We start from the raw sequence: 288,358 nt of genomic DNA, 5'->3' as shown, positions 1-288,358 counted from the left end.
AAAAAAAAAAAAACAAGATAAATGAACAAGTCTTAACATGGTGCTAGCCTAATATTGCACATACGTTTCTGGGTATACTGCAGTCTGTTCTCTGTGTCTATGTACGGCAAGTACTGTTTAGGCAGAGGATACTTACACCCAGATTCAAATAAAAACACATCTTGAGATTAGTTTTTATTTGCATACGGTTGGAACTACGCTCAGGTTGCGTGCTCTTTCAGACTTGAATCAGGCCCTAAGGTACTTTCTACAAAATGACAGCTAGAATCTGATTGGTTGCTATAGGCAACATCCCCACTTTTTCAAACCCGCAGCTTAGTAAATCTAGCCCTAATTGTTTACACCAGAAGCTAAACATATTTAAGACTTTTTGAACCCTTGTAGAATATCATTGGGTTTGAGAGCTTGCAACCCAACTCTTCTAGTGCCAAATTATCAGTTCCAACACCATGATACAAAATATATATGATTCAAATTTCAACCCTAAAACTCATGTAATACATTTTGTATTATAGTTATTATCTTAACTTCCTGTTAGCAAAACTATTTTTCAGGTATTCATAAACTTGCATCTGTGGTTGACAGAACTAGATGACTGCTTTTGAGAAATGTAGGTTTGGATACATTTTAAATGATATGTTCTCCAGTTTCCACTCAAAACCTTTCTTCCCCAAATCCTCCCAGTTCACTATAAACAAGTGAACTTTATTAACCTCCAGTACAATGAACTTCTCTTCTGCAACTTCATTGCTGTCGGGCAGGCTTCTCTACACTGGCAATGTTGCAAAATAATGGCTGTTTTGGGTCTTTTCACAGTATAAAAATACCCCAAACAAGCATTACATCACTGGGGGCGGGGCCAAAATGATGCGAATTGCGAAGCACCGCCCGTACATTGCGGCACTAATTTTATATAAGTGGCTAGATGCGGGAGAATCGCCAGCTCTCCCGGGAGTCCGTGAGACCAACCCGAATTTCGGGAGTCTCCCGGACATTCCTGGAGAGTTGGCAAGTATGAATAACAGGTAGGTGAGAGCAACACTGTTAATACATAATGCAACACTTAATACATAATGGGGGAGATTGAATTAGCTGCAATGTTCTCTGTGAGTTTTTAATGGTAGTACAGTAAAAATATTCGCTCATTTGTGCTCGCACCTCTACAAAACAAAAATCAGTGGATATTTCACTTAAAAAATACGCGCAAGGTGTCTCTGTGTCCACTCCGGAGGCACATCGCACATTTTTTTTGCTAATTGAATCTCCCCCAATGTCATGTTTAAAATAATGCAACCACGCCCCCTTCAGCACCGACGTTGTGTGCCAACATACACCCCATTCCCTTCTCATCTATGGAGGGGGGAGGGTGGGGTGGTGCAAAAAAGTTGCTGTACTGGGGCTCCAAATTCCTCTTGGCGGCCCTGCCCTGCCTTTGTAGTGGCTGGTGTGGTAATGGCCCTTTTCTGTAGCTATGTAAGGGGCATCAAGAAGTTGCTGTACTCCAGCTTCACTCCAGTGTCTTCAGGTACATAGCTCTTGTCTCTGGAGGTCCACATGTAAAGGGTTCAATACCTCTATTACATTTTTTTTTTAGAATCATATAATATAATCTGTGCTTATTAAGGCCAGGAGTGATTCACAAGCTCATATTTGGGGGAAATATGATCACAAAGCGGTTAGTAATCAGGTTAACAAGTGATCGGTTGTAAATGACAAGACGCATCGTTGTCGCTGAGTGTTTATTCTGTTGAATACATTAAATATACAGTAACCGGGTAACATAAATAAATAGCAGCGTTATTAGGAAAGATTTCCAGCATTCACCACACACAGAACGGAGAGCACATGATGAGGACCGGATCAGCAGACATCATATATGCTGCATGTAAACAATCCCGAGCCTGGCAGAGGCGGAGAGCACGCCCCGGGCAGTTCACGTGCAGGCCCCGCACCACCCACGGGGAGGGATTGATCCTGTTCATGGAGGGATTTAACTATTCTCAGCAGCTGCTGGATCAAGCAGATGGCAGGGTGCAAGTCCTGCAGAGTCGGTCTACTCACTGGAGCTGGCTTATACTCAGACCTCTTTACAACAGGATTGTCCTTTGTCTGATACACGTTTATAGTCAGCTCCAAGGTCTATGCAGGATCGAAAGAAGCGGCTCAATAATTCCATAAACAGCGGTCTCCATTTAAGGTAGACATTCATCAAAGGAATTGCTGTCACGAATGTCGATGCAAGTCTATACAGAAGCAGATCTCCAGCATCACTCTCGGGTATCTTCACATTAGCCCAGCTAGTAGCACAGTCAGTTTATAGTAAGAAGAAATTACTGGAGGCACGATTAAGCACTGATCTTGTATCATTTGTGTGTGTGGCCACTATACCCCCTAAAGACAAATACTTTTGTCAGGGTAAAGACTTGTGTGAACTCAGGACACAAAAGGACCACAACATCCTTTGAGTAAGACTACAATTGGCATCTGTTTCTTTTCAGGTCTGTGCTGCAAAGGCTGAAGAAGAACCTACTTAGTAGTGAGCAGAAAGCACACATTCTGCAATGGCATCTTTGAAGATATGGGATCAGCTCCAGGCTGGGAGCTCAGAAGTGGATTGGTGTGAGGACAACTACAAAATTGTCCCCTCTATAGCAGAATTTTACAATACGGTTAGTATCGGTCATGCCAAATATTCCTTACACAACATTTGCTTTTTATGGCTATATTTTATCACATATTACTTATAACATTGACACCTGAGCACAGATGCTGTTTGTAGAGTTTTGTCATTTTAGGGACATTTTCCTACCACAGGGACACTTTTAGCCAACAGCTGTTTATTCTCAGTTGTATATAACAGGTGTAACTGTGCTGACAATTTGATAGTTAGAAATGTTAATGTGTTCATAATTTCTTTTATTTGGTTTTTACTCTTTGTTTCTACTGCCAGAATTAGTCATGTCTCTGTTTTTGTTTTGTTTTTTTGCTGTAACTCTAAAGCGGATCACTCTTATGTATTATTGGCAGAACTTTTGTACCACATTAATGACACATTGGGAGTATACAAAATGAATAGCTGTAGCAGGCAATTTTACAATTTGGAGATCTTGCCTTAAGCTGGGTACACACTACAGAAATTTCAACCAACTTTTTATGCCAAGCGATTTTACATGCGACCGATGGTCCGATCGCTCGGTCCATGGACAGCATACACACTAGCCTTGTTTAGGACGGTAAAGGGAAGAGCGGATGTCCCTTTAGCGACTTTTTACAGCCATGTTGTCATGAGCAATGACTGTAATTTCGTACTCCCTGTTGTGGATTGGTCGGAAGTTTATACACACTACACAGCGGAAACGATATTGGAACGAAAATATTAAACGGTACGACCAACCAAATGAGGCGATAATCATCCATTTGGGCAGACTTTCGACCATCGTGTCACTGCACACACTGACCCGACTTTTGAACGAGCGGTCGTATGTCGGCAGTTTGAGACGATTATTGGATGAAAACAGTGTAGTGTGTACCCAGCTTAAGTCTGCATGTATGTTATTGGAAGAAACCACCTTCAGACTTTTAAGTTTATTATAACTTAGCTCAACAGTAGCATTAGAACCCACACTACATTCTCAACAACGGGTATTGAATAAAAGTAGGATATATTTATGCAAGTAATATAATTCTATACATGTAGATACTGTACTGAATATGACATAGCATGTTTTGGTACGTAGAAATAATAATTCACTGATGGCTCCAGTGCCAAGTCTTAAATGAATGTGTTTAAGCTAAATGATGGACATTACACGGAAATTAACTTTAGTTTGCTAGCATTCCCTGTTTTCTGGGTTTGTATTGCTGAGTAAAACAAGGGTACTTCTAAGTTCTAAAGTTACTGCTCCTTAATCTTATCAATATTCATTATATTTTGTCCACAAGTGTCCCACAATGGAGTAATATTTTAATGTAATATTATATGGTGATACAAACCATTGTATTGTAGTAGCTAGACTAAGTTTGGGAGGTTAGTCGCTTCATTTCTTACATATATGAAACTTTATGCTTGTATAGGAATGAGTCTGGGTGTATACTGCACATTTGCCCCACCTGCAGACCTTCCCAATTAGAGAGGACTGTTACCCCGTTTAGAACTTTGGCCCAATTCCAAGATAGTTGACGGGTGCTGCGAGCACCTCCTGCTGGTGCATACAGCATTAAAAGGGTCTATATAGTGGAGTACAAAGGGGTTGGGATGTCTCAAGTCTTAAGGGGTGTTATGCATGTCCCCTAGTGGATGTGGAACATCCCTTGGGCCCCCATGTAATGCCCAAATGTGAAAAAAATATGGGTCATTTAAAGGGGAGGCGGGCCCTCCCAGCTGCGGGCCCCGTAGCAGCTGCCCACCTGTTATTATGGTAGTTCTGTATTTGATAGCAGACCTCGCTACTTCCTTACAACTACTTATATGGATTTTCAAGAATTATAGGTTTGTAGAATAAAAGCAAGATAAGTTGCTCAAATCAATTCACAAATAGCAAAAAGTGCTAAAAAGAGTAAGGGGTTAACTGTGAAGGAGTACGAAAAAATGATATACAGGATCCTCCAGCACTAAACTTCTACCAGCACAAAATGTATAGTAAAACTGCTGCTAAACTAGTAAAGAAAATACAAAAGTCTCAATTTGAAAATATAAGTTAGGCTCTCAGCGCATTGAAGCTGCTTCTGTTAATTAGATAATTTTAAACAATGAGAGTAAGCACACTGAGTCACATATATGAACGTATTTTTATATTGAGAACAAACCCATATAAGTGTGACATATTTTTTTAAGTCTTTACACAGAGCAACTAATAATTATAATAATTCATTTTAAATATACACTATATGACAAAGGTATTTGGCCACACCTGTAAATGATTGAATTGAGGCATTTCAATCAGAGTCGTTGCCAAAGGTGTATAAAATCAAGCACCTAGTCATACAGTCTACATTTGCAAACATTTGTGATGCAAAATGGGTCGTTCTGAAGTGCTCAGCGACTTCAAGCGTAGTACTGCGATAGGATGTCACCTTTGCAATAAGTCGGTTTGTGAAATCTCATCCTCGCTCAATTGTAAGTGATGTTATCAGAAAGTGGAAGCATTTAGGAACAACGCCACCTCAGCCACAAAGCGGAAGACCACGTAAAATCACGGGGTCAACGACTGATAAGGCGCATGGTGCGTAAAAGTCGCCAACGCTCTGCTGATTTCATAGCTGAAGAGTTTCGATCTTCCATCGGCATTAATGTAAGCACAAAAACTGTGCGGCAGGAGCTTAATGTAATGGGTTTCCATTGCCGAGCAGCTGCATGCAAGCCTCACACCATCAAGACCAATGCCAAGCTTCGGATGGAGTTGTGAAAATCACACTGACACTGGACAGTGGAGCAATGGAAAAGTGTCCTGTGGAGTGATGAATCACGCTTCTCTGTTTGGCAGTCAGATGGGCGAGTCTGGGTTTGGCGGATGCCGGGAGAACGTTACCTGCCTGACTGCATTATGCAAACTGTGAAGTTTGATGGAGCAGGGATAATGGTATGGGGCTGTTTTTCAGGGTTTGGGCTAGGCCCCTTATCTCCAGTGAAGGGCAATCTTAATGCTTCAGCATACCAAGTCATTTTGGACAATGCTATACTTCCAACTTTGTAGCAACAGTTTGGGAAGGTCCTTTTCTATTCCAACATGACTGAGCCCCAGTGCACAAAGCCAAAGCAAGGACTACAAAGACATGGTTTGATGAGTTCAGTGTGGAAGAACTTGACTGGCCCGCACCGAGCCCTGATCTCAACCCCATCGAACACCTTTGGGATGAACTGTAATGGATATTGTGAGCCAGGCCTTCTTGTCCAACATCAGTGCAAAAAAGATCAAATGGGTAAAACTGATTTGTGTCAGCTGTCCTACAACATTTTCTATTCCTGATCCATCCACCCTGGAACAAGTGTTGATATTCTGACGCCATAGGCATACAAAGAACATAGTTGTAACATATACACCACGTATGCAGAAATGCTCCTAAATGCCAACATTCACATTTTCAGGTATGAGACATGACGATGAAATACATTGTTCAGTGCTACCCTGAGATCCCACAGCAGCTCTGTGAACGTCTACACTCCATAAAAGGTAGCTGCAACTCCTATCACATATTTAGTACAGTGTGCTAATTGGGACCTGATGGAGGTCAAAAAGCTGCAGTCATTGCCACTATGTAGGATTCCAGTAATCCTCATAATGTGTTTCTGCAAAGCAAGTCTGCCAAGCTGTCAGTCACTGTCTGCCTGTTTTGTTAGAGAAGCACCTATCTTCTAAGATGCTTACCTGCTGCAGAGGAGTGAAAGCTAGCATGGTGAACATATATAGCCACGTGTACCAGTGGCATAGTGCACAGCATTTACCAGAGCAACAGTGAACGGGACATACTTCCCAACTTTCTTACCCATAGGATAAAGATGTTCTGCGTAAATTGGTGTAGTTGGGAGGTATACAGTAGATGGACCTCATGTTAATATGATGGCTGCTTTCATGGAAACATAATAAGTTACTATTAGCTACTGTAAGCACATGGGTAGGGGACAGAATGTGATGGTGTTTGCTGTGATGCTTGAGCCCCAGGAGTTAGATCTTATTGTTAGCAGATTTCTGGCATAGGAAACACATAGAAAACAATTAATACCAACGTCATTACTTTCAGTAGGTCTTGCACAGCAAGCTGTAACTGTTTTCAAGTAGAGCTAACACTAATTGTTATCGCTACTTGAAAACTGTTAAGGCTTCTCTGCAAGAGTTAACTGCGTCATGCACAGCAAACAGTCAGCATGTTTTGTTTTATGACTTATTTGTGTTCTAGTTGTGGAGAGGACATCAGTGTGCCTTATATAACAGGGTTTTGGTTTTTTTTCTTGTTTTTTATGTGTCTTATGTGGGTTTGCCACATCCGGGCACAACAGAATACTGAGATCCCGCAACAATATTTGTAGCTAAATATAGCAATACAGCTGCTCTGACATTTATAAAATAAAATGTATCTGTTGCTATACATACTTGGGAACTCTCAGGATATGACCCTGATACTCACAGTTTTTAAGTATATCTTAATTTCTCTAGGTTTATGTCAGAATCAGCCAAGCCCAGTTCCTTAATCAGTATCTTTCATAACTTTCTTCTGTTCGTGGCAGTTATTCTGCTTTTACAATTGCTGACAGCTGTTAGTATCTCCAGGATGGTATTTTTCACATTTATAATCTAAATAGAAATGTCTAAATATATAATCTAAAAAGAAAATGCTTGCAAAATTCACCTGTGAGATATGCAGAACAGAATAAATGGTACAAAAGCAGCTAATTCCTTTGCATTTGTCGCACTTTGGCATAATTAAAATGTAATCATGGTTTTCTTTTCACGCACTGCTATAGGGTTATAGCTTTACTTTCTTCATTTTTTTTTACCTTTTTGTTTTTGCATATATTTCATTATTTGCTGACATTTTGTTTTCCTTTTTTTTTAATATTCTAGATCAGCAACATTTTGTTTTTTGTGTTACCACCCATATGCATGTGCCTGTTCCGTCAGTATGCAACTTACTTCAACAGCGGGATATATTTAATATGGGCCCTGCTCGTTGTGGTTGGTAAGTATGACAATGGGTGTCTTTTAAACCTGACGTGTATGGGAAAGGATTCCTGTTAACTTCCTGCACTGTACGTTCCTATAAAGCACACAGCTGTGACGTCCTTCTTTGATATATATTGCTGGAATAGAGTCGGTACAGTCTGCTGACTTGTTCATGTTTACATCCTGGACTTCAATACGTATGTCACATTCCAGCTAAACAATTGTTTTCACTCTTGTTTGGTTTGAAGTTCCTGGTATTGTTAAACTTAGTTATCTACCTACGTAATATGCAAAGCAAGACATTAAAGTGATGTGGATTATGTACTTATATTTTCATGGTTTTCTTGCTATGGTTATTTTAGATGATTTTCTACTCCCCAAAACATACAAATCACTTTCTCTTGCAACTAAACGGTCATCTGGAACACCTTCCATGTTTTTCAAATAAGCTCCTGATATACTCTATCATCAATAAACATTTACACCATAAAAGTCACAATATGCAATTTGTTATTACCAGAAACTGTATAAATCTATTACTACATGGGTGCTTTTAATTAGACCCTAAGAAGAGACTCATCCCTGCAGCCCCCAACAATTTTGCACCTGATAAGTATTTTGAAAATGTATCACATAAATAGAATTATCCCTTTTTTTTTTTTTAAAGAACGCTAATCCCTGGAATACATTTTTTTTTTTTTTTTTTGAAAAAACCCCATTGTTCAGTGTTAACCTGACATTCCAGTGCAGCTCTGTTGAAAATAGTGTTACATCCCCCACTTCATTACAAACAGCAGAAGCTCCATTATTTCTAATGGAATTTAATATAGGTCCAAAAATGCAGTAATTTATATTACTGTGGGAATTACTGTCCCTGTGGCAACCAATCCACACAGTGCTTTTCCACAAAGACTGTCAATCTGTCAGTCACTCTCTGTCTATTGTGTTAGAGAAACATCCCCCCTAACTTAAAGCAAAATGTCACAGCATTTCATAGACACAATAATTCATTTTGATTGGAATAGTATGATGTTGATCCATATAATTAATGAGCCAAGTGCTGAATGATTACCTCCATCAGTATGTTGGGTAGTAGATACGGAGCTTTTCAAATGAACCGTGATCTAGGAGATATATTTAACGAAAATGTCAACAGCTTGGTTAGGATCTGTAGTTCTTTATTGATTACTCTTGGAATAACTGCTTCTTACCTGTATTTTTGTTTCTCTTAATACAGGTATTGGGTCAGTGTACTTTCATGCAACTCTGAGTTTCCTGGGGCAGATGCTGGATGAGTTGGCTATTCTGTGGGTGCTGATGTCTGCATTAGCAATGTGGTTCCCAAAAAGGCACCTGCCAAGAATTTTTCGACATGACAGGTAAGCTGCAATGCACTTTAAATAGGACCTAATAGATCTGTGCATTAAGTATGTGCCACCCTCCAGGAAGAACGTATAATATATTGGCGCACACTATATGCAAATGATATTTCAACGTTGGAGTAATTTTTGTTCTAGAGTGGATTCCTCTTCTGGCACAGATCCCCTACCTCGCGAGCTGCGTTCTAATAAGAGGAAGCCAACAGGATACGTTGGCATACACCATTTGCATATATGATGCTTTTCCCTGGACAGATAAACAACAGAGAAACTTTCTTTTTAGCACATATCTACTTATATAACATTTTTATGTTCACAAACCTGACAGGTCAAATACAAGGTGTATTTTTTTATTTATTTATTTATTATTATTTTTAAGCCCACGCTAGGCAAGGAATAATCCTGAACCATCCAACTTTTCCATTGGCCTTTGCAATCTTTGGCACCCTTGCCATCACCGCCATGTTGGCTCTCAGATTCATGTGCTACATTGTAAGATCATGTGCAAAACCATGCATACATAATGCAGTAACTGGATAAGGCCCCAATTACATTATTTTACACACTCATTTGCAGCTTCCACTATTTTATCTATAACACAAGCAAAGCCAAATCTATGGTTATGTCATATATACATCCTGGAAAAGGAGCACATATCCTGTTCCTTTGTCTGCCAAGCAATGCCACTTATAAACAAATAAAACATAATGGTTCTCAGCACTGATCCCACACCGCTTGTTACTGGCATAAGGAGATATAACTAAGAGTATAGACATGGTAAGTTGGAGAGGGGAGTGCAATATCACCTTGGGAAAAACATCTGGTGGAGAAGATGGCAGAATATTATGAGTTCTGTACAATGTTGCTGGCAATCTGATTGTACAATGAAGGTGTAATTCTCAGTATTGGTTTTGTTCTGTATTTATGGACAAGGGGCATTACATGGTGAAAAGGAGTTGTGGCCTAAAGATTTGTAAAGAGCTTTATTACACAACTCTGTGCCATTATCTCTGGCATCTATTCAAAATATACCACCTTTGACAGTAACAGTCTGATGCCTATCCTTATGCTAGTTACATACCCACTGAGCTAAGCAAGGATTAAGGCCTAACTGAAAAGTATAAAATGCCTTGCTAAAAGCTAGATAGACTATATCCACAGCTGCACCCTGGTCCATAACATTAGTTTAGTAAGAAAATAAAATATAATAGTTTGACATGAAATTCAGTAAAACTATGCTTCACTTGGCCCTGCAAGCCATTTATATAGAGCAGTAAGATAAATTCCTGGTCATTAAAAATAAACACAAAACGTAACAAATGCTCAAATGATTTTAACTGTTGGGTCTATTTTGTTGTAGATGGAGATTTAAAGCAGTTGTTGGAGTGGTATCTGGAATTACCACAGTCTTGGCATTCATTAAACCTGCAATCAATAACATATCCCTTATGACATTGGGGATACCTTGTACAGTCCTCCTTATTACTGAGCTCAAGAGGTGAGTTTGTCCTTGTGCACCAATAATTGTGATATCTTTTGGAAGGTTTCTGTACCAGTCAAGTGGTCACTATCATCATCACCATTTATTTATATAGCGCCACTGATTCCGCAGCGCTGTACAGAGAACTCACTCACATCAGTCCCTGCCCCATTTGAGCCTACAGTCTAAATTCCCTAACACACACACACACACACACAGAGACTAGGGTCAATTTTGATAGCAGCCAATTGACTTACTAGTATGTTTTTTGGAGTGTGGGAGGAAACCGGAGCACCCGGAGGAAACCCACGCAAACACGGGGAGAACATACAAACTACACACAGATAAGGCCATGGTTGAAAATTGAACACATGACCCCAGATCTCTGAGGCAGAAGTGCTAACCTCTTAGCCACCGTGCTGTCTCTGCTATGTGTTTGGTATTGTTAATACATTTTTATTTGACAGGTCCAATGCACAGCTTGTTAATCAACTCAAAATGTATATACTTATACACATCTAAAAGGCTAGATATTCCTATTAAATTGTTTCATTCAATAGACTTACAGAAAAAAATGCAGATGGCAATTAATGTAATAATTTGCAGAAATGCGCAAATATAATGTGGCAAAATGTGTATTTTACTAAATCTAGCCTTTAGTGAATCTCTTTAATTAGCCTACAGAATGACAGGTACTCCATAAAGGCCCCAGAAGGGGTCCCTCCTCTGGGACCCTCTTGCTCTCCATCAGGGTGACCACTGAGGGAAATGGGCATCTACAAACGAAGACTTTGGGCTAGATTTACTAAGCTGCGGGTTTGAAAAAGTGGGGATGTTGTCTATAGCAACCAATCAGATTCTAGCTTTCATTTATTTAGTACTTTCTACAATATGACAGCTAGAATCTGATTGGTTGCTATAGGCAACATCCACATTTTTTCAAACCCGCAGCTTAGTAAATCTAGCTCTTTGTGTCATGCCACCAAGGCAATTTTGAAAGTTAAAAGACTGTAATTCTTAAATGCCATTATATTGTCAGGGATAAAGCAGAGCCCTGTTGTCCATACACAGAGAGCAAGTCATTCATTTTAAAAACTACTTATTATAAAGTAAATTAAATTGAGAAAATGTTGAGAGCTGATTGAACTGAGGGTCCACTTGGATGTTGCTTGATCCACAGATTTGTCAGTGTGCACATTTTGGGAAGAGAACATAAATTGTAGTTATAATTAAGGTATATCTTGCCTTTTAGATGTGCATAAGTACAGGGGGATTCAAAAGTCGCAGTACACCCTTTTATTTCAAAATCTCTACAGGAATTGGGCCGATTGGCCGATTTCAAGATGCGCCCATGTTTGGTACATACCGTAAAAGATAGACCACGTCACCCATACCTTACTGGAGTATTCAGGTTTCCCAATTTCCTGTAGAGTTTTTGAAATAAAAGGGTGTACTGCGACTTTTGAATCACCCTGTATATACATTTTGTGTTGATTAACAAGCTGTGCATTGGACATGTCAAATAAAAATGTATTAACAATACCAAACACATCGCAGGGACAGGAACTCTTCATCACATTCTCAACCTGGCGTTTTCCTCTTTGCCCAGCACTGTGGAAGTTGATAAACGGTATAGATTCAGCACTGTCATTGTTCACAAACATGTGACCTCACATTTCTTGGAAAGTGACTTGCAACCAAATATTATCTGACGCTTCATCCTGTCCAACTTGCGCAAAACGAGAGAATTGGTTTTACACGATGTATACTTTTGTGATAACTCTCCATTCATGTCGGTTGTCAGCTGATTTTACTCTTTTATACCCAAAACAAAGAGAGAAGAAAAATTTTACTAAATTGATGATGTGTGAACATTTATTAAGTAGCATGCACTGGAAAACTAGTGCAATATATTTATAATTGAAAATGTGCCTTTCTTACCCCCTTTGCAACTGATAGAACTGTTTTTTTTAAAATACTGTCTGTAAAAGGGGGCTGAAGTCGGGGCTTCTAATTGAAATGTATTCTTGTGACATAATGACATAATGCTTGTGACATATTTAGCCCCATGAAATATTTCAGAGGCATCTTTGCAACTTTTTTGAGCCAAAAAAGGCCCCACAATGTCTGTATATAGCAGGTTTAGGGCAGGAGCAGGAGGCTTTTAAACAGAAAATTTATATTGCTACAAGAGTTCTTTTACCCTGAATATTGGCATCCGTTCCATTAGTAAACTGCTTGCTCACCCTACAGAAGTTTATCTTTACCAAGCAACATTCAGAAATGTGTGTGAATGTCCTGTAAAATTATTTACCTTAATAGCTTTTTTTTATTGCATGGAGATTGGCTGACGTATTTATCATTAATTATAAGTAACAATTATTATCAATCATTTATAATTAACACACACACCTAGGTCACATAACTTGAGCCAGTAACACTAACTGTTGTACTTGATATATCCTTCTGTTTTGTGCATTAAGATGAAGATGTTACTTTACTATTTCTGGTACATTTAATTTTTAATAGACAATAAGACTTTAATAAACATTACTGAAAGAAAAAAATAAAATTTTAAAGAGTGACATATTTAGAGAGCGGGGTGGTCTAATCTAAATTTACACAACCCCAAGTGGGGTCAGATAAACTGACTTTTTTTGTCAGATCTGCAATACATTCTATTGGGAATAGCCAGTGGCTCCAGGGCAAGCTTCTACTGATACTTAGGGGTATATTTACTACAGAATGGGTTTGAAAAAGTGGAGATGTGGCCTATAGCAACCAATCATATTCTAGCTGTCATGTTGTAGAATGTACTAAATAAAGGATAACTAGAATCTGATTGGTTGCTGTAGGCAACATCTCTACTTTTCAAACCCACAGTTTAGTAAATATACCCCCTTGAGATCCACTGGTCTAGACATCGCATCTGTAGAATGGTAAGCTAACTAAGATTGTTACAGCATGTACCCTGTGTAGCAGAGAAGAAGATCTTCCATCACTGGCACCATGACTAATTAACTTATAATGTTGCCTGAAGTCAGCAAACACAGCTTGGAAACACATAACATACATGTTATGTGTTCATGTAAATATAAAGAGTTTTGCTTTGATTAATTTATCTGGAATCCCTATTAGTGAATGTCTCTACTTTGTGTAATAAATTAAAAATGTTGTTTTTTTTCCAGGTGTGACAACATGCGAGTTTACAAGTTGGGACTGATGTCTGGCTTTTGGTGGACATTAGCATTAGTCTGTTGGATCAGTGACAGAGCCTTTTGTGAACTATGGGCTCATTTCAACTTCCCCTACCTCCACTGTGTATGGTAAGTAGTAAGTAGGGAACATGGTTGTTTCTATTTACCAAATGTCCAGCCACTAGTGCATTATCCGGGAGGTTGCAGTTATATCCTTGCTGACTTGTTGCGTTGTCACAGTGTGATAAATCAGCATTGACTGTATCAAAAATTGTCACGCATTCCATGTGTTCTTTTCCTTCAAAACTGTTAAAATGTGGAATGTGTTTTTGATATCTTGTCGCAAAACAGAAGCCCATGCCCACCTGATCTTCCATTGTGCATTATGGGCCTGATTCATGTTTGGACACTACCTGCATGCAAGTTGCATTTAAAAACCATCACAGAACTTGAGCGCAGTTCTGACTGTATTTAGATCGAAGCAGATCTCAAGATATGTTTACATTTGTATCTAGTTCTAAGTAAGTGCTGCCTAAACACTACTTGACTTTTGATTAACAGACAGAACACAGGTTACGCACTTTCATATGTGTAATATAAAGTCCCATCAGAATTCATGCAAAAAACAACTTAAAATAAATGAACAGCTCAACTTAATTCTATAATCATTAATTAAATTATTATTATTATTTTTACATTAAATACATAATTTAGGATGTTCTTAATGCATACTGTACATACAATGCGTGATTATATTCTCTCTCTTACTAGCACACAAATGTTCTCTGCTACTTACTGGCACACACACATGTAGTATTTAATACAAAGAAAATAACATCCGTTAGAGAAACCCAGAACTTGAATAGGCAGCATCTACAGTACGTTTGCCTGCCCTTACTGTACATTGCCAACGTTCGTCAACCACTCCCCTCTCCTGTTCCGCACTTCAAGTTTTAGGCAGTCGTAAGTGTCAATTGCATTCAGACATGTATTGCAAGCAAATATGTTTATTGGTGTTAATGTCCATTCCTGAGCATGTGGTTAGCTATTTTACCCAAGATACAGCACACAAAGGGACTCGCGTCTGAACATGAATCGGGCCCTATGGGGCCATTGTATCTATCTCATGTGCTGTTTTGGTAGCAGCTTGTCTGAAGTTTATTAAAGGATTTTATTTTATCCTTTTTTAGATTTACAATGATACGAGGAATTAAAAAACAGCCTAATTGAATGTTTGATAATAGATCAGTTATTTCTCTCTTGTCTGTAGAAAATAAAGGCAGACCTGTAACGGAATGATAAGCTCATTGTGTATGTTATGTCTTGTAGGCACATTCTCATCTGCCTGGCTGCTTACCTTGGCTGTGTCTGCTTTGCCTACTTTGATGCTGCATCAGAAATCCCAGAGCAGGGACCAGTCATTAAGTTCTGGCCCAGTGAGAAGTGGGCTTTTATCGGGGTGCCCTATGTCAGCCTGCTCTGTGCACACAGAAAGTCACCCGTGAAGATTACATGAACTCCAGAACTGGAATTTATAAGTCATTTTTTCCTCTGCAATGTGTTGCGTTAAGGACCAAACGTGATAGTACTTAGCTGTCTTAAATTGTTAGGCCCTTAGTTGTTACCATAATGACAACAACAAAAAAAAAATTGCTTTTAACTCAAGTACTGTTCTCTTCAGACAAACTCTTATTTATTGACACATTTTATATTGATATGCTTGTATTTTCTACATAGAAGAGTTATTTTACTACATGACAACTATGATATCTGCAACCTCACAGATTGGGAATTATGTTTGAAGAAGTATCCTTGTGGATTATAATATGTTATTCTATTCAGGACTATTTATATTTTTATATTGTGTTCCTTCTGATAACTTTCATCTCTGTAATGAGAAAACAAAATAACGTTGTGAACTTTGGCCCATGGCTGTTTGCTACACATGATTTCTTTAACTACTCACTGTAATTTAACTGGTGAATATTTCCTTTTCCAGACTTTTTAGAGTGAAAATACACTGTTTTACAGATCTGCTGATCTGCAAAGGAAGGAAGTTATTATCCAAAGTTTCTGGTGCTGCTTTGCACATCTTCTATATCAGGGTATGGAAAACATTCAGTCTTATGCAGCTGTACAACAAGGTGTCCTTTGTGACCGGTCTGAAAGTAGTTTCAAACAGTAGTAGGCATCTCTTACCACTAAGATGTCTCTTCTGTAATTTAGTACTTTGGAAATTTATATGACTGCTACTCATCATATTCGGAAGATTTTTACTTGTTTAGATATGAGATGCTAAAAACACCTTGGGGCTTATTTACCAAGTGCACAACGTCTGAGGCTCAGAACAAATTCCTAAGTGGAAGCATTGTGCTCCTTGATTTGTGAATTTGTACCTAGTATTATGCCTAAAGGCACAGGTTTGTGGAGCCATGGGAGCAGTGAGGTAAAGTGAGGAGTGCGGTGATGTGAGGGCGTTCATCTGCAAAGTACTAAATCTAGTTTTGCGGAGCAGTGCAAAAACAAGATTTCATTTAAAGGAGTGAAATTATTAAAATGGGGTAAAGTCTAGGGAGGACACAAAAGGATTTGGCAACAGTTTTAAGCTGGTGGAGACCGGATCTCATCCTGTTCTCTTTATAGACTGCATTTTGCTGCTTCTAGTCATCAGAAAAGCACATTTCTAAGCATACTTTGTCCAGTGTAAAAAAAAAAAGCTTAGAACACACAAATTTGCCCCATATAATAAAGACCATCAAGATGCCCATTATTCATTTAAGCCATAAATGAGGATAAACTAAACACTTTTAACAGAGAAACTGATCCGTTTTAATGGATGTAATGGGTGGTTGTAAAGTGAGAGAAGGTTGGCTTTTCATGTGATGATTATACTTTGCACAGTGCATTTATTCAGATTTTCTGTGTTCTGTGCACCTAGATGAACGTTTAATTTGGAGAGGAGTCTCCTGAGAGCCGCAAGTAGGCGCACACCTTTGTGTGAGCAGGGTGGATCATATCATATAGACCGATGTGCAGAATGAAAGTATTTGCGCTGCTGATTGAGTCGGCTTCATAAATGACCTAATTTGTATTGTCATTACTGAACAGTATTCGGGTATACAAGTGACTAACCATACAGTTATAGCACAGACTCTCCTGTACATATCCATACCTCTCTCTTCTCACTCTCCCCCTTCTTTCACTATCATTTAAGTGTTTTGTCAGATATAATAACTATGCCTAAAACTAGATGCTTTGTGAATATATTTAAATAAATTATATAATTAACATATGTTGCTTTGTTTTTTTTCCATTTTCATTATAAATTACCTGTACAGATCATAACCAACTAGAACCATAAAAGCTACTACCATGTATTGTAGAAAAGTTAAGGTGAATGGTATTTATCAAACATGGAACATGTGTCATCCCTCAAAATACCTCAAAATTCTCCAAGACAATGCCTAGGACATTTTGATTCATGTTAATGCCAACATGATGGGTGCCATGGTCGGGCTTATTAGCATAAGTAGGCGACTCTTTTCAACAACTTGCATTTTTAGGCACCCATTTCCCTTCACCATTTAGAAACACAACAAGTACTGTATCACCTAAAACTTACCACTTACTCAAGAACTCGCAAGGGTACAGCTAACTTATACTTTGGCAGAAGGTGCAAATATTTACTGGAAAATGTAGCACTAGGTAATGTGTTGAGTATATGCATAACAGAAATTAATGCTCTTGGCCTTTCTCCTGTAGTGGCGCTGTTTTCTTATACCATATACATCCTTACTGACAGCATAACGAAGCACTTACTGGAACTGTGCAACAAACTATATTCAACTTCATTAAAAGGGGCTCAACCAATGTTCGAAGTAGAAAATTAGAAGTGGTGGAATGGAAATTTTAAGTGAATGGAATTTGATAGTTTTACAACTAAAGCAGTAGGAGAAGTAGTGGGCTGGTATACGATGTATCAAACCACTACTTCTCCTACTGCTTTAGTTCCATCACTGAACTCAACCCATAAAATGAGGAACGCAAATTCCACCAGGGGATGGCACCCTTGATACACGGGTAAATCAGTATGTTTTTTTCTGCTTCAAAAAGTCAGTGACTCAAGCTACAATATTTTACTTGAGTGAGCTAGAAGAGATTCTGAAAAAAACTTTCAGAATTCAGTCCCTAGACTGTTCTCATCTACTGTACCTAGTCACACTAGTGCTCTCACACCGCTGACATTGGCCATAAGATGCAGCGGTGAAGATGGAGGTGTTGCAGAAACAAAGGTGACGTATTTAAGCATACAACATATGACATTTTTCAGCAGAGGCTGGTTTAGTTTTACATACATAACCTGCAATTAAACATGAAGAATTCTTCCAGATAAAATTTCATATAATGCTCTTTCCAATTAAGACGGCTTTCTACATCTCACCAAGGGGTCTACATATCATCCTAACACCATGCAGAAACACCTGTTTAGGTAAAATTCATTTATGTAACTCTATAACATTAGACTAATGCAGGAAATAGAAGAGATATTTCCTGCATTAAGCAAACTACTGCAGTCCTCAGTAGTCTCATTATTCTGGACGGTCTGGAACTAGTAACTAAACTGAAAAGCTTAGCTTTTTAGAGTTTGATGCCGACAGTTAACACTATATGAAGAGTATTTTGAAGATGGCGTAAGCCGTTTTATGGGGATTGCATTGAAGGAGAGAGATTTTTTGATCCTTCCCAGGCATGGCTTTGTGCTCCTCCCATCCTTCACAAATTGTACTCTGAGCATGGGCGGCTTCATGGCCTTGTATGCGTTCTGCAAAGGCCAGATCAGAAGCTGGATAAAAAGATCACAATTGCGATCACTTTACTATAGATTATTAGAAGTTAATAAATAGCTACGTAAAATAATTTCTTATCATTGCAATAAGAAATGATAAATAACGTGAATAATGTGCAATGGGCAATAAACACCAAGAACATTAACATTCGGCTAGTTCTATTATTCTGCTCATGCGCCTTTTCTTAATATTATGGATATAACAACAAGGTGCACCTAAAATTGAGCATCTTCACCCGAGTGTACCCAGTAGAAACAAAATACATCCCAATAAAAGTATAGGGTCAGATCAGAGCTAGAATGAAGTAATCTTATGGAGCGGATATGGTTGTGCACCACCCCCCCACCCCTAAAAATGTGCCTTTCCATCCTTTTTTTTATATGTAATAGTCACACTCTGCAAACAGAAATCTTATTTTTGCAATGCCTAATTCCCACTTGGTAAGGAACTCCCTCATTCCACTCAAATTTTCCCATTGGCCAGTGCAAATTTGTGTTCCTCCACGAATGCTCCTGTCTTGTGCTGCAAACTAATCAATATCCTATTAACCAAGTCCTGAAGGATGAACAATCACCTGCATCTGAAAACAAATATATTTGACAGCAGGTCACAATAGTGTAAACAGAGAGATATAAACAGATGTTACCACTCCTGAAAGGGGGGCATCGCATTCAGAGTAGCTCAAACAGACTTTATTGACCTACACACCATCAGGTATCAATGGTTATTTAAATTCTAAATGTTTGTACGAAGACCCAGTAATTTATAATCATGTGGTATGAGGCTTCATTATAAAGTATGTAGTGCTTCAATGCTATCTGGCACTGATCCGCCCAAAGTCAGCAGATGACAAGATCAGAACATCATACAAAGTAGCAGCATATTATCACAAATATTTAGGTGATAAGCCACTCCAGGCATTTCCTCCTCTAGTGAGTTGGCATGTGACTGTGATCTGCAAGTGTTTGTGGTCATCAGCTAACCTAAAGCGTATGTTGCAATGCTATTTAGTAAGCATTTATTTGAATTAATAATATTATAGCACATAAAAGTTAAATATTTTATTTATATAAGAAATCACCAGTTTTGTACAGTGATATCCAGATGGTAGTGGGTTATACATTGCTTTTCTAAAAAAACTAATTCAGTAACAATATAATCTAACTTGTTTAAGTTTATATTCAAAAACAAACAAGAGAAAGGGCTATCATCAGAAGGGGCACTCCTTTGGGACATGATTTAACCCAAAATGGAAACTGCAAACAGGGCTGTAACGAGGGTGGTGCGGGCAGTGCCGTCACCCAGGGCGCAAGGCCAAGAGGGCACAGCAGCCGCCCGCTACCTGCCTCTATATCTTCAGCCCTTAAGTTCCGCTTAAGGGCTGAAGAGAGAGAGTAAGATATATTAACTTACAAGAGTCTGATGCTTCTGCCCTTAAGTTCTGCAGTAAAACGCATGTACGGCATCTCTCTTTCTCTCTTTCTCTCTCTCTCTCTCTCCCACTACATCTGTCGCAATGTTGGTTTAAGAGGCAAGGATACGACATGACAATTTTTGTCACAACCTATTAAAGTAACTTAAACCTACACATACTGCAGTATTTGAGTTTCATTGAGGGATTATATGAATAAGACAGACAATTTAGTGTCACAATTCCCTGCCCCATTGGGGCTTACAGTCTAAATTCCTTAACACACAGACACAGACAGTTTTGCTGTTCTTATTTGAGTATTAAGTGCATAAAATATTAGAATACCTATCGCTATATATTATTTGCATACTTTAAATGGTCATTAGGGCAGAGAGCCGGTTGTTAATTTATTGGAATCCCACCACTGTGTGTATATGTATGTATATATATATATATATATATATATATATATATATATATATACAAGCATTCTTTCAGTAAAGTGCTAGCCACACCCACACATTAGGTTGCCCACACCCACATGTCAAATACCACTTCCACTTAGATGGGGGGCACCGGTGCCCTGTCTCGCCCAGGGCACTAAAATGTCTAGTTACGGCACTGACTGCAAACATAATATTACAAAGAAATGAGAGTACCACACTGAAATTCTTTTTTTTGTTTATTGAAACTTATATTAAAAACACAAAGTTTTATTTGATAAAGAGCAACATATTAAATATTAAAAGTCTATTCAAAATAATTAAATAAATGTTACTTTAATGTTGTTTTGGAAGGATGGTACCCAATGGAGGTGTCACGAGCCGCGGCGGTACTCACAGCCACCGGGGCTCGCTTCTCATGCGCCCCAGCGTCCCGGCCGTCACCTTGACGACCGGGACGTCATTTCCTCTTCCTGTCCGGCCGTCACCAGGGCAACGGCCAGACGCTAGTACACTAGCGCTGCGTCCCGGCGGTGCTGGTAGCCGGGCGCATGCGCATAGCAGGCAGCCTGTGGGCTGATTAGGCTTATTAACAGGCATTAGCCTGCAACTGTGTAGGTCAGGGGCAAGCCCTGATTGGCCCTGCTGGATACTAGTAAATTAGCCTGCAGGACTGTGTTCAACTGCTGATTGGTCTGTGTCTGTATTTAAGGCAATGAGGTCTGCTGCCTCATTGCCGGTTATAGCTTCTGTGCTCCAGTCTGCTGACCTGCTTGTTCCAGTTCCTGTATCCTGTTACCTACGTTTTGACTACCCGTGTTTGACCCTTGGCTTGTATTGGACTTCGCTTGTGTTTCCTTTGACCCTGATCCTTGGCTCGTTTACCCGTTCCGCTTCTCTGCCTGTGACCTCTGACCTCAGCTTGTTCATCGATACTGATACCTGCTGCCGGCCTTTTGACCTCTGCGTGGACCTGACTCTTCTTGCCTAGGTTCTCCCCAGCCGGTACACACTTCACGACCCTCTGTCAGTCTGCAGCCCAGTCTGTCCCCACCATCAGGGGCTCCAGTGAACACCTGACTGACAGAGTAGACTCCGGGTTGTGTTGTGCCGGCTGGAAGAGTTCCTAACAGGAGGGACAATTAAGTATTCATTTGAGTAGTATATATTTGGCATAGCTATTGAACCTTTTAGGGGTACAATGTTCTCACAGTATGACTAATTTCACATATAAAGGGCTCTCAATATACAATATATCCAATTCACCCTCCAAAAATATATCAATAAACATTTGCAGGACAGATGATATCTGTTATTCTGTGGCGAGAGCAGCGTTCTGGACCTCATTGAAAAGGGTATGCCTGCCTGCTTAACAGTCGGCCATGGTGTGCCGGTCAGCAATAGGACCACTTCCTGCTTTGGCAGCATGGCGAAGTCCCCCTCCAGCATAAACTGTTTTTACTATTTACCGGTGAATAGAGAAAGTGCTACGCGCATAGCACTCCCATGGGTGAGGGAGCCAACAAAAACAGAGAGGCTGCAGCTTGATCCCATAGAAAATGACAGGTAACGCCATCTTGTGGTGGAATTACCGTGCTGCGAGAAGATGAGCTTTTCAATGCTTAATGAATTGCAGAACTTCGCAATCCCCATATTAATATATAGGGACTGTGTTAAGAAACATTAAATGATTTCTCCTGCCATAAATCCTTCAGAAATTGTGCAATGGTCATTTTACACAGAAAGCTGCTGTTTTCTCTGTTTTAGTAGCTGATCGCACTTTAATAAGTAGACTCCATTGTACGCTGCCCCAATCCATCATTTATGAAAAGACAAAAGTGACTTACCTGTTGTCACTCACCGGACCGTGAGTGCCTCTTCCCGGACATTTAGGAACCGTGGCCGTCCACCATCCTGAGGGTCTGCGCATGCGCAGCCCTTTTCTATACTTCAGTGTATACCCCTTTAACTTAATTGGCAGATCAGGCAACCTCCCTATATTAAGCACCTGTGGTCACCACCACGTGGCCTGATCTGGGAGTCTCATTCCTCATGAGTCTCTGAAGGTGTTCCTGTATTACTCGTGTATTCAGCGCTGCTGATTCCTGTGGTTTCCAAACCACTTCTACTACTGTGTTACCAAACCACTTCTACTACTGTGCTTCCATTCCACTTCTACCATCAACTGTATCATCATGACTGTTTGCTCATCGCTATCCGCTGCCTCCGTGCACTCCAGCTTCTACCTCACTCACCTGCTTCTCATCAAGTCTGTTTGCTGATTTCTATCCGCTGCCTCCGTGCACTACAGTCTCCTGCTTGCAACTCGCCTGTGTTCAACATCGTGACTGCCAGCTGACTACTATCCGCTGCCTCTGTGCACTACAGTCTCCTGCTTGCAACTCGCCTGTGTTCAACATCGTGACTGCCAGCTGATTACTATCCGCCGCCTCTGTGCACCATAGTCTCATCTCATCGTTGCTGTGACTTCCTCGAGACTGCCGCTTTCATTACCATCTGCTACACTTCGTGATCACAGCTCCTGCCCTGCGCTGCACTCCTGTTTCCCATCGCTGTTGGTTCCTGTGGTTGCTACTGGTTACCTCCGTGTGCCGCTGAGTCCTGCCGCGGTGGTCAACGCTATCGTCCATCTCCTGCTGATCCACTCTCCACGCCTTCACGTGTTCCACTGGTCTCTACCCTCCTGTCAGCATTGGATTTGTATTTCATCTACTACCCTCTGCTGGATCATCTCCATTCTCCTGGGTCCCCTATGAGTCCAGTTCCACGTGTTGCTGACTCCTCTGGATTCGTGTCCCTGTTGGTCTACTCACCTGTGCGCTGCACCTGCTAGACCGCTGCTTCACCTATCCAGGGACTTCCTATCCAGTCGGCCTCCAGCCGCTCAGGTACCGCTGCAATCCCATCTGACTGCTACTGCTGAACCACGGTATGCATACTTCTCATTGACTGTGCTGTGTATTGCATATCTTGCTGGACTGTGTTTGGTTCTCTCTGGAGTCTGCTATCCGCTGAGTCTATTGCCATCATTGACTGTGTTATCATTGTGCTGGACTACTTCAAGAGACTTTCTAGATTGCAGACCTGATCAGTCATTTATATATATATATATCTATATTGTGCATATTACTGTGGATCGTGTATAAGGTGCCTGTGTATATCCTGTGTTGCAGTCTTCCCCCGTGCACCTCCTCACATATATATTCAGTGGTACAACTTGCTGATGTCAGACCACTGATCCCTGTTTCCGGTATCACCTGTTCCATTATCCTCTCACATAGCAGTGGTACAACTTGCTACCGCAGACCACTGACTACCTGGATACCTCCACTTGGATTCCATTCCTTCACTCAGACAGCGGTACAACTTGCTACCCGCAGACCGCTGACTCTCATCACCTCCTTGTTTCTGTTGGACATTCCTCCTCACTATAGCAGTGGTACAACTTGCTATCGCAGACCACTGACTACCTTCACGTGTCCTTGTCCATACAGTTCCTTGTGTATCATTACCTCATTATTACCAGTGTTGCTAGTCATAGACTTTCCTGAGCATCTCATCGGCCATCATTTCATGTTCCGTGATCACCCAGCTACCAGAGTACCCTATTACCATCTACACTGCTCTGGTAAGCCTACCATCTGGTGATCCCTGGGTAAAGACTCCTAGTGCCCGTGACACCTGTTAGATGTGTGGTTCGTGACAGATAATATCTACCTGTTGATTTTTGTTTTAACCCAATAGATTTTTGTTAATGTCTTCAAATAATAAGGAATACTGAACAGAAAGAGGGAAGGAACACCATTCGGGGGAAACACTGTTGGGGAGGGGAGGTTGGGTGATAGGATATGTTAGTATAATATTTACATACACAATAAACTTTGCATTTTTGGATCATTGAGACATACTGTATATAATAATAGATATCTTTTCAGGGTTATGGGGGATTAACAGGAGGATGTTTGTTTTGTAAAGTAACTATACCATTTAAGCCTTTTTTTCAGTGGGGAAGATGATATCTGTCGCTTTCATATAGCCTCATATTCCATGAAAAAAGCATATACAATATTACCCATTATAAAGCAAAAGGCATATGATAAGCTATCTACCTTTACCACAACACACAGCTTCTCAAGTAATCAAGATTCCTCAACCAGTCACGTGGAAAAAAAAGTGAAACTTATTGGTTCAATACTAAATATAAACTTAATTCAGGATGTGATAGGATACAAATATGACTGGACAACACAGTAAAGACTTAACTTAGAATGTCAACTGATATAGAAGGACATATAATCAGATCTAACAGGCATAGATAGGGGAGGTCCTTTCACACCAAGGGGCCTATTTATTTTAGTCACTTTAGCCTTAAATAGCCACATTTTTTAAGTATGGTAGTTATTTCTAACTATAGGACCGCAGCAAATATCCTATTATTATTGTACACAAAAGCAGTCCCCATAGGTTTCTATGGAGACTTCTATTTTGCGTGATTTAACAATTTCCAAAAATCATTGAAGCCTATGGGGAGAGCATTGCAGTAGGGGGATCTTCAGTAGCTTACCTGGTTTACCCTCTGGTCACTATCGCAAATATGTCTCTGCGCATGCGTGACCTTACAATGAGCTGTCCGGGTGATTTGTTAATAAATGATTACCAAAAATCATCTGTCATCATTGACAAAACCCCATTAATTAATAAATATGCCCCCAACTCAACAAAGAGAGTATAATATGAAATATATGTCAATATACTATCTCTGCAGACTTTAGTAGGAATAAATGCATAAAAATGATCGCACAGCAGGTCTCTATCTCCAGCCTCTTTGTTATATATCAAACACTGTTAAGCAATTTTATTTAAAAAACAACATTCATATATAATAAAACTCATAGTATATTTGTAAACCATGCTGTTTCAAATATTTCCTATAATCACAATATTTTTGTTAATAGTAACATCCAAGTAGAGACACAAATAATTGCAACAAGCCGTTCGTAGAAACCTTAACTCCTTCAATTTAAGAAGTTGTTTATATTCTACAAGATATTGGCTTAATTAATCCAGAAAGAACCTTGTTAACCAAATTATTTAGTCTTTAAGTTCTTTAGTTTATGCATGCATGCTGCAACTATAACTGTAATACAAAGAAAAATGTGTTGCTATCTGCAGCTACCGCTCAAGTTAGAAGGCTAGAACAAAACGGTATATAGATCTATAAGATATTGCTTGACATTTTTAAACTCAACACAACTTCTTTGTGTGGCTTACAAGAAGGCTGGAGTTGCTAAAATATTTGGATTCTCCAAATAAATGCGACCCTGTTCACAATAAATATACAGTCTTAAAATAAGCGTGCATGGTAGAAATGTTGGAGCATTTGCCAGGATCCTATGAGCATGCTCAACTGTGTATACCATGGAAAGGTTTTTTTTTGCATAAGTTGTGATGAGAAGCACTTCCAGTAAGCACTCGGTAGTATTGTCTTTTACTCCCTCTGGAAGGCCCTCAACATGTGCTAACTATGTTCCTGATCCTCTAGATGTTGCAAGAGGGTAACAAGCTGTGTGCAGTGAATCTCAGATTATAGGGATGAATGTAATCTTTTACACCAGGTATCCATTGCTTCATCAATATAACTTTCTCCCTTAAATGCTGGATATAATAATGAAAGCATTCCTCCACCACACAATTATATTGGTTACACCAGTAACTCACTCCCTTGTGCACTTGGATTTTACTGGATTAGTCATATGTCCTTATTTCCTCAATGTGTGTAGTAAGTGAAATATCCAAAAAGAAATGTATATATATGAGGCGCTAAAAAAATATATAATAATAATAAATAAATACAATACATCAATGCAGACTACTAAATGCAACTGTACTTAAATCCCCATTAGAAATTAAATCACAAGAAAAACTGAACAGCACAGAAAAGGGTCAGCAGAATATATGACATAAATTTACACATAAAAATATGTGTGTGTATGTATAGTACCTGGTGATGCTCAAAAATAACAAGAGAACCAATACAGTTATACATTAAGTACTAATTACTAATTAACGATATAAAAAGATGAAAAAAACTGACAACCTCTTTATAGCAAACAAGACAGATAATTAGAGATGCTTGGGCTCAGTTTTCTGAAAACTGAACCCACCCGAACATCGCAGATCCGAGTACCGAGTCAGCCTGGCTCAGTACTTTTGAACGCCCTTGGAACTGAAAACGATGCAAAATGTCATTGTTGCATCGTCAGATCTTCCGAGTTTTGAAATGGGTAGCAGCGTTCTTTGCAGTATCCAGTGCAGTTGGCTATCGTCATAGCTAAAACAGAAAGAGGAGGGGTGGCAGTGTTCTTGGCAGTCTCCAGTGACATTATACTGTGCCATAGCTCACATTGAAACAGGAGGAATTGCATTGCTCTTCTTATCAGTCTCCAGTGACGTTATACTGTGCCATAGCTCACATTGAAACAGGAGGAATGGCATTGCTCTTCTTATCAGTCTCCAGTGACATTGCTCTGTGCCATCGCTCATACAGAAACAGGAGGGGTGGTAGTGTTCTTATAAGTCTCCAGTGACATTGCTCTGTGCCATAGCTCATACTGAAACAAGGGGTGGTAGTGTTCTTCTTATCAGTCTCCAGTGACATTGCTCTGTGCCATTCCTCATACAGAAACAGGAGGGGTGGTAGTGTTGTTATAAGTCTCAAGTGATATGGCTCTGTGCCATTGTTTATACAGAAACAGGAGTGGTGGTGGTAGTGTTCTTATAAGTCTCCAGTGACATTGCTCTGTGACATTGGTCACACAGAAACAGGGGTAGCAGTGTTCCTGTCACTCTCCAGTCTCCAGTCACATTGTTCTTGTTACACTTCAGTCTCAGTGCTGATACTGTACTCATAAAGAATCCTCCTTTCAGCATTTCTGCAGATGTGTGGATGAGATACCCAAGTGTTTGGAATTGCAACAGGATGAGGGGGATATTTGTGTAGCTGATGATGGCACTAGTGAGGATGTTGATGACGATGATGTTGTTTGTGTAAGTCCTGCACCAGTGGAAGCAGCTCTTGCCAATGATAAGTGTCATGCCTGGGCATAAGATCAAAAAAATCGACCTCTTATAAGTGGAATTGTTTTTACCCAAATCCTGACAACAGTTGTCAAGCCATTTGAAGTTTTTGAAAAGCCACAGTCAGTAAAGGTAGGGATCTTAACCCTCTAGTAACCTTATCCATGTTATTCCATTTGAGGAGAGTTCATGGGAAGCTTTTGTGAAAATCAGAAATTTATGCTAAAAAATAACAACAAGCAGTCCAGCATCAGCTAGCTCCCTTCTCTCACCTAGATCCCGGCACCTGTAATCTACACCCACAACACCTTTCTCATCAATATCCTTACTAGTGATCAAAGTTAGTCCTGCATCCAAGTTGCTAAGGCTAGATGACTCCTCCACTATTCAGGATTCCTCAGAAGAATTCTTGAGCGTTAGTCCTGAAAAGAAGAGACCAAGAAGAAACAGACCAAAAAGAAGACTACTAGTAGTGTACAACAATTGACTGTTAAACAATCCTTTGCAAGAGAAAGCAAGTATGAAAGCTGTCACGCAGTCGCAAAGCGGATCACAGACACCATGGGGACTATGCTAGTATTAGATTTGCGTCCAATATCCACTATTAATGCAGCTGGTTTTAGATAATTAAATACTTTCTGTGTTGTGCAAGGTGCTGAAACCATTGGAAGTAGTCACCTGTGAAGTGAGTTCATTCTGGTATCCTGCAACAGCATGTAGTAGATTGCAGTAGCTACAAGAACAAATTAATTTGCCCTGCCACCAACTGAAGCAAGAGGTAGTAACAAGGGGGAATTCCACCCTGTATATGTTTCTGAGGGTGGAGGAACAGCAAAAAGTCATCCACGCTTACTCCACAAGCCATGACTTTGGGAAAGGAGGGGGAATGTATTTTAGTCCAATGCAGTGGAAAATACTTTCTGTTTTGTGCAAGGTGCAATAATCATTCGAAAGTAGCCACCTGTGAAGTGAGCTTAGACACTGCTAGCTCGAGCCAAGTGAATCCCTTAATTACACTTTTGGAAAAGCAGCTTGAGAAACTGAAGGAGGAGATGAAACAAAGCAAGTACGCTAAGTATATCAGACTTGTAGATCAAATACTTTATTCGCTTTGACAGGATCCAGGAGTTATCAAAATCTTGAAATCAGATCACTACATTTTGGCGACTGTGCTTGATCCTAGGTTTAAGAGCTATGTCTTCTCTTTGTTTCCAACTGACCTAAATCTCAAGAGGTGCATGGAGCTCCTGGTGAGCAAGTTGACAGCTAAAGTGGTAAGTGACAGGACAGCATCTCCTCCTTTATTTTCTCAGGCAATTGCTGCTAGGAAAAAACTTAGCTTTCACAAGAGACCCAGGGATGATGCAGATGACTCAGCACAACATTTTGACATCTGGTCTGGTCTAAAAGAATTGACCAAAAACCATGACACCTCTGCCGTAACTCTACCTTATCTTACTATCAACATCCAAAGTATGGTGGAGGATTATTTTAACGACAGCATAAAAATAGACACATCAGACTGTCACTTTACATACTGGGAGGACAAAAAGGCAATTTGGAGACCCATGTACAAACTCGCTTTTCAATACCTAAGCTGCCCACTCTCCAGTATGTACTTGGAATACAGAAAGGCAAGCCCAAAATGTCAAACAGTGCAAGATGGAATTGTCCTTGGGAAATATGTTAAAAAGGTTTAACAAACTCTGTATTCCGAGTACATACTGGAGAGTGGGCAGCTTAGGTATTGCAAAGTGATTTTGTACATGGGTCTCCAGCACTGTTAGCTTACTTGCCTTAAGCCCATTGTTATCTTGATTTGTGGGGGCCCAAACAAACCAAGCATTTCAGCCACAAAAGCGGCACTCTTTGTCACTGAAGTGCTTGTTTTTTTAAAGTGTGCATGTCCTTTTTAAGATCCAATATATGGATGGGTGGGAGGGCCCAAGGACAATTCCATCTTGCACCACTTTTCCTTTCAGCTACCACTGTGTGCCAATGTTACCTAGATGTGCTCTAAACTGTCGTGTGCTTTGCAAAACTTAGCTGTCCCAAGACACCCATTGATGATGCAGATGACTCAGCACAACATTTTGACATCTGGTCTGGACTACTCTAAAAGAATTGACCAAAATTTGTGACACCTCTGTTGTAACTTCACCTGACCCTACTATCAACATCCAAAGAATAGTGGAGGATTATTTTAATGACAGCGTACAAATAGACATGTCAGATAGTCACTTTACATACACTTCCAGTGTGTTTTCAGCACACCAGGGAACCTTTTCAGTGATCGGCGTAGGAGGCTACTTCCTAAAAATGAGGAAAAGATGAGGGTCATGAAAATGAACTACAAATTCCATGAGGAAGGCCTTTAACGCCAATTACATCAAAGTACAGAAACTTCTATAATGCTGGATTCCACCGGGGATGATTTAATATTGATTGAGGATGATGTACACACTGATGAGAGTGAGGATGATGACAACAACATCTTGCCACTGTAAAGTTCATTGATAGAACTGTTGGGCTTAAGGCAGCTAAGATATTGGTAGCTTATTTTGTGGGGTCCCAAACAAACCAAACACTTCAGCCACAAAAGTGGCACTCCTTGTCGCTGGAGTGCTTTGTTTGTTAAACTGTACATTTAATATCTAACATAAGGGTGGGTGGGAGAGCCCAAAGATAACTCCATCTTGCACCAATTTTCTTTTCTGCAACTGCTGCGTGACAATGATTCCTACATGTGCTATGAACTGCTGTGTGTTTGTGCCGTTGCTCTGGTGATTAGTAACCAGCCAACTCGCTGCAGTCTTACAGTTCATTGACAGTACTGTTGGCTTAGCTGCCTTAAGCCCATTGGTAGCTTGTTTTGTGGGGGCCCAAACAAACCAAGCACTTCAGCCACAAAAGTGGCCTTCTTTCCAGTCGCTGCAGTGCTTGGTTTGTTAAACTGTACTTGCAATCCCTCCTGTTTGTGTGTGAGTTTGTTAAACCTTTTTTACATAAGGGTGGGTGGGAGGGCCTAAGGACAATTCCATCTAGCACCCCTTTTCTTTTTTGCCACTGCTGTATAGCAATGTTTCCTAGATGTGCTGTGAACTGCTGTGTGTTTGTGCCATTGCTCTGTTGCTTAGTATCCAGCCAGCTCGCTGCAGTCTTTGGACGAAAATGGATAAAAATAATATTGTGACCAGTGAGGTGTTCAAAATTGGCTGCAAATGACTGGACATTGATGTTATTGAGGTTAATAATAATGTAGGAACAAAAAAGATCCAAATTATGTGATTTTAACATATTTTACCAATTTTCACAAAAAAAAAAAGATCCAAAACCAAAACACACGAGGGCAGTTTTGCCAAAAGCAAAAGCAAAACACAAAGTCAATACATATCCAAAACCAAAACAAAAACAGGGGGGTCAGTGAACATTTCTACTTATAATAAAGATAACAATTAAAGATTAAACATTCTTAAGAATTTCATAACACAGTAGAATATGAATAACAATAGCTTAATACCACTATAGATTCTGAAATATTCACTATGTAAATAAATCTGTCCAATATAACAGTAGAGATATGTGGTTAATAGCAAATTAGAAAACAATCGCCGAAACTGCTGGATCTCTTTAGGAGAGGAACCTCTCCAATATTACAATATATTGTAAGGTTTCCGTTTTCTGTCAAAAAGGAATTCCGCTATAAGTAAAATAAACATGGATCTAAACAGCCAGATTAGGAATCACAATGGTTGTCAGTAAGCTTAAGGATATTCTCCATAAAAGCGCAGAACAAACCGGGACTAGGCAAATTGGAACACTTACACTCTTCGCAATTCTCAGTCCGTGTAGGCCGCTGTGTCCAAGGATCAACTTCTGTTGCTGGCGATGCACACTAAATATCTGGATGGACAGAAGCAATAGTAAGTTAGAATAGTTCCATGTGTAGTGTGGAATCCATTATCGGCTGTATAAAGTTGTGTTATTATCCTAATGATACGGTCCTTGATAAGGTATGCCGGTTCCAGGCGATGCGCTTTGTCTACTTAGGATAAACTTTTTCAAAGCCAAGTATCAAGTGTCCATCCTTACATAGGGCATCAAAATTGCCACCCCAGGATTATGCAGAAAACAAAAGCACTAAATAAAACCTTCATACATATGAAAGTATATGCAAAAATAACATTACTTTAAAAACTGAATCGCTTCTCTTGGTTTAAAAACAAAATCCTAAAATATAAAAAATATATATACCGAGTATAAGTCGACCCGAATATAAGCCGAGGCACCTAATTTTACCACCAAAAACTGGGAAAACTTATTGACTCGAGTATAAGCCTAGGGTGGGAAATGCAGCAGCTACGGGTAAATGCACAGCCTAAGGTCAGCATCTGTAATCCAGGTGACAGAAGTAACAAAGGCCAGGAGACACTTACAGAATGATTTACTGCCACCCAATGAGGTTATCTTCTGTCAGTAAGAAAGCTTCTGTCTAGCTAGAAAGATGCAGGTGCAGTTACTTCCTGTTATTTGTTATTCAACAACAGCAGAGAGGCACAAATGGCAAACCTCTGAAATAAATCCTTTTCCCTACTATGGCCTACATACTGCATGAAAGTTGATATTTTTTTATTTAACAGTTTTTATGAGAGAGAGAGAGATTACATTTTTTAGTGAAGGTGAAAGCTTTCAGTGTAAATCCTACACTATTACTTGTAGAGATACTTTCACCATGGTGGCCACTGGATAGGAGTGTGCTATCTTAGCATGCAATAGCTGTATGCAAAAGTCTGGCTGAATTGCTACCGCATTATAGCAAAGCTAAGCGTCAAATGTTTAAAAGTTCACTGCTTCTCCGTCCAGATAAACACTGTAGACCGGCTGCTGTTGAAAAGACTCACACATCCAATACCATTAACAATGGGAAAAAGGGATATTAGTTTTTTTTTTTTTTTTGCACAGTAAACCACGTCTTTGTACTCTAGCAGCTAGACGGGGATAAAAGACAATACTCCAGCAGCTTACTTGAAGTAGTTGGTCTCCAGCCAATAGTCTTCCATCTCTGACAATGTTTATTAAAGGAATCTCGCTATTGCCAACGATGCTGAGCCCCAGCTCGATGTAGGGGTTGGAGCGGTGAATTTCAATCGTAGCATTGGTTCAGTGAGAGAGATATTTCACCCTTGTACTTAACCCCGCATCGTTCGGCATTTGCGGAACTTCCTGTCTGTGGAACGCACATGCGTTCCACTGCGGAAGTTAAGAGCTGAGGGACCGCCGACCAGGTAAGTTCATCTGTGTATAAGCCGAGGGGGGCTTTTTCAGCATAAAAAAATGTGCTGAAAAACTCGGCTTATACACGAGTATATACGGTATATCTGCAAAATACCTAATTACTTCTAACTAATTAATGCAACTAATTCTATAAATATTGAGAAGCAACAATATTAATATAAAGTTAATCCTAATGAAAATATAAAATAATATATAATACATTTTATAACCATTTCTCTCTTATAATTTATTTTCTTACAATTAATGGTTTTGTTTAAGTTAGTTACATTCTACCTGTAAACAGAGTTTAGACATCTATTTATATATTGCAATTTCTCGATATTGAAATGCAACATGATGCATGAAAAGGCTTTGCTTTAGGCTGATGCACTAAAATAAATATTCCATATACAAAGAGAGAAAAAAACTGTCTAATAGTTAAGTACCCAATAGGTGTTAAATTCAAGGTTACTATGGTAATTGCTGCGCGTTATTCCTCTTAGTACAGTAATTTCAACGCTGATTTCTGTTTGCAGCCCCCTTAGGCGCAAGCAGAAATCGACGTTGAAATTAACGTACTAACAGTAATAATGTGCACCCTGCATTCTTTTTTTTCTTTAGAACAACGTGGAGATTTGAATTCCCCCCAAAGAGTATATTAGATATTATAGTTAGATTAGATGCACTGTGCTATTGCATCTAATATTATTCATAGTAATTGAGTATTATTATACTAACTATACTTTATTAATATTAAACAGAGTAGCTTCAGCGGAACAGTCACTGGATAAAGAAAGTTAAAAGAAAGAAGCAATCAAACTAATAATACTTCAGGAAAGAATTAAAACACTTTAATTTCATTTAAAAATTATATACCTTTCTATTATATACTAGGAGCCCTTTTTCTCTTCATAGATTGCGATCATAATAGATATATAATTAAAAAAATAACTATGCAGACTTATTGTATTAGATTATGTTTAAAGCTTATAGACTATCCCCATAGTTTTACTTATTTCAGTTAGGTTAAATGAATGGAAATGAAATGCCTAGGTGCGATAATTATTCATTAAGATAACAACATTTGTATACAAAACTGTTCCATTATTAGTATTCCAAATAAAATAAACTAAACTATTATTACTATTTAGCTGTTATCAATTTATATTATTATTGAAAGAAGTTCCGAGCAATTATATGATGTGTTTGTTATAACAAAAAATATCCCATAGGTTCCTAGTATCTCTATTTGATGTCCTGGACCCGGCTGCCAATTATACAATAGGATGGCAAATAACTATTATTACTTAATTGAAGTGCTCTAGAAGCAACTGGCTTAATTTAGGTCTATAGATATTTTATGTTAAAACTAAATATAAGCATTAATTAAATGCTAGACTATGTTAATTAAATGCTTTATTACTTACTATGACAATTCCCCATTCTAATGTGAATATGTTAAGTCATTCTGTTCATCATCATCATCAACATTTATTTATATAGCGCCAGCAGATTCTGTAGCGCTTTACAATTGGGAAAAAAACAGTAATAAGGGAATTTGGACTGTAAGCCCGAATGGGGCAGAGACTGATGTGAGTGAGTTCTCTGTACAGTGCTGCAGAATTAGTGGCGCTATATAAATAAATGGTAATAATAAAATAATAATAATAAAACAATACTGGGTAATACATACATACATACGTAGAGGAAAGAAGGCCCTTCTCGCAAGCTTACAATCTATGGTACAAAGGTTTGATACACAAGGGTAAGTGCTACATCATATTGAATATTTGTCCAGCTAGAATGCAAAGGTTACAAAGTATTTAGTGGGCTGTATGCTCAGTCACACAACTATGTTTGTCAGAGGGTTGTTGTCTTGTGTTAGCTGTGTAGAGGGTGGTAATAGGGTAATTTAGGGAGATTAAGAGGGTGGTAGAGAAATATTTTAAGCTTTTCTGAAGAGGTGGGTTTTCAGAGAACGCTTGAAGGTTTGAAAACTAGAGAAAAGTCTTGTGGTGCGAGGGAGTGAGTTCCATAAAGTGGGTGCAGCCAGAAAAAAGTCCTGTAATCGAGAATGGGAGGAAGTGATGAGAGTGGAAGAGAGATGCAAATCTTGTGCAGAACGGAGGTGTCGAGTTGGGAGATATTTTGAGACAAGTGAGAAAATGTATGCTGGTGCAATTTTGTTGATGGCCTTGTATGTTAGTACCAGGGCCGGATTAACCATAGGGCTAACTGGGCTACAGCCCAGGGGCCTATGGCATCCAGGGGGCCCTTTAAAGTGCTCAGCAGCAGTATTGGTCGGTCGGGGGCAGGAGCGCCCCCGGCGCGATCAGTGCTGCTGAGCACTTTCACTGCGGTCCTTCTCCAGCGCGCTGTAGTCTCCTTACTGAGGAGACCTTGTGAGTCTCACTCTCACGAGATCTCCTCAGTAGAGAACGTACAGCGCGCCGGGGAAGGAGGTAAGTGCCGGTGGGGGGGAAGGGCGTGGGCAGCTCGGGTCATGGGGGGCGGGGGGGGGCGCGGGCAGCTCGGATCATGGGGGGGCCCTGGTTAGTAAAAGAATTTTATATTGGATTTGTTGAAAAACAGGCAACCAATGTAGAGACTGACAGAGTGACTCAGCAGATGTAAGATGATTTGCAAGGAAAATCAATCTAGCCACTGCATGCAAAATAGATTGTAGGGCTGGAGTCTGATTTTGGGAAGACCAGTAAGTAGGGAATTACAATAGCCAATGCGGGAGATGCTGAATACATGAATTAAAGTTTTTACAGTGTCTTGTGTGAGATATGTACGTTTTCTGGAAAAGTTTCTTATTAGATGTATGGAACATGATGTAAATATAGAGTTGATGTGGGGAACAAAGGATAGTTACAAGTCAAGGATTACAGCTAATATTGTGGCTGATCAGTTTATATGTGTGTATAAATACAGCGTCGGACTGGTCCACCAGGATACCGGAAAAATCACCGGTAGGCCCCGCTGCATTATGGCCACACCCCCTTTTCCAAGTAGGCGGAGCCCATCCAGCTGACCTGGGTTGTCCTCACCAGGGGTCTGCTGCTTTCCCCGGCATCTCCGCTGCTGCAGATGACTGGCTGTCACTGACAGCCAGTCATCTTTCCTGTCCGGGGAGGAGGAGGAGGAGGAGGAGCCAGAGGCGGCGTGCGGGGTGTCTGGATCTTCAGAGGAAGCTCCTACCTATATGCTGATTATGCCTGAGGAGTATGTATGAGGACAAGTGGCACTCAGCAGGGAATGGATTAATGATGTTCCTTATTAGTTGGGCTTCAATGGTGTCAGTAGGTCCTAGTACATTAATGAATATCGGTTCAGCCCATAAAATGACGGTCTCCGCTAAATTTTTTACGATATATAAAGGAGACCCAGATTCTGAACATCAGCTTTGTCCCCCCAGGGCTGCGAGACGCAAGTGGAGAGCTGGCTGCAGGACAATCTCGTCATTATCCTGGGAGTGTGCATCGGCGTCGCTGTGATAGAGGTAAGACGATCCGTGTTTATCAAACCGTTAAATCATTTCATCACCTGTTGCCAGATGCTGTCAGTCGTCAACCTTTGTATTAAAACACCTTTATCTATTTTCAGTGCCGAGTCGTAGCTCCACATGTAGTTTAGAAGATCATTACACCGTTAATGGACTTTACATAGTTAAATAAAAACCTAATGGTCATTTTTAATTTGTATATCCCTGCGTTATTCATTTGTTTTTTTTTTAGATATTCTTCCAATTAGAATATATCTAGCAGCTTAATTGGTTTTTTTTTGTTTTGTTTTTTTTAGGTTAATTGGTTTGGTTTTTTTGTTTGTTTTTGTTTGTTTAAGGTTGACTATCAATTACTCTAATGTATATAATAATCTCATACTCCCCACAAAACAATGCAGGTGGGGTCCTTACCTGGTGATTGAACTTTGTCTATGAAAACAAATAGATACACTGTAAAAGAGACTGTTTCTCTCCCCAAAATACAGTTGAACAATTGAGAAAAGTTAATACTGTCAAACACCCAATGAATTATGTGAATGAAAATAATGTGCCCCCCATAGAAAGTTCAGTCAGTGTTATCGATGAGATAGAACATGCCATCTAAAAAAATAATAATATATATATAGAATATTAAGTGAACACTACGATTTAGTCTCAAAATTAGTTTGACGACCATTTTAGAAATCTAAATTTCAGAAGGAAAAAAATTAACATTTTGTACAGATTCTTACCTACACAAAATAGTCATCAATTATACACTTATAAAGGTTACCTTTTAAACATATATTTGAAATTCTACAATTTCGACAAATTTGTCCACTTTCCCACGCCAGTGAATTCTGTTGTCCGGACAGATTTGTTTATTGAAATTGTTCTCAGATTAGACACCAAATTAGCTGAGTTCTGAGCATTGGATCCAACCATAATAATCATCTGATCCGTTGTCTCATATATATTGCCTTTAATTTACTAGTGTCTTGTTTAAAGTGGAAACATCAGCGTTCAGAAGACCCCAAGAGGGATACAAGCCCAGCTCCGGAGAAGATGACGCCTCTGGTTACTCTTCATAAATACTTTGGAATTAATGATCATCTGAGGCCGTTGTGTGCAAGAAAGTCCTGAAAAAGTCACGTCTGGAGGACAGTATGGATGAAGCGTTGTAGAGAGGAGACATTGAGGAGGCAGAGCAACTTAGTGACAAGCTGGCGACTCACGAGGCAAGTTACCGTATTATATAAATATATAAACAAGATGATTATATATAATGATGAATACGTATGTTCTGCAGGAAGATATCAGAAAAGTACAATATCCCCCACTGCATAGTCCCATAATGTACAAGAGGCAAAATAGAAAATGTTCTGGAAGGTTTATACCCGGACAAATGTGGATTTAATGCTTTGAAGACCCAGGTGTAGAATAATGTGAGGATGGGTCAGATACTGTGATAATTGTTGTATGGAGATCCCTCTTCTGATCCTCTCAGGCTGATTCTTTCCCTGTTGTACCTGGTGCAGTTATAATTACTTATATCTTACACCGTCCTCCTCACTATAGCCTCCCTAAAGGATGTAAGCTCTTATGAGCAGGCCCTCCTCCCTCTTGTCTCTCTACCTTCTCTTCTGCTCCAAACTCAATATATTTGCCTTGCCTGGAGCCTCTGAAGTCTTGGTATTACTCGTTCATTGTTTTGTACTGTTATTCCCTGTACTGTCTATTGTTTGTATTGTGTACGGTTCTGCGGAAACCTTGTGGCGCCTTATAAATAAGCGATAATAATAATACGATCGCAGCTGCGATCATTTGACCTGCCCCCTCCCCCTGTCAGCTGATTGATTGTCTGATGTTCCCGTCGCCGCTGAAGGGAGAAGGAGCAGAGAGGCTGTAGCAATCAACATATGGGTAAGTAGATTTTAACCACTTTATACTTTTTATGCTATCACTAATATATATATATATATATGTATGTATGTATGTATGTGTGTCTGGTCTCGCCTATATGGTCATTGACCACACCCCCTCTGGTGGGCCCCTACCATTGCATGCGTGCAACAGATGTAAGAGCTAGATAGTAGTACTTCAAGAAAAAAAACAACACAACACTGCCACTCTTCCTTATTACCCAAAAATATAGGTCAGTTAAGATCTGCACAAGTACTTTAGTGGTTAGCACCTCTGTCTCACAACACTGGTGTCATAAGTTTGAGTACCAAGCATGGCCGTAGCATCTGTGTGCTGCTTGTGGGCCTTATTCATTAATGAAAGGAACACAAGAGGACCTTTGGCCAAACGAGCCAATGTTTTGTTTTTGCAAGGGGTCACATTCACATTATTGTGTGCATGCTGACATCTATTACTATGAATGGCCTAAGACTCAGAGGGGGGGGGGGGGGGGTGACTTGATTTTGAGGGGACAGGCTCCTTGGAGTAAAATGCAACATTGTCTTGAAACCTTGCTTTTCTCGCCATCTACGGCTTGGATGTTATGGTATGTAATTAGCTTTACCAAAAATCAATTCAGACTACAGTGGAGCAGCATGGTGGTTTAGTCACTCACAGTTCTGCCTTACAGCACTGGGATCATGAGTTCAATTCCCAACCATGGCCTTTTCTGTGTGGAGTTTGTATGTTCTCTTCCAAGTTTGCATTGGTTTACTCTGACTTTCTAAATTGATGTACGCTATGCTCTTTTTCAAATTTTAATCTGACCTCATATTTAACATTTACCTCCCCCTTCAATGCAAGATAATTTTGGGAAGGTGTTAATTTGGTTTGGCATTTGGCATATACCTTCCTTAATGATTCAGGCCCCCAAGGCACATTATGTGTATGATCTTACTAAGAATGGCCTACCTTTTGAAGGGGGGGAGTTGTTGGTTGAAGCACAGGTTCCTTTTTGGGAAATACAACTAGCAACTGCCAACCTTTTATCATCAACTACTGCTTGTATGTAATGTCCCCATCTTGTAAAGAAAAACACTGCAGCCAACACAGGGTCTACACAGTGGCTTAGTGTGTAGCACCTCTGCCTTCCAGTGCTGGTGTCATGCGTTTGATTCCTGCCCATTGCCTTATCTGTGTGGAGTTAGTGTTATCCCCATGTTAATGTGGCTTTCCTTGCAATATCCAAAGACATACTAGTAGCTTCATTTGCTGCTAACAAATTGACCTGAGTCTGTGGGTTTTACATTGTAAGCTCTGTTGGGACAGATTGCCTTCTCTATACAGCAACTCAGAATTAATTGTGCTATATAAATGTGGAAATGATAATATAGTAGTAACAAAACATCTACTTTAAATGTAATGTTTTATTTAAATCTCCATTCTTTATTGTCCTAAAACCTACATTTTGTGCAATTGTAATATATTAATAAAGACACACACACACTAATGTTTCTGTGTTTCTATCCATAAAGGTATAATGCCTGATGCAATCAGAAATTTCGGCCACTGAAGGCAGATTTCGTGGCCTTATTGAGGTGTATTCGTGAGCTGTAAAAGAAAAAAAATGAATACATGCCTACCGACTGTTAAAACCACATAGAAATTTGTGTGGAGCTACAACACAGACAAGCAGCTGTTCCAAATAAAGTGAATCCAAACAAATATCCACAGATAAAAGCAAAAAACACCTGAGTGCCAAAAACAAAAAACAAAAAAAGAAGGCAAAAAATGGCAAACAATTTAAAGTCCAATTATTACTATAATTATTATTATCATCGTATATATCAATGATTTTCCATAGAAAATTATTTAAACTGTGCATCTACCAAGGATTTAGGGCTATAATATTTCATTGTATAATTATTGACATCAATAAAAATTCAAAAAGAAAAAATAATTGTTATGAGAGAAGTGTATGCAGGTGTGTGTTGTGCATATTTTTTTATTTTATGTTTTTTTAAAGCAAACCTTGTTTTTTACAACAGTTTAGTGTGGTGGCTTATTTGATGCTGCTGCTGCTGTGTGCAATTGTTAATAAAACTTTAGCTTGCCAGTAGCAATTTCCTTGCATGCAGTGGTGTATTGTTCAGCTTTTCATTCTAGTCTATATCATGCACTTGTTGTTTCCACCTGCATGTTGGCTTAGTGATTAGACAATCCACCTTTCAACAGTAGGTTCATGAATCCTCTGTAACGGCCTTGTCTTTGTGGCGCTTAAATACAGAGCCGTAACTTAGAATTCTAGTGCCCTGGGCGAGAAAGACAAATGCCGCCCCCCTAGCTCTCAATTTGAACCAAATTAACCAAAAATATTGCTAAATTGCGCCCCCCTTCATCGTTGCGCCCTGGGCGGTCGCCCCTGTCGCACAGCCCTAGTTACGGCCCTGCTTAAATATCCTCCCCATGTTTGTGTGGGTTTCCTATATGTCCCTTATGGAAGAGTATGCATGGTTTATGTTCGCATATTTTATCTATATAGTCACATTAAACTGTAATGCCTTTTGTTTATACTAGCATATTATTAGCCGTTTTAAAAAACAAACAAACAAGGTATAGGCTAGCTATGAGATATTACACATCAACCACTTCACATCAACCACTTCCCACAACGTATTACAACTGTGCATTTACCATGGTTGTTTTTTTAAAAAAAAGTACATTGTTTAATGTTTGACATTAATATATATATAAAAAATCTGAGTGAAGTGTATTAAGATGTCTGTTGTGCATATTTAGTTGTGAGTGTTTTGAATGAACAATGCTTTTTGAACAGTTTAGTGTTGTCATTCAGCGCTGCTGCTATAGCTTTATTGGACTTAAACATGACCCAGAGCTTCTGTAACGGATTACTGGATACACTACTAATCTTGATTAGCGCTGGCTTACCTGAGGTGCGGAGTCTAACGATCTCCCCGGTATTCACCAAGAACCGCCGCAAGGCGGGATGGGCTTTGCTGCCAGGAGTCGCAGGTCGCGGTCCTCAGGTTTGCCTCAAGATGTAGTACAGCGGAATAGGAGCAGGATGAGAATAGTCGGACAGGCCGGGTTGGTACACAGGTAGGCAATGCAGACAGATTCGGGATTAGGAGCCAGGAACAGGTAAGTTGCTCTGACACTCCTAGAGTTGTTTAAATAGGAAGTCCAGATTTTAATTCCCCGCCCAGGTCTGGCAGTCATGTGACCGCCGAACCCGGAAGTGCGGCTTCCGGGTCCGAAGGAGCGGCGGGGGAGCGAGGAAAGGTAAGTATCGTTACAGTACCCCCTACCTTAAAGGTGGACTCCGGACACCTACACAGGTTTACAGGGAAATTTCTTATGAAAAAATTTGAGTAGACGGGGGGCATGAAGGTCAGCCGCTCTTACCCAGGAACGTTCCTCAGGGCCATATCCTTTCCAGTCTACCAAGAACTGTACGGAACCTCTGACTTTACGAGAGTCTAGGATTTGTTTCACCTCATATTCACCCTGATTCTGAATAATAACAGGAGGAGGAACTCTGGAAGGAGTGGAAAATTCATTATTAACCACTGGTTTCAGCAAGGAAACATGAAAAACATCTGGAATACAAAGAGAACGTGGCAATTTTAGTCTGAAGGCTACTGGATTGATGATCTCGGAAATGGAAAAAGGACCAATGAACCTGGGAGCAAACGTTTTGCTGGGAACCTTTAAACAAATGTTCTGTGTAGACAGCCATACTTTGTCCCCAATGGAGAAATTAGGACCAGCTCTTCTCCTTTTATCATAGGCCTGTTTAGAGCGAGTGATGGCCTTTCTAAGGCTTAATTTGGTTTGTTCCCAGATGTGGGAAAAATTGCGAAATAATATGTCCACTGCTGGAACCTCGGTAGAAGAAATCTGGGAAAAGGTGGGTAATCTGGGATGAACAAAAAAAGGAGAGTTGGAAATAGCCTTGTGGAAATGGTTATTATGGGCAAACTCAGCCCATGGAAGGAGATCCAACCAGTTGTCTTGATTGGCAGAGATGAATATTCTCAAGAATTTCTCCAGCTCGTGATTAGTTCTCTCTGTGAGGCCGTTAGACTGGGGATGATATGCGAAGGAAAAATCTCCAAAACTTGGATATAAACTGAGAACCACGGTCATAGACAATGTGATGAGGACAACCATGAAGACGGAATATCTCCTTATAAAAATATCGGCCAAAGAGGAGGAAGAAGGAAGACCTTTCAGTGGAATGAAATGAGCGGTTTTGGAAAAACGGTCTGTGACCACTAGGATTACTGTACAAGACTTGGAGAAAGGTAGGTCCGTAATGAAATCCATGGAGATTTGTGACCACGGGTATTCAGGAACTGGCAATGGAAACAAATAGCCATAAGGTCTCCTCCTAGGAGTTTTGTGTTGGGCACATAAGGAACAAGAAGACATGAACTTCCTTACATCCTCTTGTAAGGAAGGCCACCAGTAGCTGTGAGATGGCAAAGCCAAAGTCTTGCGAATACCGGTGTGACCCGAGAAGAGGGAACGATGAGCCCATTGTAACAGTTTGATGCGGAGAGGAGCAGAAATGAAGGTCTTGTCTGGAGGACAGCTTCTCTTGAGATGTGCCAAAATTCGGCTAGGGTCCAGAATAAATTTATTATCCTCCAATGGTTCCGAGTCAGCAGGATCAAATGAGCGGGATAGAGCATCCGCCTTAATATTCTTAGATCCAGAACGGAAAGAGATGTTGAAATCGGGAGAAGAATAAGGACCATCTTGCCTGCCGAGGATTTAGACAGCGAGCAGTATGCAAATATAGCAAGTTCTTGTGATGTGGTGTATATAGTAATGGGAAACTGAGCACCTTCTAGGAGATGTCTCCATTCAAAAAGAGCCAATTTAATGGCCAGGAGCTCCTTGTCACCAATGTCATAGTTCCTCTCAGCAGGTAGGAGGCGACGGGAAAAGAAACCACATGGACGTAGTTTACCCATAGAATCTCGTTGAGAGAGAACTGCTCCTGTACCTACGGAGGATGCGTCCACCTCCAGAATGAAAGGACGAGAACAGTCAGGTTGTTGGAGGATGGGAACCAAGGAAAAGAGAGATTTTAAGGTAGCAAAGGCCTGAGTAGCTTCCACAGACCATACTTTGGCATTCGCAGATTTCCAGGTCAGGGCGGTGATAGGTGCCACAAGAGTAGAGTATCCTTTAATAAACTGGCGGTAATAATTGAAAAAGCCTAGGAACCGTTTTGTTGCCTTCAGGCCAGAAGGTTAAGGCCTATCTAGAATGGCCTTTAACTTGGTGGGATCCATTTGCAATCCTGTGCCAGAAATGATGTAACCTAAGAAAGGAACTTGTCTTTGTTCAAAGGTACATTTTTCTAGTTTGCAGTATAAATGGTTTTCCCTGATCCGAGACAGAACTTCCAGGACATGTTTGCGATGCGATACCAAATCTTGGGAGAAGATGAGGATATCATCTAGGTAGATGACCACAAACTGATACAACAGGTCTTGAAAGAGTTCATTCATAAAACTTTGAAACACAGCAGGAGCATTGCACAACCCAAAGGGCATTTATAAATATTCAAAGTGACCGTCCCGGGTGTTGAAGGCAGTCTTCCACTAATCACCCTCCTTAATAAGCACTGGTTATAGGCTCCTCTGAGGTCCAATTTCGAGACGATAGTAGCCCCCTTAATCCGATCAAACAATTCTGAGATTAATGGTACGGGGGTACCGATTCTTTATGGTGATGGCATTTAGACCTCGGTAGTCGATACAGGGGCGTTGGCCCCATCTTTCTTTTTCACAAAAAAGAAGCCTGCTCCAACAGGGGAAGAAGATTTTCGGATGAAGCCCTTCCTCAGATTATCGTGGACATAGTCCTCCATAGCCTTGGACTCGGGGACGGAGAGAAGGTACACTCGTCTCGAGGTACTGGTTTACCAGGAATCAAGTCGATGCTACATTACCAAATTCTATGTGGAGGGAGTTTCGTAGCCTCTTGTTCACAAAAGACATCAGCAAAGATTTGGGACAGCTCAGGAAGAAGGGCCAAGGGTAATCTCTTGTGGCATTTGGAATCTCCTCGAGGAACCACCTTAGAAAGGCAATGAGAAAAACAATTTTGTCCCCAAGATAAGATAGGACCAGATTGCCAGTCAATATTAGGGGAATGGAGACAAAGCCACGGTAGTCCAAGGATGACTGGATTGGTAGATTTGTGAATCACAAAGAAAGAGATACTCTCCTGGTGGAGTGCTCCAATCTGAAGAAGAAGAGGAGTGGTGCGTACAAGGATGGATCCTTCAAGAATTCTTCCCCCATCGATGGCTAAAAGGGAGATAGGTTGTTCCAATGCTTGCGTGGGAATGGAGAATTGCCTTACCAAGGCGGCAGAAATGAAGTTCCTTGCAGCCCCGGAGTCTAGGAGGGCTGACTGAGAAAAAGTATGCTGTCCTGACTGTAAGGAAATAGGGATGGTGAGACAATCATTATTATAAGGGATTGAGGGAGACTGAGAAAGAAGGCCCAACGATACCGCTCCCGAACACGTCAGGCCTTGTCGTTTCCCGGACGTTTGGAACAAAAGTTCAGAAGGTGGCCGCTCTCTCCACAATATAAACATAGCTTATTACGAAATCTCCTCTCTCTCTCTTCGGCCGATAGGCGGGTCCTTTCCAATTGCATCGGTTCCTCGGGCGGAAGAACAGGTGTTTGGAAGTTAGGAGCTAAACGGATCATACTGCGTCGAGACTGTTCCTTCTCAGAATTACGCTCCTTGAAACGTAGGTCAATCTTAACGCAGAGGGAGATGAGATCGTACAAGGATGCAGGGAGTTCTTGAGACACCAGCTCATCTTTGATCTGATCTGAAAGACCCTGCCAGAATGTAGCCACAAGAGCCTCATCGTTCCAGCGGAGTTCTGAGGCCATGGTTCTGAAATGAACAGCATACTGACCCACGGACTGGTTCCCTTGGCGGAGACGCAACAACCCAGGAGCGGCATTGGAGACCCTTCCTGGCTCGTCAAAAACCTTTCTAAAAGTGGACAAAAAGGTGGAGAAATTATGCAGGATAGGATCATTCCGCTCCTATAACGGGGATGCCCACGCCAAAACTTGACCAGAGAGCAGCGATATTACATAGGCCGCTTTAGCCTTCTCAGAAGGGAAATTCCCCGGCAACAGTTCAAATTGAATGGAGCATTGGTTCAGGAATCCTCTGCAAAGTTTAGGGTCTCCATCAAATTTAGGCGGATTAGGTATCCGCAACTGGGAGAAAGAAGCTGCTGCTGCAGAAGGGGGGTCCGTGTTAGGAACCCCTCCAGCCGGCACAACACAACCCGGAATCTACTCTGCCAGTCAGGTGTTCACTGGAGCCCCTGATGGTGGGGACAGACTGGGCCGCAGACTGACAGAGGGTCGTGAAGTGCGTACCAGCTGGGGAGAACCCAGGCAAGAGGAGTCAGGTCCACGCAGAGGTCAAGGGCCGGCAGCAGACAACAGTATCGATGAACAAGCTGAGGTCAGGGGTCACAGGCAAATAGCAGAACGGGTAAACGAGCCAAAGATCAGGGTCACAGGAAACACGAGCAAGGTCCAAATCAAAGCCAAGGGTCATACACGGGGAGTCAAATAGAGATATCAGGATACAGGACAGGAACTAGCAGGTTAGCAGACTGGAACACAGGAGCTATAACCGGCAATGAGGCAGCAGACCTCATTGCCTTAAATACCAGTGGCCACCAATCAGAGCCTAGCTCTGAATTAGACACAGCCCCCAGCATAATTAATAGGCTGCATTAATAAGCCCACAGGCTAGAACATGGTGAGCGCTGCGCCCGGCTTCCTCTCATTGCCGGGACGCAGCGCTGAAGCGTCTTCTCGTTGCCCCGGCAACGGCCGGGTCAGGACCGGAAGTGACGTCCCGGTCGCCATAGCGACGGCCGGGACGCAGGTGAGTGAGTCGCGGCGGCTGGGCACCGCCGCGGCTCGTAACAGTCCGGAGCCGCAATCGCTGGTTCAGGAGGTCCGGTGGCCACTAAGGTGTTCTGAACAATGTCCAGCCAAGTGGATAAACTCTGGAGGAATTTTAAAAGTTGCTCTTGGTTCGCCTCCTGTTTGTCCATTCTTCCCACTAAATGCTCCAGTAGATCTTTAGCCGCTGGATCCATGGTCAGAGCAAACTGTAACGGATTACTGGATACACTACTAATCTTGATTAGCGCTGGCTTACCTGAGGTGCGGAGTGTAACGATCTCCCCGGTATTCACCAAGAACCGCCGCAAGGCGGGATGGGCTTTGCTGCCAGGAGTCGCAGGTCGCGGTCCTCAGGTTTGCCTTAAGATGTAGTACAGCGGAATAGGAGCAGGATGAGAATAGTCGAACAGGCCGAGTTGGTACACAGGTAGGCAATGCAGACAGATTCGGGAGACAATCTCAGAGTCAATCAAACCGGGTCGGTACACGGGTCACCAGAACAGATGCCGGGTCGGTACACAGAAATGGCAGATAAACGTATAGAGGAAGGAGCGTCAGACAATCCAGGTCAGCAGCACAGGCAATCAGGGAGGTCAGCAAGCCGGTTCGGTACACAGGAGAAACAGAATCCAGAAGGGTCAGCAAGCCGGGTCGGTACACAGGAGATGAATACACACAGGGAGCAGGAACCAGGAGGACACAGGAATCAAGAGCCAGGAACAGGTAAGTTGCTCTGATACTCCTAGAGTGTCAGAGCGCTGTTTAAATAGAAAGTCCAGATTTGAATTCCCCGCACAGGTCTGGCGGTCATGTGACCGCCGAACCCGGAAGTGCGGCTTCCGGGTCCGACGGAGCGGCGGGGGGAGCGAGGAAAGGTAAGTATCGTTACAGCTTCCTTAAGTTTAAGTAAAAAGTTAAGAAAAACTCTCAGCATTTCTTCTTATCTAATCAACGGATCTGGAGGTAAATGCCTACTCTTCTTAAGTCAGTACAATCTCTGCCCAATTTCCGCCTATTCCCCTCTCTTTCCCAACCCTTTTTTCTTAAGTGGTCGGAGAACTTCTTAAGTGCAGTTAAGAAAGATTTTCATCTTAACTTAAGATATTTCTTAACTTACGCAGTGGATTTTCCTTCATATCTCCATTTTCTGGGCATGCGAAGAGAAGATTTTCGTAAGATCCGCAAAAAAACGGCAGATAAGAGCACTAATGAATCAGGCCCATAGTCTTTAACTAAGTAATTATATACAATTGCCATCTTATAATACAGTCAGCAGGAATGTTCCAGCTGTCAAATAGATATACTTTGAACCTTTGGGGTACTTTTTGTAACATACATAATCTATAAATTCTCTAAACTTCATCTAATTTAGAATATCAATTCATATCATCTTAATAGTAATAATATTTTATTTTATTTTATTTGCTAATAATGGTACGGTCCCGGCTGCAAAGGCATTCTCTTTCCTTTTCATTGAACTAATTAAAATAAGTAAAATGACAAGGACAGTCTATAATGTTTAAATGTAATCTAATACAATACATCTGACTAGATATTTTTTTAACATAAATCTAGGATGATCACAATCTCTGAGGATAAAAGGTATAGTATATAATAGAAAGGTAGATAAAATCTTAAAGAAATAAAAGTGTTTTAATAATGTCTTTAAGTATTATTAATTTTGTTGCTTTGTCTTAAAAGGAAATAATGTATTCGATACAATCGCATGAAAAAATACTCTCCCTTTTTATGTTCAATTTGGCAAATGAAATGTATGTAAGTAACCTCTCAGTATTGTGGGTCATTCCTCTGTTCTCCTCGTGTGTGCATTGGTTTCCTCCAGGTGCTCCACTTTCCTACCACACCCCAAAGACATACTGATTGGTTAATACTAGTGTGTGCGGCTTTATGTGTGTGTCTGTGTGTGTCTGTGTGTTTTGGGAAATATAGAGCGTAAGCTAAACTGGGACAGGGACTGATCTGAATGACTAAATATTCACTTGAAAGCTCTTTGTAATATGTAGGTGCTATTTAAATAACTGGTAATAAATAAACCACTCTGAGAAAGGTAATAGCTGGCGAAATGCGTCATTTAGCGGCCAGACTGAATCTTTTACTTTGCTAATTGTATCTTTTATATGAGCCAAGCCAGTCTCTGGCCCTTATGCCTTTCCTACTACCTGAAGAGACTTAACCACCGATGGTGCAGCGCAGGACATGTTTACAGTGCACAGAAGAAAGACTAAGCCAAAGAATAATATCTGATCTGTTGAATACAAGTATGCCCTTCTACATTAATGACTTGTACATGGTTTGTATAAATATATTGGTATTTTTTATATAGCTCGATCGGCAGTTCTTTTCACTATTTCTTCCTCTGTATCAAATAATTGCCCTGGATTGACCTTGCAAACATACTGATTACTTCATCGCCTGTGGGGATCATGTGAAAACTTTAGACACTAATCTGTATGTGCATTATATTTATGTCTACAGTCATATACCATTTAATTCTTTCTTTAAATCCCTCATCTCTTCCCAGTCCTCTAACCCCCGCCGCCTCTTTACCACCTTCAGCACTCTCTTGGCCCCCTCCCCTCCCCCCCCACCCCCTCCTCCCTGACTGCCTCTGATTTCGCCTCCTTCTTCTCCTCTAAAATCGAGGCCATCCGACTTGAAATCTCCTCCTCCACTCTCTCTTCCACCCCTCCCACTCTTCTGTCCTCCCCCCCCAACCACCTTCCCCTCCACTCCTTCCGTCCCACCACTGGCGAGGAAGTCCACTCCCTCATTTTATCCTCCCCCCCCACTACCTGCCCCCTGGATCCCATCCCCTCCCACCTTCTTCGCTCCCTTTCCCCCACCACCTGCTCCCACCTCGCTCACCTCTTTAATCTCTCCCTCTCCACTGGCATCTTCCCCTCCTCCTTCAAACATGCTCTCGTAACCCCCATTCTTAAGAAACCTAATCTCGACCCCACTTCTCTCTCGAACTATCGCCCCATATCTCTTCTCCCTTTTGCCTCCAAAATTCTCGAGAGGCTCGTCTGCAGCCGTCTCACCTCCTACCTTTCTGAATACTCCCTCCTTGATCCTCTCCAGTCTGGTTTCCGCCCCCTCCACTCCACTGAAACTGCCCTGGCTAAAGTCACCAATGACCTCCTCTCTGCAAAAGCCAGGGGCCACTTCTCCCTTCTCATCCTCCTTGACCTCTCTGCAGCCTTTGACACCGTTGACCACCCCCTCCTCCTTCACACCCTCCAGTCTTTCGGCCTCTCCGGCCCAGTCCTGTCCTGGTTCACCTCTTACCTTACTCACCGTTCCTTCTCTGTCACCACCTCTGGGTCTCTCTCCCCCCCATCCACCCTTCCAGTCGGGGTCCCTCAGGGCTCTGTTCTGGGACCCTTCTCTCTATACACCTCCTCCCTGGGTGAACTCATCAGCTCCTTCGGCTTCAGCTACCACCCTTACGCTGACGACACTCAACTATACCTCTCCTCTCCTGATCTCTCTCCCTCCCTCCTCTCTAGGGTGTCCACCTGCCTCTCTGCCATCTCCTCCTGGATGTCCTCTCGATTCCTCAAACTTAACCTTACCAAAACTGAGCTCATAGTTTTTCCTCCCTCTCATACCCCATCCCCTTCTGACCTCTCCATCACTGTCGACAACACCTCTATCTCCCCTGTCCCCCAACTTCGCTGCCTTGGTGTCATCCTCGACTCCTCTCTCTCCTTTGGCCCCCACATCCTCTCTCTTGCTAAATCCTGCCGCTTCCAGCTGCGCAACATCGCTCGCATCCGGCCCTTCCTCTCCCAAGATGCCACCAAATGCTTTATCCACTCTCTGATCATCTCCCGCCTGGACTACTGCAACCTCCTCCTCACTGGCCTCCCCCACTCTCATCTCGATCCCCTTCGATCCGTCCTTAACGCTGCAGCTAGGCTTATTTTTCTCTCTCGCCGCTCCTCTTTTGTCTCCCCCCTCTACCTAGCCCTTCACTGGCTCCCATTCCCCTTCAGAATCCTCTTTAAGCTCCTCACACTCACCTACAAGGCCCTCGCCAACTCCTCTGCGCCCTACATCTTCACCCTCCTCTCTATTCATGCTCCATCCTGCCCTCTCCATTCTGCCTCTGACCGTCGCCTCTCTTCCCCCCTTATAACCTCCTCCCACGCGCGTATCCAAAACTTCGCCCGCGCTACCCCCCTCCACTGGAACAAGCTCCCTCCCTCCATCAGAACTTCCCCTAATCTGTCCAGCTTCAAACGGGCCCTAAAAACCCACCTTTTTCTTAAAGCCTTTCTGTCTCCCACTTAACTTCCTACCTTATCTTCTGCCTCTGTCCCCCTACTCTCCCTCTCTCCCCTGCATCTCTCTGTCTGTCCACCCCTCCCCTTAGATTGTACGCTCCTCTGAGCAGGGCCATCTCTCCTCCTGTTTCCACCACTTCTAACTCTGCTCTCCAGCTACTTAGCCCTCCTCCTCGAGGGTCCTCCACCCCACGTCCACTCTCGCTCCCTCCTCCCCCCTGGGGGTCTCCCTGTCTTCTGCGCCCTCCTTCTTGGGCCCCGTCGTTTGCGGATACTCCCTCCCCCTTCCCCGCCCTCTCTAGCTGTGCATTGAGCTAACTGAGTTGCTGTGTTTACTGTACTGTGCTGTCTCCCATTGTATTGTGATTTTGTTTGTCTCTGTACGGCGCTGCGGATGCCTTGTGGCGCCTTATAAATAAATATTAATAATAATAATAATAATAATAATAATACTACACTATCAGGGCGCCTCTGTTTCTACTTTTTTTTTACAACAGATTCTTATTTTTGGTCCATTTTTTACTTGGCATATAGGCAACGTTGTCATAACCCTCACTACGACAGTTCGACCAATAAGGTCAGTGAGACTGGTAAATCCAATTCTTGTTGATGTTAGGTTGAACAGCTAGGAATCTCCTCTTGCACTGACTAAACAATACCATATACATTTGTTCAGTGTGATTAATATCACTGAGACTATCAAGATAAACGGTTTTAATGTCTCTATTAGCAGCATGTCGCAAGTGTTCTCACTAGATCAAACTTAGAAATGTTACTAAGCCCAAAATATGGCAGTACTAAGTAACTCAAACTTATCAATGTAACTCTAATTATGTGGGTATTTGCAAGTAGACACTTGAGTGCGTTGTGCCAATGATACTTCCATTGCTGACCTCCGGCCGTTCAAAAGGTTTGCGCCACGGCGAGCCAATGAGTGCTTGTGGCGGCACCCATTGATGACGGTTATATAAGCCGCCAGGCGGCGCCATCTTGGCAGAAGTTCATCGGTGGAGTGAAGAGAGGACATCGTAGGACGTCCGGAGCGGCGGAAGAAGAAAAAGACACCAGAAGTGGCAGGGTGCCCTTGTCAGGGCAAGGAGCTACCCTGCCACTGTCTATCACTGCCGGAGACATCGGCAGGGAGCCCTTGTAAGGGCCAAGAGCACCCCGCCCAGGAGAAAAGAAAAAAGCAGCGCCGGAGATGCCAGCGGGGAGCCCTTGTAAGGGCTGAGAGCGCCCCTGCCCAGAAGACTGCCAGAAAAGCCACGCCGAAGCGGAGAAGAGGCGCCACCGGCTGGAGGGTCTGGAAGACCCGGAGAAAGAAGGCTGCAGGGCAAGTTGACTATCCTGCGCAGAGCAGGTAAGTATACGCAACTTAAGTCATGCACAAGGCCCGTGGGCACATTTGGGCGCTAGGCCCATGGCCACAAGTTAGGGGCATAAGGCCCAGGGAACTGGGCACAAGGCCCTTGTAGCTAGCTAAGGGGCTATAAGCCCATTATAGTCAAAGGGCACAAGGCCCTAGGTAGTGGGCTAGTGCTCATAGTTAGGTAGGCTGCAAGGCCTAGTGAGGCAGGGGCTAGTGCCCCTAGGTGAAAGGGCACAAGGCCCTAGTTAGTGGCCTAGAGGCCATAGTGAAGGACACAAGGCCCTAGTTAGTGGGCTCAGAGCCCAATGTAGAGAAGGGGCAAAGGCTCATAGTCAGAGCACAAGGCTCTGTAGTTAGCTGGGCAGAGAGGCCCATGGTGTAGGGCATAAGGCCCTGGATGTAGTCAGTGGCGTGAGAGCTCCTGTTAGTGCTATATTAAGTGGCTGGTTATATAGCAGCTGTGTACTTGTGTGGTCAGCCTGCCATATATTGTAACAGTGTATTATTCCGTCTGTGCGGCGAATATTGCCTTGTGTATTGTATTTTGGTGTGCTGTATGTTTCTTTCCAGGTGCAAGACGTCAGGCCCCCATCAAAGTTGAGTTCCAGGGGCGGCCCATGGTTCTGGTTGAGTGTTTCAGTCCTCAGGTCCGGCAGGTTCTCTGGCGGTTCCGGAGTGGGACAGGTGTTCCGCTTGAGTGGAGGCAGTCGTTTCATGTTCCGGCAGTGACGACTGGCAGTTCCGTGCGGCAGTTGACACTCCGTTGGTGTGCTGTTCCAGTGAGCCTCTTTCGATCCCAGTGCAGCCGGTCCTTAGGATTCCGTGGGTGACCCCATAGCGAGAAGACAGTCTTCTCGGTACGGCCTGGATGAGGGTGTTAGGAACAGCCCTCCGGAATAGACCGTGAACACCGGCTTGTGTTCCCCCGTAAAGTAGAGTGCATAGGTCTCAGCCATTAGTAGTTGTTAGGGTCGGGTCACCTGTTGTAGTTAGTGCAGTTCTGTGGGTGTACATACTAGCCTCACTGGTAGAGTAGAGTAGAGGGAGGCTGTGTGTTATCTGTTGTCCACAGGTGTCAGAAAGGAAGCAGGAAAACAGGGACCGGAAGTTGGAGTGCCCGGTGAGTAGAACGCTCGATTCCCTCTTTCGGTTAGGCCCTCACCGAAAGGTGAGTGGGGTACTTGAGGCGGGACTGTTCCTGGTCTCAAGTGCTTGTAGTTCCGCGCCCTTGGCAAGAGAAAAACTAGGTGGCGGCAAGCGAGCTTGACTAGAGTGTCTTCGCTCATTGCTGTGGTCTCGGACAGCCCTTTCCTGATAGGCACGGCTGTAATTCCTGTTTCTTCCCCAGAGGGAAGTGGTTGGAGGTGACAGAGGTTCGGTTGCTGGTCTGCTGGGATAGGACAGCGGCTGGGGTGCATCGGAAGTGGACGGGAGGTGACCATCGTTTGTAAGGTAAGGTCATCTGTGTGCGTCTGTCCTGTTCCCCGCAGGCGTTACATAGGCATAACAGCCTCCTCCACCTTCATATCTTCACCCACTGTAACACTCATTAATGACTCCGTTCTCCTATGGAGTTCTGATTTTAATGACAAAATGAGATACAAAAATTGCTGTAACACTGTTGAAGAGTCAAGTGGAGCTGAATTTCAAAAACACAGCAAAAAAAACATTGGTGGGGTTGGTGAAGGAAGCTGAATTATAAATAAAAGACAGTTCGTTTTGACCTACCACATATTAGCCTGGTATGGAGCGCTACTAGTGTATTAGCCCAGGGCAGCCTGAACCCTTCTTACAATACTTCAAAAGCTGTGCCAGTCAGTTGTACTTACCAATAAGAAGGATCATCCAAAATAATATTATCAGACATTAATATTCATTCTTCAGAAACAAATCCTGGTGAGTCTGGATATTCATGTTTTGTGCATTGTACTCCTTTGAAACATATTTCTGGATCACTGTTTGTGCTGTGCAATTTAAAAGATGTTGTTACCTGCGTGTCTTCCATGAGACTTTCACAATGAGTTCACTATCAGCCACAGAACCCCTTTCTGGAACAGTTACCTACCACTGTATTCAACACATGGCATATCTGACACTTTTGAGGGCATTTCTAAGACATCAGTTAGAATTTGAACAAATTAATTAGGTACTGGCCTGCCCCCAGACTGTGCAGCAGGCAGTCAGAGGAGTATGTCACACACAACACTCAAGCCCTGCAGATCAGATAAGTGTTTTGGGATGGGATATTATTGTTATATGGGAGAGCATGGTATTAATGTAATATAGGGTGGGGTATTAGTGTAATATAGTGTGGGCTATTAAGGTTACGTTGTGGAGCTATTAATGTTATGTGGAGACTGTTGACTAATGACATATTGTGGAGGATATTAATGCAATGTGGAGCTATTCATGTCATGTGGACACTTGTGTAGGCTATTAATGTAATATGGGCTATTAATATATTATAATGGCTAATAATGTGTGGTATGTGGTGTCTGTATTTAATGTGGGTGGGTGCTATTAATGTAATGACTGGGCTATTTGGGGGAAAGGAGACCTATTTATTAAATGTGGTTGTTGCTATTAATTTAATGTTGGGGCTGTTTGGGGGGGTTGTTGATTTGTTACTTGCCTTTCCAGTAGGTAAATAGTACCTTTCTCCGGTGGAGGAGTAGTCAGATGGCTACACTGCATTAAACAGCAGCAGCTCAGTTATATCCCCCAACACAAACACACACATGTTAATTTATTCAGAAGCCAATTTAACCTACCATTATGTTTTTGGAATGTGGGCAGGCCCTTGTTGGAATTGAACCCATGAACCCAGCTACTATGCTGGTTTTGCAGTGATAGACTGCTTTGTGAAAGACTTCTTAGAATATTCTTGTATAGAAACCTAGTTTCTATGTTGCAACCTCGCCAGTTTAAAAATTCCCCATGCACAGAATCAATAACCTAGTTAGTCTTATGGCCTCTTTTAAACTTTGAAGTTTTCTTCTTCCAGAAAAAAATCACACAAGGACATAGAATGAAAAAAAAAATACAATGTACAGAATGCTTTAGAATATTTACAGATATAAGGCTATATTTGTAAGAGTTGACATTTATGAAGAAAACTGATGCACTTAAAAATATATGTTTTAACCAATGGCACACAATCTCATTCTAACTGTCATGTTTCTTGTACAGCTCTAAAAAGATTGCAAATATCTAATTTATTGTTATGGGCAACAGTTACATTTTTTTTCTCAAGTTAGAATTTTGCCATGTACATTGTAAAAAAAGCTTAAGATTAGAATCCCAGATCTTGTTTCCACAAGAGGGCAGTGTTATCCTTAGAATAATGATAATGATCATAGGCAAACTATAGGCTCATCCAATTTGCACAAAATATTACAAAGCTATGAACCATAAAGCTTTGGAGGGGTGTAATTCGCACACCATTTAACAATGGTGTTGTAAACAGCACAAAAAAAACCCAGTAATGTTCTCCTCTTGATAGCTCTAAGGATCTCACATGAGAACAGTTATAAATAAACTCTCCCCAACAGAAGGAGAGAAGGAACCTTAAAGAGATGACGATCATCAGAATCCCTGTGTGTACCAAAATTTCGGAATGATTTGCCTTTTAATCATACTGTGCCTACAAGTTGTATTCTTTCTTCTATTTGTAACGTATTGTGAAACTATAAAATAATACAAAGGCTCAATTACACAGCAGTGAAATTGCAATACATATAAGGTTTTGTGACATCATGCACCTATTTTTTTTTAACAAATTCACTTATTTATACAGGAGGTCCATGGATCTGTGCAACATTTTCTGTTTGGAGTTGGTAGCTGGATCTGTGTTTTCTTTGCTGAATGCAGGCTAGATGTACTCGTACGCCTTTAAATGAGCCCATATGCAAACATTAGATTTTATTTTTCGAGATGAGATATTTAGTTAGATTTAAGGAGTGTATAGAGTGTGTTTACAGGGCAGTTACCTAGTGATTGGCTGCAAAACACTTCTCACAAAATATTTTCACAATTACAGGGGATGGGCATCATCCGGCTTGACCTTTTATACATTTTATACATCTCAGGTGAATTTAATAGAGGAAAGTGGCTTGTAAGGCATTTTTGACCAATGTAATAAAAACATTTAAATGTATGCATTTAAGGGATGCATTCAGCAATCAGTATAAAGACTGGACAGTTTCAGTTGTTCAGATATCTGCTGGTGTTTCTGGTTACATTGTCCCGGGCTGCCTACATATGCATAGAGACAATTATTAAATTTAACATGACACTATGTTGAATATGAAGGATCTTGAACTTTTATATAATATGCACCATTATATTTCAAAGGTGGGTATGAGTCTCCTTCCATCATTAGATGTGTGCACTTGTAAGGCATGTAATAAAGGAAGATGCAAAGTCTTCTTAATCTCATAATTAATTTAAGACAATATTAAAATAAGCAGTTTTTGCAGGAAAAGAGGGAAAGTTGAAATTAATGAAGGAGGTTGTCCAAAAGTGGTAGTAGGTCGGACTCTTCTCACCATGCACCTTCCAGCTCGACCCACAATCCCAGTAAGCACAGAGTGATTTTTCATGGGCAGTCCCCTAAACCAGAATGCATGCACTGGGTGGATAATAAGGTGCATTTGTGCAAGATGACAGGAGCTATGGGGACAGGTTTTTTTTGTAGTTCACAAATGAGTCCATTTGCCTTTTAGGACTTCATTTTTTGATAGTGAAGAAAGGCTGGGGAAGGGGGGGTACAGGGTGCCCAAAAGAAAGAGGGGGCGGGTTGTGCAGCGGTGTATGATAACGGTATAGCGTAATCACATGAATACATTAACAATTCATGATAGCAGGTTATTATTATAAAGTAAATTGATACATTTGCTGGAGCTATAAATTAGTGGGAGAATGAGGAATAATAAGGGAATGGGAACGGCAGGTGCGCACGCAGGGGGGTTTTCTGAGTCTCCAGAAACCCCCCCTGTGCTAACTAAGTGGCCACCATAACGGCACTGTCCTATACAACAGCCGCGGCGCTGTCAAACAAGCGTCCGCGGCGGTGCTGTATTGTATACAGCACCGCCGCGGACGCTTGCTTCATTGACAGCGCCGCGGCTGCTGTATAAGACAGCGCTGCCGAAACGGAGCTGCTACACATGAGCGGGCGCATGCGCGGCAGCTCTCTCTCATGCGCCCCTGAACGGAGATGAAGACGTGAATAAATAGAGTTAGAGAGTATGGGCAAAGGAATCACCTTGTTGCTAATGTCATCAGGGCAGCAAAGTTATAATCTATTGTGGAGAAGTAGGGGGAACCGAAAATGTACCAGCCATAGCACCCATTTCAAGGAGAAATTAGCAGTCGTGTTGTTGAAAATACAGGCGATATAAGTTTGCTCCAAGATATGTATTTGCCGGAGTGTTCCTAACAACTGCTAGGAGTAGTGGAGACATACCACAGTGTCTGGCTGGTCTGGTTTTGCGGCACATCAGGTCATTACGCATAGGTTCAGATAGAACAAACTTCTGCTTTTGTTTCGCCATTTGATGGAATGGTGTTCTGCACTAGTAAGGGTTAAACAGAAATGTGCTTCTGATAACATCTATATAAGAATGAGTTAAACAAAGAAATAGCCAGCCTCACACTGAGACCAGATTGACTTGATATGTGTCCAGAAGTCTTCTGCCCAACGAATTCAGGTGTCTGAAATGAGACAGAGGGACTCCCGACTGTGATCACTGTTTGTAGCTGAATGTATACTATTTAATCACTTTATTGTTGTTTATTTTTATTGCTAGTTTCTTATAGTCACTTAATAGATCATTGGTATTAGTTGAACATACGTTCCACTGGGAACAGCACTGTATTTGTAAATACACATTTTGCAGAATTTATATTCTGTTAATGAAGCTGGGAACAATGACCAATTCTTTTTGGTGTAGATTGGGTGGGACCAGGAACACTTACAGTCAAATTCTTCTAGCATAATGTGCAAAAATTTGCGGACATATGGGGAACAAGTGGAACAGTTGTGAAAATGTTGCTCATAAGTTAAGGTAGAGGGGCCTGACTCATTAAGGATCTTAACTTGAGAAACTTCTTATTTCAGTCTCCTGGACAAAACCATGTTACAATGCAAGGGGTGCAAATTAGTATTCTGTTTTGCACATAAGTTAAATACTGACTGTTTTTTCACGTAGCACACAAATATCAACTTTAAATTTCAGTGCACAAATAAGCTATCAAATATTTGTGTGCTACATGAAAAAACAGTCAGTATTTAACTTATGTGCAAAACAGAATACTAATTTGCACCCCTTGCATTGTAACATGGTTTTGTCCAGGAAACTGAAATAAGAAGTTTTTCAAGTTAAGATCCTTAATGAATCAGGCCCGAGATGAGCTGATCGGAAATAAATGTCTCTTATCACTCAATTATCCTCTCAATTTTCCTTGGATCTATTACCAACTGGCATTAGTACAAATAAAACATAAAAATCCCTTACTTGTTTATTTACTGCATTCTATACAATGATTGGGGTCAGAACACTGGTGCTGCTCCACCATAGACTTGTGCTAACAAGAGAGTAAATCTATACGTAGGCAGGTTCCATTTTTAAGGGGCACCTTACTTAACTAAGAAAAAAAATCTAACTTACAGTGTAGTGCTACCATATCTCCTTTCTGGACTATAGCACTACCTACAAAGGAGTTAGGTGGACCTTACTTAATGTCTTTAATGTTCCCTTAAAAAAGGTTAGGTTCGTAAGGTCTCCCTAACACCACTTTACATAGTGCTATAGCACTACATAAAGCATAAGAGACCTTAAGGATATGATGATGTAAAGGAAATGAAAATGTATGTGCTAACTAGAGATGCTCACTGACTGCCGTGTTTTGGTTTTGGATCTGGATTACCGTCGTGTTTTGGTTTTGGTTTTGGTTTTGCCAAACCGCCCTTGCGTGTTTTGGTTTTGGTTTTGATTTTGTATGGTTTTGTCTGCAATTTAGTTTAAAAATCAATGTTTTTTGGGCATAAAATAACCAAATTTAGTGTTCCAACTGTTTTTTGGATAAGTAATGTAGTTGTAAAGCTATATAATTATGAAAAAAACCAGTTTAATTCTTGGTAGGGCGTCATTAATTCTACACACAAACCAGATTGTCTTCCTCTCCATCTATGCATATTGGCAATGCAGCCAGTGTCTTTGGGTGTATATTACACCCTACACTTATAGTTAAATATGTAAAGAAATGGACAAAGGCAGTTTGGTTTCTGTCTCTATAGGCCCCCCTCCACTTGTAAAATATAGTAAAAAATTCAGCCGTTATAGACTGTACAATATAAATTGAAATGGACAAAAGCAGTTTGGTTTCTGTCTCTATAGGCCCCCCTCCACTTGTAGAAAATAGTAAAAAATTCAGCTGTTATAGACTGGACAATATAAATTGAAATGGACAAAAGCAGTTTGGTTTCTGTCTCTATAGGCCCCCCTCCACTTGTAGAAAATAGTAAAAAATTCAGCCGTTATAGACTGAACAATATAAATTGAAATGGACAAAGCCAGTTTGGTTTCTGTCTCTATAGGCCCCCCTCCACTTGAAGAAAATAGTAAAAAATTCAGCCGTTATAGACTGTACAATATAAATTGAAATGGACAAAGGCAGTTTGGTTTCTGTCTCTATAGGCCCCCCTCCACTTGTAGAAAATAGTAAAAAATTCAGCCGTTATAGACTGGACAATATAAATTGAAATGGACAAAGGCAGTTTGGTTTCTGTCCCTATAGGCCCCCCTCCACTTGTAGAAAATACTAAAAAATTCAGCCGTTATAGACTGTACAATATTAATTGAAATGGACAAAGCCAGTTTGGGGTCAGTCTGTGTATGACACCCTACCCTTATTGAGAAATTGGCAAAACAGCAGCCTTTCAAGACGGTACGTGATATAGAAATGCCCCAAGTCCCTTTCCTATTTAGGGGTAGATTGCAGCCTAAACTTAAAAAGAAAATTTTAAAAACATGTTATCGTCATCATCTTCAGCTTCATCCTCACCCTCATCAGTGTGTACGCCATCATCACAGACTATCAATTCATCGCCGCTTGAATCCGCCATTAGAGAACTGTCAGTGCTTGGATGTCTTGGATGGCGAAGGCCTTCCTCGTGGAAGATGTAGTTCATTTTTATAAACATAATTTTCTCCACATTTTTAGGAAGTAACCTTCTACGGCGATCACTGACTAGGTTCCCTGCTGTGCTGAATACTCGTTCAGAGTACACAATGGAGGGTGGGCAGCTTAGGTATTGCAAAGCAAGTTTGTACATGGGTTTCCAAATGGCCTGCTTTTCTTCCCAGTAAGGAGAGGGACTGTCTGACATTTCCATATCAATTACATCTTGAAAATAATTCTCCACCATCCTTTGCATGTTAATACTCGTATTGGATGGCGTTATGGGCAAGATCACACATTTTTTTTAAAAAAACTCCTTCAAACCAGCCCAGATGTTAAACTGTTCTGGTCTGCCCCCTGCGTCTTCCCTGCTTCTTTTTGTAAAATTAAATTTTTTACGAGCAGCAGCTGCTTGAGAAACTGAAGGAGGACACTTCGTCAAGCCAAGTCCCAGTTCAGCGGACAACTTGCTGAGCAATAGCTCCTTGCAAAAGTTCACATCTCGCTCATTTTGAAGCAAAGACTCAATGTAGGACTTAAACCTTGGATCAAGCACAATGGCCAAAACGTAGTGTTCCGAGTTCAAGATTTTAATAACTCGAGGATCATTGTGAAGCAAATTAAGTACTTGATCTACAAGGCCAACATACTTTGCGGAATTGCTTGCTTTCATCTCCTCCTTCAGTTTCTCAAGCTGCTTTTCCAATAGTCTAATTAAAGGAATGACTTGGCTCAAGCTAGCAGAGTCTGCACTCACTTCACACGTCACAACTTCAAATGGTTTCAGCACATTGCACAGCACTGAAAGGATTCCCCACTGTGCAAGAGTAAAATACATCCCCCCTCCATTCCCAATGCCATGGCTTGTGCAATACGCTTTAATGGCTTTGCGCTGTTCCTCCATCCTCTGAAGCATGTACATGGTGGAATTTCACCTAATTTCCACTTCTTGCTTAAGTTGGTGGCAGGGCAAGTTAAACTGTTCTTGGAGCTGCTGCAATCTCCTACATGCTGTGGCTGAATGCCTGAAATGGCCTGAAATTTTACAGGCCAAAGAAAGCATCTCCTGCACCTCACGGTTATTTCTTAGGAAGCTCTGCACCACCAAGTTGATGGTGTAAGCAAAACGGGGAATGTGATGGAATTCCCCCAAATGTAATGTTCGCACTATATTGTTGGCGTTATCAGAAATTACATATCCTGGGGAGAGTCCAAGTGGTATAAGCCATGTATTAATCACATCTCTTAGTTTTCGTAACAAATTGTCAGCTGTATGCCTGTTAGTGAAGCCAGTGATACAAAGAGTGGCCTGCCTGTGACAAATGTTACGTAGTGGTACACATGCTGCTGCTGTTCCTGCTGGTGAAGGCGATTGACCAACCCAGTGGGCTGTCACAGTCATATAGTCTTTGGTTTGCCCACTTCCACTTGTCCACATATCTGTGGTTAAGTGGACAGTGGTTAGAATGGCATTTTTCAGCGCAATCTCTACATTTTTACACACTTTTTGGTATAGTTGAGGAATAGCTTTACGGGAAAAATGGTGTCACAATGGAATTCTGTATCGTGGACACAAAACCTCAATTAACTGTGAAAAACCAACTGCGTTTATTGTGGATATTGGACGCAGATCTAACACTAACATGGTAGCCATGGCGTCTGTGATTCGCTTGGCGACTGGGTGACTGCTGTCATAGTTGCTTCCCCTAGCAAATGATTGTTTCACAGTTAATTGTTGAAATGTAGGACTGTTCTTTTTCCTCGCCTTACTCTGGGCTGATGATTCACCCCCAGCAGCAGCAACAGCAGTAGCAGTGGGACTAACGCTTTCTTCAGAGGAATCAATTATAGTGCAGGAGTCATCCAGCCTTACTAAGTGGGATGCAGGGCTAACTCCGAGCGCTACTGAGGATATTGATGAGGATGGTGTTGTGGGTGTATTTTGGAGCCATTGAGATGTAGGTGACCGAAGGGTCCTAAATGATGATGGAGTGCTTGTAATTTTTATGGAAGAACTTCCAGCTTTTCCCAACACTTTGCCATGAACTCTCGTCAAATGGCGTAACATAGACGAGGTTAAGGTCCCTCCCTAAACTGACTGAGGCTTGACATACACTACAAATGGCTATACAACTGTTGTCTGGATCTGGGTAGAAACAATTCCACACATAAGAAGTGGATTTTTTTGTTTTTTATACCCAGGCATGACGATGGCTATTTTCTTGTCACGTGCCAGAACTGCTGCCACTGGTGCAGGACTTACACAAACAAACTCACCCTTATCAACATCCTCATTAGCGCCCTCATCGCCTACACAAATCTCCCCCTCATCCTCTTCTAATTCCAAAATGGCATCCTCAATTTGTGTTTCACCGGCTACACTCGGGCTGTTCAGGCACACATCAGCAGAACTGTTGAAAGGGCCCTCCTTTATGGGTACACAAACAGAATGCTCACGATTAGACATACCACTGGTGGATGGACCCTCCACAGGGATTCGTGTCATTTCTTGCGGCGGTTTTTGCTGAACACCAGGGAGATCGTTAGACTCCGCACCTCAGATAAGCCAGCCCTAATCAAGATTAGTAATAGTAATCCAGTAGCTGTTACAGTTTGCTCTGACCATGGATTCAGCAGCAAAAGATCTGTTGGAGCATTTAGTGGGAAGATGGATAAGGAAGAGGCTAACCAAGAGCAACTTTTAAAATTCCTCAATAGTTTATCTACTTGTTTGGATGTTGTCCAGAACACCTTGGTGGCTAGCGGACCACCTGCTCCGGCGGCTGCAGCCCAAGAACCACCGCCCGTAGCGGCAGCTTCTTCCTCGCAGTTACGGATACCTAACCCACCTAAGTTCGATGGGGACACCAAATATTGTAGAGGATTTTTAAATCAATGCTCCATACAATTTGAGCTGTTGCCAGGGAACTTCCCTTCCAAAAAAGCTAAAGTGGCCTATGTGATTTCACTATTGTCCGGTCAAGCGTTAGCATGGGCTTCCCCTTTATGGGAGAGGAATGATCCCATTCTGTATAACTTCAACACCTTTTTGTTCACTTTCAAGAAGATATTTGATGAGCCAGGAAGGGTATCTAATGCCGCTACCGGCTTATTACGTCTTTGCCAAGGAAACCAGTCTGTGGGACAGTATGCAGTCCACTTCAGAACAATGGCCTCTGAACTTCGCTGGAATGACGAGGCTCTAGTGGCTACATTCTGGCAGGGCCTTTCAGACCGGATCAAAGACGAGCTGGTATCTCGGGAACTCCCTACGTCTCTATATGATATCATCTCCCTCTGTGTCAAGGTTGATTTGCGTTTCAAGGAGCGTAGTTCCGAGAAAGAACAATCTCGGCGCAATATGATTCGCTTGGCCCCCAACTTCCAAACACCTGTTCTTCCTCCCGAAGAACCTATGCAACTGGGGAGAACCCGCCTGTCAGCCGAGGAGAGGGAGAGGAGATTTCGGAACAAGTTGTGTCTGTATTGTGGAGAAGGTGGCCATCTTCTAAGTTCTTGTCCCAAACGTCCGGGAAACGACAGGGCCTAATGAGTTCGGGAGCTGTATCGTTGGACCTCTTCTCTCAGTGTCAGTCAGTTCCTTGTAGTAATGATTGCCTTACTATTCCTATTTTCCTTCAGTTAGGACTTAATACCTTTTTCATCTCAGCTGCAGTAGTCAAACAATTCTCCATTCCCACACAAGCCTTGGAACAACCCATCTCACTGCTGGCCATTGATGGGAGAAGAATTCCTAAGGGGTCCATCCTGGTACGCACTATTCCCCTCCTTCTCCAGGTCGGAGCGCTTCATCGGGAAAAGATTTCCTTTCTGGTAATTCAGAAATCTACCAACCCAGTCATCCTCGGACTTCCATGGCTTCGTCTCCCTTCTCCTACCCTAGACTGGAAAACAGGTCACATATAGTCCTGGGGACAGTTCTGCTTCTCTCATTGTTTCCAGAAGGTGGTCCCTCCAGACATTCCCAGACGTTCCCAAACATTTCCAGTGTCTCTTCTGCCTGAACCATACCAACCCTTCTATGACGTTTTTTGTCAACAAGAGGCCACAAGACTCCCTCCTCACAGAATCTGGGATTGTGGCATTGATCTTATACCTGGTAAACCTATTCCCAGGGGCTGTGTTTACCCCCTTTCTCTTCCGGAGTCTAAGGCTATGGAGGAGTACGTCCAAGAAAATCTAAAAAGGGGCTTCATCCGCAAGTCTGCCTCCCCAGTTGGGGCTGGCTTCTTCTTCGTAAAAAAGAAAGATGGGGGTCTCCGCCCTTGCATAGATTACAGAGGCCTGAATGCTATTACCATTAAAAATCGGTATCCTCTGCCATTGATTTCTGAATTGTTCGACCGTATTAAAGGTGCCACTATCTTCTCTAAACTAGATCTTAGAGGAGCGTATAATCTCATACGCATTAAGAAGGGGGATGAATGGAAAACAGCATTCAACACCCAAGACGGCCACTTTGAATACCTGGTCATGCCCTTCGGGTTATGTAAATCCCCGGCTATCTTGCAGGGCTTTATGAATGAGCTCTTTCAAGATCTCCTGTATCAATCCGTAGTCATTTACTTGGATGACATCCTCATCTTTTCTCAAGATCTAGTATCTCATCGCAGTCATGTATTAGAGGTTCTCTCTCGTATCCGAAAAAATAATCTATTCTGCAAATTAGAGAAATGCACCTTCGAGCAGAAACAAATTCCTTTCCTGGGATATATTATTTCTGGCACCGGACTGCAGATGGATCCCACCAAACTGAAAGCCATACTTGACTGGCCTCAACATTCAGGTCTTAAGGCTACCCAACGCTTCCTAGGATTCTCCAATTACTATCGTCAGTTCATCAAAGGTTATTCTTCTCTGGTGGCTCCCATCACTGCATTGACCTGTAAATCTGCTGATGCTAGCGTATGGTCCCCTGAGGCTATCCAAGCCTTCATATCATTAAAGTCTCTCTTCTCATCTGCACCCATTCTGCAACAGCCTGATTGTTCACGTCCTTTTATCCTGGAGATAGATGCGTCTTCCGTTGGTACTGGAGCCGTACTTTCACAACGGAGCCCTTCTGGCAAACTTCATCCTTGCGGATTCTTTTCCCGTCGCTTGTTACCTGTGGAAAGGAATTATGGGATTGACGACAAGGAGCTCCTGGCCATCAAGTTGGCTCTCTCCGAATGGAGTCATCTACTTGAAGGGGCACGATTTCCAATCACCATATATACCGATCACAAGAATTTACTATACTTACGTACTGCCCGTTGTCTAAACCCTCGACAAGCAAGGTGGTCCTTATTCTTCTCACGTTTTGATTTTAACATCACCTTTCACTCTGGATCCAAGAACATGAAGGCGGATGCCTTATCTCGCTCTTTTAATTCAGCCGATATGGAACCCTTGGAGGACAATAAATTAAATGTAGACCCCTGTTGAGTTTTGGCAACTACACACCTTAACAAGGGCTGCCCTCCGGGCAAAACATTCATCTTGCCACGTCTGCGAACTCAACTCCTCGGCTGGGCTCATCGCTCTCTCTGCGCTAGGCACGCCGGCATCCGCAAAACCTAGGACTTAATGTCCCGAAGTTACTGGTGGCCTTCTTTACTGGATCATGTGAAGAGATTTGTTTCTGCTTGTTCCAAATGTGCTTAACACAAGACCTCTAGGAAAAGACCTTATGGATGTTTGCTCCCATTACCCATTCCTGAATACCCGTGGTCACAGATCTCGATGGACTTTATCACAGTCCTTCCACCTTCCAAATCCTGTACTGTGGTGCTAGTGGTCACGGATCGCTTCTCTAAAACAGCCCACTTTATTGCTTTTAAAGGCCTTCCATCTTCCTCCTCCTTAGCCGATATTTTTATTAAAGAAATATTTTGCCTCCATGGCTGTCCTCAACATATTGTTTCCGATCGTGGATCACAGTTCATATCAAAATTTTGGAGGTCGTTCTGCAGTAAGTCCGGAATTAAGCTTGATTTTTCCTCCGCATGTCATCCCCAGTCCAATGGGTCTACGGAGAGAACCGACCAAGAATTAGAAACATTCTTAAGAATATTTATCTCAAGTAATCAAGATAACTGGGTGGATCTTCTCTCTTGGGCCGAGTTCGCCCATAACAATCGTTTTCATAAGGCCATCTCTAACTTCCCCTTTTTTGTTCTTTATGGCTGCCATCCTAGACTACCCACCTTCTCTCAAATTACACCTTCCGAAGTTCCGGCAGTGGACTCATTGTTTCGTAACTTCTCTTCTATTTGGGAACAAATCAAGAGGAATTTAAAGAGTGCAACCATTCGTTCCAAGAAATCTTATGATAAGAGGATTAGAGTAAGCCTAAGCTTTTCTATCTGTGACAGGGTATGGCTATCCACTCAAAACATTTGTTTAAAGGTTCCCAGTAAGAAATTTGCTCCCAAGTTCATTGGCCCGTTCGCTATTTCTGAGGTCATCAATCAGGTAGCTTTCAGATTGAGTCTGCCTCCTTCCCTATGCATTCCAAATGTCTTTCATGTCTCCTTGTTAAAACCAATGGTAACCAACAAATTCTCCTCTCCATCAAGAGTTCCTCCTCCTATTGTGGACCAGGATCAAGTGGAATATGAGATTAAGACTATTCTGGATTCTCGCAAAGTTCAAGGTTCCATACAGTTCTTGGTGGATTGGAAGGGTTATGGCCCTGAGGAGCGCTCCTGGGTAAAAGCCACTGATCTGCTCGCTCCCCGTCTACTCAAACTGTTCCATAAAAATTTTCCCCTAAAACCCTGTTAGGTGTCCGGAGTCCACCCTTAAGGGAATGGGGTACTGTCACAAACTTACTTGCTTTCATGCTGCTGATTTTCCTGTCTCTGTGTACAGTAGCACTTCCTGGTTTGGGTGGTCACATGTTCGTGGCTGGGAGGCGGCTTTTACTATCCACAGACTATATTAAGCTCACCTGGACACTGCAGCCTTGTCAGAGCAACAAAAGCCCACCCCGCCTTGCGGCGGTTCTTGGTGAACACCGGGGAGATCGTTAGACTCCGCACCTCAGGTAAGCCAGCGCTAATCAAGATTAGTAATAATAATCCAGTAGCTGTTACACACTAATAGAGAAAGGTGAAGGCCTCATTCTTTCTTTGCCACTGCGTGTGTAGAATGGCATGATGGCAAAAAATTTTTATTGGCAGTTAACTTTTCCTCAGTTACAATTCTTTTTTGCTTCAACACGGTAAAATTTTTTTGGGTGTGTGTTTTTTTCCTTGATTTAAAAAGACTTTTACATAGGCTTTACCAGATGACGTACTGGGAACACTACCATCAGGACTGGTGCCAGCATTTGCTTGCTGATTCTGCTCATATGTGGACTGCTCTGAATCCATTTTAATGAGCCCAAACCACTTGTAGTGCAAAATATTGTATAGATAGATACTGCTGCTAAATATGACTTTTGGCAGCCAGAAAAATTAGTGTTTCACACTGGGAAATATGGGACACCCCAAAGCACTTGTAGTGCAAAAAAATGTATAGATACTGCTGATAAATATCACTTTTGAGAGCCAGAAAAATTAGTGTTTCACACTGGGGAATATGGGACACCCCAAAGCACTTATAGTGCAAAATATTGTAAAAATAGATACTGCTAAATATGACTTTTGGCAGCCAGAAAAATTCTTGTATCACACTGGGGAATATGATACACCCCAAAGCACTTGTAGTGCAAAATATTGAAAAAAAAGCCTCCTCTATCCTCCTCTCTTCCTGCTCTAACAATTGCTAATAGAATTGGTAATAATAATAGAATTGAATAGATTAGAATTGAAATAATAATATAAAGAATAAGGTGTACAATTATTGCTTTGTCCCTGCTCTAATACAGCCTGTGACCTAACCCTGCTCTCTCCCTCTGTCAAATGGTAATGGATTGCTGTGTAGGCGGGTATTTATGCTTTTCAAATATCGCGAGAACCGAGCTCTGAGATCCGACTACGTCATGATGACGTTTTGCCTCGATTTCGATTCCGAACGGGCGGGAGAGTACCGAGCCTTCTCGGCTCGGTACTCGGATAGGTGAAGTTCGGGTGCGTTCGGATCTCTTGGAACCGAAGGAGAGCAAAAAATGGTAACTTTGTACCTTGGCAATACCATGTTGCATTAGAAGGGGAGGTACATTTAAAATGTGGGGACAGATTTATAGTTGGGATAGGGCATGTCCTAGATCAACTTTTAATTTCAGTGTAAAAATAAAGTTATCAAGTATTTGTGTGCTACTTGACAGAAAGGCCAGTATTTTTTTTATGTGAAAATTAATAAACTAATTTCCATCCCTTGCATTGTAACATGGTTTGTCCAGCATCAAATATACTCCTTTTTTGCCTTGGTCTCCTTAATGACTCAGGCCCATAGAGGATAATTTTTTTTTATTATTTTTGCATTAATTTAACGACAATGTTTGCAACGAGTTTCTGTTCGTTTATATACAGTACACTGGTCTTGTCATATGGAATTAGTAAGAGGATTTATAGCAATTAACAATGTTGATTTATTCACTCTATATTTGTAACTAAATCCTTATATAGGAAAGCTTTTATCCATTAACATGATGTAATTGATGGCGTATTCATTTTTACATGGAAATAGCTATTTATTATTGTACATGTACAGCTGATTGCAAATTAATTAATTAGAACCTCATCTCTGGTTAGTTTCAATAAAGGGGATTTAAGCTTATTATACAAGGTATGTCTATTAAATAACGAGAGTGTGATTCCACCTAGTAAATAAAGCAGTCAGAACCGGTTATAAATGCATAAGTAGTAACCTTGAACCAGTCTGAACCTGCATGACAAGCTACAACACTCTGACGTTCAGTTGATTGTGAGTCGCCATTAAGTTTGGTTGTGTTTTCTGTAGAGTGCCGAAAAAATGCTAAGTTTAAAAGTTGAACAACGTGTCAATTTGAAATTTTTAGTAAAATTGCACAAAACACCAAAGAATGTTTTCAAATGCTTTCTACGGCCTATGGGAATGACTGCCTCTCTCGTACACGTGTGTTTGAGTGGCACAAAAGATTTAGCGAGGGACATGAGAATGTCGAAGATGATGAACGCCCTGGACGACCTTGCAATTCAAGAACCAAAGAAAATGTAAAAAAAAATCAGATTGTTCAAAAAGACCGCTGACTCAGTGTTCGACTGATAGCTGAATCCGTGAACATTGACAAAGACACCGTATGGAAAATTTTGCGTGAGGATCTTAACATGACGAAAGTTTGTGCAAAGATGGTCCCAAGGGTTCTCACACCAGAGCAAAAAGAATGTTGCAAGGAATGTTGTGTTGACATTCTGCAGCAACTTGACACAGATCCAAACCTGTTTCATAAAGTAATCCCTTGTTATGAGACCTGGATCTTCCAGTAGGACCCTGAAACCAAAAGACAGTCAATGCACTGGAAAACACCGTCATCACCAAGAATGAAAAAAGCTAGTCAAAGCAAGTCAAAATTCAAAGCAATGCTCATTGTTTTTTTCGATATCAAAGGTGTAATTTTGGAAAAATGGGTTCCAGAAGGCACAACAGTTAATCAGCATTATTACTAGAGAGTGGCGGGCTCGGTTCCCCGAAAACTGAACCCACCCGAACTTTGGCTATACGAGTACTGAGCTGAATAGGCTCGGTACTCTCCCGCCTGCTCAGAATCCAAATCGAGGCCGAACGTCATCGTGACATCGTCGGATCTCGGGGCTCGGTTCTCGCGATACTTGAAGATTATAAATACACGCCTCCACAGCAATCCATCACCATTTGACAGAGGGAGAGAGCAGGGTGTAGTCACAGGCTGATTAGAGCAGGGACAGAGAATACAATATTCTGATTCCAATTGTGCTAACAAAAATCGCTAGAGAAGAGAGGAGGATAGAGGATTTTTTTTTTCAATATTTGGCACTCAAAGTGCTTTTTGGGTGTCCCCCATTATTTTGCCTAAATATTTCCGGCTGTCAAAATTACTATCTGTCAGCAGATTAACCAAATAATTTTTAGCACTCCCCAGTGCTTTTGGGGTGTCCCCCATAATTGTGCATAAATATTTCTGTCTGTCAAAAGTCATATTTGTCAGCAGTAACTACCAAATAATTTTTAGCACTCCCAAGTGCTTTTGGGGCGTCCCCTATAATTGTGCATAAATATTTCTGGCTGTCAAAAGTCATATTTGTCAGCAGTATCTACCAAATAATTTTTAGCCCTCCCAAGTGCTTTTGGGGTGTCCCCCATAATTGTGCATAAATATTTCTGGCTGTCAAAAGTCATATTTGTCAGCAGTATCTACCAAATAATTTTTAGCACTCCGAAGTGCTTTTGGGGTGTCCCCCATAATTGTGCATAAATATTTCTGCCTGTCCAAAGTCATATTTGTCAGCAGTATCTAAAACAATTTGTAGCACTACAAGTGCTTTGGGCTCAGAATGGATTCAAAGCAGTCCACATATGAGCAGAATGAGCAACCAGGTTCTGTCACCAGTCCTGATGTTAGTGTTCCCAGTACGTCATCTGGGCAAGGCGATGTCAAACTACACAGTGTTTCGAAATCAGTCCAAAAAGCACACACTCAAATTTATTTTACTGTGTTGAAGCGAAAAAGAAGTGTAACTGAGGAAAAATTAAGTGCCAATAAAAAAAAAATTGCCAACATGCCATTCTACACACGCAGTGGAAAAGAGAGAATGAGGCCTTCACCTTTCTCTATTAGTGGCAGATCCAAAAATGTTACCGAGCCTACAAGTGGTGCACAACTACTGTTACGCGTCAAAGCCGAGCTACAAGATAACAGTAAGGCATTAGAGGATAATGTTTGCTCTGAATCAGAAATGACACCAATCCCTGTAGAGAGTCCATCCAACAGTGGGATGTCTAATCGTGAGCATTCTGTTAGTGTACCCATAAAGAGGGTCCCTTTCAGCAGTTCTGCTGATGTGTGCCTGAACAGCCCGAGTGTAGCCGGTGATACACTAAGTGATGATGACACTTTGTCTTTAGAAGAGGATGTGGGGGAGATTTGGGTATCCGACGAGGGTGCTGATGATGATGCGGTTGATTGTGTAAGTCCTACACCAGAGGCAGCAGTGTGGCACCAGTGGCAGCAGTTCTGGCACGTGAGGTTCTAGCACCAATTTGCACTTTCCAAACACAAGCAGGGATGACGCAGGTGGCAGACCACAACAGTTTCACATCTGGACTGGTTTGAAGGATTTGTCAAAAAAATGTGTGACCTTGACTATAACTCCAACCAATCCTACTATTAACATGCAAAGGATGGTGGAGGGCCTATCAGGGATTAAACTGTATTTTTCCTAATTTCACTAATAATGTTTGGGTGTAATATACACCCAAAAACGAGTGCTCAATTGCTAAGATTCATTGATGAAGAGGAAGACAAGCAGGCTTGTCTGTAGAATTTGCAGGCAAATTGTGCTGCATTATATAGGTAACACCCAAAGAGAAGAGCTCCATTGTTTCATTGCTAATTCTAATTTCTGAAATAGAAATAATAGGGCTGACAGTCTTGGTCTAAATCTGCAGTTACAATTCATTGTACCATAGCTCACTCTGAAACAGGAGAGGTGGCAGAGTTTAGTGATAATCTTCCTCAAAAAATACTAATTCATCCCACCATCATAGAAGTCTGTGTAGTATGATGTAATTGCCGATAATAGCCTTCCAAATGGAATGACTAGTTGATTTTAGGGCAGAGCTGTCACGATTTTTGGCCAATTCTTTTACAGCAGAGCAAATATCAAAATGTTGTGCGGACTCATCTGCATCACCACTGGGTGTCTTGGAAAAACAATTTTTTTTACAACAAGCAGTTGCTAGAGAAACTGAAGGAGAAGACGTCCAGATATTGATAAGTCTGGGATCCTTGCAAAGAAAAGTATTTAATCTACAATTAAAATATAGTTAGCACATTTACTTTGTTTTGTTTCACACTATAATTTTCTGTAGCACCTTTTCAAAATGTATTATTAAGGCAATGACTTGACTCAAGCTAACCGTCTCTGCACTTTCTTCACAGTTAACTACTTCGCTGGACTAAAGTATATTTCCCTCAAATGCTAGTCTTCTTGCAGCTGCTGCATTCTCCTATATGCTGTTGCAGAAACCAGATATTGACCCTAAATGTTTCTGGACACAAACAGCATCTCCTGTTCTGTAACACCAAGTTGATAGTGTGTGCAAAACAGGAAATGTGATGGAATTCAACCCCGCTGTAATGCTTGACCAATATTGGGGTCGTAATCAGAAATGACATATCCTCAGGAGAGTCCAAGCAGGATTAGCCATCTTTCAATGACATCCCTTAGTTTTTGGTACAGTTTGTCAGCTGTATGCCTCTTACTGAAGCTGCTGATACACAGAGTAGCCTACTTCTCAAAAATGTGACGTACCTGGGTACATGCTGCTGCTGTCCATGCTGGGGAAGGCGAATGACCAACCCAGTAGGCTTTCACAGTCATATAATCTTTAGTTTGCCCAGTTCCGCTTGTACACATATCTGTGGTTAAGTGTACAGTGGGTAGAATGCCGTTTTGTCGCCCAATAATTACATTTTTAGGAACTTTCCGGTACAGGAGAGAATTAGCTTTTCTAGTAAAATGGTATAGTCATTACATTTGCTAACAGGGACAGAACACCTCAATTAAATGTCTTAAACCAACTGTATTACTACCACTCCTACAGAAATGCTCTGGATACTGCTAAACAAGCATACTACCGATCTCTCATCTATGCTCAGGCTTCTAACCCCAAACGCCTCTTTAACACATTTAACTCTCTTCTGAATCCTCCTGCCCCAAATCCTCCAACTAACATCAGTGCACAGGATCTAGCTTCCTATTTCAAGGACAAAATTGATAAGATCAGGCTTGAAATGGTATCTCCCTTGACAAGCAATCTGCTCAATTCCTTTGTAGCACCCTCTGACACTCTCTCTTCATTTGATCCTACAAATGAAGAGGAAGTTTCTACTCTCTTCTCATCTTCCTACTCTACCTCCTGTCCTCTTGATCCCATTCCCTCACAAATGGGTATGTCCCTGTCTTCTGTGCTCATTCCCCCTCTAACTAAAATCTGTAATCTATCTCTTTCTACTGGTATTTTTCCATCTATATTCAAGCATACAGTGATTACTCCCATTTTAAAAAAACAGAATTCTGACCCTAACTCTCTCATAAATTACCGCCCCATCTCCCAACTCCCATGCCCCTCCAAGCTTCTTGAGAGAATACACACGCCTCACACACTTTCTTACAGCAAACAACCTATTGGATCCTCTTCAGTCAGGCTTTCGCTCTCAACACTCCACAGAGACTGCACTGACCAAACTTGTCAATGATTTGATCACAGCAAAAAATAATAACCAATACTCTCTTCTAATTCTCCTGGATCTCTCTTCTGCATTTGACACTGTTGACCACTCTCTCCTCATACAAACGCTGCAATCCCTAGGTCTTGAAGGCACTGTCCTATCCTGGTTCTCATCCTACCTATCTAATCGCTCTTTCAGTGTTAAATTCTCTGGATCCACCTCTGCTCCGCTTCCTTTATCAGTTGGAGTTCCACAAGGCTCAGTCCTAGGTCCTCTGCTATTCTCTATCTACCCCACTTCTCTTGGAAAACTAATAAGCTCCTTTGGATTTCAGTATCATCTCTATGCGGATGATACACAAATTTATCTATCCTCTCCTGATCTTTCACCATCTGTGTTGTCTCGCGTTACTGACTGTCTTTCTGCCATTTCATCTTGGATGTCTTCTTGCCAACTCAAACTCAATCTTTCAAAAACTGAATTAATAATATTCCCACCCAAGAACAGAAGCTTCCTGCCTGACATTTCTATTTCTGTTGATAACATGACCATAAATCCCACCCCGCAAGCTCGTTGCCTAGGTGTAATCCTTGATTCACAACTGTCGTTTATTCCCCACATTAACTCTATATCTAAATCATGTTACATACACCTAAAGAACATTTCCAGAATACGCACATATCTGACACAAGACACCGCAAAAACATTACTTCATGCACTCATCATCTCCCGCATCGACTATTGCAATTCCCTCCTCACTGGTCTTCCCAAAGTCAGACTTGAACCCCTACAATCTATTTTGCACACAGTGGTTAGACTGATTTTCCTTACAAACCGTTATTCCTCTGCTGAGCCACTCTGTAAGTCTCTACATTGGCTGCCTGTATTTCAACGAATCCAATATAAAATTCTTCTACTAACATACAAGGCCATCAACATAATTGCACCGACATACATTTCCTCACTTGTCTCGAAATATCTCCCTACTCGACACCTCCGTTCTGCACAAGATCTACGTCTCTCCTCCACTCTCATCACATCCTCCCATTCTCGGTTACAGGATTTTTTCCTGGCTGCACCTACTTTGTGGAATTCCCTCCCACGCACAGTAAGACTTTCCTCTAGTCTTCAAACCTTCAAGCGTTCACTGAAAACCCACCTCTTCAGACAAGGTTATGATATTCCTCAACCATCATCTTAATTTCCCTAGATTACCCTATTACCATCCTCTACACTGCTAACGCATGACAACAACCTTCTGACCAACATTGCAACACACACAGCCCACTCAGTACTTTTAACTTTGCAGTCTTGCTGGTCCATTGTGCAATATGATGTAGCACATGCCCTTGTGTTTCTAACTCCCCTTGTCCTATAGATTGTAAGCTTTCGAGCAGGGTTCTCTTACCTCTCTGTCTGTATGTATTACCCAGTATTGTGTTATTAATGTTTATTCCCAATTGTAAAGCGCTACGGAATTTGCTGGCGCTATATAAATAAATGTTGATGATGATGATGATGATGATGATGAATAGTGGACATTGGACGCAGATCTAACACTAGCATAGTACCCAGGGTGTCTCTGATCCACTTTGCCACTGGGTGACAGCTTTCATTCTTGCTTCCTCTTGCAAAGGATTGTTTTACTGGCAATTGTTGGTTCAGGGGATATTTATTATGAAGGTGTTGGGGGGGGGGAAGATAGCAGGTGCTGGGATGTAGATGAGAGAAGGGAGGTAGCTTATGCTGGACTGCTTGTTGTTATTTTTTTTAACCTAAGTTTCTGATTTTCCCAACAGTTTTCCAAGAACTCGCTGAAAAATGACGAAACATGGATGAGGATCCCAGATGGTTAAGGTCCTTACCTCTACTGAGTGTGGCTTTAAAAACGCTACAAATGGATAGACAACTGTTGCCAGGATTTGTGTAAAAATAATTCCACACTTAAGAGGTGGATTTTTGGTCTTATGCCCAGGCATGACAATGGCCTTTTTGTTATCACTGGCAAGAACTGCAGCAATTTTTCTTTTCAAGTGTATGAAAATCATATTGTGACATAGGAGGTGGTCAAAATTGAATAAAAAAATGACTGGAAATTAGTGTTACTGAGGTTAATACAAATGTAGCTACAAAATAATACCTAAATTATGTTATTTTAGCACCAATAAATGTAATTTTTTTTAACAAATTGCAAAACAAAACCAAACAAAACCAAAACCAAAACACGCAAGGGCGGTTTTGCAAAACCAAAACACGATGGTAATCCAGATCCAAAACCGAATACAAAACCAAAACACGGGGGTCAGTGACCATCTCTAATTATTACAAGGAAGTTTTGCAAAGCTAAGAGAAAGAGTCAGACGGAAATGGCAACTGTGGAAAAATGGTTTCTTTCTTCACCAGGACAATGCGCCTGCTCACACAGCACTTTCTGTGAAGCAGTTTGTGACCGACAAACACATTACTACACTTGAACATCCTCCATTTTCGCCTTGTTTAGCACCTTGCGATTTTTATCTTTTCCCAAAAGTTAAATCAGTGCTTAAAGGGACACATTTTGAGTCAGTTGATGCTGCAAAGAAGAAAACGGCAGATATGTTGAAACAAGTGACAGAAATTGATTTGCTCCATGCTTTCGATCAGTGGAAAACAAGACTACAGCGATGTATTCGTGCAAATGGAGAGTATATTGAAGGGGACAAACATTAAATCAGTCTTGTTATTTAATAAACATATCTCGTATACTTCTGAGGAAGCCACCATGGTGAGGAAATGTGTTATCTGCAAATTAACAGTATATTCCCATCATCTACCAATTTTTACAAATTTGCAGCTTGTCAGTATAGCTGTTGGATTTTGCATGGGGATGCATCACAGGAACGCTACCACCTACAGTCATCACCAGGAAGGGGGCTTTAATAAATAGAAAGAAGCCATAAATTCTGCAAAAAAAAATCTGATTCTCTCAGGATTTAGGGCTTTTGTCCCTTTGATAAATAGACCCCTTAGGCCTGTTTTGGAGTTTTCTTACCTCATTGAGCGTTGCTATTGTAATGTTATATTTTACTACATTATGGAGCAGAGTGGGATCTACGAATGTTTGCACAGTGTAAAATGCATAAATTTGCACACAAAAAATGGACGCACATGCAGAAATTCTTATGTCTGATTCTTGCACGTGGAGTGGTGGAATGGGGAGGAATGGGGCTGTCTAACATAAGACAAGTATAATAAGGACGTGTTTGCATAATTGCAACTGAGGCAGACTAGCACGGAGACGCATACATATCTATCAGTCACATGTCTGGAAGGTGCAAATACATGCTGATGATGATGGCTGATGGTGGATCCAGGGGGGGGGGGGCGATCGGGGTGACCGCCCCCCTCCCCCCCCCTAGCAGGGGCTTGCTGCCAGCCGCTCTGATTGTCAGAGCGTCCGGGCAGCACACTTCTCCCTGCCTGTCACTGCCGAACAGACCTGCACATAGTGTGCAGCCGCCGGCAGCCTTAGCTGTCAAAAAGGGGGCGGGGCTAAATTGCTCCCCTAAATCGCCCCCGGTGCAATCACATTCTAGATCCGCCCTGGCTGCTAGTACTATGCAAATTGTGGCCCTCCGTGCAGGTAACAGGTGGGATCGACAGGTAGATATGGCCCCGGAGTGGAGACTCTATCAGGAGATGCTGGAACTGCAGCAAATGGAAATTTCAGAAGTATACTGGATAGCGGAAAATACCAGGAATACAAAGGACAGGTGTAGAAACCAGGAACACACTGGAAGATGATGATACCAGGAATACACCAGATTGGTGCAAGTACCAGGAACACACTGGAAGATGATAGCCCAATATCAGAGAAGCGTAAGGACAGGAGCCAAATGGTCAGAGCTAACTTGACATACAGATCTGGCACCCTGTTGCAGTCCAAGCTGTTTTAAACAGTGCAGAGGAAATTCTGCTTTTACTTTCCTTTCAGGGCTCATTATTTTATGATCACTGAAATGTGCTGTACATGTATGGTTTGACATGTATGCAGCATTCCCAGCATACTGTGCCGTAATGTGCATACAGTGTGACCAGAGAAGATTATTACTCTATTTTTAGCTTGCAGTTGGCACAGTCAATCAGTGGTGATATATGAACAAGTCCATAATACTGCAAATGGTCTTCCTGTCTTTGTATGAAGGAATCATAACAATTTCTTGATTTTAGCTTTATTTAAATATAATGTTTAGCTTTGGTGTGTCTGAAAAATAGCAGGTCTGTCACAAAATAAAAATGTTGACACAAGAGTTTCTCTGTGCAAAAAAATGCTTCTGCCAGTAATAAAAACACAATGAAACCTGGGGACTTCTGGGAAACAAGAACGAATTTCAGACAAAAAGACACTTTAATCAAATACAATGTTCAGATCAGCAGTTACAGACTAATGGAAGATTATTCAGTGATCTATTTGGAAAATTCTAAATTGTACATTGCTGTTTTACAAAGGCAAAATTCTAGCACATGAAGGCTCATTGTCTTTATAGTTTTAATAGAATTTCTTTAAATAGCAGACATGCCATACAGGAATGTTATTTTACAAGAAAATATCAAAAATTCTTGGAAATGGAAAATATAATGAATATGTAATAGTTCAGTAAATTGTAGGACTTTGCAGTCTTCACAAAGAACTAAATTATCATAACAAAGGACAAATTGCATAGTATTTGGGGTTACACTTTTGCCATTGCTTTCCGTCAGACTTGGAGGTGTCTTTTCTTTACCCATGTATTGTTTTTAAAATATGCATTTAAGAAGCAATCATGAAAAAAACACAGATCTCCTCACATTCTGTCCTCTAATTTTGATGTACAGAATTGTGTATACTGAAAACTCTGTATTCAAACTTCAATAATATCTTTCATGATGCTTTTAATTTTCCGAGGCATAGCACAGTTTTACAGACATAGCAGCATGACCCCATCGTACAAGTTGGATGAAGGAATGAACATAACAGTTTCATCTAAATTCTTATAAGTGAATAAGTGTCAATAGTTGTAAATCTCTAAAATCATTATGGTTTGCTATGTTTTAGTAACCTTTTATAATAATATTAATATATCAGAATATTTTAATTACTGTTGATTTTAGAGGGTGGACCCTTATTCCATTTAAAGCAGCACTATTATGATAATAATTCAATATTCACAATTACATTTGAACTTTTATTCAATTAAATTTAGCCCTGTTACATGTATACAATCACCTTGCTTGTGCTCAGATTTGACATTTTTGGGATCATTTATAGTTGGTCGTATTTGCGTCCAAAAACAGATGAAAGATGTGTGCAGCTAAAATAGTGGCTTTATGTGTTTATTTTGAGTTGCACATATCCTAAGATAAGTTCAACACAAATAAAACACATAAATGCATCCGCATGAAGATAAGCTTAGAGTGCATGAAGATACTCTGTAAGTGTATCTGATGCAGTGGGACGCTCAAGAAACAACAGACAGCATCTTCAACTTGATGATGATGACGATTGGTGTGCATTTATGTTTATAAATAAATAAAGAAAAGAGTGGGCCACCTCCTCCCCAAAGTGATGTATACAACAACGCTCATAGCCAGTCATAACCAGAACAAGGATTTGAGAGGCTTGGCTGGTGACACTATAACAGGGAAACCTGCGGCATGCGGTTCATCTTTTATAGTGGGACACAGCACAGGGTTTAATGCTCTAGGGGAATTGGGGCAGCAAAAAATACTGCCCCTCCATAGGAAAAACCAAGATATAGTAATTGTGGCGACGGTGAATATATTGACAGTTAAACTGTGGACATCAAAATGGTGACAGAATAAATGTTGACATATTCATTCTGTTGTCATGTGACATTGTGACTGTCCACAGTAGTAATGTTGATGGTCACAAACATTCAAACGGCAATATTCACTGGAATTACAGCTCCCCCCACTTGGAGAATCACAAGTGCCAACAAGCCCTGACACCCAGTGCCCGCTGGGACCTGTAGTGCTCCAAGAAAAACTAAGTAAACCACACATCTCGTTGCCAAAATAATTTTATTGAAAAAAAATAAAAAACCCCAGTAATACTCACCAACATACAGGTCCTTAAACTGTAATAATTCTCATTACCCATGCTTGTCCAAAAAAGGCTAATACAATTAATCCCAGGGTCCATGCTTGTTCTAAACAAAACCTAGTAAAATTAATCCTAGGGTCCAAGGTTGGAGAAAAAAATATTTTCTGTTCTTCAAGCTTGATAAAAAAAATACATACAAATCACACACGACGCAAACTAGATCCTGACTGCAGGAGCTCCCATCGTGAAAACAAAAAGACAGGCTCTAGGTCTATTTATAACCTGGGGCTTTCTCTCTGCCAGCCTAGTATATTTATGTAATTGTGTATTATTGTACTGTATTGGTCCGCCGGCAACACAAGGGTTAATGTGTTTGGAGGGAGGCGGGGGAAGTTTTGGGGTTAATGTTTGTGTTTTTTTTTACATTAACTATTTTGTGCCCGACCAGGCTGTATTGCCAAACAAAAGTCCTGTGTAGTGAGTGTTGGGGTAATAATATGTTAAAGAGTAAAAAAAATAATTTTTATATGCATGGCCAGCAAGAGAAATTTCGGGCCCTGGTACAGGCAGGCCCGGCGCTCCCATTAGGCAACCTTAGGCAGTTGCCTAGGGCGCCGGGACCTGCAGGGCGCCACTGACTAGATTTTCTAATCTAGTCAGCGGCTCAGGAGAGGGTTGCAGCGGCGGCGGGGTGCCGCCGCTGTTTTTCAGTGTCCGCGGCGCATCGGCGCTGACTGGATGACGGCATGAAATCTCAGCGTAGGACATAGGTAACAATGGTGGTTTTCTGAGTAGTATTCATTTGACGCTACATTGCCATCTAGTGGCCATGATTATTGTAGAAATGAGCCCTGGGAACTGTCAGTCGGTGATCGGTTTCTGTCCGGCACTTTGTTAGTATGCACCGCCCAGACCCTGCAGAAGCCGGCGTGACATTCCTCAAGTGCAGTACATGTCTATATAGGCAACATGCAGGGGGTGCGCCGTGTTGTGTGCGCTATGTCCGGCGGGGTGGACAGCGCTGTGGCCGCTCTCTTGCTGCGGATAAAAGGTAACATTGCACTGTAACATGTAGTCATATTCCAGGGCCATTCATGTTCTACTGTGATAGTCTATAGGAACATGTGCGCTACTCACACGTTGGAGTCCTTCTTTATCATGTAGGTGGACACTGCTGTTTTTCAGTGTCTGCTGCGCTGGGGGGGGGGGGGCAAAATTTTGCCTAGGGCGCCATGAACCCTAGCACCGGCGCTGGGTACAGGAATTTCTGGGACCTTTCATAGCCACCAAAGTGGATGGGGCCACACCAGGTTGATGTTTCCTCCCACTACACAGGATGCCCAGGCCCCCCGCAAGTAGAACTACAAGCGCCAGCGTGCCCTGGCATCCAAGGCCCAAATGATACTATAGAAAACACACACTATAGAAAAAATCCTTAATATAATGTAATATAAATACTCCTCCAAATCCCTTGTTCAACACTTTATTACTCATCTAATTCCAAAGGATCCTCTTCTTTGTTCCTTGAGATCCAAAGGGGATTAAAAATCATATGAACAATGATAACCTGGTCCTGCTAATTAAAAATAATAATAATGTCTACATTAATAAAAAAAAGGAAGAAAAAGGAAAAAGAAAAATACAGATAAGATGAAAATTTATATACTGTTTATATATATCTAATTTGTTAGTATTTGTAACAACTGGATGTTTAAGTAACGGACTATGTTGTGGTTAAGGGAAAGGGGCATGGTAGTTGTTTCTGGTAGGTGTGAGGTCAGTAACACACAATGGGGACTGTGTTCAGTAGGTTTTTTTTAGGGGGAGGGGGGATTTTGCAGGACCTACCTTAATGGCAGTCCTGAATTGTTCCTCCCCTGGTAGGGTCTTACCTCTTTGTGTGGTTACCAGGGCAGAGCATCAGATGATCAGGTGCCTGACACTGTGGTATTTTGATCAGAGAACAGTATCTGTTACCTCATGGTATGGAATGTGGACATGGTATCTGTGATCCATGGGGAATACAGATGCCTGGAATGAGGTGTTATGTGTTTATTATGAGTAGAGATGCTCACTGACCCCCATGAAGTGGTTTTGATTTTGGATCTGGATTAGATTTGTGTTGTGGTTTTGATTTTGGTTTTGGCAAAACTACCCTCGTGTGTTTTGGTTTTGGTTTTGGATCTGTATTTTTTTAGAAAAATTGCTAAAATATGCTAAAATCACATAATTTTGCTCTTTATTTGATCCTACATTATTATTAACCTCAATAACACTAATTTCAAGTAATTTGCAGCAAATTTTGACCACCTCACAGGTCACGATATTATTTTCATACACTTTTGGACAAATACTGCAGCGATCTGGCTGTCACGGGCACTAGGAGTCTTTGCCCAGGATATCACCAGATGATGTTCTTACCAGAGTAATATAGCTGGTACTATGGTCCTCTGGTAGCAGGGTGACAACGGAACAGGAGAATCAGCAGATGGTGAGAGAATGCCCAAGGAAAGTCTATGACTAGCAGCAACTGGTAATGACTTAGATGTATGAACACGAGGAACCAGATGGACAAGTAAACGTGAGGAGAGTCAGTGGTCTGCGTACAGCAAGTTGTACCACTGCTATAGTGAGGAGGAATGTTCAGGAGTAGAGAGGAGGTAGTGAAAGTCAGTGGTCTGCGTATAGCAAGTTGTACCACTGTCTATAGTGAAGGAATGGATTCCAGGTACAAGTAGGTAACGGGGAAGTCAGTGGTCTGCGTATAGCAACTTGTACCACTGCTTATGTGAGAGGATACTTGAAACTGGTGCCAATGGGAAACAGGAGTCAGTGGTCTGCGTTCAGCAAGTTGTACCACTGCTATATATATGTGAGGAGCGGCACGAGGAGATGAATGGAATACAGAGGATACACGGGGGGCACACGGAACTTGATCCCACGATGATAACCACAATACAATAATAACTGACAAGCGCTGCTTGAAGTATACAAAGTCACTATAGAGATCCAGGTAATAGGAAACAAAGTCAATAGTAACAATAGCTTCAGTAGATGGAAGACTAGCAGATAGGAATCAGTGGAGAGCTGACACGATGAACACAGGAGAGTTGAGACGGTCTGGAACCCGGCAGTAGTAACGGAGGCAGCGGAGAGCAAACACGCTGAACACAGGAGAGTTGAGGCGGTCTGGAATCCGGCAGCAGTAGCAGATAGGAATCAGCTGAGTGCATACACGATGAAAACAGGAGAGTTGAAGTGGTCTGGAAACCACAATCGTAGTAGACAGGAATCAGCTGGAGCTGAATACACGAGGAAACACTGGAACACCTTAAGAGGCTCATGGGGAATGAGACTCCAAGATCAGGCAACTAGGTAATGATCACAGGTGGTTTAAATAGGGAGGGTTGCCTGATCATCCAATTAATTAAAAGCAACAGGTACTGAAGGTTTCATAAGGGCTGCACATGCGCAGACCCTCAGGATGGCGGACGGCCACGGTTCCTGAACACAGGAGAAATGGCACTCACAGTCCGGTGAGTGACAGTACCCCCCTTTTAAAGGTGGGCACAGAACACATGGAACCGGGTTTGTCCGGAAACTTGGAATAAAACTTCTTAAGAAGAGCTGGAGCGTCGAGATCTTCTGCTTTAATCCATGAACGCTCTTCAGGACCAAAGCCCTTCCAATGAACGAGAAAACGAAGAACTCCTCGCGAAATTTTGCATCTAATATGTGAGTAATCTCAAAGTCCTCCTCTTGATGAGCTTGAACTGGCCGAGGTGCTGAAGGAGGGACCGAGAAACGGTTGATGATAAGAAGTTTGAGCAAAGACACATGGAAGGCATTGGAAATACGAAGGTTCTTAGGTAGTAGAAGTTTGAAACAAACTGGATTTATCACTTGAGTGATCCTATATGGACCAATAAAACGAGGAGCGAACTTCATAGATGGGACCTTCAAATGAATATTTTTGGTTGATAACCATACACGATCTCCGATTTTAAGTGGTGGAATAGCCCGTCTCTTTTTATCTGCAAAAGACTTATATCTGGCAGATGTCTTCTTTAAACAGGTTTTGACCTGAGACCAAATATTTTTGAAGGTCTGACAAACAGTCTCTACAGCAGGAACTTGGGTGGGAGGAAGGGCAGGAATTTCCAGAAAAGACGGATGGTGACCCTAAACCACAAAGAATGGAGTTTTAGAAGATGATTTATGATACATGTTGTTATGAGCGAATTCAGCCCATGGAAGCAAATCTACCCAGTTGTCTTGGTTGGCTGAAGAGAACATCCTTATAAAAGTCTAAAGATCTTGATTGACCCTTTCGGTTTGTCCGTTTGATTGAGGATGGTAGGAGGATGAGAGTGATAATCGGATACCCAAGGTCTTACAAAGGGCCCGCCAGAATCTGGAAACAAATTGCACTCCTCTATCTGAAACAATCTCGGAAGGACATCCATGAATACGGAAGATTTCTTTGATGAAATAATCAGCCAGAGTAGATGAAGAAGGTAAACCGTTCAAAGGAACGAAATGTGCCATCTTCGAAAATCTATCCACCACTACCCAAATAGTATTGCACTTTTTACTAGGAGGAAGATCAGTAACAAAGTCCATACTAATATGGGTCCACGGCTTGGAAGGAATGGGTAGTGGTTGAAGCAAACCCGCTGTAGTTCTGCGGGGAGTCTTAAACTGGGAACACAATTCACAAGTAGCCACAAAATCTTTGACATCTCTCCTCATAGAAGGCCACCAGTAACTTTGAGAAAGAATTTCAAAAGTCTTGTGTTCACCAGAATGTCCAGAAAAACGAGAAGAGTGAAACCACGAAAGGATTTTCTTCCTAAGAGCAGGAGGCACGAGGGTTCTCCCAGATGGTAGCACCTTAGTGGAAGAAGCAGCCAGAGAAACACATTTGGGGTCTAATATAGAGTGGTTAGGACCATCTTCAACGTCTGAGGACATCACAAAAGCTCGAGATAGGGCGTCTGCTTTTTTATTTTTTGCAGCTGGTTTGAAGGTTATGATTAGTTCAAAACGAGAAAAGAAAAGAGACCATCTTGCTTGACGAGGATTCAAACATTGAACAGACTGTAAATATGACAAATTTTTATGATCAGTAAAAATTGTCACAGGATGACGAGCTCCTTCCAACAAATATCTCCATTCCTCTAATGCTACTTTTATAGCCAGCAACTCCTTGTCCCCGATGGTATAATTCTTCTCTGCGGGCAGAAGACCCCGAGAGTAAAAGGCACAAGGATGGAATTTTTGTTGCTCCGATCTTTGGGAGAGAATGGCTCCTAAGCCAACATTAGAGGCATCTACCTCTAGGAAGAAGGGAAGCGTCACATCAGGCTGTCGAAGAACAGGAGCGGAGGAGAAGGACTCTTTGAGAAACTGGAAAGCTTGAAGGGCCTCAGAGGACCATTGTTTAGTATTGGCCCCTTTACGAGTTAGGGCCACAATAGGAGATGCAATCGAGGAAAAATCTTGAATGAAGCGTCTATAGTAATTGTCAAAACCTAAAAAACGCTGAATTGCACGAAGAGTAGTTGGCTGAGGCCAATGTAATACAGCATTCACCTTTTCTGGATCCATCTGAAGACCAACTCCGGAGACAATATATCCCAGAAATGGAATCTGGGGCAACTCGAATGAACATTTTTCTAACTTGCAGAATAATGATTTTTTTCGGAGTCTGGAAAGGACCTCTGCCACATGGTGATGATGAGAAGGCAGGTCCTGAGAAAAGATTAATATGTCGTCCAGATAGACGACGACACAAACATATAACAAGTCCCGGAAGATCTCATTAATGAAACCCTGGAAAACAGCGGGGGCGTTACATAACCTGAAGGACATTACTAAATATTCATAATGCCCGTCTCTGGTGTTGAAAGCTGTCTTCCATTCTTCACCGGACCTGATTCTAATTAAATTATAGGCACCACGAAGATCCAACTTGGTAAAGATCCGGGCTCCCTTGATACGATCAAATAACTCAGTAATTAATGGAATGGGATACCGATTTTTGATAGTTATGGCGTTAAGTCCACGGAAATCTATGCAAGGACGTAATGACCCATCCTTCTTTTTTACGAAGAAAAAACCTGCTCCAGCGGGAGAGGTAGAAGGTCGAATAAATCCTCGCTGGAGATTCTCTTTGATGTACTCAGATGTGGCTTGAGTTTCAGGTAACGAAAGTGGATACACACGACCCCTGGGAGGAGTCTTGCCAGGTTGAAGATCAATCGGACAGTCCCACGAACAATGAGGAGGAAGACGTTCAGACTGAGTTTATCAAATACATCAGCAAAAGAAGCATACTGTGGAGGAAGTCCCGGTGAACAAGGTGAAATGGTGGATTGCTGTATCGGCTTGAGAGAGGCAACGATGATGACACTCAGACCCCCAAGACGTAACTTGAGGAGTGTGCCTGTCAATCTGGGGAGAATGACGTTGAAGCCATGGAAGGCCTAATACAATCGGACTGGTAGTAACAGGAAGAATTAAAAATGAAATTTCCTCCTGGTGTAATACACCAATTTGAAGGGTTACTGGAGACGTACTCTGGGTGGTGAGACCATTAATAATGCGTGATCCATCGATAGCAGTCACTGTAATTGGTATTTTCAAAGTAATCACTGGTAGGGACCATTGATTCACGAGGGATTTAGAAATAAAATTTCCTGCAGCTTCAGAGTCAATAAGTGCTTGGGACATGGAAAGATTTGGTAGCAAAGGAAACAGTAACATCAAAAGCACAAACTTTTAATTTCGTAGAACATGGACAGGACTCCAGGGACCCTAGCTTCACCTCTCCAGAACTGGTTAGGGCCTGGCATTTCCCGATTTTTTAGGGCATGAATTGAGCATATGAGTAGAATCAGCACAATAGATACAAAGTCTATTTTTTACTCTTCGGTCCCTCTCCTCTAAAGTTAATTTGGAGCGACCTATCTCCATAGGTACTACCGGAGATGAAACTTGGCGAACTTGAGGACTTGAGCGAAGAGGTGCTTTATATGAAGTTGTTTTTTCAGACTCTCTTTCACGAAATCTCATGTCTACACGATGGCAAAGAGAAATCAAATCTTCTAAAGAAGTAGATAATTCTTGAGTAGTCAGTGCATCTTTAATTTTATCAGAAAGCCCCTGCCAGAAGGCGGCAATTAAAGCTTCAGTGTTCCACTGAAGTTCAGAGGCTAATATCCAAAATTGAATGACGTACTGGGCTACAGTACGAGAACCCTGACGTAGACGGAGGATGCTGGATGCAGCGGAAATAACACGACCAGGTTCATCAAATACACTTCGAAACGTGGAAATAAATTTGGCACTATTTTGTAATAAAGGATCGTTTCTTTCCCACAGAGGGGAAGCCCATGCGAGAGCTTGTCCGGAAAACAAAGAAATGAGATAGGCCACTCTGGAACGATGAGTAGAGAAATTGTCAGGTTGAAGCTCAAAATGAACTGAGCATTGATTTAGAAAACCCCTGCATGTTTTGGGTTCTCCATCATATTTTGAAGGAGTAGGCAGGTGTAGCGTGGAAGCAGTAGACACCTGGGATGGCACTGGGGAAACGGATGAAGGCACAGGAGTATCAACAGTAGCTGTGATATTTTGCGCAGAAGTTCCTTGGGAGGCTAACGCCTGGCAACATTGCAGCAATTGTTGTTGGCGAACATCCTCTTGTTCAATACGGGTAACCAGATACTGCAGCATCTCTTTAGCTGTAGGTTCCGATCCTGGGTCTGTTATGGCCTGATCTTACTGTCACGGGCACTAGGAGTCTTTGCCCAGGATATCACCAGATGATGTTCTTACCAGAGTAATATAGCTGGTACTATGGTCCTCTGGTAGCAGGGTGACAACGGAACAGGAGAATCAGCAGATGGTGAGAGAATGCCCAAGGAAAGTCTATGACTAGCAGCAACTGGTAATGACTTAGATGTATGAACACGAGGAAACAGATGGACAAGTAAACGTGAGGAGAGTCAGTGGTCTGCGTACAGCAAGTTGTACCACTGCTATAGTGAGGAGGAATGTCCAGGAGTAGAGAGGAGGTAGTGAAAGTCAGTGGTCTGCGTAAAACAAGTTGTACCACTGTCTATAGTGAAGGAATGGATTCCAAATGCAAGTAGGTAACGGGGAAGTCAGTGGTCTGCGTATAGCAAGTTGTATCACTGCTTATGTGAGAGGATACTTGAAACTGGTGCCAATGGGAAACAGGAGTCAGTGGTCTGCGTTCAGCAAGTTGTACCACTGCTATATATATGTGAGGAGGGGCACGAGGAGATGAATGGAATACAGAGGATACACGGGGGGCACACGGAACTTGATCCCACGATGATAACCACAATACAATAATAACTGACAAGCGCTGCTTGAAGTATACAAAGTCACTATAGAGATCCAGGTAATAGGAAACAAAGTCAATAGTAACAATAGCTTCAGTAGATGGAAGACTCCGGAGATGAACACAACACAGTCCAGACGGATATGCAATACAATAGCAAAGTCAATGGAAAGTATGCATACCGCGGTTCAGGAGAGCAGGCTGTCAAGGAGAAGTGCAGGGATACCTGAACGGCTGAACGCCGGCAGGAGGAGAGACCACTGGAGGATGGAAGCAGTAATCAGGTTGGTGCAGCGCACGAAAGGTAACCGGTAATCAAAAGGAGCAATACTCAGGAAGCAGTAGTAAGTAAAACTGGAAACATGATGAACACGGGAGAGTTGAGGCTGTCTGGTATCCGGCAGTAGTAGCGGAAGCAGCGGAGGGGAGACACGCTGAACACAGGAGAGTAGAGGCGGTCTGGAATCCGGCAGTAGTAGCGAAGACAGCGGAGGGGAGACACGCTGAACACAGGAGAGTAGAGACGGTCTGGAATCTGGCAGCAGTAGCAGATAGGAATCAGTGGAGAGCTGACACGATGAACAAAGGAGAGTTGAGACGGTCTGGAACCCGGCAGTAGTAACGGAGGCAGCGGAGAGCAGATACGCTGAACACAGGAGAGTTGAGGCGGTCTGGAATCCGGCAGCAGTAGCAGATAGGAATCAGCTGAGTGCATACACGATGAACACAGGAGAGTTGAAGTGGTCTGGAAACCAGAATCGGAGTAGACAGGAATCAGCTGGAGCTGAATACACGAGGAAACACAGGAACACCTTCAGAGGCTCATGGGGAATGAGACTCCAAGATCAGGCAACTAGGTAATGATCACAGGTGGTTTAAATAAGGAGGGTTGCCTGATCATCCAATTAATTAAAAGCAACAGGTACTGAAGGTTTCATAAGGGCTGCACATGCGCAGACCCTCAGGATGGCGGACAGCCACGGTTCCTGAACACAGGAGAAATGGCACAGTCCGGTGAGTGACACTGGCTGGATTCTAAGCGACAGAGCAATGACTCAAACACACGGCAGTTCCTACCACATCTAGGACATATTGGCACACAGCAGTGGCAGAAAAGAAAAGTGGTGCAAAATGGAATTGTCCTTGGGCCCTCCCACCTACTCACACTTATGTTGGATCTTAAAAAGGACATGCACACTTTAACAAACCAAGCACTTCAGCAACAAAAGTGCCACTCCTTGTGGCTGAAGTGCTTGGTTTGTTTGGCCCCCACAAAACAAGGTATTAATGGCCTTAAGCCATCCAAGGTAACAGTGCTGTTAATTAATTCTACTGAGGCAAGATGTTGTTGTCATCATCCTCAGCCTCATCGTCACCCTCATCAGTGTGTACATCATCCACACACATTATTAATTCATCCCCGCTGGAATCTACCATTACAGAAGTCTCAGTATTTGAAGTAATTGGCAGGAAAGACCTTCCTCGTGGAACTTGAAGTTCATTGTTATGAACATCATCTTTTCCACATTTTGATGAAGTAGCCTCCTACGCAGATCGCTGATAAGGTTCCTGGCTGTGCTGAAAACTCTTTCCGAATACACACTGGAGGGTGGGCAGCTTGGGCAGTGCAAAGCGAGTTGATACATGGGTCTCCAAATTCTCTTTTTTTCCACCCAGTATGTAAACGGACTGTCTGATGTGTCTATTTCTATGCCGTCGTGAAATTATCCTCCACCATCCTTTGGATGCTGATAGTAGGATCAGGTGGAGTTACGGCAGAGGGGTCACGTTTTTTGGTCAATTTCTTTAGAGCAGACCAGATATCAAAATTTGGTGCAGTGTCATCTGCATCATCCCTGGGTGTCTTGGAAAAGCAAAGTTTTTTCCTAGCAGCAGCTGAGTGATAAACTGAAGGAAGAGATGCTTTTCCAAAAGTCTAATTAAGAGAATCACTTGACTCAAGCAAGTAGTGTCTTCACAGGTGACTACTTCGAATGGTTTCAGCACCTTGCACAACACAGAAAGTATTCTCCACTGCTTGACTAAAATACATCCCCCCTCATTTCCCAATGTCATGGCTTGTGGAGTAAACTTGGATAGCTTTTCGCTGTTCCTCCATCCACCTCTTGCTTCAGTTGGTGGCAGGGCAAATTAAATTGCTCTTGCAGCTCTGCAATCTCCTACACACTGTTGCCGAATGTCGGAAATCTCCAGATATTTTACGGGCCACAGACAGCATCTCTTGCACGTCCCTGTCATTTTTTAAAAAGCTATGCACCACCAAGTTTATTGTGTGAGCAAAACAGGGAATGTGATGGAATTCATCCAGCTGTAATATTGTTGGCGTTATCATAAATGACATATCCTGAGAAGAGTCCAAGCGGGATAAGCCATGTTGCAATGACATCCCTTTTTGTAACAGATTGTCAGCTGTATGCCTCTTAGTGAAGCCGGTGATACACAGAGTAGCCTGCCTCTGACAAATGTGATGTACTTGGGTACATGCTGCTACTGTTCTTGCTAGTAGAGGGGAATCACCAACCCAGTGGCCTGTCACAGTCATATAATCTTTAGTTTGGCCAGTTCCGCTTGTCCACATATCTGTGGTTAAGTGTACAGTAGGTAGAATGGCATTTTGCAGCCCAATAATAACATTTTTACGAACCTTCTGGTAGAGGTGAGGAATAGCTTATCTAATGATATGGTGTTGTGATGGAATTTGGTAACGGGAACACAAGACCTCAAGTAACTGTCTAAAACCAGCAGCATTAATAGTGGATATTGGACTGAGATCTAATACTAGCACAGTCGCCATGGCGTCTGTGATCCGCTTTGCGACTGGGTGACAGCTTTCATACTTGCTTCCTCTTGCAAACGATTGTTTAACAGTCAATTGTTGTAAACTACTAGTTGTCTTCTTCTTGGTCTGCTTCTGGGATGAAGAGTCACCTCCAGCAGCAGCAGCAGCAGCAGCAGTGGGACTAATGCTCAAGAATTCTTCTGAGGAATCCAGGATAGTGGAGGAGTCATCTAGTCTTGGATGCAGGACTAACTCCGCTCGCTACTGAGGACATTGACGAGGACGGTGCTGTGGGTGTAGATTGCAGGCATCGGGATTTAGGTGAGAGAAGAGTCCTAGCTGATGATGGACTGCTTGTTGTTATTTTTTTAGCATAACTTTCTAATTTTCCCAACACCTTGCCATGAACTCGCGTCAAATGGCGTAACATGAATGAGGTTCCTAGATGGTTAAGGTCCCTTCCTCGACTGTGGTATTACAAATGGCTAGACAACTGTTGTCAGGATTTGGGTAAAAATAATTCCACACATAAAAAGTGGATTTTTTGGTCTTATGTCCAGGCATGACAATGGCCTTCTTATCACGTGCCAGAACTGTTTCCACCGGTGCAGGACTTACACAAACAACATCATCCTCATCAACATCCTCATTAGCGTCCTCGTCGGCTACACAAATATCCCCCACACCCTCTTGCAATTCCAAAGTGGCATCCTCAATTGGTGTATCACTGGCTACACTCGGACTGTTCAGGCACACATCTGCAGAAATGCTGAAAGGGGCCTTCTTTTTGAGTACACTATCAGAATGGTCACGATTACACATAGCACTCGTGGATGGACTCTCCTCAGGGATTGGTTTCAATTCTGAATATGAACATACATTTTCCTCTAATGCCTTACTGTTTTCTTCCAGCTCGGCTTTTACACGTAAAAGTATTTGAGCACCACTTTTGGAGTCTGAATGACAAGGTCTTGCTTGGTCACGACTGACTTTACAAGAAGATGTCTCAGTAACAGTTTCAGATCTCGCACTCATAGAGAAAGGCGAAGGGCTCATTCATTCTTTGCCACTGCGTGTGTAGAATGGCATGTTGGCAATTAACTTTAATTAAATTAATTAAATTTAACAGATAACTTTGCCTGGATTACAGCTCTTTTTTACTTGACCAAAGTAAAAGGTGTTTTTTGTACATTTTTCTTTGCCTGACTTAAATACACTATGTACTTTTACATAGGCTTTATCAGATGACGTACAGGGATTACTATCATCATGACTGGTGGCAGCAGCTGCTTGGTGCTCCTGCTCTTCTGGGTACTGCTCTGAATCCATTTTGATAACACTGCACACTTTGACTGAAAATTCAGAAGAAAAGCCTGCAAGGCCTAGTATTTGTATTTCAGCAATGGGGCAATGAAGCTCTTCTCTTTGGATGTATCTAACACTGTACACTTTGACTGCAAATTCAGAAGAAAAGCCTGCAATTACCAATGGACCTCTACTTTTTATGTGTCACCTATATAACACAGTAGAATTTGACTGCAGAATTACCCCAAGCCTGACAGCACTAGTATTTGTATTTTTCTGCAATGAGAATTAGCAACGCAGCTCTCCTTTTTATGTGTTACCTAAATAACACAGTAGAATTTGACTGCAGAATTAGACCAACCCTGACAGCACTAGTCTTTGTATTTTTCTGAAATGAGAATTACCAATGGAGCTCTCCTTTTAGTGTGCTACCTATATAACACAGTAGAATTTGAATGCAGAATTACACCAACTCTGAAAGCAGATTTGGAAGGTTGAATAAATGGGTGAAAAAAGGGTACTTGACCTCAGACCATGTGGTAGATTTTAAAAGTTTTAATATATCTTGTTGAATATGGGTTTCTAAAGATTCAATATACAACCCCCATTTTTTGTGGAATCGTATTTCTCCTTTCACAATATCATGGAGCATGGCTCTCCTGTCTAGATAAATAATATGTAGTAATTTGGTCTGTACCACACCAAAGGAAGGAGGGACCTGTAATGTCTAATGCTTCGAAATCAACTGTTTAGCAACAGTCCCTATTACTGATAGGGCGGGTAACATCTCAGAGGAGGGTAAAACTTTCTTACAATTGTCAAAATTGGCAAGTAGAAGGGGTTCTTCAGAAATATTCGCCTGGATTTTGAAAAAATTGATTAATGTAATTCACAACCTTAATTTGTTGCTTTTTCTGCAACTCCAGAAATTGTGAATCAGATTTGCAGGTTGTGTTTTACATTTTGGACACATTCCCATATCACATTCAACCATGGCACCTTTGTCCTAATAATCTGTAGAGGTTTACAGAGGGAGCGTATGGAGCTAACAGAAAACCATAATTTCAAATAAATACCACTAATAGCACTATAAGGAGGGGGAATTAAAGCTGTCAAAAGCTATTCAAAATAAGAGACATGAATCAGAGTGTATCTCTGTGGTAGTGCTGCACGGGAACAAAATTTAAAGGTGAGGGAAACTGGGTAGAAATAAGAAGGGAAGATGGGAGTCGCCATCACAAAGGGAGATGCTTGAAAAAACATAATAATTAAATTGTATTCTGGGGTGATTTGGCTTCATAGAAATCTACCCAAGGGGACCATGTGTCCTGGAAAATGTTGATTTCTTCCAAAATGGCTGACTTGCAAAATGCCCTTCTTCAGAGGTGCCTGCATACCTCCTCCTGCAGACTGTCTGTTTTCTTTGGACAGACCATCAGTCCAGTGCCCTTTTGCCTAGAGTCACATTCTTTGGACTTATCACACAGCTCAGTCTCTCTCGGGATGCTCTTCCATCTCTCTCCTCCTATGCTCTGGGGTTTTCCAGTCTCCCTACCCACAGACCTTTAGACTCCGTCCCCTTTTCACAGTAACCTTGTGCAGTGTCGGACTGGGGCATGAAGAGCCCACCAGGGGACAGCAACGCTAGAGGCCCACCAGAGGGGGTGTGGCCAACCATCAAAGAGGCGAGACCAGACACTAGAGGGGGAGTGGTCAGCCCACAAAGGACAGCTAGCACAATAGTGTAGTATATAAAGAATGCAGTGTGTATAAAGAGTACAGTCTTGATCTGCACCTTAGATTGGGCAGAACAGTCACCAAAAATTGGGATTATCCCACTAGACCAGGCTTGACTAACCTGTGGCACTCCAGGTGTTGTGAAACTACAAGCCTCAGCATGTTTTACCAACATATAGCAGCCTATTGCTGGAAGGGTATGCTGGGACTTGTAGTTTCACAAAACCTGGAGTGCCACAGGTTAGCCAAGCCTGCACTAGACTCAGAACATTTGACAGACTGTCCTACCTGTTCTTGTCACCACCTGTGGCTGCTGGTTTCTTTAGCTGCGGCTTGTCTGGATCCTGGAATGTTGAGGGGTCCTATTTGGAAAAAATAATGGGTACATTTAGAAAATTCCAACCAGCCCCGGCGTTAAATCTATAGGACCCACATTTAATACTTAGGAATTTCTCCAGCCCCAACATAAAAGTAATAGTATTCCCATTTAATAAACCTATTTCCCTCCCAACAGACAGCCCCTGCAATAAATTAATCACATTTACATATAATAAATATACCTATTTCCTGCAACCATCACTGCCATTAAATAATTCATATTCACATTTAATAAATATACCTCATGCTCCTCAAACTCAGCCCCACATTCAATTAATAGTGCCCAAACCACCCCATCTTAAATTAATAGATCCCACTATAAAATTAAATTACCCCATCTTCACCCTACAAAGAAAATAGCATCCATTATTTAGCCACCACCTACCACACACACATTACATTGCCACAAACCCGTTGTGCCATCACACACACATTGGTGCGCCCCTTCATCACCATGATGTGCCTCCTTATAATCACAATGCATCCTCCATGCTGCTTTTGCTCCACCCTTCTCCTGGCTCCCCTTCACACACTGCCATACTGTCTGTGCTCCCCCTTCACTCTGCCATGCTCCCCCTTCACTCTGCCATGCTCCCCCTTCTCTGTTCCATGCTCCCCCTTCTTTGTTCCATGCTCCTTTTTCTGTTCCATGCTCCCCCTTCTCTGTTCTATGCTCCCCCTTCTCTGTTCCATGCTCCCCCTTCTCTGTTCCATACTCCTATTTCTATTCCATGCTCCTCCTTCTCTGTTCCATGCTCCCCCTTCTCTGTTCCATGCTCCTATTTCTGTTCCATGCTCCCCCTTCTCTGTTCCATGTTCCCCCTTCTCTGTTCCATACTTCTATTTCTGTTCCATGCTCCTATTTCTGTTCCATGTTTCCCCTTCTCTGTTCCATACTTCTATTTCTGTTCCATGCTCCCCTTCTCTGTTCCATGCTCCCCCTTCTCTGTTCCATGTTCCCCCTTCTCTGTTCCATAATTCTATTTCTGTTCCATGCTCCCCCTTCTCTGTTCCATGCTCCCCCTTCTCTGTTCCATGCTCCCCCTTCTCTGTTCCATACTCCTATTTCTGTTCCATACTCCTATTTCTGTTTCATGCTCCCCTATCACTTACCTTTTCTATCTGCTTCTTCCTTTTCTTCTCCTCTGTCTTGCCGGCGCTCCTCACTGAACGTCGGGCGTGATGACGTCACGCCCGGCATTCAGTGCGAACGGAGCCGGTGCTGCGGTCACGTGAGGTTTTTTTTTTTACTATTAAAGTTTCCATCTCCCCCCACCAACGAAGAGGGGAGCGATTCAGGGTCGGGGCCTACCGGTGGATAGTCCGGTCCACCGGCGGGCCAGTCCGACCCTGACCTTGTGGGAGATGTAGTTTATTTTCCTGGACTGGTAAATGACAGTGTCCATCTCTTTCTTACTGATGCAAATGTGATTAGTAGCCAACTGCAGCCTCCCCAGGGTTTACATGTACATAAAGCAAGTTTAGCAATAAGCTTAACAGGCACTTTTTTTCTAGTAAAGTATTTTTTTGTTCCAAAATCAGTCATTGCTATACACTCTAGAAACTAGTGCCTACATAACAAATAGGGGAGGTTCTTCCAACAGATATCCACCTCCCCCTTAAGTCCCATAAAGACAGAAGCGGAGTGCTGTGAAGTCACAGCACAGAAATACAGAATCTGTACAGTCCTCTTCAATAGCGCTGATAAGGAGGATCTATTAAGCAGTATCGACTTGACAGTACTACTTTTCTTGATCTTCATGTTGCATGTAATTTTCAGCATGGGTCTTATTTAGAATTGGACGCATTTTGACCTCCTTGTAAAATTTCTGATGCAGAAAATGCATATTTATGTGTGTGTGTGTGTGTGGGGTGGAGGCATGATGTGACAGGGGGCACGATGATGTGGCTGGGACTGGCATGATGTGGCTGGGGCAGGGCATGATGCAGAGGGGGACATTATGTGGCTGGAGGGTAGAATGATGTGGCAGGGGGGCATGATTTGGCAGAAGGGCAAGATGATGTGACTGGGAGTGGCATGATGTGGCTAGTGGTGGCATGATGTGGCTGTGGGGGGCATGATCTGGTAGGGGGTGGAATGATGTGGCAGAGGGCATGATTTGGCAGAGAGACATGATGATGTGGCTGGGGGGGGCATGATGTGGCAAGTGGTGGCATGATGTGGCTGTTGAGAGTATTATGTGACTGGAGAGGGCATGATGTGCTCGGGGGTGGAATGATATAGCTATTGGTGGATTGATATGGTTGAGGAGGGCATGATGTGGCAGAGGGGTATGATGATGTGACTGCGATTGCATGAAGTAACTAGGGAGGACATGATGTGGCAACGGGTGGCTAGGGAGGTATAAACTATGTATTGTGTGGGGGTTATAAGTATGCTTTTTGTATTTTGTGGCAGTCACAAGGATGCTAAACTCTACTCAGATGCAGCTGGTAGATGTTGTATTTGATTAATGTTCAAAACCATTACCTATTTTCATATATTTTATTGTCTGTATATAACCACACACACATTACACAAACCATATCCACAGAGGACTCTTTCTTGGACCCTCAGACCAAACGTTGTCAGCTCTCCCCTGTTTTTCATCCAGCAACCACAGATTTTCCTTGTGAGGTTATATAGACTGTGTTTAATAAATGCTATATTATAATGTATGTATTACATACTACCTGTGTTATGTACTGTATTCACTTATTTCTCAGCTTTCCATATTTCATGTACCTATACATTTTCCAAACAGGTCCCAACATTCCAGAATCCAAACAAAAATGTCGTGCCAGGTTGTGAAAGCTGCATTAACGGGTAGGAGACAGCAACAACGTTTTAATACATAATATATCATGTACAAAGAGGTGCAGCTATGCCCCAGTGTGGCCACACCCCCAATGTCGTGTGGCCACACAGCACAGAGGCGGCACACATTGCTTATCCTATTAATTTGTGACGTTGCTGTACTGGGGCCCCAAATTCCTCTTGGCGGCCCAAGTACAGCAACTGCCTGAATAGACAGTAACGATTTGACATCATATAGCCGTGATACTAGTGAAGCTAGAAGGGTCAATATGCAAACAGCAGTTAGATATTGCTGCTTGTGTCATATATAATGATGACACCAGCAGCAATATCTAACCGCTGTTTGCATATTTACATTAGGCCTCCAGTATCTCTGAGAGATACAACTCCTAAGAAGTGTATCTGGGGATGTGTCCAAGTCATATTAGCCAGTATCTCCCTTAGCGCACTTTATTCTTGGCTATACATGTTCTGCTTGTCCAGGCATAAGCGCCTGCAGGTATAAGATACGGTAAAATCTAGATATAGACACATGTCGGTACATATGTGCAGTATGGAAATGCGTATATATTTAATACGTATAAATGCGTATATATATTTAATGCGTATAAATGCGTATATATTTAGACCAAAAAAAAAAGTAAAATCTGTTTTTGTTATTTATGTAAAAAATCTGCATGCTGCATGTTATTATCAGGATATATTTTTATGCTACATTTACATACAATTGCAAAGCATCATGTTTGTTATTGTGTAATCTGCATGTTATTATCAGTATCTATTTTCAGTCTGTGTATAGAGATAAATGCACATCACCAGTCAGGGACAAACTGAGCAGAACAGCCAACTCCATTTTTGGGCTGATGTAGGTACTGTGCGGTAGTTGGTGGCTGGCCCCTCATCCTTACTTTATTGCCGGGGTGGGTGACGGTCTCTACTTTAATTTGGATAGGAGGTATGCAGTTAATTTAATGGTGGACAGTGGGTCGTTGCTAATTATATTATGGTCGGTGCTATTAATTTATTTGTGGGTGATGTTGAGGCTATTTAGTTTAATAGTGGGGCCTATTAATTTGAGGTGACAGAACCTTTAATTTAATACTGAGGTGGTTTGGTTGAGTTTGGTGAGGAGGCCATTTATTAAATGTGAATATGAATTATTTAATACTGGGTATGGTTGTGGAAATTGGCTAATATTTACTAAACGTATAAGCTATTTAATTTTGTTGCTGAGGATGTTTGGAGGGAGGGAAATAGGTTTATTTATTACATGGGAATATTATTAATTTAATGTTGGGGCTAGTTAGATGGAAATAGATGTATTTATCAAATATGAATACTATTATTTTAATGTTGAGGCTGGAAGGGGGCCTAATTATTAAACGTGGGTGCTACTGATTTCATGCAAGGGGATGGTTGGAGATTTCTAAATTTCATGATGACCCATTTTTTTCCAAATTTTGCAATATTCCAGGATCCAGAAAAGCAGAAACTGAGCTAAAGACACCAGCAGCCACAGGTGGTGATAGTGACAAGAACAGGTAGGAGAGAGCATGACAGTCTGCCAACTGTTCTGAATCTGGTGGGGCAGTCCGGAATTTGGGTGACTGTTTCGCTTAGTCAGGATTTGGTCTGATTCCAAGGACAGTTGGGAGGTATGTCCTACTTCACACTGTACTGCTCGTGAAGGCAGAGCTGCATGCACCTAACAGCAGTGCTCACAGTATTGCCTGTGTATTGTATAAAATTTGTCTAAAATAATAGCCATGTTACATCATAGGGGCCCCCCTGTCTAATGTGCCAAGGGCCCCCCCAGAGCCTTAATCCAGTTCTTGACACCTAGGGGTCTATTTACCAATGACCGCATAATATGAATGAAACTTTTCAATCCTCATCGCATAGATGCTGATTGAAAAGTATTAAAAAATCAACACAGGAACAGCCGTTCCGAAAAACGGCTGCTCCTGTGAAGATTAACACTTACCTGTCACTGAATTCTTCTCTTCTCCTCACTCTACGGTGCTGCTCGCCCCTCTTTCAATCCCTGTGCGCATGCGCCGACCAGTAAACTCGGGCATGCGCACAGAGATCCCTGTCTGACGGAACCTGAGGCAAGTGTGGAGGGATCACATGATCCCTCCACACATGCGCTGTGCAGCCCTGCTCGTCAGAGCAGCGCTGTTTTCAGTGAAACTTTTCAATTATGGTAATGTACGCCAGCTTCAGATGGCGTACATTACCATGATTGAAAACTAAGTATCAGTCATTGATACATAGCGTTACTGAGCACTTCCCATACACTGTTATGGGAAGTGCTCAGTAAACCGATGAGAGAAGCAAAGCAGCAGATATCTGAGATATCTGCTGCGATGCTGCAATAATACATAGTAATTTAGTGGTAAGTCCCCGAAAACTGCTGTTTTCGGGGATTTACCTCTAAATTAGAGGGTAGAGATCTTTGATAAATAGGCTCCCTAGTGCTCTGCTCCTCCTCCCAGTACCACCCCTCATATTATTTGTTTTAGGTTAAGCCTAAAACAAATAATAACCTTTTTAGTGTTTAAGGTGAAGCAAAAACAAGACATTTTTCTTTTTTTTTTTAAAGCTAAAAGGCATTTTTCACTTTGAAAATTTAGCCCCTATGTTCATTACTGTAATAGAACATTGTAATAGAACATTATTATTTAGTCTATTGCTATAATATGAAATATATATCTATCTATCCCATTATAGTAAGTAAATAAAAAGTGCTGTAGGGAGAAGGGACACATAAAAAAAAGTGCAATATAAAGTGAGGTTTGTATTTTGTTGCATTATTTTTATTATTTAAGATTTTTCCTTTATAATAATAAAGTGTCACTGGGTTAAGAAACACTAAATAGCCTCTTTTTTTATATTGATAAACATATTTATTGTACCAAAAACCACCCCTTAATGCTGGGCTGCTACTAATGGGAAAGTGCTGTGTGCTTGCCCTCCGGGCTAAAGTCTGCCAGCCAGCCACTGGCACCAGTCTTCTTGTTCAATATGTTAGGTGGCATTCTCTGGCTCTTTTCTTATTTACAGTACCACTTTTTTTCTTTCACAGACCATGCTGCGCATTAGAAGGAATAGAAGTCCACACCCAACGCTATTCAACTTTGCATGCAAAACAGTAGAAATGGCATGATGTATGTTCCACATGTAGTCTATGCGTGTGAGAGGGGGCCCATGGCACAAGTACATCCCAGGGCCCCAGTTCCTCTTTATCGTCCCTGTCTAGTACTGTACAGAACCAAGACGGCAGATGTTCACTTATGATATCCAAGTTAAAAAAGTATCAGAAAGCTTTTCAGAGTTGTACATCAGGTTGTAAAGCTTGAATTTCATTGGAAAATTGATTTTCAGTGCAAGCAAGGTGCAGTACCGCACATGATCAAATTATAATGCTTCTCCCCCCAATTGGCCCTTTTCTCAGTGAAAATGGGACCGTTTGTTGATAGGTGTTTTGGGTTACTTTTTTGTGGCACTTGTACATTCTATATAAAAATAAACCATTACCCAGAATACAAAGAGCACACAAAGGACATCTCACTCATTCTTGTTCATTTAAATTTGTTTATTTCTTTTCCATAGATATACTTCAGTTTTGCAATCAGAACAGGTCGACATACTGCTTTTTTCGACCTGGAACATTAAATTACAAGACTGAGTCACAGAAGTTCTTGACCGTATGTCTGTTACATTATTCAGACCTTTTTTACTTCATTCATTTATGACCAAATTTGATTGTAAGCGCTTCTGGGCTAGAATACATTACACCCATATTGTTCTTCTTTGTGAAGTGCTGCAATACTGCCATTAATAAATATATTATAAGTAATAACATAGGATACCATACAGTGTGTAGCACACCTAAATCTCTTGTGTATGTTTCATACCCAGATTCCAGATTGCCACATTTTCTTTATACTCATTGCACAAGTGGTTTCTACGCTACCGAGTGGAGTTAAATATATCTCTTGTACCACAACAATCCTTTCAGACTACACTACAGGCAGAAAAGTGTTGAAATACATCCACAGTGAGGGAATGATACTCACTCTATTCAAACCTACTTGACACATATGAATCCCAATGAGTTGATATTAGTTAATATAAGGAGATTCCAGTGTATATCTAATATCTCTCTTTGTTGAGTATACCCTGCATATTAATATATATATATATATAACTCATATGTAAAGAGAGTAATAGAGGAATACAACGTGCATTAGAAAAGGTACAATAAGAGTTTGTATAACTTCTAAAACCTCCAATAAAAGAGCCACAAGTTGATCTTATAACCACTGAGGAAATTATTTCCATCTGCATGCTGGCCATGCTTTTAACCATCTGACGGCAAAGCCAAGCTACTGCCTTTTATCTTTAAGAGCATCTGTTCCACTATTCGTATTTTAATCCTAAATAGAGGCTGGACATTGGATGATACGATTCTCAAGGAGAACACTGAGGACCAGGAAAACAAAATAGAGAGCAAACATCATACAACCCAAGATCTTGTTCATCTTCCACTTGCACAGAGCGATGGAGACGATTACGAACAGCAGCATTATGAAAAGGAGGATAATCGCACAGAACAGGCCATTGCTGCTGACTGTCACAGGTTTCATATGATTAAATATGGAATACAGCAGCCAGGGCATGGGGAGACTGTTATGGAGACAAAAAAACAACAACAACAGCGAAAGGTTTTGTGGTGCAATACAAAGATCTTCATAAACAAAATGAAAACGCATAAATAAAAACAATAATAGTCTTGTGCTTTGTCTACAGCATATATATATTACTATGAGACACTTTAATGTTTGACACTGAGAAACTGCAGTATTAGGAAATGGTCAAATCTACATTGTTTGGCCTGTATTGTCTATGGGTTTCAGGGGAAAAAACTAAACAACTAAAAATGTTATAATGGGTTGATATACTTACCAGACTGTGTTAAAGAATAACTTTAACACTCATCTGGCCAACTGGGCTAAAAATGTCTGCAGAATATATTGTTGTACCAGCAGTGTTACCCTTATTTTAAATAGAACGCTATTAAAGTTGTTACTCTGCTGAATAGTTGTCGTAAATTGTGCTGTGTTTAAGGGTGGTAATCAAATTTCCTTTGCTGAAAATACCGACGCAAAATGACTGACACTAAAATGGCGACAATGAAAATCCTGACGACGAGGAAATTCCTAACGTTATAAAAACTGACAGGGAAGAAATCCCGACAGGCTAAATACCCACATGGAAGAAATCCCGACACATATAAAATGCCGATAGTGTGATTGTCGACAGTGAAAATGGCGACAGTCACACTGCTAACATTAAAACAGAAATGTGAGTGGCTATAAAGATGCCGGGCCCACCGCAAGTAAACAGTGTAAGAATAAATATATAGTTTTAAAAAACAATGTCCCCCTCTCCACAATTATATTAACCCTAGTGCTGCCAGCCTAGGGCTGGCTGTAGGAAAATCGAGGTGACAAGAAGTGTGACTGTCGCCATTTTCACTATCGCCAATCACACTGTCTGTATTTTATGTGTCAGGATTTCTTCCATGTCAGTGTTTATAACGTTAGGTATTTTCTCCTTGGCAGGATTTTCATTGTTGGCATTTCTTCACTGTCAGTGTTTATATTGTTAGGTATTTCCTCCTTGTCGGGATTTTCATGGTCAGCATTTCTTCCCTGTCAGTGTCTGCATTTTAGCGTCAGTCATATTTGCATCTGTATTTTCAGTGTAGGAAATTCGTACCCAACCTGTGTGTAAAACTAAAATCAATCTGTGCTCAAACATAACAGGAAAAACTGTGTAGTGATGAAACATTGTGTTGAAGATTGACTTTACTTACCCAACTGTGATATCAAAAATGTTACTTCCTACTGAGCTAGATACTGCCATATCTCCCAGGCCTTTGCGTGCAACAATTACGCTGGTTATGAGATCAGGAATAGAGGTTCCAGCAGCTAATATAGTGAGCCCCATAATTTCTTCTGTAATGCCGATAGTCTCTCCTACCTGTAACAGACCATGTAACAAGACATAATTTAGATTAACAGATATAGCATAAATCCAGAATCATTCTATAACACTTTAATGTAAACTATTAAACATTGTTCCACAGATTATCCCAGCTCTGAAGTATTAATTTTTTCAGTTGCTGAAAATCAACTATTAACTATAAATATTAAGCATTAAGTCTTTCTTGATATGGGGCCTGATTCATTAAGGATCTTAACTTGAGAAACTTCTTATTTCAGTCTCCTGGACAAAACCATGTTACAATGCAAGGGGTGCAAATTAGTATTCTGTTTTGCACATAAGTTAAATACTGACTTTTTTCATGTAGCACACAAATACTTGATAGCTTATTTGTACACTGAAATTTAAATTTGATATTTTTGTGCTACATGAAAAAAAAGTCAGTATTTAACTTATGTGCAAAACAGAATACTAATTTGCACCCCTTGCATTGTAACATGGTTTTGTCCAGGAGACTGAAATAAGACGTTTCTCAAGTTAAGATCCTTAATGAATCAGGCCCATAGTCTTTAATCTGATTTTAACTTTTAAACACAGGAAATAAAAAGAACATAAACAGCAAGATAAGGGACAGACAGGTCTACTTAGGGTGAAAAATCCTATTTCAATTGAAAATGTGTGTTTTCTAAGGAGATTGGCCTCATCCTATACATCATGGAGTCACCAATAGTGTAAATAGTTGCCTATTTAACAAGTATATGAGGATGGCGAAACAAGCGGAAAATCAATCAGTGAGATTGGAGATAGGGAGATATAGAGGGAAATGTCATATATGGGGGTGGAGGAGAACCAGGAGGGCTCACCCAATTTCAAACCGATAAGGCTGAATTCTCCAGAAATAGTAACTTCAAACAAAGCATCGAAATCTATCTATGCTTGTCAAATTCTGGAGAAAGATGTCTCAGAGTTACATAGGACACTTGTGATGCAGTCCATCTGATAGGTATTCCATATCCAATTAATCGTAGAAGCAAGCACAGGAGAGCTGGGTATTACCAGTTGTTCCTATATGGCAAGTGGAAGCACTGAGTATGTGGTGGACTAGTTTATTTATTAGATGCTTGGGTAACCTGGGATTTAGTTGGGGAAGAAGTAAGGGATTTTATCGCCAGTTACTGCCTGAATTAGGGCTTTGTCCTCAGACCAGTATGTTGTTACTTTGGAAATACTCCACCAAAGGTGGAAGCAGTTCCTCCAGCATAAATTGGAGGAAATGGGGAGAAGGCATGGATCCTGGAGGGGATCATATACCACCTAAAGAAGAACGGGAAAAGGTTCTCTTTAATCCTGACACAAATGGATTCATCAGGTCCATGACCACAACAATCTCATGTTCCCTTTTCAATCATATAGGGATGTATTTGGTTTAGGAGTGGAATTTAGATTACCATATAATGTGATGATCACCTTAATAAATGTCTCTACAGTAGTGCAAGGGTTTATAGGCCTCAGAGGGCTCCCAGATAAGTAGAAGTGGGTTATTTGTTAACACTGGTAGAATCCTGTGTAAGATTGTTTAAGAATCTGTTTTTTTATTTGACCCATGGAGCAAAGGTATCTGGTGTCAGGCCGGAAGAAACAGCGGTTTATCCACAGTGAACAAATTGTGTCTGGAGCAGACAAGAACAGGTATATGTTGGTGGCCATGTCCCAGACATGGCATGAGAATTCGATTGTGGGTGCCGGTTAAGCCATAGAATTGTAGATATTGTTAACATCTCCTTTACGGCAGACTATGTCAGCCCACGCTTTAACACCAGTGGAGGAGTACATTTGAATACATTGAGCAAGGTGAGTTGCAAAATAATATTTATTGAGGTCCAGAACACCAAGGCCTCTGTCCTTCATATGAAGATGCAATTTAATTCCGGGGTTCACGCCTGCCCACAGAGATCCAGAGACCTGCGTAGTTACTTAAAAGGGAATGCCAAGAAGCCACTGACAGATACACCCATTGAAGTCGTATTAGATACCATTAAGGTGTAACGATTGTCTTGTTGTCTGAACGAAGAGAGCCCTGGGGTGATGGATACACGTGTTAGCCTGGTTTAGTGCTAGATGAACAGAGGCGCGGAGTCTAACGGGTTCCCCGATCTTCACCAAGAAGTGCCGCAAGGCAGGAAAACTTTAGCAGCCGGGAACACGCAGGTCGCGACCCTCTGATCAGCCACTAGGCGTAATACAGTGGAGAGAAAGGGAAATACGAACTCAGGTCAGCTAGCTGAGGACTGGTACACTGGCGGTACTGAGGTAAAAAACAGTATTCAGAAGGGAAGTCCAATCACATGATCTGGTACACAGGCAATAATGCAGTACAAAATCAGGATCTGAGAGAGATTGGTCAATACAAGCAAGGACTTCACGGGTGGTTAACAGGCAGAAGTACTTTCCAACAAGGAATCACAAGGAAAACGAAGGTCAGCAGCAATACAGCATAACAGGAAGTAAATTTGGGTATGGATACCTGTTGCTCTGACACTGTTAGAGTGTCAGAGTGGGCTTTATATACACTGCAGGTTTGAATATGCCTCCTCCCAGCCACTATCATGTGACCGCCCAAACCAGGAAGTGCTGATCTAACACAGAGACAGAGGGTATCAACAGCACAGGACTGTGAGCAGGTAAGTTTGTGACATAAGGAAGCCACCTTCAAATCCCATTTTACTAGTATACACCTCATAAAGTTCAAGTCAGTCCTATCAAAGATCTTCTTAACATAAAGGGCCATGATTAAAACAAGAGTCTTAGGGGTAAATCAAGCTGTGAGTTTGAAAAAGTGGAAATGTTGCATATAGCAAACAATCATATTCCAGTTATCATTTATTTAATACATTCTACAAAGTGACAGCTAGAATCTGATTGGTTGCTTGATAAATTTACCCCCTAGACTTATTATCCGTGTAAATAAAAGTTTATTGTATTATCTGCTGGTTGTTGTCTGGAAATAAAGAAAACCTGGCTCGGATGGATTAGGCAGGAATAAAGGTAGTCAACCTCATTGCCAGGACTTTTTTATACGGCTTAAGGTCTATGTTAAGTAGGGAGATGGACGATAAATGCCACAGAGAAGCAAGGTCTTTGCCTGCTTTATGAATCACAACAATAGTTGCTAATGTAGATGCTGAATCATATTTGCTTTCTTGAAAGAGGGAGTTGAATAGGTCTGTTAGATCTGGAGCTAGGACACCAATAGTAGTAAGCTGTGAATTCATATTCATCTGATCAGGGGCAAAAGCTGATTTTAGATAGCTGCGTTGAGAACATTGAGAACTATCCATTGAGAATGGATACTTGGCTTTGTGAAAGATGGGGCATTCTACATAAGGATAGGTTTTTGTCAATGACATATGTAATTTTAAGTGGGTCCAACTGAAAAGTATTTAAGTTATATATGACAGAACAGTAAGCAAATATAATTCTTCCACTATCTTACAGGAGTCTTATATAAGTTGGCTTTGACTATTCTTAATAGAAGTAACTTTATTACTGGTGTTATGGGCTCTGTATTTAGAGACTAGAATTGTGCAGTCTTCTTGCCCTAGTCATAGAACAAGGGTGGCATTCATTTGACCTCTGAGTGAGGATAAACGTCGGGCCATTTTAGCATTCAAACACCAGTGGTGTTTAGTGGTGAAGGCATTAATTTGGGACTCCAGTGTTTCTACTCTCTCCCATGCTTTCTCTGGGCTGCGGTGGTACTAGCTAGTTTACCTTGAATTGTGAATTTATGGGACTCCCAATCCACGGTGAGAGAGATTACATTGGTTAGATTCATTTCAAAAAAATCCTGGAGAGCCTACCCAATCATCCCAACATAATCTGATTAATGATAATAGATTCATCTAGACGCCAGTTTGGTCATGGGGGAGGTTGAATGCGTTAACTTGATTGATGCCAGTGGCCCCAAGGTTTGTCCAGAAGCTGGGAGTGATCCCTACTTCAGTTTTTTTGTGTGAGTTGTCAGTCCATAAAGAGGCCAATTTATGAGTAGAGGGCACAGAGACTTGAATAGTACATAACATCTGTGACCGGTATATATGAAAATTTGGACCTGGTTAGACTTTGGGGCATAAACTGATGCCAGGGTCAGAGTGGTGCCTCTCACTATGAGGGATCTAGTCCCGGATCGGGTATAACTCTCATAGGGGTGAAGGGAATGTCCTTGTTAATGAATGTAAAGACCCTCATGTGCTTGCTATTGGCTGAGGTGTATGTACTGCTTACCCCACACAGAGGGATGCAGAGTGCAGATGTACTTCTTCTGAAGAAAAACTCTATCTACTTTCTCTTTCTTTATAGCTTGTAGAGCTATTATCCTTTGACATCTCATTGTCTATTACAGTCATTTACTGGGTTTTATTCATGCTGCTTATTTAGAACCTGGTTTAAATGAATCTCAACATTTGCCATTTTAACATACCGTATCATCTGTACACATATATTCAACAAATTTGACATTAATATTTCAAAGAAACTTTTCAAAAAAGGTTCCGGTTCTTTTTACATTCTAAAAATGTTTGTGCACCAGCTTTATTTTTATGCTATGAAAAACTCATTTAATATTTCAGGCATAGAGGAAGAAAGGGGGAGCCAGGAAATGCCACCCACCCTACATTCACCTATAAATGTACTTACCTGATGCGCCCACCAGACCATTAAATATGAAAAAATTGCAATCCAAGTGATCGATCCAAAAAACGTAACAGGGAAAAATTTTCTTGAAGACTGTGAAACAAGGGAACAAGTTAAAGTTTTCTTGAAGTTATAAAAAAATACATAATAAAATGTCGACATAGGAAATTGTAATTTTCATATATACATTTCAGTATTGCACATTTGTGTCTGGTATGTGTGTTGTACTATTTGTTTCTTAGTTCCACAATTTATGGTAGTAGGAAATAATGAATATTTATTCTACGTTAACATAGTGCTAAATTGCTTATTATACTATGCCAGTAGAGGGGGATAATAATATTAACATGTGCATGGACTTGCAGGGCAAGTGTACATACACTATGCATAGCCTCTTGTGAACACTGTTCAGCTTTGTTGTACATCTGTCGCTGAGCCCATGTGTGTGCACAATTATCCCTTTGATGTCCCCAGTGTCTGCTGTATTTATAATTCTCATCCACTCAATTTAAGGTTTTAAAAAGCTATTTAATAATGTGAATCTAAATAGCATACTATGGAAATGCACACACATGAGTCCTCATCTCTACTCTAGATGGAAATACATTTGTTTTGCATAAGGCTGTAATGAATTGAAGTCTCATTGCAATCAGGGCAGCAGGATAAAATAAGAAAAGAGTCTGGCAAATCTATCTCTGAGCTGAGTACACTGAGCTGTATTAGACTTATTTAGTAATTATTATGATTATTTTACTCTAATACTGTAAAGTAGAATACATCTAATTCATTGGTAGGTGTTGTTATTGCCAAAACAAATTAATATTATGTCACAAAATAAATATTATATTTTTACCTCTATTTATACCTTGGCCTGGCAGTTATGGTTTTGTAAAGTCTTACTTAGCCTTTTGAAGTGCTGGTTTGAGTTTGTGTGGGATTTACACTGATTAGTAGTTGGATTAGGTCCTGTTTCTGTTCCTCTGGTCTTGGTGTAGTTAGATGTCAGTAAGTAACTTGCCCTAAAAGAGTCAAGAATCTATCCTGCCTAACGTATTACATTTATTGTATTCACTGATTCAAACAAATCTTTTACATTATTATTTGTTCATTTAGCTCTTATAATGTTGCACTATTTAAATTTCTTATTTCTTTTAATATTTGTATATTCTCCCCTTTTCTTTAATTGTATCACAATATTTTATTTTCCATTAATACTTTGTTTTCTTTCATAATTTCATTTATCTAATTATTTATTTATATTTATAACATATTCCTCTCTTCAGCCATCACCACCGTCTCCCAGAACACCTTTTGGGACAAGTTATTTACCGCACTTCTAACCACACAGAGACCAAAGGAACAGAAACAGGACCTAAACCGACTATTAAGCCATGGCAACAAACAGTGTATGACTTTTTTCTTCACTAGGTGGAGGATTACCATGTCTGTAATGCACACATTTCCATAAAGTAGAGTGCATAGGTGAACCCATAAAACTGTTCCATCAGACTATAGAAGCTAATTTGTCCCTCACAGCCACTACATGAAACCTAGGCATTGGCTTACAAAACGTCAATTGATGGACTGGGATAGTTGTCTATTGTCTTTCTAACATTATATTTAGAAGATACAGATTTGATTTAATTGATTTGCAGTATATCATAATTAACTAATATAATGTTTAATTATTTACATATATATATTTTTTTACGCTATGCAATCTTACATGTATCATGCTCTACACCTCCTTTCCATCCACCATAGCAAAAACAATAAATTCTCTATATTAGAAACATCAGGCAATGCTAGTTAAATTCCCTACTACACATTCATTTTTACATTAACTTAACATTTTATTATGTCACAGCAATATATACGATTGTACAGAGCAACAGTTAGTACTCACTGGCTTGCGGACATCTGGTAATGTGATCCACAAAGGGAATACTATTGGTAGCACAGCAAGATACACAGCTCTCTTACGCTTGTTGGGGGGCCACGATAAGCTAAGAGGATGGTCTCCCTCCTCAGTAAGCTCTGCTCCGTCTGTCATCTGACGACAATACAAGAAAAAGGGAAAATGGTATGTTAAGAAAGAAATTAGAAACATGAGAAACAAAAGCAATGTTGCTTCCTTCTTTTAAAAATGATTATATTAATGAAATATTGAACTACATAAACTTTATTATTTTGAAATTTATTTAATTATGTCTTCACACACTCCTCTAGATCAGACTGTTGAAAATCTATGGTTTATTAAAGTCAAGAATTTTGGGATATTTTTCATAATAATTTTACCACACAGGGCAGAGTTTTGTTTTTTGTTTATAGATGATATATATGTAGCAAGCATTAAAGTCTCACCCGGCGTGTCAAAGATTTATCGCATTTCGCCATATACATTAGCATTTTGCATCAAAATTACTAAAACGTAATTTCCTCCAATCCTTAATCATGCTTGTATGACCAGTAATGTTTGCTTGAGGGACTCATATTGCACATTGCAAAATTCATTCATAAGATACAGCTTCTTGCTGGCCTGTGACATCACTAATGTGTTCTCTGCACTAAGGAATGTGCTGCAAATTTTAAATGGTGTTTAAAGTACATTGCACTCATCACACAAAGCGGTTATCAATACATGAATAGGTAAGAGCAACTGTCCATTTAAAAATAAGATGCTTGTTTTTTTATCAGTTAAGTGAGCTTTTATTTTAACATTAAGTTGCTATATTATTTGTTAATTCATTTATTTACTTTATTATCGATTATACCATAAGCTGTGACACAATATACTAGGGCTTCCTTCTCTATTATTATCTACAGTCATAGGCTGCAAACACCATTCAAATGAATGGGAAATCTCTGTAATAAATAGTGAAATTTATTAATACTATTAGTGTAACTAAGCCGCCCCCACCATCCCAATAAAAAAACCATAACCAGGGCCAAGCCTAGACAGAATGGGCTGGTTACTTTGTGGAGTTCCCATGTCTTACAGCAATGTGATTCAGTGCCAGCTTGTTCAGCACAGGGTATAGCTACTGTAAAATCTCTATGCTCCTCCCCATAGAAGCTACCAAAAACAGTATTTACCCTTTTCAATCAGCTATCAATCTCGTGCTGAAATGCACTATAGGCAAAAACTGGAACCCTAGTGATGGGTTTGGGTCCAGTTTTATCCATCCCCCATTATACTCGATAATAAGTAAATGCATTATTATAATATAATAACAAGTAATTAACTAAAACACTGATATATGGGGTTAAAATGTATTATTTACAGTGCTACTGTATATTTGGGGTTATACTCTATATAGTAGTCACGTACATTATTGTGTCCTCAAGTTGACGTCACATGCATTTTAATACGGCCAATTAGTTTGTGTAACATTATGAACTTTCCCTTGTAAGGGACAGTACTGAAATGTAGTTAAAATGTGATACCATACCACTAATTGTTTTTTTATTTGTCCACCCAAGCACTACATTTATTAGTGAAACTATTGTGGTCTACCCTTCAAACTGTATTCAAAGGAATTGTAAATAATAAAGAAGCAACTCTGAAAACGTATTTACTACTGTATATTCCAGTTTATATACCTTTCAGTCATCGTTGATCAGCAAAAAGTCAGTTGTTTAATTTCACTCAGCATGTCTGAAGTTATTCAACATCAATTCTGAGTTAGGTATTGTACTATGACCACTGTAAGTTCTGTTTCCTTGGTGCATGTATGTATCCAGGTCTCACACTCTACAGTAATCATAGGCTTCTGTAGTGCACGAGTGATAATATTGGTGATTCTCAATGTAACAATTAATTGACACAGGAGTTGTAAAAGCATGTAGAACAAGTGAAATGTATTCAATTTGAGACAATATGTAATGCACAGTAAGAGACTTTTGATACTGCAAGTGTAATATTAATATTATTAGTATCCTTTGTGTTTAAAGCGCTGACATATTTTGCAACAGTGTACATTAAGGAGATCATGATACAAATTACATACATGCATACCATGAGGGCAGCACAGTGGTTAGCATTACTGTTTCACAGGTAATGGGTTCCACTCCAACCAGGGCCCTATCTGTGTGGAGCTGTGTTCTGTCTGTCTGTGTTGAGTGGGTTTATTATGGGTGCTCTGGTTTACGCCAAAGATATATTGGCAAGTTGATTGGCTTGTGACAAAAATAACACTATCGTGTGTATCTCAATGTGGTAGGGCATAAATATTCTCTGTATCCTGTATAGGAGGAATATTAAGATCTTGCAGGGATGTTGGTGGGGGATTAAATGTTTTGTGTAAGGGAATGCAGTAGGTTAATTAAACAGGAAGACTCTGGTGCTACTAGACTCGAACCAAGAACTCCGGTTTGCATTAGTGCAGTCTCTGCACAGTGAGCCACAGTCAGAGTAGACAACCTACTGCACAATTTTCATTATAACCTTCATCTGCAGACCAGAAGGGATGGAGTGACCTAATGACCTGCTGCTAGTAATCAGTTGCCAGCAAGAGTAGTATCTTTGTCCCCATTTCCATTATACTGGGATCACTGCGTTGGCAAATATACCCACAGCCTAAGGGTGCCATGAGCACCCCAGTGCTTTTCGCTGACAACCTATTGGAAGAGGAGGTGCATGCTGTTTTTATCTGGACTGCCTTCCCCCCATGGGAGGCTATATCCCCACACTATGTTGGCTGGTGTTGATTACGGATTTTAGGATGGTGCTGCACTACAGGTTTGTATTTATGACAGTTTCCCATTGATATGAATGGTGTTTTCAAGGCACGGTCAGTTAGATTGCATCAGTATGACATCTGGGGTAGAAAAAGGGTACTGCATGTTAATAAAGGGAATTGAATCGTGACAGTTTGGAAAACCTCCTCAATGCAATTCAATGTGTTTCCATACAGTGCTGCAGTGTGATATACCTGTCTATATAACACTTGCTACACCTGAACTTGGTCTTTGTTAAGCAGACAATATGACAGCTATCAATCTCATTAATATATGTAACTATTAAGTAAAAATAATTTCCTACCAAAATTGATTTGTGCAAAACATCATTGAATACTTATAGAGAACTAATGACAGCCCGAATTGTCTGTACAGGCAATCGACCCCGAATACAAGCCCGTTCTCTTTATCGTCAAACTTCAGAGGGAGGATTGGGGCTTCCAAATATCTATAAATATTACACAGCTACGCATCTGGCCCAGCTAGGCCTATTTCCCTCCCCACTTGACACGAGGTTACGGGTCGACATAGAAGCTAATCTCAAACAATTGCTTTCACCCTACACCCTAATTTGGATGTCTATCAAACATCACCCACCACTCTTCCTACTCCCACCCACTACTTGCTTCTCACTTGTCTCCCAGATATGGGACTATAGCACCCGAGCATTCCCCTTGATAGCAAATCCCAAAATGATGTTCCCTCTATGGAATAACCCAACCTTCCCCCCTGGGCAAAAGCACTCTTTTTTTTCCAACACTGGTCCTGTCGTGGGCTAAGGTTCCTGGCTGAGCTAGCGCCTATGCGTGTTTTCCCCAAATTTGCGGACCTTCAACGGAAATATGAAATTCTTCATAGTCGCTTCTATCAACATCTTCAACTAAGGCATCTGTATCACTCAATTCCAGGGCTTAAGACCTTTTACCAACTCACACCTTTAGAATCTTTTTGTAAAAGTAAGTCCGTCCCTAGTGGATTAATTTTAACATTTTACAGCTTGCTTTTGGCAACATTTCAACATTTTACAGCTTGCTGGTGACACATCGTCAACCTGTTAAAGATCGTTATGAACTAAAATGGGAGGAACTAGAAACTGATTAATGGTCCGAGATCAGGACATGAGTCGCTAAGAGCTCTATTTGTGTACGAACCAAAGAGAATGCATATAAATTATTATATAGATGGTATTTGGTCCCCACCTGTTTAAAGGCCATATACCCTGATTCATCGAGTCTATGCTGGCGATCCTGTGGTCATGAGGGCTCGTTCTGCCATATCTGGTGGTCATGCCCCAAGATGGTTAGATTCTGGCAAAAGGTTCACAACCTAATTCACAGGGGCATATTCAATTGTTAGAATATCCCCCCGCGTAAAATCTACTACTGTTATTACGGTAATAGTAAGCTGGATTTCAGCTCGTGGCTCAGGGAGCTGCGAGCTGAAATCCAGCTAGAAAACTACCGTAATAACGGTAATAGTGCAATCGCCGCGAGATTTTTGGCGTTTCCGCCGACAATTGAATATGCCCCACAGAGTCACCTCACTCCAAATTCCCCCATGTCCTTCCTATTCTCTCCTGCACAGACCTGTACCCGACATTGATAAATGTACAACAGCAATGGTGAACCATATACTTAGGGGGATATTCAATTGTTCCTCCGGGCGCCGCCGGAACGAGCGCATTAAAACTATTACCGTTTATACGGTAATTACTCGCTCAATTTCAGCTCGCAGCTCCCTGAGCAGCGAGTTGAAATTGAGCGAGGAAAATTACCATATGAACGGTAATTACGCGCAATATTGCCGTATAAATGGTAATAGTTTTAACGCGCTCGTTCCGGCGGCGCCCGGAGGAACAATCGAATACCCCCCTTAATGCTGCCAAATACGTGGTAGCAGCAAACTGGAAACAACTTGAACCCCCTACATTGCCAGAAGTGATTAATAGAGTATGGCAGACCTACCGCTGTGAACATATTACCAGCATAATTAACAATCGACCCAACAAATTTTGAAGTATTTGGCAACCTTGGCTTGTCACTTGCGGAGTAGATTAATCTAGAACCTCTTCAAATAGAAACTGACGTTTTGGATCTAGATGCAAATTGCATACTGAATATCTAACAGCTACCAGGATACCAGGCTGGGCTTCCCTCCTATTTCCCCTTACCCCTTACTAACCCTTCCTTTCCCTTCCTTGCCCTTATAACTCCCCTTCTCTCACATTTCTTTTCTTTCTAAACCTCCCTCCCTTACCTCACCACCCTTGACCCCTTCTTGTATTTCTCTCTCTCTCCATTCCTAGTTCTGTATTTCTACGAAATAAAAAGGTTCTTAATAATTGTTTATACCAACTGTTTGATAACCGGTATGCTGTTAAAACTTGAAAAATGATCAAATTAAATATGCTTAAAAATAAAAAAATGAAGAGAAAACTAAAGATCAAAAACCCTTATTATAAATATGGCATATTTCCCATTAATTGCCTTTGTCAAACTTCAGAATGGTAACCTCTGGTGTAACAGGACTACATGCCACTTTAGGCACAGAAGGGTAAATGGGTGTTTCTTTTTAGCTGATGATAGAATTTACACTATAGATATTACTTTTTCAGAATTAAGCCACATATTAAATAGTTATTTATCCATATTATTGATTCATTGTTGAACCAGATATTCATTTAACTTCATTTTGCTGTATTCTGGAGTTCAGTTTGATGTTCAAAAGATTATTCTTCCATTTATTTCAACTTTGGTACAACGCCACACCTTTGTTAGCTAAGAAAAAGAGCATCCTTTCAGAAGACGTCAGTGAGAGAACTGGAAATTACTAAATTGGGATGTAAGAAACAGAATATGGGCATATTCCAATGGATATTATCAAGGCTCAAAAAGCCAAAACAGACTATGCAGGCAAGACATGACCTATTTCAGAAACACAAGGTTACTATTATTACTACAAGAAAATGTTATACTATTAAAAATAACATACCTCAATAATGTAAGTTCTTATGTGCATTATTAAAAGTGAATATGTGATTATATATCTATATTTATTCCTATATCTATATATTATAGCAATAATGTAATACAATAAACAAATCATACATAATGCATTCCAGTGACTGTCATCCCCATATAACATCATATTTGTGTATTTAGTACATAAATAGTAGGTTGTCTAATTGACTTTATATTAAAGAGTGAAACAAGTTTTGTAATTACCGTCTTCTATTTTAAGCACAGTGTTTTTAAACAAACAGAATGCCTGCTTGGTCTGCCTGAGCCCTCTTATTTTCACACAGTCGAAGGTAAATGAATTTGAAAAAAACACATACAAAGCAAAGTACAATTCTGGAAGGAATTGTTTGTGATTTATACACAGTAGGTAGTTAGTGATAAGTTATATATTTAAAAAGTGCTAATTTATCGTCCTAGGTCCACATCAACACGCATTCTAAAAGCCTTGTAAACGCACTTTAATGCTGATAGTCAAAAAATAATATAAGCAAATGGATCAATATGCAGACAGTTTGTGACGAGTGTTCGCTTTGCCTGTAGCATTCACAAGTGTAAACGCTCAGTATGATATAATGGAGTTCTATGCTACACTGAGAACACACTTCGAATGCCCCTGAATGAGGGTTTTACAGATTTATCAAAGGTCGAAAAGCCAGTAATACGGGTGTTTTGAACAGCAATAGGGCTTTTTCTCACTTCACCTTTCACATGAAAGCGCTAGAAGCATGTGAATGCCTAGTGTACTACAAGGGCATCCCATAGAACTCCATTATATTGTACAGAGTGTTTGTTAATGTTAAGCAAGAAAAAAACCTGTGTCATGTTCAAGTCCATTCACTTCAATTAACTTTTGAACTTTCAGAGTCAGAATGTGTTTACCAGACTTTAATGTGCATTGAGCACGTAATTTTTGTACAAGCCCTAACTGTTACATTGCAAACTAGTGCTATTTACTTCAGGATTATCAAACAACACATGTATTAGGGCATTTAAGGGAAATTAATATTTTCTACTAACAGAGCAGCAGCATCCAAAAGACAGCGCCGTGCAGCAGCCGTCTGGCACAAACGACTTGGGGTCATCAGATCTAAAAAAGTACCTTCCCTATTCATGCTCACATGCTTTTAAAAATTGTGAATGAAATCATGATTTTAACACCAGTGGGTAAGAGGCCCTCGAGTTGTTTCTTGATGCAGGAGCTGGACCCTTATAGACAGAGCAAATGATGGGAGCTCAGAACCTTACCAAAGTACATGTATTGGGAACAGAGGAAATTCAATACAGGTGTTATTTAAAGTGACAAAAAACTCGTTTAAAATGAGCAGCTTCTCTGCAGCACTTTGCATGATCAGTTCCTGAATTGTTTCAACAAAGTAAAATGTATGCAACAGTCATAAGAACAGGGCTGAATTAAAGCATCAGGGGAATTAAAATTTGAAGTTGCGTTCAATGATGTCACTAGGAGAGGTTTAAGGAGTAGTCCATAAAAGTGTGGGGCGGAATGAAAATAATTCTCTAGAGATTCGGTACATTTATGTGGTGGGCATTCTGAACCTGTTTCCCTTTGAAGATTTAACTATAGTTCTGTGCAAGTACTGCCCCTATGGGTCGGCTTATAGTTGCACTCATTTCAGCCTAGAAGGGTTGGGGGATCTGTAGAGCACGGGATAATTGATCCCCGGTAAGGTAGATATGTGCACCCGTGTGAAGTTGTTATCCAAGGGGGGAATTTGACCGATTGGGATATTCGGTTTTGGGGTCTTGCCCTACTACCTGCTGTTTTCTCCTCCATCATATATTTTCCCAAAATAAACACCATCATTTATTTTGCCACAATTAAAGTCTTGTGTTGTTTATTTTAGGATAAATTAAGAGGATAGGGAGAGATTGGTTAATGGTTAATGGTTGATAATAGAATATCAACCATTAACCATTTTATAGCTGTTTGTCAATCAGAACAAGTAATACCAATAATTTGTATATAATCTTATAAATTGTTCAATATTAGTTACAAATATGTGTTCATTTCCTTTTTAATTAGGATTTTTTTCCATTCTATTTAACCATTTTGGTCCAATTTACATTTAAAAAAGGGTTTGTGTATATGAGTGGCATATGTGTCTTGTTAAAGTGTGTGTACAAAAATGGAGAACTATGTAGTTTTGTCCCGTTTTGCATTTGTTAACAGATTGATACTGGATGGTAAACAAACTAAGACTAGACTCAAGTTAACAAAACGCAGGTCTAGTACACCTAAATGAATGCCTAAAAGTAGCAGGCACATTTTGTTGTCTATTTGTGGTTAGTGTGGGGTTTTGATTTTTTTTTTTTAAAAAAATACATTTTTGTTTTGGTTTTCAAGTTTCAAAATACATCAATATACAATTATAGGCATTAGGGACACACAAAAGAACATTGTAGATGGTCTGAAAACCGTGAACCAAATAAATTCAAGAAATTGCTTCATAGTATAGAGGCAGCTAGGTAGATGCAGTGCATAAGGGGTACTTAAGTATATGCCTGTGTGCAATAAAGAAGATTAATGGGTATAAGGGAAGAGTAGGATGAGTTGGGAAAGAAACTGAGGACAACTCCAGGTGTGCTTGAGGTTCTTTCAAGGAAGTCGTCACAATTTTCAAGTATAGTGGGTATGTTTTTTACTCTATGACTGTATGAATTGTCTTGTTCCTGCACATAATTTAAATATGTTGGGTTTCTTCTCTGTAGTGCTCAGTTTTTTTGGTCTCTTATAGAGCAATTTGTTTAGTTTTATATTCAACTTTATAGGTAAGTTCTCTCTTACAGCTCAAGTAAGGAACAATGTAAAACAAACTGCTAACGTTAAAAAGATATAATCACATTTTTAAAATATTTCCATTAACAGCAATAGTATCCTGAAAACTGAGGCCTAATAATAATAATAATAATAATACTTGAAAGATTGTTTTTAAATTACCCAATTTTGATACATATTACATACTTGAAACAATGGTTCTTAAACCACCTATTATGCTTGTGCTACTTTTACTTTTTTTTACCAATATTCTATATAAGAGCAAAATAAGACATGGAAGATGTATAACCTGCGTTTCTGCAGCTTCAATGCTGTAAGTAACATTCCCATTTTGAACTGGACCAGCAGAATCTTTGGGTGGTGTCACTTCAACCTCCACATTAGCAGTGTTTGGAAGATCAACTTTTTCTGTAATGAAAGTAATTGAACAATAATGCATACTTGTGCAGCCAAGAGCCCCAGACCAGCTGAATAGCACATATATTTGCCAGCTCAGACATGTACATGAGATGTTCACAAGGGAGGGCTCCAATAACACTGCTGTCAGTTTGAAACAGGCCAGTGGTAACAGTATAGTATAGCAGAGCAGGAATGGACTGCTCAAGGCTTTGTAAATCACAGTGGATAGGGAAAATGGCACACCTCAGGTAAACAAAACTCCAGGTTTTATCTTAACAAAGTAAATTCTACCAAATACAACATTTAACATTTTGGGTGAAGATATATGAATTAAAATTGTGATTCATCATTCCTCCTGTAGTCACAATTTTGGTGGGACTTTCCTGATTCTCAAAATGTGAACGGGGTGGGGGCTATCATAGAATGGGAATGGCTCTATATAAATGTGGGAGTGGCCATGTGGTATTGAGCGTGGTTTGGTGGAGCTGGCGGAGATTCTGACTGATCATGATTGGAGCAAAGTCACTATTTTGTTTTTAAAACGTTAGGAGGTATGGAAGAATGTAGGAAACATTTCTAACTATGACAATCCTATATGTTAATCTCTTTAAATACACATGCAGAAATGCAAACGTGCAGTGGATAATAATGTCCAATCCTAATGTAGAATTGCACATTTTTTATGTGCTACCACAAATTCTTGTTGGATTTACTATGAAATCACCATTTTATAAAACTAACTGCTTTAATTTACTTCTATATTTTCATTTTTAATGAATTGCTGCCATTTTGCAGTAGCTTAAGTATATAGATGAAACAGCTTGCAATATCTGTCTTATTTGCTACTTTGACTTGTTAAGTATTTTGCATTTTAAATTGTATTTTCTGTTATTTAGACATGTAGGTCATGTTTCTATGCTTTATAATGGAGGGACAGACCAAACGCTCCTGAATGTGTGCATGGTGGTGCAGTGATTAGTATTGCTGTCTCACAGCACTGATTCTCTTCCAACCATGGCACTATCTGTGCGTAGTTTGTATGTTATACCCATGTTTGTGTAGGTTTCCTCTAGGCAGTGTCGGACTGGCCTGCCGGGCAGCCGGACTATCCACCAGTAGGCCCGGCAGGCTTGAAGCTCCGCCCCCTTCGCTGTTAGGGCGGAGCTAACGGGAACACCTGAGTTCAGATGTCGCCGGCAGGGCCACTTCTGTAACAAACACACTACCGCACGGCTCTCTGCACCTGCGCGGTAGTGCCTTTTTCACTTCAGCAAGGGACAGGGCCGCCGAGAGGGGGGGGAGCGGGTACATTTTACCCGGGCATGCCAGGGGACCCGGGCCGGGCCCTCGCTGCTAACTTAATTTTTTTATTTTTTATTTTTTCATATTTTTTTTTCATTCTTTATTTATTTAAAAAAAAAATTTACGGGGGGGTTGGGGGTTGCGGGCTTCGTTGGTGGGGGGAGCTGGATGAGAAAAAAAAAATCTCATACTCACGTGACCCGCGGCGCTGCGTCCCTCCTCTCCTGTCTTCTCCATTCACACTGACTGCCGGGCGTGACATCATCAAGTCACGCCCGGCAGTCAGTCAGTGAGGAGCGCCGCAGCCAGACAAACAAGAGAAGACAGAAGAAAGAAGAGAAGAAAAGAAAGAAGCTGACAAAAGGTTAGGAGAGAAACTGAGAGGCAAGGAGAGGAAACAGAGGGAGAGTACTATAAAGAAGGGGCAGAGAGGCACAGAGGAGGAAAACTGGGGCAGAGAGGCACAGAGGAGGAAAACTGGGGCAGAGAGGCACAGAGGAGGAAAACTGGGGCAGAGAGGCACAGAGGAGGAAAACAGGGGCAGAGAGGCACAGAGTGAATAAAAAGGGGGGAAAGCAGCATGGGGGGCGCAGTGTAGTTAAGATGGGGCTTGTTGCAATGTAGTGTGTGTGCGGTAGGTGGTGGCTAATTAATGGGCGCTATTTTGTTTGTAGGGTGATGGTGAGGCAATTTAATAGTGGGGATTATTAATTTAAGATGGGGTGATTTGGGGGCTATTGAATGTGGAGGTGAGTTTGGGGAGAATGAGGTCTATTTATTAAATGTGACTATGAATTATTTAATGGCATTGATGGTTGTGGGAAATAGGTATTGCTAGGCTGTTTGCATGACGGGAAATAGGTTTATTTATTAAATGTGAATACTATTATTTTAATGTTGGGGCTGGAGGAAGGCCTAATTATTAATCATGGGTGCTATTGATTTAACGCTGCGTCTGACTGTAATTTTCTAAATGTAGCCATTTTTTCCCCCAAATAGGTCCTTCTACATTCCAAGATCCAGGCAAGCCACAACTAAAGAAACCAGCAGCCACAGGTGGAGAAAGTGAGAAGAACAGGTAGGACAGAGCAGCACAGTGTGTGAAATGTTGTGATTCTAGTAGGGACAATGCCAATGTTTGGTGAGTGTTTGGTGAGCCCAGTGGGCGCAGGCCAAGACTAAACTCTTTGTGTACACACTGCATTCTTTCTATACTACATTGTGGCGCTAGATGTCTTAAAAGTCAGGAGTGCTGGGACATATGTCACGCTCTGGTGAATTCAGGACCTAGTGATTTTGATGTGCTAGTCACGCCCCAACGGCGCATTTCCACGCCCCCAAATGTATGACCACATCCCCGAAAATTTTTGCACCGCCGTTAGGCTAGCCACACCCCAACGGCGCATTGACACGCCGTCAGGCGTTGCAATTTTTTTTAGGGCTTACTCGACTATGAGGGGGGCCCCATGAATTTGTTGTACCCGGGCCCTGAATTCCTCTTGGCAGCCCTGGCAAGGGAGGAGAAGTTCCTGCTGTCTTCATGGTATTACAAGCCGCGGCCGCCCAGAGGAGCAGGATACCGGAGCTTTTCACAGTTACTCACAGGTAAGTGAGTGCACTCCCAAGCTAGCCAGCCTGTTATTTTTTTTTTAAACAGAAAAGAGCATGGCAGAGTGTGCAGGGGGGGGCCAGATCAGCATGGTAGACTGTGCAGGGGGGGCCAGGTCAGCATGGTAAATTGTGCAAGGGGGGCCAGTTCAGCATGGTAGACTGTGCAGCGGGGGCCAGGTCAGCATGGTAGACTGTGCAGGGGGGGGCCAGGTCAGCATGGTAGACTGTGCAGTGGGGGCCAGGTCAGTATGGTAGACTGTGCAGGGGGGGCCAGGTCAGCATGGCAGACTGTGAAGGGGGGCCAGGTCAGCATGGCACAGTGTGAAGGGGGGCCAAAGCAACATGGCACAGGGTGATGAAAGGGGGCCATGAGAAGGGGGTAGCAAAAGCAGTATGGGGGGCATAGTGTGATCATAAGGAGGCACAGCATGGTGATTAAGGGGCACTTTAGTGTGTGTGATGGCACAGCGGGCTTGTGACAATGTAACGTGTGTGTGCTAGATGGTGGCTAAGTATTAATTGTGGGTCCTATTGATTTAACGCTGGGCTGGTTGTAATTTTCTAAATGTACCCATTATTTTGTCCAAATAGGGCCCCCAACATTCCAGGATCCAGACAAGCCCCAACTAAAGAAACCAGCAGCCACAGATGGTAAAAGTGACAAGAACAGGTAGGACAGTCTGTCAAATGTTCTGAGTCTAGTGCAGACTTGGCTAACCTGTGGCACTCCAGGTGTTGTGAAGCTACAAGTCCCATCATACCCTTCCAGGCATAAGCTTCTATATATTGGCAAAGCATGCTGGGGCTTGTTGTTTCACAACACCTGGAGTGCCACAGGTTAGCCAAGCCTGGTCTAGTGGGACAATCCCATTTTTGGTGACTGTCTAATCTAAGGGACAGGTCAAGACTGTGTACTCTTTATACACACACTGCATTCTTTATATACTACACTATGGTGCTAGCTGTCCTTCGTGGGCTGACCACTCCCCCTCTAGTGTCTGGTCCCGCCTCTATGATGGCTGGTCACACCCCCTCTGGTGGGCCCCTAGCGTTGCAGTCCCCCGCTGGGCCCTTCATGCCCCAGTCCGACACTGCCTCTAGGTGATCTGTTTTCTACCACAGTGCAAAAATTATACTGGTAGGTTAATTATAGTGTTGGTGTGGTAGAGGATTTAGACTGTAAGCTCCACTGTGAAAATGAGTAAACATTCTCTGTAAAGCGCTGAGTAATATATTGATGCTATTTAAATAAAGTTTAATAGTAATGTGTAATCTTCACTCACCTAGATCATAAATGTTGCTACTTTGTTTATTCTATGGTTTCCTGTGTATTAATTGCAATAAGCCTCATTATATTTATTACAATGAATAATACATACTCACCTACATAGCTGGCAGCGCCGTTTAGTCTCTCACTGTCCTCTACCTGGCACTTCTTTTTTGCCATTTTATGGAGAATCGATGCCTTCTCTCTGAACCTCCCTTTAAAATATTGAGTAGAAATATATCTGCATTATATTGGATAATTTTAGACGTTTTAAATAATAAGCAAGTTCTATAGGCAGCTGGAAAGTAAAAGGTTACGTCTTTTGGAATCAATAATATGAAAACATAGCTACCATGCTCAAATACAATATTACAACAACAGTAGATACTTGTGTTACACCTGCTCAAGAGGATATAAAACAGTCAGGAGAAATAAAAGGTGGCAAAGTATGGTATGATTTAGGAATGGAATATATGCAAAAAAAAATCAGCACAGTGAATCCAGTTTCTCATGTTGTAAACACCAAAAGTCTAATAAATTCTACTATATTCACACAGATCAAAAACATAAGTGACTTAGCACCTTTGTGCAATATGCACACATACAGTAATGGGCAAAGTTTTGAGAATGACACAAGTTTCTGCTTCAGTGTTTTTAGACCTATTTGTCAGATGTTGCTGTGGTATACTGGAGTAAAATTACAAGCATTTCATAAGTGTCAAAGGCTTTAAATTGACAATTACATTAAGTTTATGCAGTGTTGACCCTTCTTTTTGAAGACCTCTGCAACTCGCCCTGGCATGCTGTCAATCAACTTCTGGGCCACATACTGACTGATGGCCACCCATTCTTGCTAATCAGTGCTTGGAGTTTGAGGAATGGGGTAAATGACTTTACCCCAGTCCTCAGCAGTCCAATCCCTGTACCTTTTGCAGAATATCAGTCTGTCCCTAATGTTTTTCCTGGAGAGAAGTGGCTTCTTTGCTGGCCTTCTTGATACCAGGCCATCCTCCAAAAGTCTTCACCTCACTGTGCATGCAGATGCACTCACACTTGCCTACTGCCATTCCTGAGCAACCACTGCACTGGCGGTGCCCCGATCACACAGCTGAATCAACTTTAGGAGACAGCCCTGGTGCTTGTGAAGAAGGCCCTGAAGCCTTCTTCACAACTATTGAACCTCTCTCCTTGAAGTTCTTGATGATCCGATAAATAGTTAATTTAGGTGCAATCTTACTAGCAGCAATATCCTTGCCTGTGAAGCCCTTTTCGTGCAAAGCAATGATGACTGCACATATTTCCTTACAGGTAACCATGGTTAACAGAGGAAGAGCAATGATTTCAAGCACCACCCTCCTTTTAAAGCTTCCAGTCTGTTATTCTAACTCAATCAGCATGACAGAGTGATCTCCAGCGTTGTCCTCGTCAACACTATCACCTGTGTTAACGAGAGAATCACTAACCTGATGTCAGCTGGCCCTTTTGTGGCAGGGTTGAAATGCAGTGGAAATGTTTTTTTGGGGATAAAGTTTATTTTAATGGCAAAGAGGCACTTTGAAATTAATTGCAATTCATCTGATCACTCTTCATGACATTCTGGAGAATAAGCAAATTGCCATCATAAAAACTGAGGCAGCATACTTTGTGAAAAATAATATTTGTGTCATTCTTAAAACTTTTGGCCATGACTGTATATATCGAAACCATGACACCAAGTTCACCCAATATATAAGTCTGTCCAAGATGGCAGAATCCTCCCAATTTCTCATAAACAAATTCACAAAACTAGGAGCCAATCTGGTGCCTATCACTGTGACTCTCTTTTGCAGGTAAAACTTGTCAGCAAATCAAAATTAATGATGTTTTATTTTTCTTTATATACATTTAAATCATTTTTATCAAAAAATAATTTATCTTGTCTGTCATTCTGTCATAAAGTGAATTTGGAAGAAATTGCAGAAACCTGAGGACATAATGTTTAATAACATGTTCTATTGATATATTTTTTGCCTCAGTGTCACTTAATTACACATATTTGGTGATTCATTAGGCAAATATAAGTTCTCTGTTTATTTTTTAGACTATTGGACATGTTATGTTGTAAGGCAATTAGTTTCATTGTATTATCATTTCAGAACATATATTTGGTGACACACAAGGAAATAGAAGTGGCGTCTGGAATATTTTGTTTTCAATGTTAGGAAAAAGATGGAAGTTTAGTGGTAGACAGGCAGCATAGGAAGCATAAATATATATATCCTGTACTAAAAGCTTCGAATTCTGACCTTTCACTGGTCTCAAATACATAAGGACATTACATAGTAACTAAACAAAAAGAGTACTCTCAGGGACACAAATAGCATTTTACTTTTGAAATAAGCTGTAAATGATATTTTTAATGTGTAAAAACAATACTTGTGTCATTCTCAAAACCTTTAACCATGCCTGTAGATGTTCTGTTTATTTGGAGAGGCAGTGATGAAACCCTGAATCAATATTGTAATTTAAAATGATTTAAATATAAAATTTACAATTAACATCAGAAAAACAGAAGTATTTTTTGTCATTTGTATTGATTTAATGATATATATTATAGTAGGGAAGACTTATTATCTTATCTATGAAAACCAACAGACTCTAATATGTAAAAACCTTATGTTAGCAATCACCATCAAAATTGGCTAAATTGGCTTATTTCAATTCTGAAACTGAAATATTTAGGGTACAACTATTTTTTTTATAAAAGGATATAAGAAGGATATTGTAGAAATAACTATTCAAAAGAAAAAAAAATCATATAAGAAAGAGATGATAGAAAGGGCAGTACAAGGGGCAGATTTGATGGACAGACATCAATTGCTCTGGCCAAATTCCAAGGAATTAATGCAAATGGATATAGGAATTGTATAACACAACATTATCAACAATATAAAGAAATAGAGAGGGTAACCAGAAAATATTGTCCTTTACTAAACTTTTGTTTCTGACTAATTTCATCACAGAAAACCTGAGATTTATATATAAAAGGACAACAAATGTAAAAATTAAAAAATAAATGATTGAAAAGTACAATTTTTAAACCATCTACAGGGAAATCTGTTGGCACCTCTAGATGTGGTATCTGCATAGCACGCAGAACATTTAAAAATTAGAACATGAAAACCACAGAGTCTATATCATTTACCATAGGACAAATGTATCCCATGAAAGGTTTTATAACATGCAATAATAAAATCACATTCAAAATATTGAAAAAGGTTTTGATCTATACTCTGTCTCTGCTCACTTCAATACTTCCTAGCGCTTTTGTCAAATTCTAAAGTTTCAGCATGCACATAGGATTTGACCAGGTGGGAAATCATGTGAAACCATTTCGGCTTCAGTGGACCAAATAGACCAAAGTAAGCCAACACCATCCTGAGATGGCATTAGTGTGCAGCATTGCTTTTTCGCTGCTTAGTAAATTGCTAACACAGCAGTTCATTGGGGATTGCGGTAGACCTAAATTGTGCGATGGCCATGTTCTCTGGGTTTATGTCAGATTGCAATGCCATAAATGGACCCTTCAATCTTGCTTTAAATTTTGATTCAGAAAATCCATTTGAGATGATAAATTGCAATTTATGTGGATACAACAACTACAGTAAGAGACAATAACTGTGGAAAAGGAAATTCTTAAAAGGCTGACATAGAAATTTCTATGTGATTGCAATCTGAATTAGATTACCACATGTTTATTGATGGTTTTACACTATTAGTTCATTTCTTTTTCTGTTGAAGGCAGAATTTACTATGATGAAAATCAGGATCACTATATATTCTACTAAATGATTTTCTGATTGTTATTTAAGTGCAGTTAATTGTTTGGTGTGTTTCACTTTCACAAGTGTATGAGCATGTTGATCACATGTGGTGTAGATTTGGACAACGGAGTGATTACAGTGTTCACATACTGATACAATTAATAATTTAGTAATGGATACACCTTTTTAAAATGTTATGTTACTTACAGAAATTATTGATTAGGAACATTTGCTGAAGAATATTTTTGATTCTCATCATCTCATTCATCAAGTGAATTTGGAAGAAACTGTAATAATATGGACATATAGGTCCTTATTCAAATTGGTTTAAATAAGAGCACGGAACTTGAGTATATTTCTGATCTTATTTAAATCCAAGCGGATCTCAAGATGCATTTAAATTTGAATCCTGGTGTAAGTATCCTCTGCTTAAAAGGTACTTGCCTTACATAGACAGACAGAACAGACTGCAGCATACACACAAGCATATGTGCATTATAAGGTCACATCAGAACGTATACAAAAAAAATATATATTATAAAATAAATGACCAACTCTAAACAGTATAATAAGTAATACAAATATGGTTGGTTTTAAAAAATAATTATTTTTTATATTAAATAAATAAATCAAGATGTTCTTAATAAAAATAATAAATAAAAAAGTACATACAATGTGTTTTTATGTTCTATCTTACTTGCATACACTTGTTCTGTGATAACAAGTGGCATGCATATGTGTATAGTACTTTTCCAAACAAAGACTATGCCGTAACAGTCATCACTATCAGTCGAGAAACCCAGTACTTGAATCGGATGCATCTACGCCAGCACGCCCTTAGCACATTCTTACTGTACATTCCCTTCGTCCGTTTGCCCCTTCTCATCCCTATTTCACCCTTCAAGTCGTAGGTGGTCGTAAGTGTCATTGGTGTTTTGACATGAATTTTATGCAATTGTGTTAATTAGTGTCAGGCCCATTTCTGAGCATGCGCAGACCTATTTCATACAAGATATAGTACACTTACATCCACATATGTATCAGGCACAAAATGTTTTTAATAATAAGTTCTATTGTTATTATTTTTTACTTCAGTAGTACTTTACACATATTCGTGATTTATTAGGCAATTTTAGACTATTGGACATTTAGGGGTATATTTACTAAATTGCAGATTTGAAGAAGTGGAGATGTTGCCTATAGCAACCAATCAAATTCTAGTTATCATTTATATAGTAAATTCTACAAAATGACAGCTAGAATATGACTGGTTGCTATAGGCAACATATCCACTTTTTCAAACCCACAGTTTAGTAACTATACCCCTTAATTTTGTAAGTCAATAAGATTCACTATATTATCATTGGAGTACATATATTTGATTATACACAAGGTAGTAGAAGCATCATTGTCTATGCCATCTGGAATAATTTGCAGATTTCAGTCTGTGGGAGCAGAGAAAGCCATGTATAAATTCTAGGACCATAATAAAATTTGAGAATATTTGAAAATAACAATTTTAGTTCTACCTAAGTGGAATATTTTATATGACAATAAGCATGAGTACAGTATATTACATTGTAAACAAAGTTAACAGTTACATCTATAATTGTCCTGCAAGATGTTTGTCTCATTATGAGTATGTTGCCTCAACTTGCCTTTCCTACTCATCGGCACCATTTAATAAAGTGCACATATGTGAAGGGCTGTAATGTGGTCTGTTCCCAGCCCAAGCCTTCCTCTAATCATGTTACTTAAACAGCTCAATACATTGTATGTGGTTATTTATACATACATTATTATGCTCAATAGAATAATGACATCTACCAAAAAGATTATAGTAACAAATAATATTGTTATTGGCATTTCAAGATAAATGATGTAGATATAAATCATTCTGCACAAATTATTTATGAACATGACCTGGGCGTGATTTTCTGGCTCCCTGGGCCAGTGGACAGAGTGCATAAAGGAACAAATGAAAAGATGACGAGCATAAATAAAAAAAATAACAGCGCTATTTAATCTTTATCTTGATTGATAACTTGTCTTTTTCACTTCACTTCTGTTTTCTGAATACATCACTTAGCACAATGGAGAATACATAACAAATGTCATGTGACACTGGAGATATGCTTTATTCATAAAGGTGTCTAGTCAGTGCATATCCACATCTGGTTTTACATTTGCAGACTTACTATACATCTGAAACCTGGCATTTTGACAATTTTGATCTAAATTACACTCTAATCCAGAAAAGTGGGTTAAGGAATCTCTCTAATCTGAAATCTGTAAGTGTACATCCAACATTACTGTTTCTATGATGATTGCTGCTTGTTCGATGCACACTGTCATAATACAGTTAAATTGATAACTAATCATACGCTAAATCTAGTTTTGTTTAGACAAGAAAAAGGTTTGTTTAGTGCTGTCATAGTCATCTGGGCAGTCATTGGAGGTATTGACCTCACAGATTTGTTTTCAATGTATATATGTAAATTAAGTGGATTCAATTTTGCTGTGTTTCATTTCAGAATCATTATAAGCATGTTTCTTTTTGGCTATCTTTGCCATTTCACTTACTTACATAATTTAATGCACGTAAAAAGGATTAAATACAAAAAAGGAAAAAAATTCATATAACTTAATGACACACTTAAATTCAGTATTGATAAACAGTTTGACACTCATTATGCCACAGACTTGTACCTGTAAAAGATGGGTTCAGAAAACTTGCTGGATATCTTCTAATTTAAAGCCCCATTGGGGATCTGGGTAAGGTATTGTAGGTAGGTAACACCTTGAAGTTGGTAGTTAAGTAACACCATAAGCCAGTGCTTTCAGGTCTTTTACATGGAAGCACTGGTGTGTACTTCTCCAGAGTTATCTTATCTATGAGTGAGTGCCTCTCTGCTCACGCCATTGTATTCTTCTTCTTCTTTTTCTTCTTCTTATTATTATTGAGGTGCAAAGAAGCACAGTGCTCCACAGAGCTGGACATTGAGGAAATAGAGCATGCATAAAACAGGGTTGTACAAGGTAGACAAGATAATTGCAGGTGTGAAACAAAGGATAGCGAGAGCCATGCTTGTGAGAGAGCTTACAAACCTGTGCGAAAAGGCCAGAACAGAGAGATGAGGAGCAAAGGTGACTAGTATAGGTGGAATAGACTAGACTCTAATAAACAGGAGAATGTTCAAAGAGCATTAAAGAATGAATTGCTTGGGAAAAACATTGATCTGGTGAGTTAGGGAATTCCATAGATATGTTCCAGCATGGGAGATGTCTTGTAGGCAGGAGTGAGAGATAGTTATAGGAGGATGCAAGGCACAAATCACAGACAGATCTGAGAGAGCATTAAGAAGCTTATTTTGAGATGAGATTTGGGATCCATAAAGGGTGGTGTTGCAGACTTTGTAGGTGGGGATGAGTAATTTGAGATTGAGTTGTAGGGTATAAGGGTTTTCAGAGTGGTGGACAGATGTAGAGTGACCATAGAGGAAGATCAGTCTTACCATGGCATTTAGGACTTATTGAAGTGAGGACAAATTGATGAGGGGAATGAGACTCAGGAGAACGCTGCAAGTCAAGGCGGGAGATGATGAAAGAATTGATAAAGGCTTTGGTTGCATCTTGGGTAAGAAAACTGCATATTCTAGCAATTTCAAAGGTGAAGGCAACAGGACAGCAAGAGTGACTGGATGTGAGGAATAAGGCAGAGACCAGAATGAAGAGTAATACCACGGCAGCGAGCTTGAGTAAATTGTGGTGGAGATTTGATGGGAGATGTAACTGTCAGAAGAGAGAGATGATAACCTCTATTTTGGGCATGTTGAGCTTTAGGTAGTGTTTGGCCATCCATCTGTAAATAGCAAAAGAACAGCTAGTCACACAGGATAGCAGAGAAAAAGAGAGGTAAGGGAGCTAGAGGTAGACTTTGGTATAGTCAATGTAGAGGTCGTACTAGAGGCTGAATGAGTGAATTAGTTTACCAAGAAAAGAGGTGTACATTGAGAAGCAGAGGGCTGAGATCAAAACCTTGTAGGACCCCAACAGATAGTGGTAATGATAGGGGAGAATGTGTGAAAGGTAGAGACACAGACAGAATGGTAGGATATGAAGGAAGTAAACCAGGAAAGAACTGTCTCATCAACACCAATGGAGCTTATGGTGTGCAGGGGAAGAGAATAATCAACTTTGTTGAAAGCTTCAGAGATGTCCAGGAGGATGAGTATGGAGAAGTGACCCTTACAGTTTGCTGTAAGTAGATCATTGATCACTTATGTGAGAGCAGTCTCAGTGGAATGTTGGGGTGGGTGCACAATTGCAGAGAGCTGAGAAAGTAGTGAGATGAGAGAAAGTGGAATAAGCGGTTGCACACAAACCACTCCACTAATTTGGAGGCTAACAGAAGGATATAATTATAGTGTGGTAGTTGTAGAGAAAATCTTGACCAAGATAGGTTATGTGATTGTGATTGCAATGGTAATTATATGAGAAATCAGCATATTGTTAATGGTAACTTGAAACTCAAATTAACAATGAACAAAACAATGTCTTCTTACAGGTAACAAAAGCGATTTATGTTAAAGATACACATTTTATTTTATATTTATCATTAAACTTCATCTGTCACTAGAGGCATAACAAAGTGTACTGGCAGCCTTGGCATAGATGTCAAACAGTGTCCATTCATTTACACCTCCATAGTTTTGCAACTGCATTTCCTTGTGAACTACTTGCTTTGCTTTTGACATATTTGCAAAAAGATTGGGAGTCCATGATTATCCAAATGGCTTCTTACTTTGTAAGTAATGGCTGTGTAGTGATTACCTCTGATGTGCTATAAAATCTGGACATTATACAGAGTCAAAACACTTTGTGGGATCCTGCTAAATCAGGAGTGACCCCAAATTGTGCAGTGAGAATTAATAAGCAAGTAACAGAGGGAGCATTGGTACTGGTACCTAGCTGGTGATGAATACAAGTAAGCGTTTTACTGAGCATGTCATTGGACACCTCTTACTGGACATTGTTTCTAGCACCTCTCCAGCATTCCACCTGGCCCCTCTTCCGTGTGTCTCTGGCAACCTCCTGTGTGGTATGGCACTGGAAACTCTTGTGCATTGCATTGTGCACACTATACTTGACATGACTTTGGACAGACAATGTTGGTCATAGCACTAGATACATATTGCTGGACACTGCACTGGGTACATCTTGCTAGAAATCATACTGTGCACATCTTGATGGGTGTAGAATTGGGCACTTTACCTACTATTTGGGCATGGTATTGGGAAAAATATGCTGTTATTTGTACTGAGCAACTCTTGTTGTTTATTGTACTGGGCACTTTTTGCCAAGTTGATAATGGACACATCAATACTATCAGGGACCGCTTGCTTGGTAAAGCACATTTGTATTCATTTGAATATTTCGGATGTTATTATTATTATTATTAATATTTATTTATAAGGCGCTACAAGGCATCCGCAGCGCCGTACAGAGACAAACAAAATCACAATACAATGGGAGACAGCACAGTACAGTAAACACAGCAACTCAGTACGCTCAATGCACAGCTAGAGAGGGCGGGGAAGGGGGAGGGAGGATCCGAAAATGACGGGGCCCAAGAAGGGGGGCGTGGAAGACAGGGAGACCCCCAGGGGGGAGGAGGGAGCGAAAGTGGATGTGGGGTGGAGGACCTTTGAGGAGGAGGGCTAAGTAGCTGGAGAGCAGAGTTAGAAGTGGATGTTGCGTTATATCCTGCTGGCTATGTTATTGCAATGCAGTAATTAATCAACCATTAATTTAATTTCACTGGACAATTGCTGGATATACTGCTACTACTGAGTATTATATTACAGGGCATTTTAATGCTGCCGGGCATATTAAAAGGGAATGCCATTTTGACTGCTTCCAAACTTCTTTTGGCTCTGCAGGCAGGGGTGACTCACACTCTGCCACTGAGGTTTGTGGGTAATCTTTTCTTGTTTAAATGTTGAGGATAATGTCTATTTTTGTGCAGTCCAGGATATTAATGCGTAATGAAAGAAGGATGGTATGACTTTAGTTTACTTGAACCATTAATAGTTATTGGGTGACGTGGACCTTAAAGATAACTTACTCTAACTTCAACTACTAACCAGAGGGTCTTATTATTTATGGATGCTCTCTGCTCTCCCTCCTCAATTTGAACCAATTCCGATCCACCAACTGCCAAAGCTGACCTTAGAAAGTACATGTGCCATTCTTATACCTAGACCCATATTCAACAAGAGACGTGTCTCCAGATCTGCTCCTAGTTGAATACGGATGTGCAAAACTGCCGAAGCTGACCTTAGAAAGTACATGTGCCATTCTTATACCTAAACCCATATTCAACAAGAGACGTATCTCCAGATCTGCTCCTAGTTGAATACGGAAGTGCAAATTTGCGTTAGTTTTGCGTGCTTTACTGAAACTGGCCCGATCCATTCAGCATGTGTTGACCATTGTTTTTATCTCAGTCTCTTCTTTATGTTTATCCATCCTTCTTTATGTTTATCCCTGTTTTTCCATCCAATCAATCACAAGGGAAGCTCATAACAGGATGCAGGGAGACTCCAGCAAACTGATACTCCTTACAAAAGCATGAAATATAATCTGTTGTTTAATTTGCAGTCTACAGGTGTTTATTGTTCCAGTGATGAGTCTGGTGGCTATGAAATACTGCAAATGTGCAATAACCTATAGCAATATATTTGCATTTATTTTCTAACATATACTAGATCGTTGAAAACTAATTGGTGATTAGTTGTTATGAGTTCATACACATTTGCAATTTGCTAGTACATGATCCCATTATTTCATACATTTACCAATCATTAAATAAAAGTGTTTCCATCCTCTTCTTTGATAATTGGTTAACTAAGTGAAGTACAAATCAATGCTAAATTTAAATTGTGGTGTTCTTAAACAAAGCATGAAATGGATTTCTTTTGTAGCTCTGATGTACTTGCTGAGATTATAAAGCTGTGCTGATCTCTCGTGCTCATTCCCTAAGCTGAGTATGCAAATAGAACAATCCAGCTGATTATGACCGAACCTGATTGCTTCATCATGATTCAGTACAATGGGAGTGGAGAGGCAATCAGAATACTACTCAGACACAGTAATGACTTACAATCAGCCAGATAAAATGTGACACTACTGTGATCTTGGATTCATGCCATATTCTTGGCTTGTGACAAACTAGATCATAAGAAAAGGTCAAAATCAATATTAATAATGGAAATAAAGTTTAAAGGAAAAAACTATATTCTGCTACATTTTAAAAAACAAACAAAGCACAGTTGTTGTCTGTAGAAGTGAGTGTTGAAGCTCAAGTAAAGAACTATACTACCAATATTTTTTGCACAATGAAATTACATGAAGCTCCATGAAGTTTGCTGCATGCAACCTTTTTCGGGTTTACTATTATATTTAACTATGTTTCTGTTGCAAACGACTTATAAACAAATAAATGTAGCACAACACCAATCCCTTTAAATGTTCATCGGTTGTCGCATACAAGCACAAGCAAACAAAATTGCAATATTCTATTATGTGACATTCTTATAGAGAGTTGCATTTGTGACAGGACCCATCAGGGTGTTGTGTTTAAATAATTTTCAGGCATAGAAAAGTGTAAATTGACAAGCAATAATGACTTGATAATTCACAAGTATGTTCACGAGTTGTCATCATGATATCGGTGCTCATGATAAATACATTTATGTTCACAATGCAGATTTTGGTTATTATCCCTGCTTACTGCTTAAACAGGTGCTGTCTTTCTACAGTGATTAATTTAAAGACCTGCAATGAAATTCATTGATGCCCTCCTCCAAAGCGTCACAGACTGACATCTGTCCTTTCCCTTCTGCTTTCTCAATTTAGTCTAATTCAGATACTGTATGAAGGTCACACTGAAGGGTAACACTGTGAGTGGAATATTGCCAGAATTGAAAAGCTGTGAACCTCGGATCTGCACAGATGTTTCAGACTGGTGATGACTTATAAACTGGAATAATTCTCTTGAAATGAGATTCCACTAAGCTATTAAATGTGAAGATCTTTCTGTTTTTTCTTGCCTATGGTGTTAAAATAAGGTAAAGAAACATTTCACATTGTCCCTTAGGCAAGCCACTTGTTTGTATGTTAAAAGGCAACATTACAGCTGCCACAGAATTACTATAGAAATATACTTATTTCTGGAATTATGCGTTTACTTATTTTTACTCCATAAATTGTAATAAAATAAACTTAAAAACAGTAACATATACTCTATTAAAACAAATACTGTCATTTTCAACTATTTTTAAGATAAATTCCCTTTTAAAATAGTAAAATATTTGCTTTTATGAGCAAAGACAAGCTGTTTCAGTTCAGCTGAATGCTGTAGGACAAGATCACTCATAGTGAACTACTCTCCCCTGTCCTCCTGCAGTGGAGTAATCCATAATTTGTGCTTCAGGTCTTATTATTAGCTCAGGTAAAAAAAAATAACCAACCTCTTGCTTCTCAGTATTTCCCTGCATCTTCTAGCCAGCACTGTTCCCACATTTCTGATTTGTTGTAACTACAAGAATCATGGGAAATCTCATTGCCTTGTAACTAATCTCATACTTCGGACTGGATTTCATGTTATATTTGCAATCTTTTTAACAGAATCAACTATTTCACTAAGTTTCTCTGGTTGTGTTTGGTCAGTCATAGCCCATTTGAAACTTCCCCTTGTGTTTTCATCATTTTACTTGGATTACTGTATAACTTATTCTATTCTATTTCAATGCTGCTTCAAAACTGCTCTCACTAACCTCCTCACTTGACCCCCCCGGTGGATTGAATCAACTACTCATCAGCAGGGCCGGATTAAGGGAATGGAGGCCCCTGGGCTAAGAGGGCCTCCATTCCCCAGTGAGGGCCCCCCCCCCGTGATCGGAGCTGCCCGCCCCCCCCCCCCCCTTCCGGCACTTACCTCCTTCTCCGGCACGCTGTACTCTCTTTACTGAGGAGATCTCGTGAGAGTGAGACTCACGAGATCTCCTCAGTAAGGAGACTACAGCGCGCCGGAGCAGTACTGCAGGGAAAGTGCTCAGCAGCACTGATCGGGCTGGGGGCGCCCACGCCCCCGACCGATCAATACTGCTGCTGAGCACTTTCAAGGGCCCCCTGGACGCCATAGGCCCCTGGGCTGTAGCCCAGTTAGCCCTATGGTTAATCCGACCCTGCTCATCAGGATGGCCACTGTCTTGATCTTGTTTTCTCTACACTATGTTCAGTTTCTAATTTCCTTAACACTCCTTCCTCCTCTGGGATCATCACCTTATTAGTTACTCCCTCACTCCCAGTTCTTTAACCTTCCTGCTGTCAAACTCTTCCAAGCCTCCTCATATTTGCAGGGATATTAACTATTGATTTTAAACAGTTTTCCACCTCTCTCCAACACCTTCTCTCCCCAATTTCTACTTTCTCCTCCCCTGATATGGCAGTTCCTCATTTTCACCATACTCTAGCAACTGTCCTTGATCAAGCGGCTTCAGCGACTCTTCATATCCGTGTAGACTTCGTTGTCAACCGTGGCACACTAAAGTAACATGAAATACACAAAACCTTTCTCCTAAAGCTGAACGTCACTAGCATAAATCTTGTACCGCTAATGATTTCAGTGCATACACTGCTATCTACCACTGTTATTGAAGAGCTCAGGACACTACTAAACAAGCATACATCTAATATCTCATCTATGCTCAGGCTTCTAACCCCGAATGCCTTTTTAACACATTTAAATCTATTCTCAATCCTCCTACCCCAAATCCTCTGACTAAAATCAGTACCCAGGATCTTGCTTTTGTGTGATAACACCCTTAAATGGGATGGCAGTTACCCTCTGTGGGATTCAACTCACTCGAGTAGACCAGAATATATCTAAAATAAGGCTCTATTACGACAGCACAACACCACAAGACATACACAAGATACAGGGTAAATGGTAGCATGTATCCTCCAGCAGCCTCTTGCAGTCAGCACTCCAAAATAATAATCTCAGTCTCTTTCAAAGTCTTATCCTCCCGCAATATTACCACTACCGATTAGTAAAATTGTTACAGTGTTGCCCAGCCTGGGTTACTGGCTCACACAGACCCTGTCCTGGTACTGTTTCCTCCAGCGGCACCATAGATGCCTGGCCCTGATTCCTTTTCACTGATGTCTTGTATACCAGGATCGTCCAAGCTAGAATAGCTCTCTTGGAATTCTTCTCTCCCTATATTCTACACTGTATACACAGGGAGTAGGGTCAAATGTCTCAATCCTCCCCCTTACAGCAGGTGTCTCTCAGTGGACACTTTAGCTGTTAGACATACAGTCTATGTTACCTTGATTATACAATGGAATGACTTGACTCAATTAGCGATTTGCTCGAATACACTAAACAAAGGGTTACAATATAACATTAAGGAATGACACTACACGCTTGCATGAAACAACAAGACATTTGACACATGGTATCTGCAACAATACAGAATCTGAGTCTGTGATATATTTTGATACAATAACATTTACATTGATACATAGTAATACATTTCCCAATGCTATTTTCCAATGCCAGTATATTACTGTGGAGGCACATTGCATATAATCTAGAAGTTCAAACCTAATTACCTCTCAGATTACCTGTTGACCTAGCTAATTATCTTGGGCTGTCAGCTAGTTACCTCAGACATTGTTCTGATTCCAATCCAAATGTAAGCTGCACCTCATAACAATGGACATTTGAGATGAATGGTAATTACATTATCTAACACAAGCAAAATTATTTTTGCTGTCCTGTTATTTTCACACAGTATGGCAATATTCTTTATATTTCTAATACATACAATATTGCAGGTAATAGCAAGGGCAAAATGTACCCAATAACATGAAATAATAATACACATAATACACCGATGCTCTGTTGTATATACTTAGCCTCTGCCAAGGATTAAAAAGTACATTATACTGTGAGCAACGGGCGATGAAGAAAAAGTTCTCAGTCCAGTAGCACCCTGTTTCCTCACTTTTCTCCCCCACTTTTTAAACTCCCCAGTCTCTTCTGCAGCCACTACTGCAGGTTTTATGCGGTCTCCCGCTAGGTGAACTAATTTCCTGCTGGGCTGTGCGCAATCTCCAGCGTTCACTTGTTGCACCTTGTTTGTATTGTTGTAGCCACCAGCACTGGTCAACTCCTAGAGCCTCTGCGGGAAGTCTCGGTCTCCTACTCCAGTAGCTGCTCTGAGCCGTACTGCCTGAGAGCCCTACTGACTGCCGTTCCCTGTTTGTCTGAAGTCCTGTCTGGCTATGCCTCCACCTCCACCAGCCCCTTTTTGACATGGGGTTTCTCATTTCTCCAGTGTGCTTCCTCTTATGGACTGGCTTCTTGCATGAATTCTGCTGCACACTATCTCCTACAGGGACTACTGAGAGTAACATCACGCAGTCATCAATGTCCTGCTTTCTATGCTGCCTTCTCCCCTCCTGTGTCTGACTGTCACTGTTGCAACATGTCCTAACATATTCTTATACGCTACACAGTTGGCTATGTAGCGGTCTACATTCCTCATTAAACCTAAACACATGAACTGCTGCACGAGCCTGGCTTGTGTTCTCCTTTTTCCTTTGTGATTGGTACCCCTTCCTCATGGGCCTGAGCTATGAACGTAGATCAGTTCATATTTATGATTTGGGCTGGACATCGTATACAGTAACCCATCCAACCAAGCATATTCATCTACCACCCCAGTCTTATATGACATATCTGCTAGTGCCCACATCCCTTTTAGATCTGGATCTAGTAACTGGGCTTCTTGCAGTAAATTTATTCTCCTCCCACAGGACTAACCCCCCCTCAGGAAGGTCTTGGCTACTCACCCTCGGAGACCCTTGGAGAGGTTTCTGACACCCGGTAGTCATTGGCTTGTAGGGGTGGATGTTTTTCCTCTGCCTGGGGCTCGCCTTTTTACAGACATCTTTTCCAAGAAAATAATTCCTGATGTCTTGCCCCAAATCACCTCATTGGATATTCCTACCATAACTCCAACTTCCACCAGGTTGTTGCAATGGCCCTGTCAGGCGCCGTCTCAGTGCTGTGTCCGCTGCACAGGGACGGATGCTAGGCAACCGAGCACACTTCCGGGTCAGCGGTCACGCGTTACGCTTCCCAGTAGTTCCGGCGGTGGTGTTCAGCGTCACCACCGCCGCTGATTAGTGTAGGTATTTAAAGTTCACTCTGGCACCAGGAGAGTGCCAGAGTATTAGGTTCACCCTAGCTCCAGCGTTCCTGTGCAGTTCTTGTTCCTCTGTGAATTACCCGGATTGTTCCTGACCATTCTTCCTCTGTTCTCCCTGTGTACTGGACCCGGCTTGCTGACTATTCTCTCCTGCGCTTCTGACCCTGGACCCGGCTATCCCTGACTACGTTATTGGATTCTCCCCGTGGCATATCCTGACCTTTGGTTCTGACCCGGCTATCCCTGACTATGATATTGGATTCTCCCTGTGGCATATCCTGATTTCTCGGTTCCGACCCAGCCTGCCTGACACCGCTCCATCCTATCGCTTCACTGGTTGCTCCCTCTGAGGACCGCGACCTGCGTGTCTCCTGCAGCTAAGACCATACTCTCTTGCGGGGGTTCCTGGTGAAGACCTGGGACACGTTAGACTCCGCGCCTCTTTGGTGAGTAGTGCCAAAACCAGTAAGCAGAATATTCTAAGTTGTGACAGGCCTCAATGCAACTGGACTTGGGCTGTTGAAATCTCTGCCCATCATCCATCCTCCATCATAACTTTAAAATACTTTCTGCTTAATAAAAGTGACTATGGGCAGTTGTACTAAAACCCTGGATTTGTGTGATATCTTTGCTGTATACTACCGTCTACCACAGAAGATGGTTCCTGTTCCCCTAAGATATATATATATATATATATATATATATATATATATATATATATATATATATATATTATATAAAAATCCTTACCATTGTTCATCTTTGCTTTCATCGTTTAAAGACATATTTTACATCTCACATAGCATTCTACTTGATAACCGGTTATTATATAGACATTTTGTTAGTTGCCAACCCATCCATGATCAGCCTACCATTGCCATATTGTTAGTTGTTATCCTAAACATGGTGTTTTTTGCTACAATGAAAGTGCTCAAATTGTAAAGGTTTAATTCCCAACTTGGAATTAATTTTGGTCGGTCATCATATCTCAACATGATAAGCCTCATTACTCTTACTATTTAATACAGGCTTAGACAACCATCTAATACAGATAATTGAGCTTACCCAGCACTCTATTAAAACTTTGTGGAGAAACATGTCAGAACCTGCAGGTTTATCAGAAGAGAACTACTATAATCTTGAAATCTATATTGCTAAATACTGGGAAAGTCAAATCTATTGCCTCCCTCCACCAGTGACTGATTTATATCTAAAAGTTAGTTTGCTTTGCCTTTATTATTCATAAATTGATTGGCAGTATAGAAACATCTCTTTGATGTGTCATGTTTAATTCCACAGCTATTTATTTATTGAGTCCTACCTGTCTCTTTAAAGAGTTCTACAATTATTATTAAAATTTTTAAACATATGTTTTCATCTCAAAAGAGAGGCGGTATTAAGTGCCTAATTTCCTCTTTGGGACTATCATAATATATTTCTCAACTACTTTTAATAAAATGTTCTATTTATTATGTAATTTCACAAGCATTTTCTTAAGTGAGATGGGTTTTTGTTCCTTATTTATCTTCAACAAGACATTTTGACATTTTTTCCATTTACTTCACTGCAAATTACAAGGCAATTAATTGTGTAATATGAACAATCAATTCCAGGTTCCTAAATCTATCTCTTGGAACTAATACTACTTTAGCAGCCTTCTGAGACATTTTACTGCATGTTTACTTTTATTATTTATGTAATTGCTGTCACATATTTTTCATACACAATTTTAGACCTATTGAATTAGTTGTTTAAAGTTTTAATAATGTGTTTATTATATTGTTTATCTATCTATCTATCTATCTATCTATCTATCTATCTATCTATCTATCTATCTATCCTGTCAACCACAATATAAAAACCACTGATAAGTTAAGTGTGAATAACATTGATTATCTTCTTACAATGGCACCTGTCAAGGGATGGGATATATTAGGCCGCAAGTGATCAGTCAGTTCATGAAGCAGATGTTTTGGATGCATGAAACGTGGGTAAGCGTAAGGATCCGACCAACTTTGACAAGGTCCAAATTAGCGCTTTTAAAGTGGCAATGGGTGGACCGGCACCAGAATACATTATAGAGGCGGCGGGTCCACCCATTGCCACCTTAAAAGCACTAATCGCAGTGCAAATGACGAGCTTACCAGTTGCCATCTTTTGTGTATTCGCAATTTAGAGGTGACGGCTATAAGAGGTGCCATTTTTACTTAAAGGGAAGCAACAGGGTAATTTTTAACCATGAAGTCCCTTTCATCCAAACATGCATTGAACAGCTGCACCTTTGTAAAAGACTCTTAATTTGTCTATCAACACACTGTCCAAAGCAATTATTATGGTCCTTTTTAATCATTAAGTTTATTCCCTCTTCTCTCCCTTCTTCAAAAGACCTCCCTGCTAGAGGATGGGCTGGAGTCCAGATAACTGGATTGTGAACCAGCCTCTTGCTGTGATTTTGACTGTTTGCTAGTTGTGTTACTACATTTTGTAAATGGAAAATGTTTTTTTATAATGTTAGCATTTTCTACATTTTAAACACTTATTTCATAATTATTATTTTCATAAAATTATCTGTATCTGCAGGTTATACGTAAGCTCTTCACCCTATGACTGCTGAACAATCAGGTTGTGAGTGAGAGAGATTGCTGGCTAAAAGCTTCACCTTTAAACAATGGTCTCAAAGCTGCAGCCTAATTAAATCAGCCTAGTTAGGCTCTCAGCAAGAAAACGTCCTTTACTTGCCACACTACTACCTGGTGTTCTGCTGTTCTTAAGGAAAATTAGGTGTGGCCAGAGCTCAAGACAAAGACTTCCGCATACTGAGGCTCATGTAGAGTGGACACAAGTGCTTTATTTTAACAAAATACACATCTTTGTACTGCGCATGTTACAACAAGTGCATAATTGTAAGTCCTTTATGCAGACTCGGGCACATCTTACTTAGGCCAAGTAAAGTTACATATATATATATATATATATATATATATTTACAGAAAATGTAAAAAATTGTGGTCCCCTCCCAAAAGTGGTACCAGCACTAGCAGTGATTGCCTAGACCGGTAGCAGAAACAATAGAGGGATGCACAACGTACGATGCACCCAAAAAGCCACTACCAGCACTAGACTATGAAATGCTGGGCTTGTGACATGTTATGTCCCAAACACATTTAAAATTTTAGCTATAATTCTATTGAATTCTTTATAGCACTTAAAATTGATCTATTGTACAACTGAATGCACATCTATAACTATATATACATATAGAAGATAATATGTATATACATATATATATATATACATATATATATATATATATATATATATATATATATATATTTATAAAACATATATAAGCTTTTTTAAGCTATCAAGATTTTTACATTTCTCTGTCTTGTGTAGTTCAACTTTTACAATTATTTCTGTAGAAATATACTTTATTTGATGAGCAATGTACTTGAGATAATGGTGATCTTATCTTTCATGTTAGATTATCCTAGAGTGTGTTCGCAGCCATTGATAAATGCACAGTACCCTGCAATAGTTACACTCTCATCAAGAGCAGAAATGAAAATGGCATAGAAATGCACACAGATCCATTACGTTATAATATAAAAGAATATAAAAAACCCTTTTTACTGTAATTGGTAATCCGCTTTCTGTTACCATATGGTAATAAATTAAATGTAACCATAAATATGCAATACTTGAAAAGCAATATTTGAAAAGTAATCTCCACTTGCTAAGCTTGGGCCTTTTCTGAAATTATTTAAAGGGACACTTCTTTAGAAAAATCACATAAAGCAAATGCATTTTTAGTTGAACTTGTTAAATGCAGATCTATCATCCCTTGGTTCAGTCACCATGATGGTCAATATATCTGAACAACACAATATACACAACTGAAGGGCAAACAACAACAAAAAAATTGGCAGCCTTGGTGAACCATGCATGGATGAAGTATAATCACATAAATAAAAAAGTACAAATAAGTCCATACAAACAACGACAAAATGCTAGCGTATTTTCCAAAATTCTTACCTTCTTCAGTCATAGTGTCATAATATTTTAGTTTTCCATATGCGCCAATTTCTATAACATCACAGTAAAAACAGAAGAGTAAGGCTCCAGAAATAAGAGTACTGAAAAATGTATACAAGCACTACAAATATCCATTGTTAAATGCCAAATGCCATTGTTAAAGTATATGGACACTTGTTAATGTATATCCCCAACTGATAACAGGTTGACTTGCAAACTTTGTTATTTTCCCCCTCTCTATTATGATAAAAACTAGATTCTACATTGAAATAAGAATGATCTGAATGCAGTAACCTTCTTTCAATAAAGAAGCACCTTTAATACTGTACATAGCTATTGCTCCAGCAGTTAATTAATAACATTTTTTTGCAATTCATCATTTTATCAATAGGGATAGGGGATATAAAGTACAAAAATAGCATGGAGTTCCCGTTTAACTAAATAATTGTGATTACTATAGACCTGTCGCCATAAATGACAATTTTCTGATTTAATAATACATCATGAACTATTTATATTGTGTATCTCAGTAGCCATTTGTTACTGAAAAGCTTACATTGTGTTACTACTGTACATTTTAATCTTTCTCCTATATCCCATTTGCTACAGTCATTATATGTAAATTGGAGGATAGAGAGAGATTCAACAGCTAATTTAGATTAAAACAACGATGACTCCAACAAATGTGTTTAAGGGCCATGGAGGGAATGGGTAATTACAACATCTTATTATTGTTTTTTAATATATAGGCACCTAGACAAAGTCATATATCCTGCTATTGATACTAATACACACATCGATCCACCCACCCACCAGTGGTAATAGACTATTTGATATACATACACCAGTGTTATCTGATATGGCGATAAGAAGTCCTCTTGAAATTGAACACATTAAAGCAATTACTTATGAAATAACATGTTATTCATTACCCAAACATTTTCAACAGAAGCCCTTGAATATGTAGTACAGTAGTGTGTGATTTCTAAAACAATAGAAATTACCCCAATTTGCTTTAAAATACATAAATGCAAATACAATTCTGTAAAGCACAAACTTAAAACAAAGATATAGCGTTCACCATAGAATACTGTGACAGCAGTATATTGTGTATAAAGGCTTGGTGAGTACAAATATTGTACCAATCTTATACGAATGTAAGTCATACACTATACGGTCTGGTTACATGCAGCACACACAATTTATACACATTTTCAGTATACACAATGTAGGCATATTTACAGATGTCTGGGAAATTGTAAAGACTTGTGGAAATAAATGTTTTGTTTTCCTATTTCAAAAAGTAAGACTTAACACTAAAAGATTATATTAAACCTTCTATACCATTACACCTTCTACACTCTGGTGTGATTGAGCTTGTATGTTTTATGTTATTTTATCTTTTACCCAAGTGAAAATGTATGACTGTATATATTTTTTTGAAAAATGAAAAAATTAGTGAAATGTAGTTTATAGAGTAAAATCTGTAAGTGTGCTAGTTTTAGTTACCAATATGGTCACAGCGAGTATCATGTAGAAGCACAATTCAATCATTTATTTTTGTTGCTTCCCCAAAATTATTTGCCCTTTTGATCATTTATATGAATTAGCAGATTGCCTATGCCCCCAGAATAAGTGTTTTGTAGTCATGTTTATTTATGTTATATTGTGGGTCTTACTGTGGCGTCTGCCTCTCTCTTTTCCTTCTAATGTGAAGCAGTGGTGGTCTGATTATGCTCTGTGGTCTACTCTACTTCCCAGACATGTATCCAATAATACAGCTTATCAGGCAACCCAGCTCACAGACTACTGTACTTCAAAAGCTCATCAGAGCTGGTTTATTGTAAGACGGTGGGTACCGTGATAAACGTCCAACCTCCTGCTACACCATGTTAGATGCTTCTCTTGGGTCATCCAACAGTCAATTGCAATAATAAAATAATTCTAAAAAATGATTTGTTATGATGGACAGAATGGATGGTCTATCCTCATGATAAGATTTTCTTCAAGAAACACAATGGGAAGAACTCAGTATAAATGCACATGGGACAGCTTGAGGAGCTACTTTCCTTTGCAAGTGCTGTAGAAGTAATAACATTATCGAAAGCCTGTTTTATTTGGCTCATCCTTTGAAGAGTTGAATGTTGACCAAAAAACAGAGAACCTGCAGCATATGGAACCAAAAGTCCAGTGCTTCTATAGGAATTATCCATAGAGAAAACAAAAATATCACAGAGGACAACTGATGGTTACTCTATTGCATTTAATAATAGCAGAAATGCCTTGGACTTTGCTATTGCGGAAAGATCTGAAGATTTTATGCCACAGTTCACCCAAACCCAAACCTCAGGATACTGTATTTTTTCAGGTGAGTGCTATCTTCTTTTTCTTCTGTTATCTACAGCACCTTTCTGCCGACCTGGGAGAGACTGTTATTGCCAGAATGTCATGAAATATTTGTTACCATACAGAATTCTGTGACTGTCATATTTCCTGTGGGAATAATAGACCACTGTAGGAGAGTGGTAGCCAGCTCACGGAGAGCAGAAGTGTTGGCTATTGGTAATTTAATTTCCAGATACATTTATAAAGGAACAGAGTACTTTAAGCTTTCACATTGTTCAGTTACAATTTTTTCAGCATTAATTTTAGTTTCCCTTTTAATATATGCAATTTTATTGAATGCTGTGAGGCATGGACAGAGAAATGTAAGAAATGCTTCCATATTTACCATAGTTTTTGTTTCTGGCCATCTATGTCAGCATATATCTAACTCTTTACACTATTTGTTTGTTTTAGCTAACTATTAGACTGAAGTATGTTTGGATTGAAAAGATGGTAGCTTGTATCTTTATAAAGATACACAGTATACAGGCGCTGGTTGTCAAATTTTAGCCCAGAGGGACGCGACTTGGCTCAACAGCCTATTAGGAACATTTTAAAGTAATAAAAATGTAGATAGCCCAGTGACCCAGCCCAAGGTAGCCCAATAGGGGACCCCCAGCTCACTGGCCCAGCTAGCCCCTGGATATATAGCACATGTGAAATAAAAGTTTTAGAACAATGCATGCTACTTGCCTGGATTCCTACTTTAACTCATTGTAGTTACAAAGTTATTACCTACAGTATACATAGTGCACGAAATATTTTTTTATCATACTTATGTGGTACTAAGTTGATGATTAATTTTTTCAGGTCTATTGTATTTGATGATAGTTATATAGTAGTGTGAAAACCTTTGTCTTGATATTATAACACATTGGAGATATCTCTACGCAGAGTAAAGTGCCAAACATATTATAACATATGGTATTACAAATGTTCCATATAACATATTGCATATTTAAAATATACAAGACCTTTCTCAACATCAAAAAAGCTTGGTATTTAAATTTAAAACATCCGTATTCTCTCACACAGCATCATACAATAGTTCATTATTTCATACACTATTTCCATTTAACATGTAGTAAAGTCCTGTATTACCATAACTACAGTGAATAAAATCATTGCTTTTCAAAGCTGTGACTGGAGAATCTCATGATACCGGATGAATAGTAAAAAATCTATGGCTCAAAAATGCAACTTATTCTAATCACAGGTTATGAAAGCAACATTTACAGGAAAGTAATTTCCTCCTGCATTCTTTTAACCTTTTAACCTATCCTTTAACTTGCTCTCTAGGTTACAAAAAACAATTACTTTTCTCGGATTATCCATAGAGATATTGAGGTTTAGCTAAATTTCCAGGAATGCTATTGTTGGCATTGTCAGGAAATATACAGTTATTTGAGGTTGTATGTAGTCATTTGACACCCAATGAATGTATCTAAGTTTAAAGAAAGTTTAACGACTATTACTTCACATTTATGCAATAAAATAATATAAAGTATGTGTTATGCCAAAATATATAAATAATAACTGAAACTTTCAGTATACTTTTCGTATCAAGTACAGAACATGAAGAACTAGGATATCACAGTGCATTGGTTACAGAAGCATCTTAGCTGGACACTGGCATGTCTTTATTTATCTTTTTAGGGGATTATTTGTAAGTTTTTTCAAATAAGGGTGGATGTGGTGATTGTGCTCTTTGTTCAGTTAAAGCTTATTTTTAAACGACTGTGTTTTGATGCAGTTAAAACCTACTGCTACTATGGACTGCTTCTCCACTATACCATTATCTCTGCACTAAAATATGAAGAAATCCTACAACACTCTAGTCTTAAATAGTCAATGAAAATATAACTGTATTACATAGAAAATATCCACATTTCAGTTGTGCTCAAATGCCACATGCCATGTTTGACAGCACTGAATTTTTGACATTTTGTATCTTATAAGGTTCAATAGTGCGGTGGTAGTCATTACCACGGCATTGTAAACCATGACATCGTTTTCAACAACAGGAAAATAACGATGGGTATAAGCCCTACAGTAATAAAATCACTACTTACCATATGTGAGGCATGAAGTTTAACTGAAGCTTTAAATCACCATCCACTGTCAGATCCGAATGCCCTGAACAGCTACAGTAACAAGTGACGTCATTTACTATGGACACACTGTCCATGGTAAATGACAGGTATTTCCGCTTTTAAAGTGGCAATACCCGCACCCCACGCCATGTATAATGGAATACAGGCGGTGGGGTCCTAGTATTTGCCTCTTTCTCTCCAGGTCTAATTCTCAAGTCATTCAACCCAGGAATCAGACCTGGACCCATTCACAACCCGGGTCGCTGGGGCTTGCCCTGGCAAAAACCTGAGTTTCTTAAAAAGTGTGAATGAGCTTCTATAAGAACGCTCTGGTTTCCAAAGCCAGAAGTGAGCAACTTATACAGTTGTAAAAAGCAGTGACATTACAAAGATACACAGTTACAGTATTCATATGTCGATAGGTCATGGCCTCCCAAGAACTCAACATCCCATTGGTTGATTTCTTTGGTCATTGGTCAGGTGTCCTTTTTCAGGTTCCCACCTCTAGACCTGTATAAACTGATTCTTTTAAGACATCTCTGGACTTGCTATTTGGTGTATGAGATGTGATATTATTTATAGCTAGTGTTCACAATGTGCGAATGCTACATACCGTATTTTTCGCTCCATAAGATGTACTTTTTCCCCCAAAAAAAGTCGGGGAAAAAGTGTGTGTGTCTTATGGAGCGAATACAAAAAAAAAGCCTTGTACAGATCCTTAATACCTGGTTCGCTCCCGTCTGTGTAAGGCTTGTTGCCGTGGGGACGCTCAAGCGTCCTGCTGCCGGGCGGATGTCTCGATTCAGTGGTAAGTGGTCCTTCTTCAGCTGGAACACCGGATGGAAGGTGGGGAAAGGATAGACCACCTGATACTTGGTATGGGGCATGAAGCTGTGCAGCAGACACAGGCAGCAGTGACGTGGTGCCGCTGAATAAGCGGTTGTGAAATAAAAGTTTACGTGATCCGGTCACTCCACCCAACAGGAAAACGACTGTCTCTTCCAATTGGCCACCTGCACGTGTGGCCAGAGTGGTGATCCCATCGCTCGACTCTAGTGTGAGGTGTAGAATCCGCCCGAGTGTGACTGTGTTGACATGTGTTCTACCTGCTGCTAAGCAGCAAAAGGAACCTCGTTAAAATTTCATGATAATTACGGCTTCACCGCCAATTTCAAGCAGCTCTAAGCTCTAGGTCTTCTTCCCTGGCTTTCACATACAGCCTTGTTCTGATGTTGCAGCTATGGGACACTTTGCTCGATAGAAGATGATCTTGCACTGAATGGGTTACAGCCGATCTTTTGTTACCTCGGCTTAAGTGTCCCGGCCGCAGAGCGCAGAACTTTGAGGAATTCCTTGAACACGACGGGAGCGGATGCCAATGCCCATTACCACCACGGAGCAGAAAATAAATGGACGACTCTGCACATTTTTGTTCCTCACCCATTATTATCGGAAGGCCTGGAAATGAATCAATGTTCCTGGCCCAGAATAAAACATGCAGAATGAGGAACAGCTCCCAAGCTGCTCCTGACTCTGATCTTATATACGGACATCCAGAAATCTGGCGTTTTCTGAACTCTCGCTGTTCCACCGGAGCTGATTGAACAGGTCTCGGTATAGCGGGCAACACCTGATTATTAGTCCCGGAGGACTTCCTAATATTACTACTGAACTTTTCCCTTAGTATTCCGAGTTTCTGTGTCTGCTGCACAGCTTCATGCTCCATACCAAGTATCAGGTGGTCTATCTTTTCCCCCCCTTCCATCCGGCGTTCCAGCTGAAGAAGGACCATGTGGTTTTACTGAATACCAGCTTCTCCCTGGTGGCCTGTGTCATATCTGTGCATCCAGCAGGTGACGTTAATCCCAGCCGCATTCTGTATAGCAAACAGAATCAACATGATGTTCGCACCGACTGCTCCTCATTCAGCTGAAGAAGGACCACTTACCACCGAATCGAGACATCCGCCCGGCAGCAGGACGCTTGAGCGTCCCCACGGCAACAAGCCTTACACAGACGGGAGTGAACCAGGTATACGGAAGACTATTACAGCCTAGCTTTAGCCCTGCTCTACCAAAGAGTAAGTCCGATTACCAGCTTCCACATCTTGCTTTGAGATTTGAGATTTGGTTCAGAATATTTTTTTCCCTGTATTCCTCCTCTAAAAACTAGGTGCGTCTTATGGTCAGGTGCATCTTATGGAGCGAAAAATACGGTAAATAATACCGGAAATGTTCTCATGCAATTGTAAAAATAGTAAACGGAATGAGACCAAGCTCAATGTAATTTATATGTGGAAAGATATAATTAGCTTTTTCACTTCATTATATTTTATATTAAATGATAGAAATTCATTAAACTTACATACATATTGCTATGATAATAATTACATTGCGTATTAATTGCATCACAACTGATTGTAGTGTACAGAAATGATTGATTACCACCTTCGTCCAATTATTATACTTTAACAATCATCATCATCAACATTTATTTATATAGCGCCAGAAAATTCCGTAGCGATTTACAATTGGGAAAAAACACAGAATAAAAAACTTGGGTAATGCAGACAAAGAAGTAAGAGGGGCCTGCTCGCAAGCTTACAATCTATGTCTTTCCTGCTTGTGTTTGGGGAGCAAATTCACTCATCTCTATATGGGCCCCATTATGACCCCAGTATTAATTATGCCACTAACAATATTCAAATACATTTTTCCACCAATATTAGTCATGTCTTCAGGAGCACCAACAAACATTATGACACAGGTATTGATTCACTTAAGAAGCATAAAAATGTTTTCACTTAAACATTTTTCCTCTCTGTCTATAGGGTAATAATAGGGTAATGCCACCTGTACATTGAGTAATAACACATATAGCTAATGCTTGCATATCCTATGTTTCTGTCAGTGTACATACACTCAATGGTATGCCTGGTGTAAATACAAGTCTTTTGTTTGCATCACAATATAAATCCAACTCTACATACAGATGCAGGTACACTTTTTCTTGCATGCGTATTTTGCTACACATGCCAAAGAAGTATTCACCTCTTAATGAACCCCAATGTGTATAGGCATTACTGGAGGCATCATTTGCATTAATACAGCTGGAGGGTTACTGGCGGGATAATGTGGCATGCACTTCTGGTGGAATAATACAGATTTTAGTGTCTTCCCTGCATTTTATTGGTTCCCTGAGATGATTTTCAGAAATTTGAATGACTGTTAAACATTTTAAGAATATTGAAACTTTCTACTAAGTTTATCATCTGTCTTCTAAAGTATAGCAATGCAGAAATATGATTCTCAGAAACTGTGGGGCACTAGGACTCTGTGGAACAGGACTGTGTCACTGTGTGATACAAGAGAGACTCTAGGATCCATGGAAAACCCAGGCTCTGAGGCTGCTGGAAAGTTGCAGGTTTTTTGAGACAGAGACTGTTGAGAGGAGGAACCTCAAAGAGTGAGTGATACTAAGGAGACATTTTGTGAAAAGGGACATGTTTTTCTGCTATTTGTGAGAAAAAGTGAGGCAAGGGTAAGTGCTGTTGCTGAGAGCTAGACTGCTGCAGAGGGCTGAGGTGTGTTGCCAGCCAGAACACTGCATCATTATCATCATCATCATTTATTTATATAGCGCCACTAATTCCGCAGCGCTGAACAGAGAACTCACTCACATCAGTCCCTGCCCCATTGGAGCTTACAGTCTAAATTCTCTAACATACATACGCACACACACAGACTAGGGTCAATTTTGATACAAGCCAATTAACCTACTAGTATGTTTTTGGATTGTGGGAGGAAACCATGTGCAAAGACTTCATTATAGTTGCTACAGAGAGGCTGTCACTACAGATAAGAGCTGACACCATTGATCACCATTGATCATCATCATTATCATCATCATCATCATCACCATTTATTTATATATTATTATTATTATTATTAATTTTTAATTAATTTGTACAGGGACAAACAATTACAATACGAGGTGTGATGGCACGGTACAGTAAACAATAAGCACAGTAACTCAGTAAGCTCAAAGCACAGCTAGAGAGAGGGGGGAGGGAAGACCCGCAAGCGCCGGAGCCCAAGAGGAAGGGCGCGGATAACGGGGAGACCCCCACAGGGGTGGGGGAAAGGTAGCTGGAGAGCAGAGTTAGAAGTGTAGGAAACATGAGGAGAGATGGGCCTGCTCAAGGGAGTGTAAAAAGGAGGGGTAGACAGACAGAGAGACACAGGGGTGAGAGGGAGAGAAGGGGGAACGGAGGCAGATTCAGGGGAGGGGGAAGAAGGGGGAGAGGCAGAAGAAAAGGTAGGAAGTTAAGAGGGAGACTGGAAGGCTTTGAGAAAGAGGTGGGTTTTTAGAGCCCGTTTGAAACTGGACAGATTGTTCTGATGGAGGGAGGGAACTTGTTCCAGTGGAGGGGGGCAGCGCGGGAGAAGTCTTGGATACGCGGGTGGGAGGAGGTAATCAGAGGGGAGGAGAGGCGGTGGTCATTGGCAGATCGCAGATCGGAGAGGGCGGGATGGAGCATGAATAGAGATGAGGTTGGAGATGTAGGGAGCAGTGGAGTTGGCGAGGGCCTTGTATGTGAGAGTGAGGAGCTTGAACAGGATTCTGTAGGGGAAGGGGAGCCAGTGAAGGGCTTGGTAGAGTGGGGAGACAGAAGAAGAGCTGCGAGAAAGGAAGATAAAGCCTAGCGGCTGCGTTAAGTATGGATCAAAGGGGAGCGAGATGAGAGTGGGGGAGGCCAGTAAGGAGAAGGTTGCAGTAGTCCAAGCGGGAAATGATCAGAGAGGGAATAAGACATTTGGTGGCATCTTGGGAGAGGAAGGGCTGGATTATATAGCACCACTAAGTCCGCAGCGCTGTACAGAGACCTCACTCACATCAGTCCCTACCCCATTGGAACTTATAGTCTAAATTCCCTAACACACAGACAGACAGACTAGGGTAAATTTGTTAGCAGCCAATTAACCTACCAGTATGTAAGTTTGGAGTGTGGGAGGAAACCGTAACACCCGGAGGAAACCCATGCAAACACAGGGAGAACATATAAACTCTTCACAGATAAGGCCATGGTCGGGAATTGACCCCAATGCTGTAAGGCAGAAGTGCTAACCACTAAGCCACCGTGCTGCCCAAATTGATAGTGAAGATGGAGTTGAAAACTATCTAAACAACAGGAAACAGATCTGTGCAATCAAACTGATTGTTTATTCTTACTCACTTCATAGTATATTCAACAGTCTAAGAGCTCTGAGCTAAATTTGCAGAGACATTTGCTTAACAAGTGAAAAGCATTACCCAACCTCCTACTACTGCACGCAGCATGACCCCCAGTTATAATGGAATCACAGATTTAATCACCAGTGCCCACACTGATAGTAACCTGGTATTTGAAGCATCCTGCAACCCATCATAACTTGAATATGCCAGCATAGGAACAGCATAATTCTAACTTTACTCCTACAAGATCAGATTAAAGCACAGTGATAACAGCCCTGGTAACACACTGCATTGTGACATAACTGAGACAGTAACTGCTGTTTTTGATTGCTGTACTGAAGTTACAAGACTGCCATTATAATTGCATGCCTTCATTATAATAAATGTGCCTCCTGTCCGGTTCTAACGTGTACACTTTAATAAGTCTGGCCAGTGAAAACATTTATGCTAATTAGCTCTGCTGAGGATGGACTTCTTTAAAGGGGATTCATTGACTGTGATATCATTTGCTTGTGGTGTATTGTTTGAAATGAATATTCTTTATGATATTAGGGACTAGAACTGTATTACTGAGTCTCTGGTGACGTGACGGTTATCAAAAGGTACTCATAGTTGTAACCAAACTGTTTACATTATAGAAGTATTGACATATAGGACTTTAGTTATGGCCTTTGTTATTCTGAAAGTAAGGCCCGATAGCAATGACCAAGATAAATGCACTATAAGGTACCGTAACTGATACCTCTATTAGCTCAGGCCTGTGAACACTGTATTCAGATTGTACTTGTTACTAATAATTCTATGTCCAGACAGATTCTCAGTGAGGTATTGTTCCTGCATTATAAGTCTGACGTCACTTCATTCATTTGTTGTCTTACTTGTATTGGGGACTCAGGGGTTCTCTGTTCCACTGCCGTGCCGTGGTCAAAAGATGAGCATCCAGGGACCAGATACGATATTCTCAACAACTGCCTTTAGGGGTGTCACAGACACACAAAACAAGTTCTATACCAAAAAGTTAAGGTGTGCAGGTCAAGATTGGGAATTGCAGTGTTTGTACATTTTACACACTGTGCTATTCGTTTTTTTGAGACATAATCTAAGTTCCTGTAATTAAAACATATATTGATAAACTGAATTACCTCAGCACTATTTGAATTGTATTTTCAATGTTTAGCTTTTAATATTCAATACAAGTAGTTGTTGCCTACAGCAATCAATCATATTCTAGCTGTCATTTTGTAGATGTACAAAATAGATAATAACTAGAATCTGATTGGTTGTTATAGGCAACATCTCTACTTTTTCAAACCCGCAGCTTGATAGCTTTACCCTTTGGAGAAAGAGTACTGTACCTACTAAGATGTCAACTATGGGCTCTGCAGTCAATCTTCATATATGTATGTGTTCACAAGCACAAATGGCTGGAATGTTAACTTACTCATTAAAGGGAACAGTGTCTTTGATGCTGTGTAATTAAGGAGTCAACTAAAATAAGATGATCAGTGAAACTAGACTTTTTCTTCATCCACCATACATTTGTTGGTTGCACTGAATAATATACAGTAATGTAATTACCGTGCAAATAATTACAGTACAACACACTACATGCCATGAGTTTAGTGCAGCAGAAAATAAACTGAATATACCATTAAAAGAGAAAAATAGTGAATTGCAATACAACATAAGTATCTACAGTGCAGGAATTACCAATAGGTGGTCACTGGTATCACATTCATAACATCTTCTACTATCTACTATATAAATGCCTAGTGGCATGTGTGAAAAAAAAAACAACCAAGCTGCAGCGCCACCTGCTGGGCAGAGTTATACACTGACCTATATATTTCTTGAAGGAGAAGTGACAGTTGGGAGTGGTTGGTGGTTGCCGGGGGTGACAGTGGGGAGTTTTTAACACCTTAAGTAGCTTGATGAAGGATGTGGCGATGAAGATGAAGGATGAGGTGATGGAGAAAAATGATGAGGTGGTGACGTGGACAAAACCACGTTAAAAAAGGGCGCTTGCGTCAGGAAGTAACGCTCTTCCCCTGAGGAGGCCTGGGCTAGGCCCAAATGCATGACAAGAACCTTCTTAAGTAGCTTGATTTGACTAGAAGGCATGAGTATCATGCACGGGTTAACTTGTCTTATATAATTGCTAAATCTACAGTTTTTCCATAGAATGCGAACACTTTTCAATTTGACCAAATTCCTTAATCACAGAAAAACTTACAGCAATGTATTTCATGTTTCAACAAAAATGCAAGAAAAAAAGTATATTTTTTTGTATGTTGAGCAGTATTCAACTCTTATGTATAAAAGGAAAGGCCTTATTCATCAAGGAATGCAAAGTGAACGGCCGAATTCACGTTCGAGCGGATCTAAAGAAACGTTTCTAGTTGAATGTCTAAGTATGCTCTGCCTATATGGTACTTGCTATATGCAGACAGATACAACACACAGTAGGATACGCAAAATGCATATATGCAATATTAAGTCCCATCAGAACGTACAGATTAAAAATAAATTAATACATTAACATTTGTTAATAATATAAGTCATTCATAAAAATACTTAAAAAAAAAGGTTCTTTCTCAACAACAACATAAAAATTCCCATGAAATATATATATATATATATATATATATATATATATATATCAGGATGTTATTAATGCCTACTGTGCATAAAAAGCATCTTTACAGTTGCTCCTAATTGCAAACACAAGTTCTGGCATGAATACACCACTGTCATCACAATCAATCAGCACTTACACCTACTAGCCGGTGCAAGTGATATGGCTAAAAATAACGTACCTGAGACATGCCCAGAGCTTGAAGTGGACGGATGTGTGTGTGCTCAGCCTTGGCACGCCATTACTGCACATTACCTCCCCCATTCTGCCCTTAAAATCGTAGGCTGTCAGAAGTGTGATTTGCGTTCAAAGATCAATTTCATGTGATACACTTGGCGTATAGTCTATTTCCGGGCATGCACACAATATGGTATGTATCGGAACTTACCTTACTTAATGAATCAGGCCCAAAATGCATATTAATGGATAAATTCATCAGCATGCAAATTTGTTAAAGGGTTCCATTAGGATTGCATGATTGTAAACTGTCACCATCAGGACCCTCTCTACCCTCTGGCTCATTTTGTTTCTCAAACCTGTATGTATTTATTACTTACTGTTTCTATATATGATTTTTTTTCAATTCGTAGTTTATTCTCTATGGTTTATGTTCCACACTGTGCAGTCTTGTAGAGCCTTACAAATAAAACATGATGATGAGGAAGTATAATGTTTTAAGTATGGTGTGGTTTTAAAGTATTAATTAGTGCATTCAACCCACACTACAAATGCTTTATTATTATTATCTTTCATTTATAAGGCACCAAAAGCATCCCTAGCATTGTGCAGAGAGCATACAGTTTCTCCTTGATTTTTTCAGGCTGTTATTAATGATTCATAGTTATGCACAGTGTTATGTGACTACCACGCCAACCACAGTCACATGGCGAATGATGTAGTGAGCAGAGAGGCTTTGGAACACCCCTCTGAACTCAGTCTACACTATAAAATCAGAGCCATCATTCTCTCCCCTCTGCCATCACATGACATGTTGGTAGTCTGTGATCCTGTGTGACTGGCACCAATACTTGTCTACCCTCCATAAAGATTTTGAAAAGAACATATGATTTGTAGGGAAACAGATAACAAATAATTATGCATGCTTAAAGGTTACTTAACTTGCTAATAAAAATGTCTAAGTGGTACTGCTGCTTTAATATTTATGTTATTTAAATTAAAAGTAAGGAAAATAGAAAAACCCTTGTGAAACTGTGATCCTCATAAAACAATGTATAAAATGTAATCTGATACATGAAGCAGCATTAAAAACAAAACACAGAAATGTATTCTCACATATGATATTGCAATGTTAGTGCCAAGACAAGTAAATGTTCTATAATTTCTAAATATCAGCCCAGCTTACAAAACATTGACTATGGGATGATGTGTACTCTGGGGAAGATTCAATTTCTGGCGATGTGCAGCACAGACATCACTGCGATATCCGGCTGCGCACTTTGCCAGCCATTACGGTAGGAATCTATGATAATTTTTCTGCACACCTCTATGGGGAGACACATTGTGCTGAATTATATCTCCTCTTATATGTGACCATAAATTATACATGATAGAGTTATTTATTTCATACTGTATTTTATCTATTATTTTTGTTATTTAAAACACAATTTTATGAATATTTTGGGAAAGGGTAAAAAAAATTGGGGAGAGTGGGAGGAGGGAGATCGGGGATACATATGAGTTGACAAAGTCCAGTCGGAGGAGGTACACTGTACGACAAACCATTAGAAGTTTAGCATAGGAAAAAAAAACAAGTTAGGTTGAGAAGACCCGAAACATTGAGGCAGGGGCAAGTTTGGAGGAAGTGGGGCCAATAGGCAGGGAGAATAACAGGATGAGTAGGGTAAGTTAGGGGAGAAATTGGAGGGGGAATTGGAGACGTCATGGTCTCAAAATATGTATATATAGACAATGTGCCTGATTCATCAAGGCACGTATTCTGAGTGCAACCCATGTTTAGTATTATGTGCCCGTATTTGTTTTTACGTATTGCCGAATTCATTAAGACACCGACCTTAAAATACATGTGCTTTTGAATTCAGGGGCAGATCTGTTGTGCTCTACTAGACAATATACAGATGGGTATACATGCAACAGGCGCTCCCTTTAAGCACAGAGAGATATGGAGTCCTCTCTGTTTGCAAGATACCGGCCAAGGTTTGAGTTCTTGTTAGTGTGTATGGTCACTGTATCTTACTACAAAAAACAAATTCCTAACACATATAATATATCATGGTGTAGTATGTATAGCTCAACAGTCCAAGTAATAGATGTAAATAATGTGTCTGTTCTTTTCCACCATGTGGGATTGAGATAACTTTAGGTAATCACCCGTGCTCTTCATATACTGTATTTTTCAAACCCTGTTGGGTATATGATTACAGGAATCCGTTTTAACTTATAAAAAGTCTTTCTCAAGGCCTGAGCCTTGAGAAAGACTTTTTATAAAATGAAACGCTTTGGCGAATTTTATCTGGTCCAGATACACGGAGTTGGAGCATAAGATTTAAGACTGGTTTATAAGAGCTGCCTGCTTTACCTCTACAAGCCATTATAATGGATCAGTTTGGTACGAGTCCATTTTTACTTTTATATGTGTTTATAATCTGTTTTTATGATTTTTTTGGTGCATTAAAAGGTTAATATGCTAGATCAGTGGTTCCCAAACTTTTGCAGTTCACGGCACCCTTAGAGTCTCCAAATGTTTTCAAGGCACCCCTCCAAAATAATTACTGAGCAGTCCTGTTTTAGAAGTAGTTGGGTCAAAAAAATGTAATAAGTATTTAGGTCAGGACAGAAATACTTATTTAGTTGTATGCAAAAATGCCCCCTCTACATCCAGACACACTACCCCCTCTGCATCCAGTCACTCTGCCCCCACTGATGCTGCCCCCTCTGCCATCTCTCACGCTGTCCCCACTCACTGCCCTCTGTCACGCTGTCCCCCTCCTCTGTCATGCTGTCCCCCTTCTCTGTCACGCTGTCCTCCTCCTCTGCCCTCTGTCACGCTGTCCTCCTCCTCTGCCCTCTGTCACGCTGTACCCCTCATCTGCCCTCTGTCCCCCTCCTCTGCCCTCTGTCACACTGTCCCCCTCCTCTGTCACACTTTCCCCCTCCTATGCCCTCTGTCACACTTCCCCCTCTGCATCCAGTCACTCTGCCCCTTCTCACGCTGCCCCCTCTGCCCTCTGTCACCTCTCACTGCCCTCTGTCACGCTGTCCCCCTCCTCTGTCATGCTGTCCCCCTTCTCTGCCCTCTGTCACGCTGTCCCCCTCCTCTGTCATACTGTCCCCCTCCTCTGCCCTCTGTCACGCTGTACCCCTCCTCTGCCCTCTGTCCCCCTCCTCTGCCCTCTGTCACACTGCCCCCTCTGCATCCAGGCACTCTGCCCCCTCTGCATCCAGACACTCTGCCCCCTCTGCATCCAGGCACTCTGCCCCCTCTGCAGCCCTCTGTCACGCTGCCCCCCTCTGCAGCCCTCTGTCACTCTGCTGCCCTCTGTCACTCTGCTGCCCTCTGTCACTCTGCTGCCCCCCTCTGCTGCCCTCTGTCCCCCTCTGCTGCCCTCTGTCCCCCTCTGCTGCCCGCTGTCCCCCTCTGCTGCCCGCTGTCCTCCTCTGCTGCCCTCTGTCCTCTTCTGCTGCCCGCTGTCCTCCTCTGCTGCCCGCTGTCCTCCTCCGCTGCCCGCTGTCCTCCTCCGCTGCCCTCCTCCGCTTCCCTATGTCCTCCTCCGCTGCCTGCTGTCCTCCTCTGCTTCTCCCAGCCATAAAAACAAGAAAGAGCACATAAACTTACCAATCCGCCGGGCGCCGGGACCCAGCAGCCTCCTCTCTCCCGCAGCTGTCACTGACGTCGATATTCAGTGACAGCTGCGGGAGAGAGGAAGCTGCTGGGTCCCGGCGCCCGGCGGATTGGTAAGTTTATGTGCTCTTTCTTGTTTTTTATAGCTGGCCCGCGGCACCCCAGTGACAGCGCCGCGGCACCCCTGGGAGCCGCGGCGCACAGTTTGGGAACCGCCGTGCTAGATCCTTTTAATCTATTTTTTTCAAGTTTCGTGGTTTCCCTTTATGAGATCTTGTGGCATTTCTGATGAATTGGAAATTTGATTACAAACAGAAGGAAACCGCACTGGGTAGTCCGTATTCTTCCTCAATAATACATGTGTCAATCCCGCCTGAATGGCTTTATCTATGCATAAAGAGGATCGGTGCACCCGATCATGTGTTAATTGGAGATCACAGTTAAAGAGAAAAGAAAGAATGATCAAGTGGGGCACTCAATTGAACTAAGTATTATGGTTATAATAGATATTTATAAATTCTGTTAAATACTTCTTTATTGTTATTAATTAAAACATTCTAATAGCGAAATATAAAACGTGAATAGTGGATGAAACTGATGGGATATATAAACTGATAAAAGGACAAAATTATTGCCCAACCGCGTTACTGCACCATGTCCACTTATCTTTATTATTGTCTTGAATATCAATTATAAGATTTACTACAGTGATTAATCAAATACCTGGTTATTGTATTGTATAACAGTGCTATGTATTTGATCTCTTATGTTGGGAGTATAGGCTAAGTATTGGACCTCCTAGGTTGTAAAAGAATTGGAAATTTGTCTGCAGCCTATAAAGATCGGGATTCCTGTAAGCATTTACTCAACAGGGTTTGAAAAATATATGAAGAGCACGGGTGATTACCTAAAGTTATCTCAATCCCACACAGTGGAAAAGAACAGACACATTATTTACATCATATTACTTGGTCTGTTGGGTTATGCATACTACACCATTATTATTATTATTATTATTATTATTATCCTTAATTTATAAGATGCCACAAAGGGTCCGCAGCACCGTCCATGATATACAGAAAACAGTGAGCCATGACACAACATAATACAGAAAGAACAAAAAATTTACAAAAATATATACACAGACACAGGTAACATGGTAATGCAAATCAAATTATGACTGGGACAATGAGTGAAAGTGATGGTAGAAATCAGCAAGAAGTAGGCTAAAGCTTAAGAAAATAGGGCTTGGGAAGCAGGCCAAGAGCTACAGAGGGTGATGGAATAGTAGAGGGAGCACACAAGGAGAGAGGGCCCTGCTCCTGAGAGCTTACATCCTAAAGGAAAGGGGGAGACACAAATAGGGTGGTACTAACTGGGGGAGATAGCTAGGACAAGGGAGTTAGGAGGAGGAGTGATAGACTTGAATAAAGAAATGAGTCTTAAGAGCCCACTGGAAGCCTTTGAGAATAGATGCTAACCTGATGGAACGTGGAAGATTGTTCCACAGCTGGGGAGCAGCCCGGGCTAAGTACTTGAGATGGGAGTGAGAAGAGATGATCAGTAAAGCAGTGAGGCGGCGGTCACAGGCAGAGCGAAGGGGGCGGCTAGGAGTGTAGGTAGAGATGAGATTGGAGATGTAGGGAGGGGAGGATTGATTAAGAGCTTTAAAGATGAGGGTGAGGAGTTTAAATTTAATTCTGTAGGCCATGGGGAGCCAATGTAGTGACTGTTGGAGGGAGACAGCAGAGATAGAGTGGCGGTAGAGAAAAATGAGGCGGGCAGCAGCATTGAGGATAGACTTAAGAGGGTCAAGGTGAGAATCAGGTAGGCCACAGAGAAGGAGGTTACAGTAGTCAAGGTGAGAGATTACAAGCGAGTGAACGAGGGTTTTCGTAGCTTTAGTGGTGAGAAAGGGGGGTATTTTGGATATATTCTAAAGGTGGAAGTAGCAGGATTTTGAGAGGGAGAGTATGTGAGGCTTGAAGGAGAGGGAGGAATCAATGATGACCCCAAGGCATCGGACTTGAGGGACAGAAACGAGGGTATTGTTATTAACAAAAATAGAGGGGGGAGGAAGAGTCCAGGAAGGGGGGAAGACGATAAGTTCAGTCTTGGAAATATTAAATTTAAAGAAGCGTTGGGACATCCAAGATGAGATGGCTGAGAGACAGCAGGAGACACGAGACAGAAGGGAAGGGGAGAGGTCGGGATGAAAGATAGTTTTGGGTATCATCAGCATAGAGGTGGTACTGGAGGCCAAAGGAGCGGATGAGGACACATAGGGAGGAGGTGTAGAGGGAGAAAAGCAGGGGGCCAAGAACGGAACCTTGAGAAACGCCAACAGGTAAGGGAAGAGGGGGGGATGTGGAGTCATGTGTAGAGACTGAGAAGGAGCGCTTGGTGCGGCAAGAGGAAAACCAGGAGAGGACAGTGTTACAGAGGCCTATAGAATTGAGAGTTTGCAAATAGAGTGCGTGGTCCAAGTTATCGAAGGTAGCAGAGAAGTCAAGAAGGATAAGAAGGGAGTCTTTTGGATTTAACGAGGAGGAGGTCATTAGTGACCTTAGTGAGAGCAGTTTCAGTGGAGTGGAGGGGGCAAAAACCAGATTGGAGCGGGTCAAGGAGTAAGTGAGAAGAGGGAAAGGAGGTGAGACGGTTGTAGACAACCCTTTCAAGGAGTTTGGAGGCAAAAGGAAGAAGAGAAACACCATGATATATTATATGTGTTGTGAGTTTGTTTTTTGTAGTAAGATACAGTGACCATACACACTAACAAGAACTTAAACCTTGGCCGGTATCTTGCAAACAGAGAGGACTCCATATCCCTTTGTGCTTAAAGGGAGCGCCTGATTTATGTATACCCATCTGTATGTTTTTGACTTTGTGTTAGAGTGTTGGTGGCATCCAGGGCCGATGGCTATATGGGCCGGCCCGACTCCTTCTGTCTTCCTGGTGGCTGGTTCCTACCCGGGAACCAGCCACCTCTGTTGCGCGCTCCTCAGCTCCCTCCCCCTTTATGGTGTGCACTGTTTCAAGGAATCTGGACAGTTTCCAGATTTATTTTTTCTGAATGAGGGTCGCAGGGGTGCCGCGATTCTCGGGGGGGGGGGGGGGAAGGGGTGCGGGGGGCCGTGTTTTTCGCAGGGGGGTCGCGGGGGGTGCTGCAATTTTCGCGCGGGGGGGAGCTGCAGGGATCATGAGTGTCAGAGAGCCAGGGGGGTAGGGGCTGCTGGGAGGGGGGTGAGAGAGCCAGCGGGTAGGGGCTGCTGGGAGAGGGGTGAGAGAGAAAAAAGCGAGTCCATCTCGCTCTAGGGTTAGGACTTCCTCATCGTTTCTACCTTGAAATTATTTATAATTATATAAGTAATTCAATATGAGGGAGTGCTCTCTCAACCAAAAATTATATCAAGACAAAAAGTGGTGAAACAAGTCACCTAAGAAAGATTGTTGACTGAGGCACTCCAGTCCATTAGGAAGTATAAAAACAAATTTTATTAGAAATCGTCTTTAAAATCAAATGAACCAGGTATCATTAAGGTCGGCGAATATTAAAATAAAGAAGTGATGAAAAATGAAAGATAAGTGATAAAGATAATTAAAAATACCCTTATGGGAAGCCGGTAGTTGCACAATTGTGATACTTATTGTTAAATGGGAAAAATGCCCATTGATATAGACACTGTATCATTGAATTTGAAGTAACACAATTTATTGTAATTTAATTTCATTCATTCCATATGTTCATTGATACATTGTGTCAATTCTCACATATAGTTAGCAATATGTGTCCACTCTGGATTAGGTAACAGCAGTTCTTATAAAAAATGCGCTATTAGGGTTACAGTTTCTAGTACCACTGAAGTGTTGAAATCTGACACAGATATTCAGGGGAGCTTGGAGTATGTATATATAGTCCCAATAAATTAGGTTCAGTAACCTAACCTTTATGTATTCATGGGAGCTTGGGGTCTGTACATATAGTCCCAATAATTTGGGTTAGTGACTCAACTTATGTATATATAACATCCTCTCATGCATTGTATGAAAGAGAGGGATTAATAATACTAATATCGTGGCCACAGAGAATTCTCCTCTAAAGTGTGTCCGCTATGTTTAGATGATTACCAATACTAGGCACTGAATATTCCCACCTATAACCATGCTGGCAATTATATTCTAACTAGCGGTAATAAGTGACAAAAAAACTCATCCTTTATGGCACCCCTCTGTAACGGTAATGCACTGGTACCGGACCCGATTGAGCGCATAGTAATTGACCTAACTAACTAAAGAAACGGCAAGATTCTCAGAGTGTGACACGATCGCGGCTAACTCCGCTGACCGGCTCCACACTTCCGGGTGTGTGATGTCACACACCCGAGGGGTGAGAGAGCCAAGGGGTAGGGGCTGCAGGGATCATGAGTGTGAGAGAGCCAGGGGGGTAGGGGCTGCTGGGAGAGGGTTGAGTGAGTCAGGGGGTAAGGGCTGCAGGGATCATTAGTGTGAGAGAGCCAGGGGGGTAGGGGCTGCTGGGAGAGGGGTGAGAGAGCCAGGGGGTAGGGGCTGCTGGGAGAGGGGTGAGAGAGCCAGTGGTAGGGGCTGCTGGGAGGGGGAGTGAGAGAGCCAGTGAGTAGGGGCTGCTGGGAGAGGGGTGAGTGAGTCAGGGGGTAGGGGCTGCAGGGATCATTAGTGTGAGAGAGCCAGGGGGGTAGTGGCTGCTGGGAGAGGGGCGAGAGAGCCAGGGGGTAGGGGCTGCTGGGAGAGGGGTGAGTAAGTCAGGGGGTAGGGGCTGCAGGGATCATTAGTGTGAGAGAGCCAGGGGGTAGGGGCTGCTGGGAGAGGGGTGAGAGAGCCAGGGGGTAGGGGCTGCTGGGAGAGGGATGAGAGAGCCAGTGGTAGGGGCTGCTGGGAGAGGGAGTGAGAGAGTCAGTGGGTAGGGGCTGCTGGGAGAGGGGGTGAGAGAGCCAAGGGGTAGGGGCTGCTGGGAGAGGGGGTGAGAGAGCCAGGGGGTAGGGGCTGCTGGGAGAGGGGGTGAGAGAGCCAGGGGGTAGGGTCTGCTGGGAGAGGCGTGAGAGCGCCAGGGGGTAGGGGCTGCAGGGATCATGAGTGTGAGAGAGCCAGGGGGGTAGGGGGGTTGGGGCTGCTGGGAGAGGCGTGAGAGAGCCAGAGGGTGTGGGCTGCTGGGAGAGGGGTGAGAGAGCCAGGGGGTAGGGGCTGCTGGGAGAAGGGGTGAGAGAGCCAGTGGGTAGGGGCTGCAGGGATCATGAGTGTGAGAGAGCCAGGGGGGTAGGGGCTGCTGGGAGAGGGGTGAGAGAGCCAGGGGGTAGGGGCTGCTGGGAGAGGGGGTGAGAGAGCCAGGGGGGTAGGGGCTGCTGGGAGAGGGGTGAGATAGCGAGGGGGTAGGGGCTGCTGGGAGAGGGGGTGAGAGAGCCAGTGGGTAGGGGCTGCAGGGAGAGGGGGTGAGAGAGCCAGGGGGGTAGGCACTTCTGGGAGAGGGGTGAGAGAGCCAGGGGGGTAGAGGGTGCAGAAAGAGGGGTGAGAGCGCCAGGGGGTAGACGGTGCAGGAAGATGTGTGAGTGCCAGGGGGTAGACAGTGCAGGAAGACGTGTGAGAGTGCCAGGGGAGAAGGTGGTGCAGGAAGATGTGTGAGATAGCCAGGGGAGAAGGTGGTGCAGGGGGTTAAGTGAGAGAGACAAAGGAGAAGATGGTGCAGGGGCATAGGTAAAAGAAAGTATAAAGGGAGAGACATCTTAAGAATGGGAATGTCAGGGATGCAGCCATATAAAACACAAGTAGTAATAAAGAATGGGAATGCATGTTAAAAAAAATAAAAAATCAAGCCTTCATACTCCATTCACTTATATTTTCCATACCCCCACTTCAAAATTTACGCTTCGACCACTGCCCTCTGTTCCTGCTCCCGATTGCCTGTGTGAGCTGACAGCTGCTGATTCCTCCTCGCCCATCGCGCCCAGTAGGAAAACAGAACACAGGATGCCATGATCAGGTAAGTTCATATATTTTCTCATGTGTAATGTGTTTTTAACCATTCTTTCATGAACTGGGGGCACTACTGTGTATCCAATGATGTTTAAAACTCTATGTATTGCTCATTATTGCGCTGTAATGTTTCTTGCATATTTATCTGTACAGAGATTTTTAATTAAGAGGAAAAAACACTTCTTGTCATAAATTTTATCTGTGATTGTGTCAATATATCTATTTTTGTTTGCATTGTAAATGGTGTATCAAGCTGCTCCTGGGACTCACACTCTCAGCATCTGATATGCTGTACCAATTTTTATTTGTGAATGAGTTTTTGTCTGGGCACTACTAATGATTTGGGGCACTACTATGGCATAATGTTATTTGGGGACACTATTGTGGCATAATATGACCTTGGAGCACTACGATGTGGCATAATATGAACTGGGCGCACTACGGTGTGGCATAATATGAACTTCTGCCAAAGGCAAGTCTTTCATTGTTGAATATGATGGGAGCCCAAAGAAGTTGCTGTATCGTGGCCCAAAATTCCTCTTGTCGGCCCTGCCTGTGCGTCAAGGGGTGAACGTCTCCAGGTAAATAATCTAAATGCTTCCTATCGGTTTTCCATCAAACTGATGGATCACAACCAATTATCTCTCACCCACCTCCAATATCCCCCTTAATTTATATACTGTGTTATTTAAAATGAATAGAAAATAGGCATATCCAGTTACTATAAAAAAGTTAGTAAAAAAATATTTCTCTGACATTTTGCTGTAGAAGGAAATACTTTTAATGCAGCCGTGTGGGTTCAAATGATCATTCAATAGTTATGTTTGTTTAGATATAAGTTAGAGCTTTATTTCATGTGGAATGATTCATGAAAATTCTGCCATTACTATTTAATTGAGGGAAAAGGGTACCTGTTACCTATATGTGTGTATGTATTCTGTTGTTGCTATTTTGTGGGAGATTTGAAAAAAGCAAAACATTGGTTTCCTACAGTGGCGCCTGTATAACTGGTGGTATTGCTGTAGTATGGGGTGGCGTGGTGGCGGCAATGCTGTAGTGTGTTTGGGGCTTAGTATTGTTAATCAGTAGGAGAGGGTATTGCTGTAATGTGGGAGGTGATGCCGGATGCTGTAATGTGGGGGTGATGCCGGTTGCTGTAATGTGGGGGGTGATGCTGGTTGCTGTAATGGGGGGGGGGGGGGGGTAATGCCGGATGCTGTAATGTGGGGGGTAATGCCGGATGCTGTAATGTGGGGGTTGATGCTGGTTTCTGTAATGTGGGGGGTGATGCCGGTTGCTGTAATGTGGGGGGTGATGCTGGTTGCTGTAATGGGGGGGGGGGGGGGGGGTAATGCCGGATGCTGTAATGTGGGGGGTAATGCCGGATGCTGTAATGTGGGGGGTGATGCTGGTTGCTGTAATGTGGGGGGTGATGCTGGACGCTGTAATGTGGGGGGGTGATGCTGGACGCTGTAATGTGGGGGGGTGATGCCGGTTGCTGTAATGTGGGGGGTGATTCTGGATGCTGTAATGTGGGGGGTGATGCCGGTTGTTGTAATGTGGGGGGTGATGCCGATTGCTGTAATGTGGGGGGTGATTGATGTAGTATGAGTGTGTGTGGGGGGTTATTTATTGCTGTAATTTGGGCACTAATAATGTATTGCCATGGTATTTGATGTAATTGGGGTGCTAACAATGTAATGTTGAGGGTCATTAGGAGAAATAATTCTCCCCCACACACACACTCATACTACATCATATTGTACAGCACCAGCAACGCGCGCTGCGCCAGCATCAGTGTGCAACAATATAGTGCATGGAACCAGGGCTGATTGTATTTTAAATGCCAGGGCTGATTTTTAGTCCCAGTCCGGCCCTGGTGGCATCTCTGTATACGTACTCGGCAGCAGACTGAGTGAAGCGCCGTAGAGTGGTTCATACCCATTTGTACTCTACTAGACAAGACGCTGCAGGATACATCCAATACCTAAGTGGACTATAAATTTGCAAAAGAACGCACATGGAAAAAAAATCCTGAATTAAAGTCACCTGTTATTAACATAGGCATTAATGATAAAATAGTTACAAATAAAATTATATTTTTTTACCATTTTTTTTCCATGAAATACATTTATTAGAATGCTGTTAATGTTTACTGAGCATAAAATACATTTGTATAGTTGCTCCTGATTGTAAACACATGTTATAACATGCATACGAGACTGCCATCACTACTGATCAGGACTTAGACTACCCCTTTGGTTGGAGCAAGAGATACGGCAGAAAAACAAGCAACTTTGAGATGGCCAGAGCTGCATTCGGACGTGGCTGTGTGCGCTTGAGTTTGGCATGCCCCTGCTGTAAATTCACTATGGCAAAACACTCAATTCACTCCCCGAAATCGTATGTAGTAAGTTTCCTTTGCTTTCGAAGATGCAGCAGACAGGGCTGCGTTCACGGGCGCATATACCGGATCTGGGTACGATACGCTCAAAATCTACAGATACGTGCCTTGAGGAATCGGGCCCTCTATGTTTATCGCTTAGTTTTATACTCTGTGCTTTGTACAATTTTTATGTCAAATATAAGTAAACAAGAAGTCATATAATTAAATGTTTGGATAGAAAGGATTTAAAGAAGCAAGGTCAAGGATCATAAAAACAAGGTATTGTCAAAGAAAATTGCATTTCTAGGACATATAGTAGGCATTGATGTACTTCTAATCACTTGTGTTCAGACATTAACAAGAGCCAGGGCACTTCGCTTTACAAGAAGTAATTTATATCACCTTTAAAATGACAGAATGTTATTTTGAGTATCTATCTAACCTCATATATTTATATACCTTCTCGCAAAAATATTAAACAGCTGAAAAATTGTGACGGCAGAGAGAGATTACAGATTAGAGTTTTATCCCACCAAGGACAGCTCTGTCTAGAAGATCTACTGAATGCCATCGCAGTACCATCTGCTGGAGCCAGTTTTGGTCCAATACTTTTGTAGGTAATGACAAGGGTTTCAACCAATTGGAGGCCTTGACATTACGATGACTGAAAAATCATTCAAACATGGACTAAACTTAGTAGTTCTATCCCAGTAGTTCTACCTACATTAAGTAGAATGCGTAGTGCGTAATAAAATAAATTAAATAAATCAATCAAATACAAATGTTACATTTCCCTGTTTAAAACACTAAGGGATATATTTACAAAACTCGGGTTTGAAAAAGTGCAGATGTTGCCTATAGCAACCAATCAGATTCTAGCTGTCATTATGTAGAATGCACTAAATAAATGATAGCTAGAATCTGATTGGTTGCTATAGGCCACATTCCCACTTTTTCAAACTAACAGTTTAGTAAAATATACCATTGATAACTCTTCTGTTTTACATGCTTAGTTAACATGTGATTACTAAATTCTGGACACTAACCACCCAGGAACCAACAGTGATGCTAATAATAGCTTGCTTGTGACAGTGCAAACTATGCATTAACTCACAGTATAAATGGTAGCCTCTCCATGCATGACATACATTTATAATAGATATTTAATTCAACTGCGTCACAGCTGCTATTTGTTTGCTTAAATTGTGAAAGAGCATTTTCACAGCCGATGATTTCCTACATTTATTGTTCACGCTGCTCTAGCTCTGCAGGAAGCACCGAAAGCATTTAGCCAGTTATACACGTAATGATATCAAAAATAGGAACTGAAATGATTAAATTTTAATGGGTAGGGTAGAGCAATGGAAGGTGTAGCAGAAAGGTCAGTCAGCACAAGTGAATGAGATAACCCAGGCTGAGAAGGACACCCAGAGTGACAGAACTCAGCCTGCAAACTACCATTATATATCACTCTTCATGTATATTTAATCCTCTTCTTTTATTTGACAATGCAGTCATTTTATGGCATGATTGCAAGAACCAGTTAGATCCTTCCCATCAAGATGCTGTTCCTGTTGTGAAATTAAATATTTTATAATCATGCTACCCAATGACACATTGAATTAATCTTTTCCCACTAAGATTGGCATAAAAAGCAATATATCAAAGACAACAGAATGCAGCTGACTTCATGTTGTCAGTCATATATTTGCTTGGCTTCAGTTCTGACTTACAGTTTACAAAAAAAGGAAAAGTCTGCAATAATCAATCTACACAACTTTAGTCAATGCAAATTAAATCTATATAATGAACAGGATAACGGCAAGAGGGCTTATTTACTAACATTACATTTAGGTTCTAAACCACAACAACAAATCAACAATTAGCTAGTAGTCATAATACAGCATCTGTAATAGTTTGATAATAAAAGCAAGAGCCTAATTGATTGTAAAATTAGCACCTAAATGCAATGTTAGTAAACGATTCCAAAGCATAGGTTAATTATTTATCTATTCCACAAGTAGTATCTGGTCAAAGGACTTATGGGCCATTTTGTAGGGCAGTTTTGTTCATGGCATCCAAGGCATATGTCAACACTGGCCAATAGTGTTAAAACATTTATAGCATACATGACATGTGATAGCTCTTTCCTACTGGTAGGTGCATGTGATGATTAGATATATATCACATAGTCAACAAGGAATCAGGACAAAATAAGTCCTGACCTGATTATCACAAACCCTGCCCAGAGACACCCACTTTCCCACCGAGAAAGGTCCACGTTGGCGGTGAACTAGCCTGGTTTTATAAGCCACTTCCCTTTTAAGTTCTCGGACAGTAGGCAGAGACTGATTTGAGTGGGACATATGCAAGTTTATGTAGCGTACCTTGTCTGAAATTGGTCACCACATGTCCAGAATGTGGGGACACACATAGGCACCTATACAGACTTTATTATTAAGGCACTGATGTCTGCCTGGATAGGCGGGACAGGGGAGAGAAGGGGCGTTCTAATGTTGGCTGAGTACAGTAGAGGCAAAGTAAAAGTAAAATATAAAAATACCAGAATACAGAAAATATCTAAGGTATATGTAATTACATTAAAATTAAGTCCCAAACACACATTTTGGAATGAAGACTAATGAGTATAACTTGGGTGGGTAACTCCTCCTTTTGATAATAAAGTCAAAATCTAAATTATGCACATGTGTAGCTGGCAGCCAGATGAGAAACAGACTTCATGTTTTGATGGTTTGTATTTTGTTTCGGTTTTGCATTTATTTTTTAGAATCTGGTAACTTTACTCTGCATGGAGTGATTTTGAACCTTAAATGGCAGATAATAGTCAATTGTTTGTAGTAAAGTAGATAACACAAATACCAAACAAATACATAGTTTAACTTCAGCCATGATAAAGGAATATTATATTATACATCTGTGTATGTTACAACAAGCTTTTTTTGTTTGAATTAACTTCTTATTAATTTTTTGTTACTCTTTAATAATGGACACATCGGTTTGGACTGAACTACTCACATTAGTTATAGGGAAAGTCCACCTAAAATGTAATTTTTATACAACATCTACACTTTCAATAAGGAAAACCTGTAGTTTGGGACGGGTGCTTCCAACGGATTAAAATGACTAATGGCAAGAGTCATAGTTTCAGAATGCTAGAACATTCCTTCACCACAAAGTGAATTCCCCCTCAATTTACCAGCAACTCCCCACAGTCACAGTTTACTAGTAAAAATGATCTAGTGCTATTGTAGGGAAAATAAAAGAGATGGAGATCCAAGATTACTTTTAACTACTATTATCTTGTAAAACTCACTTGAAATACGCAGGCTGAAATTTCCTGCACGATAGTGGGAGTGTTTAAAGGAAAACTCCACCAGAAGCCAGTAGAGAAATCATTAACAAGAGGAGCACAGTGAGTATGACTGGACTCCACAGTTGCCTTGGATAAAGGACAGCAGTGTACAGGGCAGCCATGATTGGCTACAACAATAGGGATGTAAGCAGCTGTGTTCTATTTTGGTAGTAAGATGATTAGAGAAAGGATCCATATCAGAGACAGAAGAAAAAGATAAAAAGCAGTTAATGGAAAAGTACAGAAGGAGAGAGAGGAGAGAGACGAGAATGAGCTGAGGGATCAGTGAGTCAAGGGCCAGCTTAAAGTACTTGTACAATAGGGACTGAGTTAATAAGGAACGCATCCTGAGCGCATTGTGCGTCTGTTACAAACTGCATGTAAATCAGCTTGTTTTTTATATATATTTTTCCCTTGGAAAAACATTTATTAGGCTGTCCTAATGTCTAAAGACATTTTTACAGTTTCTCCTGATTGCAGACACATGTTATAGCGTATATACGAGACTGACATCACCAGGACTTAGACTAGCCCTATAGCTGGTCTACGGCAGAAAAACAAGATGCCCAGAGCTTGATATGAACATGGCTGTGTGAACTCGAGCTTGGCTCACACTTACTGTAAATTGACTACTGCCAAACGCCCCTTCCCAGCCCATGTCCCTCCCCAAAATCATGGGCTGTAGTAAATGTACTTTGCATACGAATATGAAGTAGACAGGGCTGCACTTTCTCGCATATGGGCCGGCTCTGGGCATCTGCAGACTGATTTTGCGTATCAGTCTGCGGATGCCCAGAATCGGCAGATATATGCCTTAATGACTCAGGCCCATAGATTTTAGTAGAAATGAAACCTGTAATGCATGCCAGCGTTTTAAATTACACACACACATCCCTACTGATGACAACAGTTCAGGCCCCCAGTAGGGCACTGTAGGAGAGAGCCCCATGTGTGAGGAGTTGGTGATGACAGGGACAACCGTAGCTTGGCACAAAAGCCCCTAACACCATTGATATGGGGATCACATGGGGACCAGACTCTTTAAAATACTATGGTTTCCCTTGTCAGTGCACTGAGTGTACAGAGGAGATTTGGGACAGAGCAGAGAGGAGTTGCCCAGAGAGGAGGTACCGGGCTCCCCTGACATTTCGTGGAGCCGGTCTGTGGCGGCCACCACGTTGGCAAATCATATTGGAATAGGAATATCCTATATATGAAAGAGGGAAGTCGCTGTATTCAACAGTGTGGCTGTATCTTTAAATGGAAGGAGTCTATAGCAGAAGGGAGTGATAAATTCGCCTTAAGAAGAGCCCCCTTGCAAAGTGCCCCAATATGCAGGAAGGGAAGTAATTGCGGCGTGGCTACTACACAAGATGCTTAGCTCCAGTAGGAGAGATCCTTTGGAAAGTTCTCCCATACAGTGAGGGGGAAATGAAGCATTAGAGGCAGAGTAGCTTTACTGAGGAGATGAGAGAGTAAAGCCCCCTTATAAAGTGCCATGAGGGGGCCTTTTCCATTAAGGCAGCATGGCAACCATGAACAAGGAGAGTCCCTGGATATTGGTATGGCTAGAGATAAACACTACAGAGAGGTAAACACCACTAGCATCAGCCTGGACACAGAGAGAGTCCCTGTAGAAGGTAATGATTGTACAACAGAAGAGGTGAGTCCTTGGATATTGAGATGAATGTAGTAGAGGAGCTGTGAGACGGCTGACAGTATGCCTGCAGACAGGGCCGGACTGGCCATCTGGCACATCTGTCAAGTGCCAGAAGGGCCGATGGCTAGATGGGCCGGCCCGACACTTCCCCTAGCTTTCTGATGGCTGGCTCCTCCCCAGGAACCAGCCACATCCGTTGCACGATAGATCAGGGCTCCTCGTTTCCTCTCCCCTTATCCTCTGCACTGTGCCCTGCAATGGGGACAGTTTGCAGATTTTTATTTTTCTGAATGGGGGAGGGGATAGCGCGCGGGGTGCCACGATTTTCGTGGGGGGATGTCGCGGGGGGTGCTGCGATTTTCGTGGGGGGGACGGATGGGGGAGTTGTCAGGAGTATGAGAGAGCCAGGGTGGAAGGAGTGCAGGAGGAGGGGTGACAGAGCTAGGGGGAAAGGGGGTGCAGAAAGAGGGGTGACAGAGCCAGGGAGGAAGGGAGTGCAGGAAGAGGACAGAGAGCCAGGGGGAAAAGGGGGTGCAGGAAGAGGGGTGAGAGAGCCAGGAGGAAAGGGGGTGCTGGAAGAGGGGTGAGAGCCAGGGGGAAAGGAGGTGCAGGAAGAGGGGGAGAGAGCCATGGGGAAAGGGGGTGCTGGAAGAGGGGTGAGAGCCAGGGGAAAAGGGGGTGCTGGAAGAGAGGTGAGAGAGCCAGGGGGAAAGGGGGTGCAGGAAGAGGGGTGAGAGAGCCAGGGGAAAGGGGGTGCTGGAAGAGGGGTGTGAGCCAGGGGGAAAGGGGGTGCAGGAAGAGGGGTGAGAGAGCCATGGGGAAAGGGGGTGCTGGAAGAGGGGTGAGAGCCAGGGGGAAAGGGGGTGCTGGAAGAGAGGTGAGAGAGCCAGGGCAAAAGGGGGTGCAGGAAGAGTGGTGAGAGAGCCAGGGGGAAAGGGGGTGCAGGAAGAGGGGTGAGAGCCAGGGGGAAAAGGGGTGCTGGAAGAGGGGTGACAGAGCCCGGGGGAAAAGGGGTGCAGGAAGAGGGGTGACAGATCCAGGGGGAAAAGGGGGGCAGGAAGAGGGGTGAGAGCCAGGGGGGAAAGGGGTACTGGAAGAGGGGTGACAGAGCCTGGGGGAAAAGGGGTGCACGAAGAGGAGTGAGAGCCAGGGGGAAAAGGGGTGCTGGAAGAGGGGTGATAGAGCCCGGGGTAAAGGGGTGCAGGAAGAGGGGTGAGAGAGCCAGGGGGGAAGGGAGTGCAGGAAGAGGGGTGAAAGCCAGGGGGAAGGGGGGGGGGTGAGAGCCAGGGAGAAGGGGGTGCAGGAAGAGGGGTGACAGAGCCCGGGGGAAAAGGGTGCTGGAAGAGGGGTGAAAGAGCTAGGGGGAAAGGGGGTGCAGGAAGAGGGGTGACAGAGCCAGGGGGGAAGGGAGTGCAGGAAGAGGGGTGACAGAGCCAGGGAGGAAGGGAGTGCAGGAAGAGGACAGTGAGCCAGGGGGAAAAGGAGGTGCAGGAAGAGGGGTGAGAGCCAGGGGGAAAGGGGGTGCAGGAAGAGGGGTGAGAGAGCCATGGGGAAAGGGGGTGCTTGAAGAGGGGTGACAGAGCCAAGGGGAAAGGGGGTGCAGGAAGAGGGGTGACAGAGCCAGGGGGGAAGGGAGTGCAGGAAGAGGGGTGAGAGCCAGGGGGAAAAGGCGTGCTGGAAGAGGGGTGATAGAGCCAGGGTGAAAAGGGGTGCTGGAAGAGGGGTGACAGAGCCAGGGGGAAAAGGGGTGCTGGAAGAGGGGTGACAAAGTCAGGGGGGAAGGGAGTGCAGGAAGAGGGGTGAGAGCCAGGGGGAAGGAGGGGGGTGAGAGCCAGGGGGGAAGGGGGTGCAGGAAGAGGGGTGACAGAGCCAGGGGGGAAGGGAGTACAGGAAGAGGGGTGAGAGCCAGGGGGAAAAGGGGTGCTGGAAGAGGGGTGACAGAGCCAGGGGGAAAGGGGGTGCAGGAAGAGGGGTGACAGAACCAGGGGGGAAGGGAGTGCAGGAAGAGGGGTGAGAGCCAGGGGAAGGTGGGGTGAGAGCCAGGGGGAAGGGGGTGCAGGAAGAGGGGTGAGAGGGACAAAGGATGAGATGGTTTAGGGGCATAGCTAAAAGAAAGTGTAAAGGGAGAGACATATTAAGAATGGGAATATCAGGGATGCAGCCATCATAAAACACAAGTAGTAATGAAAAATGGGAATGCACAGAGGGGACAAGTGTTAAAAAAAAAAATCAAGCCTTCATACTCCATTCACGTATATTTTCTATACCTCCACTTCTAAATTTCCACTTCGACCACTGTCCTCTGTCCCTGCTCCCAACTGGCTGTGTGAGCTGACAGCTGTTGATCCCTCCTCGCCCAGCGTGCCCAGTAGGAGAACAAAACACAGGATGCCATAATCAGGTAAGTTCATATATTTTCTCGTGTCCAATGTGTTTTCACCATCCTTTCTTGAACTGGAGGCACTACTGTGTATCCAACGATGTTTAAAACACTATGTATTGCTCATTATTGAGCTGTTATGTTTCTTGCATATTTATCTGTACAGAGATTCTTTATTAAGAGGAAAAAAATGCTTCTTGTCATACATTTTATCTGTGATTGTGTCAATATATCTATTTTTCTTTGCATTGTAAATGGGGTATTAAGCTGCTCCTGGGACTCACACTCTCAGTATCTGATATGCTGTAACAATTTTTATTTGTGAATGAGTTTTTGTCTGGTCACTACTATTGATTTGGGGCACTACTATGGCATATTGTTATTTGGGGGCACTACTGTATGTCATACTGTTATTTGGGGGCACTACTGTATGGCATAATGTAATTTGTGGGCACTATTGTGGCATATGATTTGTGGGCACTATTGTGGCATAATATGATTTGGGGGCACTTCTGTATGGTATATGATTTGGGGGCACTACTATGCCATAATATGATTTATGGGCACTACTACATGGTCAAATATGAATTGAGGGTAATGTTATGTGGCATCATATGACCTGGGGGCACTACGATGTGACATAATATGAACTGGGGGCACTACAGTGTGGCATAATATGAACTTCTGCCAAAGGCAAGTCTCTCATTGTTGAATATGACGGGAGCCCAAAGAAGTTGCTGTACCGGGGCCCAAAATTCCTCTTGTCACCCTGCCTGTGAGTCAAGGGGGTAGACGTCTCCAGGTAAATAATCAAAATGTTTCCTATCTAATCAAACTGATGGATCACATCCAATTATCTCTCACCCACCTCCTTTACCCCCCTTAATTTATACACTGTGTTATTTAAAATGACTAGAAAAGACGCATATCCATTTACTGTAGTAAAAAAAAATATTTTTCTCTGACATTTTGCTGTAGATGGAAATACTTTTAGTGCGGCCGGGTGGGTTCAAATGATCGTTCAATAGTTATGTTTTTTCTGATATATTTGTTAGAGTTTTATTTCATGTGGAATGATTCATGAAAATTCTGCCATTACTATTTAATTGAGTGAAAAGGGTACCTGTTACCTATATGTGTGCAAGTATTCTGTTGTTGCTATTTTGGTGGAGATTTGAAAATAGCAAAACATTGGTTTCCTACAGTGGCGCCTGTATAATTGGTAGTATTGCTGTAGTATGGGGTGGCATGGTGATGGCAATGTTGTAGTGTGATTGGGGCTTTGTATTGCTAATAAGTAGGAGAGGGTATTGCTGTAATGTGGGGGGTGACGACGGTTGCTTTAATGTGGGAGTGATGCAGGTTGCTGTAATGTGGGGGGGGGGTAATTCTGGTTGCTGTAATGTCTGGGGTGATGACGGTTGCTGTAATGTGGGAGTGATGCTGGTTGCTGTAATGTGGGGAAGGGGGGGTAATGCTGGTTGCTGTAATGTGGGTGGGTATTGATGTAGTATGAGTGTGTGTGAGGGGTTTTTTACTGCTGTAATTTTGGTACAAATAATGTATTGTTATGGTATTTATTGAAGTAATTGGGGTACTAATAATGTAAGTTTGCGGTTCATTAGGAGAAATAAATACTCCCCACACACACACACTCATACTACATCATGTTGTACTGCACCAGCAACGTGCACTGCGCCAGCATCAGTGTGCAACAATATAGTGCATGAAGCCCACAACAGGTGGGCCTGTGTGCTTTAAATGCCAGGGCTGATTTTTAGTCCCAGTCCGGCCCTACCTGCAGATCTGGTGATATGAGCAAGGATGAAATACCTGTGAGTGACTGTGGTTCTACTGCTCCCAGCTATTCAATGTGACAACCCTGAGATTCCTGTAACAAAGTACTGTTCAGGAGGAGTGAGGAGACAGTGGTAAAATATATGGTTCTTTATTGCCCATAACAACCTAGTCAGGGCTAGGGGTTGCACACAGTACCCAGTAGTGGGTATTACACATGAATATACGCTAGACGCCATTTAGGCACCTGTACAAATCCAGGTGCACAGCACCACCAAAGATGGTTTTGCATCTCAGCTGTTTTGTATTCATTAAAGTTGAACTAATAACAGTGAAACAGTGAAAAAACAAGGCAATGTGTATGATAATACTATTACCCAAACGTACAAATGTACATTGAAATGTTCTGCTCCACTTATGCCAGTGATACCTACTGTGACCAGGGAGTCAATGGAGTTCGTTGTAATGGATTATTTGATTGTATGGAAGATGATGAGTGTGGAACAGTATGCCTTAGTTATCACCTCTTTGCAAAACTCTATGTTTTGGTTGTTGTGGAAAGAATGATAGCCCAAATATTGGGAACTAACTTTAACCATAGCTTGCTTGGAGAATTCACTCCCCTCAAGGGACCTGTTTTTATTGCTGAAAATAATTTTTCATTAATACTCTCTTAAACAAGATGGAGATTTGTAGCCCAAGAATGCTTCTGAACATTGTATACTCCTGTGTTTGGCACCACCCTTCCACTTATTTTTTGGCCAGAACAGGGAAACCCCGAGATGCTCTTAGATCACACTGATACACTTGGCCAATGTACAAGTGACATATGAGTCACTGAGCATATGCAGCAATTGGAAACAACCTGTGCCATTGTGGCCATGGAACTACAGAAACAGGCCAGTCCAGATTCTTTCCTCTGCAATTTTCCTCCAGTCGGTGATGGGGATTGAGTGCTGGTAAGGAACAAACTTGTACAGCAAATATGGAAGCATAATGGGAATCATAGATGTATGTGGTAGAGCGCCAGGACAACAATAGCTAATCAGTAATTGAAGTAGCCCCAGAATATGGGTCTGGACTCCATCAAGTTCTCCTCCACAACCTACTTCCTTCCTTTGTTTTAACTGTAGAGTGTAGTAAAGGAGAATGGACTCCAACTTTCTCAGATAGAAATCTAGATGCACTTCTGCTAATCAAGGCACATGGTGGGTCCAAAGCCGAAAGCGGATTAGTGAAGCAGATGTTTTGATCTTTGTACATTACCTCTACTATCAATATCTCTTTTACTAAGATACTGCATTCATTAAAGGCTCTGCCACAATCTGTTAGTCTACATAACCAGTGGTAATCGTATCACCGACGCTCAAAAATCCAGCAGGGTTTACACCATTCCTTTTTTCTTAACAAACTATGCTCATTACCATAAATGGTGAATGTACCTGAATTTAATATTCACCGACAATGGTCTGTGTAATTCAAAAAAACTATGATATTATTTAAAATTGCAACAATGGAATCTTTGGGAGATCTGTAAGAAAACTGACAAAAAAAAGAGTTTGAGTTTATGCTATGAGTGAAAGGTTAGCCCCACCCATATACTGTGGTATCTAATGTTGCATTTACTAAGTTAGTGTTAAATCCATATACTTACAAATGAGCACTGTGCATCATCTGATATACCAGGCATATTTCTAACTGATCTGTCCTACACATTAATTATCTTGAATGCTAAAATCTCATCTCAAGAATATATTCTATGTATTCCTGTTTATGTACTGACTAAAACTCTTGATCACTCTAATATATTGATTGAAGTCAAATGTATCTATTCCAACATATTTTAGTTCTTTGTATATGTTTCTATATAAATGTTTTATGATCAACCCTTCAATCATTCTTTCCTGCCACGTTCATTCCTGCCTTCAACACATATATATAAAAAACTAAATAACCTGTTATTTAACCTATATACATCTAATTACAGTATATTAAATGTTTATGAAAATAAAGTTAAGTTTGAGCCTGGCTTTAGACTTATCTTTGTCACTGTTATAAAAGGACATTATCTTCTCTTCTCCGCAGGTAAGCAGGGACAGTTAAAGCGAGTGATTCTTATAAGCACCTGAACGTTATAATTTATAATGTCCCAACATCCATCTGGTGTAAGATGCCCTAAGAGTTTACTTTAGCTCATCTCTCATAATCAGGGCCGGATTAACCCGAGGTCTAACTGGGCTATAGCCCAGGGGCCTCGGGCATCCAGGGGGCCCTTCAAACTCCTCAGCAGCATTATTGATCGGTCGGGGGCGGGGGCGCCCCCGGCCCGATCGATGCTGCTGAGTACTATCAGTGCAGTCCTCCGTCCCGGCGCGCTGTAGTCTGCTTACTGAGGATATCTCGCGAGAGTTCATGAACTCTCGCGAGATCTCCTCAGTAAGGAGCTTACAGCGCGCCGGGACGGAGGACTGCACTGACAGGTAAGTGCTTGGGGGGGTCCTCGCGGGGGGTGGGGGCGGCGGACGGCTCACATTGGGGGCCTCGCGGGGAATGGAGGGCCCCTTAGCCCAGGGGCCTCCATTCCCTTAATCCGGCCCTGCTCATAATGCTCTGTCAGACATTGCTTAGCACTCTGTAACAGGTATCTCAGTGACAGCTGCAACTATTTTGTTACATGATTTTGCAGAATATCTTGTGTTCCTTTTTTATTAGAACAAGACACAAAATAAAGTTTCTATTAATTACAACATATGTAAAAGTGTTCTTTCAGTCGCAAGGCAGTTTAAAATTAAAATCACCATTTATATTTATATTTAATAAGATTTTCTTTGTCGAATTACAGTCTTTGCTATGTCATAAATAATGTTACCTTTTTAAAAAACACCTTTAGGTCCAAAGACCACAAAGTAAATGTAGGGTTCTATGCTTTCCAAAAATAGCCAAATGCAAACAAACTTAAATTACAGTGTGATGGGCGTCAACAGCAATGAATATGCAGTTCGCCATCCTTGTGTCAGCTCTTCTGTTGACCATGGGCAATTATGGATACCAGATTTGACCTTACGTGCTATTATCAGTGCCCAAGAGGTTTCAATGTGTTTTATTACTTTGAGCATACAAACCAATATAATTTAAATATAGAAAAATGTGTAGAGAATAATTTATAGGCTCCACAAAAAACACAGCTCAGCAAAAGTTGCCATAAACAGCCTAGAGAAAGGAAAATTACCTTCAGATAGAGGATCGAGGGTGTGTATCATTAGCTGAAAGATACTATTTCTCATAAGACTGTTATGTAGTGACGCTGAGCTGCCGCCTCGCTGTAATCTTGGCTTTGTCTGTTGGAAAAGGGGATAAAAACTTAGAAAACAGGACAAAATGCAGCATTTTGACAGAGTGCCCTAATTCCTGAGTGCCCTACACATTTCTAAACTGACTGCATTAGAAATCACCCACTTTATTTGTAACAGCAATTACTTTATCTGCAACTTGACTAAATAGCTAGTTTTATTTTCTTCTACTAATTCTCTAGTCCACTCAGCCAGAGCTGGTGAGGGAATTTATCTTCCTAAATATTAGACAGCCAGTACATTTATAAATGTGGATAAAATACATGTAGAAAAATACAAGAATTCTTAGTTTAAATTATAATAAGGAAATCAAATGGGAAATTCACAGGAGTGGGAATATTCCAACCCCACTGTTTGAGATCAAAAAGCCACTCAAGAGAACCAGTGTCCGGTACCTAATTGATACAACCATCTGGGAGAACAAAGAGTGCAGGAAATCTGTCTTCTGCCTCAACGTATCCTACCTAATTCCACCTAAAACTAAACATTTTGTATTCTGTGGAACTATCTTTCAACTAATTACTTTATATAACTGATGAAGGATGACTTCCTGGAAGCATTGAAGATGAAACAAAGTAAACATTTATCTTCATCAAAGTAAACATTCATCCCAGGAGAATGACCCCTCTCTGCTGCACTGAGGTGCATTAATTAAAGGGTTGTGTCTTAAAATGAACAACTACTACAACAAATATGTCAGAGGCAGAGTCCAGGGTCGTTGTTACTTTTTTAAATGAACATACTCATCTCATTCATAGTTACTTCTACCATGTGCATGACATAATCTGACACTTTAACACAGGTAATGGGCATTTTTGTTTTTATGCTGTGTACCATAGCATTTAATTGCAGCTTAATTTTACCAAAATAACTTCCTATAAAATCAATGAAAATAATAATAATAATAATAATAATAATAATAATAATGATTTTTTAAAAATCCGTTTAAAGTAAAGATTGTGTAGTAACAACGCAATGCTAACCGCTGTGCCAATCTAAAACATGCGTAGGAAAGAAGACAAAATATTTGAAATCTGGGCTGCTGGTCACATTTGAAAATAAATAACACAACCTTCACTTTTTCTCAATGACTTTATTTACGATTACTGTATAACATCAACAAACCACAGACAGAATGCAGACTCTCCCACAATAACCCTGGATAGCTGTTCTAAACAAAACTATTCTACATAATAAAGTACTCATCCAATTCATCTTTCATTTACTGTATGCTATTTTTTTGAAATTGAAACATTGCATTTCTGATTCAGGAATCAGAACACATAAATTTGCTAAAAAAATATTTATGGTGTGTCATTATTTCCCAATTACGGATCATGGGGATCACTAGAGGACAAATAAAAGACGTATACAAAGCCAGCGTTCTAATAAAATAAACAGCTTAAAGCTGGCACAGAGTGTATAATTTGCACTTGCAATTGGAGTAATGCAAAAAGCTGAGTAGTTAGTGATATATTGGAAAGATCAAGAACCACAGTGAAACAATTCTATAGGAGCAATTGTGGGTTTCTTTTCACAGTGGACAGTTCCAACTGTGTCTTTCATCAAAATGTATATGGATTTGGGAGGGTAGAGGAATGGGGTTGGGTATTTAAACTATGCTTATATCCTGATAGGATTTCTGAACCTTTTTTGTATTATGTACCCCAAAAAATGACAAATATTTATATGTTGCATTAGTTGATAAAGCATGCATATTTTAGTTACTAGGCAACATTATATACTAACCTTATTTGGGAAAGAATTGTTCTCAGTCCAAGTCTGCATAAAGAGAAAAAAATATGAATGAGAAATGGATATTTAATGTTATATATTTAGATAAACATATGCATGTTGACTTCTACTGAATCCTCCTTCCTTCTTTCGCTATATAAAAAGAACCATGTTATTGATAAAAATATATATGTTGCCCCAGATTCCAAGCAAATAGGTTAGGACTTCTTCCTAATGCCAAGCTGTAATCTACTTAAGGAGACGATTTACCAAGTGGTGAAAATTATTATTTATATTACAGGGGCAGGGGGCATCTGCCCACCGGGCCGGTCTCATAGTGGGCTTACTTGGGCTGGGTCACTCGGCCACCTGCATTTTCTTTCCTTTAAAATGTTCCTAATAGGCTGTTGAGTCGAGTCTTGCCCCCCGGGCCATATTTTGCCAGCCCTCCCCTGTTTATATACCACCATTCATATTACACAGCGATGTACATTCACACCAGTCCCTTGCCCATTGGAGCTTACATTCTAAACTCCCTATCACATACACACACACACCAGGTAGCGTTTTGTCAGAATTAAATTAACCTACCAGTATATATTTGGATTGGTTGTATTCATGATCAATGATTTCAGGATTCTAGAGCTGTGAGGCAGCAATACTAACCACTATGCCACAAAAGCCCTATTGCTGAAGAAACTGGTGTCTTTACTAGCGACGGGTCTTATTAGCTGTGTCCTATATATTAAATGGGTTGCCACTCTCTCTAGCAAGGTTAACTATCACTGTTTTTCAGCGGGGAAGGTTCACCACTTGCATGGGGAAGCCTATTTATCAGGTATTGCAGGGGTACTCTTATAGCGTTAACAGAAGAGAGCACAAAAAAATAATAATTCAATAAATTATTTTTTCAGTGCAGATCTTATAAAAAATAAATATGACTATTTCTCTACTCCCTAGAAAATAAATACCAGTTTCTAGGTGGAAGAAGGAGTGAACTGTGGATACAATATAATGCATATGTTTTATTTGTCACTACATTTTTATATATAAAAGTTGTTGTTTTTTAATTGTTAAAGAAAACCATTTATTTGACATTTCAATAGCAGTAGAACTGGAAGCTTAAACTTGTCCAATGCATGGGCCAGGATCCCATGCATTCTCAGTAGAGTAAAAGTAACTCTTATCCAGTGCACTATTATATTAATTATTTTATTAACAATTATGTATGTAGCGCCACAGTGTTTTACAATTGGAATAAGCACAATAAAACAAAACTGGATATTAGCAGACAGACAAAGATATAATAGGGTCCTGCTCACAAGTTTACAATCGATGAACAGAGGAGTTTAATACGTGAGGATAAGTACTACCTAGTGCATAATAGTACAGCAAGATTGCAATGGGAAAAAGTGCTTAGAAATATTATTTTGGGGGTCAGAGATTTGTTTGAGTATAGAATAAATGTATATTTGGTGAACTAAGTAGAGGCGTGATAATGGGCACAATAGTGAGTTCAGGAGGGTGATTCTCTAATTTGGTTATTGTGAAGATGAGGTGAATTTCAGAGAGTGCTTGCAGATTTGGAGGCTAGGTGAAAGCCTTGTTGTACAAGAACTCTACAGAGTGGGTGCAGCCTGAAAAAAAGTCCAGGAATGAGATCAGTTAATGGTGTGGGTGAGAGACACATAACTGTGGGCAGTACGGAGAGGTTAATTTGGGAGATATTTTGACAAAAGTGAAGAGTTGAATGTTGGTTAGTTTTGTTAATGGTCTGTTAGTAGAAGCATCAAACATATTCTCATCACCTTTGACCTACCTTCTCATCCTAGATTGAAACACTTCTCTCTCCTATTAATACCTTAGCCTGGCAAGACTACTCTTACACCTTGTACAACCATTCTATCAACTGTCCCCCTGACCCTGCTGTCGCGATTACTTTGGTGAGCCCCCAGTGATACAAATAGCAATAGCTAACAATAGCACTCAAAACTAACTCGCACTGCCAACGCCAGTAGAGGAAGACTTACTCTCGCTGACTTCCTTCATTCATCATCTTCATCAATAATTCTGTTATGTCCCTCCCATAACAATCCTTCGTTAAGTCTCTCATTACCTCCCAATTCTCGAACCATGTGCCTCTTTTCCACCATCAACCTCTGCCCTACCCCCATTTCTCTCCCACCCTCCCTCATTACCTTTGACTTTGACACCTTCTTCACCTCCAAAACAGAATCCATCAAACTGGATATCTCTTCTAATGAGCCCCTTTCTGCACCTCCAATATCCCTATCCCCCTCCATCTGACCACATAATCACTGTATGTGTTTGTGAATGAATTCCTAGTATTAGTTTGATATAGCTCAGATGGAACCAGGGGTTAATTCTTTCAAACTGAAATGAAATCAATGTGTGCTCTTTGATTATGTTAAACTCCTCCCAGGGGGTATTTGTAGATAAGAACTCAGAGCCATGGCTACATATGTGCACCTTGCAATTTATGGCAGGTTGCAAAAGTGAAAGCCTTTGAATATCTCTTTTAGGACAGAAAAACTTATTTTCTCCAATATCATACTTACAGGAGGCATGTGTAGTATGCAGCTGAAGGGGAACTTATGACCTGTTGTGTGGAGGTAAAATCATGTTTGTAAGCAAACGTTAGGACAGGGCAACGAATGATGAAAAGTTAGGACAGGGCAACGAAAACCTGACTTAGAAGGCGTTTCTTCAACAGAGTCATAAAACCCAGATTTGCATTTACACAGACTTTTCCGTTCTGATATCACAGGAAGGGGGCTGAGGCCCTGCAGCATGGTTAAAGCTGCCTGTGACTCTAAGGGGGGTATTCAATTGACCGTTAATACAGTAATCCTGCGTGTAAATACCGTTAATACGGTAATTCACTCGCTGGATTTCAGCTCGCAGCTCAGGGAGCCGCGAGCTGAAATCCAGCGAGATATTACCGTATTAACAGTAATATTTTTAGAGCGCGGGATTTTCGGCGATTCCGCTGTCAATCGAATACCCCCCTAAGGATGCGTTCACTTTTGGGAGTCAATCTGATATTGAAGAGTGTCCCATTTTCCTGCTTCTCCCAGCACCAGAATTGATTATATGGTAGTTATCAATTCTGTGTTTTTCCTTTTTATTTTACAAGAATCCTTTGCATTATACCTTTGTATGTCATTTGATTAATTGTTTTATTTTAAGCATTGTGGATGTATTTTGCATATTAAATTATGCTTAATAAGTTCAAGTCTCTGTGTTCTTATGAATCCACGCAACAGTTTGGTCAAAGCGCTACATAGTTGAAACAGGAGAGAACATTGTGGTTTATGGTAACTCTGAATAAAGTAAACTGTGCTAGATTAGTTTTAAGGGAGAACCTAAGGCTTCCTAAATAAGAGTGTCAGCTCTTCATAAAAAACCTTGGTGGTGGCATAATTGGTACGGCACAACTAGTGTGTGGCATAGATAGGGAAGGATTTAATCATTTTAGACAGGCCAGATGATTGTTTTTGATTGACCCTTTGTCACACACACATTACGCAGGCTCATGTGAGTGCTGATCATGACAGTTACCCATGCTTTTCAGTATATTTTTGTGAACTTGTTTATGTGAACTATGTCTGCCTTGTTGTACTACTGCCAAGTACAACATGGCAGTACTTTGTGGTACCCTATAAATAAAAGATAATAAAAATAAAGTATTGTATATTGGATTATGTAAAATATGGACAACCAATGTAGGGACTGAAAGAGACTGAAAGGGAGCACATGGCATTTGCTAAAGGAACCTAAGGGGTCGTCTAGGGCACCAGGGTTTAAGGGGTGTCTAAAACACTGAATGAGTGACATAAAGTCACTATTTCAGAAACTTTATTCATTATTATTCCCTGACTATGCAATAACTGCTGACATGAAGGGACAACAGCTGTTTCTCCATGCTGATAATGGGCTGGGAGGGTGGCACTGGGCTAAGATGTCACAGTGGGGAGAAAAATGAGTTTAACTAATTTGAACTAAGTTTTTTGCAGGGTCTTGTGTAAGATACATGGGCATTCTGGAAATGTTTCTTAGCTATATGTAACAAGATTTAGATATAGATTGCATGTAGGGAACAAAGAACAGTTCTGAATCATGGATAAAACCTAGGAAGCGAGCCTGAGTGGTAGTGTTAATTGTTGTGTTGTTTAAAGAAATAGAGAGGGCAAGTATGTAGTTTCTGCTGGTTGGTGGAAATATTATTAGCTCAGTTTTTGTATAATTGAGTAAGAAATGGTCAGAGAACATCCAAACTGAACTGGCAGAGAGACATTCAGTTATGCAGTCCAACACAGATGGTGACAGGACAGATCCGGAGAAGATAGATACATTTGGTTACCATCCACATAGAGATGATACTGAAATTCAAACAGCTTATAAATTTTCCAAGAAAAGTAGTATAGAGAAGAGCAAAGGGCCTAGGACTGAGGCGTGCTGTACTCCAACTGACAAAAGAACAAAGGAAGCAGATAGGAGGTGGACCTAGAACAAAGAACACTGAAAATGCGTTTTGTTTTTAAGTAGGATAAGAACCAGGATAGGCTGCACTGGCATGACTGCATAAGGCTGCTAGAGCATGCTGGAACATGTAGATCCACAATAGCTGATAGTTCTGTGAAAAGGTGGGGAGAGGAGATGTCCGAACGCCCAAAACACAGCAGGAGAAAAGGGCCCTTGTTCTCGTGTGCCGGGCACTTGTTTTACTATCAGGGAAAGGGAAAAAATACGGAAGAGGCCACAAGGTGAGTATACCACGGGAACAGCCCTCGTCGGGCTATACTCACAGAAGCGGGTCTACGACGGTGACTCCCTCTATCCCTGCGGCTTCAGGGGTTCTCACTCGCAGCGGTCTTCCGAAGACCTTGACTGACAACCAATGTCTGTAAAACAAGGCAGACCAAGCCATACAGAACAATCCCTTCCCCAACACCTCAGGTGCTCACCTTGCACCCAGCTAAACTCCAGGGCCTGCTGCCATTCCTAACTATTGCCTAAAGCCCAGACTAGTCTAGGGGCCTCATGCCCTGCCTAAACCAAGGCCCTCGTGCCCTGCTTGCATCAAGGGCCTTGCACCCTGCTGCCACTCAAGGGCCTTGTGCCCGGCTACAACTTCCTTTTGGGCTTTGTGCCCAAATGCTACTACTGGGGTCTTGTGCCCCACCCTCTCTACCTATGGGGCCTTGTGCCCCCCTGTCTCTAACTAGGGGGCCTTGTGTCCCCCACCTGTTTCTAACTATGGGGCCTTGTGCCCCACTACTCTAACTATGGGGCCTTATGACCAAAAATGACCCTACTTAGTCCTATCTGCGGCCGGGCCTTGTGTCCCCTATCTGCACCACAGGCATAATGCCTGAATTGCCCCCGGGCCTTGTGCCTGAATTAACTGAGGCTTTTTATAGTCACCTGCTCCGCGCAGGTAACTCTGCTTGCCGCACCGTCTACGGGTCTTCCAGTCCCTCCAAAACGGTGCCTTTTCTCTTCTTCGGCACTTGTGTCCCCGCTGTCTTCTTGGTGGGGATGCTCTTAGCCCTTACAAGGGCTTCCCACCACCGATTCCCTCGCGGGCTCCGTCTCTTGCCGCGTCATCTTCACGTGGCAGGGTAGCTCCCAGCCCTTGAAGGGCTCCCTGCCACTTCCGCCGGCGACTCCGGTGTCTCCGTTGATGGATGTCCCATGTAGTCCTCTTCCTTCTCCTCTGCCAGCAAACTGGACTGAAGATGGCGTATATAGATGTTGGCGGATCAATGTCACTCGGCGGCGGTGCGAGCCCTGATTGGCTCACCGCAGTGCCAACAGTTTAAACGGCCGGAGGTGAGCCAGGATCCGGCCGCCTATTGCCCAGCAGGGGAGGGAAGAATAGAAGTACTCACCGCTGGAACGCAGGACCGGTGAGTAGCTGGCAGTCTCTTCTTTCTTCACCCTTTTCTTGGGCACAGCAGCTGCAGGGCCCTTCCCCACAGTTCCTCAATAGATTAGGCAAAAAATGCATGGGGAATCAGTGCTACACAAACATATCTGCTTGCCAAACCCTACAGTTTTCATGTGAGGACCAGTGAGCAGCCACTTCCAATTAATTGGGAAAAACTTTAGGAGCTATATGTGAAGTTGTGTTATTTTAGTATGAGCTTAATGTGTTCCACTCATTGCACTGGATTGAATCAGCACCTTAATATTGAGCTTTACGGTTTGATTTGTAGAGAAAAATACCCCTAGAAGCCACTGCTTAACAGCAATGAAAAAGCTTTGTGTGTGTCAGGTAATTGTCAGATTTAGATTTCAGCATTGATTTCAATAAAGCTACATTTTCCAGTAGTGTTTAATCGGCTGGACTAAATCTCTGTCAGCAGCAACTGACAGCGAATAGCTACAGAAAATGCTATGGTGTGACATCCTCCAGTAACATTTAATGATATTTCTGGAAAGATATTTACAGTGATTTTCAGCTATGATTACAACTTAAATAATGGCTGTAGAAAGATCCCTGATGCAACACTACCCTAAGAATAGTTTACTAAAATCAACTGTTACTGTAATCCCCAAATGTGGAGTTTTCCAGTCTAGCTGATAGGGTGGATCTGGTTAACATTAATTACAATTTTGATATATGGTACTATATATATATACACATGGTAGTATAAATATATATATATATATATATATATATATATATATATATATATATATATATACACACACATCTCTAATAGTGTTCACTCTCCTAATTTTTTATGACCCCCTCTCCATAACAGTATTTTAATTGTTAGATGTACTTAACTATTCAGCAACTCAACTCTAAGCGAAGTAAGAGAAGAGGGAATGTGACCAACAAAGAGTTCCTGAATACACTAATTCTGACATATGTTTGATCTCATGGCCACACACCTGTGAATGGGGTCAATTCACCTGCAAAAATACAATCATGCTACAAATGAAATTGGAGATATTGGCAATATAATGTGGTGTCCTTGCACGTTGCTGCCAAACTCTTGGTTGAATTGGTTTAGCCTACAATCAGTAGAAATTAACTCCCATATAAGCTCAGCTAGGAAGTGCTTAGATAGCATAGTGGCTGCATTATCACTATATCGTCATCATCATCATCTATTTATTGATATAGCGCTGTAGAGAACTCATTCACATCAGTCCCTGCCCCATTGGCGCTTACAATCTAAATCCCCTAACATACAGACACACAGACCGAGAGAGACTGAGGGCAATTTATTAGCAGCCAATTAACCTACCAGTATGTTTTTGGAGTGTGGGAGGAAACCGGAGCACTCGGAGGAAACCCACGCAAACACGGGGAGAACATACAAACTCCTCACAGATAAGGCCATGGTCGGGAATCGAACTCAAGACCCCAGTGCTGTGAGGCACTATATGCCAAGTACTTACAATGTGAAAAGGTTTCAGCAGGTGAACTAAGATATTACTGGCATGCAGTGCAGTAAACAAAACACAGGGAATAGAAATGTGCACTCTGTAGAGATGGAGACTAACATAATGTATTTATTCTATACCTCAGCTATGCAGCAAATTATGCATTCATCGTATTAAACGAGAGATCAGCAATCAAGCACCATGCATTTTTCTTAAGGGAGATCCCTTATATGAATAGCACATGCCAGCGGCTTTGACAGGCTCAAAAGGGCTTGTAAGAATAGCAATCCTTAAGGCCAATTAAGCTTTTAAGATGTCCAAATAAAGACTGCTTTTAGGTATCAATACAGCTCATATGTAACTATTACTCATTAATGCTAAGATTAGATTATTTGGTGCGATAATATTATAATTTCATCTTTATTATATCTTTTTTTTAAAAATAAATAAATAACAAATTAGTTCTATTCAATGATTTGGTTTACATGTATAAAAGTATATAAAAACATCAAGAATATGTAAAGATTAGAGCACTATCAATCTCCCATATATCATTTAGAAATATATAAATAACTAAAACTTATTTAATCTCTTGACCAGGTGTTCCCCAATAGGATGCTCAATAGTGTGATCTAAACATGAAAAACAAAATTATTCAAACACAATAGTGTAATATTGTATGAATGAATATACATATGTAATAAACATTCAAAATATATAGTCTGTGATTCTTTTTGTTATTTTTATTCTTTTACAGTGTGACTTCCCCTTTGTGAGAAAACTTATCATAAACTCATCATAAAGTGTAAATCTGTGAACCACATTTCACAGTGAATATCCCCACAAGGCAGCGCACGTCTGCGGTTCACAGAATCACACTTTACGATGAGTAATTCACAAGTTTTGGCCTTGTAAGTTTTTTACTCTTTCTTGAAATCTCTTGAAATCTTGATACTCTTTCTACATGTTCTTGAATTTTTTAAAATATATTTATTCATCAATTGTATAGTTGAAGTTCAAAGAGTTTTAAGCTGCAATCATAAGTGAGGTGCTCTAAGGAACCCTTTCTTTTTTATTCTATTGTCATGTATAAAAGTACTAAAGCCTTCATGTGTCATTTCAATTTATCAAATACACAAAAACTAATCCAAAAAGAAGAGTTGTGGAATTGTAACTGGTGCATGCTCAGAAGAGGCTAGAGCAGAATCGCCAGACTCCTACCCAAATTTTGCTATAGGGCCTGGGGATGCGCTTTCTGCCCTTGCCAATACACAAGAATAAACTAAAATTTTTACTTAAATATATGGAAGGTTGAGTATGGTAAAAAATCATTAACATTCATCATCAACATTTATTTATATAGTGCCAGCATATGACATAGCACTTTACAATTAGGAACAGACATAATAATAAAATAATATTGGGTAATACACACAGACAGAGGCTACCACTATGAAGTTGCTTATAAAACAAATAGCACCAATCAGCCACCAACTCAAATGCAGAAGGTATAATAATAACTTAAGGATGGTTAAAATGATTACCACTAATGAATGATTACCACTAAAAATACAAATTCATTTTCCCCTTTGTAAAGAAAACCTATTTTGAAGAACGGACATATATATTACATTTTGACAATCTGCATGTTTGCATAACCACATACAATCTCATACCTCATTTAAACCTGCAGTTTCATTCACATCTCCATGTCGAATGTCCATTGCTACTCCCTCGTGTTCTTGTGGAGTCCTTGGTTCTTCTTGAAGGACAAGGATGTTCGGTTGCTCTCTTTGCTCCTGTAATTATACATTGAAGAAATAGCTGTAAAAGGATAATCATTCACTTTAGTATTATTCCCTTTCAAGTTCATTAAAGTTAGTGCAAATGTTTGGCGCATTTTAGTGGTAAACTTAATGTACAAAAGAAGTATAGAATAATAAATAGAAAGATAAGGCACAAGGCTTAAATGGGTTTGGCAGAAGGTTAGTGACTAAGGAAATTCCCTACACTAACCAGACAATTGGCCAAATCCCTATTTTGTTTATTAAGGGAACAGGAAACATTGATGTAAAATATATTAAACTGTAAAATCATTGAAATGTTTAAAACATCCAAAACTTCAATAATGAAAAAAATTAGGTAATTTCAATGGTTTAATTAAACAGTTTGTTCCAACATGTTAAATGCCTATATCTGTATAGTAAACTGGGATGGGAGGCTGCCCATAGATGCCCCAGAACCATGCTGAACAGCCTGGTTTACACTCTAGCAGGGGGCCCCATAGTTATTATCCTCCTGCATAAGTGGGAGAGGAGCCCTTGCTGTCAAGCATGGGGCTCGTTTTCACTAAGGCAAAGAAAACCCAATCTTATAAAAAACTGAAAACATTGATAGTGACTCATAATAAATTACAAAATAATTAGCAATACTGGCTTACCATTCAAAATAAATCTGTGTATTAAAAAAAGTCTGAAAAAAATCTCACAAGTGATAAACTTTATTATTAACTGGTGTAGTGATCATGCTATATTACTAAATGAGTCTCTCAGAGCCCTCCAGCAGTTACATATAAATGTCAAGTGTACAGAGATGTTCTTTTACATGCAGAATCCAAAACACATGTTATGCTGTAAGATAACGACATTCCTATGTGGAATATAGTCTTGAAGAAAATCTTTTATGCACTACATGACTCCACCACTCATTACTGCACGGGAGCCCGTCGCAGTGTGGGCTCCTATTCACACATAAATGCTGACTGTTATCCTGCGCCAAATTTGATCAAAGGCTGCTTTGAATTTCTGAATGGCAACCGCACCGAGTCAAAATTGTGCTGAAAAACTATTGCAGCAAACCAGATAAGATATATATATATATATATATATATATATATATATATAGATAGATAGATAGATAGATAGATGTGTGTATATATATATATATATATATATATATATATATATATATATATATATATATATATTATATATATATCAATTAGAGTAAGATGACTCTCTGTGGAGTAAATGTATAAAATTACCTGGCAAGTTTCACCATGTTATGTGGTGGTTTATTCAGAGGTATATGAGAAAAACCACCAGGTAACTTATAAAACAAATTGAACCAATCAGACATCAGTGCTTCTTAATAGCCAACAGTAAACTCTTTAGATAAAACTACAATGCAGAAGAAATAATTGTAGTAGAGGTTATAGTTCAGCGCTCCCTAAGAAGTGATGGGGTCTATAAATTGCAGCCACTAGGAGTTAGGGAAAAAAGGGATAGCTCAACCCTTAGTCAGATGTATAGTAAATAAACTCCCTGGGCGCACGTGTATTGTATGAAAAAGACCATGGTAAAGGGTGGATCGAATACTAGGATTAAGTGGACAGATGAATATTTAAACATTTAATAAAGAAACACAGAAAGAAATTCTACAAAATAAAAGACTTCTAAATATTATCCAGTTTGATCAAGAAGAAATTCAATTTACTATCTATTTAATCTTGTATGAACATGAATTAAACTTAGTCACACATGACACCAAATTATCAAAAGTTTCCTCTTGTTCTTTTTTACTTATTATTACAAGAAAATCCATTCTTAACTTTTCCACTTCAAAAAGGATTAAAACCTTGGGGTAGCTTTTTTTCACAAAGGCATCAAGTATAGTATTAGCATATCTTATAAAAGCTTATTTCGTCTAGCAGTTTCTCCTAATTTTCAATAATTTTAACTTTGGAATATTGTTTTTCAATGCTGTATGATGACTACTCTCATAATGCAGAAAATTGTGGACCTGCATTTAAAGGGTATCAGTAACAATCTGGTCCCCTATGACTGAGAGAGCAATATCTAGAAACTTTTCGGATTAGGTTGATAGGTGCTAAAAAACCTTAAATTATATTGACTGTGATTAAAATATGTGAGAAACTGTTTAATAAAAAATGAATCCCATCCTATATTGAAAATAAGTAATCAATATATATTCCATAGTACACTAAATTCACCCCAAATGGGCTATTCCAGATTTACTGCTGCTCGAAATGGTCAATGTAAAACTTTGCAAAATTTGGAGCGAATCTAATACCCATGACAGTCCCTAGTGAGTTCAAAAACAAAATAATTATGTGACAATATATATATGCTATTGATTTTTTCACAGCAGCAAGATCCTCCTTATAATGTATATTACTAAATATTGTTTTAAGACCACAAGTCTCAAATAAATATGTATCCTTCCATGTGATATTTAATCCATATACCTAGAATAGATAGTTAAATATGTTGAGGACAAATCAATCACTCTTTTACTATTCATCTGTCTTGTGTTTTTAGAGGACATTTTATATCATATATTTCAAAACTCCAGTCATCTCAATTGGGTTTCTGCATGTAATGCACCTACAGGAATCCCTCCTGCAATTAATGGGATGTTGAAAAGAGTCAGAAAAATTCTGAGCCACTAACAGTCCGGAGGCATACAGAAAGACATGCATCAAATATCAGCTGTGGTAAATACAGTAGGTGAACTGCATATCAAACACATATGCTTTTTAACATATAGTTTAGACATGCAATTTATAATGAAAATGCATCAGCCTAAAGCAGGAGATATATTATGCCAATTAAATACACAGTAGTTTAAAGATCATTGCATTTCTGATTCAGAACACTGTAGAAATCCAGCAAACCTAAAACACTTCACCTGTTGTCAATCAATTTCAAAATCCTTCAAATCCTTGAAATTGTTTTATTTGTTTATATTAAAGATTATGACACTTTAAATATTGATAATATTATTATTAGTATTTCTTTATAAGGCCCCACAAAAGGTCCACAGCGATGTACCTGACACATACAGAATGCATGATCCATAACATATTACATGATACATGAAAACAAAATACAAAGACCAGACATATTGAGTAAATTAATAATATACAGATAACATGGTAATGCAGATCAAATTATTTACGGGTTTGTGAGTGAGAGTGATAGTAATGACTAATGTGAAGTAGGCCTGAGATCAAGAAAACTGGGCTAGAGAAGCAGGCCAAGTGTTACAGAGGGTTATGGAATAGTAGAAGGTGAACACAAGGAAAGAAGATCCCGTTCATGAGAGCTTACATCCTAAATGAAGGGGAAATACACAAATAGAATGGTATTGATTGGGGGAGTGGGGGTGAAAGCTGAGACATCAGCGTTAATCGGAAGTCTGATAGACTTGCATAAAGAAATGTGTCTTAAGGGCACCCTTGAAACCTTGGGAGTGGAGGCTAACCTGGTGGTGCATGGAAGATCATTCCACAGCTGGTGAGCAGCTCAGGCGAAGACCTGGACGCGGGAGTGGGAAGAGGTAATCAGTGAAGTAGTGAAGCATCAGTCATTGGCAGAGTGGAGGGGGCGGTGAGGAGTGAGTGTAGAGACGAGTTTGGAGATGTTGAGGGGAGAGGATAAGCTGACAGCTGAGGAGTTTAAATTTAATTCTGTATGCCATGGGGAGCCAGTGTAGCAACTGGCAGAGATAGAGTGGCAGGAGAGAAATATAAGGCAGGCAGCAGCATTGACGATAGACTTAAGAGGGGCAAGGTGGGAGTCAGGTAGGCCAGAGAGAAGGAGGCTACAGTAATCAGTGCAAAGGCTTACAATGGAGTGAATAAGAGTTTTGGTGGCTTCCAGGATGAGAAAGTGCTGGATCTTGGAAATATTCTGGAGGTGTAAGTAGCAGGATTGTGAGCAGGACAGAATGTGAGGTTTGATGGACAAAGAGGAGTCGAGGATGAGATAGCCAAAAGACAGCAGGAGACATGAGACATTAAGGAAGGTGATACATTAGGGGATGAAAGATAGACATGGGTGTCATCAGCATACAGGTGGCACTGAAGGCAAAAGAGCAGATGAGGTCACCAATGGAGCAGTTGTAGAGAGAGAAGAGCAGGGGACCAAGAATGGATCTTTGAGGAACTCCAACAGGTAAGGGAAGAATGGTGGATTTCATGTCAGGTGTAGAAGCTAAAAAGGAGCAGTTGGTAAGGTAAGAGAAAAGCTAGGAGTTTACAGTGTTACAGAAGCCTATAGATTTGAGAGCTTGCAAAAGAAGCGAGTGTGGAAGGCAGGAGAGAGGTCGGGAAGGAGAAGAAGGGAGAAGTGTCCTTTAGATTTACAGAGAAGGTCATTAGTTTCTGTTCGTACAGTTCTGTGATAACATTATATATTTTTACATTTTCATCTTGTTTTTATTTATGTATCTACTAATTGGGAGTGCAGAATCTCATTTTTTCAGCGACTGGTTTTCTCATCTATATTTTTTATATTTTTAATGCCAGAAACAATTATTTTTTGTATGACTAGTAAATGCACATTCTTATCCTCCTACATCCTCACCAATGAGTCATGGTTGAATTCAACACTGCTATTGATTACCCACATTCTTCTTGTGCCCCCAAACTACTCTCACTAATATTCTTTCTTGGCCTCTCTCAGTGGACCAACTTGTTTACTCATCATGATGGCCACTGCTTTGATCTTGTTTTCTTCAAACTTTGCGTAGTTTCTGATTTCTTGAATACTCCTGCTACTATCTCAGACAATTATATGGTCACCTGCAAGGGTTCCTCCATCCCTCAGCTGCGGCACACTAATGAAACACATTTCCATGAAAAACTCTTCCGGATTGTAGAAAGACATTGGTGATCATGTTATACTTCTCATGAGTTCATAAAAAATACTACCACTCCTAACAAAAAGCTCTTGACACTGCCAAACATGCTTCCAATCTTTCATCTCCACTCTAACCCCAAATGTTTCTTTAATACATTCAAATCTCTCCTCAAAACAATATTAACTGTAGCTTAACATCCAGTTATGATTAAACAAAAATATGAATTAGGCACATATTATAGGAAGCTTTTATCCAAAAAAGAAGTTTAACAAAGAATACATGAAAATAAAAATTGAATATAAAATATATAAAATATATAAAAATCTTTTTTATTAATCTATTTTAAAAATATTTTAATCTGTTTCAAATGACGATAAGTCAATCTGTAAATTAACATGTGATGCTGTTTTAAAAATGAAGTCTTCTTCATTACAAAATATTACTTATTTTCTCTTGTTTTGTTTCTACAGTATTTACAGTTATTGAGAGTCACATCTATTCACAACAAGAATCTGTCCAGACCTAGCTATCACTTAATTTACTAAACTAAACTGAAAACATCCCTTGGTAATTTATATCTATTTATCTGTGTACAGAAAACATTTTCTTTTGAATGTCAACTGAGGGTTTGGATAGTGGTCAAGGTTGAAATTTAGAAGTGGTGTAATGGGAATATAAGAGAATGGAATATGATAGTTTTACAATGAAGGCAGTAGGAGAAGTAGCGGTATGGCATACCACTGTATAATAACTGAAATAACTTTACTGAAAACATGCATTCTTTCTAAAAAGGCTAATTAAAAATGAAAAGTAACATGGCAAGAAATAGACAGCCGAAAACTGTTGGTTTCATCAAACCACCCTTTAGTAAGTCTAGCCACAGCTTAATTTATAAACAGTGGTTGAAGTGGGCTGGCATTCGGGTGGTATGCCATACTACCACTTCTCCTACTGCCTTCATTGTAAAACTATCAAATCCCTTTCACTTACATTTTCTATACCGCCACTTCTAAGTTTCCACTTCGACCACTGCTTATAATTAGAGATGCTCGGGCTCGTTTTCCCAAAAACCGAACACAACCGAACTCAACGGATCCGAGTACCAAGCCGAGCCAGCTCGGTACTTTCGTGCGTACACAGAATTGAAAACGAGGCAAAACGTCAACGTGACATTGTCGGATCTCGCGAGTTTTGGATTCTATAAGTACCGCTCTCCACGGCGATCCAGCGCCATTTCACAGAGGGACACAGAAGGGGTAGCACAGTTCTTGGCAGTCTCTACTGCAGTTGGGAAGGAGGAGGGGTAGCAGTGTTCTTCAAAGTCTCGAGTGACATTCAGGAGAGCTCCTTTGCTCCATTGCTAATTGTCATTGCTGAAATAGAAATAGGGCTGGCAGGCTTGTTCTTCTAAATCTGCAGTGACATTGTACTGTGTTATATAGGTAACACACAAAGAGGAGAGCTCCATTGCTCCATTGCTAATTGTCATTGCTGAAATAGGACTGTCAGTGTTTTTCAAAATCTGCAGTCACATTGTACTGTGTCATCAAAATGGATTCACAGAAGACCAGGAGCACCAAGCAGCTGCTGGTACTAGTCATGTTGATAGTAATCCCTCTATGTCATCTGCTAAAGCCTATGTTAAAGTGCATAGTGTTTTTAAGCCAGGAATGATCCCTTCGCCTTTCTCTATGAGTGCTAGTTCTGCAACTGTCTCTGAGGCATCTTCTTGTAAGGTCAGTTGTGACCAAGCAAGACCTTGTCATTCGGACTCCAAAAGTGGTGTCCAAATACTTTTACGTGTAAAAGTCGAGCTGGAAGAAAACAGTAAGGCACTAGAGGAAAATGTATGTTCAGATTAAAAAATGACACAAATCCCTGAGGACAGTCTATCCACGAGTGTTATGTGTAATCCTGACCTGTCTGATAGTGTACCCATAAAGAAGGTCCCTTTCAGCATTTCTGCAGATGTGTGCATGAACAGCCCAAGTGTAGCCGGTGATACACAAATTGAGGATGCCACTTTGGAATTGCAACAGGATGAGGGGGATATTTGTGTATCTGATAAGGGCGCTAATGAGGATGTTGATGAGGATGATGTTGTTTGTGTAAGTTCTGCCCCAGTGGAAGCAGTTCTCGCACGTGAGAAGAAGGCCATTGTCATGCCTGGGCATAAGACCAAAAAATCCACCTCTGATGTGTGGAATTATTTTTAGCCAAATCCTGACAACAGTAGCCACTTCATGGTCATATCTTTTTCTTTTCTTTTGAGTTAGGTCATATCTTTTTCTTTTCTTTTGAGTTACATAACTATGAGTTTTGTGTATTAGCTGTAGAATTACCACAGTTATCCAAGGAACGGGTGGAGCGATCAAATGAACCATAACTGATTTCATGATCCAAGGACAATTCCATCTTGCACCACTTTTCTTTTCTACCACTGCTGTGTGCCAATGTGTCCTAGATGTGCTATTAACTGTCTTGTGTTTGAGTCATTGCTCTGTTGCTTAGCCTCAAGCCAGTTCACAGAAGTCTGTATTTGAAAGTGTATGAAAATAATATTGTGTCCTGTGAGATGGTCAAAATTGACTGCAAATGACTTGAAATCAGTGTTATTGAGGTTAATAATAATGTAGGGGGGGAACAAAAAAGCAAAAATAGGGATTTTAGAAAAAAATTGGGACCCAAAACCAAAACACACAAGGGCGGTTTTGCCGAGACCAAAATCAAAACCCAAAGTTAATCCAGATCCAAAACCAAAACCAAAACATGTGGGTCAGTGAACATCTCTACTTATAGTATAGTATTAAGAACTCTTGGTTAGCTAATGGGAAATGCACAATAAAATAAAAATCACTTGCATCATGCATATTACTGTTAGTCACAAATACTGAAAAATCGCTTTTAATGACTGCCTCTTTTCCTTATGAGAATCCACAAACTAGGATTTGAAGAAATTAATTTGTGCTCAGTTCCCCTTCTGCAGTGTGATTAATTGGACGGTGCCAGCCCTCAATCAACTGCTGTGAAAGAGGGCCCAAAAACAATGGACACTCTCCAGATCCTAGTATGAGATTGATACTGGCAACAAAGAGAAGAGGATGAAGCCATTCCCAGTAATCACCATCTGTAACTTATAAACACAAGCAGGTATTCAATCTTATTAACAGACATTTCTAGTTAGCTAGATGGTAAGTAAAATTAGCCTTTTATATGTACAGAATGGTAACTTGCCATTGTCCATGAAATTGTACAGTTTAATGCATTAATTCTATCCGCACACAAGGTTAGTCATATTATAATATCTTGTGTATATTGTGCACCCACAGTCTTTGCTTTCTATAAGACACCAGACACCTCTTAAACTACCCCATGTCACTTGGTAGGTGACAGATTCAATCAAATAATTTTACTTATTTAATTTCACCACTAGCAAATGGGAAATAGTTTGGAAGTTTGCTCTTAATAATGCTCAGAATGGCTAAAAGTTGTTCTAGCCCCACCCACAACAGGTTCTCGACTTAGTTAGGGAGGAAGTATAGACCTAGTGGTTAGCACTTCTGCCTCACAGCGCTGGGGTCATGAGTTCAATTCCCGATGTTCTCCCCATGTTTGCCTGGGTTTCCTCCCACACTCCAAAAACATTCTAGTTAATTGGCTGATATCAAAATTGATCCTAGTCTTTGTCTGTGTGTGTATATTAGGGAATTTAGACTGTAAGCTTTAATGGGGCAGGGACTGATGTGAATGAGTTCTCTGTACAGCGCTGCGGAATCAGGGGCGCTATATAAATAAATGCTGCTGATGATGATGATGATGGATCTATTTATTAAATGCGAAAATACCTATAGCTGTATCTCTCCGTATACAGGGACAACTGCTGGAAAAACAATGCTATAACCCTCTCTGGCAATAATATTCGCTGGGTGTCACTGGCAAAAGCTACCGGGAAGGTTTATTTAACAAGGGTCACGGATGTACTCCTGTAATCCTTCTTCTGTTATCGCCATGCCAGGGTGGTGATAACAGAGTAAAATGGATGAAAAATGGTTTGCTATTTAAATAGAGCATTTTGTCAATTATCTTTTATGTTTTAGAATTTAAGTTTATTTTTAAGTGGAACTGAAAGCCCAAGTCTGAGCTTCCAGTTCAACTATGCATGATGATGATGATGATGATGATAAACTGTCTGAACAGGTCATGCGTGCCCCTACATAAATCAGAGTCTAGGGCCCACTCATGTCATAATTAGTGGCAGATATCAGCACATATTTATATATTACTAATTAACAGTTATTTAAAGAGCACCTACATATTACACAGTACTTTACAGAGAATATTTAATAATTCACATCAGTCCTTGACCCAGTGAAGCTTACAACCTATTGTGTGTATGTCGTCAGAAGCCAATTAATTTATCATTATGTCTTTGGAGTGTTGGAGGAAACTGCACCTGGAGGAAACCCACACAAAATTGTGAAGAAAATATACATTCCCCAAAGATAGAGCCCTGGCTAGAATCAAACCAGTGACCACAGCACTGTAAGACAGCAGTTCTCACCACTGTGCCATCGTGTTGCCCTATGATTTAATCTGTCGAAAGGTTTTCACGAATAGCAGGCAATTCAGACTGTGAATTTGACAAACCAAAGCAGCCAGACAGCACTGTCATTGGCTGCATTGCCTTGTATATGTAAATTAAGTTGTACAGCCAACATCACAAGTCCCAGCTTCAACATGCATAATATAAATGAATTCTCGGAAAGACATTGATTCTAGCAACCAGGAATAGAAGATATAGTCATTAATAATGCAAAAAGCACATAGCTAGGAAAGTATAACTAGCACAGCGTATTTGCAGAGTTTTCCTGGTGTACAGGGAGCAACCATTGCTGTGTTATCAAGGAGGTAAAATGAATATCTGTCTATCCTCTATTTACTGCAATTATTGATATGTTATGTTGTGGTACTAAAGGAGCCACTACAATCTTATCTTACGTGGCCAAAGTACTATATTTCTTTGGACCACAAATGGGCAAAATGTTGCCCTACTTGCTATGGTCTAAATGTGAGCAACTGAGGTGAGGAAAGAGTTTCTTTTTAGCTGTATCAAGATGAAAAAGAGTCTAAGATTTTAGTTAAACCTTTATTTGTCCACCAAAGCGCAGGTATTAAAGGAAATTGGCTGGGAGACAACATATAAATTTTCTACCCACACATTGGGCCTGATTCATTAAGAAAAGTTAAGTAAAAAATTGAGTAAGTTTTCTCCTGGACAAAATCATGTTACAATGAAAGCGGTGCAAATTAGTTTTTTTTATTTTGCACATAAGGAAAATACTGTCTGTTTTTTCATGCAGCACAGTTGAAGGGAAAGCCTATATACCCATACTCTCCCCCCGCCCTACCTCTCCCGTTCCTCCCCGCCATCCCCCGCGCGCTACTCATCTTGCTAACCTCATCCCCATTTCCCCCCTCTCCTCTCCCCCTTTCTTCTGTGCCCTCTGGAATGCCAGATCCGTCCGCAAGAAGCTGACTGCTATCCACGACCTCTTTCTATCCAACTCCTTTAACCTTCTTGCCGTTACTGAAACCTGGCTCTCCGATTCTGATACTACTTCCCCCGCTGCCCTCTCCTATGGTGGCCTCTCCTTCACCCACTCCGCCAGGCCTGGTGCCCGCCCTGGCGGTGGAGTTGGCCTCCTCCTCTCCTCCACCTGTACTTTTCGTGTCATTCCCCCTGAACCCTCCCTCTCCTTCTCCTCTTTTGAAGCTCACTCCATCCGCCTCTTCTACCCCATCCATCTCCGCGTCACTGTCATCTACCGCCCCCCTGGCCCCACCTCCCTCTTCCTTGACAACTTTGCTAGCTGGCTTCCTCACTACCTCTCCTCCGATCTCCCCTCGATCATTCTCGGTGACTTTAATATCCCCATCGACAACCCCACCTACCCTGCTTCCAGCAAACTGCTCACCCTCTCTTCCTCCCTTGGTCTCACCCAATGGACCTCCTCCTCTACCCACTGCCTTGGTCACTCCCTTGATCTTGTCTTCTCCTACCTATGTAATCTCTCCGACTTCTCCATCTCTCCCTTTCCTCTATCCGACCACCATCTCCTCTCCTTCTCTCTCTCCTCTTCTCCTGCTCCCCTCCCCCTGCCCAAACCTACTCTGTCCATACGCAACCTCGATGCTCTTGACCCTGCCTCTCTGTCCTCCTCTCTCGATACCCTCCTTTCTCCCCTTTCCTCCCAGGCCTGCCCCAACCAGGCGGTCTCCCTCTACAATCACACCCTCACCTCCGCTCTGGACGCGGTTGCCCCTGCCCACTCCGTCCAACCCCGCTGCTCCAAACCCCAACCTTGGCACTCCAAATTTACCCGCTTCCTCCAAAAATGCTCCCGTTCTGCCGAACGTCACTGGAGAAAATCCCGCTCCCTGGCTGACTTCCTCCACTTTAAATTCATCCTTTCATCCTACAGCTCTGCCCTCTCACTCGCTAAACAATCTTTCTTTAAATCCCTCATCTCTTCCCAGTCCTCTAACCCCCGCCGCCTCTTTGCCACCTTTAGCACTCTCCTGGCCCCCTCCCCTCCCCCCACCCCCTCCTCCCTGACTGCCTCTGATTTCGCCTCCTTCTTCTCCTCTAAAATCGAGGCCATCCGACTTGAAATCTCCTCCTCCACTCTCTCTTCCACCCCTCCCACTCTTCTGTCCTCCCCCCCAACCACCTTCCCCTCCACTCCTTCCGTCCCACCACCGGCGAGGAAGTCCACTCTCTCATTTTATCATCCCCCCCCACTACCTGCCCCCTGGATCCCATCCCCTCCCACCTTCTTTGCTCCCTTTCCCCCACCACCTGCTCCCACCTCGCTCACCTCTTTAATCTCTCCCTCTCCACTGGCATCTTCCCCTCCTCCTTCAAACATGCTCTCGTATCCCCCATTCTTAAGAAACCTAATCTCGACTCCACTTCTCTCTCGAACTATCGCCCCATATCTCTTCTCCCATTTGCCTCCAAAATTCTTGAGAGGCTCGTCTGCAGCCGTCTCACCTCCTACCTTTCTGAATACTCCCTCCTTGATCCTCTCCAGTCTGGTTTCCGCCCCCTCCACTCAACTGAAACTGCCCTGGCTAAAGTCACCAATGACCTCCTCTCTGCAAAAGCCAGGGGCCACTTCTCCCTTCTCATCCTCCTTGACCTCTCTGCAGCCTTTGACACCGTTGACCACCCCCTCCTCCTTCACACCCTCCAGTCTTTCGGCCTCTCCGGCCCAGTCCTGTCCTGGTTCACCTCTTACCTTACTCACCGTTCCTTCTCTGTCACCACCTCTGGGTCTCTCTCCCCCCCATCCACCCTTCCAGTCGGGGTCCCTCAGGGCTCTGTTCTGGGACCCTTACTCTTCTCTCTATACACCTCCTCCCTGGGTGAACTCATCAGCTCCTTCGGCTTCAGCTACCACCTTTACGCTGACGACACTCAACTATACCTCTCCTCTCCTGATCTCTCTCCCTCCCTCCTCTCTAGGGTGTCCGCCTGCCTCTCTGCCATCTCCTCCTGGATGTCCTCTCGATTCCTTAAACTTAACCTTGCCAAAACTGAGCTCATAGTTTTTCCTCCCTCTCATACCCCATCCCGTTCTGAGCTCTCCATCACTGTCGACAACACCTCTATCTCCCCTGTCCCCCAACTTCGCTGCCTTGGTGTCATCCTCGACTCCTCTCTCTCCTTTGGCCCCCACATCCTCTCTCTTGCTAAATCCTGCCGCTTCCAGCTGCGCAACATCGCTCGCATCCGGCCCTTCCTCTCCCAAGATGCCACCAAATGCCTTATCCACTCTCTGATCATCTCCCGCCTGGACTACTGCAACCTCCTCCTCACTGGCCTCCCCCACTCTCATCTCGATCCCCTTCGATCCGTCCTTAACGCTGCAGCTAGGCTTATTTTCCTCTCTCGCCGCTCCTCTTTTGTCTCCCCCCTCTACCTAGCCCTTCACTGGCTCCCATTCCCCTTCAGAATCCTCTTTAAGCTCCTCACACTCACCTACAAGGCCCTCGCCAACTCCACTGCGCCCTACATCTCCACCCTCCTCTCTATTCATGCTCCATCCCGCCCTCTCCGTTCTGCCTCTGACCATCGCCTCTCTTCCCCCCTTATAACCTCCTCCCACGCGCGTATCCAAGACTTCACCCGCGCTGCCCCCCTCCACTGGAACAAGCTCCCTCCCTCCATCAGAACTTCCCCTAATCTATCCAGCTTCAAACGGGCCCTAAAAACCCACCTTTTTCTTAAAGCCTTTCTGTCTCCCACTTAATTTCCTACCTTATCTTCTGCCTCTGTCCCCCTACTCTCCCTCTCTCCCCTGCGTCTCTCTGTCTGTCCACCCCTCCCCTTAGATTGTACGCTCCTCTGAGCAGGGCCATCTCTCCTCCTGTTTCCACCACTTCTAACTCTGCTCTCCAGCTACTTAGCCCTCCTCCTCAAAGGTCCTCCACCCCACATCCACTTTCGCTCCCTCCTCCCCCCTGGGGGTCTCCCTGTCTTCCACGCCCCCCTTCTTGGGCCCCGTCATTTTCGGATCCTCCCTCCCCCTTCCCCGCCCTCTCTAGCTGTGCATTGAGCGTACTGAGTTGCTGTGTTTACTGTACTGTGCTGTCTCCCATTGTATTGTGATTTTGTTTGTCTCTGTACGGCGCTGCGGATGCCTTGTAGCGCCTTATAAATAAATATTAATAATAATAATAATAATAATATATATGGGCTTTCCATTATACTAATAAAAAAGTTAAAATGAAAAGCTATGAAAAATATTAATAATAAAAATAAAATAGTATTTAAATAAATTTAAATATAACTACAATTTCAACTTTTCCATTTGTCTTCTAAAGTACTGATTGATTTAACATCATTTATGTCTTAACAATTCATGACAGTAAGAGGACAGTGGCACTGTCTTTATTACATGTATCACTATTGTTTCAATTATTTTATTATGTAGGTAAAAAAGTCCACAGAATGTGCTTTCCCATATAGAGTGCGCTTGAGAGGTACACAAGGTGTTCCACTGAGAGTATAGGCCAAGGCCTTGTTTCTACCACCTCCAAAGAAATATAGTTAAAAAAAACAAAGCAGGGAACAGCACCATAAATGGGTTTTTCATCCCTTTAATGTCTTTTAAATATTCTGAGGGGTATTCATTCAGCCGCAATCTTTGACATAACATCATGGCTGCACATTTTTTCTGTTAATAGGGTATAACAAGAAAGGTAAGATAATGTTAAACACTGCATTTTTAAGGTTCTTGCTTTATAAGATTATTTAACTTTTTCAACTTGTTTTTCCCTAAGGATTATCATTTGTGTACATCAGCATAGAGATAATGTGGAGAAACACACTACAATTGACAGGAACAATAAAGTCTAAAGACCAAGAACTAATTTCACCCACATATTACAGTATTTGTACTACAATTTTTTTTTACAATATTTCAAGCCATTTAAAGCCAATTAAAGTCAAAATGAAAGTTTAGAGATCAGTAAAATTAAAACAGTGCTTTGCTGACCTTGACCTCAACTTGATAGGTGGAATAGACTATTGATCATTTTCTCTGCACATTCCCTAATTCAGTGTGGTGTAATTACAGCCATAAATATTACACAGATAACGCATGCTGAGTTCATTTCCTATCCTCAGGCTCCACCAAATGACACAGCTCTTTAAGGGCAGAAGCCTAAAGGGTTACAATTATTGTGTGATGGCTTTGTTACCGAAAGGACTATGACACAAGCGTAGGCATAACATATTTCTACATTTATGATAAACATTATACCAAAGGCTGGTTTTAGGGCCAATGTATAGGTTGCTTTAATGTCTTTTTTGGGAGACCTGCATTTTTAAGCTGTTCCACTGAAAATTAAAGAGATCCTGGGTGACCAATGAGGGTGCTGGTTACCAAAGAGCTAAACTCAGAGCAAGTCTCTGTCTAGTTTGGTTACCTTTACATATCCATCTGGTAGGGGTATTAATACAGTTGCTTTGTCAGGAGACCATTTGTAATGTAGTTTTGCAGTTACCAGATATGTTTGAGCCACTTATCGGCAAATGCATTGGATCAAAGTGCTTTTATATACATGTGTTAGGGATTATTTATACCAGTTTATTAATATCAAATGTAATTTATACTATGATTAATGCAGATATTATATAGCAGGTTATTGAAAACTTTACTTGATTTGATCCTTGGTGCTGCCTGGACACAGAGAAGCCTCCTCGTCCCACTGAGCCTATGCCACCATCAAAGCAATTGCATCTCCTCCATCATGCAGCTGAACCACAGCAAGGGATGGCCTCACTTGACTGTGATTGAGCTATGAACTTTATGGTGGTGGATGTAAATCCACAAAGTGGGCTATCAAGTCATGCATGCAAGGGACTATCATGGATGGGGAAGGTTTAGGAGTAGACATCTGCAGGGGGAGGTGGAGGAGCTGCAGGCAGTGCTGGAGGTGGGGCGTTTATAGGCTGCATGAAACCCAAGAGACTGTGTAACACTACCAAGACTATGGTGTGAGCTGCATGGATGAATGCAGGATGGAAACAGAGGACACGATGAGAGACAAAAGCAAAGAAGTTTCACTTAAAATGTGCATGCATGGCATGCCGAAAATATTTCTCTGTCTCCCTGGTGCCTAGATAAGCAACCAATTAGGTAGTCGATGATGTGACTCTCTTTGTTTATTGGGAGACTTGCCACGTAGCAACAGCTGGTGGGTTAGATAGCAAGCTTCCTGATAAACGCTAAAAGCGGAATGAAATTAAAGAAATGTCACTTCTCTGCCAGAACAAAGTGTGGGATGGTTAGATTTTTTTTCAGCGTCAGCAATGGAGAATGCTGCATCTGTCACTCTTTACAACTGTTCCCCATTAACACAATAAGAGTGAACAGGAGAACTACTAAAAGAGCGGTCTCTCATTCAAAAATAAGATCTTCATCAGGAGTACTGCACTATAGAAAAAAACCCTGAGGTATTAGCGCATGGCCACACATCCACTTTATCTTCTCTCTGTTTAGGGGGATCACAGAGGCTGAAAACAAAAGTACAAGGTGTCAAAAAAAAATGCTTTAAGTAAACCTTACCCCAGGGATGTCTGTTCAGGTACGTTTACTATTTTCCCTGGCATTTCTTGTAGCTGGCAGCCTACCCTTGCCCTGAACAGACATACCAGCCCTACCTGTAGCTGGAACATCTGTTTAGCCTGAAGCTGGAGCATGAAGGGATTCTCGGTTTTATAAGGGTTCACCAGAGTATGGACCTCAAGGTTTTGTGTTGAATAATGTCCATCAGTCCCTTCCTCTGTAGACTGTTAGTCTGAGGAGGTAACAAGAACCTCTACCTCATCTAAATGAGGTGAACTTAGAGAGATTCAAAAAGTTAAGGGGGACTAGTGGGTAAGACACCTCCAGTAAACTTATATGCCACACATTGCACTCTAAACACAATTCTGAGTACATAAATTTGCTCGGTTGGCATTCACTCATTAGAGAAGACAAGTTGGTGTTATGTAATCACAGAGGGCTTCCAGATGCCCCAGCACTCTTTGTCCAAGATATTGACCTTTTCCTACAGAACAAAACGCGGATCAATGGAAGTGCTTGCACAGTATTAGTTTTTTAAACCGATAATACATCAGAGATTTACATACAAAATAGTAATCAATTTTGAATATATGAATATATTCAAAATTAATGTCTAGCTGAAATATTAAATAAACATATATAACTTGCATTGTAAAACCTTATTCATCCTATTGACTACTACAGATTTGGAAATATGATCATGGTGCTGCTCAAATTTGCCCAAGACCAAGGTGTTCTGGATCTCTTCACAAATAATGCCTTTTTCATGTGTTTTTTATTTGAAGCAGATGCAGAATTTTAACACAGTAAGGCCCAGGGGCGGATCCAGAAGTTAATTGTATCGGGGGCGATTTAGGGGAGGTGATTTAGCCCCGCCCCCTTTTTGACACCTAAGGCTGCTGACGGCTGCACACTATGTGCAGATCCGTTCAGCAGAGAGAGTTAGGGAGAGAGTACTGCCCGGCTGCTCTGATTGTGTCAATCAGAGCAGTTGGGCAGGACTCTCTCCCTAACTCTCTCTGCTGAACGGATCTGCACATAGTGTGCAGCCGCCGGCAGCAAGCCCTTGCTAGGGGGGGCGATCACCCCGATCGCCCCCCCTTGGATCCGCCACTGGTAAGGCCCTTGTTTGTTCTCATTGCTGTAGAGTAAGAGAGATTCACAATTTATCAAGTTTAGGACTCTGAGATATGCTTTTAGACATCTGTCCACATCACACTTGTGCTAAAACTGATTCTCTCTGTTCACTCCCACTTGCCATCTTCAAGATCGTAACTGGTTTCAGAGATTGGTTACTGTTTAAAGCTTCTTATTTTGCATCATACAGAAACATTACACTACACCTATATATGTAAACAAGTGCATAAAAGTTTGTCTTGATATCAAAAAGCATTGTTTTGGTTAATACTAGGCTTAAGAAAATCAGAGAAAAACAAATTTTAAGCTTCTTAAACTTTTCACACTTGTAGCGTTTCACAAGACCTCTTCATCAACAGAAATTAATTCTTGGCCAGAAGTGCTTAGAGCTCAAACAGTGAGATTATAGTCACTTTTGAAGCAAAGATAGTTTGAGTTTGGAAATAACAGTAGTAGTTGTTAGTAGAGCTTTAAAAGAGACAGCCAATCAATTATGTTAAATACATTGGGCCTGATTCAAATAAGAACGCAAACGTAAGCATAATTTGTAATTAAAAAAGTTGCATGCAAGTATGTACGCTGTATTCAGAGGAGAAGATGTGTCCAGGTCTGAATGAGTAACACATGCGTGCACTTGACAACAGACACACCTCTCAGACACTGACGTCTAACATGGAAACATATACAAAAACCTTTTATTTGTTACGAACATTATTGATTTGCAGCATCATTTGAACTTGATTAACCTCATCTCACAGGGGTGAGAATGGATAGAGTGCAAAACATAGCTTCAGCTTTGCAAAATATTTATTCTGATCTATACTGTTCTAGCCAATTAACAACTTGAAATAACATGAAACATTCAAAAGCAGCCCTAAATTTAATTAAACAAAATCCACTCTACAAATTTATTCTAAAGACAATCGAACACTTGGGCCTAGATTTACTAAGCTGCGGGTTTGAAAAAGTGGAGATGTTGCCTATAGCAACCAATCAGATTCTAGCTGTCATTTTGTAGAAAGTACTAAATAAATGACAACTAGAATCTGATTAGTTGCTATAGGCAACATCCCCACTTTTTCAAACCTGCAGCTTAGTAAATCTAGCCCTTGGAGTGACATTTTTAACTAATTGAGCTACACAGCACCGTCAACCAAAAGCATGGGCGCTGATTGGTAGACAATAGAATTATATAAAACATTAAAAGAACACCGTACCCCATTTTTCTAGATTACACTGACCATGAGTCCAACAAAATCCACTTCTCAATAGAATCTTTAGAAACAGGAATTGCAGTAATACATAAACTCTGAGAAACTAAGAACCTCTACCAGTGTGGCAGCAATAGAACTATATCAATGTTAAGCATGGACCTGAAAGAAAGTATATGAAAATATCCCGGCAAATCAGTTAAATACTTTAATTTCATACATTGTATACTGAGATCAAGTAGGATTTGTTCCATCAAGACAAGCAAGTCATAATGTTATTAATATGATTCAAGCCATAAGCTTAGCACCATTCCACAAGGCCCTCTTGATGCTTTCCTTCACATATTCTATATGGACCAAACCTTAATAGAGATAGGCACTAGAAATACATTTTTGTCAAAGATTATATTTCTCTATAACAAACTTACTGCTCAATTTAAAGTGCATGACACGCTGTCAAACCCCTTGACAATGAAAAATAGCACCAGACCAGGATGTCCTCTATCGCCACTTTCTTACAGCTTGACAATGGAGCACATCGTAAATCAACCAGACATTACAGGTATACAAATGCACAATAAAGAAGCAAAATGGCTATCTATGTGAATGATCTACTGCCTTTTATAACTAGTCCCGCTTTGTCTTCTCCCAATTTTGGGACTTTCAAGCTTTCATCATCATCATCATCATCATCATCATCTTCATCATCATCTATTTATTTATATAGCGCCACTAATTCAGCGGCGCTGTGCAGAGAACTCATTCACATCAATCCCTGCCCCATTGGAGCTTGCAGTCTAAATTCCCTATCATACACACAGACGGAGAGAGATTAAATACAATTTAATAGCACCCAATTAACCTACTAGTATGCTTTTAGAGTGTGGGAAGAAGCCGGGGCACCTGGAGGAAACCCACGCAAACACACTTTCTTTGGCAAAGTCCAATAAAGTCCTTGGCTGAATTTCTTGCCAGACCATCACATAAAGCAGGTTATGACAGTACCTCATCATTTAATATTTCACAGAGCAGTAGCACTGGCTAGAATAATTAATTGGGATTCTAATGCCAATCATGAACTTAGGGTACAAGTCTACCTTTAAAACTTTTCTATCCAGCTGGCAAAAATACTTTGGATCCCAAAAGATTATTGACAATCTCCCCCAATAGGCTTAAACATGTTAGAGGTGGCACGTTGGCACCTTGGATTTGGCCACGGAACTATGTTGGTTGAATTTGTATGTTTTCCCTATGTGTGCGTGATTTTCCTCCCCCCACTCCAAATATATACTGGTAAGTTGATTGGCTTTGACAGTCAATACATATACTCATCAGTGACAGATAGCTGCTGGTGCTGCACCACTAAAAGAGGTAGGCACTTGAATGTCTCAATTCTGGTTAAATGTGGCCTGAATTAGCTCTCTAATTAAAAGTACCCAAATTGCAGCTGACCCAGGACTAATCTTTCTACTCCTTTCCTCAGAGTTTTTCTCCAAATATAAGAAACCAACCTCACCCAATCTTTTTAACACAGCTAGAAGCCTTAGAGAACCATTCAACTCACTTATAGGAAGAGCACAATTGATTGCTTATTAGAGTAAAAATTCTCTGGCAAGAGACCTCACTGAGAATATTCCACCACTTACCCTCTCATTTCTTTTCCCTCCCCAAACCAAAAGTTTGACCCCAAAGGAAAAAAAGCTATAGAAGTTAAAGAAAAAGCTTCAGAAATTAAAGAATTGATTACAAAAAGCACAAGCAAGCACACATACAGTACATTGTAGCCTTAGAATGTTAATGTTGATGTTTTCTGCTACTGAAGAATAGAAGCCACGACACTGCAATGCAATTAGCAAGTGTACATAAGAATAGTAAAAAAAAACTAAATATATGGATGGATGGTTTAATATGACCTCACTTATGAGTAAGGGTGTGCACCGGCCACTTTTGGGGTTTTGGATTCTGATTAGCTTGAGGTTTTGGGTTCTGATTTGTTTTGCCAAAACACCCCACGAAAGGTTTTGGTTCTGATTTTGGGTTTTGGGTTCTGATTTTTTTTTTAAAAAAAGCATAAAAAATGCTAAAATTCATATTTTTGGGGGGTTTTTTTTCACTCCTACACTAATATTAACCTCAATAACATTCATTTCCACTAATTTCCAGTCTATTCTGAACACCTCACACCTCACAATATTGTTTTTTGTCCAAAAGGTTGCACCGAGGTAGCTGGATGTCTAAGCTAAGCGACACAAGTGGGCGGCACAAACACGTGGCCCATCGTAGGTGGCTGTGTAGGCTTGAATGGCCTTTTGCTGCTCCTCCATCCTCTGCAGCATATAGAGGGTGGAGTTCAAGCACGTCACTACCTCTTGTTTTAGTTGATGGCAGGGCAGGTTCATGCTTTTTTGATGTAGCAGGAACAGTGAATGTAGTTTAATATCTGATACTAATATTTCTGCACTGCAGGAACAGTGAACGTAGTTTAATATCTGATACTAATATTTCTGCACTGCAGGAACAGTGAACGTAGTTTAATATCTGATACTAATATTTCTGCACTGCAGGAACAGCGAACGTAGTTTAATATCTGATACTAATATTTCTGGACTGCCTATTGAAGTGGAATCTCGACTGGATTTGGTACCGGGGACACAATACTTCCATCAACCGTCTAAATCCAACTCCACTGATGGCGGACACCGAACGCATGTCTAACACCAACATAGCTGTTACAGCCGCAGTTATCCGATTTGCAATAGGGTGACTACTGTCGTACTTTGTGCTCATGGCAAACGACTGTTGGACGGTCAACTGTTTGGTGAAAGACGTAGCGTTCTTACGCCTTCCCCTCTGGGAAGATGACCGACTACCAGCAACAACAGCAGCAGCGGCAGTAGTAGGCGTATCGCTGCAGGATTCCTCGGATGAATCCCGGATTGAAGAGGACTCAGTCATGCTGGTGACATGGCCTGCAGGACTATATCTGATGGAGATTGTGGAGGAAGTTGACGAGGAGGGTTTTGGTGGTGTGTATCCAACAGGACCAAGGGATTTAGGTGTCCCTGGACTGCTAACGGTCCTAGCCACAGGTCCTGAACTAAACACTGAATTATGAAGGTTCTTCAGGTGACGCATAAGGGAGGATGTCCCTAGGTGGCCAAGATCTTTACCCCTGCTTATTTGAGCTTTACATAAGCTACATATGGCCATACATTTGTTGTCCGGATTGGGATAAAAATAACTCCAGACCGAAGAGGTGGATTTTTTGGTCTTCTGACCAGGCATGACGATGGGCTTTTTCATCCCATGGACAACAACTGTTTCCCCCCCTGGTGCCTCATTTAAGATAACCACATCAGCATCCTCCTCGTCAAGTTCCTCCTCAGCACCAGCTACATCAAAATCCTCCACCCGGTGTATAACATTGACACCTTCATTAGCCAAATCTGTAACTGGACTGTGGGTGATCCTTCCAGCATATGCAGAGGGCGTGCTGCAAATGGTGGAAGGAGCCACCTCTTCCCGTACAGTAATGGGAAGGTCAGGCTTCGCAACCACTAACACCCTTGGTCTCGCCTTGGGGATTTGTGATGCCTTCTCTTTAGAAGGCAGAGTTGTTTGCTGTGTTGTTGATGACAGCTTAAGTCTCTTAAATTTTTTAGAGGGGTGGGGAGGAGGAGGGCTTAGATCCTTGGGTGAATCTGAACCACTAGTCATGAACACAGGCCAGGGCCTAAGCTGTTCCTTGCCACTCCGTGTCGTAAATGGCATATTGGCAAGTTTACGTTTCTCCTCAGATGATTTGAATTTTCTTTTTTTACTAATTTTAGTGAACTTTGGCTTTTTGGATTTTTACATGCCCTCTACTAGGAGATTGGGCATCGCCCTTGGCAGACGACGTTGATGGCATTTCATCGTCTATGTCATGACTAGTGGCAGCAGCTTCAGCATTAAGAGGAAGTGGGTCTTGATCTTTCCCTACTTTATCCTCCAAATTTTTGTATTCCATTATATGCAGCACAAGAGATCCTACCCCTAAACCACAAACACTTTGGGACTGCAGAAACAGTGAACGTAGTAATATAGATTGCAGTACCTATTTTTTGGGACTGCAGAAACAGTGAATGTAGGTAAATTTAGCAGTACTAATATTTCTGGACTGCAAGAACAGTGAACGTAGGTTAAATTTAGCAGTACTAATATTTCTGGACTGCAAGAACAGTGAACGTAGGTATTGCAGTACTAATATTTCTGGACTGCAAGAATATATTGCTCTAGAAATATTTTTATACTTTTTAAATTATTTTTTTATATATTTTTTTAATTATTTTTGTATAATTTTTTTATTTTTTTTTATGATTTGTTAATAATTATAAAATTACTATGGACTTATCAGAACAAAGCACAGGACAAAAGCACCACTGGACTCAGCAGGACAGAGCACAGGACAAAAGCAACACTGGACTCAGCAGGACAGTGCACTGGCCAAAGCACCACTGGACTCAGCAGGACAGAGCACAGGGCAAAAGAATAAAGCACCACTGGACTGATCACGCAGGAGCACCACTACCCTACAACCTCCCTCTTCCCTGATCACAGCCCAAATGAAGATGGCGACCGCAAGCGCCGAATTTATGAGATCCGACGCGAGACTTGGACGACAGAGCCTCATTTCGGATTTTTTTTGCCCGCCGGAAATACCCGAACAGTGCTCGAAATCCGAGCCCGCTCACCCTTACTTATGAGTAAGTTCATTGTCAACTCATAAATTAACTCAACAACTGGAGAATTCATATGTGCAAATTACAAGAGTATGTTTGCCAGATCATAAATAGAAATCTAACACTCTGTGCAACAGTACAGATTCCTTTGTGTTTTTTAACAAAATGTCAAGGAACAAAGCGCACAGCACATAACTTGAATGCAATGTAGTCTTATCTTTGTCTTTTCCTTTCTCCTCCAAGATACCAATTGTAGCATCGACATAATAGTTGAAAGGAGTGTTTGATTTTGTTCAGAAATAAAGCAAGTTCCTACCTTGCCCGGGAAGAAAGAAATGAAAGCATAAGGTAAGATGTGACCTTGACATTTTTTTTTTTTAGAAACATTTCTGCTTAAAGCATTCACTGAACCAATTTTACCAGTAGATTGTTATAAACAGTAATTATGTTACAGTGATATTTACCAACTAATATTAAGACTATTCTCACTCTAACACTTAATCACAGATATCTTTAAAATACCAATTAATGAATTGCCAGGCTTACTATATGTTAAGCCATTCAAAGCTTCATAGGCAGACCACATCCCCCAGCTTGCTATGTGTTTGTTAAATTGACAATCTTTAGCTGCTTTCACACATTTCACATTGGGTTTTATTCTGAGCCAGATTTTAATTGCTATTAATAGCACAGCAAAATAAATAACATTTTATCTTAAGTGCAAGATAAAGGGAAAATTTGCCCAAATTATCAAAGAAATGCAAATTTCTATGATTATTTCTATAGTTACATTATAAACTTAATACAATACGTGACATCTACCCCAAAAATGAATCAATCCTCCTGAGTATAGGGATACCAAATATATACAGCTCATTTTGAGTTGAACACAAATTGTGCTTTTAGCATATATTACGCTTTTTTACATCTGAGTATCGCTCATACCACTAGTTTTGGTACTAGTGCTTAGTGCACTTGCGCAGCATTAAAATAGCGTATTATATGCAAAAACACAATTTGCATTCATCTCCACATGAGCACCTATGTGTACAGTTTGTATGGTATGATGGAGATATAGGACCTACAAATAAAGGTATTTTTTTTTTAGCTTTTAATTTTTTTAAGCAAGGGTCTCCTCCGTTGGTAGATTCTAGGTGACTTAGACATATTAACGGATGGCGCACTCACTTGCCACTGGAGCACATGGCAATAAATGGGTGTCAGGAGGGGAGGGGAGGTGAGTAAGGTGCAGCCCAATGCTTTAAAACTGATAAGCATGCCCCATCGTCACATGACCATACCCCCTTTCCTGATTCCCAGCACTCCAATCTTGGGCGATATGGTACCCACAATTAGATGCAGGCTACATTAGACTACTGCAACGGTAGATCTAGCACCATCATTAGCTTCCCTAAATTGGGGGAAATCCCTGATGACATCACTACTGTAACATCACAGAATGGGGAGATTTAGGCTTCATCAGACTCTCTGGCTCCTGTTGGTGGCGTCCCGGCCATCTCCATGACGACCAGGATGTCTCTTCCAGCTCCCTCGTCCCGGTTGCCTAGGCAGCTACCTGCCGCCGCGCCCAGCCAGCTGTCAAACAGCCGGGCGCGCGCGCGCAGGCCTGTTTAGGTTCAGCCATCCTTGGCTGATTAGATTATTATGTTGCAGCCTGACTGGGCACTGCCTCTCCATTGGTCGCCAGTGCTATTAATTATTTAGGCAGGTCCTGGGGATACTTTCAGGGCTTTGCCTTCATTGGCTCTTTGTACTATTTAAGGCAGTGAGGACTGAGCCTTACTGCCGGTTATAACATTCTGTTTCAGTTTGCTACCTGTTTCTGTGCTGTGTTGGTGTTAAACCTTGGATTGCTTTTCCTGTGTATGACCTCTGCCTGTTTCCTGGACTCTGAACCTTGCCTGTGGCCCTGACCTTATGACTGTACCCGGACCTTCTGCCTGTTCCCGGACTCTGAACCTTTGCCTGTGGCTCTGACCCTGCGTGTACAGGACGTCTCCGCCAGTGCTCTGCCAGGCCAGTCAGACATTATCATCTCTGTCCAGTCTGAAGAATTCTGGCCTGTCCCTACTCCGTGTATTACCCCCCATTCCTGTGTGCTGCTGTGTGACCATAAACTTGTATTACATTGAATGTAAGACATGGGGGCATCCGAATACCTGTGAGCATAACCAGTCTCTATGGGAAAGGCGGCTGAAGACCTCTTCCGCTAGTTCTACAAGTTTATGACGCACTGGTGGCCATAACAATTGCCATAAATAAACCGTCAATCCATCCACCTATATTAAAAAGCAATCTATTTTAAATTCAGGCAATTTGGGGCAATTTTACTCTGCTGAACAAGATCACCACTTTTGCCATTCACTGAAATAGACTATGTATTTTCAATGGGTGAAGAAAGACCATTAGAATGATTTTCCCATAGAAATAAATAGGAAAATTTCAGCCAATCACAAGCAATAATTATATGCTGATCACTTGTGATTGGGTGAGTATTGAAAATTCAGTGTCACGATCTGCCTCCTGCAGCTCCTGTCTGCCAAGAACTATGTTGGACTTTTGCCTTGATATGTCTCCAGCTTGCAGTACCACTGTTCCACCAAACAGACCACTATGGTACTTGGACTGCTCTCCTACCTGATAGAGCTAAGCTCATTACTCCAGGATACTTAACACCTGTCCCTGACCTACAAAAGCCTGACTGTCCAGGCAGCCTTTGCCAATTCATTTGTTGCCTTTACTGCTGCTGGTTTGATGTGAGGGATGTAGCACACAAATATCAACTTTAAATTTCAGTGTACAAATAAGCTATCAAGTATTTGTGTGCTACATGAAAAATCAGTCAGTATCTAACTTATGTGCAAAACAGAATACTAATTTGCACCCCTTGCACTGTAAAATGGTTTTGTCCAGGATACTAAAATAAGAAGTTTCTGAAGTTAAGATTCTTAATGAATGATGCCCTAGAATCTGATTGGTTGCTATAGGCAACATCTCCCCTTTTTCAAATCGCAACTTTATAAATTTACCTCAAAGTTTCAATCAAAGTTCAGGAACATGACTACAATACTGAAACCCAGGGGCGGGCTGGGCCGGTGGCAGGGGGGCACATGCCCACCAGGCCGAACCCAAAAAAATCTATTTTGGGCCGGTCCTTAGTGTTTATTACTTGGTGGCTGGCACCTTCTCCGGGACCAGCCACCTTTTCCTATTGGCCTTAGGATCTGACAACTCTCCCACCCTTCCACTAGTGTGACCTGGCCTTCTATTGATGTCATATGGGACGGGCACCACGTGACAGGTGCTGGCCCATGTGTAAAGAGAAATATCCAGCGCGGCGGGAATAAGGTAAGTGCCGGCGGTGGCTGGGAGGTGGTATGTCAGCGTATAGTGTGTGTGTGTCAGTACATATTGTGTGTGAGGGGGGCCCTACATGGTGTGTGTGTGTGTGTGTGTGTGTGTGTGAGGGGACCAGTACATGTTGTGTTTGTGTGTATGAGGGGCAAATACATGTTGTGTGTGTGTGTGAGGGGGCCAGTACATGGTGTGTGTGTGTTAGGGGGCCAGTACATGTTTTGTGTGTATGAGGGGGGCACTACATGGTGTATGTCTGTGTGTGTGTGTGTGTGTGGGGGGGCCAGTACATGTTGTGTGTGTGTGTGTGTGTGTGTGAGGGGACCAGTACATATTGTGTTCATATGTGTGTGAGGGGGCCAGTACATGTTGTGTGTGTGTGAGGGGGCCAGTACATGGTGTGTGTGAGGGGACCAGTACATGGTTTGTGTCTGTGAGGGGACCAGTACATGGTGTGTGTGTGTGTGTGAGGGGACCAGTACACGGTGTGTGTGTGTGTGTGTGTGTGTGTGTGTGTGTGTGTGTTTGTGTGTGTGTGGGGACCAGTACATGGTGTGTGTGTGAGGGGACCAGTACATGTTGTGTGTGTGTATGTGTGTGTGAGGGGGCCAGTACATGTTGTGTGTGTGTGTGTCTGTGTGTGTGTGTGAGGGGTCCAGTACATGTTGTGTGTGTGTGTGTGCGTGTGTGAAGGGACCAGTACATGTGGTGTGTGTGCGGGGCCCAGTACATGGTGTGTATGTGTGTGAGGGGGCCAGTATATTATTTTTAATGTGTGAGGGAAGGGGATCTTAATATAATGTGAGAGGTAGGCTATTAATCTAATGGTGGAGTGCAGGTTGAGGGTTAATTATGGGTGCTATTTTACTTGTGAGTGGTGGGGCAATTTAATTTAATAGTGGGGCCTATGAAGTTAAGATGGGGTGGTTTGAGAGCTATTAATTGAATGTGGGCTGTGTAGGGGAAATTAAGTCTATTTATTAAATGTGATTATGAATTATTTAATGCCTGGGATGGTTGTGGGAAATGGTTATATTTATTAAGTGTAAATATTATTTAATTTATTGCAGGGGCTGTTTGGAGGGAGGGAAATATGTTTGTTTATTAAATGGGAATACTATTTAATGTTGGGAGGAAATAAGTCTATTTATTAAATGTGTATGCTATTAATTTAATGTCAGGGCTAGTTGGAGGGAAGTAGAGCTATTTATCAAATGTGAATACTATTATTTAAATTTTTGGGCTGGAGGGGGGCTTTATTATAAAATGTGAGTGTTATATTGATTGAACAGCGAGGCTGGTTGGATTTTTCTAAATATCATGTACCCTTTTTGTTCCAAATAGAGCATCCAACATTCCAGGATCCAGACAAGCAGCAACTGATCTAAAAACACCAACAGCCAAAGGTGGTGAAAGTGACAAGAACAGGTAGGAGAGAGCAGGACAGTCTGCCAACTGTCCTAAATCTGTTGGAGCAATCCCGAATTTGGGTGACTGCCTCGCTTAGTCAGGATTTGGTCTGTCTGCAAGGACAGTTGGGAGGTATGTCCCGCTTCACCGTGTACTGCTCATGAAGGCAAAACTGCGTGCACCTAACAATAGGGCACACAGTATTGCCTGTGTATTGCCTGTGTAATGTATGCAATGTCTAAAATGATAACCATATTACACCATAGGGGTCCCCCCTGTCTAAAGTTACCCGGGCCCCCCAGAGCCTTAATCCAGCTCTGGACCAGGATGTCAGATTGACACCTAGTTCTCTGCTCCTTCTGCCAGTAGCACCGCTCATATTGTTTGTTTTAGGTTAACCCTAAAACAAATAATAACCCTATTTTTATATAGTCCAAAGCAAAAACAAGCACTTTTGCTGGCAAAAACATCAGGTTTTTAAAGCTAAAGGGCTTTTTGCATTTTGATAAATCAGCCGCTGTGTTCAGTACTGTAATAGAACATTATATAATCTATTGCTATAATATGATTTATAATCAGCGAGGTATGTAAAAAGTAAAAAAAATAAGAAAAGTGTTGTAGGGAGAAGGAACATATAAAATAAAATGCAATATAAAGTGAGGTTTGTTTCTAGTTGCATTTTTGTTTTCATTATTTAAGATTTATCATTTATAATAATAAAGTATCGCTGCGTTAAGCAACACTAAAATTGCCTCTTTTTATATTGATAAATATATATTGTACCGAAGACCACCCTTTAAGGATGGGCCGCTGCTTATTGGCCAGTGCTATGTGCTTGCCCCCAGGGCTAAAGTCTGCCAGCCAGCCCCTGGATAGAACAGGGTCAAATTAAAGAAACAGGCAGAGGAGCATTATTAACTTATAAAACAAAAGCATATAGCAGTATAACAAATCTGCTAAAAGAGAGAATCCTTACCACACACTGGCAAGTACTTGTGAAGGATGAAGCTCTGAAAATGATTACCTAGACCCAACGTGATTTACACCAGAGTCTCCAATCCAGCTTTTTCACCAATAATATGTTAACAAACTTGACAAAGGACAAAGAGGAAACCAGAATTTACTGTAAAAGCTGATGCACAATGATTATATATAAAGGCAAGCAGAGAGTGATAGAAGTGATTTGGAATGTAACAGGATCTGAGCCTAAAATGAAAGAACACATTACATGCCATAGAGAAGGGTGTAGGCTACCTGTTGGACTGCCTATGTTGCCTACTTCCAATATATATTATGTTGGTCACACAAAGAGAAAATTACAACTGTGTATCTAAGAGCATATTCACAACATAACAATTGTATACAGTACACAATGTATATCCAATCATTTTTAGCTTGTACATAACCAGTGCCCTTCAGTACTCTCAGTCACAGGGATTGAGCAAGTTAAAATAAATTGAAGAGGAGGAACTATTTCTACAAAATCTGAAGACAGGCAAAATGAAATATTAATCACAAAACATAATCACCATCAAGTTGAACTTAGGCAATAAATTTGCATAGTAGGCAAATTTTATAAATTTTTATATATTCATTTTAATTATTTAATGTTCTTAGATAAACCTATGCTATTTTGTTGCATTTTTATGTTTTAACAACTATTTCACTATAACCAAAACAGATTACATTTTCTTATTTATATCTATATATAAACACATATTAATTTTAAGTTCCTTTACTTTTACTTTTCTCTTGTTATTTTGAAAGTATAACCCTTTTATACTTTTTACCAATATAATTCTTTTAAATATTACATCATTTGATATAATTATACTGTGCAGTAGTGGACTTATGGTATTATTAAACTTGCTATAAACAAGACACTAACACTGACATGTTTTCAATGAAATAATTGGAAATCAATAATAACTGCCTTCAACAGCATTTTGCTACTGACACTCACCAGTGGCGCACGCAGGGGGGGTTTCTGGGTCTCCAGAAACCCCTCCCCTCCGCTAAAAAAGTGCCCTATATTGCGGCACTGTACTATACAGCACCGCCGCGGATGCTTCTTTGACAGCGCCGTGGCTGCTTTATAGTACAGTGCTGCCTAAACGGAGCTGCTGCGCATGCGCGGCAGCTCTCTCGCTTTTTTTTTTTCGGTGGAGGGGAAACCCCACCTTAAAAATCCTCTGTGCGCCCCTGCTCACATTTAATATAATGTGAGAATTTCAGTTAGTAATCAAATAATACTCAATAATAGTTCGACTAGTAGTCACCACTGTGACTCAGAAGTATAACTATTTTCAGTAAAGGTAGGTACCTATATGGTGCCCCTTTTCATCGTAGCGCAGATAATACCCCCCTCTTCTGTACTATGCCTGGCCACAAGAGGGGGACAGATCTCTGATCTACAACTTTCCACTTCTAGTCTATAGGCTTGTGATTCCCAATAAATTCACTAATATTTGCTAAGTAACTTATTATGTTAATATTGACAATATTACATTCATTTGCTAATTTCCACTGCAGCACTCAATTGCACTGCTATCTGCTGTAGACTCAGAGCACTCTAGTAATAGAGCAGAGCTGACAGCTGCGAAAGATTTCATTTATGTCAATGAGCTGGCATACATTAAAATGTAGAAAAAGAGAACGATTTCACTAGGCAGACTTTAATACATAGCGGTAATGAGCACTCCCCATAATCTGTTATGGGGAGTGCTCAGAAAAACGATAGGAACTGCAAAGCAGCAGATATCTGAGATATCTACTGTAATGCTGCAATAAAGAATAGCAATTTCGAAAACCATTGTTTTCGGGGACTTAACACGGGGGAAAAGTTTGATAAATAGGCCCCTTAAGGGGTTTCTTTCAGTGCTTTTCTGCACACGATGCTGAAATTGAAGCAAAGTGAAGCGAATCCATCTCGGTATAAGTCCATTTGTTGACATTACTTGTGGACTACAATTGTGTTTTAACGTAAATCCTCAAATCCTATGAGACGCTTTAGAATAACGTCTGTGTATATGAGGTTTGACAGACATTATAAAAGTAGCATATGTGCACTCCAATAGAATTTGCACTATACAAAGCTACTTAATAAGGCAATTCAAGTCAACCTATATTCTAGACATATTTTAAGCTTTACTCATCGGCAACTGAGCTCTCCCCATATAAACTGTTTAAATGAATGCACTGTGTACAGGTTTTACTTTGGCTGGATGAAAACACCTTGACCTTGCTGATTCATGGGATCTTCCGTGTAGGTTTAGTCTGTAAAAAAAATCAAAAGGTTCCCTTTTCATCACAAGTCAAAAGATAAAAGGGTTTTCCAGCAATTGTTGATGTCTAACAGTCTGTGAAATGTTTTCTTTGTAGTTTTAGATTTCCACAACCACCATTTTCAATGTAATGTGAAGAAACACAGATAACTAGCTCATGTGTACTAAGCAAATGGTGTCTTGATACAATTGTGTTATTTACATAGGATATTATATTGTGTCATTAGTAAGATAGAAACTGCACATTTTCAGTTAATTAATGAGATTGCCAAATTCATAAATCTAGTATTTATATGAGCTCATAAAAGCACACGACCAGGGGAACCAGCAAAAGTTGATAAAGCAAATTGATTGATTGTGTTTTTCACTCTTTTTCTTTCCTTTTTTCATTGCTTTTATAATTATTGTTTTCTATCTTTGACTGCTATGTCACTGACATCTAAACCTATGTACCCTCAGCAGATGCCTCCCAGCTCACTGAGGTGCTGCAGTGTGGCCAAATGGCTGTGTCTTTGAACTGTAAGCAAGAACATGCATAGGTCAATAGCACTGGAAGGGCTGAATATCACTGCCAGACTGATTTCCTTACTAACCGTTTTATCAATAATGGCAAACACTGCCAGACACTGCACTGACTGCCTGTGCTTTATACAGGGGCAAACGTAGGATTTGTAGAGAAGGGTTTCCACACCACGCCGCCAGTGGACGTGACCAGCATGCATGGCGTCGTGGCTATAATTTTAGACAGTGCTTGGCTGATCTCCAACTCTTTCTATCCCCATAATATACATGGGCAATGCGTGCACTACTGTTAGGTGGACGCAGCTCTCCCTTTTAAAGCAGTGCTGTGTGAGGCGGGAGCAGGGTCCAGCCACCTCAATTATACAATGTCCCAAGCTTGGAGGGGGGTTTCCAGGCACTAGGAATCCCCCCCCCCCCCCGCCAGTTTGCCTATGTTTTAGGACACAATATAAAATGATGTCTCTCACTTACAAAGCCCTCTATAATGCTACACCTCTTACTTGTCTTACTGTCTCACATTACAGTTTGCAGATAAAGTACACATATTACCCGTCATTATCACTACCTCTTACTCTCGCTTCCAAGACTTCTGTGTTGCACCTACCTCGACCAATTTCACACACCCCAAGCCCTATAAGTTGTATACTCTGGAAACAAATCTCTTCACAAAAGCTCACATTCCCTGTGCAGCCTGATATTGCATCCCTTTATTAAGTAGATAACCACCGACCTCTGTTACCAATATCCACTCAACAGAAGTCTCAAAGCGGATTTCCAACAAAGGTTTCAGAAACAGATATATAAATAGGATACTAATACAGAAGGTGGCCTCCTTAGTGGAGAAACATAAAATCGTCTCTATTGAGCCATCAATTACTTGTGCTAGTGTCCTTTACCAAACATTCCTAGCCATCCACTGTCTATATAGCATTGGACATTATCATTCACTGATGCTTTAGACAAAAATACAATAACCAGTTGATATTATTATTCATGCTTGTGACATTATGACATTTCTTGTATAATTAACTTACCTCATGGAGATGGAAGGTTGTGAATGACACACAAATCTAGACTCTAGAATAGCTGACTTGCACATCATTCTGTACTTTTGTGACATAGATAAAAATCAGTATATAAAATGCAGTCAATAAAATTTGACTATAATCATACATAACAAGTATCCATATGTGATGTCAAACATTAAAATAGCTTTGTACAGTTTTTGTACAATTTTTCGGTGTTATTGTTGCTACAAATACAGACTATAAAACTGTGAGCAACAATGGCAATAGTTCAACAGTTTCTAATGGAATGCACTAAGAAAGGCTTATTATATTTAATAACATTTAAACGTTTTATTTTGTGATGACTTGTAAAGCACAAAAAATGGCTGCTCTAATATAGACCATTAAGCCACATGCTAATGTTAAAAAAGGGAAATACTCAATCCAACACATAACATGTTTATATATGAAGCATGCAGGTAGAATACGGTTTGCTTGCAATCACATCACTGGTGCTATCCATGTGTTTGAATTTACAATCCTGCAGTCTATAAAGAACACTTCTGTTACCAAGGAAACTAGCAAGCTAATCACACAAGTTCTGGATTTCAACTGTCTTAGAGTGATACAAGATAAAGAAACACCACAATCTAATCCGTTTTTGTTAAATCTTTGCTATCAAAATCAAAATTTGACATGTTTCACTAGTAACATTTGGTGTTAGAGTTCCCAGCTCTACCGTAACCACACCCCACAGCAGAATGAATTGATCATTGCTGTCCCTACTCTATTCTTAGAATATATTTTCTCCTAAATGTGATATTATAAATATAGTGCAGAATGGCATTGGGTGGGACAAAAAACAAAAGTGGAACTCAATGACAGCTGGAACCTCACACTAGTGCATAATTTGTGTGACATTTTGCCACAAATTTGCTTATTACTGCTTATTTGTTAAAATTACTTATTACAGAACAAGCAGCATGCTCGACATATTAAGGCCCCTTATCCTCTGGCTTCAAAGTATATTATCTAACAAGCATTTTTAAAAGCAGACAATATGCAGAAACCGGTATCGGAATGGAACCCAATGGTTTCAATGACCCCATACCCACTTGCATTTGCACCTGCAGTTGGGAGCATTTGCATTGTGGAGCTTTACTTCCAACGCTGCCTGCTCAATGTTCTTGCGTTCACAGAAAGTGAATGCATTGTTGTCTATGGTGTATCCTCCATTGACCCTTCCTTGCTGCAAGTGCAGGCACTTGTTAAACACTGCAGGTCGCAATCACATTTAACATACAGTGTCACTGGTGTTTACAACAATATATCAGTTATTTTGGCCATAATATTTAGCCCAATAATATAAAAGCATCGATGCAATTGTATGGTCCAAATCAGGGGTGCCAACCCGCGGCTGCCGAGCAGCATGTGGCACTTTTAACTTGAAAATGCGTCTCCAATGCTGGCAGGGGCAGATCAGTCCCCAGCCAGCGCTCCGATCCTTCAGGCGCCAGCAAGGGCATATAAGGGGCATGTTGCAAGGTCTGAGGGCATTTATGGGGTGGTCTGATGGGCATCTGGTGAGGTCTGATGGTATATAAGGGGCATGCGGGAGGATCTTGTGGCATATAAGGGGCATGTGATGAGGTCTGATGCATTTGTGGGGTGGTTTGATGGGCATCTGGTGGAGTATGATGGTATGTAAGGGGCATGTTGGGTGGTCTGATGGGGATCTGGTAAGGTCTGATGATATATAAGGGGCATGTGAGGAGGCTGATTGGCATGTATGGGGCATGTGAGGTAGTCTGATGGGCATCTGGTGACGTCTGATAGTATATAAGGGGCATGTGGGGCAGGCTGATTGGCATGTATGAGGCATGTGGGGCAGGCTGATTGGCATGTATGAGGCATGTGGAGAGTCTGATTGACATCTATGGGGCATGTGGAGAGGCTGATGGCATTTAGTGGGGTGGTTTGATGGCCATCTGGTGAGGTCTGATGGTATATAAGGGGCATGTGGGGTGGTCTGATGGGCATCTGGTGAGGTCTGATGATATATAAGGGGAATGTGAGAAGACTGATTACCATGTATGGGGCATGTGAGGAGGCTGATTGCAATGCATGGGGCATGTGGAGTAGTCTGATGGGCATCTGGTGAGGTCTGATGATATATAAGGGGCATGTGAGAAGGCTGATTGCCATGTATGGGGCATGTGGGGAGGCTGATTGCCATGTATTGGGCATGTGGGGAGGCTGATTGCCATGTATGGGGCATGTGAGCAGGCTGATTGACATATATGAGGCATGTGGAGAGTCTGATTGACATGTATGGGGCATGTGGAGAGGCTGATGGCATTTAGTGGGGTGGTTTGATGGCCATCTGGTGAGGTCTGATGGTATATAAGGGGCATGTGGGGTGGTCTGATGGGCATCTGGTGAGGTCTAATGATATATAAGGGGAATGTGAGAAGACTGATTACCATGTATGGGGCATGTGGAGTAGTCTGATGGGCATCTGGTGAGGTCTGATGGTATATAAGGGGCATGTGAGAAGGCTGATTGCCATGTATGGGGCATGTGGGGAGGCTGATTGCCATGTATCGGGCATGTGGGGAGGCTGATTGCCATGTATGGGGCATGTGAGGAGGCTGATTGACATGTATGGGGCATGTGGGGTAGTCTGATGAGCATCTGGTGAGGTCTGATAGTATATAAGGGGCATGTGAGAAGGCTGATTGCCATGTATGGGGCATGTGGGGAGGCTGATTGCCATGTATCGGGCATGTGGGGAGGCTGATTGCTATGTATGGGGCATGTGAGGAGGCTGATTGACATGTATGGGGCATGTGGGGTAGTCTAATGAGCATCTGGTGAGGTCTGATAGTATATAAGGGGCATGTGAGGAGGCTGATTGGCATGTATGGGGCATGTGGAGTAGTCTGATGGGCATCTGGTGAGGTCTGATAGTATATAAAGGGCATGTGAGAAGGCTGATTGCCATGTATGGGGCATGTGGGGAGGCTGATTGCCATGTATGGGGCATGTGGGGAGCCTGATTGCCATGTATGGGGCAGTGGGGAGACTGATTGGCATGTATGGGGAATGTGGGTAGATCTAATGGCATGTGGAGAGGCTGATGTGTATGTAAGGGGCACATGGTGAGGTCTGGTGAGAATGTGAAGAGGTCTGAGGGACATGTTGACTATTTATGACTTTTTTTATCCCCACTTCACAGTTCCCTCCACAGCAATTGTGGATACAGAAGCAACATGATCTACTGTGGAGAGACTGTAAGTACCTTTTGAACCCTCCTCCGCTGGACACAGCATTGAGGTATGAGCTGAGTTGATTATTATTCTAAACTTTTTGGCAATGTTGGATATCTTCTTTTACACTTAGCAAGATATTGTAAATTATGTTATATTTTCAAAATGTGTGTGTGCGGTATGATTTGCGCATGTTTATACTGTGTATATATATATGCACACATACATAAAAGGTAAAGTCGGCTCTTAGCGCATCTAAGCATATTTTTTGGCTCTTAGGCTCCGACTGGTTGGCCACCCCAGGTCCAAATATTGCTTGGCCTGTTGTAGAATAAATAAGTATTCTAAATAAATGTCTGCAACTTCGAAACAAATATAATTGCTACATTTGCAACTAGTTACAATTGTAACAGGCAAATATGTAATATTTTAACCTTTAACACAACAGTAAATTGTTAATAAAATAGGCTTGTGAATGTTTTACTGCAAAATGATTACACAATTAAGTCTTGATCACATAAATTCTAAAATTATATTTGGCATTCTGTGGCAATTCAGGTTTTGATAGTTTCCAGAATGAAGGTCAATTATGCTTTGCTATGCGTTATCACCATATGATTTTGGACAACGTGAGCAAAGAGGCTATTGCTGCATTGGGGGATAACTGTGGGAAATTAGTGGTCATGTTTAAAAGATGTGTATATATTTATACTACTCATCAATATCATGTTACGCTGCAAGGTGGTAGCAAATTGCAGATAGATTTAAAGTTTTAAGGGAGGCTTATCCTAGCTCAACTCTAAATTGTATAGTGATAATAAAGCTGTCCAGTATTTCTGTGCTACATGCAAGAGCAGGAAGTATTTTCAATGCATACAAAATAAAAATAGCATCTGCACCACTGAGATCACATTATAGTTTATCCAGGTATAAGTTTGCACCCTTTAGCTGAATTTGCTCCAAACTCTATAAGAGACGATACTTGCCGACTCTTTAATGTTCCTCCCGAGAGTTGATTGATGAGGCCGGGGTTTGACAAATCAAGTCATGTTTGGCCCCCTCCTCTGTGACAGAATTACGCAAAATCGTCATTATACCATGGGGGTGGAGGGGCAATAAGGAGATTCCCTGAGAATGGTGGATCTAGCGCTGCCAACTTCACCAGGAATGGGGCAGATGCAGGAGGATGCCCTACTCTCCCAGGAGTCCAGGAGACCTACCCAGAATTCAGGAGTTTCCCAGATGTTCCGGGAGAGTTGACAAATATGCGATAGGGGTGTTATCTGGAAAGAAAACAAGATCAATGGAGGTGGTTCAAACTGGCGGTTTAACTGCTGTTTGTAGTAAGCACTCACTGGATGTACTAAAATAATTTCTGTATGTTTCTTTATAGCTCCATTAGAGAAGTTATATGGAGAAGCTTTAAAAAATGGAGTTAGTGGGTCTGAGTCATTAAGGAGAGCATAAAAAAGGTCTTCCCAAAGTCAGACTTGAACCCCTACAATCTATTTTGCATGCATTGGCTAGATTGATTTTCCTTACTAACCGTTCTCCTCTGCTGAGCCACTCTGTCAGTCTCTACATTGGCTGCCTGTATTTCAACGAATCCAATATAAAATTCTTCTACTAACATACAAGGCCATCAACATAATTGCACCGACATACATTTCCTCACTGGTCTCGAAATATCTCCCCACTCGACACCTCCGTTCTGCACAAGATCTACGTCTCTCCTCCACTCTCATCACATCCTCCCATTCTCGGTTATAGGATTTTTTCCGGGCTGCACCCACTTTGTGGAATTCCCTCCCACGCACAATAAGACTTTCCTCTAGTCTTCAAACCTTCAAACTTTCACTGAAAACCCACCTCTTCAGACAAGGTTATGATATTCCTCAACCACCATCTTAATTTCCCTAGATTACCTTATTACCATCCTCTACACAGCTAACGCAAGACAACAACCCTCTGACCAACATAGCAACACACACAGCACACTCAGTAGTTTTACCTTTATGTTCTAGCTGGTCCATTGTGCAATATGATGTAGCACATGCCCTTGTGTTTCTAACTCCCATTGTCCTATAGATTATAAGCTTGCGAGCAGGGTTCTCTTACCTCTCTGTATGTATTACCCAGTATTGTTTTATCAATGTTTGTTCCCAATTGTAAAGCGCTACGGAATTTGCTGGCGCTATATAAATGAATGTTGATGATGAAGGAATAAATTTGCACTTTGGCAAAACCATGTTGCATTGGAGGGGGAGGTAAATTTAAAATGTGGGGACAGATTTATAGTTAGGATAGGGCATGTCCTAGATCAACTTTAAATTTCAGTCTAAAAATGAAGCTATTAAGTATTTGTGTGCTACATGAAAAAACAGTGTTTTTGTTATGTGCAAAATAATAAACTAATTTGCACCCCTTGCATTGTTACATGGTTTGTCTAGGAGCAAATTTACTTTTTTTTTTTTTTTTTTTGCTTTGCTCTTCTTAATGATTCAGGCCCATTATGTTCCCAGCCTCCCTTCCCTTGTCACATATGCCTCCCTAAGGCAGTGTTCCCCAATCCCAGTCCTCAAGGAGCCATAACAGTGCAGGTTTTCCAGTGGATACGTTACAATATGTCAGTCAGTAAAGAATACACTTGTCCTCTAGCAAGGAAATATGGAAAACCTGCACTGTTAGGTGGCCCTGAGGACTGGATTTGAGAAACACTGATCTAAGTTAAAACTAGCTTTAACTCTTGCTGATTTTTGTTTTATTTCTTTGTAAGAAAGCATGTAGCAGGAAACATAAAGGAGTATTTAATCATGTTGCTTAAAGGTCCAGAAATCCATGACAACCAATCAGCAATTAGCTTTTATCTGTCTAATGAATGTTTGCTACTGTTTAGTGCAGATTTGCACTTTTGAGCAATATGAGTAAATAGGCTGCAACAAACTGAAACTTTTGTGTTGAGTGCAGACAAATGCAAATAAAGTGCACAAACGTGCAATCATGCAACTAAAATAGCTTGTGTATACCCACATTTTTTTTCCGAGATGCAAGAGGGGAAAGTGGACTTTTTATTATATATAAATAAACATTTTGACGTTTGTGTCTATGTAGGTGGGATGTTTGGGAACATTTTGTTCTTGGTGAATGGAGTTATATTGTAGGGTCCGAATTATACTATGACAATGGCCAATAGCAAAGATATTTCAGTACTATTATCAGGGCCGTCATATGCTTGATTACTTATTTTCTGCCATTGCTTATGGAAACTAGCTAAACCAGCTGAACCTTTGTTTACAATGTTAATGAGCAATTAACTGATGATCCACAGAGAAATATTTACTTTTTTTTAACAAATCCATTTCTACTTTTAGCAAGCTGTGATGGAAACTTTTTGGGGAACGCAGCAATCCCATGTGAAATATACTTTTACAATCATCATCATCATTTATTTATATTTGTACACCTATGTAACACCTATGGGAACTTAACTTTCAATTGCATATTTAGGGCAGACAGTTTCAAAAGGATTTTGCTAGAAAATGAGTAGCAAAAAAATTATTATTAAAAATTATTATTGCAGTATTGTGTTAACCAGATTTTTTGGGTTAGCCAATAAAGGTATCACTCCTATAATACTTTTGTCTTTTTTTGGCTAGAAAATGAGAATAATTAAGAAAAAGAACGTTTTTCTATTTTTGTTCTAGTCCAAATTTTATTTTCTAAATATGTATTACACATAAATTCAAATGTACACATTACATATCAAATTCATATTTTAATTACAATGAGGATAAATATGTGTTCTTGCTCACAACCTTATTGTACCCATGTTTGGTGTAAAGGTTGTGTTGAGCACAATATGAACCTCATTTAGAGTCGGGCACAAAGTTCGTCTAAGATGTGTAGGAGTGGGAGTATGCCGCAGCTTGGTAGGGTATTGCAAGTGGCATGCAACCCCAGTTGCATCCCACTCGTAATACCCTACCGAGCTGCGAACAGTTCCTGCAGCTAGCTAACTGCTTGCGCCGCCTAATTCCTGCCGCACAGCTTTAGCCCTGTTTTGACGTGTGTTGCGTCTGCGCCTTACTGCGTCTAGGATTTACTTACATGATCACGCCTTCACAATTCCGCATTCCGCCCTTTCTCTCGTAGTAAAGCGCAAGCTGTGGCAAGTGTAAATTGCATCCAAGATGCAGGCGGATATGTTGCTTGCAGCACATGTCTAATAGGGTTTTTTTGTTTGATGCGCCTAAAATGGACTTTGCGTCTGACTCTAAATGAGGTCTTATAGCTCTATTTTTGCTAAATAGGAAGTTTGTGACTAAACACTTACTGTTATTTCCCTCCCCCTCCAGCTTGTGCCAGCTCATTCCCTGGGTGTCCAATAAATACTGATATTGCATGATAAGTTTTTCTCTTATGATATTACATTATTAACAAAAAAAATCATTAAAAGTCATTCCCACTGACCACAATGGCCTATGCCAGGTTACACCAGTTAAAATGATTCTCCAGGAGAATATTTGTGTAATCCATTTTACAGAAAGGCATACTAGGCAAAGTAAATACTACCTGGCATTTTATAAAGCAGAGTTTCAAACAACACAATTGAAATGGCAGGTCGTACATTTAATAAATTGTTCATATTGGAGAAATGAAAAACCAATAGCATTCCTTCATGTCATCAATTGTTTGGTCCCATTCTTCCTACTTAATTTACAATAACAGTAACCTGCGCTTTCACAGATTCTGCATAGGTAACTACAAATGGAAAACCGGAGAAGATCCTTGTAAGTTATAGGGTGACAAGAGTAATGATAGACGGTATGAACAGGAAAATACTGTATGTACTTATGTGACTTATTTAATACAATTTTCTGTTCCCAGTTTGCCCACTAATGACCTTATGTAGAGTTGGACCTAAGATACATGCTGATTATGGTGACTATCAGCATGACCTTCCTGTATTAAGAAATAATTGCATAAATTAAAGACATATATAAATACAGACACACACATATATATATATATATATATATGTAAATATATATATATATATATATATATATATATATATATATATATATATATATATATATGACTGTTCTGTCGCTAAGAATTAGTTTGCAATGGGGGCTCTTAGCAGCAGATATTGTGTCATCTTTGTTTTTATTTTGCCAAGCCCAGATATAGGTGAGAAATGATGAGGGTTAATGAGGGATGTGTTAGGCTATGTTTTTACATTTTTCACTTGTGCACTACAGGTCCCAGAGGACTCTGGGTGCCAGGGTATGTTGGCACTTGTGGTTCTCCAAATGTTATAATGCACTGACAGCCATGAGTATGTTGGTGCTTGCAGTACTACAAGCATGCCCATCTTGTAGTGCACCATGGATAAAATGTTCTTTTACATCAATTTTATTAATGTTACCCCACACCCACCGCACCAGGGTGTGTGGGAAAAGCCGTGGTGCTTTTCAGCCCAGGGCTAGTTATATATAAGCGGGAAGAGGGGGTGCACTTTTTGCAGACCCGATCTCCCTAGGGAATCCAGCCCCATCCTGACTGTCCTAGGGTTTGGCATTATGGCAGGGGGACACCACAATGCAGGTTTCCTTGCACCAGTGCCACCAAACCATAGTGCTGATACTAATAAATTTGGGGGGACCCCACACTTTTTTGTCCCCCCAATTTTGATAGTACCAATCCTAGGGGTGGTTAAGATGTTGGGGGGAGGGGGGGAGGGGGCAAGCTAGATAGCTGTTTGATCTATCTTGTCATTCACATTCAGAACATAAGAGGAGGCACCATTGACTTATGAATGAATTATGGAGCAATCATTATAATTGGCAAAATTATAATAATATCATATAATGAAAAATGAATTTTGTTTCTTGATGCAAATGCAACGGCAGTGGATAACCAGCCTAAAACTGTCTGTACAGAGTGTGTACTGGATGAGTGACCTGCTAGATGATTCTAAAATACATTATTCATTCAAATGTATGAACTCTGTTTCAAACAGGTAATTTTCACAAATGCATGTTTTTGGCTGTTACAATTTTCAAATATAACAATTCTGTTAATTGTATGGGCATAGAAGACATGTTTCATCTTTGATTGTTACAATTTATTTAATTGTATTTATTATCACAACTACATGAGCTCACAAATACAAAATGATTTAAAGCTGCTGCGTTGCAGAGGTGTGGTTTGCATCTTTCAGGCACCCATCTGGTGATGTCAGAATGACATCACAAAGTCAAACTCATGTGAGTGTTATGCAAGTCAGGAGCTTGCCCAAACTTTATAATAATATTAACCCACTGCTGATAGCAACGCCCCCCCCCCCCCCCCAATAAATTAATAGATTACAGGGAATAAATGCAGATATAATCCACGTGGGCATGCTAGTGTGCATAGAGAAAATATTGCTCTGTGTATTTTTAATGAATAATAGAAGTGGCAGCATAATGCTTTCTCTGGAAAATTAAGTGTCATCACACTGTATTAGTCACCAACAGAACTCTGACCTCACTGGCCAAAACGCAAAAACTGTGGTAGAAATGTCGCTTGGCAACATCTCTCTTTACTCAGCATGAAAGGCTTTCCAGTGGTTTAACCCCTAAATGAGTTAACTTTTTAGTTGTTTTATGTACACAAGACAAAATCATCTATATAGATAGCTCTATCTATCTACCTATCTATCTATCTAGATATATATAATTTATTTATTTTTTGCTCCAGGTAGGAACTTCACTTGGAATAAATCAATTTTTTCTTGAATTTCTCATTACTTGCTTTTTTTAAATAATTTATGACATTATATATGTAGAATAAAGTATTCTCCTATTTCTTATCATTATTATTCCAAAAATCAAATGTTTCAGTGTGCAATTCTTTTTTTATACGTATGTACATTGGGAGTTTTCATAGATAAGAGCATAAACAATTGGCTGCTTTCAAAATTGACCCCAGTCTTTGTGTGTGTGTGTGTGTGAGTGTGTGTGTGTGTGTGACGTGTGTGTGTGTGTGAAAGTGTGTGTCTGTCTGCCTATATTAGGGAATTTAGACTGTAAGCTCCATTCGGGCAGTGACCAATGTGAATGAGTTCTCTGTACAGCGCTGCGGAATTAGTGGTGCTATATAAATAACTGATGATGATGATGATGATGATGATGAAACAATGCCATTGGCTGTGTGAAACAAGCCAGCAGTAGTATTATACAGTATTGTCACAGGTAATCCCGTAGATGATAAGGCAACGCGATAATGAACCCTATTGTTGGCCAAAACACCCTGTCTATATTTATATATATATATATATATATATATATATATATATATATATATATATATATAAACCTTAAAATGGGAAGGTATAATAGACCCTTACTATTCTGTGCTGTATGAGCCACCTATAGTCTACATTCAGATGAATGAAGAGATTTCTGGTAATAAAATAATGCATTCAACATGCATTTTTACTGCAGGTTAAACTATGTTTGCCGGGAGGTCAGGTGACAAGTGCAGGACGGTGCGTCGCCATGCCCCGTCCTCCTGCTATGAAACTCATGGCATTGCGTAATGTGAATCGCGTCATTAAGCCTCGCCTCCACCAGCACCCAGAAGGATGCCCGCTCTTCTCCGATATTCGAAAACCTCTCGAAAATTCAAGCATGAGTTAAACGCATATAAACGGATGTGAAAATAAAAATAATTTTACCAAAAGGGACTACATATTTTAATTTTTACGTGCGTTATATTGCGGTGCATTCATTTAAAAATCACTTCAGTGCATCTCATTTCCATCAGCATAGTTGAAATCTTCATTCATCTGAATGGGATCGCATAATAAACACAATCTGATGCCACTAAGAAGCATTTACATGTACATTTGGCTTCATCATGATAACAACTTCCTTTTTTTTTGTCACAGATGTTAGACTGAATGCAGCTGTAAATGCCTATAAACACAATGCATACAAAACAAATGCATAGAAAAATACAATGCGGTTTATGTACTTTTTTACTCGCATTTTGACATAGAGACAGAGGCAGGAACTAGATAGAACTAGATAGAATGTTATTAGTTTTCCAAGACCCCTGGGAGAGCAAGCTTTTTTCACTATCATCTCAGACAGCCAAAGGTGGGCAAATGTATGTTTATTTAAAAAAATGTGTACATTGAGCCCAAAAGCAGGTCCAAAATTTTAGATGCATTTGAGCACTGTGTCTGTCTTTTTTAAGTGCCACTACTTTCTCACCAGTAGTAGAGTGACCAATACATTATTTATTAAACCTTACAACTTGCAATGCTAGCATGCAATAAAATATTTACAAAAGGAGCAAAAAAAAAATGGAAAAGAAAATTGTATCTTTACAATTTATAGAGCTCTGTCCATCAAAGATTATTCTACAGGTTATTACGATTCGGTATTCTAAACTCTGATGGATCTGCAAATGGCAACCAGAAATTAAATTTCCAAATGAAATTGAGCAGATATCCTGGAAAGGCCTAAAAATAGCCACAGTTTAAAAAAAAATCCCCAGTGCAAATATTTAATTCATTCATCCCTTAGGGAGGACAGCTGACAGCATAAAATAAGTATATTACAGACAATCTTGTCGTAGGCTTATGCTTATTGGAACATGAATAAATGAGAAAAATCGGCACATTAGTTTATCCACAAAATCAACCCACAATGAAGCATTTTCATAAATAGGCATCGAAATTAGTCAACTAGTAGATTCAGCTGACATGTTTTTCGCCATGACAACAATTGCATCATTTCACCTCAATGTGTATTCAATGCCCCTGTGAGATTTGCTTGTGAGAACATGAACTAACTACACACTACACTACGTGATTTTCCACTTGTTAATGGTTGAATGTTTTTGCATGTATGCAAGTGCATTTTATTTATATATGTTTTACTCAATTTATAAGCATTTAACACTTGTCTCTAATCCCAAATATAATAATATAAACATCACTATGTACATGCAGCAAATATCTTATGTTTGAGAAGTGACAACTACAGTACCAAATGCTAGCATGTAAGATGTTTCTGGATTAATATATTTTTACAGATGGTTGATAAAGCATCTTGAGAGTTGTAGTTTAACAATGGCATGAGTGCCAAATATTATTTCCGAGATTCAATGAAAAATATTCCCTGTTTCAGGTTGTCATAGTAAACTTTTATGAACTTCTACCATATTGGCCGCCAAGTGCTGCATTTTCATGTGTGTGAATGAAACAATTTCTTTAATACACTGTCCTAAAGTGTAGTATTCTTCATGCAGAGCTCTTAAAGCATATATATTTGTGTGATCATCATTTGCTTACAGGGCAATGGTTTTGCAATCAGGGTTTGGGGAAAAAGTATCAATCCAGATTAAATTACAATGTGTTCTAGACCTACAGTCATGGCCAAATGTTTTGAGAATGACACAAATATTATTTTTCACAAAGTCTGCTGCCTTAGTTTTTATGATGGCAATTTGCATATACTCCAGAATTTCATGAAGAGTGGTCAGATGAATTGCAAGTAATTTCAAAGTCCCTCTTTGCCATGACAATGAACATTATCCCAAAAACAACATTTCCACTGCATTTCAGCCCTGCCTCAAAATGACCAGCTGGCATCAGGTCATTGATTCTCTTGTTAACACAGGTGAGAGTGTTGACAAGGACAAGGCTGGAGATCACTCTGTCATGCTGATTGAGTTAGAATACCAGACTGGAAGCTTTAAAAGAAAGATGGTGCTTGAAATCATTTTTCTTTCTCTGTTAACTTGGTTATCTATTATCTGTAAGGAAACTTGTGCAGTCATCATTGCTTTGCACAAAAAAGGCTTCACAGGCAAGGATATTGCTGCTAGTAAGATTGCACCTAAATCAACCATTTATTGGATCATCAAGAACTTCAAGGAGAGAGGATCAATAGTTGTGAAGAAGGCTTCAGGGCACCCAAGAACGTCCAGCAAGCGCCAGGACTGAACCAACTGCTAAAGTTGATTCAGCTGTGGGATCGAGGCACCACAAATGCAGAGCTTGCTCAGAAATGGCAGTAGGCATGTGTGAGTGCATTTGCACGCACAGTGAGGCAAAAAATTTTGGAGTATGGCCTGGTGTCAAGAAGGCCAGCAAAGAAGCCACTTCTCTCCGGGAAAGACATCAGGGACAGACTGATTTTATGCAAAAGGTACAGGAATTGGACTGCTGAGGACTGGGGTAATGTCATTTTCTCTAAAGAGTCCCCTTTCAGATTGTTTGGGGCATCTGGAAAAAAGCTTGTCCAGAGAAGGAAAGGTGAGTGGTACCATCAGTCCTGTGTCATGCCAACAGTAAATCATCCTGAGACCATTCATGTGTGGGGTTGCTTCTCAGCCAAGGGAGTGGGCTCACTCACAATTTTGCATAAAACAAACACAGCCATGAATAAAGAATGATACCAAAACATCCTCCAAGAGCAACTTCTCCCAACCATCCACAGTTTTGTGACGAACAATGCCTTTTCCAGCATGATGGAGCACCTTGCCAAAAGACAAAAGTGACAACTAAGTGGCTCAGAGAAAAAAAATGAGAAATGTTGGTTCCATTGTCAGGAAACTCCCCAGACCTTAATCCCATTGAGAACTTGTGGTCAATCCTCAAGAGGACAACCCACAAATTCTGACAAACTCCAAGCATTGATTAGGCAAGAAAGGCCAGCCATCAGTCCGTATGTGGCCCAGAAGTTGATTGACAGCATGTCAGGGCGAATTGCAGAGGTCTTCAAAAAGAAGGGTCAACACTGCAAATAATGACTCTTTGAATAAACTTAATGTAATCGCCAATAAAAGGCTTTGGAACTTTTGAAATGCTTGTAGTTTTACTTCAGCATACCATAGCAACATCTGACAGGCTGGTTTTAAAGACACTGCAGCAGCAAACTGTATCTATCTATCTATCTATCTATATATATATATATATATATATATATATATATATATCAGCCAGGTATGTAAAAAAAAAGGTGCTGTACGGAGAAGATGTAAAAAATAAATTGCAATATAAAGTGAGGCTTGTTTTTTGTTGCTTTATTTATTTTCATTATTTAAGATTTAACATTTATAATAATAAAGTATTACTGGGTTCAGCAATACTAAAATAGCCTCTTTTTTATATTGATGAATATATATTGTATCAATACCCTTTAAAGATGGCCCGCTACTTATTCACCAGTGCTGTGTGTTCATACCCCAGGCTAAAATCTGCCAGCCATCCCCTGCCCCAGGCATATATAAGGTATAACTCCATATAAAACTAACCATATAGTTGGAAGACTGCCTTAAATTGTTAGTTACCATAATATGGAAAGAGAACACAGAACACAGTGGACCTCATCTAGGAGACACACTTGATATGCAGCACAAATCGCGTTGGTTGTGCACCAGTATGTCTATATTGTATGCCCTGTGCACATCAAGCTACTGGCCTACTCTCTGCTCTCTGCCTTTCTGCTTAATTTAGCATAATGTACTTAAATGCATCATGACTTTATTACAGGTATCCCTTTTGTGTGTTTAAAGCTATGGTCTACACTGGATAACGAGATCCAAGAAACATGCTCTCCTTGTAATTGCAGGCATAAAATGTGCCCCTCCTCACAGCAAGGAACAGCCCCAAAAATGTCTTTCTCTTCCAATGTATCTCATTTCAGCAATATTGGTCTGCAGAATAAAATCTACTTTTTGCATTGTTCTACAAACATAGGTGTGCTTACTCCGAACTCGTTCCGCCTAACTCCTCCCATCAACTGGTGCACACTTCTCCTCCGCAAACGCTGATTTCATGCTCCATAAACTTAGACAAAACCAGGCACATGGCACTACCAGGAGAATTATGAAACTTAGTGACTTTGAACTTAGTAAATAAAGCCCAGATCTACAGACTTATCATAAAGTTTTGATTCTGTAAAAATAAACTGTAAATAAAAAACAAATACATAATACAATTTTTTTGGCATTTATATTTCATTATAGACAGCATAATGTGTGTTTATACAGTTTCCTTAACAGTTACTACCTCCCATTCTTCCTGAAATTTAAAAACAACCAAACCCTAGTGATTAAGCAGTATACATGTTAGTTGAAGTGTCCTTGTTATTCCTGACACAAAATGTAATTAATATATCAAATAATACTTTATCTAGTGGACAGAGTTTTAAAAAATAATGGAATATTTTTAAACCTTTCATTCCCATTAACAAAGTTACAGCACAAGTGACATTTTTCATTTCAATGAATACAGTGCTTCATCTGTGTCTCCTGCCTCCTATTTTTCTTTGCATTATAATAGGGATTGCTGCATTTTATACAAGGAGCACATCGGTGGACTACTGAAAAAATGTTTCATGGTTACAGGTCTATTTTAAGACTATTATAAAATCGCTCTAGAGGCTGTTTAAAATGACTAAATATAAATATGTAGAGATCCAAATTTGGATCAAAGACTTTTACAATCTTCTCTCTATAAGCATCAGAAAGGTTACAGCTGATGTGGCATAAAACCAGGATGTGACTACTAAAATAATTCGCACCTAGGATGTGTCAAGCTGTGACATGTTTTAAGCTTTGAGAAAATATGTCACTTGTCTTTTTCTATCTATAGTTCAGATTACACAGTTTAGATAGATCAGTGACATTTGAGGTGTTATGGTGTTGTGTAGAATAGAAGATACAACCATATTTTAAATGTAATCAACAGTGGGGAAAACAATAAAATTAGATATCCTCAAAGACAGAGGCACTGTCAGGCCCCACAAGAAAATTTGGGTAGGGGGGCCTGTACAGATCCGGATTAAGACAGGGGCACCCGCTGCCAGACAGCTATTAGTCTCTTACATTTTTAAAAGCATGACGCTAATATTATTGTACAGAATATTCTGAGTGCTCAGACAACGTTCCAAGGAGTGTGTACAGAAAGATTAGCCTCATTTAAAAATGCATGAGACTGATAACTGTCTCTGGCAGACCCACAGCGCAGTGCTCAGAGAGAAAATGTATTAACTTCCTGTCTGAGCACAAGGAGCGCACAGAGGAGCTGCAGAATGGTGCTGTAGGTCAATACTAAAGGTGTACTTGCCAACTCTCCCGGAATGTCCGGGAGACTCCCGGATTCTGGGTGGGTCTCCCAGACTCCCGGGAGAGTATGGTAGCATCCCACATCTGCCCACTGAAGTGGGCAGAATTAGATCCAAAATGCCGCGATTCTCAGGGAGTGGGGCCAAAATGGTGTGATTTGCATAGCCCCGCACCTAAAATGCCCACCTCCCCCAGATATCTCTCGGTAGTAGGCAAGTATGACTAAAGGTAAGTAACAAGCTATATGAATGGGCCTGCAATGAGACCTATGGGGGAGGGGGTGGCTGCAATGAGACCTATGGTGGAGGAGGGGTGCTGCAATGAGACCTATAGTGGAGGGGGGACTACAATGAGACCTAAAGGGACAGGCGGCAATGAAAGCGACATGGAGGGGGCTGCAATTAAAGCGACAGAGGGGGCTGCAATGAGAACGACAAAGAGAAGGCTGCAATGAGAGAAGCACGGAAGGGGAATAAGACATGAGGGTAATATGACAATGAGGGTAAGAATAAGGCATGAGGGTAATAATAACACAGTTTTTCTCTCTTTTGAATGATGAAACAATGCCCTTAATTTTAGATAATAGGGGTCCTCCTGTCCTTAGTGATCCAGGCTTCCCAAAGCCCTAATTCAGCTCTGGCCATATAGCCTTCCAGGCCCCCTGCTCTTCTCTCAGAGTGGGGACCTCTTCTGAGCACGTGCAGTCTGGTGCATGCACTGCTCAGAAGAGGTGATCATGGGGGAGTTTGGAGGCCCTCAGAGGGGGACGCAACTGTGCATTGTCGAGCCCCCCTCAACTCTGGGCCCCATAGCTGCACCCCTGTAATTCCTCCATTGCTCATAGGTGCATGCAAGCGGGTAAAGGCCAGGAATGATATGTTATTATTAATTTTATTGTGCAAGGTGAAGTGGCAATTAACTGAAATCTGGAAGTAAAGGATGTTGACTGTGGAAGAAGCAATGCATCACAAGTAACTAATCACAACGCAGATTGTCGAAACACATGCTGAACCTGCACCAGTCACAGGGAGTATAAGGGTGGTATCCTACAGGAGTGCTTGAACAGTGCGTTCTTCCAGTAAGAAAAGCAGTGAAGGGGAAAAGCATCTCGCAATTCAGCTTAGAAAATGGTGCACACATCATCATGTTCATCCTCCACCTCAGCCTACCACCATGGCTACAACTGAGCTCTTCTAATGCTGCACTTTTATTAGATAAAAAACAGATCAATCAAGTGCTTGTGCGACAACACTCTTGTACTAGCCTTAGGGTTACACTGTATGGTAGACACAGAGATATTTTAACATTTATGTTAGTTGATGTGTATAATTTGCTGGTCATTGTTTGGTGTAATATTTTGTGCTAGTACGGTGCCTTTTGAATAGATAAAAAAACGTACAGACAACATCCACCTATTTTCTTAGCCTCCCCCCCATAGATTTTTGATGATAATAATGCAAAACTTTTGCCTTCTACCTCCATTTTTCAGTAATTTTGAGTATAAATCACTTTCAAAATATGTAGTTCTCTCCTCCATTTTTAAATGTTTCCAATAATTAACTTTTATCTAAAAGACATTTATAGTCAAAGATTGTAGACCATCTGCTAAATAATTCATTGATTTTGTTTAACACAACTCAATCTAGAGAAGGATTACCTTGTCCACAGTCTCGATGCTAAATAGGCTTTGGGGCACTCCACTTTATTATATACCCATCACAACATCTTAAAGCTCCTTCAATGTCAGGTTACACAAGAGGATCAGAGCATAAACCCACAACAACATCTTATAAATCATATATGAACAACAACCGATTTTCAGACATCGGCTAAGATTTGGTATTGTCTACAGTTGCATGGTTCAGCAGAGATAATTTGCATTATCACTGATGCTGAAAGATAACTTTCAGAAAGCAAATGGACAATTCTGATTTGCTTATGTACTTTACATACAGTGAAATGTTAACAAAGGTAATCCTGTATAGCTGTGAAGTGTAAAGTGTGCTTTTCTCACTGTACAAATCTTGACAGGTGCGTCTTTAACTGTTATGTCACAAGTTTATTTTCTCCATTGTTTACCATTGTTATAAAGACTTGAAGGCCCACAAAATGTTTTTCCTCTGCCTACATATGGGCTCAAATGCCATACAAATTAGAAAGAATAGCAGAAAATATAATATACAGGTATGAATTAAAAATGTTAGCCCCATCCAATGTAATGCTTTGTAAGATACGAAGCCATAACACTCACAGTCACTGTCACATAAAATATAAATCGATTATCTTAATTGTTCTTAATAGTTTAACAGCAAAAATCAAAGCGTCTTCAGTATACTTAATGAACCAATGAAAAAGTGAAAATTAAATATAAAAAATAATTAGCTGGATGTTTGTAAATAATGTCTATTAGTATGTAAAGAGACAGTTATAAGATCTCTTATCTAGAAATCCATTATGCAGAAAGTTCTAAGAGCAGAAAGAAAAAAAGTAAATCATTTCTGCTTTTCAGTAATAATATCATATACCAAGTTTCCCTTCCATGGTCATTGGGCACGGCTATGCAATTTAATAAAGAGGGGAATGACAGAAGTGATTTTTAGATGCAGTTAGTATGTTTTATGAATGGGGCTCCTGTTTATGTTAAACCACCTTGGGCCTGATTCATTAAGGATCTTAACTTGAGAAACTTCTTATTTCAGTCTCCTGGACAAAACCATGTTACAATGCAAGGGGTGCAAAATTAGTATTCTGTTTTGCACGTAAGTTAAATACTGACTGTTTTTTCATGTAGCACACAAATATCAACTTTAAATTTCAGTGTACAAATAAGCTAAAAAGTATTTGTGTGCTACATGAAAAAACAGTCAGTATTTAACTTATGTGCAAAACAGAATACTAATTTTGCACCCCTTTGGAAAATACTAAGGGGCATATTGATCAAATGGAAAAGAAGAATATTTCCAGCAACAATGGGTGTTCATGCCCAATACAAGAAAGGATTAACAGTTGATAACATTCTTATTATCGTGTTGATTACCCTGCCAGCGGTAATATTCTTTATATGGGGAAGCCTATTCAACAAGTATTGTGGCAGAACTTGTACTGCCGCAATACTTGTCCCGTTATGCCATCTGAAGATTACATTTGATTATTTTTTTTTTTTTAACTGAAGCCAAAATCTGGATCTTCAGTTCTACTGTGCCTGCACAATCCGGCAAGCTGGTTCACACAAGAGAACAACTAATGACACTGTCCGGGAAAATCGTTATCTCTTATTTCTCCAGGCCTGTATCACCAGGAGTATCGATCTGGAGGAGACACTTGGTGATTATGCCCGTGTGTATGATATTATCACTGATAAGAGATTACAATATTCTAAATGATGCATATACCTAGTATACAATATCTTTCCTAAAATACAAAGGTTTAGTAACCGTCCTATCGTGCGTTTGTCAATGATCGTACAATTGAAAAAAAAAATCACATTTAGACAAACAAATACTAAAATACAACCAACCTTTCCATCAGAATTATGTGACGATACCTTAACAACTTTGTTCCGGTTCAGTTTCCTCTTCACCCAGCTTTCTACTTGAACATTGAACTTCATAAACGTAACGTAGGTTAAATATGCCATGAGGAGCAGGAGGCTTTCCCACCACAGGATCAAATTGTCCAAAAAAAAGCTTATGAGCATAATCAATCCCAGAATATAAAATGACACATCTCGAAACAGTGGCCACCAGGTGAGGTTTAATGCCTCCTTAGAAAATAAAGCACACATGCCAATCACAAAGAGGATATTGAATACTGCTGATCCAACGATGGTCCCAATACCAACATTGCTATGAGATATAAATACTCCTATTAATGAAGTAAATAGTTCTGGGGCAGATCCCCCAGCAGCCATAAAAGTTGCCCCTGCCACGTCGTCAGAAATCATCAGTTTTTCAGTGATGACTGTTAACGAGGGAACAAAAAATTCATCACAAACTACAGCTAATGCTATGAACATATAAATCATCCCAAATACATGGAGCACAACAGCTCCCCTCTTTCTGTCTTCTAAAGAAAAGATGTCTTTTGGGTAGTCACCCTTGGAAACTGATTTATTGTTTTCTCTTTTGTTCATGGAAATAGTAGATCCTGGGGTATCATTCTGGTTTTGTTCTACAATGCCCATCAGGTTTCGTTGATGGCGCTGCAGCAGAGTATGGCTGTCTGTTGTAGCACTGGTCATGTCATTGCTGTAAAGTTCTGTCTTTAAAAAGGCACCAATTGAAGTGGACAAAGTGCTTATGGCTGTTATGCTGAAGAAAAGACCCAGTATTCGAATAAGTCTCAGTTTCTTGTGGACAAAAGGATGCTTCTGGCTGTGACGAGGCGATGTTTTCACTAAACACCAGCTTTCGATGATGTCACCAGCAGATTTTTTCTGAAGGCCCATTTTGTAATCTTTAAGATGCAAAATGTTAGCACTTAAAAAATGGATATAATCCAGTGCACTGGCATGCTTTTCTGTTCCCACTGTGTGTTAGTGATGCGCAGAATGTTCTTCATCCATGCTTAAAAATAAGGAAATAAAAATGAGTGAATATACTTAAGCATGAAATCATACTACACAGAATGTGTGCAAATATCAATACAAACTTCACACTTAAGGCAACAGGGACGAAAACACAAACTTTTGATCAGTCACAGTTGCCCACTTTTTCAAGCTCCTGACACAGGAGGTATTTTTGTAGTGAACAACTAGGGTAAAGTTTTAATAAAGAGATAGTACTTCTCACAGGTTTTTTTTGGGAGGGTGAGGGTAGCTACACAAATTTGTTATTATGATTGTGAGTTTTGTTGACGAACGATTTGTAATTTAGAGCAATATTAAACTTACCATGTATTTCATTTGTTACAGACATAACGATAATGTTTTTCAATAATCAGATGTATTCTTGTGCATGAGACAAATATGATGGCTTCCCTGTTTTTAGATTTGTTTAGACTTGTTTGACTCGCAATGAGTATTTGATAATCCAACATCCACCAAATATCATTGAACCACTCTCAAGAATTTACCACCTCTGGTAAAGCTTCTGTATTCAAGAAATTCAGAGGTCTGGTAAGAGCCCTAATGCTTTTCAGCATGGGGCTAGTTAAACCTAGAGGGGAGAAGGCCCGCAATGTTTTTGTGGGCCTGGTTTCCCTAGAGAAACCAGCCCTGTACTGACCGGTCTAGGGTTGGTTTGGCAATATAGCAGGGGGAGCCTACACTGCGGGTACTTTCCTACTGTAGTACCACCAGTATTGACTGGCAACGCCTAGTGCTGGTACTTGTAAAGTCAGGGGGACTCCATGCTTTTTGTCCCCCAGATTTTGCTTGTACTATCCTAGGCTGGCAGCGCTAGGGTTGATTAAAGTGTAGGGTTAGTTAAAGTATATCAGTCGCAGCGGACCCTTAAGGCAGATTAGGAATTGTGTAAGTGTATGCAATTTCCATACTATTCCGACTCAGAATCATAAGAAAATTACAGGATGCATTTTACACTTGCACTGTAAGTGTAAATTGCGTCCAACTCTACATGAGGCCCAATATTTTGTTTATAATATATATTTAACGTGTACTTATTTAGTGCCAATTTCTTATGAAGCACTTTCCAGAGAATATTTCCTTCATTCACATCAGTCCCTGTACCATGGGATCTTACTGTCTAAATTCTCTGCTACACAATAGGATCTATTTTGTTTTATGACACAAAAAAAGTTTGAAGCAAATGTAAACCTTTTTAACCAAGCGCTCTGCTTTTATCCATAAAGATACTTCTATCCATACTGATATTCAAGAGCCATGCCCTTTACCCATGTTAAAAAAAAACCAGACAGAGCTAATTGCTAAAACATGCTGGGCTTGATTCATTAAGGAAAGTAATGCAAAAAAATTAGTAACTTTGAACCTTGGCAAAACCATGTAACAATGCAAGGGGTGCAAATGAGTTTATTATGTTGCACATAAGGAAAATACTGGTTGCTTTTTCATGTAGGACGCAAATACTTGATAGCTTTATATTAACACTGACATTAAAAGTTGATCTAGAACATGCTTTACCCCAATTATAAATCTGTCCTCAACTTTAAATGTACCTCCCCCTTCAATACAACATGGTATTGCCAAGGTTCAAAGTTACTCATTTTTTATGCTTTACTTTCCTTAATGAATCAGGCCTATTGTGTCCACTAGGATGATGGCTAAAAAATAATGTAAATATGTTTAGAGCATTATATTTTTCCTTAAATATTTCTAAAATTCAAAAGCTGGCTCATTTATTTACTCAGTGTGAACTTTTTTTTAGCAGTTGGGGTAGCCCACAATTCTTCCTGTGGGACTGGAACATTCAAGTTTGTGGTTTAAATGAAGACAGCTATAATCATAAAAGCACATATAATTAGATTAATGGTATGTTTTAAAATAAGTAATATTTCAGGGAAAAGTATAGATAGACTTGAAAGGTTGCCGTGTACTGCTGGATGATATGACAATAACAAATGGAATGACAGCAGTTTAAAGTTTCCATTAAACATGCAATGCAAAAACATAGTTTTTATAGTACAGTGGAAGGAATACTTTAAGACGGACTCTGAGCAACATGATAATTTCAACACTAACCATTGTAAATTATAAGGAAGAAACAATATAACATCTGTATTTTTGTTTATAGTTGTTTAACAAACTGATCTGTTTTACTGAAATAAGTGCATATATATTTCTTTAACTAATCTAAGTCAATACAAGGAGCCATAGCTATAAATACAACTTAATTAGAAAAACAGATTTACAAGTAACTGCATGTATTTGCACAGAAGACAAAACTGCACACATAGACATTCTGGAATTCTAACACCTGCTATTGTAAATGACATCCACATAAGAATGGAGAACATTCTGTAAAGGTTTAGTCAACACAATCCCTGAAATGCCTAGTATGTGGATATAGTGGAAAATATGAAGTATCAGCTTAACCAGAGCAAGAACTGTGTACAATAGCTATATTATTGAAGTATATATATACAGAAGGAGTGTTTCATTGAGGGAAAGAGAACTCAATGAAACACTAGAGGACATCAACGTTTTAATACATGATGATAATGTAATTGTACGTGTACTTACTGACATTGCTGGGCACCGCACAATATATATGTAATTTTGATATATGATATGCTGAGCTTTTTGCCCTTGCAAGGTCGTCAGTTCCATTTTAAAGCAAACACCAGAGCCCTTGAGATATTTCTACTGGAGAGGGGCTAGACCCAGCCAAGAAGAAACAATGGATGTGTTGAAGGAGATTCAAGTGGAAATCATTATTGTTAAGGTAGTTAATTAGAACAATAAAATCATAATTATCAGCTGCAGGTTTAGGCGAAACAGCAGTATTTATCCTCTATTGGTGGCATTAGAAAAAGCAACATGACTATGATTTCTGTGACAGAAAAGTCTATCTTCTTGCATTCCAACCATAGTTTGTGTTTAAACCTGTGCTATTTTAACTTGAACTAACTAACACGGTCTTACTTATATTACAATACAATTGCAAAAAAATATGTTTTTAATATATAATTTCAGCAAAGGCAAATCTGATTAGCTCCATGGCATACAGTTGATTTGACATTGAGCAGGCTTTGATTTTCCCTTTAAGCTGGTGTTTCCCAACTACAATCCCTAATCCCACTGCCCACCCCTCCCTCCACACACACGCACAATTTAATAAATGGATAACTTATTTTGAAGGTTGCATGCATTACTATAGTAATTGGTCATAGACTCAAATGGAATGTAAGACTGAGAAGTGAAGTTGTGAAGTCTGTTTTTAAATTAGACCTAAACTTTGGGGTATATTTATTAAATAATGCTGTATTTCCAAAATTATCTTTGCCTCTACACGCAGACTGCTGGATAGTGAAATACTAAAGGCATCTGTCTGTTTTAATAGAATACAATATAATCACCAAGCCCGTACTCACACACCCCTTCCATAGATGGTGAACAAAATTATTGTATTACAGAACAGGCAGAGACCAAAAGCAAAAGGTGATTTTCCTTAGGGGGGGTTTCCTAATGCTTGATTATGAAAGGGGTGTTACCATACCATTGAGAGGCCATGACCATCCAATGGAAGGGGTGTGTTGGCTAGCACTTGTCCCACCTCTAATCCCTTATATTTTCTTTTGTCGTGATGCACACACCACAAAAGGGGACATTTAAATGTTTTTTTGCCTTCTATTTATCCATATTGCAGCCATATACATCATTGCCATCCTTTCTGCCCCCTTTCCTGTTTGACTGCTATCTTCATTGCCCCCTCGACTGTCTGATTGCCATCTTTATTGCATTTTTCTTTGTCCCAACTAAGTAGGCTTTCTCTATATCTTGTTTCATTTGGGGTAACTAAGCTAAGAGAGACCTATAAAACCTGTCTTACAGATCCACCCTGTGCACCCTAATTTAGATTGTGCTTTTGATAAGAAGTGTTGTTGATCAAGTTACATCTATTGGAATCCTACCATTTTGAAAATATTCTTGACAACCTATAATACATGTTTGCAAAAAGATTGAGGATATAAATTAAATGTGACTTGATATAAATGTCACTGTTATGGGCTTGAAGAACATATAAACAAATCACTAGATCCTAACTTGTCTTAGATTTTACAGTATTGATGTTTGTCTCTAAGGTAAGGACAACTGTTGCTTTACCAGAATTGCATGAATGTGCAGGGTTTCTGGACATTGATTCTGTAGTACAAGGGTTCCCAATTGGTGGTACACGTACCCCTTGGGGTACATGCAGGGTGATTCGGCTAAAATAATAAGTAATGGCGTTGGACTGGTCCTGCCCGCTCCGTTATTAGGGCTGTGAACATCTGGTGAGCTGGTCTAAACTTTTTGTCAACAAAGAGAGCTGAGACGCGGCTGCGGCTCTCTGCACCTGCGCTGTTAAGTTGTTGCCGTTCAGTCATGTGAGATCATGTGGGATCATGACTGAACCGCTCATGGAGGAACTGCCCATGGAGGAGGAGCTGTCGACGTCCAGCCGCCCAGAGGAGCTGCACGAAGGACACTGGAGCCATTGTTGAGCAGGTAAGTAAAGCGCACAGCCAGTCATTTCAACAGGAACACGTGAGGGGAGAGGCATGAGGGATGGCTGAGACAGGAGGCATGAGGAATGGCTGTGGTAGGGCAGCATTAAGTCTTTTGTATAATACATATTTTCCCTCCAATATAATTTTATAGTTTATAAATAGTGCCATGAAAAAGTAAATGTGTCATATTTTGTTGCTGCATGTTCTGAATTTTAAATAGATTAAAACACAATTTTCGCTACTGATCCACACAGCATTGAGCATCATGTCAAATCAAAATAAATATTCTTAAACCTTTTCACAAATATTAACAGAAATGATTACATTTTGCAACTATTCATATGTCTTGTAATTGCAAGCTCAAATTTGCACAGGAGCAATTTGTTACGTTAAGCATCATACAAGAAATTAGTGGATGACCTGATCTATTGTAGCTATAAATAAGTGTGAGGTCATACAGCATAGTAGACAATAGTAGAAAGATTCAAAATGAAAACAAAAGAAAATTCCAAACAAATCAGAGATACGATTTATAGAGAGGCACAAATATGGGGAAGAATACCGTAGTGCTTACGAATTGAACAGTTTGAAGCTCAGTGCAGTTCATTGTACAGAAGTGAAAGAAGTTTGAAACTATACTCACACTGTTTAGATAAAGCCACCCCCTACATTTATTTGCTGGATAACTTAAATGTAAATGAGGGGCACAAAGCATATTGAGCCAAGGCTTCCACACAGGTGTGCTTAGTGTTATAATTAAATGAATAACATACCAGCACAGTCAGTGTCATGTATAAAAATGCTGGACTGCCATGGTTGATGATAATTATAGCTGACGTGGCTGCAAGACAAGACCTCAGTGACTTTTAGAGGGGGTGATTGGTCGGGCATTTTTGGCAGTAACCAGGCCACCTTCTTCCATTGCTCCAGTTCTGGTACTCACATGCTCATTGTAAGCGCTTTCAGTGGTGGACAGGGGTCAATATGGCCACTCTGACCGGTCTGCGGTTATTCAGAACACACAGTGCTGCTTGCTGTGTATGGGGCTGACACCTTTCTTTTATAGCCAGCATTAACTTTTTCAGCAATTTGTGCTACAATAGCTCTTGGATTGGACCAGACCTATTCGTCTATCCATCACAATTTGGCCCTTGTCAAAGTCGCTCAGATCCTTACTCTTGCCCATTTTTCCTGCTCCCAACACATCAACTTCAAGAACTGACTGTTCATTGCTGCCTGATATATCCCACCCCTTGACAGGTGCTATTGTAAGGAGATCATCAATGGTATTCACTTCACTTGTCAGTGGTTATAATGTTGTGACTGATCAATGTATATATCAACTTCTGGTGCATGCAACCAGTTTAATAAAACAATTGCTTGATGAGAATGCCACAGAGACAATATCATATAGTCAGGTAACAGATCATAAACCACTCATAACATTTGACAGTGTACGTTTGTGAGTTCAGTGGTGCAAAGGGAACAAAAAAATGACTACTGAGCAGTGGAGGAAAGAGATATTGTCAGATGAATCATCCTTCACCGTGTTCTTGACAAACGGACAAGTGAACATGTGGCCCCAACCTAGAAAACTGTAGAGCCCTGAGAGCTTGTTTCCAAGAGTGACAGGTTCTGCGCACTATGTAATGTTGTGGGGCGCTTTTTTGTGGCATGACTTGGGTACAAAAATGTGCAAGAAAATCAAAGTCAATACTAATTGCTACTGAACGGTATCTAGTAGTTAATCTTTACACTATGTTACAGCATTTCTTTCTTCATTTCTTTCTTGACAGAAGTAGTGTCTTCCAGGATGATGGTGCTGCCATCCACAGAGCACAGGTGGTCATAAAATGGTTTCATGCGCGTGATACTGATGTTATCCACACAGCCTTCTCAGTTACTAGAGCTGTACCCAAAGTTATGGAATACTCTAGAGTGGTATGTGAGTCAGCATTTTCTACCACCAGGCATCTGTTGAGTGACTTACTTGTCTTTATGTAAATTTAATGTTACTTAACTTGTTTAATGCTCACAGCTCAGGGAGCTTCGGGCAAAAAGCCGGCGTTGAAACTACTGTAATAACAGTATTTAAGCGCACTATTACCGTGATAACTCTAATAGTGCGTTGGCCGCATTTTTACAGTAACGCGGCCAATTGAATTCCCCCCTAAGTGTGTTTATGGAAGTGTCACAAAGAAGAGGCCCTGGCTACAAAAATACCATTTCCTTGCCTGCAAACAGTTGCACAACACAATCTAGCGCAGAGATGTGGCAGAAAGTATTTTGGTCTGAGAATGAAGTGAAGCTTTTTTATCACAACACTAAGGGGCATATTCAATTGTCGCGGATTTCCACGGCGTTAAAACTACCGTAGTAAGCTGGATTTCAGCACGCGGCGCAGGGAGCTGCGAGCTGAAATCCAGCGAGAAAATTACCGTAATCCCGTTTTTTCCGCGCACTATTACCGTAATAATGGTAATAGTGCACGGAGCGCGACATTTTCGGCGTTTCCGCCGACAATTGAATATGCCCCTAAGAGATATGTTTGATGCAAATCAATCAAAAACTGCATACCTACCAGTTAACACCATCCTCACTGTGAAATATGGTAGTCATAGTGTAATATGGGACGACATTGCAAATGCAAATTATAGACAAATGCTGGGCAAAATTCTGCTACCCTCTGCCAAAGATCAAACTGGGGAGGAAGTCTGTCTTTCAAAAGGACAATGATCCAAAGCACACTGCAAGAGCAACACTGGATTGGCTTAAAATGAGCAAAATTGATGTTGTTCAGTGGTCCAGTCCGAGTCCTCACCATAATCCTATGAAAAGTCTGTGGAAAGACTTAAAACTTGCCATTCCCCAAGTGATCTGAACTAGTTTTACCAATTTTGCCAGGCTAAAAGGGATAAATGCTGTTTCTTGTCCTGTCTTCAAAGTTAACTTATTCAAAAAGACTACTGGTTTTATCAGAGGTGGTTGAGCTAATTACTGAGGGGCTGAATAGTTAAATCATTATTTTTTTATGATCTTTTATTTCTCTCTGACTATAATGGATTTCACGCGTAAGGAATATATATATTAAATCTATGAATCTATCTTGGTTGTAAAAGAATTTTATTTTGATCATATCTGGTGTTCACTGTAGACATGGTTGTATCCACCATAAAGTCAAAGCTGTAAACATCTACCAGAAAGAAAGAGTTCATATTAACTTTTTTTTCTCTCTCCTTTTCCTCTCCTATTTTGTTCATTTAAAACAGCAGACTGCCATGGTGATGTGAATTTCACAATTTCTAATTTGGGATGCTTTTATACATGGTTGTCTAAGGCAGCAATAATATGGACATGTCTATGAACCTTGGAGCTCTAATGCTTATTTGGTGTTGCTGTGTGGAGGCAGGGAGGCTCACGGCATATCATACTAATTTATCACATTTCCACTCTATGCCTGAGCCTTCACAGCCTTCCCCAAATCCAGGCCTGTAGGGGTAAATAGGACTGTTCCACTAGCCAAGCCATTGCAAAACAGTATAAATCTTTTTTTACTAAATGTATATTTTAATAATATTGTCTTTCTAAGAATATAAAATATATGTTCCTTTCCAGAAGTTTGAATTCTGTATTCATAAAGACAACCCCTACAAATGCATAAATTCTATTCTATCCTTAGATGCCACACGCCTGAAGCATAACTAGCATATAACATGGGTTCAATTTTGTTATCATTATGGGGAAACGTAAAACATTCCAATAGGAACATCTTAAGCGCTCTTAATAGGAACATTTTTTTCCCTCTATTTTTTTCCTCAGTATTATTATTTTTACTTACTCAGCGTACAGGCCGGTCCACTGTATCTATACTAGATCTTAGTACAGCAGCTAGATCTCACTTGGTGTTGTTATTTTCTACATATACTCAATTAGCCAGGCTCAGCTACCTAGGATAAAGTTGACACTTTCATCTAATTAATAATAACACTGTTTACCTACTGTTGCAGCAATGTAAAACGGGATAAGCAGTTGAAATTGTGAGGGGGATGGGAGAGCTACTGTGAGAGCCGAACAATATAAGTGTAACTTCAAACTGTAAAAGTGAAAAAATATACTTCTGTACAGAGCAGCTCCTCATTAATGCTATGTTTAAACACAAATATAAAAATACATATTTTGATGAGTGTCTAAAATGAAAATACTGTTATGAAAAAATAATATTTTTATGGCCATCAAACAAAGCACCACTTGTGCTGAGAACTACTAACATGGGTAAAATGTGTTTTTTCTATGAGTGTACATATCCCACGTGTGTGAGAATATCGAGCTTAACTTCTCTGGTTTCTGGGTTTTAAATATGAAACAAATTGATCCATATGTGTGTAAGTGTATTTCAAAAGCCTCAGTTTATGATAAGAAAGGAGATTACAACTAAAACACCTGCCAATTAGATGGATTATTTATTTTGCATATATCCCACATGCATGTATTTTATCCAAAACAAATGCCTTTCATTTGGGCAATGTTTTATAGTTAAGTTGATGTGAACATGCAAGTATATACAGAACCCAAAAAAACTGATACCAGAGCCCCATGCCAATTAATTTATAATTTATTGATTCATAAACTAAAAAAACACCTAGGGCTATATTTACTAAACTGCGGGTTTGAAAAAGTGGAGATGTTGCCTATAGCAACCAATCGGATTCTAGCTGTCATTTTGTAGAATGTACTAAATAATAGATAACTACAATCTGATTGGTTGTTATAGGCAACATCTCCACTTTTTCAAATCCACAGTTTAGTAAATATACCCCTTATTGTGTTAATGTGCCTCCTAGAATGTTTTCTATGTTTGTATCCAGAGCATTTTTAAAAAAAGTATTCAATAAATTGCAAAATATTGGCTACTGTGTTTTTGATTTTTTTCATGTAACAGTACATAAGAAGTAAATATCTACAGATACTGATGTAAAATGCCCTCACAGATTGTTTCAAAGTTTTCACTGGCGGATTTTTGACATGCAGTATTGGATCTCTCTGATCTCACGTGGACTGCAGAGCACAAAATCAGTAAGCTACTTATTGACTGCAATCTGTTTAATCTTCATCTGTTTAACTTTTAGCTTCCACAAAGCTTCTCACCCACTAGGGTATATTTTCACTATATACACACAAGGCTTTTGATTCTCAAGTATGAGCAACAAGGGTACTACATGCTACAAGTCTTTATTTCAAGTTATTCTGGATTCATAAATGCAAAAAATATTATGCTGTTTACCTCTGTGTGCATGGTTAAATCCACTAATGATACCTTTAGTTTCAAGGGTAAAATATATTACAAGGTAAAGGATTAAACGATTATGAATTCACTTTAGGTCAGTCAGTCATTGGGCTTGCAGGACAGTCAAATCCTATGATTCAAAGCTCACATGTGAAAGGACACTGGCACAACATAATAAACTCTACAACATGCATTATAAGCAGATGGGTGATTATGTTACTTGCATTTCCCTTCTTATAAAAATAAAAGTAAGTTTTTCCCTTTAAGACAAATTATCATAGGCGTTGGGTACTGGATAGAAAATACAAAAATATAATTTAGCTTGTCTACTGTACTTTCTTAATGTATATTGATATTGTTGGAGACATCCACATTCAGTAATGGTGTTTGGAGGTAAGGTATTTGTAGGTAAAAGAAAACATGTTAACATCAGAATGACTTCAATAAAAAAAAAGTTTCCAGGAATTGCTGATTCTGTGAGTTAAACTGGATTACCACCAACTCCTTGTCATTGTGTTGTACAGTAAACACTACGTCAACAGTGACAAGCTGACCTGTAATATTAAATACGAGAATAATTCATGGAAGACAACAAAACACTCACCAGGAGTTGATGTCTGTCCTGCCAAGCTGTTGGTTTGTTAAATTACAGCAAAAAGGTGTGCCGGTGTTGTGTGCTGATCATCCTTTTCTGTTCAGGCACTGTTATTACCGGGAGACCTGTCAGCTGCTCAGCACACATAGGAAAAGAGAGCAGCATCAGCAGCAGCTTCATACACAGGGAATCTCTATGAACTACCTCCCTCTGCCACACCCTCTCTGCTTTTCCAGTGTGTCCAGCTCCAAGCCTCAATCGCTCACTGATTATGGAGCATCCACACCTCCCCTCTGTGCCACACTCTCCCATCATCTCTTTGCTGTGTATAAGGACCAAACTCGCTGCTCATCCTCCCTCTGCTGCCTCAACTTCGTTACCTGCTACAGATACACTGTGTAGTATGTGCACTGACAGCAGAGAACCATATACCTGCCTGCAACAGCAGATCTATACATACTGACTGTACATTAATATGTATGCTGTATTTGTCTACAATTAAATGTGCATCTAAACAGTACACAATTACCTACAATGAGCCTTCCGAAGTGACTTCAAATCAGCATAGTCACTAGCATGTGTTAATCAAACGAAGGTCATACACTCTGTTGAATTATTTCGTTTAATAGTATAGGATAGAGAAACGGACTGCATGTCTAGCCAGGTGTCTGCTAGACTGGTTTAGATGCTTTAAGTCCCTGGACCCTGAATAGAACTGTGATGAAGCAAAGGGACTGGTCCCCCCATATTCCGCCCACTCCCACACTACACGTCACAGCCCAGGTCGGTAACGTTCCCCATCTAGCTACACACCCGTCATTACTGCCATACAGGAGTTACCTAGGACTGTGTTCTATGCTTCCCAGACCACTCTCCTTGTGAACAGAAGGTCACGTTGAGCTCCACATATAGAATCAATGGTGCCACTGGCTGAGTTGCTGTTTTCCTGTTGCAACCATATAACAGTGTTTGCTCATGATATCCCTGACCAGCATGATTCTCCTTGCATACTGGCTCCCGATCCTGAAAAGGAGATGATAATGGAGCGGTTACCATAGCTACAGAGGCGCAATATTTGAATCCTATTCAGAAGGACAAATATTGATTATAAAATGTGTGTAAAAACAGACAAGTCTTGTGTCTTTCTTTGGGATTCTGAACAAGACAATCCAAAACCAAGCATACAGCTTTCTGTATTTCAATATTATATCTTATATGTAAATTAGCACCATATATTTCATTCAAGTTTTCTTGAACACTTTACAGTTAAATAGGTTAATTACCCTTTATTGCCAATTTTATAAGAATTGTTTCAAGGGGCATTTGTACCTGTATGTAGTTAACCTGTGCAATAAATACAAGGTAAAACAAATGCTTTATAAATGCTTAGCATTTATAAAAAAAAAACTGTAATCACAGTCAGTTTACATATCATGTGACTGGAACCTATCATTAATATTGCACATAGAAAAAGTGCCTAAATTATGGATGCCACCTGTCGCTCAGGCCAAAACTGTACATTTAGTTGATAATTTCCACTTGATATATTATTGTTGCTTTTGCATGATTGCCCTTTCAAGACAGTTGCCCACTGGCACTAAAATGCTGCATCCGACTTGCATTTATAATGCAATTGCAATGCATGCAAATATGTGTAAAAATAAAACATTTTCTATTTTATTCCATTTGTATTTATATTTGCTTTGTAGTTTTTAAGATGATATTTATTCCATTTTAGTGCGTTGAAAATATGTCACCACGATTGCAAAAGTCCATTAATTTCTATGGGAGCACATTATGTACATACCCATTAGGGGTTAACATGAGAGGTTAAACCAATGTTGTATATTTTCTATTGATTTCTATGACCCAAACATTCCCAGAGCCCATTTGTTTCAATTAATCCCTAATGATGTGTGATAAAAGCAGGGAGTCCTCAGGACTCCCCTCACCACCAGCCAATCACATCACGACCAGTGTGTTTATTATTGGTTATGCAGCTAAGGGGAATTCAGGTCAATTTATTCTTCTCTTATTCAGTGGTGGGAGAGCAGTTTGTCTCATGTAAAAGGAAGAGGACTTGCTTCTATTTGGATTAAGAGAAAACAACCTGTTTTGGATTTCCCCTTGAATTCAAAATTAAGGACATTTTCTTTGGATTCCAAATTAAGGACATTTCCCAGTTGAATCAATTTTTTGGATTAAAAAACACAAGATTTTCCCTAAGAATAGAAAAAACGGCAATATTTCCCTTTGGATTATGGAGGGTAATTTTTCTAATGAAGTGATGAACAGATGTAATGTGGTGTGTTTAAAATAAACATTAAGCAAATGTGTTTGTGTTTTATTTACTATTTAATACTATATTTGTATAATTGACAATGATTCCTAAACGTTACACAGTCCTACTATTCCTATTCACCTCAGTACCCACCTGGCCAGGGTACTGGGTAGAGTCCTACCACCTTAATCGATAAAAGGGGGAGGGATGCTATTAGAGATGACTTAGCCTTGGTCTGGTTCCACTATGACAGAGGGACCCAACGTTGCTGGTTTCCCTGCTAATAGTTGGAACCAGCTAGGGATGTCACGTATGAGGCCGATTTTAATTTTAGCAGAGGGACCCATGCATGCCATGCTCCTCCTATAATGGGAATCAGCCTGGTCTGTCTTGTGCTGGTGCATTTGGGGGGAGCATACTGCTTTAGGAATGATTTAATTATTTACTAAGAGAGCTTCTCCCATTTATTTCTAAGATGTTTCTACATAAAGGACACACCACTGAAATCAAGAGTTATTGAGATATATGGGAAAAGCTCGGCAGAACTTTTTCTGTGGACACATTTGTTTATGCATCCAAACATGTCCAGCCAATATAAACCATAGGTATTCCACATGTGAACTGCATATGGGAAGCATGCACATATGTATAACATTTCTATGCGTTTTCATATGGGATTTGCACATGCATATTTTTACTCAAATAGATTTCCAGTGGGTAATCGGGCTTAAAAATAACCTGTCCCATTTCAACTAATAATAGGGACCATTTGAACGTTATAAACAATTTAAATGGGATGTCTTTGTCTTTTGTATGCTAGTTCATTTTCCCTGGTGACTAAAGTACTATAGCGAGCCCATTCTCCTGTGACTAGTATGCAGACCAGGCTTCATTCTAGTGACTAGTGTACAATATGGACTCCTCTTCGTGTGGCTAATATACAACATGAACACCTCCTGGTGGATAATTTACAATATAGAAATAATTATTTGGTGGCTGGTAGACATTACAGAGCCCATTCTCTGGCAACTAGTATAAAAAGGATAGTGTACTATACAAACCTTATTATCTGATAGTTATTATATGATGCAGATTCAACTCTTCGTTAGCTAGTGCACAATAGGGAATAGGGAACCTACCATGTGGCTATTGTAAAACGCAAACCCCATTCTCTGGTGTATATGTACCTTGAATTCCACACACCTTCTATGTTGCTAGCTTACAATACAGATCCCCTTCTGGGTGTCTAGTATATAATACAGACTATTCTCTGGTGGCTACTTTATAGTGCACAGCCCATTTTCTGGTATTTAGTGTTAAAAAAGACAATAGCAATGACTGAGATCAACTGCAGCAAGCAAAGAAAAATGGCAGAATGGGGGCACTATGTCTCTTATTTTTACAGAATGTGCAGCATTATGAAACAGATCCACACAACTGGCTGCTACCCTGTAATAACCTGACAGCAACACTGTTGCTAGGTGGCTGTGTTGATGGCAGCACCACCTGCCTCCTATTCCACTGTTGACTACTGGATGACATAGGAAATCCAGAAACTCTGACATTCTCATGATGAACCCTGCCTGACACATGAATTTTGAAGTGATCATTATAATAACAAGTAGCCGATTCTATGACAGACTTGCACACACTCATGTATCAGAAATATTCATTACATATGAAAAGAAACACACACTCTCTCCTAAAGTTATTCTGTTACAGATCCATGACATCACCCTTAGGTACCTGTCAGTGTACGTTGCAGTGGAACAGGGGATCTGTAACCTATTATGTCTGACCAGTTGTGTACCTGTGGCAGAGGAAGTGCTGGGTGTCCTTACCAATACACCCATTGTTGCACCACCTGTTTCCAGCCCCACTCTCTGACCTTAACTACTCTTAGTTTGGAGGACCAATGATTAGTGTCTTGGAGGTGTGATGCCTCTTTTTCACTTTTTTTTCCTGAATAGTGGGAATATCTATTCAAAGCAGGATCTATGTAAAAGGGACGTTGTTTGTGTAAGGGGCATCTCTGTAAGCAATAGAGGGTGTTTATGCAAAATGAGGATTTCCTGTGCAGAGGGGGATCTCTGTGCCGAAGGCAAAAATGGTCATGTTTGTGCAAAATAGTGCTCGCCATCTGAACACCAAAGGGGACACAGAACACTTAGCAACAAATATTTTCAGAACTTATCTTTCATCATCATTAATATGACACAGTAAATGTTTGCGTTAATGTAAGGAAACGATTGAACCAGTACAGAATATTTTGAATAAAAGTGTAATCTTTGTTATGGCATCAAATAAACTGACACTGTGACACAGAGATGTATGCTGCATCTTCAGTTTATTGACCAGTAATCCGAGTAAGGGAGTGTGAGCTAGAGGTCATATACAAGTATATTTTTAAATAATACTACCGACAGCTAAACTAAGGTAAATACGGTTTGAAATTATATTGTGCAGAAAACATGTAATCCTACTAGATGGTATCTAATTTGGTGAATCCTCAACTTATCTAATTAAATTTCAGGCACTTGAAATGAGTCTATGAATGGAGTTTAGCCCTCTATATGATAGAAAGAAATAGGCTGTCACTCTAAGTAACCAGTAATGAAATATCACAGTACAATTCTGGATCAATATTCAAATTCAGCCTTAGGCTCCAAGGAAGAGGCCAGGAACTGATATTGTGATATAAATATGTATGGTGTGTCTTCAATGTATTACACAGTAATACTAGTAAGTAAATATGAGCTTTATATATAAGACAAGGTCATATATACAAGAAAAAAAGCATTGCCAGTGAGCAGCCCTTTATTTATAAATAATAATATTAATCGCTAAAATAGGGGAAAAAATAGGTTTTGAAATTATATTGCAGAAAATTGGGCCCATTAAATCCCTTGTTTTTTACGCATTATAATGCCTCACACATGACAATGCAAGGAATTTTAAAATTCACTGCATATATCAGGGGCAAATGCAGGATTTATAGAGGGGGGTTTCCAGTGGGCATGACAAGCATGCATGGGGGCGTGGCTATAATTTTAGACAGTGCTCTTCAACTCTTCCTGTCCCCATAATATACATGGGCAATGCTGCGTGCACTACTGTTAGGTGCACGCAGCTCTCTCTTTTCAAGCAGAGCTGTGTGAAGCGGGAGCAGGGTCCAGCCACCTCAATTATACAGTGTCCCAGGCTTGGAGGGGGGTTTCCCGGCACTAGAAACCCCCCCCCCCCTCGGTTTGCCTATGTACATTTCTTCCTTTCTTGCCTGCAAAGGAGCGAAACAAGGACTTCTTGCTACCATATTATTTCCGTATAAAAAGCAGAGAGTGGGAGTAAAAAGCAAGTAAAGTAAAGTATTTAATATATTGTGGGCCTAATTCTTTAATGCATGCAAGATGAACGTATTATGCGTTTTATTAAAACTGCCCATAAATCGGGCACACACATATCTGTATTCAGCAAGGAGGGGATGTAAAGATACGTATGTTGATGAACACGGGTCTAGGTGCGCTCTGCTCTAACAGACAATACACTGAAGGATATGTCCAATAGATTTGTGGAATATAAAGTCCGAAGAGAGTGCACAGAAAAAAACTAGTTAATGTCATCTGTTAATAATATAGTCATCAATGACAAAATATTAAAAATGAAAGTTCAAGTGATACGACTAAAACACACGTACCTTTGAGATGTCCAAAGCTTGAAATGGGATGCTGCTGAGGGCGCTTGAGTTCGACACGCCCTTACTGGAAATTGACTATATGCATACCCCCAAGCCCCTCCCCATTCTGCTCATGAAATCAAAGACTGTGGTGGGGGGCCTTAGCACAAAATATGACACATATTGCCATATACGTGCCTGTCACGGGCACTAGGAGTCTTTACCCAGGGATCACCAGGTGGTAGGCTTACCAGAGCAGTATAGGTGGTAATATGGTACTCTGGTAGCAGGGTGATCACGGAACAGGAAATAGCAGATGATGAGATGCTCAGGAAAGTCTATGACTAGCAGCACTGGCAATATGGAGGTAGTAATACACGAGGAACTGTATGGACAAAGGACACGTGAAGGTAGTCAGTGGTCTGCGGTAGCAAGTTGTACCACTGCTATAGTGAGGAGGAATGTCCAACAGAAACGAGGAGGTGATGAGAGTCAGCGGTCTGCGGATAGCAAGTTGTACCGCTGTCTGAGTGAAGGAATGGAATCCAAGTGGAGGTATCCGGGGAGTCAGTGGTCTGCGTTAGCAAGTTGTACCACTGCTATGTGAGAGGATACTGGAACAGGTGAAACTGTAAACAGGGGTCAGTGGTCTGCCACTAGCAAGTTGTACCACTGAATATATATGTGAGGAGGTGCACGGGGAGAGACTGCAACACAATATATACACGGGCACCTTGACTTTGATCCACAGTAATATGCACAATATAAATGTATAAATGACTGAACAACACTGCCAATATAGAAAGTCTCTTGAAGTAATCCAGCATGAGATAACACAGTCAATGATGGCAATAGACTCAGCGGATAGTACACTCCAGAGGAGAACCAACACAGTCAATGATGGAAATAGACTCAGCAGATAGTACACTCCAGAGGAGAATCAACTCAGTCCAGCAAGGTATGCAATACACAGCACAGTCAATGGGAAGTATGCATACCGTGGTTCAGGAGAAGGCAGTCAGACAGAAGTGCAGAGATACCTGAACGGCAGGAGGCCGGCAGGAGGCAAAGTCCCTGGATGGGTGAAGCGGTGGTCTAGCAGGTGCAGCGCACAGGTAGGTAGACCAGCAGGGAACACAGAAAGGCGTGGAGAGCGGATCAGCAGTAGATGGATGAGTAGCGCTGAGAAGTAACAGCAGCGGGTCTCTGCGGGAACACGGAGGTAGCCAATAGCAACCAGCAGGTGCAGTAACGATGGGACACCGGAGCAGAGTTGAACTGGAACAGTTGATCACGGAGAGTAGCGGGTAGCAATAGTGGCAGCAGACACAAGGAAACACGGGAGAGTTGACAAGGGCTGAAGACTGAAGCGCACAGAGGCAGCGGATAGGAATCAGCCAAACAGTCACGATGAAACACAGACGGGTTGCAGGTTGAAGACTGTAGTGCACGGAGGCAGCGGATAGGAATCAGCTAGCAGTCACGATGATGAAACACAGACGAGTTGCAGGTTGAAGACTGTAGTGCACGGAGGCAGCGGATAGGAATCAGCTAGCAGTCACGATGATGAAACACAGACGAGTTGCAGGTTGAAGCCTGTAGTGCACGGAGGCAGCGGATGGAATCAGCTGGCAGTCACAATCATGAACAGGTGAGTGGATGTGAATGAAAGACTGTAGTGCACGGAGGCAGCGGATAGCAATCAGCTAACAGTCCCAATGATGCGTGGTAGTGTTGAAGTGGTTAGAAGACTGTAGTGCACGGAGGCAGCGGATAGGAATCAGCTCACAGTCACGATGATACAGTAGATGGTAGAAGTGGTATGGGAACCACAGTAGTAGAAGTGGTTTGGAAACCACAGAGGTAGAAGTGGTTTGGAAACCACAGGAATCAGCTGAGCTGAATAAACGAGGAAACACAGGAACACCTTCAGAGACTCATGGGGAATGAGACTCCAAGATCAGGCAACGTGGTGTTGACCACAGGTGCTTAATATAGGGAGGTTGCCTGATCTGCCAATTAAGTTAAAGGAACATACACTGAAGGTATAGAAAAGGGCTGCGCATGCGCAGTCCCTCAGGATGGAGGACGGCCACGGTTCCTAAATGTCCGGGAAGAGGCACTCACGGTCCGGTGAGTGACAGTACCCCCCCTTTTAAAGGTGGGCACAGAACGCCTGGAACCGGGCTTGTCCGGATTTTTAGAGTAGAACTTCTTCAAAAGGGCAGGAGCATTAAGATCTTCAGCTTTGATCCAAGAACGCTCCTCAGGACCAAAGCCCTTCCAATGAACGAGGAAACGGAGGACTCCTCGCGAAATTTTTGCGTCTAGTACCTCAGTAATCTCGAAATCCTCCTCCTGATGAACTTGAACTGGCTGCGGTGCTGAGGGAGGAGTCGAGAAACGGTTGATGATGAGAGGTTTGAGCAAGGACACATGGAAGGCATTGGAAATCCGAAGATTCTTAGGAAGAAGAAGTTTAACACATACTGGATTGATAACTTGAATGATCCTATATGGACCAATAAAACGAGGGGCGAATTTCATAGATGGAACCTTCAAACGAATATTTTTGGTAGATAACCAGACACGATCTCCAATTTTTAGTGGTGGAATAGCCCGCCTCTTCTTATCTGCGAAAGACTTATATTTGTTAGATGTCTTCTTTAAACAGGTTTTGACCTGAGACCAGATATTTTTGAAGGTCTGACAAGCAGTCTCCACAGCAGGAACTTGGGTGGGCGGGAGGGCAGGAAATTCCGGAAAAGACGGATGGTGACCGTAGACCACAAAGAATGGAGTTTTGGATGATGACTCATGGTACATGTTGTTATGGGCGAATTCAGCCCAAGGGAGCAATTCTACCCAGTTGTCTTGGTTGGCTGAAGAGAACATCCTTATAAAAGTCTCAAGATCTTGATTGACTCGTTCCGTTTGTCCGTTAGATTGCGGATGGTAAGACGATGAGAGTGCTAATCGTATGCCCAAGGTTTTACAAAGGGCCCGCCAGAATCTGGAAACGAATTGTACTCCTCTATCTGACACAATCTCAGACGGACATCCATGGATGCGGAAGATTTCTTTAATGAAATGTTCAGCCAGAGTAGACGAGGAAGGTAAACCGGACAGAGGGACGAAATGGGCCATCTTCGAAAATCTGTCTACCACTACCCAAATAGTATTGTGATTCTTACTTGGTGGCAAATCAGTAACGAAATCCATACTAATATGGGTCCAAGGCTTGGACGGAATGGGTAGTGGTCGCAGCAACCCTGCTGGAGTTCTGCGGGAAGATTTGAACTGAGAACATAAATCACAGGAAGCAATAAACTCTTTGACGTCTCTCCTCATTGAAGGCCACCAGTAACTACGAGAGAGAATCTCAAAGGTCTTGTGTTCACCGGCGTGTCCAGAAAAACGAGAGGCATGGAACCACGAAAGGATTTTCCTCCTCAGAGTAGGAGGCACAAGGGTCTTCCCAAATGGTAGCATTTTGGTGGATGAAGCAGCCAGAGAAATACATTTGGGGTCTAGAATAGCATGGTTGGGAACCTCTTCTACATCAGAGGACGTCACAAAAGCTCGAGATAGAGCGTCAGCTTTCTTGTTCTTAGCGGCTGGTTTGAAGGTTATAATTAATTCAAAACGGGAAAAGAAAAGAGACCATCTTGCTTGACGAGGATTCAAGCATTGAGCAGATTGCAAATATGACAAGTTCTTATGATCCGTGAAGATCGTCACCGGATGGCGAGCTCCTTCCAACAAGTATCTCCATTCCTCTAATGCAGCTTTGATGGCCAGCAACTCCTTGTCCCCGATAGTATAATTTTTCTCTGCGGGCAGAAGGCCCCGAGAGTAGAAGGCACAAGGATGTAATTTTTGTTGCTCCGAGCGTTGGGAGAGAATAGCTCCTAAGCCCACATTAGAGGCGTCTACTTCTAGGAAGAAGGGGAGTGTCACGTCAGGCTGTCGCAGAATGGGAGCAGACGAGAAGGACTCTTTGAGGATTTGAAAGGCTTGGAGAGCCTCAGATGACCATTGCTTAGTATTGGCCCCTTTCCGAGTTAGGGCCACAATGGGAGATGCAATGGATGAAAAGTCTTGAATGAAGCGTCTATAGTAATTGGCAAAACCTAAAAAACGCTGGATGGCACGAAGAGTAGTTGGCTGAGGCCAATGTAGTACAGCATTTACTTTGTCTGGATCCATCTTCAGGCCAACTCCGGAAACTATATACCCCAAGAATGGAATCTGGGGTAACTCGAATGAACATTTTTCCAATTTACAGAACAAGGAGTTTTTCCGTAGTCTGGAGAGGACCTCTGCCACATGTTGGTGATGAGAAGGCAGGTCCTGTGAGAAGATCAATATGTCGTCCAGGTAGACAACGACACATACATACAATAAGTCCCGAAAGATCTCATTGATGAAACCCTGGAAAACAGCGGGGGCATTACACAGCCCGAAGGGCATTACTAAATATTCGTAATGCCCATCTCTGGTGTTAAACGCGGTCTTCCATTCGTCACCGGAACGGATTCTAATTAAATTGTAGGCACCACGAAGATCCAACTTAGTAAATATCCGAGCTCCCTTGATGCGATCAAATAGCTCAGTGATCAGCGGAATGGGATACCGATTCTTGATAGTAATGGCGTTGAGTCCACGGAAATCTATACAAGGGCGTAATGATCCATCCTTCTTTTTGACGAAGAAGAACCCAGCTCCAGCGGGAGAGGTGGAAGGTCGAATGAACCCACGCTGGAGATTCTCCTGTATGTACTCAGATGTGGCTTGAGTTTCAGGTAACGAGAGAGGATAGATCCGACCCCTGGGAGGAGTCTTGCCAGGTAGAAGATCGATCGGACAATCCCAAGAACGATGAGGAGGAAGACGTTCAGACTGAGCTTTATCAAAGACATCGGCAAATGAAGCATACTGAGGAGGGAGTCCCGAGGAGGAAGATGAGATGGAAGATTGCTGTACTTTAAGAGGAATAACTTGAGAGAGACAACGATGGTGACATTCAGACCCCCAAGACGTAACTTGAGGGGTGCGCCAGTCAATCTGGGGAGAGTGACACTGAAGCCATGGAAGGCCTAAGACAATCGGACTTGTCGTAACTGGAAGAATTAAAAACGAAATTTCTTCATGGTGTAGTACACCAATTTGAAGGGTTACTGGAGACGTACTCTGGGTGATGAGACCATTGATGAGACGTGATCCATCTATAGCCGTCACAGTAATGGGTGTTTTTAAAGTGATCACTGGTAGGGACCATTGATTCACTAATGATTTAGAAATGAAATTTCCTGCTGCTCCGGAATCAATCAATGCCTGTGACTCAAAGGATTTGGTAGCAAAGGAAATTGTAACATCAAAAGCGCAGACTTTAGATTTCATAGACAATGGAGAGGACTCCAGGGACCCTAAATTCACCTCTCCAGAACTAGTTAGGGCCTGGCATTTCCCGATCTCTTAGGGCAAGAGCTGAGCATATGCGTGGAATCAGCACAATAGATACAGAGTCTATTCTTTACTCTTCGTTTCCTCTCCTCTGAAGATAATTTGGAACGTCCTATCTCCATGGGAATCACAGAGGATGGAGCTGGACGAAATTGAGGGTTTAAACGAAGAGGTGCTTTGACAGCCATTGTTTTCTCAGACTCTCTTTCACGAAATCTCATATCTACACGATGGCAAAGAGAGATCAAATCTTCTAGTGACGAAGGAAGCTCTTGGGTAGTCAGTGCATCTTTAATTTTATCGGAGAGCCCCTGCCAGAAGGCGGCAACTAATGCTTCAGTGTTCCACTGAAGTTCAGAGGCTAAGATCCTAAATTGAATGACATACTGTCCTACTGTATGGGAGCCTTGTCGCAAACGAAGAATGCTGGAAGCAGCGGAGGTCACACGACCTGGTTCATCGAACACACTTCGGAACGTGGAAATGAATTTGGCACTATCTTGTAGAATTGGATCGTTTCTCTCCCACAGAGGGGAGGCCCAAGCCAGGGCTTGTCCAGAAAACAATGAGATAAGATAGGCCACTCTAGAACGATGGGTAGAAAAATTTTGAGGTTGGAGTTCGAAATGGACTGAACATTGGTTAAGGAAACCTCTACAAGTTTTGGGGTCCCCGTCATATTTTGACGGAGTAGGCAGGTGAAGCGTAGGAGCTGTAGACACCTGGGATGGCACTGGGGAAACGGAGGAAAGCACAGGAGCTTCAATATTAGCTGTAACAGTCTGTCCAGATGTTCCTTGGGAGGTTAACGATTGGTAACATTGAAGTAACAGCTGTTGGCGAGCATCCTGTTGCTCCACACGGCTGACCAGATGCTGCAGCATCTCTTTAGCGGTAGGTTCCGTATCTGGGTCTGTCATGGCCTGATCTTACTGTCACGGGCACTAGGAGTCTTTACCCAGGGATCACCAGGTGGTAGGCTTACCAGAGCAGTATAGGTGGTAATATGGTACTCTGGTAGCAGGGTGATCACGGAACAGGAAATAGCAGATGATGAGATGCTCAGGAAAGTCTATGACTAGCAGCACTGGCAATATGGAGGTAGTAATACACGAGGAACTGTATGGACAAAGGACACGTGAAGGTAGTCAGTGGTCTGCGGTAGCAAGTTGTACCACTGCTATAGTGAGGAGGAATGTCCAACAGAAATGAGGAGGTGATGAGAGTCAGCGGTCTGCGGATAGCAAGTTGTACCGCTGTCTGAGTGAAGGAATGGAATCCAAGTGGAGGTATCCGGGGAGTCAGTGGTCTGCGTTAGCAAGTTGTACCACTGCTATGTGAGAGGATACTGGAACAGGTGAAACTGTAAACAGGGGTCAGTGGTCTGCCACTAGCAAGTTGTACCACTGAATATATATGTGAGGAGGTGCACGGGGAGAGACTGCAACACAATATATACACGGGCACCTTGACTTTGATCCACAGTAATATGCACAATATAAATGTATAAATGACTGAACAACACTGCCAATATAGAAAGTCTCTTGAAGTAATCCAGCATGAGATAACACAGTCAATGATGGCAATAGACTCAGCGGATAGTACACTCCAGAGGAGAACCACCACAGTCAATGATGGAAATAGACTCAGCAGATAGTACACTCCAGAGGAGAATCAACTCAGTCCAGCAAGGTATGCAATACACAGCACAGTCAATGGGAAGTATGCATACCGTGGTTCAGGAGAAGGCAGTCAGACAGAAGTGCAGAGATACCTGAACGGCAGGAGGCCGGCAGGAGGCAAAGTCCCTGGATGGGTGAAGCGGTGGTCTAGCAGGTGCAGCGCACAGGTAGGTAGACCAGCAGGGAACACAGAAAGGTGTGGAGAGCGGATCAGCAGTAGATGGATGAGTAGCGCTGAGAAGTAACAGCAGCGGGTCTCTGCGGGAACACGGAGGTAGCCAATAGCAACCAGCAGGTGCAGTAACGATGGGACACCGGAGCAGAGTTGAACTGGAACAGTTGATCACGGAGAGTAGCGGGTAGCAATAGTGGCAGCAGACACAAGGAAACACGGGAGAGTTGACAAGGGCTGAAGACTGAAGCGCACAGAGGCAGCGGATAGGAATCAGCCAAACAGTCACGATGAAACACAGACGGGTTGCAGGTTGAAGACTGTAGTGCACGGAGGCAGCGGATAGGAATCAGCTAGCAGTCACGATGATGAAACACAGACGAGTTGCAGGTTGAAGACTGTAGTGCACGGAGGCAGCGGATAGGAATCAGCTAGCAGTCACGATGATGAAACACAGACGAGTTGCAGGTTGAAGCCTGTAGTGCACGGAGGCAGCGGATGGAATCAGCTGGCAGTCACAATCATGAACAGGTGAGTGGATGTGAATGAAAGACTGTAGTGCACGGAGGCAGCGGATAGCAATCAGCTAACAGTCCCAATGATGCGTGGTAGTGTTGAAGTGGTTAGAAGACTGTAGTGCACGGAGGCAGCGGATAGGAATCAGCTCACAGTCACGATGATACAGTAGATGGTAGAAGTGGTATGGGAACCACAGTAGTAGAAGTGGTTTGGAAACCACAGAGGTAGAAGTGGTTTGGAAACCACAGGAATCAGCTGAGCTGAATAAACGAGGAAACACAGGAACACCTTCAGAGACTCATGGGGAATGAGACTCCAAGATCAGGCAACGTGGTGTTGACCACAGGTGCTTAATATAGGGAGGTTGCCTGATCTGCCAATTAAGTTAAAGGAACATACACTGAAGGTATAGAAAAGGGCTGCGCATGCGCAGTCCCTCAGGATGGAGGACGGCCACGGTTCCTAAATGTCCGGGAAGAGGCACTCACGGTCCGGTGAGTGACAGTGCCTTAATGAATCAGGCCCCGAACATGTAACTTTTTAACTTTTGCACTCATGCAATGAATCATCCCCTGCATCTGCTTGCCACACAATAAGAATAAGCAACAGAGGAATTCAAGATCATATGTTCATGAATCCCACTTTTTATAATTAAAAGTAATTTATATATATATATATATATATATATATATATATATATATATATATATATATATATATATATGAGAGAGAGAGAGAGAGATTTATATATTTATTTATACATACATGATTTCCACCAAAACATCTGACCCAGGAAATTCTTCCACAGGCCAAGCTGTTTGGATGGAATTAAATCACAATAATTAAATAGGTGAAAAATTGAGTCTTCACCCCTCCATCCCATAATCCTCAATCAACCCAAGGCTAGACAGCGTGGGCTGATTTTCCTTATAACAGAAATACCACAAGCATGGAGTATGTCTGCAAATCAGCCACAGAATGGTCTGCTCAGGGTTGGTTCTTCTGCAGGATGGACTGTATAAGACAACCTCCCTTTCCCCCAAAGTCTTCCAGTCCTGAGCTGAAAAGCATTGAGGCTCTTCTGGACTGCCTTTGGCTATGACAGCCCAATTGCTAAAGATATATGAATATATTTAACGGAAAAGTACTGGCCCAAAATTGTGACTTGTCCCTTGAACTGAACTACAGAAGATTTCCTCATTTCTCCTGGCAGCCGTTGAGTACACAAATACTTGTCCCTCTACGGACAGGGGCTGATACATGTTTTGGAACTTCTGAATTATACTCTGTTTGCCTATCTTTGCAGATTTGTACTACAGTACTGACAGAAAAGAAGTTAGTTGATAACATTGATTGTTGGATCTAGGTCAGACTAACAAAACTATTAAGTCGAAATTGAAACACTGAAAAATCTGTAAGAAAAATAATAATACATACAGAATAATTTACACCATTTTTTACTATTTAACTAGCAACCAAACTGCAATGCAGCATTATTTATTTATATGTAGCTCTAAGAGTCTTCTGGCCATGAGGTTTTTTTCCTCTTATGGAAAAATAGATTTTCCCCAAGACGGTTCCAGTAAACATGTAAGTGTTTCCTAATAATCTATAATATGTGTGCTATGACATGGCATACAGGGGAGGGCCGGCAAATTTTAGCCCGGGGACAAGACTTGACTCAGCAGCCTATTTTAAAGGGAAAAAATGCAGGTGGCCCAGTGACCAAGCCCAAGGTAGCCCACTATGGGACCGGCATGGAAGGCAAATGCCCCCCTGCTCCCCAGCCCAGCCTGCCCCTGATGGCATATATAGTTTCTTTACCTGATCATATATACCTATTCATTATTTCAAATGTTTGGTGTGTCTTATTGTGGCAAATAAACAATGATTGAAAGCTAGGAACAAGAACAATTACTATATAGTACATGTAATGCATCAAGAGTTCTATTTATTAAAGTGACATTTTCTCTTCCAGTTTGATTTTTTCCTGTTTACTGCACCATAAACTCTTTTGAGTTCCTTTGATCTCCCTGAGTTACAAACCGAATAGAATCTACAAGTGGTGCAAGTGAAGCTGTAAGTCCACCGGTACCAGTTTGCAGGTGTATCTGTTTCCCCTAACCTGCATAAAACATAGATTTTGCCATTCTATCCCCCCCACTGTTTTTTCCATGCATGCATTCAGTGGAAGTTAAGCCTGCCACACCTGCACCTGCAGAAAGCAAGCCACGTGAGCAGCCAACACATCAGGACACATAAGGGAAGTACACTCAAGAGTAGTTGTCACTGCTCTATATAGACAGGTCCTAATCAGGGGAGCAGCATATTTAACGCTATGTGATAGCATATGTACATTCCCTATTAGATCGATATGAGCTTAGTCTCCATATCGCATAATACAAATACCATATAGACGCTGATAAGGTCCATGGCATATCATCATCAATTATTTATATATCATCACTAATTCCGCAGAGCTGAGAACTCATTCACATCAGTCCCTGCCCCATTGGAGCTTACAGTCTAAATTCCCTAACATACACAGAAAGACTAGGGTCAATTTGATACCAGCCAATTAACCTATTAGTATGTTTTTAGAGTGTGGGAGGAAACCAGAGCACCCGGAGGAAGCCCATGCAAACACGGGAGAACATACAAACTCCTCACAGATAACATCAATCTTTATAATTTATTTGAGATATACACATAAAAAAACAGCAAACTCTTGCAGCGCTACACAATATTGTTTCAAAAAAAATTCTAAGCAAGATAGAATAATCAGCTGCTGATGAACATGTAATCAAATAGTTTGTTTAATCAATTATGCATGTAAAAACACAATATAATATCGTCAATTGGAAAGTATGAACTCAACCAAGTAAAATCACATATTAAAATTAAATTTACTAAAAATAGATATATAAAAATAGTTCCGGCAGATAGAATATCAAGTAGTGGGATATAGAACATGCTAGTCCATAGTAGGATAACTCTGGGTAAGAAACAGTTCCAATATGTCTGATAATTAATTAGCAGTCTTTGTCTTCAATAACATTGGTTTGATATTCATATGTAAGCCCACAATATGTAATTTGTTAACCAAATCTAATAATCTTGAATTGGAAAAAATTCAGTGTATACTTCTGGTATGTATTTTAAATAATATTGGTTCTGTTATATGTGACAGGATCATTTAGTTTATGAGTCGCTTTTACCTTTGCAGTCGGCCCAGCCAGACTGCAAATGTAGACTTAACCTTATGTGTCAAATTCCCATTGTCAAATAGATTGTAAGCTTGCGAGCAGGGCATTCTCACCTCTTTGTCTGTTTTACCCAGTTTGATTATTAGTTTACTATGTTTGTCCCCAATTGTAAAGCACTACGGAATATGTCGGCGCTATATAAATAAATGATGATGATGATGATGATGATGATGATGATTGATCCTCCAATCTTACGTTTGTTTCAGTTAAAGATCTGCTCAATGAGTAAGTAGATAATTGGAAGATTTGTCAGTCTAATAAGATCATATATATTCCACAGAAAGAAGTAGACATATGCATGGATCTGGGTTATCAACTATATATCACTCTCCGGTCATATATTGATAAGACATGTAACAAATCGAAATCCACATTCGCTATAACAGTACATCGACAGCGCTCACCTGTCTGGCTGACATTGTGACCATAGTGAACAGATGTAGTGAATGAACGTAAATGTCTAGATCGAGTATGGCATCCAGTCTAAGTCAGTTTAATTCTCGGGTGGCAGTTCCTTCCTGGCCGGCTGTTGCATCCGATATACGGGCCTGTGAGTAATACCTTCGCTCCGGCACTGACAGATCGCATCCTACCAGGTCCCAATCCAGGGCTCTGTATCCTGGAGTTAAGCCACTCGAGTATTTACTGATAGGTGTAGACAACTTTGGAAAGTGAACGTTGCATTATAACATGTAACTTCATAAGAGGGAAATCAAGGATACTTTCTCTCTGATGAAGTTACATGTTGTAATGAAACGCGTTCCGTATTACCATTAAGCATATCATTTTGAACCTTGTGCCAAGATTTTATACTATTGTTCTAGTTCATCATATGAATCGCTATAGATTTGCAGTAGCAGCGCATCACTAGCTCGGTCCATAGGAGCTTTTTACAGGTGACGTTCTCTTTCCAATGTTGTCTACACTACACCTTCATTTGCACACCCTTACCGTGCGCACTAACACATACAAACCCTGATCACAAGTCTCATTAACAAGCATCTCAAAATACTGGGGTTGTGATTGTGTATGTCAGACGCCGTCTCCGCACTGACACTTGGTGCAGGAGACAGACGCCTGCACCTTCCAAGCAACCACGTCCTGTTGCCTAGCAGCGGGACGCTATCTCTGCTCACCTGTCTGCAGCCAGCATGTGTTACCGCCAAAATCTCCCTAACCCTATCAGGTGGCACCTTAGGGTATATAAAGCAGCCTCTAACACATGTTTAGTGCCAGAGTATTTGGTCTTCAGCCTTGCTCCAGCATTTGTTCCTGTGTTGCTGTTACTTGGATTCTGACCCGGCTTGTTCCTGACTTCTCCCTCGGTTCCTGATTCTGGCTTAGACTGATATTTGGTATTGACCCGGCTTCCTGACCATTCTCCTGCTTCTGATTTGGCTATATCCGTTCCTCTGGTTGTGACCCGGCTTGTTGACTACTCTTCCATCCTGCATCCTGGTGGGCTCTCACCACTGCCTCAATTGTTACCTCGCCAGCTGACTGATACTGAGGGCCGCGACCTGCGCGTCCCTTGCAGCGAAGTCCATACCTCCTTGCGGGGGTTCCTGGTGAAAACCAGGGGCGTGTTAGACTCCGCGCCTCAGTACTCAGTAGCGCCAACTGCTGGCAGGTATCATCAATTCCACAGAGTAATTCTGACAGTATACTCTGGCCATGTCAAATGCCGAAGGCGCCGGTGACCTCCTGCAGCACCTGACTCGCCAAGTTCATCAACAAGAGGTTAACCAGACTCAGCTCCTGCAGTGCCTTCAGGGATTGGCTACACGCATGGATTCCCTCCAGAGAACCCTGACTCCGCCCGGAGTATCTGTTGCTCCCGTACCCCCAGCTGTCGGCTCTCCTGCTTCAGCTGCACCTAATCCTACTGGAGGGATTCGCATCCCACCTCCCGACAAATTGGGTGGTGATCCGAGAAAGTGCAGAGGGTTTCTCAACCAATGTGCTATCCAGTTCGAACTATCACCAGGAAATTTTTCTTCAGAACGAGCCAAGGTGGCATATATTATTTCGCTACTCACGGATCAAGCGCTTGCCTGGGTCTCTCCTCTCTGGGAGCATGATGACCCCCTGTTACAAAATTCGTCTTCCTTCATACAAACCTTTAGAAAAGTATTCGATGAGCCTGGTCGAGTTGCTTCTGCAGCCTCAAGCATTCTAAAGCTACGTCAAGGAAGCCTTCCCGTGGGTCAGTACGCGGTTCAGTTCAGGACTTTCGCCTCAGAACTAAACTGGAATAATGAGGCCCTTGTAGCTACCTTCTGGCAGGGGCTGACAGATCGGATCAAGGATGAGTTGGTCTCCAGGGATTTACCAGCTACCCTAGATGATCTGATCTCCTTATGCATCAAGGTCGATATCCGGTTTCTGGAGCGTGATTAGGAACGTGAACAATCTCGCCGGGCTAGTCCACGCTTGGCTCCCACTTTTCAGAATCCACCAATTCTGCCTGAGGAGCCCATGCAGATCGGGCGTTCTCGCCTAACTGTGGAAGAACGGGAATGAAGTGTTAAAAACCATCTATGCCTCTACTGCGCTGACCCCTCTCACATTCTATCACAGTGTCCCAAGAGACCGGGAAGCGCCAGATCCTAGTCGTGCCGGGAAGGCCAGTCTAGGGCTGAGTACATCTTCCCCCAACTCTCCAGACAAAACTGACTTTTTGATGCCCATCATCATCCATGCTTCCCAGGGTCTGGTCTCCCTTCAGGCCTTTGTGGATTCGGGGGCAGCTGGAAACTTTATTTCTGCATCCTTTGCAGCTAACCTTCATCTACCCCTGGAATCATTATTGCAACCCTTGGTTCTGACAGCGGTGGATGGTAACAGAGTGGCCAATGCATCTATCTCTTAGGCTACCCGGCCGATCCGTCTGCAAGTTGGTCTCCTCCATTTTGAATGGATCTCATTTCTAGTCCTTCCACAGACTGTTAATCCAGTAATATTAGGACTACCCTGGTTAAGGGACCATTCACCCCAATTTGATTGGCAACATGCTCAAGTTACTTCCTATGGTCCGCTCTGTACTGATCGATGTCTCAAGACCCTGCCTATTAGGTGTCACGCTCTCACACCCAGTCTTGGGTTGCCATCTGAATACGCTGCCTTCGTGGATGTCTTCAGTAAAACTGCTGCTGAGACGCTTCCATCCCACCGTCCATGTGATTGTTCCATTGCACTTATTCCTGGAGAGAAGATTTCTCGTGGTAGAACGTACTCTCTTTCCCTTCCTGAGACTCGAGCCATGACCGACTATGTATCTGAAAACCTCGAACGAGGATTTATTAGAAAATCTTCCTCACCTGCCGGTGCAGGATTTTTAAAGAAGAAGGATGGTTCTCTAAGACCATGCATTGACTACAGACTGCTCAATGCAATTACCGTGAGGAATAGGTACCCCATACCCCTGGTTTCTGAGTTATTCGATCGGATCAAAGTTGCCACGATTTTCACCAAACTAGACCTCAGGGGTGCCTATAATTTGATTAGGATTCGTGAGGGCGATGAATTGAAGACTGCTTTTAACACTCGGGATGGCCACTATGAATACCTGGTGATGCCTTTTGGCCTTTGCAATGCCCCAGCGGTCTTCCAGGAGTTCATTAATGACATCTTCCGAAACCTACTCTATCTCTCAGTCATTGTCTATCTGGACGACATACTTATATTCTCCAGGAACTTAGAATCCCATCGAGGTCACGTCAAGGAGGTTCTCTCTCTACCGCGTTCCAACCACCTTTACTGCAAGCTGGAGAAGTGTGTCTTTGAAGCATCTCAGGTCCACTTCCTGGGATATATTGTGTCAGGTGCTGGTCTTTCCATGGATCCTGGGAAAGTGCCTGCCATTCTCAATTGGCCACAACCATTGGGTCTCAAGGCTATCCAACGTTTTATTGGCTTCGCCAATTAATATCGGCACTTTAGCCAGGACTTCTCAACTCTCATTTCTCCCATTACTGCTCTCACCCGCAAGAGAGCAGCAAAATCATGGTCTGCCGAAGCCCTCAGTGCCTTTCAGTCATTAAAGAGGGCATTCTCCTCCGCCCCTATTTTGCTACAACCTGACTTGTCTCGGCTGTTCTTTGTTGAAGTTGATGCATCCTCCGTTGGCATAGGAGCCATTCTTTCACAGAAAGATTCTGATGGAAAGTTTCATCCCTGTGGTTTCTGCTCCAGAAGATTTTGCCCCAGTGAATTAAACTACGGTATCGGGGATAAAGAATTATTGGCCATCAAAACAGCCCTAGAGGAGTGGAGACATTTGCTTGAGGGGGCTGAGCATCCTGTTACTGTCTACACGGACCACAAGAACTTAACGTACTTGCAAACAGCTCAGTGTCTGAACCTACGTCAGACCCGCTGGTCCTTGTTTTTTGCCCGTTTTAATCTCATTTTGACCTTTCGACCAGGGGTTAAGAATATCAGGGCAGATGCTCTCTCCCGGTCATTTGATGATAGAGATCGTCAACCTGCCCCCACCCCCAGAACCATCTTGGACCCTACTACCATTGTGGCCCTCACTAGAACCTCAACCAAGGTTCCTCCTCCAGGTCGCTCCTTTCTCACTTCCAGGCTTCGGCCTAAGGCTCTCAAGTGGGCCCATGATTCTCTGTTCGCCGGGCATGCGGGTGTCAAGAAAACCTTCTCGTTGATTTCTAGGCATTATTGGTGGCCCTCTATCCGGGCGGACGTTAGGGCCTATGTTGCCGCTTGTGGAATCTGTGCCAGACACAAGACACCTAGGTAGTCTCCTGCAGGACCCTTGGTACCACTTCCTATTCCAGAGAGACCATGGACTAGTATTTCTATGGATTTTGTCACCGATTTACCAGATAGCCATGGATTCAATACTATCTGGGTGGTAGTGGATAGATTTTCCAAGTTGGCACATTTCATACCTCTCAAGGAACTTCCTTCGGCTTCTATCCTTGCTAACCTCTTCATCAAGGAGATTTTCTGTCTTCACGGCTGTCCCCGGGATATTATCTCGGATAGAGAAGTACAGTTCGTGTCCAAGTTCTGGAGATCATTCTGCAAAGAGTTGGGGGTCAATCTAAAGTTTTCCACAGGGTACCACCCTCAAACCAACGGCCAAATGGAGAGGGTCAACCAAGACTTGGAACTATTTCTCAGGACCTACTCTTCGGGTAATCAGGCTGAATGGAGTCGTTTCTTGTGTTGGGCAGAATTTGCTCATAATAACCAGGTGCATGTATCTACTGGTTCGTCTCCATTTTTTCTTACTTATGGGTTTCACCCTCTCCTTCCTGAACTTTCACAACCTGGTTCAGCGCTTCTGGCCGTGCAGAATCTCATTCAGGACTTTTCTCAAATATGGTCTCAGGTGAAGTCCAAATTATTGGAATCCTCCCGACGCTACAAAGATAGCGCCGATCGTCACCATAGACCAGTTCCCAGACTTCGAGTTGGGGACAAAGTGTGGTTATCCACAAGGAATTTAAGACTGCGAATTCCCACCATGAAGCTCGCACCCCGTTATATTGGACCTTTTCAAATCACTCAAGTTATAAATCCCGTGACATTCAAACTCCTTCTTCCTCCATCACTCAAGATTCACAATGTGTTTCATATTGCTCTACTTAAACCCCTTGTTCTCAACAGATTTGTCAAAAGAACCCCACCACCGGTCCCAGTAAAGACTGATCATGGGGAGGAATATGAGATCAGTCAGATTCTGGATTCCCGGATCTCCAGGAGTCGCCACCAATATCTTGTTGACTGGAAGGGTTATGGCCCCGAGGAGAGATCTTGGATCGATGTACAAGAGATACATGCCCCCCGCTTATTGGCCAAATTCAAGAAGGAGAGAGAGGCGACCTTGCAAGCCCTGAAAAAGAAGAAAGGGGAGAGTACTGTCAGGCGCCATCTCCGCACTGACAGTTGGTGCAGGAGACGGATGCCTGCATCTTCCAAGCAACCACATCCTGTTGCCTAGCAGCAGGACACTATCTCTGCTCACCTGTCTGCAGCCAAAATCTCCCTAACCCTATCAGGAGGCACCTTAGGGTATATAAAGCAGCCTCTGACACATGTTTAGTGCCAGAGTATTTGGTCTTCAGCCTTGCTCCAGCATTTGCTCCTGTGTTGCTGTTACTTGGATTCTGACCCGGCTTGTTCCTGACTTCTCCTTCGGTTCCTGATTCGCTTCTCATTGTCACTGAATGCATTCTCTCTGGGGGTAGAGTGATGACATCACGCCCGGAATTCAGTGACAAGCGGCAGGAGAGAGGATTCTGGGTCCCAGGCACTGCCGAATTGGTAAGAAGACAGAAGAAAAGACAGAAGAAATAGAAGAAAGAAGGTCAAGTATGGTAAGTAAAGAAACGGAGGGGAATTGTGATAGTAAACAGCAATGGAGGGGCAAAGGAATAAAGGAGGGGGCAGGGTGAGGATGCAGTGGGGGTAGAGTGAGGATGCATAGCGGGCAGAGTGAGGATGTGGAGGGGGCACATAGAGTGGATGCAGAGGGGGCACAGCGAGTGGATGCAGAGGGGGCACAGAGAGTGGATGCAGAGGGGCACATAGAGTGTGGATGCAGAGGGGCACAGAGAGTGTTAATGCAAAGGGGCACAGAGAGTGTGGATGATGCAGAGGGGCACAGAGAGTGTGGATGATGATGCAGGGGCACAGAGTGTGTGGATGATGATGCAGGGGTACAGAGTGTGTGGATGATGATGCAGGGGCACAGAGTTTGTGGAGATGATGCAGGGTCACAGAGTGTGTGGAAGATGGATTTATGTGTATCTTTGCATACAACTAAATAAGTATTTCTGTTCTGACCTAAATACTTATTACGTTTTTTGACCCAACTACTTATAAAACGGGACTGCTCGGTAATTATTTTGGATGGGTGCCTTGAAAAAATTATGGAGACTCTAGACTCTAAGGGTGCCGCGAACTACAAAAGTTTGGGAACTACTGTTTCAGACAATGGAAATGTCGGCAGCTATCCTGCCGACACTTCCATTCTGGTGACAGCTTGAACATATGGACAGTGTGATTGTCAACATACACAAAGTCGACAGTGGCAATGCTCACATTAAAAGAGCAATGCTGGCAGGTCAGGCAGCTATACACCTGTCGTCACAAAACAGTTGTTAAAAAAAACAAATAAAACTAATAAAAGTTGTGCTGATTGCGGGCCGGTGGCTGTACCCGCTGGCATTACTCTTGTAATGTGGGCATTTTCACTGCCGACACTGTGAATTTTGGCAATCACACTGTCCAAATTTTCAAGCTGTCACCAGAATGGAAGGGTCGGCATTTAGTCTGCCTTTCAGTCATTAAAGAGGGCATTCTCCTCCGCCCCTATTTTGCTACAACCTGACTTGTCTCGGCTGTTCTTTGTTGAAGTTGATGCATCCTCCGTTGGCATAGGAGCCATTCTTTCACAGAAAGATTCTGATGGAAAGTTTCATCCCTGTGGTTTCTGCTCCAGAAGATTTTGCCCCAGTGAATTAAACTACGGTATCGGGGATAAAGAATTATTGGCCATCAAAACAGCCCTAGAGGAGTGGAGACATTTGCTTGAGGGGGCTGAGCATCCTGTTACTGTCTACACGGACCACAAGAACTTAACGTACTTGCAAACAGCTCAGTGTCTGAACCTACGTCAGACCCGCTGGTCCTTGTTTTTTGCCCGTTTTAATCTCATTTTGACCTTTCGACCAGGGGTTAAGAATATCAGGGCAGATGCTCTCTCCCGGTCATTTGATGATAGAGATCGTCAACCTGCCCCCACCCCCAGAACCATCTTGGACCCTACTACCATTGTGGCCCTCACTAGAACCTCAACCAAGGTTCCTCCTCCAGGTCGCTCCTTTCTCACTTCCAGGCTTCGGCCTAAGGCTCTCAAGTGGGCCCATGATTCTCTGTTCGCCGGGCATGCGGGTGTCAAGAAAACCTTCTCGTTGATTTCTAGGCATTATTGGTGGCCCTCTATCCGGGCGGACGTTAGGGCCTATGTTGCCGCTTGTGGAATCTGTGCCAGACACAAGACACCTAGGTAGTCTCCTGCAGGACCCTTGGTACCACTTCCTATTCCAGAGAGACCATGGACTAGTATTTCTATGGATTTTGTCACCGATTTACCAGATAGCCATGGATTCAATACTATCTGGGTGGTAGTGGATAGATTTTCCAAGTTGGCACATTTCATACCTCTCAAGGAACTTCCTTCGGCTTCTATCCTTGCTAACCTCTTCATCAAGGAGATTTTCTGTCTTCACGGCTGTCCCCGGGATATTATCTCGGATAGAGAAGTACAGTTCGTGTCCAAGTTCTGGAGATCATTCTGCAAAGAGTTGGGGGTCAATCTAAAGTTTTCCACAGGGTACCACCCTCAAACCAACGGCCAAATGGAGAGGGTCAACCAAGACTTGGAACTATTTCTCAGGACCTACTCTTCGGGTAATCAGGCTGAATGGAGTCGTTTCTTGTGTTGGGCAGAATTTGCTCATAATAACCAGGTGCATGTATCTACTGGTTCGTCTCCATTTTTTCTTACTTATGGGTTTCACCCTCTCCTTCCTGAACTTTCACAACCTGGTTCAGCGCTTCTGGCCGTGCAGAATCTCATTCAGGACTTTTCTCAAATATGGTCTCAGGTGAAGTCCAAATTATTGGAATCCTCCCGACGCTACAAAGATAGCGCCGATCGTCACCATAGACCAGTTCCCAGACTTCGAGTTGGGGACAAAGTGTGGTTATCCACAAGGAATTTAAGACTGCGAATTCCCACCATGAAGCTCGCACCCCGTTATATTGGACCTTTTCAAATCACTCAAGTTATAAATCCCGTGACATTCAAACTCCTTCTTCCTCCATCACTCAAGATTCACAATGTGTTTCATATTGCTCTACTTAAACCCCTTGTTCTCAACAGATTTGTCAAAAGAACCCCACCACCGGTCCCAGTAAAGACTGATCATGGGGAGGAATATGAGATCAGTCAGATTCTGGATTCCCGGATCTCCAGGAGTCGCCACCAATATCTTGTTGACTGGAAGGGTTATGGCCCCGAGGAGAGATCTTGGATCGATGTACAAGAGATACATGCCCCCCGCTTATTGGCCAAATTCAAGAAGGAGAGAGAGGCGACCTTGCAAGCCCTGAAAAAGAAGAAAGGGGAGAGTACTGTCAGGCGCCATCTCCGCACTGACAGTTGGTGCAGGAGACGGATGCCTGCATCTTCCAAGCAACCACATCCTGTTGCCTAGCAGCAGGACACTATCTCTGCTCACCTGTCTGCAGCCAAAATCTCCCTAACCCTATCAGGAGGCACCTTAGGGTATATAAAGCAGCCTCTGACACATGTTTAGTGCCAGAGTATTTGGTCTTCAGCCTTGCTCCAGCATTTGCTCCTGTGTTGCTGTTACTTGGATTCTGACCCGGCTTGTTCCTGACTTCTCCTTCGGTTCCTGATTCGCTTCTCATTGTCACTGAATGCATTCTCTCTGGGGGTAGAGTGATGACATCACGCCCGGAATTCAGTGACAAGCGGCAGGAGAGAGGATTCTGGGTCCCAGGCACTGCCGAATTGGTAAGAAGACAGAAGAAAAGACAGAAGAAATAGAAGAAAGAAGGTCAAGTATGGTAAGTAAAGAAACGGAGGGGAATTGTGATAGTAAACAGCAATGGAGGGGCAAAGGAATAAAGGAGGGGGCAGGGTGAGGATGCAGTGGGGGTAGAGTGAGGATGCATAGCGGGCAGAGTGAGGATGTGGAGGGGGCACATAGAGTGGATGCAGAGGGGGCACAGCGAGTGGATGCAGAGGGGGCACAGAGAGTGGATGCAGAGGGGCACATAGAGTGTGGATGCAGAGGGGCACAGAGAGTGTTAATGCAAAGGGGCACAGAGAGTGTGGATGATGCAGAGGGGCACAGAGAGTGTGGATGATGCAGAGGGGCACAGAGAGTGTGGATGATGATGCAGGGGCACAGAGTGTGTGGATGATGATGCAGGGGTACAGAGTGTGTGGATGATGATGCAGGGGCACAGAGTTTGTGGAGATGATGCAGGGTCACAGAGTGTGTGGAAGATGGATTTATGTGTATCTTTGCATACAACTAAATAAGTATTTCTGTTCTGACCTAAATACTTATTACGTTTTTTGACCCAACTACTTATAAAACGGGACTGCTCGGTAATTATTTTGGATGGGTGCCTTGAAAAAATTATGGAGACTCTAGACTCTAAGGGTGCCGCGAACTACAAAAGTTTGGGAACTACTGTTTCAGACAATGGAAATGTCGGCAGCTATCCTGCCGACACTTCCATTCTGGTGACAGCTTGAACATATGGACAGTGTGATTGTCAACATACACAAAGTCGACAGTGGCAATGCTCACATTAAAAGAGCAATGCTGGCAGGTCAGGCAGCTATACACCTGTCGTCACAAAACAGTTGTTAAAAAAAACAAATAAAACTAATAAAAGTTGTGCTGATTGCGGGCCGGTGGCTGTACCCGCTGGCATTACTCTTGTAATGTGGGCATTTTCACTGCCGACACTGTGAATTTTGGCAATCACACTGTCCAAATTTTCAAGCTGTCACCAGAATGGAAGGGTCGGCATTTAGTCTGATGCCATTTTCATGTTGACAGGATAACTGCCGACATTTCCATTGCTTACATTTTGTACCCAACCCCTTATTAATATGTTCAGGGCTCAAAACAAATGCATATTACTTACAAAAATCAATCATGCAACTGAAACCATCAGTACATACTACTACAACTTGAGAATTAGCAATGATGGGAATTACAGTTTACTAAATAATCTGCTCCTTGCTGGCGCAGTAGCTGCTTCAAAGTATCTAATACTGCTATGCATGTAGCATTTTCTCCTAGCATCCCCTTTCTACTTAAAATATAAATGTAGCTTTTCCATAGCAGATTAAAAAAATGCCAAGAAATGCTAATGAAAATGCTCCCAACACTGAGCTTTTCACTAGCCGGAAAAAAAAGCCGAAAACCTATTTTGATAAGCACTACCCAAGGAAATCATGTAGCCTTTAAATTAAATGTTCAGTGTCTGAAACATTCTTTCTATTTGATGTAACTAAGAATTCTTTTGTTAGCTCTAACTTTAGAACAAGATTGTAGGAGGACCAGTGACATCCTGTAATTGCTTTGATGTGCTATCTTGACAAGTTTTTCTGTGCCATTCTATATAAGCACTTTAATCTCATTTCAGTCCCAGCAGTCTTCCTCTTGAAGGAGAGAAGCATGATGTGTCTCTAAGTGACAAGGGAGCTGTGGTTACTGTCCTGATGTGCTTTGACTCACACTTTTTTAAAACATAATTCTAGCTTTTAGATAGGAGAAAATATACTAGGTGATTGGTAACTCAAAAAGTTTCTTCAAAGGAAATTGACTGCTGCAAAATCAAAGCCATGATGTGCCAGGTGATAAATCAAACATGTCAAAAAAGGCAATATGTTGATACATAAAAATCTTATGTAAGACCTATGTTCAGTAATGTTTTCTCCCTATTAATTTTTTCTATACTTAGCTCAGGGATTTATTTACAGTTGTGTTGCAGGGGATTAAACTAGTAATTATTTACTCCACTTGCAAAATCCACACCGTCCTGCAACACACAACCCTACTTTTTAAATGACCAAACAAAAGAATTGCTGTTAAAATATTGAAGAACAAACAAACAGAAAAAACATTTCATTTGTATATACTATTACATCACAAAGTGGATATACCGTACAGAGTTTAACCAGACTCCTCCTCAAAGCTACATGACAATGTGGCTAATGGCAGATCATTGAACTGAACCAGAGCTGTAGTATTCATAGCAAACTGTCAAAGGTCATTACATGTATGAATGGTCTTTGTTTGTGTCTCAGCTCACATGTTAAGCTTGAAATGTAAATAAAACAGCTGCAAGGTTGACCATTCCCCTGTACTTTCTGCGGTCAGACAAGGTTGTTCTCTCTCATCATATTTTTGATTGTTGTGCATAACACTCTGACAAATATATCAGACAGAATCCAGAGTTCAGAGGGATCACACACATGGACCCAGCATGCAGCAGACAAGTGTTCACTGCACATAATGTCACTGTGTTGGGACTTCAAGTCATGGCCTCTGTGGATTCTGAACTTATGTGTGCAGTACCATATTTCCACCACAGGTGCTGCTATGTGTTTTTCATCTTTTAGCAGTAAAGAGTGCATCTATGCAAAGGCTTCTCCCTGTCATCACAGCCGATTATAGGTTCTGCTTCCAAGCCTCTGTCTCCTGCTACTTTTTGTCTGTTTGATTATTGTTGCTGACCCTGTGCCTGTACTTTGTGTATGTTTTCTGCTTGCTGCCTGTCTCTGACCTTGTGTCTGGACCTGTTTACAATACTTGTCTGCCGCGTGCCTCTGACCTTGCATCTGGACCTGAATACGAGGCTTGTCTGCCGCCTGCCTCCACCAACGTTCTTGGATTTGCCTACACTATCTGTTTATCATTTCATACCTTGTGGTTCTCTGTATTTGGACTTCAATCTGTGAGTTGTTATTTTCATTTTCATAATTAATTTATCCAATATATATTTATTTGCTGTCCATCGAGGTCCTTATGCAGATAATACTCTACTACCATATGTTTATGTCCTGAGTAAAGTAGAATACTTGTGAGTATATACAGTATAGCTCTAAGGAAAAGTGGGTTTCAGGTGAAAATTATGTTAGTAGGGTTCTAACTGTTTTATCTCTGTACAGACCACCTAGCATTAAACACTTTACTGTGCACAAATCAGTGACAGCACTCCTCCAGACCTGAAAAGGTTTGGGCAGAGCTACAAGAGCAAAGGTCAACTGTTGACAGTGGTGAACTTTGGTTAGTCACATCTATCATCCACCAGAATATTCCCTTTCATCATCAGACCCAACTTCACCAAGGTCCTGGGTGTCTGGTTTGGTGAAGAGGGCATGACCTTGAAATGCTGGGACTAGAATCTGGCAAAGGTTAAGCAGAGGTGGGATGAATGGGGCCTCAAAGACCTTTTAATAAATGGTAAAGCACTGATGCTGTTCAACCAGATTCTTCTTGTTCTGCAATACAAGGTCCATGTCAGGAGCTGCGGCGGCCGCGGGCACCGCCGCGACTCACTTCCCCTTAGTGCTGGCGTCCCGGCTGTCTCTATGACGACCGAGATGTCACTTCCTGCTTCTCGGCCCGATCGTTGTCAGGGCAACCAGGCTATATCTTGGACTCTGCTGTGCTGCCTGTGACCCTGACCTTTGGCATGTTATCTAAACATTCTACCTTGCTAGTGACCTTTGACCTCGGCTTCCGTCTGACCATCTGCTCCCATCTACTCAGCCTCTTGGCCTGTCGCTGCGGTTCTGTATAACAAACTTACACTACGTCTGGAGTTAAGTCCTGGGGGCATCCGAGTACCTGTGACCGCATAAAGCTCTACGGGAAAGGCAGCTGCTAAAGGTGAAGACCTCCGCCAACTAGTCCTGTAAGTTTGTTAACAGACCGGCAGCCTAACAGTCCAGCCGTGTCCTTTCCTTTTTGCAGTCTTTAGAGCCACCACAACGACAGTTTTACTTCACCAGGGGCTCCACAATTGATAGAGTAAAGCAGGCAGTGATGTACAACTACGAAATGGTGGGAAAGGAATGCTTGATATGCCCATTATACTGCAGGACTTTTTGTTTGCAACTGGCTGATGCTAAAGGCTCTATAGGTAACATGCTGCTTCATTCTGCCACTCTGGATGTGGCCTGGCTGGGTTAAGTTGGACAGAGACTTCCTTTACAGCATTGCCAATCATTGGCTTTACAGTTGCACTGACTGTATATATGATTGTTAGGCACTGTTCAGTAATGTTAGGCTCTCTTAAATAAGTTCATGACTCGGAAAAAACTATATTCTGTTAGCTTTGGTATATATGGCTGTGTACGCTGGTTACAAAAGAATAGACACTATAATATAAGAATATAAATGGCTTCATAAGGAAAATACAAGTGAATCAACTTTTTGCCTGGAACATGCATCAGTAAGTGTCTCATTACAATAAATCTATAATAACTGACTTTTATGCAAATAAATGAAGAGGCTGAAAATCATAAAGAACCAACATCATTATCATGCAGTTTTATTATAATTATTACCATTTCCTTTCCTGGAGCCTTATATAGAAATATGCTATAGGAGTTTCCTGGGCATGGACATAAAATTTTGATGTTTTGATCCCCAACCCACTTAGTTATCACTTTTGCCTTATGGCAAGGTGCTCCATCATGCTGGAAAAGGCATTGTTCATCACCAAACTGTTCTTGATGGTTGGAAGAAGTTGCTCTTGGAGGATGCTTTGGGACCATTCTTTATTCATGGCTGTGTTCTTAGGCAAAATTGTGGCTGAGCCCACTCCCTTGGCTGAGAAGCAACCCTACACATGAATGGTCTCAGGATGCTTTACTGTTGGCATGACACAGGACTGATGGTAGCGCTCACCTTTCCTTCTCTGGACAAGCGTTTTTCCAGATGCCACAAACAATCTGAAAGGGGATTCATCAAAGAAAATGACTTTACCCCAGTCCTCAGCAGTCCAATCCCTGTACCTTTTGCAGAATATCAGTCTGCCCCTGATGTTTTTCCTGGAGAGTGGCTTCTTTACTGGCCTTCTTGACACCAGGCCATCCTCCAAAAGTCTTTGCCTCACTGTGCATGTAGATGCACTCACGCCTGCCTCCTGCCATTCCTGAGCAAGCTCTGCACTGGTTGTGCCCCGATCCCACAGCTGAATCAACTTTCGGAGACGGTCCTGGCGCTTTCTGGATGTTCTTGGGCACCCTGAAGCCTTCTTCACAACTATTTAACCTTTCTCCTTGAAGTTCTTGATTATCCGATAAATGGTTGATATAGGTGTAATCTTACTAGCAACAATAATATTCTATTGGTTGATGCCTCTTTTGTTACCAACAGAGGCTGATTTTTAGTTTATTTTACTCAGTAGAAATGGGTTTACAAAACATAAACAGGGCACAGTACAAATAGCACCACTATGAGCAAATGATACCATTACACACCATGCAATTGTCCACTGTCCGGCGCTGTAGAGCACTGTGGCATCCTAAAAAGAAATAATAATAATCAAAGGATAGCAGGCTGGCATGGTAGTACAATTCTCTGCAATGATGTCAATGTCTAAATAAATCAGAGAAAAAATACATGGAAAGTAAGCTTGTGAATAAATAAATTCAATTTAATTTGAACTTTTAATGCTGTATTGACCAGATGCTGGTTTCATATTTGTGCTTTACACTGCTAAAATTGTAATTGTCTAATGACTATAGCCAGAAACATGATGTGATTTTTATTGTTCACTGCAGACAAATATAATTAGGATAAGTGCTAGTATGAACACAATTGCAGAAACTTTTTCTCTTGCCAAAATTAGTCTATTAGCAATAATTTCCATTTAGAAATTTCCGCTAAGCTATTTAATAAATTATGTAAAGAAAAATGACTTTTATAAATTGTGTGATAAGCAGTTAGGTAAAATTAGAAATGCTAAAATATGCCATTACTAGCCAGATACAGCTTAAAAAAAATCAATACCCTTTGACAATAGAAGAAACTATTCTGAAGTTGGATTTCTTGACTGGTCTTTGCTCAGTGGCAGATCAAAACTATAATGGTCTGGGGCAACCACATTGTTTGTGCATGATTACCCACTGAAAAAGTCATAGGACCTAATTCATACTTGCCTAGTCTCCTGGGATTTCTGGGAGACACCAGAATTTCGGGGATTCCTTCCGGACACCTGGATGAGTAGGCATCCTCCTGGAGGTAATAGAGGCGGGGCTTAACTACGCAATTTCGCATCAGTAAGCCCTGCCCACTGCTATGAAATACTGTGAATTTTGGCTTATCCTAGCGGGGGGCTACGTTGACGCAATGGCATCACCACGTCCCCTCCCACCCCCTGTCACATGACTTCTCCTCCAGGATCTCCCGGAGGAGAAGTTTAAAAAGTAGGCAAGTATGATCTAAATTGCCAAGCTCACCTGTCTATTTAGTGATTTACCTATTGTTCCATCATTAATGATATAGCATTATTTATGGCTTAAATTAATCATGGGACATGAGACTGTTTTTTATCATATATGTGGTACTTGTACGGGTGTGAACCTTTGTTTTACATTGGGAAAATAACGCCTTGAAATGTGCTTCTTCATTGAAGTGCAACTGGAAGGTACAAGACAAGTCCCAATTTACTTT

The 288,358-nt window shown here is 41.2% G+C and overlaps 2 protein-coding genes across 4 annotated transcripts; one reads left to right on the top strand and one right to left on the bottom strand.

Moving 5' to 3' along the window:
* Window positions 1-1,967: 1,967 nt before the first annotated feature.
* ACER2 (alkaline ceramidase 2) lies at window positions 1,968-17,002 on the top strand. Its single transcript, XM_075210672.1, has 7 exons — window positions 1,968-2,197; window positions 2,499-2,669; window positions 7,560-7,674; window positions 8,896-9,037; window positions 10,398-10,535; window positions 13,706-13,843; window positions 15,044-17,002. The coding sequence occupies exons 2-7, from the start codon at window positions 2,562-2,564 to the stop codon at window positions 15,228-15,230; spliced, it is 828 nt and encodes a 275-aa protein (XP_075066773.1). The 5' UTR covers window positions 1,968-2,197; window positions 2,499-2,561; the 3' UTR covers window positions 15,231-17,002.
* Window positions 17,003-100,480: 83,478 nt separating this feature from the next.
* On the bottom strand, window positions 100,481-256,032 carry SLC24A2 (solute carrier family 24 member 2). 3 transcript variants are annotated; one of them, XM_075210628.1, is made up of 13 exons: window positions 255,860-256,032; window positions 255,029-255,151; window positions 243,529-244,576; window positions 190,814-190,936; window positions 181,728-181,760; window positions 179,858-179,966; window positions 142,862-142,912; window positions 122,850-122,948; window positions 118,444-118,562; window positions 109,507-109,653; window positions 107,604-107,693; window positions 102,778-102,944; window positions 100,481-101,585 (listed from the first exon to the last, which is right to left on the bottom strand). In XM_075210628.1, the coding sequence occupies exons 3-13, from the start codon at window positions 244,456-244,458 to the stop codon at window positions 101,336-101,338; spliced, it is 2,118 nt and encodes a 705-aa protein (XP_075066729.1). In that variant the 5' UTR covers window positions 244,459-244,576; window positions 255,029-255,151; window positions 255,860-256,032; the 3' UTR covers window positions 100,481-101,335. The 3 variants fall into 3 exon arrangements, with proteins under 3 accessions (XP_075066729.1, XP_075066737.1, XP_075066746.1); XM_075210636.1 differs by lacking the exon at window positions 255,860-256,032 and having other exon boundaries at window positions 243,556-244,576; window positions 255,029-255,427; XM_075210645.1 differs by lacking the exons at window positions 142,862-142,912; window positions 255,860-256,032 and having other exon boundaries at window positions 255,029-255,427.
* Window positions 256,033-288,358: the final 32,326 nt, after the last annotated feature.

Source organism: Mixophyes fleayi, chromosome 1 (assembly GCF_038048845.1).
Source record: "Mixophyes fleayi isolate aMixFle1 chromosome 1, aMixFle1.hap1, whole genome shotgun sequence".
Classification (NCBI taxonomy): domain Eukaryota; kingdom Metazoa; phylum Chordata; class Amphibia; order Anura; family Limnodynastidae; genus Mixophyes; species Mixophyes fleayi.
The sequence above is the reverse complement of the archived record's forward strand: the minus strand, read 5'-3'. Positions and strand labels throughout refer to the sequence as shown.

Coding starts and splice junctions, on each gene's coding strand:
- ACER2 (XM_075210672.1), top strand. CDS start 2,562: ATGGCATCTTTGAAGATATGGGATCAGCTCCAGGCTGGGAGCTCAGAA. Junction 9,038..10,397: donor AGAATTTTTCGACATGACAG/GTAAGCTGCAAT, acceptor ATTTTGTTGTAG/ATGGAGATTTAAAGCAGTTG. Junction 10,536..13,705: donor CTTATTACTGAGCTCAAGAG/GTGAGTTTGTCC, acceptor TTTTTTTTCCAG/GTGTGACAACATGCGAGTTT.
- SLC24A2 (XM_075210628.1), bottom strand. CDS start 244,458: ATGGGCCTTCAGAAAAAATCTGCTGGTGACATCATCGAAAGCTGGTGT. Junction 107,694..109,506: donor TACCAGATGTCCGCAAGCCA/GTGAGTACTAAC, acceptor CTTGTTTCACAG/TCTTCAAGAAAATTTTTCCC. Junction 101,586..102,777: donor ATTTTTGATATCACAGTTGG/GTAAGTAAAGTC, acceptor TCTCCATAACAG/TCTCCCCATGCCCTGGCTGC.